The sequence below is a fragment of the Rattus norvegicus genome, chromosome 10, assembly GCF_036323735.1.
Source record: "Rattus norvegicus strain BN/NHsdMcwi chromosome 10, GRCr8, whole genome shotgun sequence".
Lineage (NCBI taxonomy): Eukaryota > Metazoa > Chordata > Mammalia > Rodentia > Muridae > Rattus > Rattus norvegicus.
Window position 1 is genome coordinate 94,876,111 of NC_086028.1, and position 236,867 is coordinate 95,112,977.

General features: G+C 47.4%; 5 protein-coding genes across 31 annotated transcripts; 2 read left to right on the forward strand and 3 right to left on the reverse strand.

Moving 5' to 3' along the window:
* The first annotated feature begins 24,942 nt into the window (after nucleotides 1-24,942).
* Amz2 (archaelysin family metallopeptidase 2) lies at nucleotides 24,943-35,519 on the forward strand. Of its 4 annotated transcripts, XM_063269471.1 has the most exons (10): nucleotides 24,944-25,098; nucleotides 25,554-25,656; nucleotides 26,020-26,158; nucleotides 26,762-26,835; nucleotides 26,930-27,044; nucleotides 27,606-27,779; nucleotides 27,866-27,994; nucleotides 31,198-31,361; nucleotides 31,939-32,115; nucleotides 33,866-35,519. In XM_063269471.1, exons 7-10 carry the CDS (start codon nucleotides 27,931-27,933, stop codon nucleotides 34,016-34,018), a joined length of 558 nt encoding a protein of 185 aa, XP_063125541.1. In that variant the 5' UTR covers nucleotides 24,944-25,098; nucleotides 25,554-25,656; nucleotides 26,020-26,158; nucleotides 26,762-26,835; nucleotides 26,930-27,044; nucleotides 27,606-27,779; nucleotides 27,866-27,930; the 3' UTR covers nucleotides 34,019-35,519. The 4 variants fall into 4 exon arrangements, with proteins under 4 accessions (XP_038942350.1, XP_063125541.1, NP_001014143.1 ...); XM_039086422.2 differs by lacking the exon at nucleotides 33,866-35,519 and adding an exon at nucleotides 32,606-32,764 and having other exon boundaries at nucleotides 24,943-25,098; nucleotides 26,762-27,044; NM_001014121.1 differs by having other exon boundaries at nucleotides 24,982-25,098; nucleotides 26,762-27,044.
* A 464-nt stretch (nucleotides 35,520-35,983) lies between these two features.
* Arsg (arylsulfatase G) lies at nucleotides 35,984-186,911 on the forward strand. 16 transcript variants are annotated; one of them, XR_005489859.2, is made up of 16 exons: nucleotides 35,986-37,168; nucleotides 48,610-48,913; nucleotides 83,677-83,844; nucleotides 85,340-85,482; nucleotides 87,270-88,163; nucleotides 114,318-114,505; nucleotides 118,307-118,354; nucleotides 119,842-119,953; nucleotides 122,173-122,310; nucleotides 128,453-128,649; nucleotides 129,678-129,758; nucleotides 141,412-141,520; nucleotides 151,635-151,755; nucleotides 156,815-156,905; nucleotides 165,144-165,477; nucleotides 174,137-186,911. XR_005489859.2 is itself a non-coding variant. In XM_008768369.3 (15 exons), the coding sequence occupies exons 5-15, from the start codon at nucleotides 87,946-87,948 to the stop codon at nucleotides 165,419-165,421; spliced, it is 1,581 nt and encodes a 526-aa protein (XP_008766591.1). In that variant the 5' UTR covers nucleotides 35,986-37,168; nucleotides 48,610-48,913; nucleotides 83,677-83,844; nucleotides 85,340-85,482; nucleotides 87,270-87,945; the 3' UTR covers nucleotides 165,422-166,340. The 16 variants fall into 16 exon arrangements, 15 of the variants coding, with proteins under 15 accessions (XP_063125295.1, XP_038942105.1, XP_038942104.1 ...); XM_008768369.3 differs by lacking the exon at nucleotides 174,137-186,911 and having other exon boundaries at nucleotides 165,144-166,340; XM_063269222.1 differs by lacking the exons at nucleotides 35,986-37,168; nucleotides 48,610-48,913; nucleotides 174,137-186,911 and adding exons at nucleotides 71,021-71,036; nucleotides 82,851-82,901 and having other exon boundaries at nucleotides 165,144-166,340.
* Slc16a6 (solute carrier family 16, member 6) lies at nucleotides 47,778-70,880 on the reverse strand. 7 transcript variants are annotated; one of them, XM_039086229.2, is made up of 7 exons: nucleotides 68,086-68,228; nucleotides 64,649-64,836; nucleotides 60,923-61,161; nucleotides 56,811-56,954; nucleotides 55,321-55,449; nucleotides 51,500-52,312; nucleotides 47,778-50,293 (listed from the first exon to the last, which is right to left on the reverse strand). In XM_039086229.2, the coding sequence occupies exons 3-7, from the start codon at nucleotides 61,152-61,154 to the stop codon at nucleotides 50,043-50,045; spliced, it is 1,569 nt and encodes a 522-aa protein (XP_038942157.1). In that variant the 5' UTR covers nucleotides 61,155-61,161; nucleotides 64,649-64,836; nucleotides 68,086-68,228; the 3' UTR covers nucleotides 47,778-50,042.
* LOC134480893 (5E5 antigen-like) lies at nucleotides 68,390-77,976 on the reverse strand. The gene is made up of 2 exons (XM_063270167.1): nucleotides 70,552-77,976; nucleotides 68,390-68,525 (listed from the first exon to the last, which is right to left on the reverse strand). The coding sequence occupies exon 1, from the start codon at nucleotides 71,654-71,656 to the stop codon at nucleotides 70,688-70,690; it is 969 nt and encodes a 322-aa protein (XP_063126237.1). The 5' UTR covers nucleotides 71,657-77,976; the 3' UTR covers nucleotides 68,390-68,525; nucleotides 70,552-70,687.
* Wipi1 (WD repeat domain, phosphoinositide interacting 1) lies at nucleotides 166,341-203,569 on the reverse strand. 3 transcript variants are annotated; one of them, XM_008768367.3, is made up of 13 exons: nucleotides 203,551-203,569; nucleotides 197,748-197,830; nucleotides 195,564-195,733; nucleotides 187,983-188,079; nucleotides 177,134-177,231; nucleotides 176,118-176,210; nucleotides 175,399-175,469; nucleotides 174,613-174,720; nucleotides 172,084-172,248; nucleotides 171,025-171,132; nucleotides 170,280-170,398; nucleotides 169,759-169,859; nucleotides 166,341-166,887 (listed from the first exon to the last, which is right to left on the reverse strand). In XM_008768367.3, exons 3-13 carry the CDS (start codon nucleotides 195,648-195,650, stop codon nucleotides 166,840-166,842), a joined length of 1,095 nt encoding a protein of 364 aa, XP_008766589.1. In that variant the 5' UTR covers nucleotides 195,651-195,733; nucleotides 197,748-197,830; nucleotides 203,551-203,569; the 3' UTR covers nucleotides 166,341-166,839. The 3 variants fall into 3 exon arrangements, with proteins under 3 accessions (XP_008766589.1, NP_001120769.1, XP_038942101.1); NM_001127297.1 differs by lacking the exon at nucleotides 203,551-203,569 and adding an exon at nucleotides 203,059-203,183; XM_039086173.2 differs by lacking the exons at nucleotides 187,983-188,079; nucleotides 197,748-197,830; nucleotides 203,551-203,569 and adding an exon at nucleotides 187,747-187,937 and having other exon boundaries at nucleotides 195,564-195,702.
* Nucleotides 203,570-236,867: the final 33,298 nt, after the last annotated feature.

The window sequence follows — 236,867 nt, forward strand, 5'->3', positions numbered from 1 at the left end:
CTCCTAGAGGGATGGCGCCCCACAGGTTGAGAAACACTGTCTTGTCTTTTATGAAAAGCTAGAAGAGAAGTTGATTTTTGTTTATTTTTGTTTTCTGTTATTTCAGCTTTTCTGAGAGACAGTTTCATTCCATAGCCCAAGCTGGCCTTGAACTTTTGACCCTTCTGCCTCGACTTCCTAAACGTTGGCATTGCAGCTATGGTTTGCCACACAAGCTGTAGGGAGTTGGTCCAGCGCTGCTGTGTATTCAAATGCTATGATCTGGTTCCCCGCCCCCCACACACACATACCCCAGCAAGGAGATCCTCGTGTACCCCAAGGGATGCTATGTAACCTTGTTCCCCAAGTTAATTGGTCCATAAAAGGCTAACGCCTGTGATTGGGCAGTAGACAGAGACAGGCAAGTTTTCAGTTCCCTGACTGGGGGTAGGGAGTCAGGGGGAGGTCACAGGTAGAGATTCGGGGAAGAAGAAAGGAGATGGAGAGAGGAGAAAGCCGCCCGTGGGAGAAGATACACCATGAACACATGGCCAGGAGAAACAGCAAGTAAGGGGCATATGACTGGGATGTAAGTTAAAATGCCCCCAAATCTGCCCAGTCTAGCCTTGTAAATAAAATACCAGCACTGTGGTTATTCTAATATGGGGTAGCTAAAATACTTAATTCACTTTACGCCCAGCTGTTTATGCCTTTTATTTGCATCTGTATATATGTGACACATGTTCAAATGTATGTGTGAATGTGTACAGGCCTAGTGTTAAACTGGATGTATTAGATCTCTCTGTCTTTTCAGAGAGGCAGAGTCTCTCAGTTGAACCTATTGTACGCCAAGGTAGCCAGCCAGCTTCCCCCGGTCCCCTTCCCAGGGCTGGAATTACAGGTGGGCCACCATGCTCTATTTACATGGGTTCTGGGGTTCCCAACTCCAGTCCTCCTACCTGAATGGCGAGGGCTTTATCCATGGAGCATCTCCCTGACCCTGAATCTTTTCCTGACTGGCATTTACTGGAAGCTCTGCTGATGTTTTTCTACCCCCTAATGGAACATGGGTCTCCCTCACAGCTGGAACTGCCCAGGTAAGTGTCCAGTAGCAATGCTTGACTCCTTAGCCAGTTGGCTTGAGTCTCTGACAAGTAAAATAAATAAATAAATAAATAAATAAATAAATAAATAAATAAATAAATAAATAAATAAATATTCTTTTCTAGGGCTTCTCTTTTCACATAAGATTTACCTCTGGATTCTGAAAAAATGGATTACCATACAAAAACTGGACTTTATGTCAATGTCCAAAATGTATGACTTGGGAGACAAATTCTTTCTTAAAGGCTTTGTGAGGTTTAAGAGATTTGGAAATTGAAACTAATGTTAGCATTGGAATTCCCCTCAAAACAAAAAGACAGAGAGAGGTGGGGGGGGAGAGGGAGGGATGGAGGAAGGGAGGGAGGGACAGAGGGGGCAATGGATGGATGAAGGAAGGAAAGAAGGAAAAGAAAAGGCTTTGGTGGAAAGGCAGCTCAGTGGGTACAGTGCTCGTAGCACACACATGAGGACCTGAGCTGAGATCCAAGCACATGGCAGGTACAGTGGTGCACATCTGTCAACCAGCATGGGAGGAGGAGACAGGCAGGTCCAGGGAGCTCACTGCCACCCTGCCTAGCCAGAACAGCAAGCTCTAGGTTCAGTGAGTGATCCTGTCCCCAAAATAAGGTGAAGGGTGACAGAGGAAGATGTCTACCAATGGCCTACACACACACACACACACACACACACACACACACACACAAATACATACACATATATGCACAGACATACACACATGCATAGACACACACATAAATACATTCACAAACATACACACACAGATGCTCACATACACAGACATACACAGACATGCACATAGAGGAACACCCCTTCCCACATACATGAACTTGCACACATGCATGAGCTACACACACACACACACACACACACACACACACACACACATATGCATGGGTTCCCATACACATGCTTGCATGGGCATACCGTTCCCTACATGCATGAGCTCCTCCAACATAGACATGTATGAGACACACACACACACACACACACACACACACACACGCTTGGGTTCCCATACATATGCATGCATGAACACATCCTCTCCACATGCATGAGCTCCTCCAACATAGACATGTATGAGACACACACACACACACACACACACGCTTGGGTTCCCATACATATGCATGCATGAACACATCCTCTCCACATGCATGAGTTCCTCCCACATATACACACATACATGAGCTTACACACACATATGCAGGGATTCATATACACATGCATGGGCACATTCTTTCCTACATGCATGAGCTCCCCCTAGACACACGTTTGGCAACTTACACATACACAGGCAAACACACACACACACACACACACACACGCATGCACACGCACGTGCAGCAACCTAAACACACACATCAAAAGCTAAAACTTTTCTTCTGCTGTTGAAGTGAGGAAAATCACTTCTGAGAAAAGAAACAGCCAAGCCCAAACTCGTGTTTGAGAATCAATTTGGCACTCTCAAGGTTAACTGACCCACTGCTGTAAGATGGGTAAGCTGTCTGTCCAACTTCTGACAGTGCGGGTTGCTGGAAGAGAAAGGAGGCCTTTTAGTCTCAAGGAGATACAAGAAACCCAAAGTTTAAAGGTCAAGCCCGAGGCTCTCTGGTTGACTTGGGAAATTAGACAGGTCCTCCTAAACTGGAGGCAGTGTCCTAAAATACAGCTGTGGTCTTTCCTTAGAAATGAGTGGGGCCCTTGAACCCAGTGCTCTGGAGAAAGTGGGCACTGTGAACCAGATTCTGCAGGAACTGGGTTTTTTTTTTTAATATGTGAAGAATAAAAAAGACTCAACCAAGTTTTCGATCTAAACCACCTGTTCTGCTGTCGCTGTTGTGTGTCCCTCACACGAATATTGAGAGAAGTTGTGTTTAGAATTCACACTTACCCTAAAGGTTGAGCAGGTTAATCTTTCTTTTCCCCATAAAAGAACACAGAAGCAATAAAGTCTTTCTCGAAATTGGTAATATAGGGCTGAACATAGCGGCACAGGCCTTTCTTTAACTCTAGCACATGAAAGGCAGAAGCAGGTGGATTTTTGTGAGTTCAAAGCCAGCATGGTCTACATAGTGAGTTCTAGGCTAGTCAAGGCTACATGGAGAGACCCTGTCCCCGAAAAGAAGGGGAGGGGGACAAAGCAATGGCTGAATGTGGCTCAATTGCTAGACTGATTGCCTAGCACACATGAAGCCCTGGGGTCTGTCCACAGCAGTGCCTGAGTCCAGAGTGGTTGTCCTATGATCCCAGAATTTGGGGGAATAGAGCTACGAGGACCAGAGGCTGAAGGTCACCCTCAACTACATACTCAGTTCAAGGCCAGCCTATGCTACCCGAGACCTTGTCTAAAACAAAAGAAAATGCTCAGTATTTCAGGGCAAAAAGCCCACCTCAGTGATGAAGGACACATATGGAATTTGCTGGGTAGCACTATGGAGTGGAAGGGAAGGGAGGTTGATTTTTTCTTTTTTTGTGATTTTTCTACTTATAACTTTTAGTGGTCTTGTTTTTCTGTCCTTGTCATGTGAAGACGTCAAGTGCAAAAAATGAAACTGAAGGCCGAATACTGCTGACTAGGAGACGGTCTGACCGTGCTAGGTCACTTTCCTATTGGTTCTCCCATGAAACCGCCTATGCTAAGGTCCATGGATTTAACTAGTGGGCCTCTTAACATCAAAGTAAGTTCATCAAAAGTGGGTTATCCTGGGACTGGAGAAACGGCACAGTGCCTCATTGGCTGCTTTTTCCGGGACCTGGGTTTGGTTCCTAGAACCCTCATAGTGGCTCACAACTGTCTATAACTCCAGATCCAGGGGCTCTGACAGCCTGCAAGGGGTGCACAGACATACATGCAGGTCAGACACCCACACACATAAAACTAAGGATAAAAAAATAGGACATTTGCAGGGAGGGTGTCCAAGACAAGCTCTCACTATGTAGCCCAGCCTGGCCTAGAATTCAAACTCCTCCTGCCTCAGCTTCTCAGGTGTACAAGTGACAGGTAGGCCACTAGATTAAGCCTCACAGTATTCTTGTAGTCTTAGATTTAGAATTCTCACGTTTTGCTGCCTTGGTTTTTACGTCTCACTATGGTTTGACTTTTTAAAACCATTATGACAGAAAAATCTTGAACAGGACTGGAGTGATGATTCAGCAGTTAAGAGTCCTTGCTACAGGCAGAGAGATGGCTCAGCGGTTAAGAGCACTGACTGCTCCTCCAGGGTCCTGAGTTCAATTCCCAGCAACCACATCATAGCTCACAACCACCTTTGAAGACAGCTGTAGTGTACTGGTAGAATAAATAAATCTTTTTTTTTAAAGAGTTCTTGCTACACTATCATTAGGGATGGAACTCCAGTCCTGCACCCGCACTAACAATCTGGGCATGCCATACCTGTGCCTGGAAGCTTACATCCAAGGAGGTTAGAGACAGTATTGCTGGGACTTGCTGGCTTCCAGCCTAGCCCAGGAGGACACAAGTCACAGATAGGGAGAGACCCTGCCTGAAAAGGAAACACTGAGTGGAGAGTGATGCAGGAGGCCACCTGAAGCCTGCCTCTGTCCTTGGCGTTTGCAAAGGTAGCACCCATACAAATACATAGATGTGTACGCACACAGACACACCAATAAAATAATCTTAGAGGAAAGAGAAAAGAAAATATAAGAGACACTAGCGTAATAAGCCCACACATACCACTCAGCTCTGAGAGTAACCATGGCTGAAGCTGGGCCTGTTAGATGCATCTAGAATCCTAGCACCTGGGAGGCTGAGGTAGGAAGATCGTCTTGAGTTCAGGGCTAGCCTGGGCTACATGGTGAATTCTAGACCTGGCAGAGATACCCAGCAAGACACTACCTCAGAAAACCAACCAAACAAGCAAAACAACAAAAAGTCACAAGTCGATGGTCATCAGTCTCGTCACCTTCATAGCTGAAGTTTTCCCTATTTCTAGTATAGATGATCTTGAAGCAAATCCTAGACTTTGCATCCTGTAATTATCACTGACATTTTCTCTTATATATCTCCAGAAGACAGAATAGATTCTCTTAGTTTGAAAATTGTTTTGAAAGACATTTTTGGTATCTGGTATTTTAAACTTTTAATCATTTTGTGCACAGCTGTAAATGTAAAATCGATCCAGTTCCTCCGTTTTAGACGACAATGCCAGGAATTTGAAGGGAAAAGACTGTCACATGTCAGGTTGTGGTTCAGTGTTTGCTGGTTCGCAGATATCTCCAGAACCTAGTGACTGATCACAGCATCTACTTGATTTGTCCTGGTCCATGAGTAAGTTGAGTTCTTTAATTTGGGCAAGCTGGACTGTCCCGTGATCTCTAGTCAGTTGAGAACTTGGCTGGGAGCCACATGACCAAAGTTGGTGTCATGAGAACTGGTGGTTCAGTCCCTGGTTCTCATTTTTGGCAGACTAGGTTATTTAGATCATGTATGTATGTATGCATTTTGTGTATATATGTATGTGCATGTATGTATGCATTATGTGTATATGTGTATTTATGCATGTATTATGTGTATATGTGTATATGTGTATATATGTATTATGCATTGTATGTGTATGTATGAGTATGTATGTATGCATTGTGTATATAAGTATATGTGTATGTGTGTATGCATTGTGTGTGTATGTATATGTGTATGTATGTATTGTGTCATTGTGTGTATATGTATGTATATCTATGTATGTATGCATTGTGTGTATGTATGCATTGTGTGTATATTTATGTATGTGTAGGTATGTATTGTGTGCTTATATGTGTTTATGTATGTGTGCATTGTGTGTATTGTGTGTATTCATGTATGTGTGTATTATGTATGCACTGTGTGTATTATGTATGCATTGTGTGTATGTGTGTATGTGTGTGCATGTATGCATTGTATGTATACATATATATGTATGTTTATGTGTGTATGTGTGTCACACATATGCAAAAGGAGATCAGAGACTGAACTCAGACCATCAGGCTTGGCAGTAGGTGCCTCTGTCTGCTGAGCTATCTCACCAGCTCTGAGGTTCTTTATTTTAAAAGGATATATTTCAATTTTAGTCATGTATGTAGGTGCATGTCTGTCTGAATATATGTCACGAGTGTGGGGTGCCTGTGGAAGCCAGAGGCATTGTACTTCCTGGAGCCGGAATTACAGATGGTTATGAGCTGCCTGACGTGGATTCTAAGAATCAAACTGCCTATCTGCTGAGCCATCTCCCCAGTGGAGATTTATTTATTTGTCTTTTGTATGTGTGAGTGTTTCGTCAATATGTACCGACACACACCATGCGTGTGCCTGGTGTCCTCTCAGGTCAGAAGAGGGTATAGACCCTTGGAACTGGAATAACATATGGTTGTAAGATGCCATGTGGGTGTTGGGAACTGAACCTGAGCCTCTGCAGGATCTTTGTCCTGTGGCCTCAGTAAGTGGATCTTAGCCCTGAGCCATCCCTCCAGTCCATCTGCAATTCTCAGTGGGAACAACTTTCCATCTGTGATGGTTCTATCATTTTGTATTCTGCCAGTCAAGTCCAAAGCCAACGTTAGGACTCAGCGCTATTTTCACTACCCTACAGCGCCTGAGAGGTCTGAGCCTTAAAAGGTCAATCAGCTCCCTGGCTCAGATGCTTTGAGCTAAGAAAACAATTTCCCAATGACGTTCTCTGGCAGAGGAGGACTTATCTCCAAAGATGTCCTCATAGTTGTTTACAGAACCCAGCTCAAGATCATCAGTGAACTGGGTGTCATGAGGAACACTTGGCCTCCAAAACAAGGCTCTGTTTCCTGCAAGTTGATCCTTGCTCTAGCACGGTCCTCAAGCAACCAAGATATTTTTTTTTTTTGGTAATGATTCTGTAGATGCTTTCAGCCAGGGTGGCTCATGCTTTCAATTCTAGCACTTGGGAGGCAGAAACGGGCAGAACTCGCTGAGTTTGAGGCCAGCCTGGTCTATAGAGCCAGCCAAGGCTAAGTATGTAGTGAGACCTTGTCTTAAAAATAAAAAACAAACAAACAAACAAACCCTGAATTTGAGCTTCCACATAGATGAGGTGATCATTGTCCCTAATCTCAGCATTCAGGAGGCTAAGGCAGGAAGGATTTTTACAAGTTCAAGGCCAGCCTCAGCCACATAGTGGGCTCGAGGCCAGCCTGAACTATATAATAACAAGATCCTATCTAAAAACAAAAAGCAGAAAGAGAGGCAAGTGAGATAGTTCAGCGGGTAAAGGGGTGAACTGTAAGAACTGATGGCCTGAGTTTGATCCCTGGAACCCTCGTGGTAGAGAGTCCTGACTCCCACAGACTGTCCTGTAGCCTCTACATGTGTACCGTGGTATATATGCACATGTGTGCACATGTGCGTGTGCATACACACACATGAATGAATAAGTATAACAAAATTAAAGATAAAACAGGGATCCTGAAGACCAAGGAGACTCAGCAGGGCAAAGTACTTGCTGTGCAAGTCTGAGGGTTTGAGTACCATTTCTGAAGTCTGAATGGTAGGAGAGAACCAACTTCTGAAAATTGTCCTTTGATCTCCACGTGCAAGTGTGGACACATAGATGCATGTGTGCACATGCACAAGTAAGGTAAGCAAATAAAATGGATACAAATAAAAAAAAACAAAGCAAAAAGAATTTGAGCCTTCTGCCAGGTAGTGGTGGCTCATGCCTCTAATCCCCTACCACTTGGGAGGAAGGGGCAAGAAGATCTCTGTGGTCTGCACAGCAAATAGGTCAGTCGGGGCTATACAGTGAGACTCTGTGTCCAACACACACACACACACACACACACACACACACACACACACACACACACACACGATGCTTCTATTGGATTCTAATGATGTACAGAATCCCTCCCAGTCTGGTGGTGCTACATCTGGGCAAGTGGTCCTAGTTTCTTTAAGAAATCAGGTTGAGCAAGCCATGGGGAGCAAGCCAATAAGCAGCATTCTTCCATAGCCTCTACTTCTGCTCCTGCCTCCAGGTTCCTGCCTTGAGTTCCTGCCCTGACTTCCCACAGAGATAGACTGTGACCCAGGAGTTGTAAGATGACATCAACCCCTTCCTCCCCAAGTTGCTTTAGGTCATGGTGTTTTATCACAACAATGGAAACCCCTAACCAAGACTGTTAACCTGTGTTGTGTCCCCGTTTCAACCCCAGATGTAGACCCAAGAGAAACGGGAACATTCACGCAAAATTTTGTGCATGTGTTTTTTGTTTTTGTTTTTGTTTTTGTTTTTTTTTTTCCTTTTCTTTTTTTCGGAGCTGGGGACCGAACCCAGGGCCTTGCGCTTGCTAGGCAAGCGCTCTACCACTGAGCTAAATCCCAAACCCCTGTGCATGTGTTTTTATAACAATATAACCTACAACAGCCAAAGGTACCGGGAGCCCTAAAGGTTCCATAGCTGAGGGGTGGGGAAATAAAATATGGTGCAAGCTGTACCCTGGACTGCATTCAGGATGAAAAGCGGTGGGATACTTAGAGATGTTACAGCATGGCTGAAACACTATGCAAAGTGAAAGAGGCCAGTTACAAAATGATTCACCCTTACAGTCAGACCGCCGGGTCCTATTAGTCGGAAATGTCCAGAGTATGCAAATATGTAAATACGCAAATACACAGGGGCAATGGAAACAGGGTGACTGGCAGTGGCGGGGGCTTTGAGGTACGTATGGTCAAACTGTCACAGTTCTGCAATTCTTTAACTATGCTAAAAACTACAGAGTATGCAAATCATATCTCATCAAACAAAGAAAAAAAGAAAAGAATTTGCAGAGTGGGCTAACCTCACAGCAGAGCGTTTGCTCAGCATGTACAAGATCCTGAGTCTACTTTGTTCTCTACTACTGCACTGGGGGGGGGTAAGGAAAGAAAGAGGTGGGAAGGGAAGAAGAAGGAAAAGGAGGGAGGGAGGAAGAAAAGGAGGAGGAAGAGGAGATAGCAAGGGAAGAAGGGAGAGAAGAGAAAAAGAGAAGGAGAGGAGAAAGGAAGGAGGGTATAGTGGGGGTGGAGAAGAGGTGTAATCCCCTTTCCCAGTCAACTGGGGTTTCTGCTTTCACAGGGCAGAGATGCTAATTCTGCCTCAACCAGACCCTGAATCCTCAGAACCTAACAGCTTGCTGGATGTAAGAGTTCAAACGCCTGTAGAGTGTTGCAGAATTACTGTTTTACTGTGCCATTCATGGGATGGATGACAGTGATAAAATGACCCGTATGCCAGCATGGTGCACATGCCTTAAATCCCAATACTCCAGAGGCAGAAGTTTGTAGATCTTTGTGACTTCAAAGCCAGCCAGCCAGAGCTACATAGTGAGACCCTGTCTTAAACAAAGCAAAACAGCCAAGAATATCTACTTATGGAATGGAATTCATTTTTAAAAAGATTTATATATTTATTATATATAATTACACTGTAGTTGTCTTCAGACACTCTGGAAGAGGGCATTGGATCCCATTACAGATGGTTGTGAGCCACCATGTGGTTGCCGGGATTTGAACTCAGGACCTCTGGAGAGCGGTCAGTGCTCTTAACCGCCAAGCCATCTCTCTAGCCCTTATGGAATGGAATTGAAGGTGCTCGTTCCCAGGTTAGAGCATAGAAGTCCACATTGTTAAACTAAGGCACACAGTTTTCAGAGATGCATTTGAAAGGACCAGAAAGCACTTGTTTTCACCTAGGCGGATCCAGGGACATTTGGGTGGAGGAGAAGGCATTGGGGCCAAGGCTTTAAAGATGCTTTTAAAAATACCTGGCCATGCCAGATGTGGCCAATCAAGAGATAAAAAAGGTTGTCACAAAGTCAAAGCCAGGCTGGGCTACAGAGCCAAATCCTGTCTCTAACCCCACAGCAGCATCTAACAACCACAACGGAGGCTCTCGGACATGAAGAACAGCACAGGCTGCTTGCTGGCTACATTGGGCCAGCGCAGTGAGGAGGAGGATGAGAACTTACCATGCATGCAGCTTTGCCTGGGCTGGCAGCTTGATTGGAGCAAGCTTCTGCAAGGCACCAAGAATAGAGAGGATGGCCACAGCCTCACCTGAGAAGTCCCCTAGGTAACAGGCAAAAGAAAGATATGGCTGGCTGTGACAAGAGAAAAGAGAGAGACAGATAGGGAAGGAAGCTCTATGGGGAGGGGTCAGTATTAGGGACCATGGAGCTTATGAGGGAGTCAAAACAAGAACTCTGACTGGTTTTTTAGAAAGTAGGGGGGTTGGGGATTTAGCTCAGTGGTAGAGCACTTGCCTACCAAGCCCAAGGCCCTGGGTTGGGTCCCCAGCTCCAAAAAAAAGAAAAAAGAAAAAGAAGGAGAAGAAGAAGAAGAAGAAGAAGAAGAAGAAGAAGAAGAAGAAGAAGAAGAAGAAGAAGAAGAAGAAGAAGAAGAAGAAGAAAGTAGGAAGGTGGAGTAGTTTTTTGTTTTGTTTTGTTTTGTTTTGTTTTCATTGCTGTGACAAATGCAACTTAAGGGAGGAATGGTCTGCTTTGGCTCATGGTTCAGAAAGGATATAGTCTGTTGTAGCGGGGAAGGCACGGTGGCAGGGATATAAAATGTCTGGTTACACAGAAGGGAAAGGATCTAGGTTTCCAAACCCCAAGGCCCCTCCCCAGTGACTCATTTCTCTCAATGAGGCTCCGCCCCCACCCTTACTGGTCTTCAGCCTTCCAAAAGAGTGCCACCAGGTGATTTTGCAGGCCTGCAGGGTCAGCACCCTGTGGGAAGGTGATGCTGCTAGCTCAAGAGGTAGCCTGCCCCCATTCGCCACAGCTGCAATGATCTCTGATCTACCAAGTATTTAAACACAAGAATTTATGGTGGACATCACACGTTCAAATCAGAATAGAAGGTTATGATAGTATGGCAATATGGGGAGCCGGAGAAGTGAGCAAGGGGCCTGTCCTTTGTCCATCTTGTAATACAAAATGCGTTTAGTCTCATCTCTGAGAGTACCCTGAATATTAGCAGTCCCAATCCCATTCAAAAAATGCAGCATATCTTCTGAGTCTCAGGCAGTCCCTTCCCTGTGAGCCAGCTCATGTAATGATGACACAGAGTAGACATTCAGTTCTGCATGGGAGAAACAGGACTTCAAAGACCAGACTAGGGCCTGGAAAAAATGGCTCAGTGGTTAAGAACACCTGCCACTCTTCTAGAGGACCTAAGTCTGGTTTCTAGTACCATGTCATGGAGTTCGTCACAACAATGGAAATCATAAGACACTGAAGCAAGACCAAATCCAGCAGGGAAAATACCAAACCTTGGAGTTCCCTGTCCAGCAGCCTGGGAGGATATCCAGGTTCTTTTGGTGGCATCCTTTGGGCTCCAATGGACTTAGCTATTCATCCAATTTAACCCTAGATGGATCACTAAGTCTTGGGCAGATTCCACTCCATGTCTTTCCTCCACCGATGATCCTGGAATCCCCAGTGTCTTGGGTCCCTGTTGTATCTTAGGCCTCACCTTCACAGCTCCACGCAATGGCCTGTCATGGCCTCCTTGGAGGAAATCCAACACTGCCCCACGTGGTCATGTTTCGGGGGCTTTCCAGAATCCGCGACAAGCTCTACAACCCTACAACTTCCACTGTCTTGCCTGCAAAATCAGTACCCTGTGGGCGTGATGCTGCTAGCTCAGGAGATAGCCTGCCATTTACCACAGCCGCAGTGATCTCTGAGCGCCTGGGATGAGGCTGAGGAGATCCTTCGAGTGACCTTGCCCCAAGGCTCTGTGAACATGATCAATGTCTACGGGTTCTGGATTAGGAACTGGACATTTGGTGGGCGACTGATCCTTTCTATCCAATCACATTCTGCTATAGAGAGAATGCCCCGTTGCTGTGCTTCTCGACTTGGTTGCCTGTTTGCTGTGAAGACGTGTCCTCATGTCTCTAATTTCCCTAGCATCGAGCATGTCACCTCCCTGCCCTCAGCTCAGCAATTCCCACTTCCTTTTTTTTTCTTTTTCCAGACAGACACATCATTTTCTCCATACGGCTATCTCTGACCTTTCAGGCTTCTTCCTTTCCCTGCCACTACCCACCCACCCACCCTTCACATGAGTCACCAAATCTCAGCCTCATAGTCCCAGAGCAGAAGGGAAACTTCTCATTTCCCTCCTCACTTTCCACGGATGAGGCTAAGCCCTAGAGAGGCTACTCAGGGCAAGGCAGGACAACAGTCCAGGCGCCTACCATGCTGACCAGGCAGGTGACTGAGAACAAGGCTTTCTCTGTCCTTAGCTTCATCCCTGCTGCCCCTTTCAAAGCTCAGCTTTGCGCACTTCTGGGGAAACTCCAGAGGTCTTCCAGGTGACTGTCCAGTCTTCCTTTGTCCCCTCTCCTTCAACTCTCTGTTCCACATTGTGCTGTTTCCATCTCTTTTTTTTCTTTTCTTTTCTATTTTTCGGAGCTGTGGACCGAACCCAGGGCCTTGCTGTTTCCATCTTGATGAGATGGAAACGGGAGACGGCTTCAGTGTCTTCTGGTGATCAAGAGGCAAGGCCACGAGTTTGGCAAACCTTTATTGAACATATGTTCTGGGCTAACGGTTGACAGATGAGGCAGATGCAGGCCCAGCCTTCAGCCACAGCCTGCTGCATAGTCTGCTGAGGCCTGGCATTCATGTCTCTCCCCTGCTTTTCCTGCCACCCACACAAGCTCTCTGTAGCCTCTGTGTCTGCCATAGCTAGATATCTGCACCTTCAGGGTGCTGTGCTAGGTGGTCAGTGTGCCCTGCCTTTCTGATGCCTTTGAATCCTGTGCAGTCTTTAGCCTCTGTGTCTGCCTGTGAGGCCTGCCCTGCCTCCTCAAGAGGTCCTGTATTGAGCTCCTCCTTGTGTGGCCCTTCTGTGGATCTCCTAGTCTTCTATGTCAGAATGATGTCTTGCTTTCTGTCCTAGGTTGACTGACTGAAGGACACCCTCACTCTCAGCTGCCTTTGTTTTATTTCTGGTGGTGGTGCTGGTGGTGGTGGTGGTGGTGGAGGTGGTGGTGGTGCTGGTGGTGGTAGTGGTGTGTACCTCATACCTGAAGAGGCCAGAGGCATCAGATTCTCTGGATTAGAGGTGTCCGAGAGCCACCCGTCATGCATGCTGGGAACTAACCTGGATCCCCCAGAAGAGCAGCAAGTGTTCTTACCTGCTGAGCCACCTCTCTAGACCTCTGTCCTTCTTAGCTTTAATTATCAACTTGACACAGCTTAGAGTCAGCTGAGAGGGAAGCCCCAATTAAGTAACTGCCTGTGGGTCTGTCTGTTTGAGACCGTCTTGGTTGTTAACCAACGTAGGAGGGCCCAGCTTCTTTAGGCAATGCCCTCTGTAGGCTTGCAGTCCTGGGATGTATGGGAGAGCAAGCTGAGGCTGAGGGAGTGAGCCAGCAAGCCGTGATGGGTCTCTGCCTTCAAGTCCTTGCCCTGTCTTCCCTCAGCGATGGGTTCCGTGACTTGAAAGTATAAACTGAATGAATCCACTCCTCCCTTAGCTGCTTCCTGCCGGAGTGTTTCATCCTACGGACAAATAGGGAAGTGGAACACTTAGCATGTTCGAACTGTCTCTCGGTTATGTGACATCCGTAAGATCACCGCCACCTCTGAGGATTTGGAAAAATGAAATCAGACTTCCCTGGGAAGTAAAGCTGTCATACTGAGCAAACACAGGATGCTGGACTGAGACCCAGCCCAGCAGCCCAGCATCAGTTTAGCGCGTGCAGTGCCGTGGGGTCCTTTGCTAGCACCAAAGCTGGGGAAACCACAAAAGTTTTTATTTAGGATTTCAGGCGAAAATAATTTTTTAATGTAAATATATCCTACGAAATGTCTGGAACATGTTTATACCAAGAAATCATTCATTATTTATGTAGAATTTAGATGTCTGGAAATCCTTAGAAAATCAAACCTTGAACTCTGTAACATACATGGGTCAGAACTAGGAAGTCGAAATTACCTCAGGCCAGAGTAAGCCCTTCAGCAAGGTTTCATTGTAACTGGAGTACAAGAAAAACATATTAACAATAAACAATTCTAATTTTCTTTCCTATCGTAAGAATGTGCCAATCGGGATGGAGAGATGGCTCAGCGGTTAAGAGCACTGATTGCACTTCCCAAGGTCCTGAGTTCAATTGGTGGCTCACAACCATCTGTAATGGGATCCAATGCCCTCTTCCGGAGTGTCTGAACACAGCCACAGTGTACTTACACATGAAATAAATAAGTAAATCTTTAATAAAATGTGATAATCAGGGTTTGGATCACAGCAGAAATGGAGGCTTAAAGAGACAAACTGATCCCAGAACAATGGTTTCCAGGGTTGCCTCAGCTCATACCAGAGTCTTCCTATCTTTGGGTTGTGATCACAGATTTCCTTTGGTGGTAGACCCAGCAAGCTTTTGTGACTCTGTGGAGGCTAAGAGTCTAAGATTGGAGTGCCGGGTTGGTTGTGTCCTGGTGAAGGCTCTCTTCCCTAATGCCGGATGACCAGCTTCTGGCTCTCACACAGTGAGGAAAGAGAAAGAAAGCACCAAGTTTGAATGTCGGGGGCTATGAGGATGATCCAGTTAAGGCCGGTCCTTACAGCTCCTTATATCGAACATGCCACAGCTGCCTTCCCATTAAGGAGAAAGGCCTATGAACATATGTGCTCAGTTCTGGTGTGTGTGTGTGTGTGTGTGTGTGTGTGTGTGTGTGTGTGTGTCTGTGTCTGTGTGTCTGTGTGTGTCTGTGTGTGTGTCTCTATGTGTGTATCTCTGTGTGTGTGTCTGTCTGTGTGTGTGTCTGTGTGTCTCTCTCTCTGTGTGTTTCTGTGAGTGTCTGTGTGTGTGTGTGTGTCTGTGTGTGTGTGTCTGTGTGTGTGTCTGTGTGTGTGTCTGTGTGTGAGAGGGGGGAAGGGAGGGAGGGAGGAAGGCAGGCATGGGAGGGAGGCACAGGCGACATTAACATCTCTTTTTTTTTTAAGATTTATTCATTTATTATATATAAGTACCCCATAGCTGTCTTCACACACCAGAAGAGGGCATCAGATCTCTTTACAGATGGTTGTGAGCCACCATGTGGTTGCTGGGAATTGAACTCAGGACCTCTGGAAGAGCAGTCGGTGCTCTTAACCACTGAGCCATCTCTCCAACCCAACATCTCTTTTAACACCATTTTCTTTTGGGTAATTAAGACGAGGCTAGTCCATTCTTTTTTTTTTTTTTTTTTTTTTTTTGGTTCTTTTTTTTCAGAGCTGGGGACCGAACCCAGGGCCTTGCGCTTGCTAGGCAAGCGCTCTACCACTGAGCTAAATCCCCAACCCCACACTTTGCATTTCTGCATCTCTACCCCAACCAATGGCATGATCTACTCCTGCTGGGGTATTAAGTGTACAGTCCACATTTTACATAAGCACTTCTTGGGAACTTCCTCTTCCTAATGTAATGCCTGCTGCAGCATCCCACCCCAGCTCCAGAGGTAAAGACACAGACTTTTGGTTCGTGATCACAGCCACACAGTCAGGAGGGGACCCGCCTGAGGCTCGACTGTACCTCCCAGAGGACTAGCTCTGCTCTCCCAACCACCAGGCCTTGGAGGCAGACTTCAAATGCCAACAAATACCTCCACAGTCAATAAGCTGAGGATACTCCAGATAAGAAATCCAAATATTACGGAGAGGGAGCGTGACGTCATCACCCTGCTCCCACCTGGGTCCTTGTACAGAGAATCCTAATCAGAGGCCCTTTACAGCCATGGTCGCCTGTGTGAAACGGATTCTCCTGTTTGCGTTTTCTGTAGGACTTGACGTTATCTGTATTGCCTTCTAAACCATCCCCACCCACACCCCCCAGGCTACGCCAGAGCCTAGAATTGTCAGAGGTGTGTGTGTGAAAAGAGGTCTGAACTGAAGCACCGAGATTTTTATCACCTGCTGTCAGAGCAGCAAGAGTCTGTGGACTCTGAAAACTCCCTGGGCACCGTTGTGTGTATTTCAGCTCCTTCCCAGGAACACCCCAGGCCCCGAGGGTTAACCATCCTGATGACTCACGCCAACAGGCCGTTTTTGTCAAAGAGTACTTCTGTAATTAGACTTTTGTGACCCGTGTGTCCAGCCACGAGACTATGTCATGAGCGCCTTGCGGCTACTGCTGGCTTCGTAGCTAAGGAGGACCTACTGGCTCTCGGGGCACCAGGCTTTTACCACGATGCGGTTACTACGGTGGTTGGACCATTGGCTGGTCCGCAAGTGTGATATGCTGTTCTCCGGTCTTACTAACTTTTCTCCGCAGAGCTTCTTATTGTCCTCATTTGGGAACAAAGACACCAAGAGGACCGACCGCAAGTAGCTTGTTCAGCCACCAAGGACCTGGAAGGGCCCAAGCTTGAACGCAAGCCCATGTCTCACGACTCTGTGGTCTCTTCGCGCTGAAGCCTAAGAGTCCCAGGAACACAGGGAAATAGACTGGCTTACTCCTCACAGAGCTCCCCCATGGCCCCCACTCAACAAAACCACAGGGAACCTGTACCTCACTCCCTCAGGGCCCCTGTAGGTTCCTGGTTGGCTGGCTGGGAGCCTAGGGAAAACCGTGACCCAGAAAACCCCAAAAAAAAGGCATAGTGTCAAATGGCACAGCAAATCGTGCCAGCAAAGGGTTCAAGCTGTACTGTGACTTCGTGTGTTGGGCACCTGCTGTTCCCTTTTCTGCTGCCATCCACTAGTCTGTGCTCTCCCTCAACGCAGCTCCAAATATTATTATTTTTCTCTCTCACCAACATGGAAATATATTTATTATTTAAAACGTAACAAATAGCCAGTGTTTGTGTGTGTATATATGTATATGTATATGTATATATATGCACACATATGTATACATATATGTGTATATATATATACATACACACATATATAGAAGAGACACATATATACACACAAAATTTATGTGTAAAAATGATATTGCAAATTAATGTTCTTATTTACCGACTTAAATCAAGCTATGTCGTTTCTTTTTTTATTTACAGTGCTGAAGATCAAACCCAGCAGGGAGGTGATTGGACCATGGCAGTGGGACCCCTATGAATAGAATCAGTGCCACTAGAAGAGACCCCAGAGGGCCTAGAGAGGTGTTTGGAAGTTAAAAGCGTGTACAATTATAGAACACCCAAGTTCTGTTTCCAGCCACCCACGTCAGTTGGCTTACAATTACCTGTAACTAACTCTAGCTCCATGAGGTACCACACCTCTAGCTGTACCTGCATTCACACACTCATACCCACACCCCCCATATATATAGTTAAAAATAGAGATCGTATAAATAAATAAATAAATAAATAAATAAATAAATAACCCCAGACTGATAGGCATTACCTATGGACCAGAAAGTGAGGCCTGACCAGGTGCCAGGCAAGCCATCTACAACTGATTACCCCCAAATATATTTATTTATTTATTTTGAAAAATATAAAATAGGAAAATAGTGTCATAACACATATGTGTTTTATAGCTGTCCTTGATACTCATTATATGATGGTTATACTTCATATCAATTAAGCAGAGATGACAATAATTTTTCAAAGCATAGGTTTTTTTTAAAAAAAAATATAAAGCCAGGACTGCTAGCTGCAGGAGAAATATAAAGTAATAATAAAAATATGAATGATTAGCACAGAAAGTCTACCTTTTAGACAGATGTTTTAGCAAATGTTATACATGTATGCCCATGGTTTATATATATACCATATATATATGGTTTTATATAAGTAGTATCAAAGTTATATATTGCTTTGAAATTAAAACATTTTTTCACAGTGGCATATACCTGTAACCCCATCGTTCAGGGAGACTCGAGTCAGAGGGTCCTCAGCTTTGTACCAGCCAAGGATACACAGCAAGGTGCTGTTTCCAAAAGCCAAACCAGAACAAAAAAAAAAAAAATGGAGACCTTGGGGGGGGGGGCGTCCCTCTATGTTACTGCAGCGTGAAATTAATCTTTCTAATGACGACAGAGTCCTTTAGGAGATCATGACTTGTCTAGTTCTCAGAATTATAAACGGGGCGGCGGTGAGCATCCTAAATTTCAAGAGCCCCGTTCTCTCTGGAGTAAGAAGTAAACTGGAATACTAGAACACATCATTTGCAAACTCCTCCATTGTCCCAATTTTGTTAAAACAAACAGACAAAAAAAAATGCAAACCAGAGGAAGTGAATTGTACGCTCAGCCAACGTTCACGCTTGTTTCTGGGCAGAAGGACCAGGTGTGACTTTGTTTGTTCTCGGGCTTACTCTTCGGTCATTTTCTTGCAAGTCTTACTGTCTTCCTTCATTCTGTTGACTGAAGTCAGATTTTCCACATTGCGTAAGGAATGTTTTTAAACCGTGCTAATGTCACACCTGGTGGTACACCTGCTGGTTTCCTCCTCATCACGCAAGTTTCTGTCCCCTGCCCCAGGGTGCCCAGGATCTGCAGCCCAGTGTCCGAATTTAGCAAAAGACCCCCTACAGTCATTCCAGGAGAACGCAGAAGACTTCCTGGAGAGGGAGCTTGAGGCAGGGTGTGGTGGCTCAAGCCATCCTCAGACAGTACAACAATCAAGACATTCCCTGGTATCACGTCATTGGGGCCACTTGGTTTTCAGCTCATGCAGGAAAAGCTTTGGGGCATGCTCTCGGTTAGCAAGCGTAGAAGCCCTGTCTTCCGCATCCAGGCAGGAGCTCTGTCTGGATTGGCTTTACCCTGCAGGCTGATAGTAAGCTGCCTGCTGCTGGGTAGCAAGCTGCACCCGCCCCAAGAAAGTCCGAAAGAACACGAAGTAGGACGCGTGCAGTGTTTCCATAGAGGTCACAGACGAGTGGGCGTCTGCTTTGCGCTAGCTTGAGCGCTAAGACACTTCCTCTTTCATTTGTGCGTCTCCTTCAGGCCGACACCTTCCCACCCCACCATAGAGACTGAAAAAAGGGGAACCCAAATTAAAAAAAAATAAAACAACTGAACCTTTTCGGAAGGAGCTACGGAGCACGGGTCTGAGCCACGGCTAGGGAAGTCGTTGGGGGGAATCATGGGCATCCTCCAGTGGTCACAGGGGCCACTGCCCTGAAACTTGTTCCCCTCACCCATTCATACACTAAACCGCTAACTTTTTCTTGCGAATGATATTCTTAAAGTAAAAACTGAAGGCTGACCTTTTCAATTTGGTCGTATGTATGTACGTATGTATGTATGTATGTACATATGTATGTATGTACTCATTGCACTGTATTCATATGCGGTTTGTATGTATGTTTCAGAATTTATATATAAATTGCAGACATGGATGTGGGTGTCTCTACGTACTCATATCAGATCGTGACACGTTTTGGGAACCGACAGAGGCCCAGAAAACAACTTGCCTCATATGACATCAAAGGACAACCAGAGGCCACAGGACCGAAGGGCTCCCCGACGACTTAGCAGTCTGTAGCTTGCCTGGCGGCTGATAAGCATCTCTTTTGCTCCAGTAAACAGTAGAAGCATAACACTTGTTCCGGGAAACAGTCACTGAGCTCACAAGTCATAAATAATAAAGGAGAGGGAGAAAAAAAACCCCTCTTTTAACCTAATGGACTAAAAGACATGTTGCTTTTCATTTTTGCTAATGGCCCTTCTCCCTGGGCACTCCCAAAGCTAGCCCATTATGGAAGAATCTGGCCTTGGTGTGCCAGCAGCACGTGGTCCAAGACATTAGCTGTAAGTTAGCTGTTTAGAACAAAAACTGTGTTGTTCTGGGTTCTATGGTTCCTCTGTCTGATGGGCTCTGAGTTCTAGGTCTCAGTGGGCAGGTTCTCTGCTGTGGAGGGAGAAGACAGTCAACTCCTTCTCCTTTGCTTTGAGCATAACTGAAATAGAGGTTAAAACTATTTTTATCAAATAATTCCATCTTCTTGCCTCCCTGTTGGTATGTGGCACCAGGGTCTTATTTCCTGAATTACAACATCCTCCCCCATCTGCTGTACCTACCTCTTCTAGGCTGTTACCCTCCTAGGGTTGTCCATTGCCCTAAATTACCCCCACCTACTCCTGCTTCTTGACCAAGCAAAGTTTCATTTCCTCAGGACAGTGCTGAGGGCTGGAGAAAATGAGGGTAGTAGATGTTGTGTTTTATAGAAAAGAAAAAGAAGTCAGGGGTATGTTTGGTGGAGGTGTGTGGGAAGGGGATGCCTCTGTGCGTCCATGCTGAGGCAATCTTTCCTCTTGAGGCACCAGCCACAGGATGGTATAGTATAGACTAGAGTTTATTCAGGGCATGGGGAGGGGAGTCGAAGGGGTAGTAGAGACAGAGAAAGGGGGGGCCGGGGAGACGCCCGCAATGAACAGGTGGAGATTGATTGAGAGGGAGAGGGGAATGGGGAGAGAAGGGACAGAGAGAAGAGAGAAGAACGAAAGAAGAAAAGAGAACAAGAGAGTGAGGAGAAGGCAAGCAGTCCTTTTTTCAGTGAGTCAGGCATGCCTGGCTGTTGCCAGGTAACTGTGGGGTGGAGCCTAGATGAAATGCTAACAGCAGATATCAGCTAAGGGCTGGAGGAAAAGAAAAACGTAGCAGGCATGAATTCATACTAGGGAGTAAATGGTTGGGAACCTGTTGACCCCTTTAGTGTAGGCTCATGTTAAGATAGGTTAGCCAAGGGGTTGGGGATTTGGCTCAGTGGTAGAGCGCTTGCCTAGCAACCACAAGGCCCTGGGTTCGGTCCTCAGCTCCGGAAAAAAAAAAAAAAAAAAAAAGAAGATAGGTTAGCCAGCTGGGTGTGGTGATTCATGCCTATAACCCCAGTACCAGCAAGGGACAGGCAGGAGAACTGCCTTGAGTTCAAGGCCCACCTGGGCTGGCTTTCTAGTAAGTTCCAAGCCAGTCTGAGCTACAGAATAAGAGCTTAGCTCAAATAATAACAAAATAAATAAAAATAAAAGGTGTAAAGTTCACTGGCTGTGAGGCTTGAAAGCCGTGCAGCAGAATGCGGATGTAAGCACAGAGGCAGGAGTCTGGAGAGATGCGCAGCACCTCAGTGTGTACTGTCTTAGAATGGACACAAACTTGATTCCAGACACCGAACCACTTCAGAACCTCCTGAAACTCCAACTCTACGGAATTGGACGCCCTCTACTGGCAGCCACAGACACCTGCACTCATGTGCATGTATCTATCTACAGACACAAGCATATCATAATTTTTTTTCATAATTTTTTTAAAAAAGCTAATCAAACTCAGACTTTTAGGTCAGTGAGGTGGCTCAGTGGATAAAAGTGCTTGCTGTGCATGTCTGAAGGCTTGAGTTTGATTCCTGGAACCCACCACGGAAGAAGAGAGGCACCCCTTTTAGCCTCTACACATGTGCCGGTGCATAAGCACCTACCCATGTACAACAATGATATCAATTTTTAAGACCAAAAAAAAAAAGATTCAGATATGGTAATTCACGCCTGTAATTCTAACCCTTAGCAGGCAGATGCAAGAGGATTCTATCAGTTCGAGGCCAACGTGAGCAACATAGTGAGTTTCTAGGCCAGCCTGGGCTACAAAGTGAGACCTGATCAATAGCAAGACATGAAAAAGGGGGGAGGGCAGTGATATCTCGGTGGGTAAGGGCACTTGATACCAGGCAGGGCTGGGGACCTGAGTTTGATCCCAGAGCTCCCATGATGGGAAGAGAGACACGAAGTTCTCTCTAACCTTCATTTGTCTGTTGTGGCATGTGTGTGAGAATGTGCAAGCTCAGGGGACACACACACACACACACACACACACACACACACACTCACACATGCACACACACAAGTAGTTTGAAATTGGAAAACAGAAAGAAAATCCAGACTTTGTCCACATTTGTGGAACTCTCAGGCTGTTAACTGCCTGCCGTTTTTTAGAGCACAGTCAGTAGGGAAATTACCCTTTTCCTGGGAAACCCAGGATAGTCTCAGGGAAGCCATTCCCACATTCACACTCTGGGGCCTCCTCTCAGGGGATGAGTTGGCCTTCTGCCAGCTTGCCTCTGAGAACCAGGGCTTAGTCCATAACCCTGCACACTGAGTCCTTCACTAACCTCTTCTGCCTCCATAGGATACCTTAACAGACTGACACACCTCTCCACATGCCTGTAAGAAGTTTTAAAGGAAAGAAAAAGACACAAATAACTGGTGGCAGAACAAAATCAAGGAGAGACGTTTAGTCTGTGAAATGAGACAGGGTGTGTCTGTGTTTTCGAGATACTATAACACAAAATACCATGGGCTGGATGGCTCGGTGACAACAGAAATTTATTTCTGTTCTGAAAGTTCTAGAAGTTGGGGAACCCAAGATCAGCATGCTGGTAGGTGTTGTCTGTCAACTCCACTTCTTGGTTCTCTCTCATAGTGCCACCAATCCAATTCATGGGGGCCCCACCTGCCATCCTCTAGTCTCTCCTGTGCTAGTCACGTCTCTCACTGCCATGACCAAATGCCTGAGGAGTGAAAACTTAAGGAAAAACCCATTTTAGTTCATAGTTTCAGAGGACCCAATCTATCTAACAGAGGCGGGGCAGTTTAAGCCAGAGGCAGCTAGTTACATTGTATCCACAGAGAGCTGTGGTTACTGATGTTTGCCTTGGGTCCAGGCCTCCTGGCCACGGGACGGTGCCACAAACATTTAAGTTCAGTTTTCTACTTCACTTAACTTAATCAAGAAACTCCCTCACAGGCATTCAGGGAGGTGCGTTTCAAAGGAGATTCAAAAGCCTATCTCTAACTGACTCTGCTACAGTGCTGGGTTTAAAAGTATGTGCCATATGGCCAGATGCACATTTTTTTAAATAGCTGTGTTGCCATGTTAAGCTATTAAAAAAAAAAGAGTAACACATTTAACAAGGAATGTGATGATACACACTTGTGATCCTACCACCCCAGAGGCTGAGGCTGGAGATTGTTGTGAATCTGGGGCTAGCCTAGGCTACATAGTAAGCTCCAGGTCAGATATGGTGCTGGACCCAGTAGGAAAGAATTCACCTAGATGATGTAAACTGCATAGTATACTGTGCATCCTCTGGCTATAAGGGACCATGAATAATTTCTGATTATTGGCAGGACTATTTGTCTGCAACGATATGGATTTGTTATCCTGAAATTACTCTCGGTGCCTATTGTACCACAGAGCAGTTAAGTGCAGAAGTAAATTATGAATAGTCGGAGACAGACATTTCATTATTGTGGGAGGGAGTAGTGCACACAGAAAAACGGAAAGCCAGGACCCTGTGGTGTTAGACTGTAATCAGAGACATCGGTAGGAATTTCCAGGGTAGGTGTCCTGTTAGGGAAACTTGCTTGTTTAGAAGTATGCTCTGGAACATTTAGAATAAAGGGGCATCATGTCTACAGCTGATTAAAAATGTCTCAGGAGAAAAAGATAATCAGGTTTTTGGGGAGCAATCTCATGGGAGGGGAAAGAGGATCAGAGGGGATCCTGGGGAAATATAACTGAAGTACATTATATATATGTATGAAAATTTGAAATATATATATATATATATGTTGAAGGAGATAGAGACACGATGAAAATGTTCACAGTTGGGATCTCTAGGAGTTAAGATTATAAAAGTTTTTTTGTTTGTTTGTTTTGTTTTGGTCTCCGAGTTCTCTATGTATCATAGAGACATCTCTGAATGTCCTGGAACTCACTGTATAGATCAGGCTGCCCTTGAATGCCAGAGATTTACCTGCCTCTGCCTCCAGAGTGCTGGGATTAAAAGTCATGTGCCACACTACTGCCCAGCTATATAAAGATTTTTAAAAATTGCTATTCTTACCCCTCTTCTTTGAGGCTGAATTTTTCATTTTTAAAACGAGGCCTTTCTTTGTATCCCGGGCTGGCCTGGTACTTGCTCTATAGACTAGATTGACCTCTAATTTAAAGATCCTCCTACCTTTGCTTTACAAGAGCTGGGATATCAGATGTGTACCACCAAAACCTGGCCTTAAATTGTTTAAAAATAAAGTTTTGGAGGGACCTGATTGTTCATACTGTATTCTAGATCTCAGAAGTCGGACACAGGAGCCTATAGTCATCCTCTGCTACACAGTGAGTTCAAGGCCAGCCTGGCCCACATGAGGCCCTCCCAAAATAAACCAAGGATAATTAGAGCAGTGTGCACAAGGCAAGAAGAGAGCAGAAATCTGGGGGTTGGGTAGGAGGCACAGAAATGTGGGGTGTGAGGTCCTTAACTCCCAAGGATGAGAGGATGTTAATAAAATAGTGGCATCATCCCACGGTTGGACCGGGATGCCTGAAGCGCCCAGAGATGCAAAAGAGTTGGATAGGTAATATTCTGGGGGCAGGGATCAGGAGACCAGGCCTGGGGCTTCCCCTTCCAGGGCGGAGGGCTCCTGGGGGTCTGAGCTTTAAGCCCATAGTTCCCCAAGGACCAAAGGCTACCCTAGGCCCCACGCCCTCGGGCGCAGCCCTGCTTCCTGACAGCGGTGAGGCCGCAACAATCACGTAAACCGACTAAGTAGGGAAAGTCCAGCGGGTGATGTGTCAAGCCGCGGACACGGCTGACTTATTTGGACCCAGTGGTTAAATTACTCAGGCTCAGCCCACAGCAGGTGGTTCCGTGGCCCTGCACCGCCCACGAGGAGTGGGTTGCAGCGCCCCCGCGAGGGCCGGCGAGAAACAGTGATGACTGGGGACTGTCTGGCACTACATCGCCCCCTTGCTACAGTAGTCAATCACACACATGCAGAGTGCTGAGAAATGGCTCGGAGCCACGCCTTCGGGGAGGAGTTAGAGCAGATGGGCGTGATCTCCCTGGAGGAGTCGGGTGGGCTCAGTGTTTGGAGGAGGAGCCTTGGGAGGGACGAGTACAGATAGGGGCCGGGGTGATGATTGACGGCAGGGAGACGCATCCTGTGGGCGGTGTGAGCGGGGCATGCGTGACAGGGCGAGATGCGTCCGCGAGAGGCGCATGCGCGCTAGGACCACCGTGGGAGCTTGAGGGCGGCCTAGAGGCTTGTCCCGGTGAGGGTGGTTGAGGAACCGTCAGGGCCCGGCAGGGGAGGAGAAGGAGGAAGGTCTTGGTCGTTGAGGAAGGGCGGATGTGGGAGGGATGGCTGCGGCGGAAGCCGCGGGGACCTCGGGGGCAGGATGTCTCCTGGGAACGACGCGGGCCTTTCCGGTTGCTCCCCGGGTAGAAGAGGCGAACTCTGAGTTCCGGGGAGGCCCCCACTGTTCACTCAAGCAGAGACTGGGTGGCGTCTGCACCGGTTGTGCCCCAAGTGCAAGTTGCTATGGGCGACCAGCTAGCACGTCTGGCGAGACCCACTTTGTGTAGGATGTTCCGGTTTTAGAACCGAAGCATCCTAGGCCCTCAGTCCCTGCAGTGACTATATGACTCCCTCCTGCACACTTAGCGTCACCATCCACATTGGATTAGGATGTGGAGACCTGATCTTCCACTCTGTCTCTTTTATTAGTGTGAAGCCGCCTGCTCTCCACACCCCTTTGCCAGACATGCATGTCCTTAGAAAACCTTAAATGGAAAAACAGCAACTGGAGATTTCTCCTTTATAAAGAAAGGTAGGTAGACTAAAGGGGGCCATGGTGAATTTTTTTCTTCTTGCTGATTTTTTGTTTGTTTGTTTTAAATTTCATCCCGTAAAACTAAAATCTCAGCCCAGATGAAGATGAGCTACACTGACACCATAGTCTCTAGAGCTCCAGAATTCAGAAGTTCAGTGAGCACAGGAGTTAAATTTCAAAATCACTTGTTAATAATCTGAGAGATTAAAAAACCTATCTCCGCCCACCCCCCAAACCAAAGAAAAATACAAAAAAAAAAAAAAAAAAAAAAGCCAACTAACCAAAAACTGAAAAGGCCCCTAATTAGAAAACCCAAACGGACTGGACAGAAATTTTCATCTTTTTTCGTTTCTAACTCAGAAAGCCTTGCGGTGGAACATCTGTTTGATGTGAAGGATGAACGCAGCACGTAGGGATTCCGCAGGAATGGGAAAACCGTCACCATGAGTTTGGCATCTCATTGGTCATAGATCTTCCCCAGTGTTTTGTGACTGACAAGGTAAGCTTAAGGGGCTGAGGTGTATCTTGCCAACCTGCAGTTAAGTAACAGAACTGGGCACTAAGGTTATTTCTCTTGTCATTATTGAATAACACCGGAAGGGGTGCGTCGTTCGTGTGGCCCAAGTGAGTCAGCTCAAAATATTATGATTATCGTCAAATGACTGAGAACGTTGGACATCAGTAGGCTTTTTGAGTCACCGCTAGTTTTTTTTTTTTCTTTGATTCTGTCCGGGCTGTTAGTTACTATTTTTGAAACAATGTTGCTATATAATTCAGGCTGAGTATCTCCTTTCAATCTCCTGCCTCTGTCTCTTGAGTACAGATGTCCCCACTATGCCCAACTTAGGTTGGAAGCAACCATTTGGTTGGAGACGCCAGAATGGCTTTAATGGTTTTCCTTTTAACTCTTTAGGTACATCCCCCAATAAACTGATTGGACGTGGGGAAACCACGTCTTAAGTGTGGCATTTGAAGACTTTAGCAACAGGTCATTTATTATTGAGAGGTGTTAGAGATGTGTTTGAAGGACAGGACGTCCTTGGTATAGGTGGATGGCGTTTATACCTGTCTTCTTGTGTTCTTTTCCCTTCTTTCCTGGCAGATGCAGGTACTACGGCACTCCGAGCACACACTGAAAACAGCTCTCCTCTCAAAGAACCCAGACCTCGTGTCCCAGTACGAGAAGTTAGACGCGGGGGAGCAACGGTTAATGAATGAAGCCTTCCAGCCACGCAATAATCTATTCGAACCCATTACCTTGCATTCACAGTCAGACTGGATCTCCTCCCACCCCGAGGCTCCCCAAGACTTCGAGCAGTTTTTCTCTGACCGCTACAGGAAGGCACCCTGCCCGAAGAAACACATTATCTACATTCAGCCCATTGGTAAGAGCTGGGAATGCGAGGGCCTCGGTTTGGTTCACCTGGCCATACTTTGGGCATTGGTGACCTAATTCGAGCAAGCAATTTTTAATAGCTTCTCTTTTTGTTGTGCTGGGAACCGAACCCAGGGCACTAAGTATGTTAGATAGTATACGTGATAAGTAAAAATGTTATTGTTGTGTGTGCAGTGTGGGAGGGGACACACATGCTAAATTGAGTATATAACAAAGGACAGCTTTTGTAGAGTTGCTTCTCTGCCTCCGGCGAGATTGTCGGGTTTGCACTGAAAGCTCCTTTTCCTGCTGAGCCGTCTCCTCTGCCCTGTGCATGATCGCTGTTGACAGTTGCTTCAATGTAGTAATTTTGTAGCCAAATTGACTTTTAGCAGTAAAATTGTTACCTTTTGACTTCATGTTGTCATCCATGGCTGAGATGTGTTTAGATTTTATACTGAATTCTGTTCCTAATTGCCAGACAGTTTATGGAATAAGGGGTGGAATGTCTCCGTCATTTTAAAGTCTGTCTTCATTCCCCCCCTCCCCCCCCCCCCGTTCCGTCCCATAGGCTTTCTAGGCAACACCAGAGTTATCAGTGAGGAGTATATTAAATGGCTCAAGGGCTACTGCGAAGCCTTTTTCTACGGTTTGAAGGTGAAGTTCTTAGAACCGGTTTCTGTCTCTGCGACTAAGTGCTCCTTTAGAGTGAACGAGAACACACAGAACCTGCAGATCCACACAGGCAAGCGAAGCTCCTTTGCGGAGAGAAAGGGGGTGTACGTATGCAGTGGGGCTTACGTGTGTGTGCGCGCGGTTCTTTTCCACTAGGGCACATCCTGGCATTCTTGAAGAGGAATAAACCCGAAGATGCCTTCTGCATCGTGGGGATAACGATGATCGACCTCTACCCTAGAGACTCGTGGAACTTCGTCTTCGGCCAGGCCTCCCTGTCAAGTGGTACTTCTCCTTGATACTGTTTGCTCAGCTTGAGGGGACTCGGGGATACTCAGAGAGCAGGAACTCAAGTCCCACGTCAATAACTGGTATATTCTGTGGGCGCCTGCCATGAGTGCCGTCGGGGGAAGTGTGCTTTGAAAGACTGATGATAGGCGCTCCCCTTCAGGATGCCACATGCTCCCTACCTGACCTCGAAGGCATATCCTTAGCTCAGAGTCATTTGGAGACAGTTTGCAGAGCAGTTCCTGTCCATAAATAGTGCCCGAGATGCCTGGTCCCTTTAAAGGCTCTCAGCTCAACAGCTGGGGAGTTTAAGTTACGGATCAACAAGACAAACAGTTTAAGGAGATTTGAGCTATTGTCAACATATGTAAAACTCTTGCTAATTCTAAGGGGTGTGTGTGTGTGTGTGTGTGTGTGTGTGTGTGTGTGTGTATGTGTGTGCCTGTGCGCATGTGAACACGCGTACACAGTACATGTCACTGAACCCAGGCCAGGTTCAAGGGAAAGGCTCTACTACTGAATTAGCGCATCCCTAGCCCTCGCTGGTTGGTTTTGTGGTATAGCACAGACAGAGTAGCCATATACCAATATATGAGCACACATTTTCTTTTTCAACCTGTATGTGTCTTTATTATTTTTCCCATAAGATTTGGGATGTAACTCAGTGGGAGAGTGCTTGCTTAGAAAACTATCTTTGGGCTACATGTGATAACATGGTCCTGTAATTGGAGCACTTGGGAGGGGGAGGCAAGAGGTTGATGAGTTCAAGGGTAGCCTCCGCTACATAGTGACTTTAAGGTCTGCCTGGGCTACAAATACCCTGTCCCAAACAGCCCAACCAAACACAAACAGCAACAGAAAGAAATCAAAGTTTTTGCTGGCATTGGAGCACATGACTGATTTCAGCACTGGGGAGGCAGAAAAGGAAGATCTTAGGTTTGAAGCTAACCTGAGCTATACAGCATCATTACCCATCAGAAAGAAAGAAAAAAAAAAAAAAACCCCAGATGAGAATAAAGGAAAGAAAAGCCACCTAAACCTCATGTGGGGACACAATAAAGTGTAAAGTGCAGCTCATTAGAAACCTGGACTGGGGACACAGTACATTAGAAACTGCCTTGCAGTATTAGAGGGAAGTGAGTCAGTTTCTTCTTTTTCCTTTCTTTTTCCCCCATTTCTCTCCTTTTTTTCTCTTTCCACCAGTTTTTGCTCTCCTCTGTCTAACTTCATGCATACACGTGCACGTGTGTCCGTGTACACACACACACACACACACACACACACACACACACACACACACGAGATCTCAGGCAGGCTGGAAGGGAGAAGATCAGTAAACTAAGGGGGATGGGCCTGAGCATCCTGGGGAGGGGCAGTGACACAGCTGGAGACAGCTGATGCACTATCTGAACGAATGCCAGCCGGAGGCTCTGGGGCAGGGCTTCCCAGGCAGACGCTTGTGTTAGAGGTGGGATGGGGCCCGGCTCTTCTTTCATTACTTCCTCCGCAGTGCCCCATCTCTTGAGGTCCTCTATCACACCCTGGTTCCTCCCAGCATGCCTCTTTTGAAGCCTTGGGTTACTATCCTGCTGTGTGTTTTTATTGGATGTCCCCTTTTATTAACACGATAGAAATGAAAACATTAAAAATAAATGCAAAACAATTTACTCATTGACCTAAATACCTCTAGTTAGTTTTTTATATGCATTTTGAGGGGAGTGGGTCAGGAAACATTATCCAAACGTTTCTATTTAATTATTTTTTTCTGGGGGGGTTAAATTTAAAAAATATTACATGACATAAAACAGCAGGTCAGGGTGGCAGTTGATCTGACATGAAATGAGTGTATTTTACCACAAGTAGCCTGGTTTTCTTTTAAGAGTAGAGACTGTTTTTAAACAGAGGAACATTTAAAATCCTCTGGCTGAAGGGGTCACCCGAAATAGCTTACAGCAGTTGGATCAAAGCAGGTCCCTTGTGATCCATGATTAGATTTGCCTTTTCTTTTGGAATAAATACTCTCCCTAAATTCCAAACATCACACTGTAGTCCCTGAAGGTGATAAAGTTAAATCGCACACAGTTACTATGAGTTTCCTCACAAACAAAAATGTCATGAGCTCTATGGTGGGAGACTTGCTTGCCCCGCCTAGGGCCCTGGCCTTGCTCCCTAGCACACAAAAGCAAACAAATACTCATAAGGTGGGAACTGCTCTGTGCACTTGAGTCTCTGGGCTTGAGCCCTAGTAACCAACACACACACAGCCACTAAACAGTAACAATTGAAAGACCTCAATATACCTCCGTGGTCTCACACAGGAAGTCAGCTTCGAGGGTGCCTCATTCTGGTCACCTGCTACCCACCTCCTGTGCTTTTAAAAAGGAAATAGAGGAGGAGGAGGAGACCCTCTTCTCTCTACAGACTGAGAGGCAGGAGAGGGACAGCAGGCGCTGTTGTAGGGAAAGCCAGAAACCGACAGGCGAGGCAGCCTGCCCTTGTGCTCCTAATGGCAACAATGTGACTGTTTGATCTTGGCGCTTTTGGAGGACTTGACTCGCTCGGACTGTCTGAGTGAAGATTTTTCTTTGAGGAGAAACTCTGTGAAACTTCCAGTTTCTCTAGAATTCAATCATCCTCTGATTTTTTTTATGTTTTATTAGCATGTCTTAATTATATGTAATAGTGGGATTCATTATGACTTATTTACACGTGTAGATAATATAATGAGATCATATTCATCTCCCCATCTCTGTTCCTCTCTCAGGTGCCCCTCCCACTCCTGTCAATTCCCTTCTTCTTCTCAAATAGTCTCCTTCTATTCCCCCAACGCGTGTGTGCGTGTGAATCAGTGAATTTAAGTGTTTATATGTAGGGGCATGAGTGAGGGGGTATTAAAGGGGCACAAGAACCTCAGCTGTGGCCACACCCGTGAAGAAAATGTTTCTTTCTTCTTCTGCCCGTCCTCAGGGAGGACCCGGTGAGTCCCTCTGCCTGCAGGGAATTTTCTGGGTCAGGGGAAGTGAGTTGGCAGGTAAAGATCTTGATAGGGAAGTCTGGGACTAAAGTCCTTTGTGTCAGCAAATCTTTGAAGTATTTGCAGTGGTGTGGAAAGGACCCAGATGTGCACTGCCCGGCCAGGTGCCCAAGCAGGCTTTCTCGGTCTCCCCTGTGTCTCCCCGCTGACCCTGGACTCTTTGTAGGCGTGGGCATATTCAGCTTTGCCAGGTACGGCAAGGACTTCTACACCTCGAAATATGAAGGCAGCGTGAAGGTTCCCCAGCGGACAGTCTCCAGTGACTACTCCATTTTTGATAACTACTACATCCCTGAGATCACTAGTGTTTTGCTGCTGCGATCCTGTAAGGTAAGGTGCTTAGAAAAATCTTCATTTTTAAAAGGTCTTAGATGGAAGGTCTGTTTTCCCCAGGATTATTTGTGGGTGCTTGACAGGTGCCCCTCCTAGAAATGCACCCCTGTGTGCTCTCTAGTGCACAGGAAGCCCCTTTCCAAGAGCTACTGAATCTGTCTCTTGGGGCAAAGGGGCCCAGAATTTGAACTGTTAGGACCCTACTGGCTTAAAGTAAACTTACTATCCTCCTGCCTCAGCCTCCTGAGTACAGGGGTGATAGTCATGCATTGCCACATTTTCACAGTCATCAAATGCAGTCATCATTACTGTCATCTAGTGGGTAGACCCCACTCGTGTGGGTTCCCACACATGGAATCCACCAGCTGACACATCAGCTGCACCGAAGGGGAAACCCTGGTCCAGGGAAAGTAAGGAAGTGACCTTTACTAAATGGAGCTGGTCTGGGCGGAAGTTTTGGTGATCGTGGTAATGGTGTTGAATCCTGTAAATCTGTTTCTTGTGGCGGGGGAAGGGACCTGTTGTGTAATTGCTGATGGTAGTGTCACAGAGCGGGGACATAAATGTCTTGCAGACTTTAACCCACGAGATCGGACACATACTTGGATTGCGACACTGCCAGTGGCTTGCGTGCTTAATGCAAGGCTCCAATCACTTGGAGGAATCTGACCGTCGTCCTCTAAATGTCTGCCCTATCTGCTTACGTAAGCTGCAGAGTGCTATCGGCTTCAATATTGTGGAGAGATACAAAGTAAGTGGGAAGGGGTGCAAAGCTGAAGGGAGCTGTGGGCTAGGTCACAGGGCGTTCTCTATTAGGTCCTTTAGAGCTATGATTTATCACAGGAAATTAGGTAAAGATCAGCAGGAAACTGTGGTGTAAAAAGTATAAAGAAGGCAGGCAGGGTGGCTCAGTGAGTGGATCCTTTGCTGACTTGCCACGAAAGCATGAGACGCAGAGTGTAGGTCTGTAGAAGTCACATGAGTGTCCCTCTGTAGTCCTGGTGCATGGGATGTGGGGACTGACTCCCAGAAGCAAATTAGCCAGACTTGCAGACTAGCAAGCTTTGGGTTCATAGAGAGAAGCTCTGCTTCAGTGGAGAAAGAAAACAAACGCCTGTCAACCTTGGGCCTCCTCATGTACACACTGAACACACTGTGTAAAAAAGCACACAGATGTACCCCTTTAAAACCTCAGTTAGGGTGGAAGAGACAGCTCCCTCATAAAGGTGCCTTGTCCCCAGCCCCCCAGTTCCCACAGTGTGAAGACAGGAGTCACATCTCTGAGCCCTTGGTGGAAGGAGAAAACTGACTTCTGCAAATTGTCATCTGACCTCTGCACTCTTAACATGAGATGAATCCCTCGCTCTCAGCAGTGTAAATAAATCCAAAAGAGTGAAAAATCTCTCTCATGATGTCTTACCCCTGTAATCCCAACACTCAGGAATCTGAGGAAGAATTTCCCTTAATCTGAAGCCAGCCTGGGTTGAATATGAAGTTCTAGGCCAGCCTGGGCTATAGTTGAGGCCCTGTTTCAAAAGGAACAAAAAAGACATTTTAATTTGGGGGTGAAGCATTGGGGCTTGTCTGATCCCTTGGAGTTGTAAGCATCTGTGGGTGATGTGGGTGCTGGGACCCAAACTCAGTAAAGGAAACCTGTCTGTCTCTTGTCCAGTTAGGTCAAGGGGGTTGGCCTATGTCCAGAGCAGCATACATACTGACTTATGTGGTGCAGTTCACTTGTGTAAGCAGACAGCTCTGTGGCTGTAATTTTCCAAGTCCCCGACAGACACACAAGTCTGTCAGGAAAGAACAGGTGTCTTTAAGAAGGGAGACAGGAGACGCCTGGTGTCCTTATGCACACATTAGCACATCCCCGTGGTTCCTTGTGGTCTGTCTGCTCATGCAGAGACAGCCCTTGAACCTCTCCAGCCATGTCTTTAAATACACGCACGTCTACCCTGCCGTGGGACATGGTTATGTTCATCCGCACGTAGGCTAACAGCATGCACGCTGCCTTATGGGATAGCCAGCAAGTTGAGAAAAGAAACTGAGATTATCTTGTCATCCTAAAATAGTGTAAGAATTAGCATAGTTTATTTCCTTTGCCTTTTTCTTCTGTTGAGGTAGGGTGGGGTTTCGTGCTATAGCCCAGGCTAGACTGGAATTCGCTGTGGTAACAGAACTTGCAGCAGTCCTGGCTCTGCCTTTTCGAGCGTTGAGATTATAAACGTGAGGGACCCGGCTCTCTGGTCATCGTTTGCGCTCTGCATTGCGCTCTCTATGTTCCGAGCTGGGTGTCACTCGTGTCTTGAACTCATAACCTACTCCAGTGGACACAAACCACAGATGTAGAAAACCTGGCTCAGATGCCAGTTATGGAGACCGAGATTGTTTTACTGTTTCTTGCTTTTTTGCTTTGTTTTGCTTTTTGTCTTTGGAGCCAAAATTTCTCCGTGCAGCCCTAGTATTTGTTAAAATGCAGTGTGTGTGTGTTTTTCAAGGCCCTGGTGAAGTGGATTGACGATGAGTCTTGCGGCGAGTCAGGAGCGACTCCGAAAAGCAGCTCTGAGCATGTGTATTTGCCGAAGCCTGTGGAAGCCTTCAAGGACTGGAGAGAGTGGATACTCAGATGCATTGCTGTTCTTGAGAAATAAGGACTTTCAGGCAGGAGTAACTGAAATAAATAAATACTGGCAGCCTAGGTGTTCGTGGGTAGAGCTCTTCATTAGAGTAAACCATCTGCTGAGTCTGTGCTCAGGCCAGTGACACAGTAGAACGTGTCTGAAGCCCCTGCAGGGAATAGGGTTCACTCAGAACAGACCCTCTCTGCCTTTTTCTCGGTCTCACTAGCTGGTTTGTGGCAGTAGCCCCATCCTTTCCACCCTTCAGTTAGGGTTAGGTGAAGCCAGATGGTAAACAAAGAAATACTTCAAAAGTCACTCCCTGTGGCCCAGGACTGAACCAGCACTTCCAGGTTGCTTTTGCTTTGAGAAGAGATGCTGCCCCTTGTGAGGCACAGCCGAGTCACCAGGGCTTTGACCTGGCATGGGCTGGCATCCTGCTGACCTTCGGGTGCCCTTCATGCTTTTCTGAGCCTGTCCCTGCAGGGAGAAATGGCTTTACATCAGTTCTCAGCCGTGAGGACAGGAATGGTCCTTTCCCACAGCAGTTGGTGGTGGTTGGGGGGGTGGGGTGAGGGGTAGAGTCCTCCAGGAGGGCCTCAGACATAGCCATCAGTTACAGCTGGAGGACTCTAATAGTGCTTATGTCTGTGTGGGTTGCACTTATTCTGTAGGACTAGGTGGGACTGAAGTTTGTTCTTACAGCGTTTTGTCTACTTGATTGCATTGTGACATGCTTGCATAAGGAAGGGCGTGAATGGACTACTTACCTGTCAGGATGCCAAGAACACCTGTGTGGTCTGTCAGCCCTGACATCAGTGAGTCGTGGTGAGCAGGTTGACAACCTCAGGCTCAACCAATGTGTAAGAGCAATGTACCTTGGGGACCAGAAAGGAACGTCGTCCTTGCCAGTGGTATAGTAGCATGCCCTCCTCTTTGATATCTGTAGTACTGGGGTTCGTTTGGGTGGTTGTTGTTGTTATTGTTGTGTTGTGTTGTTGTTGTGTTGTTTGAGACAGGGTCTCTTTAAGTAGCCCTGGCTGGCCTTGAACACAGAGATAGAGATCCCCTGCCTCTGCCTCTCAAGAGCTGGGATTGAAGGTGTGCGCCACCACACCTGGTTGTACTGGGGTTTGACCCAGGGCCTTGTGCGAGCTTAGCACTCTACAGCTGAGCGACGTCTCTGGCCCCCGGCTTCCCACTTTCCTATTTTATCTTGAAGGTAAGACTTCTCTCTTTCATTTTTTATTTTAATGCTGGAGCAGGGTGGGGAGGTGGGGGTAGGGCTGAAGGACAACCTCGGGTGTCACTCCTCAGCAGTTAGGCTAGCCTGGCTGTCCAGTGAACCTCAGGGGTCCATTGGCCTGTTCTCCTCCACCCCAGCCCATGGGTCCTGGGTATCACATGTGGGCCGCTGCTTACATAGTGAGCTGTTTCCAGCTCAGCTGTTCCAGCTCTCTTTTTCCATTTGAAATCTAAATGAAATCATTGTTGTGACTTACACAGTGTAATTAAAAGCATGTTGACAACTGAAGCAGTGTCATTTCGCTTTCTTGCTTAAACTCGTAAGTCCGTTTTGAAACTGGTAGTTTGTCACTGGCATCGGTTGGAGGCTGTCCCTGGTCCTTCTAATGTTGGGAAGAAGCAGGCGGGCCTCACAGATTTTGTTTATGAAATGGAAGCCCTCCTTGAACAACTACTCTTAATTATTCTCCCTTCTACATTTTCTCACCAAGTAAAATCAATCCCCCTGTGGGTCAACACTACATACGTCTAGAACAGACTTACCTAGGTTAAAAGCTTGGGAATTCTTGTTATTCTAACAAGAAAAGAAGTCATTTGAGGCTGCGTGGTGGTGGTGGTGCGGGCCTTTAATTCCAGCAGTCAGGAGGCAGAGGCAGGCAAATCTCTGAGTCTGGGGCCAGCCTGGTCTACAGAGTGAGTTCTAGGACAGCCAGGGCTACACAGAGAAACCATGTCCCAAAAAAGGGGGGGGGGGAGTCCATTTGAACCTGCTCTGCCGGGGAGCCAGGAATAAGATCTTTTGGAAGAAATTCCTCTTGATGAAAATGGGGCCGAGTAGCTAAATTTATGTAACAAGCATTTATTACGCAATAAATGCGGCTTTAACAAATTTGATTGTATGGACTTTTGGAGGACTTTTTAGGATTAACTTTAAAACACAGAATTTAGGGACTAGTGAGGTGGCTCAGCAGGTGAAGGCAGCTGCTACCAAGCCTGAGGACTTGGGGACCCACAAGGTGGGAGGAGAAAGCCAGCTTTCCCAAGGTGTCCTTAATTCGTGCTACAGCTTGAGCTCACACAATAAGAATGGGGAGAGGGGAGACGTTGAGGAATATGTCTAATGTCCTGTAACTGGAGCTCAGTGGTAGTGTTGCTTCCCCAGCAGGCAGGAGAGCCCAGGCTCAACGCTCAGCCAGGCACACACCCCTCACCAGCCAGGAATCCAAGGTTTTGCTCTCTGCACGTGGCTTTAACTACTTGATGGGAATCATTTCCTAATGCCTAAAGGCTGTCTTAGAAATAAGTGAGTTTGAAATACTGTTTGTTTCTGTCACAAGTCCTATTCTTTGGCTTCAACCATTATACCTCTAAAAGGGACCCCCCCCCTCACCCCACTACCCCCCCCCACACCCACTGGGTTAAGCGAAGGATCAAATGTAGACATTTCACTCCATGAAAACTTAATAAAGACCGCCAAACAGAAACAGTGGCAAGGATTTTTGTTCAGTTTGTACTTATTCCTACATTACCTCATTTCTACGGGGTCTCTGGGACCAGTTCTCACTCTAGTTCAAACTGGCCTTGATCTGCCACCCTTCTGCCTCTTGGGCGCCTCTCCTGGGCTCGAGATCACAAGCGCTTGCTTTTTGAAGCATGTATTTCCCTGATTCATCTCCAATCCCTCGAGGAACATAGGGCCCGGGTTGTTGGTTATTTCCTCTCCGAAGCCCCAGTGATAAAAATCCAAGCAGGCAGTCGCGGGACGGCTATTGCCGGCAATCGGGCCCTTCCCGGGCAGGAAGCGCGTCGCTGTCCCCAGCTGTGCCGTGAGTCCGTCCTTTGCGAGGATCCGCCTCTGCGGGTGGCGGGCGACACCTGTGGCCGCCTCTGGGAGGAGAGCGGAGTTGGCAGCTTGGCCTGCGAGCGTCGGGAACCCAGGTAAACCACCGCAGCCTGATGCACTCCACTGCGGGGAGGCCCCGACCACCCCCACCCCCATCCCCACAGCCCGGCCTTGGTCGGTCTGGGTCTGGATTGCACGGCACCTGAACCGTGGGTGGAATCAGTTCTATTTTACAGAACTTGAAAAGCTCTTGTGCCAAAACCCCAAATACTGTGTTGGGGGTATGGCCCAGTGGTAGTCCTCATGCTTACAAATTTGTGGGTACCTGCGCGCGCGCGCGCACACACACACAAACTTACATTCTTTTATCTGGAGCAACTCTGTCCAATGGAAAAGTACCACAAGCCACGCGTGTAATTTTAACTGTCCAGTACCCCTCTGACCAGCGGAGAAAGAAGCAGGCGGAATTCATTTTAGTAACATTCCAGTGCCACCAAAGCGCCATCTCAACACGTAACACGGTACGAGTTGGGTTTTTTTGTTTTTTTTGTTTTTTGTTTTTTGTTTTTTTTTGGTTCTTTTTTCCGGAGCTGGGGACCGAACCCAGGGCCTTGCGCTTCCTAGGCAAGCGCTCTACCACTGAGCTAAATCCCCAACCCCACGAGTTGGGTTTTTTAATTCGTTTTTCTTTTTTTTTAAAAAGATTTATTTTTTATTTATATCAGTACATTTCAACTGTCTTCAGACACACCAGAAGAGGACATCAGAGCCCATTACAGATGGCTGTGAGCCACCTTTTGGTTGCTGGGAACTGAACTCAGGACCTCTGGAGGAGCAGTCAGTGCTCTTAACTGTTGAGCCATCTCTCCAGCACCTCGTTTTTCTTACTAAGCCTTCAAAAACATCCTACCTTCAGCTATCTCAACTCTAGCTGGCTGCCCCACGTGACCGTGCGTTGCGTTGCAATGGACAGCACAGCGGGGGACTCTTACTACCCTAGAGTCCACCTGGGAAGATGGACCCTTAAGACCTAGGCAGCAGTAGGGGAAGGCTGAGGTGGAGGACCTTGTCACCCAGGTCTTCTGGATGTGCAAGCTGAACGAGGCAGAGGAGGGCCTCTGCTTCAGAGCCCAACCAGCACGAGGATTCTTCTCTCTCTCCCATCCCCCCTCTCTCCCTGCCTTCTTTCCTTCCTGTTTTTGTTTGAGAGAGAGAGTCTATGTAGCCCGGGTCCTCAGACTCACTATGTGACTCTAAACTGGTCTCAAACTTATGCCAGTCCTCCTGCCTTCACCTGCCCGGAGCTGGGATCTCAGGCATTTGTACCGTTTCTGGTTTGTCTGGTTTGTTTTGTCTTTCTGAGCCCTGCTGTTCTCTTGGGATGGATTTCAGTTTGGGGAAAGCCAAGTTGTGAGGTAACAAACCCAGAGATTCTTTAATCTTAAATTGTTGGTGGTACCAAAAAAAAAAAAGCATCTGAGAAAGGCTTCTAGATGTGCAATTAAGGCTGGAGAGGTGGCTCAGTGATTAGGAACCTTGGCTGCTCTTTCAAAGGACCTGGGTTTGATTCCCATCACCTACATGGTGTCCCACAACCCTCTGTAGCTTCAGTTCCAGGGGACACAGTGCCCTCTTCTGTCCTCTGTGGGCACTGTGTGCATTGGGTGCACACAAACACATACAGGCAAAATACTCACAGGTTTAAAATATCTTTAAAAATAAAAGTGCAATGGCCAAAAACGAATTCAAAATCAAATGCGTAAGGAACCGAGGTGTTTCTGGCATCTGCGTCACACTGCACCCCAGAGTCTGGACATACAAGGACATCTGTATCATACATCTCCAGTGAAAACTCCCCCAAAGGCCTCAGCTGGGATTCCAGACTGTCCTGGGTAAAGTCTGTGTGTACAAAGTCTGCTCCACCAGAAACACTAACCGTGGGAAACAGTATTTTCTATAGTCTTTCCTCAGTGTGTATCAAGTTTGTATATTTTAGATTTTGTTATGTCAAAATGCTTCTTTTTAGCAGTTTCCATTTGAGTGGCTGACTTCAGTTTCATTGAAAAAAATTGTGTGATGAATTTTGGCTTGAGATTAGGACAGAATTTCCGACAGTGCCTCAAATGGCCTGAACTAGACTTCTGCCACTGTGTACTGTCTTCTTATTAGAAGGGAGTGGTGTTTTCAGCACTGAAGATTTAAAAAAGTCAGATCCGTGAGCTGTGAGAAATGTTGAAGACTGTGTGTCTTGTATTGTCAGATGCTCAGCCGTGATGTTATCCCCTACCCATGGTGAGTGTGTGTGTGTGTGTGTATGTGCGTGTGCATGTGTACATGTGTGTTTGTGTGTATGCATGTGTACATGTGTGTGTTTGTGTGTGTATGTGTGTGTGTATGTGTGTATATTTGTGTGTGTGTGTGCGCATGTGTATGCGTGTGTATTGGAGATCAGATCCAGGCCTTAATCACCCCCACTCTAAAATTTAATTCTTTGTGTGAAAAGAAATGCATCTAGTCTATTAGTATGCAAGTTTGCTTTAATTTTTTTAATAAATGTATACACATATACACATATATCCAAAAGAATTGTTTTTAAGTGGACTTAAGATTTATTATCAGTAAATGTTTGATCTACATGCCTGTTTTGTATATCTACATACCTGGGGTCACAATAATTTCTCAAGCAAAGGAAAGAGGTCACAGTGGAAAGGTTGAAGATGCCCTGATTTAGCGGATGTGGACTTAAGCCTGCCACAGCTGAGGAAACCTGTGGCATTTAAACCAGTGGCAACAACCGGCCCTGATTCGGTTTGTTCTAATGTCAAGTTCTGTGTCACTTTCAGATGTGACTAATACCGTCAGCCAGAAACCAAACCCCTGCTTTTCCAGATTGTTTATAAAGGGGCTTATGAGATTAAACTTTCTTCCAACTTCTTTTCTAGTCAAGAAGGGGCCATCTGGGGTTGGTTTAAAAAAAAAAATCAGAGGAGTCAGTCTGCAGGCTCTCACTTTGCAGAGGCTGGGGTGGGGATGTGGTGTCAGGAAAGTGCTTGCTGTCAACTGAGCCATTTTAGAAAGGAAACTGGGCTGACAAGATGGCTTAGTGGGTGAAGGAGCTTGCTACCAAGCCAGATGTGGAGCGTTTGATCCCTGGGTTATCCTCTGATTTTCATCCATGCATCCATGTCACACACACACACACACACACACACACACACACACACACACACACACACACACGTGTGTGTGTTAGATTTGTTACATATATGTTAATTATATATTTTAATATAATATATTACATATATTAATGAACCATCACCCACACGAAGTGAATTATGGGTGTGGATATCCCTCAGTGATAAAAGTCCGTCTAACATTTGTGAAACCCTTGGGTTTCATCCCCTGCACCATAAAAATGAAGAAGAAGAGGGGGGGGGGGAGCCAAGATTTCATTTGTTCCTGTGCCGTGCCGGAGTTCGAGCACAGGTCTCTGAGTGCTGGGCAAGCGTTCTACCACTGAGCCACACACCCAGCTCAGCTGTGCACTACAAAACGGCCAGTGGGAAGGACTTGGAAGGCTGCCAGCACAAAGACGTGACTTCTGCATGGGAGATATGCCATTTAGCTTGATTTGACCTCATTACCCAGTGCATCCATGAACTGAAACGTCGACCTGAGCCCCATAACTGTGTACAGCGTCCATGTGTCACTAAATATCTGTTGGGCTCCAGGCATGGGTCGACACACCCGTAACTCCGGGATTTCTGAAGCCATGGCAGAAGAATGGTGAATTTAAGCATAGGTGGGACTCTTATAGAAAGCTCTAGGCCGGTTTGGGCCGCATGGCTGTGGGTGGAGATGGTTGGAGGCACACACACACAGATAGGAAACAAGACCAAAACTAAATCTGCACGGGTAAGATATTATTACCCTTACAGCCAGCCCTCCGTTTGAATATCTACTCAGCATTCATTTCTTTCATCTTCTGCCTTTAGACTCTGCTCACTGATCAGTGTTTGGTCCTTCCAGCCAACAGACCATGTAGTATACACAGGTTAGGCACTTCGAGCCCCATCTTCAGGTCTTGGAGCAATGTTTTCAGCTTTCTGTGGTTCAGCAAGCACTTGGTGGTAGCACCGGACTCTTGAGCTGTCATTGTAAATAGACGCCATTTATTTATTATTTGTTTATTTATTAAAAAAAAAAGTTGAGATTTATTTATGAGTGCTCTATCTGCATGTACGCCTGCAGGCCAGAAGAGGGCGTCAGATCCTATTACCGATGGTCGTGAGCCACCATGTGGTTGCTGGGGATTTGAACTCAGGACCTCTGGAAGAGCAACAGTGCCCTTAACCACTGAGCCGTCTCTCCAGCCCCTAGACACCATTTTTAAAAAACTCATGTAACAAAGGGGGTTTGTCAGTCAGTGCAAGGTAATAAACCTCATTCATTCACATGTTTAGTCTCAATAATCTTTTAATACCAGGTACTATGTGCTAAGGTCTTGTCAAACCCTTCAGGATATAGCAGAGAAGAAAAAAATCTTCCCTAATTGTCTAGAGGAAGAGACAGAGAATCGGAAGAAGCCAATGCTTTTTTTTTTTTTTTTTTTTTTGGTTCTTTTTTTCGGAGCTGGGGACCGAACCCAGGGCCTTGCGCTTCCTAGGCAAGTGCTCTACCACTGAGCTAAATCCCCAACCCCGAAGCCAATGCTCTTATGGCACAGAGCCAGAATAAAAGAGCAGAGGCAAATTCATTTGGAGTTGGGGGTTGAGACAGGGTCCTGTGTCATCCAAGAAACCTTAAACTTGCTGTAGTCAAGGGTGACCTTAAACTCTTCATCCTACAGATACGTGCCATCACGTCTGGTTTTGTGCAACGCTGGGATTTGAACTCTTGGCTTCCTGTATGCTAGGTGAGCCCTGTACCAACTGAGCCATGTCTCCCGGGCCTCAAATATCCTTTTGGACAGGACAGTTAGAAGTGTCTCTATAGGGCTGGAATTTGGAATCAGGCAAATTAAAAGGACATACCATATTCACTGAAGGGAGAGATGGTCGGCGGATACGTGGCCCCTCACAACCCTCTGGAACTCCAGTACCAGAGAATCTGATGCCCTCTTCTGGCCTCGTTGGGTACTGCATGCCTGTGGTGCACTGGCCTCCATGCAGGTTAAAACACCCGTAAAAACAATGCGTTGGGGGTGGGGGAATCAATCAGTGGTCAGCATGGTTGAAAGTAATAGCATCAGGTGGAGGGCTCTTCCTTGAGGAGCTGTGGTTAATGTGTGCTTTAAAAGAATCACTGTGGGGGCTGGGGATTTAGCTCAGTGGTAGAGCGCTTGCCTAGGAAGCACAAGGCCCTGGGTTCGGTCCCCAGTTCCGAAAAAAAGAACCAAAAAAAAAAAAAAAAAAAAATCACTGTAGCTGCTGTGTGGGAATGTAAGGTGTCAGCAGGAAGATTACTGTTTTAATGCAGTTAGGATGACATTACCTTGGATCAGAGAGAGGAGCAGAGATGGCAATTCAGTCGGATGCTGGATATATTTAGAAAGAAGGGCCAGGTGTCGGCCACAAGCCTGTAATCCCAGCGCTTAGAAGCTGGAGGCAGGAGGATCAGTTCAAGGTCGTCTTTGCCTTGTAGTAAGTTTGAGGCTACCCTGAGCTCCATGGATCCTGTCTCGATAACACCTCCCAGAAAAATAAAACCACAAACGAACAAAAACCCAGCAGTTCTGATGGGATTGGCAGATAGCAAAGGTCGGTGCGGTTTAGAAGAGAGGCCAGAGGGCACTCACTGTGCTGTGGGGTTCCACACAGCTGGAGCTCGGCACAGACAGAACTAACAGTCAGGGGAGAGGAGGGACTTCACCTTTGATCCAAGGGAAGGAAGTTGCAAGGGTCCTTAACATGTTTGTCTTCCTGAGTGGCAAGAAAGGAGAATGTATATGACATACGTGCATGGCCCAGGTTGTGTTCACCCCCAATACTCTTTGGCGATGTGTTCTAGGGCATCAGACTTGCTCTCTGAGTCCCCCACGAAGGAACCCGAAAGCACCGGAGTGATTTTGATTTGGCTTTTAATGCGTAGTTTCTTTGCATGAAAACCCAGACTGCTAGTCCCAGGCCACAGTTTTTGTCTTGTGTCTTTAGAAGCATTATAAAAATGAACACCAGGGGGACCTAGTGCGCCTTGGTGGCTGCTTCGCCTATCAGAGGTGGTGGTGGACCTGTGTTAGAGACACATCTGTAGACAAGGGCAGCCACCCTCGCCTCGGTGTTCTGTATGTCTGTAGGAGTGACGCAGCTTGTAATGTGTTAGAATTGCCTTTATGTTGGATGATTTTACTGACTGTTTAAAACTTCAAAGCCGTGGCTTCTAGGCACATGATTGCTTATATCAGTGAACTCCAGAAGTGGGAGATTTTGGAAGTAAGCATCACGCCGGACGTGTGGTAGCACTGGTCTGTAATCCCAGCATGTGAGAGGTGGAGGCAGGAGGATCAGAGGTTCCAGGTTGTCCTTGGCTGGATTGTGAGTTCAAGGCCATCCCAGACAAACCAGAGAGAGGAAGAGAGAGACTGAATTATGATGATTTTGATTTTTAGTTTAGTTTGGACAGAGTAGGGACATCTGACATCTGAGTGTAATACCTCGAAGTGGCTTGATTTTAGTCTATTGAATCTCAGACTTAGGTTGTATCTTCTACTCTATCCCCAGATTTTACTGCTGGAGCGTAAAATCGATAACTCTGTGTGCTGGGAATGTGGCTCAGTTGGTAGAGTACCTGCCTAGCATACCCCAGGTCCCGGGTTTGATCCCCAACACTCCATAAAACTGGCCATAGTAACCATGCCTATAATCCCAGCACTGATTTGGTGGCTGGAGGATCAAATGTTTAAGGTTATCCCCTGCTACATAGCCAGTTGAAGGCTAGCCTGGGCTACATAAGACCCTGCTTCCAAAAAGAAAAAAAAAAGATAAATTGGTAAAGGGTTTGGAGACAGTATGAAGATCTATGGTTGTCTCAAAAGGGCACATAACCTTAACAACTAGACAGAGGCACTCAGCCTACATTTGTACAGAAAGGACACGGTATAATTACGAGGGCAGAAAGTAATGAGCTGAAAACTGAAAAGAGTCATCATGAAAAATAAAAAAAAAAATCCATTAATGAATGCATTGGCAGTCGTCTGGTCTTGCCTGACTTTGGCACCTATGATCTGAAAATTACTTCGGCGGCCAGGGTCTGGAGAGAGTGCTCAGTGGTTAAGAGCACTGGCTGCTCTACCAGAGGACCCACGTTCCATTCTGAGCACCGGCAGAGACGCTCGCAATGTCTGCAACAACAGTTCGGGGGCATACGGCAGACTCTTCCGGCTTCTGCCGGCACTGTACACAGCAGTGACACTGCGTGGGTATGTGGGGGCACACATTTGTAAAGGTCTCTCCTGTGCTTGGGTGTGTGGATGTTAGAGGTCACGATGGGTACCTTGGCTCTGTTTTTCATTATTTTGAGGCAGGGTCTATCCCCAAGCCTGCTCCTTCAGCTAGTCTGAGTGTCAGTTGAGCCCCACGCCCCCACCCAAGGGCTGAGGTTGCAGTTGGCTTCTGTGGTTAAACCATGGGTTAAAGTCAGGCTGGGCAGCAAGGGCTTCACTTGCAGCAGTCTTGTTAGCCCCGAAAATGACCCTTGGAGGTTTTTTTTTTTTTTAGTTTTACTACGTTTTCTTTTCGAAGACTGACTTGGAACTTGTGACAGTCTTGCCTCAGCCTCCCATGTGCTGGCCTTACGGGTGTGAGCCACCACCAGGCCACATCTATGCAGTTCCCATCTCTCAGAACTTAGTTTTCCAAGCTGGGGTGCTCTGACCCATTGCAATGTCATCGACACATGGAGCAGGGATAAGAAACTATGGTCTGCAGGCTAAATTTAGTCCACTACATAGTCATGTTTATTCTTGAGGTGGCAGGACCCAGAGTGCTCCCCAGTGAACTTACTCCCCGGTGCTGCCTCCACTCTGTGACTGACTGTGTAGAACAGGCTGTCCTTGAACTCATGATCTTGAGTTTGTCTCCTGAGTTCTGGAATTATAAGTGTGTGCTACCAAGTCTGGTACCAAGTTTTGCTCACTCTTTATTTCTTTCTTCCTTCCTGTCTCTGTCTGTCTGTCTGTCTGCCTTCCTTCCTTTCTTCCTTTTTTCTTTCTTTCTTCTTTCCTTCCTGCCTTTTTTCTTCATCTTCCTTTTTTCTTTCTTCCTTTCTTTCTTCTTTGTCTTCCCTCTTTCCTTTCTTCCTTCCTTCCTTTCTTTCTTTCTTTTTCTGTCTTCCTTCCTTCCTTCTTTTCTTTATTTTGTTTTCAATTATGTGTATTGTGCGTACGTGTGTGTATCTGGATGAATGCTGAGGTCTGAGAAGTCCAGAAGAGGGTATCAGATCTCCCAGGGCTGTAGTTACTTGCAGTTGGGAGCTGCCCCACGTGGGTGCTGAGAATTGAACTTGGGCCCACTGCAAGAGTGGTATCGAGCCATCTCTCCAGCCCCTCCAAATTTCATTTTAATAGATTGTGAGCTAAAAATGTCTTACCACCCTCCCCCCAGATATTTCACATATGGTCATTTTTATGAAATTCAAACTTCTGCATCCATGATAAAATACTGTTGAAGGCAGCTGTGCCCCTTCGTTTACAGACTGTGCCTGCTTGGGACCTATGATCACAACGGAATAAATAGTTTTGGCAGAATCCTGGGATAAGAAACGCCTCAAGAGTTTACTATCGGGACCTTTATAGTAAAGTCTTGCCAGTCCTTGGCATTGGGTGTCTGTGGTGTTTACTTAGAGATTTAGTGTTCTGAGAAGGCATGTGCTTCAGTTGATACAGTGCCAGGCTAACATGCTCAAAACTCAGGGTTCAACCCCCATCCCCACATAAATCGAGCGGGGTGGAGCATGTGTTCCCCCACTTGGGAGGTGGAGACAGAAGGATCAGAAGTTTAAGGTCAGTCATTCTTGGCTGAATATTAAGTTTTAGGTAAGTCTGGACTACATGAGACCCTGTGTCAAAAGCAAGCAAACACACGGAACAAATCAAGAGGCTCGAAAAGTTCTCGGGGCTTTGCATGACTGGCATTTAGGTAGTTATATCAGCTTCTGATCACCGAGGCAAGATAGCTGAGATAAGCAACCCTTTTAAGCGCATGCTCTCCATAGCCTGACTCCTTTCACTAGCCCCACCTCCCAATAATGGCATGGCCTTTGAGGTATCTTTAGCACCACACCATTTAAACTGTATTGCTTTCTTTTTTTTTTTTTTTTTTTTTGGTTCTTTTTTTCGGAGCTGGGGACCGAACAGGGCCTTGCGCCTGTATTGCTTTCTTAAAAGGCAGGTCTTAGGGTGGCCAGCCTGACCTTGAACTCTTTCGGATCTTTCGGATGCTGGGATTACAGGCACGCACCCCAATGCCCAGATGTGATTACATCTTAAAAAAATACATTTTGGTTTAATTTGTGTGCATGGCATATGTGGGAGAACACATATGCCATGGTGTGTGGGCATCAGAGGACTGATTGTACAAGTTGGTTCTCTCTCCCGTTATGTGGGTTCTGGGGATCCAATTCAGGTGGTTCAGCTTAGCTGAGCCATCTTGCTGGTGCAGATGTGGACACACAGGACACACACACACACACACACACACACACACACACACACACACCCCTACATAGTGCCCACACATGCAAAGAAAAAAGGAAAAAAACAAATGAAAATTTTGGTGGCATTTACTTTTAACTCCTGTATATACTAGGCAGCTGGAGCAGGAGGATGACCACGAGTCTGAAGGCAGTCTGGATTATGTAGCAAGTAGTAAGACTCTGTCTCAAAAACAAAACAAAGACAAAATCAATCCAACAAACAAACAGAATAAAAGAAAAAAGTTCAGCTGAGGCAGGGATATAAAGTTTGCCTGTGAGACTCTGTCTGAATACATAAATGAGCGGCTTTGGTGCTGTGCAGAGAGTATGTGGTGTCAGGGGAGTGCTCAGACAAAAGGAACATTTATACCAAGCTCCACCAAGGCTCAGGAGCCATCTTGGAAGAGGATGTGAAAAGGCTGTAAGACCCAGAGGTCAGGGAGGACCAGAGTAAAGGCCCTGTCTCTGTGGCTACCAGCATAGGATCTAGCTGGTCACCCTTGAGGCACAGAGGGGGAGGGGCCTAGAGTCCCCAGCTGAGGAGCTGTGACAGGCGGCAGAAGGGAGAGTTCCGCTTTCTTTAATGGTGTGGACTCTGGTAGGTCCACCTAACTTCACACCCACAACTACACAGATTAGACTCCTTGGGTTGTAAGACATCATCATCATCTACAACACCGAAAGAAGGGAAGGAAGGAAGGAAAGATAAAAGAAATAAAAGAGAAAACCGAAGGATACGGTAGGGGTGGGAGAGGGGGTGCGGCGGGTCTGGGAGGAGTTAGGAAGAGGACCAAGAGCTGAATATGATCAGAAACACTGTATTTTCTCAAATAATTAAGAATAATCTTAAGAAGTTTCCTATCATTTCTCTGTTTCCTGACCATGGATGAAAAGAATATTTTGCATTACCGGCGCCTTGAGACAGTCATCACGTGTCCTGGGATAGCTCCATGGTTTTACAGTTTCTGAGATCAGTAGAAAAACACCTCAACACAGAAGAACATCAGACTCTCGTTAAATAAAAAGCCACAAATTTATTGTAAATCTAGAAGTACCAGAACGTCACTCATACAGATCAGCGATCCTGTGGTGGTTTTCGTTTTTGTTTTCCCCACCCTTCCCAACATTGGCACCCCTGATTGTTGACAGACTGAAAAGGACACACGTTTTCCTGTCTCATGCAGTAGACGAGAGCAGACCCCTCAGAAACCAGTTATAAATATTAAACCATCTCGAACATTCGTAGTACAAAATCGCTTGTAAAGTGCTAAAGTCAGATAACACCTGCAAACCGACCCTCGAGCCTAGAGCATTTATTTCTCGGGGGCAGCCCCACAGAGCTTGCCACATCCATCTCATTTCACTCGAGTCTGCTCTTTCGGACAGACACGTTGTCTTCCAGTCACTCGCCCTCCCCCAAGTTTTACAGATTGTCCTACTAGTTCTATGGCTGATAAGATGCTGTATTAAACGTGGCGGGTGGTGACGCACCTCACCACTTCCGTCTCAGTGCAGAGAAGAGATTCAAGCTTGTGTGTACCTGTAACCGGACTAGGCTTGTTCTACGTTTCCCCCTGAGTTGTCCTTAACAGGAAAGATGAGGAAAGGTCAAGAAGCGAGCGTCGACCACCCTGTCGGGGAGACGCTGTCAAACAGGTGAGGAAGCAGCCCCCCTCATCCTCACCCTACCCCCTTTACAGAGAACTGCTAGAGTGCAGAACATTATAGACACATGTAGTTTAACTCACTGACAGCAGTGACCAGGTACCCATGGCAACTTAGGGCGACCAAGTTCTACAGAAGATGTAAACTGCAACTTGTAACGTCTGAGTGTCTCCCATTTCAGGCGCAATGAAGAAATGCTTCCGCAGTTACAGATCGAACAACAATTAACAACAACGATGACAACGACAGCAGACAAGCCACTGGAAATGTTCTAACAATTCAATGAAGTAGAATTCTGACCGAAGAAGAGCCTCAAGTATTCTTAGCGGACAATGCAGAAGCAGAGGCCATTTGCCTCCTGTTGTCCCCCCTCCAAATAGCACAACGTTGCCTTTAACAACCCCCGGAGAATCGTTACAACCTGGGCTGCGGAAATCGAGACCCGAGAAAGCTCTCCGAAGCAGTTACGGAGCTGCAGAACAGAGGTAAAAATATGTTGTGTGTATCTCAGATCGCCTTTTCTTTATTTTGATTATTAGCTTTTCTTTTTTACATTTAAATATTCTGTGTATGTGTGTGTGGCCGCCTGCGTGTCCTAGCATATGTGTGGAGGTCAGAGGACAACTCCCGGAAGTTGGTTCTCTTCCTTCCGTGTGGTTCCTAGGAACTGAACTCAGGTCATCGGACTTGGTAGCAAGCACCTTTACCTACTGAGCCATCTCGCCGGCCCTTTCATTTGATTGCTTTAATCGTCCTAGAATAACTTAAAAATAAATAGTGGTTTAAATTAGAGACACAACAGTCATTTATTTCTTGTATTATGAAATACGAAGTAGGAAATACGAAGACAATCCCACATGTCTACTGAAACTCTTGTGGTGATAACGATTGGCCGTGAAGAACGGCAGTGATCCTGTTTATGAAGTTCAAGTTGTCATACGTGCTTAATTTGTTTTTTTTGCATATTAATCAAATGCTCGGCCTTAAAAGCACTGCTTTCTTTGCATGCGGTGTTTAGAAAACTCAGAGGCCACAATCCGTCAATGTAAACTTACTAAGATTACTTATCTTTTTCAAATCGTTTAAAAACGATTCACCTCTTATTTCTGAAGATTAGCAACATCTTTAATGGTTCAAGATTGTATGTGTGTGTGTGGTTTTTTGTTTGTTTTTTTTTTCCTTTTTTTTTTTTTTTTCTTTTTTTTTGGTCTTTTTAGAATGGCTGATTCACCCCTGTGACTTGGGCTGGATGTCACTTTATGAAATGGTAGTTTGTCACAGGGGTGAGTGCTGTTAACAGCAGCAGTCCTTTGTCAGTTCGTGGTACTGCTTTCTTGTTGGCATGTCCACCAGGTCTTTTCCTGCTCATCTCTGTATTGCTACCGAATAGGACTGGATGCCTGTATGGAGAGTGTTTGGTTGTTTTGGTTTTGGCTTAAAGAACAAGCAAAAGGGACTGAGGGGAGGGGACAGCTGCCGGTTCTGCTGTCCCACAGGCATTCCCTTCATGCAGATTCGAAGGTGTGGTCTAGTGGTTGGCGCCTGCCCCTCCCAGTATCCCCAGGGGCTCCGTTACCCAGGCGACATAGAAGCTACCACCTGAAAAAAAACGCGTCACACGGGATCCATTTTCATATGAGCCCTGGGCTCACATTTCCCAAGATCCATTTCCAGAAAGTCTTCCGGTATGTCCTGTAACGCCTTCCCGCGATGCCCGTCTGTCTGGTTTTCACCTGAGTGAGGATTCTGGCACAGGCCCTTTTTACAGGGCCTTACCAGGGCGAGGCACACCGCAGCCAGTGCCATGCCGGCTGCACAGGAGTAGAAGGCCCTGCTGTAGATCTTGCTCTGGTCAACCAGCAGGCCTGGAAGAAAGCGGGCATCGACACCGTTAGTGACGTCACCGCCACGCACGCCCTCACGCCTGGGCTCCCATCCAACCCAAAACTACAGTAGCCCAGGCTGCCCTGAAGCTCCCTATGTTGCTCAACCCCACACAGCCGTTTGCCAGTCTCCACCTCCCAGATGCCGGGATTATAGGCACGGACCACCACGCCCACTAGCTTCCTTCTTTGATTTTAATTTTTCTGAAGGAAACATAGCCAAAGGCAGAAAGCTGCTGGGCTGGAGAGAGAAACGAAGCACACAGCACACTTAGCACCCGACAAAAGCGAGTTTTAAGTTACTGACTAGCTCTTCGCGGGTGAAGTCCATCCTACTGAGAATCAAAAAGGCAGAACTCTTAGATGCCCATTATTTTTTTTTTACTCCCCCCCATGCCCATTATTTTTAACAAGCTAGTATTCTTATTTATTTATTATTTCAGTTTTTCAAGATAGTTTCTCTGTGTAGCCCTGGCTGTCCTAGAACTCGCTCTGTAGACCAGGCTGGCCCGGAACTTACAGAGAACCACCTGTCTGCCTCCCGAGATTAAAGTCGTGCATCACCACCTCTGGCTTAACAAGCTTGCGTTTGTAACAGAAAGAGGGGATATTGCTATTTTTTACTTCAGGAGTCTTTTTTTTTTTTTTTGGTTCTTTTTTTTTCGGAGCTGGGGACCGAACCCAGGGCCTTGTGCTTCCTAGGTAAGCGCTCTACCACTGAGCTAAATCCCCAGCCCCACTTCAGGAGTCTTTTAATGAGCACAGTTTCTAATTCATTTTTCTGAGACGGAGTCTCACTATGTACTCTGGCTTGGTTGGGACTTACTACATTAGGCCAGGTTGGCCTTGAACTCCCAGGGATCTGCTTGCCTCTGCCTCAGGAATGCTGGCATCACAGGTGTGTGCTACCGAGGCTGGCTTTAACCACGGCAAGTGCGAGGACATACCACAGCCAGTCATGATCCGACCCTAGTGCAAAGGACCATTCTGCACTAACCAGCGAAACCGTGGAGACGACTCAGTGAGTAGAGGCGCTTGCTGCCAAGCCCGACGGTCTGAGTTCAATCCCTGGGACCCGCATGGCTGAAGGAGAAAACCGACTCCCTCCAAGTTGTCCTCTGACCTCTATGTGCATACCGTAACACATGCCACACCCACTAATGGACAAGGAGAAAAGCAGATAATCACCTGCCAGGGGCGGTCCCGCAAGCCCTGAAATGCTCTGAATGAAGACATAGACTCCTGCGGCAGATGACATCTTCTCGATCCCAACGACATCATCCTCAGCCAACAAGGGGATGTGGGTCCCTCCTATGGTCCCAACCATACTGCCAAAGAACACACTACACAGCATGAGGCCCCAGAACTCGGTGGCAAAGGTGAAGGCGAACAGAGACACCGTCAGTAAAATGACGCATATGAGCTCGATGTAGATCTTGCGAATGGGCTCTCTGTTGAGGACAAGCCCCATCCCGATCCTCCCGAACACTTCCGCAATGGCCATCGTGGACAGTAAGAATGCAGCGCGGTCAGGGTGGATGCCTAGACTGATACCCAGAGGGATGATGTACAGGGAAGGCGCGAAGAAGCCCAGGGTGGCGAAGAGGCCGAACAGCGTGTAACAGATGAAGCTTCTGTCTTTCAAGATGGAGAAGTCCAGCAACGGAGCTCTCTTCTGGCTGTGCTTGGGGCCGACCACCAGGGTCTGCTGCTGTTCCACCCTGACTTCCTGCTCTCTTTTAGCTTCACTAGGCACATTTTTGGGTGAGGTAGTCAGCTCGACCCCTGAGTCGATGGAGTCGATTGAGGTCCGTGTTTTCTCGTTTTCAAGCATGTACTGAACTTCTCTGCGGGGCTCCAGAGGGATCGCTTTCGGTGAGCCTGGCCCTTTGATGATAATCGGCCTTAGCAAGGCGCCACAGACCATGACATTCAGCTGCAGCAGGCCCACGAAGAGAAGGCTGTATCTCCAGCCGATGTGCTCCTTCAGGGCCGTGATAGCTTGAAGACACACAGAAGCAAAGGGAAAAAAAAAAATCCAAGGTCAAAAAACCAGACTCCGGATCCAGCAAGCACTAGCCAGGAGAAATGTGGATGGAGTTTTAGTAATACGTTCTGCTCAACGTTAGGGTGAATGCAGACATTCTAGGACTATATTTTAGGTGGGGCACAGGGAGGGGAGTGAATAAACATGTACTTGCATGGTGGAGGCCAGAGGTCAATGCTGGGTGTCTTTCTTAAGACTGTCCTGTCTTGTTTTGAATGGAGTTGGTGGGGATTGAATTTAAGGCTTTTCTGCCACAGAGCTGCAGCCCCAGCCTCTTCCTCACTGAATCTGGAATTGGCAAGACCGGCTGGTCTCCGGGATCCACCTCTCCATCTCCAGCCCCCTAGTACTGGGGATAGGCATGTGCTACTGTGAGCTTCTCACACGACTGCTGGGATCCAAACTCAGGGCCTCATGCTTGTGCTGTGTCTCCCCACCCCTATATTCTGGCTCCTGGTGCACCTTATAAGTGAATAAAAAAAATGTGCACACTTATTGTTATATATGCTATGAAAAAACTGTCAGTCCAGCTTTCCAAAAGAGCTTTGGGCAGGGGTTTTTTTCCAGGCAGAAGCCCAAGAGGGAAGACTTGTCTGTCACCCACATTCAGGCTCAACCAACAATAGCCCACAGGCCAAATCTGACCCAGTGGATAAAAGTGGACTGGGACTGAACCATGTCTGTGCGTTCACAGAGTCTGCAGATGCTTCTGTGCTGAGAGGGCAGAACTGAGTAGTTCTAACACACACACACGCACGCACACACACGCACACACAATTCCCAAAGCTGAAAGCATCCCCAGGGCTGAGGACATATTGGTGGGTAGAGCACCTGCCCGCAGGAAGCTCTGGATACCAGGAGGCTCAGATACCATGATAATATAATAAATATTATTTTATTACTATTTGACCTCTTATAAAAATGATTTACCTAACTCTAAACTATCACTGTGCAACCTACGCATCCAATCTTTGTAATGGAAAGTGACCGAAAAGTCAAACGAGAAGCAGTTGCTTAAGATCCTCACCACGAAGCCTGCCTGCTTTTCCGAGTTCTAAAGTATAGCGTCTCCCCTTGCCTGCTTCTTTCTTTGGACACCAAGCAAAGTCCTAAGCGTGTCTGCTCCGACAGCCTGGGCTTTCTCACTGTGTCCCAAGGACTGTCCACCCATTTTACAGAGGCTCGCAGGTCTCCCTCGTGAATCCCAACTCGAGACACGCACTTCCTGCTTCTTTCAGCGTTAAATGATACGGCGCTCCAGTTTCTACCTGGGTATGTCCTTAGCAACCTGGGATCTCGCCTCTCTCGCAAGTGAACCCAGGGCAGACGCTGCCGACCAGAAGCAGCTCAGAGAGATGGTCAAAGACAGCAAGGGTCTCCATCACTAACAGTAAAACTATATACTTCACCTCCTTTAAAAAAAAACCACTTTACTTGAGATATTATTTATTTTTATTTTATGTGTAGGAGAGTGTCTGTCTCAATGTGTATGTATGCAGCCACATGTATGCAGCACCCTCAGAGATTAGAAGAGAATTGCAGCTCCTGCAGGGCTGGAAAAACACTTGGTTGTGAGCCAGCATGGGGATTGCAGGCGCCAGGAATTAAACGAGGGTCTTCTGTAGGGGCAGTCGGCACTCTTACCCACAGCCAGCTGTCCAGCGCCTCATAAAACACTTCCTAAGTATGAACCAAGCGCCAGGAATGGTGCTCAGTACCAGCTGGGTAGTAACTCATGGTTCACGGACTCCTTCTCAATGTCAAGATTTTATTTTATTTTTTTTAAGAAATGGAGAGATGCGCAAGGCCCTGGGTTCGGTCCTCAGCTCCGAAAAAAAAGAAAAAAAAAAAAAAGAAATGGAGTGATGGCTCTGGGGTTAAGAGCACTGACTGCTCTTCCAGAGATCCTGAGTTCAAATCCCAGCAACCACATGGTGGCTCACAACCATCTGTCATGGTATCTGATGCCCTCTTCTAGTGTGTCTGAAGACAGCTACAGTGTACTCATGTATAATAAATAAATCTTAAAAAAAAAGAGAGAGAAAGAAATGGAAACAAACAGAGGGAGTGAATGGCAGCCTTATGCTCAGCCCTCACCCAAATACAACAGTTAACCCCCCCCCTCTCTCTTCTGTGTACACGCACATACATGTACATGTGTGTGAACACACAATTATCTGGACCACCTGAGTAGCCTCAGATACTATAATACTTAACTCCTAATCACTTCTATTCCCAACCTTGCAACCCACTGATGCATTCGTCAGGAAAGGGCATCGGGCTGGGATGCAGCTCAGTGGTAGAATTTGCAGGTTGGCAAAAGGGGAGGGCGGGGCAGGGAACCCAGGAAGACAGGAGGAGGAAAGAAGGGATGAGTCTGGAAGGTTGTCTACACACTACTTTCCTTTTCTTGTGTCTCATGTATTAATGTTACGTTGGGGAAATAAACCAGGGGAAAAGCATTGCTGTGAGATTAGTCATACGCACACAGGAACACTGGTTTCACGTGTTGGCATAACACGTCTACTCCGAATGTAGCTCTTTTGGAAAGGAAGGGATATTAATGCCAACAGTCCATATTCTTAAATGCTTTAAGGGATTATTTTTTTTTCCCATGTTTCAAGAAAGCCTTACCGGGGCTGGGGATTTAGCTCAGTGGTAGAGCGCTTACCTAGGAAGCACAAGGCCCTGGGTTCGGTCCCCAGCTCCGAAAAAAAGAACCAAAAAAAAAAAAAAAAAAGAAAGAAAGCCTTACCACTGACCATGTACCCGTCATGGACTAAGATTAAAAAGGTGTGAATGCCTATAATTGGGGAGAAGGAGGATATCCTAAAAATGGGCTGAAGAAAGAGCCTGTGGCATCTCATTACAAGCCACCCACGTAGTTGGCCCAAGTTAGTACAGCCATAGCACCAGACTGGCTTTCCCAGTCCCTACCTAACAAGACGTGTCACTCACATACCTGGTGCGAAAGCAAACATCGCAAAGCACTCTCCCGTAGAAGCAACCGCAGTGACCATCGAACGCCTTTTGTCAAAGTACTGCGACAGAATGGTCACAGTCGGGAGGAAACTAAAGCAGTACCCCAAACCTGTGGGCGAAAATCAAAAGGGCCGGTGAGAATCATACACGGTCTGCGCCCGGATGGCACGGTTAGAGTAAAGTTCCAGGAGTCAAGCCAAACATTCTGCAGGAAAGAAAAGGGATTTCACCCCCAGCCAGAGGGTTGTGGGTGTGGCTCAGATGATAGCCTCTGTGTGTGTGTGTGTGTGTGTGTGTGTGTGTGTGTGTGTGTGTGTGTCTAGCATGCACAAAGCCCTGAGTTCAGTCCCCAGGTACCACAAGAAATCGGGTATGGTAGTACATACCTATAACCCCAGCACTCAGGAAGGTCGGGAGTTCAAGGGTACCTTTGGCTACCCCACAGACCTTTGGAGGCTAGCCTGGGATACGTGAAATTGTTGCAACCATAGATAAATAAACAAAGAAACACAGCCACAGTCATGCAGGGAGCTGAGACATAAGAACTGAGAACTGTTCTCCAGAACTCCCCAAATTTATACAATTCACAGTAGGATAAATTATCCAAAGTAATTTTTGTGCAATGTTTGTATGGGGAAAAGTTCTTTCTCTTTTATTTTTTTTTTTGAGATGATGCGTAACTCAGGCTAGGCTCACACTCATGATCTCCCTGCCTGAGCCTAATCCTTCCCTGAGGTTACAGGCACGTGTCATCTGGTCTGGTCGCCTAAAGCTTTCGAAGTGTGCAGAGGTCTACACAAAATGTAAAGCATGAGAATTGGGCACACACACATATATATCACCTACCATTGATGTCTTCTCAGACACCCCCAAGAGCAAGTCCAGCATACTATTTCCCCTTACAGCAACCAGGGTGCTCAGCCCCTGATCTGGGAAATGCTGGCATTAAGAACTTAAGTCTTGGGCTGGAGAGATGGCTCGGTAGTTAAGAGCACTGACTGCTCTTCCAGAGGTCCTAAGTTCAAATCCCATCAACCGCATGGTGGCTCACAACCATCTGTAACGGGATCTGATGCCCTCTTCTGGTGTGTCTGAAGACAGCTACAGTGTTCTCATATATAATAAATAAATAAATCTTGAAAAAAAAAAGAACTTAAGTCTTATGTTGTGCAAATGATGTATTCCAGCTTCGAACTAGAGCGGAGGAAAAATCCTAAGTAAAAAAAAAAATTTTTTTTTCCTCCCTAACAAAACAAAAGCTCTTGGATGTTTGAGAATGTATTTTTACATGGGGACCGTATTGATCCGAACCACCCAGTCCAAAACCACTTTTCGGACATAATTAACTTGAAAGAAAAAAGAAAAGTGGGGGGAGGGGGGAAGAAATATAATCTGGGTTTCGTTTCATCCCGCCCTTCTTCACGTGGTGCACGCATGCCCACAACGTGTTAGCCGAGGAGAGGCACTCACCAGAGACGATCCCTATGGAGATGTACATCTGGTAGACCCTCTGGGAGAAGGAGGCAGCAATCATTCCCACGCTGATGAGGAGCCCCCCTCCCATCACTACCAGCCGATGTCCGAAGCGGTTGGTCAGGATTGTGGAGAGGGGAGCTGTGAGGGGAAGGAACAGAAAAAGACCTGTGACCTTGGGTTTCTGCGCCGGTTTCAGGGTGACTCCTTCCCGCACTTGAACTTGAACTCGTATCATGGGGTGATGTAAGAACCTGGTGTGTTTCCTGCAGTGGCTGCTGGTCGGGCCAGAGGTCATTTTAGCATTTGTTCAGATTCAGAATGCAAAGAGCAGGTCCTGGTGGCTCAAGAGTGCAGTCTCAGCTACTTAAGAAGCTGAGGCCGGAGGATTGCAAGTTCAAGGCTGTCCTGGGCCAAACCTTAACAAGAAGGCGGGGTTGCAGCTCATGGGGTGAGCAGTCGCTACCACTAGCCAGACCCTAGGTTCAATCCCCCAGTACTTTAATGATAAAACAGCAAGAGGAAAGCAAGGGCCTGGGGTACAGCTCAGGGTAGAGCTTGCCCAGTGAGCAAGACCTTAGATTCCGGCATCTGTGAGGGCGGGTATATGAAACACACTTTTGGGTGAACCGTCTTTGCTCAATACAGAGATCTCCAGCGTACACTGGCTCTCCTCAGGATTACTTTCCTAATGACTGTTTTTATTTTCTGTCTTCACTGCTTTGGAGTCTTTTAAAAGAACCCGTTGGTGGCCAGAGTCTCCCTAGTTTCATTGGACTGTCCGAAAAATAATGCAGGGTCAAAATACAACGCATTCTCAGGCATATTCAGTTAAAAGACAATAGCCAGGGATGGCTGACTTGGGGCAGTGAGGAATCTTAGTCTGTTTGGCTTCCAAACACTCTGTCCCCAGGGACACTGAAATCTAGCAAATTCTTTCCTACTCACATTCGACTCTACGCTGGCTGGAGTACACTGAGATAAGAGAACCGATCAGAGTTGGGTCAAAGAGGAACACACTAGACAGAAGGGGAGAGGAGGGGTGGGGAGGGAAGGCATTCTGTTGGAATCAACAGACAAGTTACTGTTAGTTTTCATTATGTAAGCTTATATATATATATATTTTTTTTTTTCGGAGTTGGGGACCGAACCCAGGGGCTTATATATTTTTAACTTCTAAAATTGCATGTATGGCCAGGTGGTGCCACCGTGGAGCATGCCTTTAGTCCTAGCACTCAGGGGGCAGGGACAGGGGCAGGGGCAGGGGCAGGGGCAGGGGCAGAGGCAGAGGCAGGCAGATCTCTAAGTTCAAAGACAGGCTGGTTTATATATTGAGTTTCAGAACAGCCAGAACTACTACAGAGAAACCCTGTCTCAAACAAACAAACACACAAATTACATGCATGCAGTATGTATGTATTCATATGCATATGTTTACAGATGTGTGTATGTGTCTATGTCTGTGTGTATGCATGTGTATGCATGTGTATACATGAGGGTATGTGTGTATACATATGCATATGTGTATATGTATGTATATGTGTATGTGTATGTATGCATGTGTGTATAGTGTATGTATATGTGTATGTATGCATGCACATGTGTGTATGTGTGTATATGTATGCATGTGCCTATATCTGTGTGTATGCATGTGTATACATGAGTATATGTATGTATATACATAATGCATATGTGTATATGTATGTGTGAGTATACATGCACATGTGTGTATGTGTGTATATGTATGCATGTGCCTATATCTGTGTGTATGCATGTGTATACATGAGAGTGTATGTATGTATATACATAATGCGTATGTGTATATGTATGTGTGAGTATGTATGCATGTGTGTATATGTGTTTGTGTGTATGTATGCATGCACATGTGTGTATGCATGTATATGTATGCGTGTGTCTATGTCTGTGTATGCATGTGTATACATGAGGTATGTGTGTGTATACATATGCATATGTGTATATGTATGTGTGAGTTTATATTATGTATGTATATATATGTGTGTGTATGCACGTATATGTATGCATGTGTCTGTGTGTGTGGTGTGTATGTGTATGTATATGTATGTGGGAGCACTAGTGGGAGCTAGAGGACAATGTTTGGGAATTGTTCCTCTGCTACTAACACATGGGTCTCAGAGATCAAAAGCAGACCAACAGCTTGGCCTCGAGCACCTGCAAGCTTGTATTGACTGTAGCTGCTGATGTGAGCGCTGCTACACAGTGAGATCCTGTCTCGAAACCCAACGGGATGGAGCAGCCTTTTAGGAGATTCTATGGCTAACATGAACTACACTTAGAGGGTAGCTCTAACTCACGGATGATGTTGCATGACAGGGCATGAGTCAGGGACGTTTAAGGGCAGCCGAGCTGGCTTCTTGAGGTGAGCGCAGCATCCCGGCCTGTCAGGAAAGCCTTGGGGGTTACCCCTCACAGGCAGGTGAGCACGAGACAGTACCACCCATGTTCAAATCAGACCCGCGTGGAAGCGAGTGAGTTAAAAATGGCAGGCAGCAGCCTCCCACCGCATCTTATTTTATGCTACTGGATCTGACAGCGCTGTGCTTCGAGGAATCAGGAACGTGTTTTGGGGAATCAGGTGACGGGATTCAGTGTCTCCTCAGGATAATATCTATAATTTTACAAGTGGGAATATAGCTTGGTGGTCTATGATTGTTATATGTGTTCATGCCTGGCGTGCATGAAGCTTGAGATTTAGTTTGTAGAAGCTGGAAAACGAGGAAAAGAAATACATGAACCATGACCTTATAGGGAATGTTTCTGGGGCTCCCTGCTCCATGAGGAGACCCAAATCCATGGGTGCCGAGGTTCCTATGCTGACACAGCATTTGCATATAAACCCTACACATGTTCTATACACTTACATCCTCTCTAGACCATTTACGATCCAAAATGAAGGCAACAGCATGCAAGCGGTTGTTACACCATGCTTACTGTGGAGTAAGGACTCTCACAAGGAAGATGTTTGGATGTGTTAACCACGGTAGACCTGGCACTGGTCAGTGGCCCCACTCAGCCTGGCTGGTTGAATCTGTAAGTGAAGAACCCTGAGGTATCGGGCCAACTGTCTCCCCTTACCCACCCCATCGCACCTTCTCCTCGAGTCCACACTGAAATGTTTTTATTCTGTTTCTCCAGCATGTCTCTATGAGCCCAGAGCCTTAGCATGCTAAATGAGTTTCTTTTTCTTTAAATAAAAACTCAGAGGAGCTAGAGAGGTGGCTGAGAGATTAAAAGCACTCGACTGCCCTTCCACAGGACCTGGTTCAACTCCCAGCACCGACTCAACAAATCAAAACCGTCTCCTCTATAACTCCAGATCCAGGGAATCCTATATCATCTTCTGGCCTCCTTTTGGCCCAGGCACACCACTGGTGCAAAGTTATACATGCAGGGAAAGCATTCTTAATCATTAGGAAGAAAGAAAGAAAGGAACGCTTCATGAATTTGCATGCTATCCTTGCTTAGCGGCCATGCTGACTCCGTGTGGCGCCATCTCTAGTGCATGTGCAGTCAAAGTTAGTACCTAGGGCTTTTGGGTGTTCTTTCTCAGCCAGTGGCTGTGTCCTTGCAGGACTGGAATTTACCACTGTCTTCGAAATGTTCTACAGGACACAAGCACCATGCACGCCATATGTATCTCCCTTCTTCCTTCTCCGTGGTGCTGGGAATAACCTGGGGCCTTACAGGTGCCAGGCAAGCATTCTCCCACTGAGCTACCTCCCAAGCTGCAGTCAGTGTGTGTCTAAATCGTGTGTTGGACTACAGACACTACATCTGGCAACCGTGGCTTTTTCTTCACTGCCTCCTAATTCTTGCTGGTCCCCAGCCAGCTAAAAGCCACATTCTTTAACTGATGCTAGACAGTCCAACAGGGCCTACGATAGGACGCGTCACAGATCCGCCCGACGACTGTCAGGCAGGCTGGTGGATTAAAAGGATCAGGTGCGTAGGCTGAGATTGTACTGAGGAGTATACTGGCATGTAAATGTTAACTCGGACACACACACACACACACACACACACACACACACACACACACACACACACATGGCTATTGCCCACATACTCACCTGTGAATGTCATTATGAATACGCATATCGATATTATCCATGAGATCTTGCTGTTAGATTCGTCAAAACTGTCCATCAAGTCATTGAAGAAGACACCAAACGACTTAATGACGCCATAGGTAAAGACTTCAATGAAGAAAAAGGAAGCAGCTACCACCCAGCCCCATCCTCCGTCAGGCACTTGGGTATACACATTGGCCCTGGAACAAAGCTTCGAGTTCTTCTGGGTCATTCTTGATCTGCAATAGAAACACGAGAAAGAGAATTCAGACTAGTAATATCAGGGTTGATTGTTTTCCTGCCTTCTCTTCATCCCTGTCTCTTTTGTGAGGTGGGGGTGGGGTTCATATAGCCCAGGCTGGCCTCCAATTTGAACTCACGTATGCAAGAATGACCACTACTGATTACTGGTGCCGTCTCGTGTGAATGCTGGGATTAGAGGCCCTTGCCACCACAGCCAGCTCATCCTCATCATCTAATCCCGTAGAATCAGGACAGCCTCATACAATTTTATACTGGTACAATATTTTATACTATACATGGGACCCATAAAGAATCTAAACACCAGCCTTCTCTGTCATAATCAAAAGTGAGAAGCCATAAACACACACGAGGCGCCTGAGCAGAACACTTGAAGGTCCTCTGACGGATGCAGAGCGCCCACCAGACCAAGCACTGACGCTGATGTCAAAGAATACAGACGAGGTTAGGGAGAACCAAGTGGACCTGGGCTCTGTGGCCCACACCTCTGACCCCAGCACTTGGGAGGCAGAGGCAGGTGGGTCTCTGAGTTTGAGGCCAGCCTGGTCTACAGAGCTAGTTCCAGGAGAGCCAGTGCGACACGGAGAAACCCCATATCGAAAACAAAACAAAATAAACAAGGAAGGAAGGAAAGAAGGAAGGGAGGAAGGGAGGGAGGGAGGAGGGAAGAAGGGAGGAAGGGAGGGAGGGAGGGAGGAAGGAAGGAAGTGAATTGGCCATGAGGCACGCTTATAAGGAGAGAATTGTCCAGCCAGCGTCTTCCACGTATCAAGCGCTTGAGACTTCCCACTCATGTCCACTTAGTACCAAGTCGTCCACCCAACCCTTTTAGCTCTCACTCCCTGCTCAGTAAAACAGCATCCTGATTACTATTTGGTGTCCGATGTAGAGCATCTTCATGGACAGAAGGTGACTGATTCTCTGTGAAAACGGAGTTTTCTGATTGTAGATTCTGTTCCTCCAAGTTGGTCACCGGGAGTGGATTAACCTCAGAACACATGACAAATACTTAACACGGGCTAAACGGGGCATCGCAGCTCTGCAAGGGCCTGAGCATGCCAACCTAATCGAGTTACTCCTGATCTCACTATGCTTTTCTCTCCAAACCTCATCAGGGTGAGTGGCGTTGAGCCTCAACACAGCTAAGTGAAAGGCTCTAATAGCCTCTTCAGTTAGAGACATCCGAAACGGGCATAGATATTTTTAGCCCAGCGAATAGCAGTGGTATACCTCTCACGATGAGTTAATCCACAGTTTCAGACCTCCCATGGGCAATGACTCTTGCTGGGGCACATAACAAGTTCAAGGCCAGTGTGAGCTATAGGAGACCCTGTCTCAAACAAACAAACAAAAAAATACAAAAACCAAAACCAAAAAAACTAAAACCCACCCTCCCCGACACCCAAAACAAAAAACCAGACAACCAAGAATTGATTATATCACTGTACACCACTGAAATTTCCAGGTATTCACACAACAAAGACATAAGGCAAAGATGTTTCTTGGTTTTGTTTTACAGTACTGAGCTTGGCAGGGCCCAGCACACCTAAGGCAGGGAGGGAATCTATCTCAGCTACAGCCCCATGTTGCTTTTTCATTCAGACACAGTCTTCATAAGCAGGTGGGCCTTAAACTTGAGCTTCTTCCTTTTCACCTTCCCAACTGACTGGGAGTATATTATATATGTTCTTAAAACAACAACAACCCCCCAACCCCCCCCCCCAAAGTTAGTATTCATGTAGCAGACTTGTAAGTTCTTTTTTTTTACTTTAAAAATGAATTTAAAAATTAGTTCTGTGGCCGAGTGGTGGTAGCACAAACCTTTAATCCCAGCACTCGGGGGAGGCAGAGACGTGTGGATCTCTGAGTTTGAGGTGAGCCTGGTCTATAGAGTTCCAGGACAGCTCCAGGGCTACACAGAGAAACCCTGTCCCAAAAGCAAGGCAAAACAGACAAAAATAATTCTGTGGGGCTGGAGAGACTGCTTAGTGGTTAAGAAAGAGCACTGGCTGCTCATCTAGAGGACCTGGGTTCAATTTCCAGCACCCACCTGGCAGCTCGCAACCGGCTGTAACTCCTGTTTCAGGGGATTCCGACATACATGCAGGCAAACTACCAATGTGCATAAAGATAGAAATCAATTATAAATAAAATAATTGTACTGTCTGGTTTTGTGTGTCAACTTGACACAAGCTGGAGTTATCACAGAAAAGGAGCCTCAGTTGTGGAAATGCCTCCATGAGACCCAGCTGTAAGGCATTTTCTCAACCAGTGATCAAGAGTAGGAGGGCCCAGCCCATGGTGGGCTGGTGGTCCTGGGTTCTATAAGAGACAAGCTGAGCAAGCCAGGGGAAGCAAGCCAGTAAGTAACATCCCTCCATGGCCTCTGCATCAGCTCCTGCTTCCTGACCTGCTTGAGTTCCAGTCCTGACTTCCTTTGGTGATGAACAGTAATGCGGAAGGGTAAGCTGAATAAGCCCTTTCCTCTCCAACTTGCTTCTTGGTCATGATGGTTTGTGCAAGAATAGGAACCCTGACTAAGACAATGATTCTGTGGATGTGTGTGCCCACGTGTCATGGCATGTGTGAGGAAGTGCTCTCCTTCCACCGTGTGGGTCCTGAGGATTGCACGGAGGTCGACCAGCTTAGCAGAATCTAAGCACCTCACTGGCTCCTAGTTCGCACATCTTAAACAGTGGCATCTCTGACTTCTACCCATCCACCCTATTGATACTCCCCACAGAAGTCTGTATTTTGAAGGCGCTATTCCCTTATTTCCGTACTCTGGGCCTGTTAAGTATTTGGCCAAGTGAAACAAGGCATGGGACACTTTAAGAGGCCTGTGCCCTTTGCAGCCGGGTTCATCTCATGTTGTGCATCACACCTGAGAATGAAGGGAAAGGCAGGACGTAGTCTGGGCAACTTCAGCACAGTGATTAGTGTCCCTGACACGGAAAGCATTCGCTCTATGACGGGAGACTGGAGTCTGCCAGTAAGGGAGGTCTCCACAACCCTTCTCCTTCATCAATCTTTCCAAAGTCTCCCTGAAGACAGGCAGCTGGGGCAGAGGAGTACAAACAGCAGCCGGCTGCGGTTTAAAAAGTGCTCCCCAGTGGTGTTGGCTTTGGGACAGTGGTTTTCCCAGGGGAAGGATGCTGGTGGGAAGGGAGGCCATAGACGTGGTGAGCCTGCCCTTGTCAAAGCCTTGGCATTCGTGGGAGTCTGTCTACCGGGCCTTCTCCTTGTGAAGCTCATAAGTTCCTCCTGGCTAAAACAATGAATCTATTGGCAGCACTGCTCTGTGTGTGTGTGTGTGTGTGTGTGTGTGTGCGCGCGCATGTGTGTTTCATTCACTCTTCTCTCTCTGAAGGAAAAATCTAATGAGCCTGACTTTCTGTGTGCCTCATTATCAGACCTCAACCTACCCATGGATCCTTTTTTCTCTGGTTCTAAAGCTTGACTCACCTGCCCCACGGTCAAAAAATGGTCCCGATGGCTCCTGGGGTCTCCAGCTATCATGCCTGTCACCGTGTCATTTCTTCAAGCTGCATGCAGTCTCTACGGCTGCTGTGGTAGCCTCCACAGCCTGGCTCCTTCTGGGCCTCCTGTTTTGTCAGACTTCCTCTGATAAATTCAACTTGACACGGTCTCATCTTCATGAGAAAGGAACCCCGTAATGGGTAATTGTTTACTCTCACAACTAGATTTATACATTTTTTTGCTTATAAATTTATAAATTCTTTGCTCAACTAGATTATAAAATCACACAAATCTGATTTTTTTTTTGTCTTGAATATCGCATCAGACCTAGCTTTTTTCTTTCTTTCTTGTGAGACAGGGTCTTAACTCTCTCTGGCTGTTCTATCCTGGACCTCACTATGTTCAGGCTAACTCAGACATCCTCCTGCCCCTGCCTCCTGAGTGCTGTGATTAGAGATGTGTGCCAGCACACTCGGCCAGCACCTAGCCTCACTGTCCTGATTCGAGTTCTGTATTTTGTTTGAATGGGGTGGATCTGTGGTTTGCACTGAAGTTCCCACCATCACCAGAAAGGCTGTGTCTAGACAGCCTCAAAGTTCTGCCTGCAGCTTCTCTTGAAAAAAACCAGGGTGGCACTAGGGTCAACCTATTGCCTTCAGATGAAAAGTACAGGAGGTTTAGGAGGGAGTCCAAAGTCAGCTTGTTCTCCTCATTGGCAAAACAGGGGAACATGTCCAGGGAGGTTAAGGGTTTTGGCCCAAACAGTCCCAAATCGGACTGTCCAGGCCAACTAAAGGCTGAGGAGGGAGGTAGTGCGCTTTCTATGTTTATTGTGAGGAAGTCTTTTTTTTTTTTTCTGTCAAAGCACACTTGCTTTTTGTGACAGTCTCACACAGCTACTGTGGAATGGAGGATGGCCTTAAACTAACTTCTGACCCTCTTGTTTCTCTAAGAGCTCCTAAACTCTGAGATTGTAGGCATCAGTCACCACACACGGCTTACGAGATACTAGGGACCCAGGGTTTCATGCCTGTCGGGCGAGTACGCTAGCAACATCCCCAGCCTGACAAAGCATTCTGCAAAACAAGATCTTTTAAAGTTTATGTTAGTTTATTTATTTACACGTGTGCTTCAGGACAAGTGGAATGTGTGTGTGTGTATATGTGTGTGTGTATGTATGTGTGTGTGTATGTTTGTATGTGAGGGTGTGTGTGTATGTGTGAGTGTGTGTATGTATGTTTGTATGTGAGGGTGTGTGTGTATGTGTGTATGTTTGTATGTGAGGGTGTGTGTGTGTATGTGTGAGTGTGTGTATGTGTGTGTGTATGTTTGTATGTGAGGGTGTGTGTGTGTATGTGTGAGTGTGTGTGTATGTGAGTGTATGTATGTGTGTATGTATGTTTGTATGTGAGGGTGTGTGTGTATGTGTGTATGTTTGTATGTGAGGGTGTGTGTGTGTGTATGTGTGAGTGTGTGTGTATGTGTGAGTGTGTGTATGTGTGTGTGTATGTTTGTATGTGAGGGTGTGTGTGTATGTGTGTATGTTTGTGAGGGTGTGTGTGTGTGTGTGAGTGTGTGTATGTGTGTGTGTATGTTTGTATGTGAGGGTGTGTGTGTATGTGTGTATGTTTGTGAGGGTGTGTGTGTGTGTATGTTTGTGTGTGTGTATGTGTGTGTGTATATGTGTGAGTGTGTGTATGTGTGTGTGTGTGAGTGTGTGTGTGTATGTTTGTATGTGAGGGGGTATGTGAGGGGGTATGTGTGTGTGTATGTGTGTGTGTGTGTATGTGTGTGTGTTACCTGTAGAGTTGCCCCCCTCCACAAAGTACTCTTGACCTTGTATAGAGCTCTGTGACTGTTTAGCCACACACCTGTCTGGCTTGCGGTAGTCACTTCCCATCTCTGGGCCTCTTTAGGCAAAGAAGGGGCCGGGGAACTTTGTTGTTCTTTATTGAGACACCATCTCTCTACGTAGACCTGGCTGTCCTAGGAATTTCATAGAGACATAGACCAGGCCGGCCTTGAACTTGTAGCCATGTGCCTGCCCCTACCTCCCAAGTGCTGGGATTAAAGGCACCCGTTACCTCAACCAGCAGAAGACTGGAGAATCTCTAAGGCATCCACTAGCTTTAATAGCTGATATTTTTGACTTTAGCGCTAAAGTCCATCAGCTGATACTATGCCAAGCTGAACCTCGTGGGTGACCCAAGGAAACTGAGTCAAGAGGCAAAGAGCAAACCCTGGAAGGGTCTTGCCCGAGTGGGCGTGAAGCAGCTGGACGTTAGGTTTGGTCTATGACAGCTGCCCAGAAGACACTGAATGCTTGGCTTTTGTTTATTTTTCTGAGCCCCTTTTGGGTGATCAGCTGGCTTGCTCATGCCCTAAAGTCCCGCTTTACGCCTGCACCTCTCAGTTCTGGCTACAGCCAGATACGGCTTTCACTTCCAACCATGCTATAGCCCCGGGCTCCATCCATACAAATTTGCAGCAATCCTCCTGTCTGGGATTAAAGGCACAAGCCAGCTATGCCCAACCAACCAAGGTTTAAGGGAAACAAAACTTTCTTCCTTCTTACTGGGACCATCATAAACATGGCCTCCCCACGTCTACTCTAAAGTTGATTTCTATTATGAGTCTGGAGTGTTTAACGTCCTACCATGGGTGACTTTGAGGTAAGACCAGAGTGTAGCACAATGACAGAGCACAAGCCCTCCTAGAAGATAAAATCGGTCGGCATGTTACCACACTTAAGAGTTTGGGCGTGGTGGCATGCTACCTAACACGTATGTAGGCCCGAGGATCAGGAATTGATTCGAGGCCACCCATGGCCATAAGCAAGTCTGAGCTAGTTTGGGCTGCATGAGACCTCCCCCAGTGGGAAAGAGGTGGGTTACCTAGAGGGTGAGCAGCTTCTCAGTGCCTGCACATTTTGTGTACCACATAGGCTTGCTGAAAGATTACTGAACAATCTGGGCCTTGTGGTCAACTCAGTGGACTGAGGCAGGAGGATTGCCAGCTTTTGGTTAAACAACAAGACTCTGTCTCCCAAAAAAAAAAAAAAAAAAAAAAAAAGCTGTGGTGAGGTCCAGCCTGGGCTACAGTCCTGTCTACCTTCTACAGTTGTCTTTCTTTTCCACCTCAAAAAGAAAAACCAAACAGAACGAAAAAACAAAACCAACTCCCCCCAAACAAAGGAGATAAACACTAACAAGCAACAGAAACAAAAACTTTTACTAAACAAAATAAGAGTCTCGGGGCACCCCCCCCCCCCCCAAGCAACACGCAGCTCTCGACTTCAAAAAAGGAATCGTGAAATGAGGAAGTGTCTGGCTGCAGAACAGGCAGCCAGTCCTCTTCCCTCTGCCATTTAACCAGCAGGTCACCGGGCTCTACAAACCGCCACACTCCTGCCAAGGCCTCACCTTTCAACTTGGCTACTCAAAAGCCTCTACAAGTTACGGAATCCAAAAACTACCTGTCCATTTGGTTTTGTATCTGATGGGAAGGACTTTGTGGGACTCTGCACAGCAGGGCTGGTTAAGCAACCTGATGGCCTCCGGGCCAACTTGATGTTTAGTGTTCCCAACGAGTAGATTCTGACCTAACTGGGTTCTGAATCCAGAGCTTGTCTCCGGAAGGAAGAGGCAATTCCAAAGGGTGGCCTTTGACCCCGACTGACTCTGAGTCAGATAAGCCTGGCGGGTTTATCTCCTGGCAACCCTTGGGCAGTGGTTCCCGACTCACGGATCTCCTGATGGCTAAGCTGCATCTGTGAAGGCGGTCTCTAGGGTATTTTCCCACTGGATAGCTCTGTAATTCTGAGTGAGCTCCTGATGGCTTTTCCTTCAAGGCCTCCAATGTCCTTTCGGAGGAAAAAAAAAAAAAGGCTGGGCAGTTTAGAGTATTTTCTAGTAGCTTTTGGTTACCCTCGTGTCTTCCTTGAGAAGGAAAAAAGGAGAGAATATAAAATGAGACAAACTGGAGTGAGGTTCTTCGATTGTACACCTTACGGGCGCTGCACTCAGGAAGCCAAGACAGGAAGTGAGCTGTGTGTTGAAGCGGGCTTCTCTACACAGCGAGTTTCACGTCACTTTGGGCTACAGGATGAGACTGGCTGTGTTATCGAAGGGGGGGGGGGGTGACGGAATTGTGCCTTAAATAAATGGGCCCCTTCCAGGACCTGGAGATTCGTAGTACCTGGGACATTCGCCGTGATTTAATTTGTGGTAAGGGTTTGGCAAAAAAGGCATAAAGAGACTGGACTGTGACACAGCCTCTGGGGTTAAGTCTAGGGCCAGTTCTGGGCGAAGTTCAAAAGACCAGCTTAGAAGGCAATGAGAGGGCTGCTGGTGTCAGCAAAACAGAGGCACTGGGAAGCTCCTTCAAGGTGTAGCCAGAATACAGCTTCCGACAAGTTGTCTCCAGCCTCACTTTTGTGGACCAGTCGGGGGTGGGGGGTGGGGGGGAGGTTCGTTTGAAGTCTCTGTTTAAAAAACAAAAACCCCAACTCTAACCTGCTAAACTGCCTCAGCCACGTTGAATGAATCACTGGCTACAGCCAAGTCACCCTTTTTTTTTTTTTTTTTTTTGCAAGACCATGGAGTTGAAACCCAAGCCCCTAATTTTAGTGTCTTGCTCTGGAGTTCCACTGAGGAAAAGTCCTGGAAACCACAAAAGGAAAACTCAGGGCCCGTGGTACTCATTAAGACCATTTTTCCACTTGACTGCACTGTTTATTCAAGTACTGTCAGTTTCTATCTTAGATGACCGTTCCCTTAATTACCAGAAAAGGTGTTTCGACTGCATTCTCCCCAACCCCCAGAGCCACATAACAGTGCTTGGTACATGGGGGGATCTTGCCATAGAAGCTGGCATGTTCTTGTAGCTAGACACTCATCAGTATGGTTTGCAAAAACAATCCGATCACCGGAGGCTGAAAACTCAATCCTAAGGTAAAAATGTCCTTCGGTAAAAGCAGCCGGCATAGTGTCTAGCTGTGCAAACAACCAGCTTCCAGGTGAAGAACTTTGTAATGGTTTCCCCACTTTCCACGATCTTCCCCCCCCCCCTCTTGTTTGATGACATTTTTACACGCCATCTAACAAACTTCTATCACTTGCCAGCTGAGGTGCAGGGAATGAAAACAAACCAGAGGGAAACTAACCTATTTCCTCTGTAAAATCATTCTCCCCCGCCTGGAGCCGCTCAGATGCAAGACACTTTGCTGCCGCTGGTAGCCCGGGCGAACATTGTAAGTAGTGCGGGGCCAGCAGGCAGTGGGTGACAGTGCAGACCGTCAAGGTGTGGGACCCACGCTCCGAAGGGAAATGTGTCTCCCTCTAGGACCGCCCTGGGGAGGGGGGAAATGGGGATGGAGACCTGGAGTCCCACTTTCCCTCGTGCTGCCTCAGTGGCCACCTTGGGTGCGCGCGCGAGCCTGGGGAAGGAAGGTACCTCTCTGACATTTCGCTCTGGTGACGCGCAGGCAACTTCATGAGGAAAATCCAGAGGGTCTGAGACGGTCGCCGGACTCGCCTCACAGCCTAGCTCCTTTCACCCCTGGTTGGGGGACGATCAAAGGCCAGGGCACCCTTTAAGGAATTTCCCAGAACCCATCTCTACTTAGGGTCATGGACATTCAACTCTCAGCTGCCCACAACTGCCCGAGAGCGCGTCATCCCGGTGGCCCCGATCACTCCCAACTGTCAGAATATTTTTCAGATTAACCTCTTCAAACTGTTAAAATGTTAAGTGCTTTCCTCCTCCTCCCCGCCCTTAAAAAAAAAAAAGCTCCGACACATATTAAAAAAACAAAAACAAACAAACAAACAAAAACCTATACCCCACAATCAAACTTTTAAGCATGTAAAATAATAAAACCAACTCACCAAGTTAGAAGGGAAGAGAATAAACCCCAAAAGGCTCCCAATAAGGCGGAGGCTGGGCCTCCGGAGCCTTCTTATAAACCGCTCCGTAACAGGAGAAAAAAGGTTTAACCCCTTAGGGCGTGGGCCAGAGTCTCTATCAAGTTGGCTCCCGCCCGGGAGCCTCGAGTACCCTGGCCCCCAACCCACGCCAGCCTCGGCCACCCGAGCCACACCCTCCCCCCGCCTCCCAACCCTGTCGCCTCCTCCCTGGCCGTGCGTGCCGCCGCCCGCGCCCGGGCCCCGCTTCTCTCTGCCTATCTCTTATCCTATACCGGCTGCAGCCGGTCTCCGCCGGCCTCGGGGGCGCGCCGCCGACCATGTGCTGGGAGCGCCGAGCGCCTGCAAGGAGGGGGCCGGCTTGGTGCGCGCGCGCGGGCCCACGTGGATCGGGGCCGCGCAAGGCACGCGCCCCGCCTGCCGGCTGCCGGGGCTGAGGGTCACGGAAGGTAACCGCGCTGCCATCGCGGGTCGCCCATCCCCGCCGACGCCTCTGGGGTCCTTGGCCCGACGCCCTCATCCCCCTGATTCGCGCGTGCCCGTGGGATCCCGGCCCGATCGGATCCCAGCACTTAGCTGCAGTGCGAGCGGGAGCGCGATTGAGCCCGGGGCGACCGAGTGCGCCCCTGCACCCCCTCTCCGAGCGCAGCTCCCGGGTCCGCCCGCGCCCTGAGGATTTGGGGAGCCAGTGAGGAGGCTTGGGGGGATGGAATGCGGGGGACAAGGGAGGCGCGCGTTTGGGCTGGTCCCGCGCGTCGCTGGTCCCGGACTGAACAGGTTCCTTCCAGTTTGGGTGTGAGCGGAGCACTCGCGGGATCCTGAGTTCCTCCTTTAGAGACCACTTCCCCCACAAAATTTCGTCAACTCGTGCGCCCCGCCAGTTCCCCTTCCGGGCATGGGGGGGTGCCTCAATGGGCCCCAAGGAGCCCGCGGCCGGGTGGCCGGTGGTGCACTGTCGTCTTCCCCCCAATACCTCCCTCCCCGCCCGTGCCGCCTTGTTTGCAGCCGCACCAGCCGCCAGCATCCGCGCTGCCCGAAAGGGATGGCAGAAGCCTGGCTGAGTCAGCATCTCCGCTTCTCCGTGCGCGCGCACCCGCCTAGGCGGCGTGAGCACAGGTGCACAGCAGCCTTACCCTCCCGGAGGCCTCTGTGGGGGTTCGGGAGCCCCGACACCTCCAAGCCACTTGGCCCCAAGGTCACTGTGAACTAAGTGGATGCTTCCCGGGAAGCCCGAGTTATTCCTGAGGACACCACATGTGTGAGGATTAGGGACTATTCAGAGCCAGAGGGGGCGCAAAGTTGGTTTCCTAGACTCCATCTCACACCTCTGGAGAAAAACTGGGAGGTGCTTCGCAGCAAAGGCGTGTTCTCCGCATTTCCCCAGGTTGCTTGGTTGTGGTTCAGAGATTGTCTTTCTGTGTTAGAAACTCCAGAGAACCTACTTTGGGACTGTGCCTGAAGAGTCGCCACAGGGAGGAGACCCTGTTCTAAATTTTAATAAAAACCCTTCCTTGCTCAATGATTTCCCCCACGATTTGGGAATGCAGTCATCCAGTGCTGTTAATAGGCTCTGGCGTGGGCTAAGTGGGGAAGCTAGTGTATTGGTACATGGTGTGTTATTACGGCCCCTGCAGTCCAGCCAGGCTACGACTGAATAATAGCCGGCAAATTTGTAAGCATAATTAAACCTTTCCCCCATCCCAGACACATGGTGTGGTCCACGCTGGCTTCAAACTTATATTTGAACCCCTGATCCTGGTTTGTGTTTGTTTTTCTAAAGACACGATCTCACTAGTCAAGCCAAGACTAGCCTAAAACTGAGGATCCTCCTGTCTCAGCCTCCAAAGCGACGGGATTATAGGTTTTCATAACCATGGTCTGTAACTGGTCTATATTACCTAGGCTAACCCGTCCTCCAGCCTCAGCCTGCACAGTAGATCTGACTACCGGCACGAGACACTCTGCCTGGCTGGAGATGGGTGTGCTTTTAAGATACGTTTTAAAGATGGGGCTCAGGCTATTCTTGGGCTTGCGATCTTCCTGTCTGTGCTTCCCAAGAGCTGAAAATGCTCGCATGTGCCGTGATGCCTACCTACCTTTTCAACCTCTTGAGTTTAAGAATTAGACGGTGCCCGAGGTCCTAGCCATCTATGAGTGATTAGCAGGATGAAACCGGGCTGTTGGAGGCCGTAACAACAACAAGGTAGAGTTGTTGTTGTTGTTGTTGTTGTTATTATTATTATTATTATTATTTTTACTTATTGTATATGAATACGCTGTCATTGTCTGATGACACCCAGAAGAGGGCGTCGGATCCCATTTCAGATGGTTGTGAGCCACCACTGTGTGGTTGCTGGGAATTGAACTCAGGACCTCTGGAAGAGCAGTCGGTGCTCTTAACCCCTGAGCCATCTCCCCAGCCCCAGGTAGAATTTCTAATAATATATTGCTACTATTTTATTATAACTAATTGTTTTATATTTGTGTGGGTTCCGATACTGAATTACGTGACGCCTGCGTGATTTTATGTGTTCGCTTTGTTTTGTTTTTCCAGACAGGGCTTCTCTGTGGAACAGCTCTGGCTATCCTGGAACTCTCTTTGCAAACCAGGCAGTCCTCAAACTCACAGAGACCTGACAAAGGTGTGGGCCACTAGGCCTGGCTTGTTTGGGTTTTTGAGATATATAATCTCATGAGGATGACCTCAAATTCCTGATCCTCTCTGTATTCACCTCCCAAATGCTTGGAATTATAGGTCTGGAATTATCGTGCCTGGCTCGTCCTGATGTGATTTGGTCCTATCAGTAGCCCTCTGCAAATGCATGATTCCCATTTTAGAGATGAGGCAAATCGAGGAAGAGAAGTGGTCACATGACATTTTTAGATTATAGCCACCCAGGCCTAGTTTGCAACTAGCGATCCAAAGTTGACTTGGACCACTGGTGTTTGGATGAGGAGAGGTAGCCGGAATCCAGCCTTGATGGATGACTTGCTAGTGCTGGTTAGAGACAGGCCTCACCTTTTCCCCTTGAAGCCCAGCGATTCAGGGCAAAAGATGAAAACCCCTGTTTTCCTCGCTTCTCCAGTACTGCATTGCCATGCTAATCAAAGCCCCCAAACAAAACTAACTTTGTTGAGTCCTAAATAAGAACAAAGAGACCTTTGCAGTCTAGAGTAGAGGACCAGAAAAATCAGGAAATTTAGCTAAGGGCCGGGCTGTACGGCTGTCCTCTTCAGTAGGTCAGTGGGAGTCTGTGAGGCAGGCAGACCCCCCTCTGTGTCTTCCTCTGCAGCAGGTGAGGCAATAAGTTTGCTCTGAGAGTCCCTCAGCATCTTCTTTCGGGTGTGTGTGGGGAGGGGAAACAGCTTCCTCAGAGCTGCCCCAGGCTCTCTTTTTTTTCCTCTAGTCTTCTTGCTTAGGGTCATTTGCATGAGAACAGATTCCTTTGTGCAAAGTTGGCCTGCCTGTTCCCTGTCCACACTTATAGTCTTTGGGGTGGGTTGCTAGGCAGATATGACCTTGGCTTGCAAGTAAGCTCATAGCTTTTACCAGCCTGTGAGAACTTCGTCTTGGGAAGCCAGCTGAAAGGAGGCTCCCCCAGAGCTCAGAGGGAGGGTCCTTAGAGCCTGCTTTGGGCTGCTGCGTCTTCAGGATTGTCCCAGAAGAGGAGAGCGTGTGAGGGGCCTATTCAGAAAGGCCTCAGCCTCTCAGGGTTCCACTTCCCTTCTTCCTGTCTCCGTCCCACCTCTGGTCGCCTACCCAAGGGCTTCTGTTCTGCTTGGTTGGTTTAGATGCTATTATAGTTAAGTCTTGCTTTTAAAAACGGTGATATCCAATTCTCTAGTGACAGAGAAGCTCCCCTCTGTGCTGTCTGGGACTCTTCAGTGAACTGAAGTATCCAGGTAGAGGGGCTGCGTGCTTAGCTTGTGGTCTGGACTCCCACTTAATAGGCTGTAGAAAGGAAAGAGAAACTTCACAGAGGGGCTGTGGGCATTTTGGAGAGGAACAGCTAGTGATCGAGGGGGTCACAGTCTGAACCCCAAAAGCCAAGAACAGCCACCCCATCCTTAAGCCAATGAAAGCAGCCAAATAAATAGAAACAGGAGAAAGGGGGTAATTTATTCAATAGAGTCACATTGGAAATGGGAATAAAGAGGTCTAGTGAGCCTCTCTCCAGACTTAAGTCCACCTGCAGGGTCCTGAAGGGAGAGTAAGGCTTAATTAAAGGGCCAGAGACATCTAAGTAACTCCCTTCGTCGAGGCGTGATTCTGCCCATCATTCTCTGAACTCCACCCCCACACTGTAAGATGATTTGACAAGTTATTACATCTGGGAGACAAGCTCCCCTTCTGGGTGATTCCTCTCCCTTCGCCCAGCATGAGGTTCTGGGGGAGGGGTATCTCCTAGTTGCGGGGGTGGGGGGGCGGTGGTCCATTATTTCAGTAGCCTGATAGTCAGGTGGAGAGACACAAGCGTCTTTCTCTTTTGAGTGTCTCCTTTTCTGCTGGGTTAGTTGTAACAGACAAGGACAGGATTCCCCACAGTGTCCCAGGCTCAAGGACTGAAAGTGTATAAGGGTTTGCTGCTGTGCTGGTCTCCCAGGGCACTTCCTTCCACAGAGTGTCACAGTCTGTGGCTCCTGGGGAGTTGAGTAGAATGGAGCTCTGTGGTGTGTAGAAGCAGCAGCGAGGATCTTGGGAAGTTTGGTGTGTGTGTGTGTGTGTGTGTGTGTGTGTGTGTAGGGAGTGTGAGCCAAAGGAGGGCCGCACGGAATGACAGGAAGGCAGGAGTGGGTGAGAGCATGTTGTATTTGGGGACAGTGAGGTCACTCAGCAGTGGGGGCCTCTGCGGATGTGCCGTCTATCACACCCGGTTATCATCCAGTGGCCTATTGATGACTTGCCCGTGGCTGTGTCTCATTAACTCTGGAGCAACTTGGATTTCAACACCACCATTTTTCTCTCCCAGCCTTCTCAGTCTTCCTAGCTCACGGCTCCCGCAATGTGTCATCCCCCTCGGAACATAGCCTTGGGCCTGTGGGGGGAGGGGGGGAGTCCTCAAAACAAACCCAGACAGTCAGAACAAAGTGTTAACCTCGTTGAATTTAGGAACGCATCCATGTGATACTGAGCTTCGTAATGTGACTTCGGGTCGTGAAAACTAATTCTGAGATGTTGGAGAGCGAGGTATTGAAACACTGGGCCAGTGAAATCCAGCTTCCCCCTGGACAATTTCTGAGGTGGCTCAACCTGCCACACTCCTCCTGACTTAAGGAAAATGAAAGCCGCTCTTCTTCTATCTGTGCCTCAAGAGAGTCCTCGGCTTCTTCTGTCTGTCTAAACAGACACTCATGGGTCCCCTGGAAGACAGATAGTCTTAGCCTGTTTTTTTTTTTTTTGTTGTTGTTTTTTTTTTTTTTAACTCTTTAGGAGCAAGATAGCTGCTTGCTTCCTGGTGGCTAGGAAGGACAGCGATAATGTAGTTCAAGGACTGCCCTATGGAGAAGAGGCCAGGAGAGGCCCTGCCTGGTTGGAACTCTGCTGTGGCCTCTGGAGACCTCCAGCATTCAGTGGGCTTGGGAGAGATGACCGGGAACTCTGATGCATGCTGTTACCTCCCACAAAACCCGCGCCTGGGGTGTGTTCCCTTCTCTGAATTATTTCTTTATATTTTTAAATAATTTATTTATTTTTACCTTATGTGCATTGATGTTTTGTCCATATGCATGTCTGTGTGAGGGTGTCGGATCCCCTGGAACTAGTGCGATAGACAATTGCAAGCCACCACATGGGTGCTGGGAATTGAACCAAGGTTCTCTGGAGGAGCAGTTGGTGCTCTTAACCGCTGAGCCATTTCTCCGGCCCCTCTGAACGATTTATTATCTAGTTCAGATGATAGGAAATATGTCCTACTGAAGGTAGGCTTTATCTCTTTTTTCTTTGGAGCGCGTGTGTGTGTGTGTCTGTGTGTCTGTGTGTGCGGGCACGCACGTGCAAGTGTGTGCACACAGGCCAGGCATCTTCTTCGATTGATCTCCACCATACTTTTTTGAGATCTGGTTCCTTGTTAAACCAGAAGCTCATCTTTCCAGCTAGGCTGAGTTGCCAACATCCCCGGGGATTCTTCTTGTCCCCATCTCCCCGCCACTGGGATCACACACACATCGCCTTGCCTGGCTTTTATGTCCGTGCTGGGGATCTGAACTCAGGTCCTCATCCTTGTGCAGCAGTCACCATCTCGTGAGTCCCTGATTTTCTTTTTCTTCTTTTCCCTTGGAGCTGGGGATAGAACCGACAGCCTGACACATGTTAGGCAAGCCCTCAACCACCCAACCACACCTCCAGCCCTCTAAGACAGCTTTTTTTAACAAGTGATTATCTGTAAGGAGAAGTCAGAAAAGGTCATCTGAGGTTGGAGGAAAGTGAGGCGATGAAGCTGGGTTTTCAGGGCAGGGCCAATCAGGCCGGGACTTCATTGTTCATCGTCAAATTCCCCCTTTCAGCAAATACTGATTGAACACTTTCTGGGCAAGGTACTGGGATTAGGCAGTGTATGAAACATAGTGAAGTTCCTACCATCGCTGAGTTGCTGGCATGCTGGGGCAAGTGTTTGGGATGGGTCCTATAGCTCCTACATCCAGCTAGCACAGCAAAAAGGAAAATCCTCCTTCCACCCCCATCCACCAGCCATTTAGACCTCATAGATCTAGTGCCCCAAACCAGGTTTGCTAGGAGAGAGCTTTTTACCAACAATACCCGCTGTCAGCAGGCTCTGCCCAGCAGAGGGACCTAGCTCACGGTTAGCAGAGATGAACAGAGGTCCCGTGACAAGGAGCTGTAGTTTGGGAGCTGGAAAGTGCAAACCAGAATGACCTTTCTGCCCTTGCCCTCCTTTCAACATTGCTCAGGCCCCAAGTGTCTGGGACCCTTGATGCTGTGCAGCGCTCGCTGACACACGGTTCCAGGAGAGACGCACAGGTCAATGGCTGCACGAAGTCTGGATTTCACCACCCAAGCTGCCAGTGCTTTAGTTCAACAGAAATTTCAGTAAGGTGCTGGGCTGTGGTCACCCTGTCTCCTGATAATCTTTTCAGTGCTCAAAGGAGAGACAGAAGCCCAATACAGGCCTTTCCAAATACTTGAGTTGTTTCGTTCTCCTGTGTTGTTGGAGGTGAAGGACATTCACTATGGCTTTGTCTCTAGCTAAGTGAGGAACCAGAGACACAGCGATTCTGTGTCATATCCAGTGTCACCGAGCTAGCAGGTGACTACGCTGAACTCATAATCTAGAAACACCCTCATGGGGCGTAGAATATAGATTAGTGGCAGAGTGTCTCGCCCACCTCGACCGGCAAGGAAGACACAACACCGTTGGATCCTTCTCTTTTTTTTTTTTGGAGCTGGGAACCGAACCCAGGGCCTTGTGCTTGCTAGGCAAGCGCTCTACCACTGAGCTAAATCCCCAACCCCCGTTGGATCCTTCTCAATCAGCCTTTATTGTAGGAACACCTTATTGATGATACGGGGACCCCGAGCAACAAAGGCACTTGTCTTATATATAAAACAGACTGTGGCTGTAAATTTGTCCACTGGGGATTGGTGGAGTATGAAATAACCTATTTAGCATGAATATCACCCTGGCCTTGTAGGTGCTGGGGGTATGCCAACACATGTGCTGTAGGTGTTTACCACAAATGACCAACGGATGTTGGCGCCATCTTTAGCCGCTCCCTACAGCAGAGGTCTTATCTAGCATGCAGCAGGCTCAGGGTTTGATCTCCAACACCCCGGAAAAGAGAAGGGAGCTGGGGAGATGGCTCAGTGGTTCAAGGGCTTACCATTCAAGCTTGAGGGCTCGTTCAGATTCCTAGCAGCCATGTAAACGCCAAGGGTGGGCATGGCAGGCCCTCGGGAGCCAAGCCACCAGGAGCTCCTCCGTGGCTGGTATGTGGCTACCTCATGGCTACATTGGTTCTCTCCATTAATCCTGTCAGACCACCTCCATCCTGGTGACATCTCCCGCCCTCATTACCTCCTAGGTACCATCATCTCCTGGGGAGGTAAGCCTTGTCATCCCAGGTTCAGGGGTCTGATGAGAACAAACTTTCAACTTGAATCAGGTTTTACTCTTACACCCTCTATCCATCTGCAGAGGAGGAGAGACAGAGCTGAAGAAGCATTTTATGTAATAATACCGTAGGGGACACAAGTTAGCTAAAGCCAAATTTGGGAAAATGAAATGTATGGAGCAAACAAGTCCATTTGGTTTTGGGTTTCTGTTTTTTAATGTATATTGCAGGCAGAAGGAGAGGGGAGCATTTAAATGAGAAGGAACAGGGACTGAATGCATTGCACGCCAGGGAGACCTTGCCTAGATCTGGCTTGGAATAAAGAGCTGCGTCATGCTTATGAAAGCTGTCTGTGGCAGTGCGTACCGGTCGTCCCTGTGCTTGCTGAGATGGCCTTTCAGTGACCAGGTTATGGGGATCATCATCAATGGATTAACCCACCAATGACTCCAGGCCAGCCTATCTCAAAACAAACCAAAACCAAAACCAGGTGTCTGGGAGATAGCCCAGTGGGTAAAGTGCTTGTGTGTAAGGCCGTGAGTCCCTTGCCTCACACACTACACACACATGCACACACACCACACACACATATACACACACCACACACACACGCACACATTACACACATACATACACATACATACCACACATACACACACCTATACACACATACACACATACATATACACACACCTACACACACCACACACATACACACCACACACACATATACACACATTACACACACATACATATACATACATACATACCATACATACCCACACACAAACACATATACACACACCTACACATACATACCACACACATACACACACCACACACACATATACACACATTACACACACATACATATACATATATACATACCCACACACAAACACACACATACACACACCTACACACACATACCACACACATACACACACATACATACACACATACATACACACACATACCACACACATACACACACATACATACATACACATACACACTACACACATACACACACACACACACACACACACACACACACACACACACACACACACCCTGAGCTGTGGGGTTGAGCTTGCAGTCCAGCCAGTCTAGTCTGAAAGACAGATAACTCCTGAGGAATAATACTCAAAGTTGAGTCCTACATACACACACACACACACACACACACACACACACACACACACACCACACCACACCACACCACACTAAAAATTTAAAAACAAATTAAAAAAATATTTGTTGGCATTGGGTCAGTAACAAATAATTATTAATCTATAAAAATTGTAGCTATTTAATTTTTTTCCATCTTTTAGAGCACTGTATAGGAATATTTGTTGCTCAACTTGTTGCTGTAACAAAATGCTTACAGAAACAATGTATATTTTGGCTCACGTTTCAGAGGCTTCAGCAGTGGGTGGCTGGCCCCATTGCTCTGGGTCTGGAGGGGCGGAACATCAGGCTGGAGAGCACAGCCAGGCAGCGGAGTGACAGGAAACATCTGGGGATAAGATATACAATGATTTGCCTTGAATTAGGTCTCACTTCCTAATGGTCCATTCAGTTCCGAAGTCGTTGGTGGGTTAACCCATGGAAGAAGTTTGTATCCCCATAAATCATTCACTGAAAGCCCATCATGGGCCTTGAAAGATGGCACGACAGTTAAGATCAAAAACTATTTTCGTACAGGACCTGAATTTGGTTTCTGGCACCCATGCTGTGACTTAACCCATCTGTAACTGTAGCTCCATGGAACCTTATGCCCTCTTTTTGACCTCTGCAGGCTCCTGTACTCCCATGGTCTACGTACGTACACCCCGGCACACTCACACACATACAATCAAATAAATAAACAGATCTGAAAGCAGAGGCTGGAGAGATGGCTTAGCCGTTAAGAGAACCAGCAGAGGACCTGGGTTCAGTTCCCACTTCCTATACAGCGGCTCATGGCGGACTGTAACTCCTATTCCAGGGGACCCGATGTCCAGTTTTGACCTCCACAGGGACCACACAACTAGAATAAAAAAGAGAAACAATCCCATGTTTCGAGAAGGGAGGGGCAAAGGGATGCGGAGGGGGCAACATCTTGATCAGACTGGCCGGGAGTTGATACTAGTTGGGTTTACGCTCAGGGTTAAGTAGGTGTGAGCGTCTCAGAGTTTGTATGTCTCACCACATCCGCAATGAAGTGCTTCACAAGTAATAAGCAAATGTGGCTTATAAAAACATCTTTAAGATTGACCTTACTGTTCTCGGCGGTGAGGTTCAGGTGTGTGACCCCGAGCCCTCTCCCCTTGGTGCTTCGCTTTCTCCAGTAGGGGAGCGAGGTTTAAAGTCAAGATGGGGCTCAGGCAAACAGCTGCTCCTTCAGGTCTTCTGTGCTTCTAGAACCAGATTTAATTTCTGAAGGGCTCCTAGGCCTTTGGATGCATGGCCTGAGGCCACTTTGGCACTCCCAGGTTGGCTTTTGTCACATGGTTTCTGTCTGCGACAATCTCCACAGGTGGTCTTGGCCTACACCTGGACAGGATGTCCTTTCTCTCCCTGTGATGACTTTCCTGGCTCCCAGAAGGGAAAAACAGGATCTGGGTGGAGATGCATAATGCATAAATAAATATGGAAATAAAGGTCTTAGTGGATTAAGTGGAATGGTTTTCCTAACCTCAGCGAATATATTCTGTTTTGGCTTTTCAAGACAGTGTCTCTTTGTGTAGTCCTGGCTGTCCTGGAACTCTCTCTGTAGATCAGGGTGGCCTCAAACTCAAGAGATCTGCCTGCCTCTGCCTCCTAAGTGCTGGGATCAAAGGCATGCACCACCACTGCCCGGCTTCAGTGGGGTCATCTCATCAAAGATGTGTCAATTATTTTTCTCCCTTGCTGTGACAAAATAACCAGTGAAAGGAAGGGAAAGAGAGGAGGAAGGGTGTGTTTGGCCTGCTAGAAGGCACAGTCAATCTTTTGAGAGTGACAGGATGTTCTCATCTGTGAAGTTCAGGCTGGAGAACTCCCCACCCCCACCAAGGGGCGAAGCAAAATTTAAGGAGTCACCACACTTAGGCTCTGTGAGTTTGGGGTGTCCCTTGATCATGGACTACCTCTGTCTCCTACACTCTATAGGTGGCTGCCTCTGTCTCCTACACTCTGTAGGTGCTTCTGTCTCCCTCAACCCACACTCTCCTCACGTAGACATTCTGAATGTCTTGACTTCTTCCCCTTCTGACATCTCCCAGGGATTCTGTTACTGTGTCATCTCGCCATCTTGCCATTTAGCCCTCTCACCAGCCTTCCTCTGCCTTCCAGTCTGTGTTGCTCTCTATTCACTCGGGTCATCTCAGGAGAGGGAACCTCAGCTGAGGAAATACCCCCACAGATTGGCTTTGTAGGCAATTCCATGAGGGCATTTTCTTGATTAATGATTGAAACGTGAGGGCCCGGCCAGTGGACAATGCTGTCCCTGGGCAGTCCTGGCTGGTATAAGAAAGCAAGCTGAGTAAGCCAGGGAGAGCAAACCTCTAGGAGCCTGCCCTCACTTCCCTTGGTAGTGGACTAAGCTATAAGATGAACTAAACCCTTTCTTCCCTAAGTTGCTCTTGGTCATGGCATTTATCCCAGCAATAGGAGGCCAGCTTGTCTTCACAATTACTTCTTTGTGGCTTGCCACCTGCTCTAGATCTCGGCCTTCCCTGATCACTCTGCCCGTGGTGCCCTTGGCTTATTATATGCCTTTGTCTCCCAAGACTCTTCGACTGCCTTTTGGGCGGGATTACCCTGAACCCCCTTTTCACTGTGCACCTGCCCACTCCACACATCTGACACCTTTCTGCTTCTGCTTTCACAGCTCTCCTGTTTTACTTTCTCCATGTTCCCCTCCCCCAGAGCAAACCAAAGTGGTGCAAGGGTAGGGATTTTTGTCTGTTTCATTCATGGCTGCGTGCACAGCACCTAGATTACCGTGCTAGTGCACACATGGTGCACCAATGATTGAGTGCCTGGGAGAACCACCCCTGACCTTGTGTGGACAGCTGGTGCCCCCCAGGCCTCTCCTGGTAAGTCCCCATGTGACTCCTGGCCCCTTGCCAGCGTATAGGCTGTGCCCTGAGTTGGCTGGCGAAACAACAGGACTCTGCAATCAGACACTTAACTTCTCCTTTCTCCTTTGTCTTTGTTGGCCTCAGTTCATCTGAAGCTTCGTTTCTGGAAAACCAACACAGCCCCGAGCCAGAAAGGTCTGTCCAACCTCCTTGTTGTTTCAGCTGTTTTCAAGGTTCTCTAGGAGGATGCTTGACCACAGGGAGGTCTGTGGGAAGCCAGGGTCAGGTGATGGGGTGGACGTCCAGCCCGAGGTCACGGAGACGCTGTTCAGCCCATCTGCAGCTCGCCTCAGAGCATGCAAGCCTCGGCAGAGAGCCTGTTTGTGGGTCCTTTCTTTATCCTCACCCATAAGTGAGCCTGGACACTAAAGGGAAGCAAACCTTTGACATACCTTTCTACAGCCTTTCTTTATAGCTAAGCTCAGGGCTTGGGGTTGGGGTTGGGGTAGGTAATGGAATAGCATGTGGGAGGGGCTTAGGTTCAACCTCTAGAATCCCAACCAACCAAGTTGGGGAGGGGCGGGTAGGGAGGACATGAGTGGTTGGTGAAGTTGATTGGCAGCTGAGGTTTGCTCTACCGCCTGGGGAAGTAGAGGAGCCTATGACACCTGCACGGCTGGGATCTATCACAGTCGGCTGGAGCAGGCAGTGGCCTTCGTTTTGCAAGGCATAGCGATAAATGGCCCAGAACCTTCCACTAAAGCGGAAAGAAGAGTGAATGCTTAGCTTGTCCAAGACTCCTCCTTTGCTGGCACTGTCGGGGAGGAGAGCTCCTTGCCGGTGCTTGCCCTCTTACACTTTTCTGTGTGCCCATTTATGTGACATGTGTCTGTCCCTGGGTGACGTTCGTCTGTCCATGGCTGCGCATGTGTATCAAGAACAGAGGCTAACCTCCGATGTCTTTCCTCAGGACACTTCCCACGTTGCATTATGAGCCGAGGTCTTTCACCTGCCTGGGAACTTGTTAATTTGGTTACGCTGGCTGGTCAGAAAGCCTCAGGGATCTGCGTGCTGGGAGGAGCAGCCCTCCCTCTGCACCACACTGGTCTTTTTCACATCCTCACACATCCATAAGCAGGTACATTACCGACAGAGTTATCTCAATCACTTCGGTGGTCTCTCTAGCCCCTCCTTCCTGAAAGAGATTCATTCATAGAAACCGAATTGGGAAAGTGACACCAGATCAGCTCCCAGGGCATTCCAGGGGGGGGGGGGGAGCATTTTCCTTAGGACAAAGAAGTGTAGAATCTCAGTCTGAATCTTTACTGAAACCTGCGGTCCATCCTTTGACTTGAAAGGAAATAAGCAGAAAGGGCTTAAATGTCCCCTGGGAGGTATGGATATGAAGAATTCTGCAGTAGTCGGCTGGCTAAGGGACCTCATTTCTAGTCTATGAAAATTGGAAGTGCAGCGTTAATGCCTCCCCCAAAAATCCTCAAAGGAATGTCCCACCATGGAACTCTGAAGGAAAACAATCTAGTTTGATTTCCACTTTAATTTTAGCTTCCTTCTTTAATGAATTTCCCCCCTGGAATTCTCGTAAGGTCAGGTCACCCAGAGATGGATTATTGACCAGAAATGAGGCCAGGCTAGTGCCCTAAGCCAAACAGCTTTAAGAAGTGAAGTCTCTTGTGGCCCTTGCTCCTGGGTAAAAGCCAGCAGGAGGCTGGGAACTAACCAGCAGGTGAACGAGTGTTTGCTGAGCACCCTCCTTATGCAAGAGTCTTCCAGAAAGGGAGAAGTCTTTGGGATCTCAAGATTGGTGAATACCACTTGAATAACCAAGTGCGAAATAAGTCCTTTTGGGAAGTGGAAGGGTTTGCATTTCCAAACAGTTGGCTCATGGGCCTCCAGATGTGACTTCTGTTTATCTTGAACGAGGATGACTCCGTCCATTCGTTTGCTTTTTATCGAGATCTTCTAGAACTCCCATCCACTGAAGCTAACAGTGGAGTTAGCTGGTCACAATGTCTGACTATGGGGATTGGCTCAGTGGGTAAAGGAGCTTGCCGCCAAAACTAACAGCCTGAGTTTGATCCCCGGGACTCACTGGATGGAAGGAGAAAACCGACTCCTGCAAGGTGTCTTCTGGCCTCCACATGTGAGCACCACGGTGTGTGTAAATGAATATAGGCACAAAAATATGTTATTATTTTTTCTTTTTGTGATGAGGGTCTCACTTTATAGTCCTGGCTAGCCTAGAATTTGCTACAGAGACCACTCTGGCCGCAAACTCATTAGAGATCCACCTGCATCTGCTTCCCAAGTGCTAGGATTGAAAGAAACACACCACTATGTCTGGCTCTCAAAGAAATATAATTTGAAATATATATATAAACATATGATTATACAAATAATATAATTATAAAAGTGTATATAAAAGAATATAAAATTATAGTATATTATTATATAAATAATACATATTTATATTATATAAAACAAAAGAAATAGCATGTGAAATAGCAAATAGCTCCAGTCTATAGCAATTTTGTACATTACAGATTGTTTCTTTGATTCTCTCCTATGGGTGGAAGACTGTTATTCTAGAATTTCAACATTGTGTCACCTTGCAGGTTTAGAGCCTTTACGTAAACAAGGAGTGACCTGACTGTATTCTCAGCCCTGTTTGCCACCTCCATGTGGACAGCTAGCCTCTTGTCTCAGAACCAAGTCTGACACGCTTCAGGTTTGCCCACTGGAGCTGAGTCATCTCCAGGTAGGCCGTGCAGTTCCCTTTTTCTTCTAGGCCTGGAGTGATATTTTTAATCCTCCAGCATCTCACTACTCCAAGAGTGAACCAAGGACAAAGGGTGTAGTTCTCACCTGGGAGCCTGCTCAAGTCCATATCTCAAAGCCATGTGTGACAGCTTGCACCTGCCATCCAGAGCGAGAGGAGGAGGAGGAGGAAGAGGAGGAGGAAGAAGAGGAGGAGGAGGAAGAAGAGGAGGAGGAAGAGGAGGAGGAGGAAGAGGAGGAGAAGGAGGAAGAGGAAGAGGAGAAGAAGGAGGAGGAGGAAGAGGAGGAAGATGAGAAGGAAGAAGAGGAGAAGGAAGAGGAGGAGGAAGAGGAGGAGGAGGAGGAGGAAGAGGAAGAGGAGAAGGAGGAAGAGGAGGAAGAGAAAGAAGAGGAGGAGGAAGAGGAGGAGGAGAAGGAGAAGGAGGAAGAAGAGGAGGAGAAAAAAGAGGAGGAGGAGAAAGAGAAAGAGAAAGAGGAGGAGGAGAAAGAGAAAGAGGAGGAAGAGAAAGAGAAAGAGGAGGAGGAGAAAGAGGAGGAGGAGAAAGAGAAAGAGGAGGAGGGGGGGGTGTCAGGAACTCAAGGTCGTCCTGTGCTCTGTATTGAGTTTGGGCCACGTGAGATCCTGTCTTGAAAAATCAGTCCAAGGAACAGAGAACGATCCCCAGCCTTCCCACTGGATTGGCTGCTTTGTTTGGTTTTTGAGAGTGGGACTCCGACTGGTCTTCAACTGGCTATGTAGTAGAGGATGACCTTGAACTTCAGACCTTTCTGCCCCACCCCTACTTCCAGAGTGCTGGGATCCTGGATCTACCTCACCACGAACAGTTTATGGAATGTGGGGATCGAACCCAGGGCTTTGCGAGTGTGCATGGTAAGCAAGCACTCTGCAGCACGCCGAGCCCCAGCCCCAGCCCTGACTTTGCTGATTCATATGCACGCCTGGGTATGAGAACCTTTGGCTGAACGGTGTCTGACAGCACAGTCTTGTGCGTGCTAAGTTACAATGAGCTACACCTTCCAGCCCTAGATTCTCTTACTAAAAATGCCATGATTGGAATGGACGGAGACGTGCTTCTGTTTACTTTTTGGGACTTTGCCGGCAGCGTTTAATTATGAAACACACAGAGAAACGGAAAGCATTCTACAGAGATGACTTATGTCCTCTACCTAGATCTATTATAAACTTGGTTTTCACGAGTCTCCCTTTTTTTTTTTTTTTTTCCCAAATTAATTTCTCCGGGGGAGGCTGTTTGTTTGCTTTGGGATAGCATCTTACATATCCCAGGCTGGTCTCACAGTAGCTGGGAATTACTTTAAACTCTGGTCCTCTTGTATCTACCTCACAAGTGCCTGGTTTATGAGGCACTGGGGATTGAACCTGGAGCTTTGTGCATTCTAGGCAAGCACTCTGTGAACAGAGCTGCATATCCTCAGCCTCCTAGGTTAACTCATGCCAAGGATTTCTTAGGGGAACATTTAGGCTATCCATGTCATGGCCATTCTTAGCCATTGTGTATTGATCACAAGACTTTCCTTTTTTAAACTCTTTCTTTTAAAATTCTCAATGAGTTTGGCCCTTTGTGGTGGTAGGGGAGGGGAGGCACCAGGGAGAGGTTAGCAGACTGGGAGCTAGCTGACCCAGGACGCTAGGGCTCGGTTATCCTCATTCATAGCGTGTGTGAATCGCAAAGGAGTCATCTCTAATGCGACTGCCAACCCTGTTACTATAGGTCCATTGCAAATATTATTGCTGCCCTTGTTTTCCAGGGGGAAGAAACTGACGAGCCAGTTAAACACTCGAAGACGAAGGAAAACATCTGTTGGCGTGGAAAAGTGATTATTTCCCAAGCTACCGAGTAAAACACAACAGGCCTGGCTGTTTGAACTCTGGTTTCTTGTCAGATTTTCTTCTTTCAGGAAACCTTACAGAAAGCTCCCACCATCTGGAACTCAGAGACTCATCTGGGAGCTGACTGTGGCTTCTAGAAGATCCAGGTGTTCTGCAGATGTGAGAATGTATCCCACAGTCACCAGATGAAGCCCTAAGCAGATGCAAGGCTTGTGTTATAGCCTTAGCCTCCCTGAGTGCAAAGGGTCACTTCCTGGCTAAGTGGCCAGGAGCGGTTATTGACGTTGATGTCTGAATGCTGCACCTGACCAGTCATCTGATTAGGCTGTGATGAGAAGACATCTTGAGGGGACCAACCCGACTTTGGGGGGGGACCACATTCTTGACTTTCTTAGATTAGGATTCCATATGGGGACCTGGTTTCTGTAGCCCCTGCCATCCCTGTAGCCATCGCTAACACCAGTGTGTTCTTGACAACTGGACTCCTTGGTGACTTCCTGCACTGAAGGTGAACAAAGAGAAAACTCTTCGAGAGATTCATGTGGTGGCCAGATATCACTTCACGGAGACAACAGGAAGTCGTTGTGTCCTACCATGGGCTGGCTCTTTCTAAAGGTTTTGTTGGTTGGCATGGTTTTTTCTGGACTTCTCTACCCGTTCGTGGATTTCTCTATCAGTGGGGAAACAAGAGCCCCCAGACCAAACATTGTGATCATTTTGGCTGATGACATGGGATGGGGTGATCTGGGAGCAAACTGGGCAGAAACAAAGGATACCACCAATCTTGACAAAATGGCTTCTGAAGGAATGAGGTGAGTCTTGAGAAAGCCAAGCAGAGCTTCTTCGTCATTCCAGTCTTTTGCTGGGGGTGCAGGCAGTGTGAGTACTTCTATTTGCTTTACATTATAAGTGTGTTTCGCCAGTGTGCATGCGTGTGCACCATGTACATGCGTGTCTGTTGGACCCCAAGGAACTGAGATCACAAATGGTTCTAAGCCAACATGTGGGTGCTGGGAATTGAACCCAGGTCCCCTTTAAGGGCAGCAAGCACTCTTATCTGAAGAGCCATCTCTCCATCCCTGCTAAAGCACCTTAATGAGCCATTGATGAGTCTATGTGACTTTCATTGCTTTATTGATTTGTCGTATTTGAAGTCGGTATAGCATCATACAGATGTCTGTCCATGTATATACTTACTTTCCTGTTATCCGTCCGTATGTCCCATGCTCATCCATATGCCCATCACCCGTTATCCTCCAATCAATCGTCCAATCCACGGATCTATCCATCCATTTACCCGTCATCCATTTGTCTTCTGTCCATCCACCAGTCCATCTATGCGCCTGCTCAGCCATCCAGCTGGTCACTTGGTAAGATGTCTGTATGTGAGAATTTAGAGGTGGACAAGACAAAATTCCCTGCCCCCAAGTTACTCACTTTCCAAAAGGGGAGACAGGTTAAGAGGGAAGGAGAGCATTTTACAAATGCTCACACCGGGGGTTTTTAGAGTCCAGAGGGGAAGGGCGTTCAAGGGAATGGGTGGGACGACAAAAGCGAGTATGTATGTTCTGACATGTGTAGTGTTTATAGGGCGCCCATTGCAAAGCCTCATTCAAGTCCCAGCCCCTTTCCTCACTTATATGGGGAAGAAGTGTCAAGAGCTTGCAGACTTCTTTGATTCCCCTTTGGGTCACTGCTGGTCCAGTTGGACGCAGGGGCATGGCTGGCCAGCATGGATCCTGTCTGTGTTTTGTAAAACACCTACATTTGGCTCAGTGGGAATGGCTCATGCTCACTGCCAGGGGCAGCCTGGGGAACCTCTTCTCAGAGTTTCTGCCTCATACCTTCCAGAACTTGGAGCTTCCCCGTTGAGATAAAGACCCTCACCTCTGACTTCACCTTCTTCAGCCATCAAACTTATCCCAGCCAAGGGGAACTTTCTGGATTCTTCTTCTTCCAATCATCCAGAGACATTTAAAACCCGAACCCCATAAAACACCTCACAAACTCTCTCCTCCGCTTCTCCATCTTGTGGCTGGCCTGGCTTCAGCTGTCACTGGCCTAGGCAAGCCCCCCTATACTGACCTGTGTGCCGAACACTTCCTGTACTCACAGTCCACTTCCTGTGCTCACTTTGTTCACTTCCTGTTTCTAGTTGCTGCTCACCACTTAAGTCTCAGTTCCCCATGTGTCAGGTGCGCTCTGCCCTTGTAGCTTTACATGATGAGTCTTTTCATAGCTGACCACGTGGGTCATGTTAAATAGCAGCCCCCTCCCCCTTCCAAATTCGCATCTGTCCAGGGTGTTAAGTGTTACGGTTCTGAGGGGGAAGGGTTTCCCCATAGAAGAGCCTCAGCTTTGAAGAGACAGGTATCCTGGCAACCGGGACTCAAAGAGTACCCCAAAGTCACACTGTACAACAAACCTCACACCAGATTTATTGGGAAAGACACAAGAGAGTGGCTGCCTCTGGTTGAGTAAGAAGGAACAAGGAACTGAACTAGAGGCAGGCCTTACACAGGGTTTCTTGGGGATGGAGTTTTGCACGGTGGGGATTGGTGGGATTTCAAGTTCTGAGTTTGAGGTGAGCCCAGGGATTAGTTGGAATTTCGAGCTCTAGGATTGGTGGGTTCCCAAGTTCAGTAACTGGTGGGTTTTCAAACCTAGCAGCGAGCTTCCGACCTTTTACCCTACACCCAGAACCCCCGCGTCTTCACAAATGCAGGATCTTGATGATTTGGGGTGGAAGCAAACACAATGACTATTGTGGTTGTAAGAGTTGTGGGGGAGCAGGGCACAGTGGTACAAGCCTGTGAGTCTAGTACACAGGAGTCTTAGGCAGAAGGAAAGCCAAGAATTAAGGCTATCCTGGGCCACATAGACTCCCACTACCACCTCTAAACCCCAAACCCAGTGAAAAAACACAGAAGATACAGAAGCAGTAAATAGAAGGATAAAGTGATCAGAGGGAAATGTCTACCAAGGAGGATTGCCGTCAGCCACAGGAAGTTTGGAGAGAGACAGAATAGATTCTCCCTCAGCTTCCAGAGGAAACCAACCCTGCTGAGACGGTCATCTAAAATCTTTGGCGTCCTGCACTGCTGCTTCAAGCCATGCAGTTGCAATTTGTTGCATTAGCAACAGAAAACACACACACACACACACACACACACACACACCACACACACACACACACCACACACACACACACCACACACACACACACACCACACACACACACACACACCCTTCCTAGCTCTGGACTGCAGAGAGAAAAGTAACTTGTCTTCCCGGCGTAAGCACAAGGCTTCCTGTATAAAGAGCAATTAATATCCGCTCATCAATAGATGGACTTTAGAGCCAGCATCCTGGGGCTCACCTGTCTGTACTCTCAGCTCGCTAGAAGCTGCATCAGGAAGCCGGCAAGTTTAGGGCAATCTTACCTCAAAAACAGAGGGTGTGTGGGAGCTGGTTGACATAGTTTTTAAAATGGCATCTTTTTTGTTATTGTTTGTTTCTCTGTGTGACTTCCCTGGCTGTCCTGGAACACGTTCTCTATCGAATCTGGGCTGGCTTTGAACTCACAGAGTTCTGTGTGCCTCTACCTCCCAAGTACTGAGATTAAAGGCATGCGCCGCCATGCTTGTCATCCATCTTGAGTTTTATATGCTGAGTCCCCCCACCCCCACCGCAGGGAGACAGCTTCTCCAGACACATCTCCCCACATACCTGGCTTCTAAATTTTTAAGAACTTCTACTTGACTATTCCAGTGGGTTCGCCAAGAGCCATCTGAATTAACATTGTTTAAGCTGAGATCTGGGTGGCCCAGTCACCTCTCTCCCAAGTTGCTCCACGGATGCCCTACTCTGGGCAGAAGCGGGCGGGGTGCAAGCTCAGTCTGGTGGGGACTCCATTACTCTGCTCCTCTGAGCCCTGAGGATGGTCAGGTGGATGGCGCTCAGTCACGAGGTCGGTGGCTTTCCATTCTGTGTGTGAATGACAATCTTCCAACTAAGCGGTGGCTGATGCTGGCCTCAGGGCTCGTTCCTCAAATGTCGTCTACCTTTTAATTTCTTTTATTTCTGGATTCTTTAAAAAATGCACAAGGCGGGCGCTTACACTAGGGCAGGGGTTCTCAACCTGTGGATCCCGACCCCTGCAGGGGTCGCACATCAGGTATTTCGCATACCAGATGTTTACATTACGATTCAGAACAGCGGGCAAGATTAGTTATGAAGTAGCAACGAAATAATCTTATGGCTGGCGGGTCACCACAAAGTGAGGAACGGGTATTAAAGGGTCGAAGTGTTAGGAAGGTTGAGAGCCACTGTATTAAGGCAAGCATGTGTAGGTCGGAGGACAACTCGTAAGGAGCTGGTTCTCTCTGTCCTCCGTGTGGAGGCTGGGATCAAACTCATATAGTCATGTTTGTCAGCAAGCACTTAAGTGCCCGCTGACTGGCACTGGATTTTGTTGTTGTTGTTTGCTCGTTGTTTGTTTTGGGACAAGGTCTTTCACTGCTTTGGGACTCACCAAATAGGCTTGCCTCACTGACCAGGGATCCACTCTCTTCCTCTAGTCACCTTCACACCCGAAATTTTCCTTTTAAATGCAGAAGCTGAAGATGGACCTCAGGTCCTCATACTTGCAAGGCACATATTTCCCTGACTGGGCCATTGCCATAGCCCACCCACAGGTATTTTATGGGAGAGAAAGAGAATGGCCAAGATTCTAACTGTGAGAGAGGTGTTCCTAGCCAACCCAGCCCACACATCGCCCTTCCGGGCTTGCCAGGTTGACGGGTGACGCGGAAAGCCTGTTGTGCGCATGCATACTGAAGCACGTGGATTTTAGCACCGCACTCACATCACACCCTTCGTGCGTCTCTCTTGCCCCCAGTTTAGTTCTGGGTCAAGTCAATATCACTGCCGCTAGCGGTTCTGGGCGGTAGCTTAGCCAGTTGTCAAAGATCAATAATCGCTACTCAAAAGGTCAGAGGCTCCCGGGGACTTGAGAAGTGTTTCTAAAAAAGGGTCTCAGTGAGTAATGAATTGAGCTGTCAGTTCAGCCAAATACCTGGCTTAATTTCTGTTCTCAGAATTGACCACATTTCCTGTCACCGCAACGATCTCCCTTCCTTGCCCCTCTCCCTCCTCCTCTTCCTCCTCCCCCTCCGTCCCCTCGTCTGACATGAAGCCTTGGCAAGTGTGTGTGTGTGTGTGTGTGTGTGTGTGTGTGTGTGTGTACGTGTTTGTAGTGACCTAAAGGCGCATGTCAGGTTGAACTCTTGGTGTCTGGTAGGAAGAGAAAGCCTCCTACCCGAAACCGTGTAACCCTAGCATAGGCTGACTCACGTGTAGGGATGGAAGGACCCTCATTGAGAGAAATCCTCATTTTCCTCTGACCTTTGCCATTCACTTCAAGACGTTTGCTGTGGTAGCTTCTGTTCTGCCTCCCTGTGAGCCTGTGGTGTTGTGGGACAGGCAGCTTTTCCTATTTGCTCTTGAGCAAATAGGTCAAACGGACATAAGTCACGTCATGACCACACGTCAACCCGGACCAGAGGAAGATAACAAGGACCTCATGCAAGCTTTTCCCTCTTGGCTCTGTTTAATAGATGGGGGCACGGAGAGTCACAGTGACCTGGATGGGAATGAATCTTTGCAGGAAAAAGAAGCAAAAGGAACTGAAATATTAACCATTGGGGCCTTGGCGTCGGCCTGCTTAACCAAGCGTGAGATCAAAGGCATCCATTCAGTTGCCGTGATTAGTTGTTCTTTAAGACTTAGGAGTGCAGTCATTCCACAATAAATCTCCAAGAGTGATGAGACCAGTTCTCACCTTATAGAGCCGGGTTCCTAATGGCCATTAGAGATAAGAAAAATGCTTTGAAATGCAAGGGGTGGTGTGTACTCAGACAGAAACTGCTGCCCATCCCCCTCGATAGAGTGCTTTCAGCTTGACCCTGATGTAACCGACTTGATGGCTTAGAGAATAGAGCTAGCATACCCTTGGTCCCCAAGAGAAAGGAGAAAGGACTGTGGTGGGCTTCTCTCTTTCTGCTCGGTAACCTGAGAGGGACATTGAGGCTCTAGGAAGAGAAAGGCACTTTGATAAAAAGAACTAGGGAGGTGGAAGTTTGTTACAGCTAAGCTACTTTCTGGCTGTGATCAAACACCTAACAAAAACTGCATGGAAAGAGATGTTTACCTTGGTTCAGTTTGAGGGCATAGTCCACTGTGTCGGGGAGTCAGAGGCCAAAGGCCACAGACAGGAAACAGAGAGAAAAGAGTGCACTCTCTCAGTGCTGTTGGCCTGGGACCCCAGCCTATGGAATGGCGCCGCCCACATTTAGATGGCTCCTCCCACCATCAGTTAACCTGATTTTTAAAAATCCCTCACAGACAAGCCAAGGGTTCTGTTCCCATGGTGACGGCAAATCCTGCTAAGGAGACAGTTAAGATGAATTGTCATGGGCCCCAATGTTGGGACCTTAAAGGTGAGTCTTAGCCAGACAGGGGAGAGAAAAGGTACTTCTGGATCAGCAGATGGATAGAGTATTCTAGAACACTTGGCTCAAAATGTTAGCAGGGAGGGCAAAGAAACATGTCGTGGGGGTCCTTCCAGGACAGCACCATCCACCCAGCGGATGCATCCAGAGTACTGCTGATGGAGAACCACGTGAGGTCCAGGAGGCACTGAGCTCTCCCAACGTTTTGTGCTTGTGTGTGCATATATATGCTCATGGCGGGAATGTGGAAAAAGACTTGCCCAGAACTGGACTCGTCTCCAGGAATCTTATTTGGAAACAGCAAACAAATGAACCCAGAGAGTGAATTCATGAATGGGGCGGGGGAAGAACAGTGAGCCATAGTCACTACCTTTGACCCACTTTTTGCCTGTAGTAGACAGGAGGTCTGCGTATCGTTTATCCGGGTGGTTTGATGCAACAGCCTTCTTAGGAAAGACTCGGCCACCTTCCCATTTAAGAGAAGGTGACTTGGAGGCCAAACTAAACTGTCAGTCTCTTTAACTAAGTCATCTCTGTGGTTAGTACCTCCCAACCCCGTCCCCTTGACACACAAAAGCCACAACAGATGATTTTAAGAACCTACTTCTTTTCTCCCCTGATCCCCCCAGCCTTTAAATTATGAATGGGACGAAGGTAGTTTTTATTCCGGTCACATAGCAGTTTAGACAGTTGCCACTGAGAGGCTGTCATGTCATCTATTTTAAATTCTTTGCAAACGAAGGCTGGGCACGCTTGCAGTCGGCAGTGTGGTGTCTCTTTGTGGCACTTTCCAGCTCCCAATTTCCCTAATTCTAATACACATAATTTATGCAACGGCGAGTCTCTTGGCTACTGCCTCGCTGTGTCTTAATTTGTACTGATTTTCTTGTTAGCAGCCTGCCATAGCGTCTGGCCTCCCGTTTCCAGCTTTGCTTTACAATGTATCTGCGGACTTTAATGAGGACCCCTGTTGGCTAACGGGCCTGAGAGCCTGCTCAGATAGATTTGGGGAAGAACAATCACAGCCAAAAAAAAAAGAAAAAAAAAAACCTTCCCAAATAACAGGGCCAGGTTAATGTTTATTCATTAGTCCCCACCAAATGGACTTGGTGACCTGGAGGGATGGGATGGGAAGGCCATGTCTTAAAGCTGTGTGTTTTAGAAGTGGAAGCTTAGGCTTTCCAAAGACCTCACCGAACCGCTCGAGTTTTCTCTTTTGAAGCTTTTTTCACGTACCAGATATTGCTGGAGGGGCCTCATTCCACCAGGGTGGTGTCTCCCAGGCCAGAGTCGCCGTCCGTCCATCCGAAGGCCCCTCTGTCTAGAATCCACAGTCTGTAAGGGAGCTCAAAGCTACGTCTTGCTGGGATACATGTGTGCACTGGTGATTTACAAGAAGGTGACTTAATATGTCCACAGAGACATCACGCTCAGGACAGAAGTTACAGATGGGCAGGCTGGAATAACAATCAGGGTCTTTCCCTCCCTGGCTGACTTTCTCATCTCTGGCGGATATAATACACACATACAGTGTGTGACTTAGGTAATTACTTCTCTCTGCCATGGAGCCTGAAAACGCACATTAACCTCTTTGGAGGGATGCTTCCTGGTACACACACGGGAAGGACGCCATGTGCTTTCTGTCCTCCCCCAGAAGGGCTGCCCACCTTCTCAATGAGCCACCAGCAACTTGAGGGCAGAGTGCTCCCGTGTTTCCAGGTTTCCATTCTCCATCACTGATCCTGCAGTTCCCAGGTCTCTACAACTGTGGCATGACCCAGCTCAGCCCTGAGGAATGCAGGCTCAGCTCAAGGACTTTGCCCAGGAGAGGGGCTGTTTTAGCTTGCCTGTTCTCTCTCAAGTGCCTCCAGGAGACAGGAAATGTGGCATTTCCTCTCCCAAGGCCACATCCTTCTGTGTTGGGAATCACGGGAGAAAGGAGTTATTTCCCGCTCTGATTCAGAAAATGCCGGGCTTTGCTTTGTTGTGTTTTATTTTGTGACAATGTATCAGTCTATAGTCCAAGATACCCTGGAACTCACCATGTAGCCCAGGCTAGCCTTGAACTTAAGTCACTCCTCTTGGTTCAGCACCCCAAGAGCATGAGTCACCACATTTGACCGCCAGTTTGGATTCTGAATAACCCTGTTTGGGTCATGGGTTCAGCAAGGTCAGAGGAGGTCATGCTGCTTGATTGGTTCAGGGAAGGTCCTGAGGCCACAGTGTGTCTGATTGTGTGTGTGTGTGTGGGGGGGGGCAGACACCAGCAGATCCAGGAGTCACATGGAGGGTAGGTGTGTTGGCTGCAGTAAAACACTCATGACTCTAATGGCCTTGGTACAGATGTTGACGGATGACTGTGTACTCCAGCTCCTAGAGTCACAGACTCCCAGAGTCAGAGCCAAGGCTAGCCCTCCAGGGTTCAAGCAAAGACTGTGAAAACGATAGGTTTGTGTACATAACTAGGAGTCTGAAAGGGCAGGAAAAGGGACGAGCCAAGTTATTCTTTTAATCTTCCTTCCCTTTAAAGTGTATACTTCAGTTTTTCAAGTTTTAAGAGTGTCTGTATTATTATATGTTGAACATATGTCCCCTCAGAGCCCCGGTTTTTCTTCCATGGTGCTGTTTGTCCCCCAAACTAACTCCTTTTTTTCTTTAATATCTAGGAACCATAACTGAGAAAACAAACAAACAAACATAAGGTGTTTGTCTTTCTGTGATTGGCCGAATTTGCTTCATATGGTTATTTCCAGTCCTGTCCATTTTCCGACAAACATAACTTTGCTCTCATTTCTGACTGAGGGAAAAAAATTCCATTGTGTATATATGTATGTATGCATGTATATATTTGTAGGTATATGTATTATATGTGTGTGTATGTATATATATATGCATGTATAAATGTATGTATATGTATATATGAATATTTGTATATATGCATTTGTGTGTATGTATACATGTGAATATATGTATGTATATGCATATGTATGTGTATATGTATGTTTATATGTATATGTGTGATTATATGTGAATATATGTATATATGCATATGTAATGTATATATGTGAATATATATATGCCAATCTTCTCTATATTCCATTGAACTGATCATGTGTCTGAGACGCCGTGGCCTCCTGTAGTCCAGGCTAGCCTTGAACTCGCTGTGTTGTAGCTAAAGATGCTCTCAAACCTCTCACCCTCCTCCCGCCTTCACCCCACACATGGCAGGCTCCATCACGTCCAATGTGCTTGCTTTGTGTGGTGCTGGGTGTCGAACTCAGAACTCAGGGCTTTATGCACAGCAGGCAGTGCTCTGCCACTGAGCTCTGTCCCCACCCCACTCTTTTGTCTTTTTAAGACAAGGTCTCATGAGTTGGCACACCTTTAGTCTCAGCACTTGGGAAGCAGAGTCTGTCATATCTCTTGAGTTTGAGGCCACGTGGTCTACAGAGCAAGTTTCCAGGACAGCTCCTTCCCCCCAGCCAAAGACAAGTTCTCACTGTTACGCTGTTGGGTCTTTGACTTCGGTCCTCCATAGTCTTCCATGTAGCAGAGACTGGAGGCCTGTGCCACTGGCCCTGATAGCGATTTGTCCCTTCCATGCTTTGGAGTAACTGGAAACCCTAGAAATTGGCCCTCTGCACCCTGCAGGCTGGATGATCAAGGTGTTTTTGGGTATGCTCCCTCAAAAGTGCTGGCAGGGTTCCCCGGTTTCTTCCGCCTTCTGCTGGCTTCAGGCCACCTGGACTGATGGTGACCTCCCAGCAATCTGTCTCCCTTTTCATGTGACATCCTCTCTTGTACGTGTCTGGGTCTTCGTACACTGTCTTCTCTCTTGCCTCTCTTTGAGCAGGAACATCAGTTAAATTAGGTAAGGACCTACTCTACTCCAGAATGATCCTGTTGAAACTAGAGACACATGCAATGGCCCTGCTCCCACAGAGGTCATATTTGGGGCTAACTGGGGTTTGAACTTCAGTAGCTCTTTTTACAGTGGTGTGGGTAGGGATGCATACGTGTGCGTGCACACGGATAGGCTTGAGTATTCACGAGTTGTCCACTTTATTTTATTGACTAAAAAATTATTTATTTAGTGGGGCATGTTAGGGGTATGGGTGTGGGTGCAAGCCTTTGATCCCAGCACTCAGAAGGCAGAGGCGGGTGGATCTGTGTGATGTTTGAAGTGCCTGATCTACAGAGTGAGTTCTGGGACAGCAAGGGCTACACAAAGAAACCCTATCAAAAAAAACCCGAATAAATAGAATAAAATAAAAATACATCTTTGTGCCTGTGTGTCAGAGGACAACCTGGGGGAGGTGCTTACACCATATAGATCTCAGCTCACAGGTTGCCTACGTTGGCAGGTCGGCAGGCAGGCTTCCCCTGCTCAGCCCCCTGCTGGTCCCTGATTTATTTACTTTTTTATTTATTACTTAAAAGGTGACATTTGTTTTGCTATTTATTATTGGTTAGTCTTCCCCTACCCAGAATGCCCCCCTCTTTTTTTATGCCAGGGTGTCTTTCATGGGTAGCTGGGGTTCATTCATCTCTTTGACTAGACTTGACTGGACTGACTGACTGGTGATACCCAGAGATTCTTCTGTTCAGGAGTGCTACAGTATGGATTCTCGATGGTAGCACTGAGAAGGAAGAGTCAAGAAGTTCCATACAGAGCTGGAGAGATAGCTTAGAGGCACTTACTAAGAAAGCCTGATTACTGAAGTTTAATCACTGGGACTCATGTAAAAGTGGAAAGAAAAAAAAAAAGTGTGCATGTGGTGGCACATGCTTTTATTCCCAGGGCTTGGGGAGGCAGAGCTAGGGGGATCTCTGGGTTCAAGACCAGCCTGGTTTACAGAGTGAGTTCCAGGACAGCCAGGGCTACATAGAGAAACCCTGTCTGAAGAAGAAGAGGAGGAGGAGGAAGGAAGAAGAAGAGGGGGAGGAGGAGAAGGAGGAAGAAGGGAAGAAGAGGAGGAAGGAGGAAAACAAGGTGGAGGAGGAGGGGAAGGAGGAGGAAGAAAAAGAAGGAGGAGGAGGATGAGGACAAGGAAGAGGAGGGGGAGGGGAAAGGGAGGGGAAGGGAGAAGATGAGGAGGAGGAAGAGGAGGGGGAAGAGGAGGGGGAGGGGAAAGGGAGGGGAAGGAAGAAGATGAGGAGGAGGAAGAGGAGGGGGAAGAGGAGGGGGAGGGGAAAGGGAGGGGAAAGGGAGGGGAAGGAAGAAGATGAGGAGGAGGAAGAGGAGGGGGAAGAGGAGGGGGAGGGGAAAGGGAGGGGAAGGAAGAAGATGAGGAGGAGGAAGAGGAGGGGGAAGAGGAGGGGGAGGAGAAAGGGAGGGGAAGGAAGAAGATGAGGAGGAGGAAGAGGAGGGGGAAGAGGAGGGGGAAGAGGAGGGGGAAGAGGAGGGGGAAGAGGAGGGGGAGGGAGAGAAGGAGGAGAATGAGGGAATGGTAACCAATTCACAAACTGTCCTCTGACACACACACACTGTAGTTTTTAAAGTGATGTACACGGTCAGCAGGGGTTTACTTTACACCTTCAATCCCAGCACTTGAGAGGCAGAGGCAGGCATCTCTCTGAGTCTGAGGACAGTCTCATCTACACTGTGAGTTCCAGGCCAGCCAGGGTTACACAGAGAGACCTGTTTCAAAGCGAAGGACTTTCTTACTTGAAACTCAGGCCTCAGTTTCTAGTTGGTTGATCAAAGAAGGTGAACCTGGGTGTTTGGAATGAGTACAGCATGGCTTCTCTGTGCCCAGCTTGTGGCAGGAACATGAGACCTGGTGCAGGCTCACCAGCAGCTAAGTCACACTTGTTCCTGGAATGTCACTTGCTCCTGTGAGGGCGTCCCTACGGGTATCGTGCGGGCAAGCAAACCTCGCAGACATAAGAATGAAAACCCGGGTCAACCTGACTCAGACTTCAGAGAGGCTAGAATAAGCTGCTTATTCCGTGTGTTTAAGCTAGGCATAATTTGGAAAAAGGTTTTCTGGTGTGATACAATCACTGTTACACAAGGAAGGGTAATTACACTGCAACTCAGTTTCTTCCAAGAAGATAGGTTCTAGAGATACAACATGACGCTACTGTTACTAGCTTAGGGGCCTTAGGGTCTAGTCTGGCCTCAGTCATACAGATGGCATAGAGGCCATTTAGACCATGAGCTACCTCTGGTCCTGGTTGTGGGAGATTTATGTGACCTGGCCCAACAGATAACACAGATCACCCAACTACTAACCATTTTCGGTTCTCAGCTGTCTGGATGGAAGGATGGGCTTTTCATCTTTCCCACAGGAAAGACCTGTGTGTTTCAGATTCCTGATTTCCCTGGAGATCTGTGGGCATAAGGACCTCCATGCTTCTTTCTTGAAGCACCCCATTTAGCCCTAAGGGTGCTCTCTCTCTGTCTCTGTCTCTCTGTCTCTCTGTCTCTGTCTCTCTCTCTCTGTCTCTCTCTCTGTCTCTCTGTCTCTCTCTGTCTCTCTGTCTCTCTCTGTCTCTCTCTCTCTCTCTCTCTCTCTCTCGTGTGTGCTGAAGGAGACCATGCTCCCTAGCGTATAGGACACCACGGTGGCACTTCCAGTTGTTCTGGACCCCACCTGGCTGCGTCAGGCTGGCAGAGATATCTCAGGAAACTTTTAGTCTATATAGACCTTGGTGTCAGGTTCCTGGTTGGGAAGGTCTGATAGAGGGCCCACAGACCATGGTAATTACATTGGATTTACTTTGATTACCAAAACCAAAACCAAAACCAAAACCACCCAGATAGAGGGTTTCCAGCCAGGCACCACTTTTGGTTGCTAATTGCTTTTCAAAGTTGCTTCATCTACCCCTTAGGAAACGGAGTGGTGGGCAGCGGGGGCTCATGCTTTTAATCCCAGCACTTGGGAGGCAAAGGCACTTGGATCTCTGAGTTTGAGGCCAGCCTGCTCTAGAGAGTGAGTTTTGGGACAGTGAGGGCTACACAGAGAAACCCTCTCTCCTTTCTGTCTCTGTCTCTGTCTCTCTCTGTCTCTCTGTCTCTCTCTCTGTCTCTCTCTCTGTGTGTGTCTCTCTCTATATATATATATATACATACATACATATATATATATATATATATATATATGAAAGAAAATAGAGTGTGAATGTGAAGAGGGGACTAGAACTGGAAGTGTGGGAAGAGGGCTGGACTAGCTATGCACTGTTCAACGCCAGACCACAGCATCCATGGTACTCAGTAGAGTTACTGGACAGGATAGGATGAGGTGGAAGACCGTTTGCTGACAGGTGGGGACACCGGGTTAGATTTCTGTGTTGGTTAGTTAGGGTCATCTGGAAAGAGGGACACTCACTTGAGAAAATGATTCCAGGCTGGTCCGTGGGGGCATTTCTTGATTAATAGTTGATACGGCAGGGTCCAGCATTCTCCTGGCAGTGCTGTCCCTGGGCGGTTGATCCTGGGCGTGTAAGAAAGCAGGTTTAGCAAGTCAGCGGGAGGGAGCCAGTCAACAGTGCTCCTCTGTGGTTTCTGCCTCGGTTTCTGCCTCTAGGTTCCTGCCTTGAGTTCCCGCCCTGACATCTGTCGGTGATGGATTATGACCCGACACATGGTGTTTACCACTGCGTCATTTGGTAATTTGGAAGTAGATTTGTTAGGGCATGCTGGGGAGAAGGGATCGGGAGAGGGAGGGAGAGATTATGGTTTTGTTGTCGTTTTATCTTGAGGCAGGGTCTTGCTATGAAACCCAGGCTTACCTTAGAACTACTCTGTCTGTAGTTCACACCAATACTGGAGACCCTCTTGCCTGATGGGTTTCGGGTGTGACAGGCTTAGATCATACTTTGTCGTGGGCAGCCGGGTGAGAGGTGGTGGTGTTTACTGAGCTACAAAATCCTAAAGAGGACTAACAGGTATTCGAGACACGTGTGAAACAGAAGCAGACATTCTTTTTTTTTTCCAACGATATGAAGACTTTTATTATCCTGGTAACACAAGCTTTTCTCTATGACAGGAAAACAGCGAGCGTTCTAAGCACAGTTTGTAAGGAGCCAGTCCCAATTCTAACCAGTTACCTCAGCGTCATCATTCTTGCAGAGGAGGGCAAAGCAGACAATCACAGGTCTTGGGGGAGAACTACCAGGAGCCTCAGGACCCACAGCCATTTTTTTTTTCTGCCTCTGGGAAGCCCAGACTGACGCTTTGAGGAGACCCTGAATTTTCTGGCAGGTGCACAGAGGCCTATACTTAGAAGTTCCTCTGGATCATATCCCTTGCTGCTGTCATTTTGAAGGTCTAGTGGGACTCTGGGTTTTTTGTTTTTTTTTTAAATTTCCCCCGGGTATCGTGAATTATGCAGTGGATCCCACTGTGCTGGATGTAGAAACGACACCAGCACGCTTGGGCCATTCCATTCAGAACTACATATTCAAAGTAGAGTAAACCCCAGGGCTACAGATGCTTATGACCTAATGTGTGTGAAATGTTTGGAAATGTGCCCGGGGTCATAAGAGGTGTTTTGTAAGCATCTGAGGTGATGGTTATAAGAATAATAGTGAGGGCCACTTAGAGTGTGAGCTAGGCGGGTCCTTGCACGTCAATATCAAGAGGGAAGGAAGAATGGGTGTTTGTTTAGAAGTAAAGTTGTGAGCCACAGATGAAGCTGTTTGGATTAGGAGAGCCATTCATAGTTGCCTGCAATATCAGCAACCAAGGTTTCTCTCAGGACTTTGAGCCCTGGGATCCTAATATGTCTGGGCTGCTGGGAATATTTTGAATAAACCCATGCTTAGAAATGTTATCCCAGGCACCTGGATACCAGGGTGCGGGGGAAGGAAGGGCAGCGTACATTTTCCTGAGCCCCCAGGGACTGAGGGGCCAGAAGGGACATACTGGCAGGATGGAGCTCCCTAGCTGAGTCCAGGATCTCCCAGAAGATCTGGAGAGAGCCTCACCCGGTTTTATGCAAACTTGGCAGTGTGCATCAGCACAGGCACGGTCCCTGACCTCATTCTGTCGCAGGGAGGCATCATACGAGGTATCATGTGGCCTCCCGCCAAGAGCGGAGCTTTAGGACTGGAACCTGGTTCCTGACCGCGGGCCTGGGATCTCACAGCGCAGTTGCCTTGCTCCCTGAGGATATTCCCTCTTTGCTGTTTGCCACTTTAATATAAGGGGTTTCAGGCTGCAGGAGATAGTAAAGCTGAGTTGATAATGTGTTTGAGTTTTATCTCTAGAACCCATATTTTTAAAAAAGGCCAAGTATGGTGGTAATCCATGTTTGTAATCCCATGATCCCTTGATTGCATGCAGGAGCAAGTAGGTACATATACCAACATACATACATACATACATACATACATACATACATACATACACACATGCATACATACATACCAACATATATACAAACATACATACATACCAACATATATACAAACACGCATACATACATGCCAACTTATATACAAACATGCATACACACATACCAACATACATACAAACATGCATACATACATAACAACATACATACAAACATGCATACATACATATTCATACATTCATACATACATGCATGCACATACATGAATACATATATGACTACCACACACATACATACAGTTTTAGGGATGGGTGTGGTGGCATGAGGGGTAGACAGGGTATTGTGATTAGGCCAACTTGGGCCACACAGAGATTGTCAGGCTATATTAGGCCATATGGTGAGAATCTGTCTCTCTTTTCCTTTTCTTTTATAAAAAAGGAGTTTGATTAGGAGTTAACCTGTCTCCTGGGAATGAGGCCCTGGTCTCGGTAGTGAGAAAGACTTTGTTATAATGTAACAAAACCAGACATGTTTTAGTGTAGACAAACCCAGAGGGTACTGGCATCATCCAATCAGCATATATCTCATGCTCCCATTTTGGTTACTCCTGTGCTGGGGTGTCTCCAGATACTGTGAAATAAGAGAGCTAGACATTGCCTTGCAGTGGAACCAGAATAACCTACTGCCTCGACCTCCCCATATGTACTGGGCTTCAGACAGCAGCCATTTTGTTGTGGCCCACTTAGCTGGGCATCTGTCACTCCCAGTAGGTTGCTGATGGTCACTGGGTACAATTCAGCAAGCAGGTGGTCAGGACAGTAGTCTGGGAACAGCTTTGTTCACAGGGCTGCTGTCTCCATGGTGATGACCTCACCTGCGGTCACTGGCCAGAACATCTACAGACAGCCTTTCCAATATGGTGGCCTCATGATGTTCCCACTTTTTACATGGTGGCTCACTGAGTGTTTCGAGAGAGAAAGAGTAGAAACTGCCAGAGCCCAGAGACCAGCAGTGTTGCTTCTGTGTTATTATCCTATTGGTCAGAAAAACAACCGCTGGTCCAACCCAGATTCAAGGAAGGGGACATAAATCCCAGTCAAAGCCAGTTTCAAACTGCCCTAAGTAGAAAAGCAAAGAATTATGGTCCTGTGCTGTTGGGAATATGTCAAAAGATGTAGGATTGGCTGGAGGCCGAGGAGCCAGCTCCATGTCGGATGGTGCACCATTTACTTTTCTTTCTTTCTAAAAAATCATACTTACTAGTTTATTTAGGCCCACAGTCTCAAAGGGGACAGTTCCATTATAGTTGAGAGGCACCACGTCAGGAGGTGGCAGTGGGAGCTTGACACCGACTGTTCATGTCCTGGCTGACCAGGAAGCACAGGACAGTGTGTGACTGGTGTTGCAGATTGAACTCAGGATCTTAAGTGTGCTAAACAAGGGTTCTGTAGACCCAGTGCTTGATTTTGTTTGTTCTTATTTTCCTTCTTGGAGACAGAGTTTCATTGTGTATCCTTTTGTCTTGTCTTCTGAGTGCTGGGGTCAGGGGCATGTGCCATCATACATCATACTTGGAATATTTTTAAGGCGCATCATACTATTTGTATAAAACTGTTCCTTTTTCATTGCTGAGTAATATTTCACTACATAGATATACGACATTATAAAAGATATCTGTTCTCATATAGCCAGTCTTACCTCTTGGTTATTGAAAGTGGGGGCTCTATGAACTTGTCAAAGTCATGGTGAAGGGCATGGATGCCAAGTTCTGTTTGCTTTAGGTAGTCAGGTGGCATCTCCCTGGGGATGCTTCTGAGGAGTGTGAAACTATTAGAGACTCAAAGGTTTTAGCTCATTCGGGGTCCTGGTAGCCAGAAAGAGTCTACATAAGTAATGCCCAACCGGAAGTGTTTTGTTTCTTTTTCTTTCGTGTGTGTGTGTGTGTGTGTGTGTGTGTGTGTGTGTGTGTGTCCAATATGGTCCTCTATAGCGCTACACTTTGGCTTTTGAGTAAGAGTCTATCACTGAACCTGCGGATTGCTGGTTTGGCTAGAAGGCCAATGAGCCCCTAGGACCTCCCTGTTATCTTTCCTGAGTACTGGAATTACAGATGAGAGCTGCTATGTCCAGCTTTTATGTGGATGCTCCCAAATCCTTCACCAATGGAGTCACCTCTCTAGCACCGACCTGGAGATGTTTCAATGTTACAATGTTACATTTTACCTGGAGATGTTACAATGTTACATTTCAGTCTCCACTTTGAGCTAGCCACTCACATCGCTCAGTCTCAGCTTCTGGTCCATGCCAGATTGCTGAGGTCTCCACAGTTGTGACACCATGAGGGCTGGAGATGGATGACACTATCCTTTAAACTGCCTTTCCCTCCCTGCAGCGGGATCCCACAAGCCCTCTGTCACTTCTACAGTCATTCTTGAATCTGATCTCTATAGTTTAAAAAAAATAAATTTTCATTAAAATTTATACATATAAATCTAAAGAAATCCACCCAAGCATTTTGTTGTTTTGGTTATGCCCCAGCTCTTTCTCTGTTAATATGCTCTTTCTCTGAACCTTGGAAGGATGAAAACATCATGCCTCTTCATCACAAATAGAGTATATGTCTCTTCAGATAAGAATGTTGGAGTTGGAGAGACGTCTCAAGTGTTGAGAGTATTTTTTTGTAACTTTCTTTCTTTTTTTATCTTTATTAACTTGAGTATTTCTTATTTACATTTCGATTGTTATTCCCCTTCCCTGGTCTGGGCCAACATCCCCCTAACCCCTCCCCCTCCCCTTCTATATAGGCTTCCTCTCCCCATCCTCCCCCCATTACCACCCTCCCCCCAACAATCATGTTCACTAGGTGTTCAGTCTTGGTAGGACCAAGGGCTTCCCCTTCCACTCGTGCTCTTACTAGGCTATTCATTGCCACCTATGAGGTCAGAGTCCAGGGTCAGTCCATGTATAGTCTTTGGGTAGTGGCTTAGTCCCTGGAAGCTCTGGTTGGTTGGCATTGTTGTTCATATGGGGTCTCGAGCCCCTTCAAGCTCTTCCAGTCCTTTCTCTGATTCCTTCAACGGGGGTCAGTTCAGTGGTTTGCTGCTGGCATTCGCCTATGTATTTGCTGTATTCTGGGTGTGTCTCTCAGGAGAGATCTACATCTGGTTCCTGTCAGCCTGCACTTGATTGCTTCATCCATAGTATCTAGTTTGGTGGCTGTATATGTATGGGCCACATGTGGGGCAGGCTCGAGTACTTGCTATTCTTGCAAAGGTTTCCAGCATGCAAACCATGATTCACAACCGTCTGGACCTCCAGTTCCAGGAGAATCTAATGTTGCCTTCTGGCCTCTGTCAGCACTGCACATCCATGCATACATGCAAGCAGAACACTGGTACACATATAGTAAGTACATCTTAAAAGAAACGTTCTTCCATATGTCTGTAGTGCTGTTATTACACTGAAAATGGCCAACGATTCCCTAATATCTAAAATCCACCATACATTTCCTTAGCTATTCCTCAAACGTGCTGTTAAGTCTATTTGAAGCGAGACCACTTTCCATTTGTTTCTCTGTCTCTGGTTTCCTGTAATGAAAACTGTCCCCAAATCCCAACTTTCTCCATGGCTCTTTGGAGCAGCTGGACCTCTTGTCTCAAGACACCTGAACACCAGTTTGTTTTAGCGTTTCCTCATGGCATAGTTGAATCTGTTATCCTCATAGCTGGATTTCCTGTAACTGGGAAATTAGATTCAGAAGTTTGATTAGATTCTGGTATTTTTTTGGCAAAGTCTTCTTGCTTTCATATTTCATCCCATTAGGAGGCATAAAAGGCCACAGGCAAATGATTAGTGACACTACATCTAATCCCTTTATAAGGGAGTTAATTGCCAATTCTGTCCAATTTATAAATGGCTGTGTGGCAGTGTGACCCGTATCCATTGGCCACCAGTTATTGTTTGGGAACTTGCAAACATGGTCATTTCCCAAGCTACTGCCATGCTCTCAGTGTGTGTTAGTTATTGCAAGGAGTGCTCTGCCCCTGTCTCCTAGCAGAGGCTGAGGGTCAGTCCAGAGGGTCAGGGCAGGTGTCTAATTATTTTCCTTTAATTATGAATTTTTAGGCTCTGGAATTAGTATCATGTTCTCTTCCAGTCCCGAAAAACAACTCTGTGTGTGTGTGTGTGTGTGTGTGTGTGTGTGTGTGTGTGTGTGTACTTTTTAAGCTTACTTTATTGGGTTCTATTATCTACCATCCTTCCAACCTTATTCCAACCCAATCCCTTCCAAACTAGGTAGGAGAGATTGAAGGTTAGAGGGGAAATGGTTATAGACCTTTTTAGACTACTTTCTGCTGATTAGAAGTGTTCAGTTCCTTGGGGAAGAGTCCAGCCTTAATTGTCAATGTATCTCTAACCAGAAACCCAGCAATAGCAAAGGCAGAAATAAGGTTTGAGGGGCAGAGGGAGCAGTAAATAGCCACAGTCTCTCTCAGGACTCTCATATTTATCCCACCTCAAGAGTCCCCAGAATTCCAAACAAACTATCTACAGCTGGCAAAAATTACACCCTTCCTAGAGCACGAGACAAATCACAGTCACCTGCTGTGAAGCAGCTTCTTATCCCACACCTGGGATTAAAACAAAAACATACATAACTGTTTTGTTTTTTTTTTTAAGAAATCAAAGTTCTTAACTACATGTGTGTGCCTATGGTCAGCTACGTGTGTGTATGTGTGTGTGTGTGTGTGTGTGTGTGTGTGTATGTGTCTGTGTGTCTGTGTTTCTGTTTGCTCTCTCTCTCTCTCTCTACTGAAAGAAAGAAGTATTGCTTTCCCCTTTGACCCCAAGTAAAATTAACATACTTGAATTCCGTCTTTCTTTTCAAAACCATTCCACACAAAAAGAAACCATATCTTTTTGGAACAATGCCTAATTCCAAGTTTGAAACAATTTGGACATCAGAAGAATAGATATATGCTGGGGGGGGCATAGTTCATTGGTACAGTGTGGGCCTTGCGTGCACAGGGCCCTACATGGGATCTCCACATGTTGAAAAGAGAGACTGAATGCAGGTATGTTCATTTTTACTTGGGGTGAAGGGGAAAATCAATGCTTCTTTCTTTCGGTTTGGTAGCTAGGATATATATATATATATATATATATATATATATATACATATATAATATGTGTGTGTATATGTATATATGTATATATACATATATTTTAATTTTTTTTTAAAGACAGGATTTCTTTGTGTAGCCCTCGCTTCCTGGAACCTGCTCTGTAGACCAGGCTGGCCTCAAACTCACAGAGATCCACCTGCCTCTGCCTCCCAAGAGCTAGGATTAAAGGTGTGCCATTCACCACCACGGCATGCCCGGCAATTTCTTTTGAAGTTACGGATGCATAATGGCGTTTTGTTTCTTTCTAACTAAACGTTTTTCTTGTGGTATTGAGTTGAACTCAGAGCCTCACACATCCTAGGCAAGCGCTCTACCACTGAGCTATCCCCCAACGCTGTCTTTAATGCCGCCAGTATTTTTATATTATAGGCTTTAACATCTCTCATGGCTCTTGAATTTTTCTGATGGCGAAACTCTTGGCTCCCTGTTAGGAACATTAATATAATTGCTTATTTACATTACTCTCTCAAACACACAAAATTATCCTAAAAATCACAGTACTAACACTCACACTAATAATGTAGCCGCTGTGTACAGTTTAAGATTTCTTTACAATATACCTTTTAGTTGTCCATTCCTAGTTTGTTTTTTTTTTTTAAATCCCGTTGGGGTGGATAGACAGAACACTGAGTACTAATGTCGCCTGAAATGATTCTTATTTAAAACATGCTGTACAGTGAGACTCATTTGTGTCTGTTTTGTTTCTTCTTATAGAGTCTGCTTCATTTTCCTTTGAAGTTTTACTTTGAATTTTACCCAGATCAGGCATCTACATGGTACAGAAATCAATCCTTAGAACAACATATATTCCCAAGGATCCCTCTACCCCAGGCCATTTTTTCTGTCCTTTGTAAGGAACGTGTATAGTTTATTTTTAAGGCTTATTTTGGCTTACCTTTTGTATCTATTGGTTACACAGACAATGTAAGCAAGGACGGTTTCCTTTGTCTCACAGTTTGAGGGGACAGTCCATCATGGAGGGAAGGTGTGGTGGAAGGAACATGAGGCAGCTGGTCATGTTGTGCTCTTAGGCAAGAGACAGAACGAGACGAAATTCAGTCATGGACCGCAGCCCATGGGACCGTGCCAGCCATATTCAGGCTGGGTCTTCCTTACTCAGTTAAGTCTCGCTGGGAATACTGAAACAGACATACCCAGGGGTTGTCTCCTAAGTGGTTCTAAATGCTACCCAATCGACAATCAAACTGTTCCTCCGTGCAATGCCTGCCCTTGTGATTTTCTTTTCTTTTTCTTTTTAAATCTTTTTTATTGGATATTTTTTTATTTACATTTCAAATGTTATTCCATTTCCTGGTTCCCAGCCATAAGCCCCCTATCCTATCCCTCTCCCTCTCCCGCCTCCCCTCCCTGACATTCCCCAATACTAGGGGGACCAACCTTGGCAGGACCAAGGGCTTCTCCTCCCATTGGTGCCCAACAAGGCCATCCTCTGCTACATATGCAGCTGGAGCCATGGGTCTGTCCATGTGTACTCTTTGGGTAGTAGTCTAGTCCCTGGGAGCTCTGGTTGGTAATGTTGTTCTTAAGGGGTTGCAAACCCCTTCAGCTCCTTCAATCCTTTCTCTAACTCCTCCAATGGGGACCCCGTTCTCAGTTCATTGGTTTGCTGCTAGCATTTGCCTCTGTATTTGTCACGCTCTGGCTGAGCCTCTCAGGAGACAGCTAGATCAGGCTCCTGTCAGCATAAATTTCTTGGCTTCATCAATATTGTCTAGGTTTGATGACTGTATGTATATGGGCTGGATCCCCAAGTGGGGCAGGCTCTGAATGGCTAGCCCTTGTCATTTTCTTTCTTTTTAATTAGTTAATTTATTTTCTTAGCCCTTGTCATTTTCAATGTGTCCCTAACAGCTCCATCTTTCAGATTCTTGTCTGGGTCCCGCCCACTCCATGGATCCCCTTGCTAAGTTTGATCCCTTAGCAAGTCCTTTCTCTCTGTCGGTTCTAAAACACTCTTGTCTCCCTCCCCCTGTCTCTGTTGTGAGTTTGGGGTCTTACACTCATCCAGTGTTGCCCTTTAAGCTACTCCACTCTTACTTTCTTTAACTTACTTTTCTGTTTATGTTCACTTATTTTATGTGTATGAATAGTTTGCCTGCGTACGTGCACGTACACCTTGTGTGTGCTTGGTATCTTCAGGGTCCAGAAGAGCATCACATCTCCTGGGCCTGGAGTTGCAGATGGTTATGAACCTCCACACGGGTTCTGGGAACCAAACTCCAGTCCCTTACAAGGACAACAAGTTCTCTTAACTTCTAAACCATCTCTTCAGCCCCCCAGTTTTGTTTTCTAACCAGGTTGTATGTCCCTTAACCCTAGACTGCTGCTGTGCCTAGAATTTTAAATAACATGTTTATATTACATTTTATTTATGTTGTGGACATGCGGGGGATGATGTCCTAGGCCTGCTGTACCCCACATAGAGGTCAGAGGACAACGTGTAGGAATTGGTCCTCTTTTCTCTCATGTGCATCCCAGGAATTGAATCAGGTCATCAGGCCTGGTGGTATACACCTTTACACACGGAGCTCTAGAATTCTTCCATATTCCCTCATGGTATCCAAAGTAGGCATGGGAACACAGTCGTGTGCAGTAAATTGTGTGATAAAGACCATAGGCACATCTTCTTTGTAAAGCACATCACAACTTTCTTGGGCGTAGGAATGCCAGACAGCAGTTGACACTTCATGGGGTGGGGGGCATTGCATGCAGTGAAATCACCCACAAAAAATATCATTGGAAAACTGAAAGTCATGGTGCTCAATAGAGAGGTCACAGGTTGGCAGAGAGTCACGTTGTCTATTTTGTCTGACTTCAGTAAGGAATGTATGCATCGAAGCATATCTCTCTCTCTCTCTCTATCTCTCCTCTCTCTTTCTTCTCTCTCTTTCTCTCTCTTTCTCTCTCTCTCTCTCTGTTGTGTGTTTTATGCATGTATGTGCTGTTTGCATGTGTTCGTGTGTGTGCATATAGAGGCTATTCACTGACATCATGTGTCTTTGTAGATTGTTCTCTACCTTATTAAAATGTTTTTATTGCATTTATTTTGCGTATGGTTGTTGGCATGCTTATGCCATAGTGTGCACATGGATATCAAGAGGACAGCTTTGGGGAGCCAATGTAGGTCTTGAGGATTGAACTCAGATCATCAGGCCTGGTGGCAAGCACATTTGCCTATGAGACCATCAGTCTGGCCCCAGCTTATTTTTTGAAGCAGAGTCTCTCACCAAACCTGGAGTTCCCTTCTTCAGAAAGACTAGAAGGCTGGCCATGGACATCAGGGAAGTTTTCCTGTCTCCACTTCCCCGGCACTAGGATTATAGACATGTGTTGTGTTGTATGCACGTGTTGTGTTGTTATGTGTTGTCTGCATGTGTTGTGTTATGTGTTGTACACATGTGTTGTGTTGTTACCCTGGGTGCATGGGTGCTGGGAATTGAAGCTCATTCTCATGCATCAAGCTGTTTATAGGCCAAGCTCCCAGCCCCCATTACTCATATTTCTGTAAGTGTATTACTTTTTAAAGGATTATTTATTTATTTTTCAGAGTTAATTCTTTTTCTCCCCCTAGTATAAAAACCTTTATGCGATAGGCACAAGCAGAGCCTGGGTCCTCTGAGTGGAGACTCTGATGTGGGTTTTCACAAGATGGTCAGTGAAATCCTGCTAAGGAGATTTGGTGAACACGGTCTCTTTCCAGGGATCTGGGGTCAGGTAGCTGTGGGTCTTGGAGATGGCATCAAAGGTGGCCTTGGCAAAGTTGCCCAGGGTGGAAGTGCAGCCCCCGGTGATGTGTAGCTGTCATCTTCACTGGCCATCATCAGTAGCTTCTTGGGCACAGGAACAGAGACACACATACACCTAATTTTTAAAAAAATTGCGTCTTCCACTTCCTCTTCCTCCTCTTCCTCTTCCTTCCTCTTCCTCTTCCTCCTCCTCTTCCCTTCCTCTTCTTCCTCTTCCTTCCTCTTCCTCTTCCTCTTCCTCCTCTCTTCCTCTTCCTCTTCCTCCTCTTCCCTTCCTTTTCTTCCTCTTCCCTTTCTCTTCCTCTTCCTCCTCCTCTTCCCTTCCTTTTCTTCCTCTTCCCTTTCTCTTCCTCTTCCTCCTCCTCTTCCCTTCCTCTTCTTCTTCTTCCTCTTCCTTTTCCTCCTCTTCCCTTCCTTTTCTTCCTCTTCCCTTCCTCTTCCTCTTCCTCCTCTTCCCTTCCTTTTCTTCCTCTTCCCTTCCTCTTCTTCTTCCTCTTCTTCCTCTTCCTTTTCCTCCTCTTCCCTTCCTTTTCTTCCTCTTCCCTTCCTCTTCCTCTTCCTCCTCTTCCCTTCCTTTTCTTCCTCTTCCCTTCCTCTTCTTCTTCCTCTTCTTCCTCTTCCCTTCCTCTTCTTCTTCCTCTTCTTCCTCTTCCTCCTCTTCCCTTCCTTTTCTTCCTCTTCCCTTCCTCTTCTTCTTCCTCTTCTTCCTCTTCCTTTTCCTCCTCTTCCCTTCCTTTTCTTCCTCTTCCCTTCCTCTTCCTCTTCCTCCTCTTCCCTTCCTTTTCTTCTTCTTCCCTTCCTCTTCTTCTTCCTCTTCTTCCTCTTCCCTTCCTCTTCTTCTTCCTCTTCTTCCTCTTCCCTTCCTCTTTCTCCTCCTCTTCTTCCTCTTCCCTTCCTCTTCCTCTTCCTCCTCTTCCCTTCCTTTTCTTCCTCTTCCTCTTCTTTAGGAAAACAGCCCTAGTGCCTCTGGGAGCAGGGATGAGAGGCACCAACACAGAGACACAGTGGCTTGTCACCTTGCACGGAGCCGTGTGGGGCTTGCCAGTCTTGTTTCTCAACAGCCCCTCTGCACAGGGACGACGATAGCCGAGATGATGACCCCCTTGGATGGCAGTGGCTACCTCCTTGGAGCACCAAGACCAATATGACTGTCCTTTAGGGACACGCCCAGGAAAAAAGTCAATATTCTCAGATTCCTTAATGGGCAGGGAGATCTCCTCCAGGGTCTTGATCTTCATGTCCTTCCCTGGGGGACCCAGCTTGGTGACAGGGGTCGACTCCTTGTCTTGGGTTTACCTCAATGAGTCCCATGGCCATGATCATGGTTACAGCCTTGACCATTACCACAGCTCCTACGAATGCTGCTGTATCCTCCATGGAAGCTGCTCAGGCCTTCTAATCCTGGGCCCCTGGGTCCTCAAGGCCTCCCCACTGCACCGTGCTAGTTGCCGTTTGGTCCTTTCCTGAGGAAGAAGCAACTATTTTTTTTAATTATTTTTAATTATGTGTATGTGTATGTATTGTGTCTATGTGGAAGTATTCACACATGCAGGCAATTGTTCACAGACGCCAGAGGAGGGTGTTGACCCCACCTACCCCGGGATTGCAGTTACAGGCCGTATAACGTAGGTACTGGGAACTGAACTCTGGTCCTCTGAAAGAACAGTCTGTACTTTTAATCATTAATTTGTCTCTCCTACATATCTGTTCCTATCCATGGATGGTTCTAAACCAGCTCAAATGTTGATTTGTGGGTTCAAAAGCTCACTGAAGTGAGTGACTTTGACATTTAGAATCCATAAGTAAAGAAGATCAGTCCTGGGGCTGGAGAGATGGCTCAGTGGTTAAGAGCACTGACTGCTCTTCCAGAGGTCCTGAGTTCAAATCCCAGCAACCACATGGTGGCTCACAACCATCTGTAATGAGATCTGATTCCCTCTTCTGGTGTGTCTGAAGAAAGCTACAGTGTATTCATATGTAATAAAGTAAATAAATCTTTAAAAAAAAATTGGTCCTGTCGATCTGAGTTAACCTCAGACTAGTTTGTTTTCCGGGCTTTCTGTTCCTTGAGCACCACCAGGTAACTTTTAAAGCTTTTCTCAGGACTGTCTTTCTATGTCCTGAGTGAGTCCCCACTGCTTTCCGCTTGGCTTCCTGCAGCTGGTGGCCAGGTCTTGATCTAGTCACCTTTCTTGACAGGTTTGTAGACTTCCACGCAGCTGCTTCTACCTGCTCGCCGTCCCGAGCCTCCCTGCTTACCGGCCGGCTGGGTCTACGGAATGGAGTCACGCACAACTTTGCAGTCACCTCTGTAGGGGGGCTTCCACTCAACGAGACCACCTTGGCAGAGGTGCTGCAGCAGGCCGGTTACGTCACTGCCATGATAGGTAATGTACCCTGGGGAGCTGCTTCAAGGGCTCAGAGTCTCTCAATGGCTGCTGCCTCTTCTGCTCGCATCTATGTTTTTTGTCAGCTTCTTGCTGGGTATGTATGGTAGGAATGCTCTGAGCTAGCTTTAAAGACTGGACTGCGATCCTGGAAATGTGTAGTTCTCCAGTCCCATGATAATGAGCTCTGTGGTAAGTGATTGTGTCCATTGGGTCAGAGTATCCCAAGGATACCTCAGGAAACTTTCCCAGACTCTCTTCTGCTGTCTGAGCATGCTGGCTTTCTTTCCTGTGCCCAAGACTGCAATGGCTCATTTTCCAGGTCCTCCATTATAATTCGATTCGAGGAGGGAGGAGAGAGAGTAGGTGGCAGGCTCACGGACCCACCCACTTCTGTGAAGAAACGGACTCTTTTGTTTAAGATACCTATCTTTCCTTCCCAAGAACCGGGCTTGAATCTTACCATCCAGAGATGGGTGGCCTGGTTCCCAGGTTGCAAAGAAGGCTGGGAAACTTGGGACAGGATTATGATAATGGCCGTGGCCCTGGGCATGGTCATCTTGAACAAACTGACAGTTGTAGGCTAGGGGTGAATCGGTGATGAAGTGCCTATCTAGAAGGCACAATGCACTGGATGCCGTCTCTGTGGACAGCAGCCCCAACCCTGCCCCCACCCCACCATAAGCGAGGACATGGATATAGGACAGGAAGGCAGCAGTTGCTTTCCCATTGTTCCGCCAATTCTTTTCCTCCCTTTCTCCTCCCTCCCTTGCTTCCTTGCTTCTCTCTCTCTCTCTCTCTCTCTCTCTCATTAGAGTCTCACTTGTTCCAAGATGACCTCAAATTCGTTAGATACCTGAGAGTGACAATGAATTTCTGATCCTCCTGCCTCCACCTCCTGGGTGCTGGAACTTTAGGCGTGTGCCACCATGCCCAGTTTTGCATGGAACCCAAGGCTACACGTATGCCAGGCAAGCACTCTATCAACTGCATTCCTAACTTTTTTCGTTTTTGAAACGTGGTCTTACTCTGTAGCCCAGGCTAGCCCCAAACATACAGTCCCATTTGCAGCCTTAGAGGGCTGGGACTCCAGGCTTCTCTGATTTGTGTATGTTTTTGCGGTACCTACCTTACTCAGTGTGCACTGTGCTCTAGGCACAGGGAATGCATTCATTTACACAGGATTATTGTTCTCTTACCGTAGAGCGAGAGAACTATGTCTCGAACCTAGGGCACCTGCTTCCCATTCCTGGCTGGGAGCAGTGGAGTCTGCATGGGACCTGACCCCAGTCTTCTCCAGACGATGGGGCCTCCCCGCCTGTCTGTCTTGAAGATGCTGAGACCGCCCAGAAGCTCCTACGGTCTCCGTAGCTTTGTTACTTATGAAGAGCCCGTTCCAGTGGGATTCCTGCACCGCTCTTCCATAGAGAAATGGCAAGGGAGGGTGTGCCAACGAGCTTGTGACAGCAAGGGTCCCTGCGGAGGAGACACTGGTCTCTTGGGCCTACTGTGTTAGCTTGGAGGATGATGCTTTACTCAACAAAGGCTCGCACTTCTGGTGTTTCCTTCGCTGCTCTGGGCAACATTCCTTGACTCAGAAGGAGATGCCCCCGATGGTGGAAGGAAAGAACCAATTGAGGGCGATCCTTCTCTCTTTCTAACTTCCTGTGCTGGCTAGTTTTATGATAACCTGACACAAGGTAGAGTCAGCTGAAGGGAGGGAAACTCAATTAGGAAAATGCCTCCGAAGGCTTGAGCTCTAGGGCGTTTTCTTGATCATCGATTGATGGAGGAGAGCCCAGCCCATGGTGGGTGGTGCCACTTGAGGGCTAGTGGTCCTGAGTTCTACAGGAAAGCAGGCTGAGCAAGCCATGGTGAGCAAGCCAGTAGGCAGCACTCCCTTCCTCACATGGTCCTGCCTCCAGGTTCCTGCCCTGTTCGAGTCCCTGTCTGGATTTCCTTCACTGATGAACAGTGATGTGGAAGTGTAAGCCAAAGAAACCCTTTCCTCCCAAAGTTGCTCTTGGGAACGGTGTTTTATCACAGCAATGGTAGCACTAACTAAGGTACTCGCTCCTTTCCCCCCATACCCTGGGGTATAATTATGCTGACAACATCAGTACCCAGAGGATACATGAAGCTCCCCTGGGGGTTGCCTTTTAGGTAGGCCTATAAGATACATCCACCTTTCCCTGGAGTCAGGACCAGTCTGGTCTCTGGACTGCAGGATGCTAGAGTCTTCTACAAGGCAGGGGTTCGGCTCTTCTTCATCCGCTTTAGTACCATGGTTCCTTTCGGTCTTTAAACACCGAGTAAGCAACTCATCACAGGCACCTGTATGGCTTCCACCTTTTCCCTCACCCCAAAACTTCACCTTTTGCAAACCCTGAAGAAAATGAGAGAATCTACCTGCTTATGGATGAGACCTATTCCCAGGGCTCAACATTACTTGAAATCCCCATCTGTGTTCACACGTTTTTACGTAGTTGTATAGGTTTCCCTAGGCTCCCCCACCTTTACCCTTCATATTATATATAATATACATTTTTTCAGAGACTTCTGTGTATCTTAGCTTTTATTCTCATATAACCTAAGCTGACCTTGAACTTCTGAACTCTCTGCCTCAGTGCCTTAGGTGCTGTGGCCACCGTACCAGGCTCCCCTCAGCTGTTTCTTTCTTTCTTTGTTTTTTGAGGCAGGGTCTCACACTGATGCAGTCCTGACTGACCTGGAACTCACTATGTAGACCAGGATGACCTGGAACTCACAGAGATCCGCCCCTCTGTCTCCCGAGTGCATGTTTTGTTAAAACTTGTTTTTCAGATCCACAGAATAGAGCTGGGCATGGTCCTATATGGCTGTAAGCCTAGCTCTCAGGAGGTTAATAAAGGAGGTCTTGAATCTGAGGCCAGCCTGAACCACATAGTAAAACCCCGTCTTAAAATAAAACAGTTTGCAGTTGGGGACAACAGGCTCTTACAGAAGCGACTCTAGATTCACTAACTTACTTTTTTGCTCTGCGTGCTTCCTTTAAAAGATAATTTGGTCTTATTAAGGCCGTATCAAATCATTTACTTAGCCACACCCTGTATCTGCATACTAACTTCCCTCCTTCAGTCAAAGGTCCACTGTTTAGATCTTTGGATTGATGGTGTAGCCTTGCCCGAGGTTTCCTGTGATCTGGTCCTCAGAGCAAAAGAGCAGATCAGAGGTTCTCACATTGTCGGAGCCCTGCCCTACATCCTCCAATTATCTCCCCAGAATGAAGGCATTGAGGGGAGCAGGATCTGCAGGGGGCTGAGTTTCTCATTTGCTGCCCTGCAGGTGGCTCAGGTCCTGAGCCGCTGGGGAAGCCGCCTCTCCCCTCTCTGCAAACTGCTGAAGTCATTATCCACAGAGGAAGACGCTGAGACCAGGCATTTCTAGGACCATGCAGGGTGGGGATCGGTACCCATCCTCATCTCTGTAGGACCCTCCATGGGGCAGTACAAGCCACGTGCTCCCGAACGAGCAGAGGCTCAGCTGGGCAGCATCACTGAGTTGCAGGGAAGAGGGACCATCCCCAATTATCTTTCCCACGTGGTCCTGAGGCATCCATCCTTGCTAGTCTTCTGTCTCCCTGTAGGATTCCTTGGGGTCCCAGAGAGCAGAGTTCTGCAAGCACAGGGTCTTGGCAGCTTCTCTTTGTCCCCACGGAAGGGTGGAGCTGATGGGAACCGAAAGTGTGACCTGCTTCTCTGAGGGTCTGTGTGCTCCCACAGAGACCCCTCTAAATGCCTCTCTCTCTCTCTCTTTCCACAGGCAAGTGGCATCTTGGGCATCATGGCTCTTATCACCCCAGTTTCCGTGGTAAGAATTCTTTTGGAGTTTGTTCCCTAGGAAACAGAAAGTACATTGAAGGAAGTCAGAGCAGCAATTTGAGGCAGAAAGTACAGAGGAATTTTGCTTGCTGGTTCTCTTGCAGACCTACGTTTGGCTTAGCTTTCTTGTGTAGTCTAGGACGACCTGCCTAGGGAATGGTGCTGCCCACCATGGGCTGGGTCTTTCTATACCAGTGAAGAAACAAGACAGTTGCCTATGGATATCTACGAGCTAATCTGATCTGGGCAGTCCCTTAATTGAGACCCCACCTTGTCTAGCCACTCTAAGCTCTGCCAAGTTGACAGTTAAAGCTCACTGGGACATAAAACGCCTACTGGTGAACGGGGATCTAAAGTTCCAACTTAAGGAATGCAGTGTTGAGGGGGAAGATCCTGTCATTCATGCTGACAGAGAATCTGAAGGCCGCGATAGGACCCTAAAGAAGAGAGAGGAAGGGACTAGCAGGATGACAAGGAGTGGGACATTTTACAGGAAACCACACTAGAACTGGACTGAGCGGCCTCTATGTAGTTTCATTGGTAAGAGTTACAGAGAAAGCAATTCCAGGCAAAGTCATTGGGGTTGCAGGGTAAGACTCCCATGAGAAATGGGAGGCAGCTGGTTTAGGATAGGTAGTGTGCAGATTAAAGCAGGCAAGAGACAGACGCCTGGGCTGAAGAGGCAACCTACCTTACTGCTGGTTAAGCCCAGCTAAGAGATCAAGTGGTAGAAGGGATAGGCTGGAGACTGCCAGAAAGGGGATTGGATCCCAACGCTCACGCCTGGCAAACCTGAATCCCCTCAACGTGTAGAGTCCGCTGCATCTGGGAATAGCTTCCTCCTCTGACCCTTCTTCTGCTTCTCTTATGATAGGACCATAGGCATACAATGTCATGCCTGGCTCACCCACTTCTCAGGGCGTAGCATACCTTACTCTTTTTTTTTTTTTTTGTTAAAAAATTATGTTCTTTAGTTTTGTGTGTGGACACACACACACACACACACACACACTGTGCTGTGGGATGCATAAGGAGGTCATTCCTTCCACCAGAGAGTTCTAGAGACAGAACTCACGTCGTTAGTCGCGTGGGCAAGCATTTTTACCCGCTGAGCCACATCACTGGCCCCATAAAGAAAGCTTCTCCGAAGGCAGGCAGTGGATCTATTTCGTCTTATCAGTGTACTCATAACTTCATGGAGGAGGATGCTAGATGGTCAGAACTCCCTGATATTCCCTCCCTATCTAGGTTAACTCCCACCATGACACATTGCACAAAGCTAGTTCCTACGGGCAGGACCCGGCCACATGATTTTCTTTGCATACTTCAAAGGGATATTAATCAAATCCTCTTTTAATTACACACTCTAGAGCACCGCGGTATTAAATCACGGGAAATTAAATCCTCCTGAGTGTAAGAGGGCAGGCTTGCTGAACAGCAGTGAGCAGGGGTGCTAACCGATCGCCCGTCTTCTAGGCTTCGATTACTACTTTGGTATCCCGTATAGCAACGACATGGGCTGTACCGACAACCCCGGCTACAACTACCCTCCTTGCCCAGCATGTCCGCAAAGCGATGGCCGATGGAGGTAAGACTGTCCAGTGCGTTGGCTGTGGGCTTTAAGTTGGAGACCTGAGTTCTTCTAGAATAACTGAATGAGATAGATGCAGTGAGAGACAGCACACACACAGAGAATATATCCAGAGAAAAGGTTTTCACTTATTTCCTAAGGCAAAGACGGGAACTACAATTTTTCTCCCCCGTTGGAATTTTCCAGAGTCAGCGAACTGTTTAGCTCACCTAGGGAGAGCCTTGTGCCTGCCAAGGTCTCACACACAGGTGCAATCTCCCTCCTCCTCTGCCTGCTGGCCTTGTTCCTGGAGTACTAGCTATTTGCCAGGACCAGGCGTGGGACATACGGAGAGGGGCAGGGACAGAGATGGGGAGAGAGTTGCTAAGCCTTACTGAGGCAACAAATTAGCTCAGCCTCCAAGCTCCTCTCTCTCAGAGCCTATGCTGTGATTGTTCCTAAGGCCTCAGGTGTCTGAACTGCTTAGGGAAGGTCTCAGCTGACTCATTAATAACATAATAGTTAATACAACGATGATTGTTTATTGAGAAGTTGTTACATTCTGGGAACACCCCACACTTACCTGTAATCTATAGGTCCAGTTTTCCTCACCTGGGTCACAGCAGAGACGGCAGGAGACAGACTCCAGATTGCAGCCTGAGTCTCTAAAGCCAGGGCCCGTGTCCTGGAGGTTGGCTTCTTATTGTGAGTGTTTGGGCCAACATTGTCACTGTTACCAACCTGGGTGCACACAGAAAACACAGAGCTCCCTCCCAGGTCTGCACTTAACAAGACGGCAGGGGACAGTGTGAAAGAGAGGCTGTGTGCATGCCTTGCTGCCTCTCCTACACAACTGTGTGTGGCCTACAAGTCACCCCCCTGTAACCCCATGTGGCCATATCATGGCCTGAGATATCTCAAGTGACCTCTCCGTCTCTCCCCCTCTCTTTCTCTCTTCCTTGTCAACCTGTATGACAATCAAACAGAGCCAAAGGTGTTGGCTTGTTGGGTTAGACACTAAACGACAGTGGAATTCTATCAAGGTAATAAAAAACTGAACACTCCCACAAAATATGGAATAGTGAAGCCAGCATTGTAAGGGTCCTTTTTGGTAAATACTTATTTTGATGTGTGTGTGTGTGTGTGTGTGTGTGTGTGTGTGTGTGCGCGCGCGCGCGCGTGCGTGTGCGCAACCGTGTATAGATTTGTGTATGTGAGGGCGGATACCCAAAGAAGCCAGAAGAGGAAGGGCATCAGATTCTTGGAGCTGGAATTACAGGCGGTTTTGCTTCACCTCATTTGGGTATTGGGGACTGAGCTTGGCTCCTTTGCAAGAGCAGCAACTGATGAGCCATCTCTCTGGCTTCAACTTTTTCTTTAGAATTAAAACGTGTTTGGCAATGGTTTACCCAGTCCGACCTCATCCCCTACGCTTCTGCGACCGCGTGTTGTGGGCATTCGGTGTGGTGGAGTCAGATTATCCCCAGCCCATCTCTAATTATCCTCGGGAGGACTCGTGTGACACTGCGTACTTCTTGTCCTTCCACCCAGTTCTTGGTGGTGACCAGGGCAGAGAGCTGCCTTCTATCCTCCCAGAATCCCCTGTAAGGGACACAGGGACCCCACACTAGACAGGTGGAGACCTCTGAGACTGAAGATAGCTCACTCAAGACCGTGGCCAGAGGAGAAGGTGTACAACCATGGATGGAGGGCTGCCTGACAGATTCGCTTCAACCTTAGGACCCATGGAAGAATTACTTTTCTTCTGACTTTTTTTTTTAAACCGAGTGTCACCCAGGTCTCCAAGCTTCCCAAACATGATTCAGAATTAAAACTGCCATCTTAAACATTCTACCCGATTACTGGATTTCCCCCTCCCATGACACCCTGTCATGGAGTTAGGACAGCACCCACAGTACCCAGTGTGTAGCTCTCTTCACTGAGGCTGGGTGGTATGAGGAAGCCAGCAGGGAGAGCGTTGGTGGACTATTGAACTGTTCACACCCGTTCGTACCTCAGTGTCTCTCCCTGCAAGATGGGGACCATAAGGCCCCAGGGTCATAAGCACCTCACCAAGTTTTGCAGGGTGGCTGGCTCACCCAAGGAGCACCAACGTCCATTCAAAGGGAACAGAAAAGCAAATGACTGGTCTGTTAAGTCCCTCGGGACCAGCTGAGTAGTGTTCTGTATCTGTGTGTGTGTCGCTGTGTGAAAGCCTTCTTGTGTTTTCCACCCAGGAACCCTGACAGGGACTGTTACACAGATGTGGCCCTTCCTCTCTATGAAAACCTGAACATCGTAGAGCAGCCGGTGAACCTGAGCGGCCTTGCACAGAAGTATGCAGAGAGGGCAGTGGAGTTCATTGAGCAGGCAAGGTAAGGAGCACAGGGCCCCGGTCCCTATCCCTTCTTCTATACTCACCAAGTTCTCCTGAGCTGAGGGCCAAGGCAGAGTTTTACGATTCACCAAGTATTCATACAGGTCTCCCATATGCTAGTCACATTGGTAAGTGGTCCTAACAGACTCTCTGGTCCTGGATTAGAAGTTCCTCAAGTACGGCCTTGGCCTTCCTGAGGCCTTTGACTATCCTGCTTTGGTTAGCACCAAGGTTGTGGACCTTTGTTTCTTCTCCTGCTAGAGCATAAGTTCCTTGAGGAATATGCCTGCCCACTGCTTTCTGGGTACTCAGGGTACTTGTTAGCGGGGTTTATGAGTTCCTTGTTGCTGCTGTAACAAATGACAAAGTGGAGGCTAAAACCAGTGGCAACCACACTAACGTGTTTTCCTCAGATCTGGATGATAGATGTCTGAAGCCAGTCTTAAAAGGGCTTGAATCATAGTGTGAGCAGGTCTCATTCTTTCTGGAGTCTCCAGAAATAATTGTTTCTTGTTCCCTTTAGCTTCTAATAACTGCTGCTTTTCCTTGATTTATGGCCACATCACTCTGATCTCTTCATCTATTGATCCCTTGCATGGTCAAATGCCCCTGCCCCTCCCCCCTTTTAGACAGCGTCTCATAGCCCAGGCTGTGCAACTCCTGATCTCCCAAGTGTTGGAATGTGCCACCACACCCGGGCTTCTTTTAAGGACATTAGTGATTAATAGTGAACCAGGAACCAGATGGGGTGACGCAGTCCAGCACTCAGGAGGCAGAGTTCATGGCCAGCCGAAGGGGCAGAAGAAGGTCAACCAGGAAATCTGAAGAAGGTGATCTCATCTCAAGATCTTTAACACAATTATACTTAGCCAGGGAAGGAAAAGTCCTCCGATTCTGGGGACTAGACTTCAGCTATGTTTGAGGGTCGTTATCCAGTATCCCACACAGGACTACAAAAATGTACATCTACAGGGCCCAGGAAGCAGGGGTGAAGAGACAGTTGAGTGGTTAATAGCATTGGCTGCCCTTCCAGAGGGCCCCGGTTTAGTTCCGGGGACCTCACTCACAATTGTAACTCTAGTTCCAGGAGATCTGATTCTTCAACTCTCCAAGGGCACTGAACACATGTGGCGGCACATAGACATACACACAGGCAGAATACATACATACATACATACATACATACATACATACATACATACATATAAATATATGTAAATATATTTATATAAATAAAAGAAAACACAACAAAGTGGAAAGCAGGCCCCATCTGTAGTGAGCAGTCGTTACTTACCTGCCGCCATTGATGATGGCTGAGCCTGGAATGTTAACCTGAGATATCAGATCTTTCCAGTTTTAGGGAGAGACGGGAAACAGTCTTTAAATGGTAGAAACTACTAATTAAAAGAAAAGAAAAGACAAGATAAGAGGGCTAGAGAGATGGCTTTGTAGTTAAGAGCACTGGCTGCTCTTCCAGAGGACCAGCACCTACAGGGCAGCTCATAACTGTCTGTAACTTAGAGGATCTGACACCCTCATATAGATATACATGCAGGCAGAGAACCAATTCACATGAAATAAAAGTAAATAAATCATTAATAACAATAGGAAGGAGGAGGGGGAAAGGGAGGGAGAGGGAGAGGGAGAGGGAGAGGGAGAAGGAGGAGAAGAAGAAGAAGAAGAAGAAGAAGAAGAAGAAGAAGAAGAAGAAGAAGAAGAAGAAGAAGAAGAAGAAGAAGAAGAAAGAGGGCTCCAGATGGCTCAGTGGATAAAGGCACTCGCTGCTAAGCCTATAACATGAGTTGAATCCCTGGGGCTATGTGGGCAGAAGGAGAGAACCAACTCCCAAAAGTTGCTCTTTGACCTCCACACACCATGGCACCTCTGCATTAACCAAATTAATTTTCGAGAAAGCAAACACTGAAGGTGACCTCAGAATCCACCCCACTGTGTTTGTCCCGTCCTGGCAAATGGTGGCCAGAAGTGCAATTGATTCCGTCTTCCTCCCAAGGCCTCAAACTCCTCAAGGAGAATGGAGCACTTCTCGTAGGTCCACAGCCGTAACTTAAGTAAGAGAACAAAAACGTGTTCTGTGGCTGCCTGCCCAGGTAGAATTAAAATAGCTTCACCTCGGGAGAGCTGAACAGACCAACTCCTGACTGTGCAGGATCCTACAGCCCTTGCTCAGCCATGTTGGACTTTTCTAGAGACACCATCAAGGGGTGGGGCGCAAACGTGTCAGGTGAGGTAGACTCAGTTGTCTGTGTGTTCTGTGTGGAATACACCCCACTGCTTCAAACCTCAGAGCAACATCCCAGGATGTTAGAGGTGACGTCTGAATGATTCCCCAGACTTTTCTGAGAGACACTGCCAATGTTTTTTCCTCAGATTGCTGATAGAGACGGAGCAAGGCTTTTTTGATCTGGAAGGTTGAGCATCATCCAGCTCCCTACAGCTTTGCAACGGTTCTAGTTTCCTTTGCCCTGGGACAAGCAGATGCTTCATAGTTGGCGAGGACGGTTTCCTGTTGTTTTAACAGAGTCTCAGCCTTCTGAGCAGGAGGGAAGACAGCTGGCTAGGGCTGGGGACTGTAATGCTTGCCCGGGCAGGGGTGTTGGAAACCTGGGCATCCATCAGTTAAGGAATGCATTGAAAGACAAATCAACAGACATTCTCTTCCTACCAAAGAGAAGAAGTGAAGAATTGGCCGTTTCCCTAGTTAAAGTAACCAGTCATTGGCTTTTAAACTTTACAGAAGGCAATCATAGGGCATACAGGTTTCTTTAAGCTTTGACCTGCCAATTTATCCACGACTTTCCTCACTGTAGCAGAAAACTCCCCTGGACCTGCCCTCATCCATGCTGGCTAATTTTATGTCAACTTGGCACTGGTTAAAGTCATCCCAGAGGAGGAAATCGCAATGAAGAAAATTCCTCCATAAAATTTGGCTGAAGGCAAGCCTTGATGGGTATTTTCTTACTTTGTGATCTGTGGGGGAGGGTCCAGCCCATTGTAGGTGGTGCCATTCCTGGGCTGGTGGTCCCAGGTTCTATAAGAAAGCGAACTGAGCAAGTCAGTAAGCAGCACTTCATGGTCTCTGCATCAGCTCCTGCCTCCAGGTTCCTGCCCTGCTTGAAGTCCTGTCTTGACTTCCTCCGGTGGATGAACAGTGATGTGGAAGTGTAAGACAAAAAGAAAAATCCTTTCCTCCCCAACTTGCTTTTGATCACGGTGTTTCATCGCAACAACGGTAATTGTAACCAAGACAACTATCTGCCTTCTACGTGGACCTGCTTATCAAAACTATCAGAACATGTGTGTTTTTAAGGCATCAGACAGAGGTCTAAACAGAGGGCTCTGTGAAAGCAGAGTCTGTTGCTTAGTGGGAGTAGAGCATAGAGAGCCTGGCAAGTCAGGGTGGGTGAGCTAGGCAGAAGAATACATGTTGACTCTGGCGTTCAAAACCAGAGTCTTCCGAGAAATCTGGCCTGTGGTCAATACTCAGGATGTCTGACTGTGTCTCTATGTCCCTTACACTCCACACCCAAGCCGTTAGTCACTCAAGACATATTCAATTTTATGATACAACATAAAATTTGTCTTTTACAATGTGTACGATCAAGTTATGAAGGACAGTGGTAGGGGATGTGGTAGCACGTGCCCATGACCTCAGCATTCCATTCATGGGGAGAATGCAGGAGGAGACTGAATTCAAGGTAGCTGGGGCTTCATAGCAGACACACTGACACACACATGCGCACACATGCACACACATACACAAATCTGCTTTAAGTAAGTTTTTGTTCAGTAGCATTCATAGATACCATGTGTACATATAGCCCAAAGGGGCTAGGGGTGGGACACACCTTCTCCTAGTGGGATATTATTAGGACATGGGAACCTTTGGAAGGTGTTTAGGTCTAGGTGGGGTGAGGAGGATGGAGCCCCCGTGATTGGATTGTGTTCTTATCAGGTAAGGATAAGACCCGTCTCTCTTTCTGCTGCGGGATAAGAGGAGGAAGGTACAGTGTAAAGAAGGAGATGCCGAAGTTCCCAGGTGCTAGGCCTGGGAGAATAAAGGTTTGCTCCAATTCACCCAGGCTGGGGTATTTTTGTCAAAGCAGCCTGAGCTAAGACATATGCGTCATTCAGAACAGGGTCCTGATGGCATGTAGACGAAACCTGGAGCTTCAAGAGCTGGAACCTAGGGTATCATCATCATCATCATCATCATCATCATCATCATCATCATCATCATCATCATCACTAATCTCCCTTTTCCTTACCCTGGTCTGTAAGTGCTGGGTGGCATCTGGAGTGGAAAGGAAGGTGGAGAGGGAACGTGACCATGGCGACGTAGGGAGAGGAGTAACCCACCGAGCACCTCTCCAGCCCCGCCTCGAGAAATTTTTACCACAGCCCCGTATACACGTACACAAAATAGGTACAAACCAAACACGTACCGGTGATAAATCACAAAAGGACCATTTTCAAACAACCCGGTGGCGTGCGGGTTAATTTAAGCATTCGTTCAAGATGAAACGCGCTTGTCGCCTTTACGGGAAGAAGTAAATCCTCTGTGGCGTATGCAGCACCAAGTGGCAGAAGTGCGTGTAGTTAGCATTTTAGAAATGACCTAGAAGCCTGTCCTGATGTTGAGCCAAATTCATCGGGTGATATGTAAAAAGTAAAAAGAGACTCAGTCAGCAACTCAAAAAGCTTTTATAAAAATGTATTTTTATTGTGTACATTTGCCTGCATATACACTCATGTGCAGTCCCTATGGAGGCCAGAAGAGGCTGTCAGGGCCCGGTGGTGGTGGTGGTGTCATCAGAGGTTAAACTTCAGGCCTTACTGTATATCAGGCAAGAATTCTACCCTTTAGTCACATCCCCAGGCCACTTTTTTTCCTTTTCCTTTTCAGACAGGGCCCCGCTCAATGTTCTAGGCTGGTCTTGGTCTCACTATGTAGCTCAGTCAGGCTTTGAACTCTCGACCTTTTCACCCCAGTTTCTCAAGCAGCTGAGATTACAGGCCTGCCCCCATGGGACCGGCGAGACTTTGCTTGGCCACGCCAGCTCCCTCAAGCCTTTCATTCTGAATTTGCCAGAGGGATCAGGTTAGGGTAGGACAGAACCTTGATCTAATGTCTGTCTCCTGTGGTCACATGTCGTGTGTAGCCTTTGCTACCCTGCCTAAGCTCCAGGAACAGGCAGTGCTACCAGCCCCTGGCTAGAGAATATCGGATCCTCATATGAAAAACACAGACACACACAGTTGTTCAATTTCAAAGTGCTTTACTGGCTCAACTGCTGGGCACCTCCAATTTACCTTGGCTAGCATGCCCTTCCCAGAACCCCCAGCGCAGCATCCTAAGTCTGCACTCACCTTCAGTTGCTCCACCACCTTCAGTCCCAGCTCAACATCCACCACCTCCTGCCTGTAGAAGCAGCCCGTAGCCACTCTGCCTGAGATCTCACTTGGTCGGTTGGCTTTTTTCTCTCTGAAGCATGACAAACTACCCCCGCCCCCTCTCTCCTGCATCCCGCTTGCCTTTGGGGACCCAGAAGTCCTGCCTATTCCTTCCACCTAGCAATTAGCCTGTGGCATATTTGCTAATAGATAAAGAACCAACTGGGGAACAGGACCTTAGCCTCAGAACTATTCCTACGCCCACACGCATCTTGGGATTCTTTGTGGCTTTATCTCCTGGAACATGGTGGTCCAGATGCTTGGGCTTGAAAGTGCAGCTCAGAGGCAGACTTAAGTTTAAATCCAGGCTGTTTATTACTAGAGGCATAGCCCTGAAGGAAGTCCTTCAATCCCTCTAGGTTTCCGATTCATTGCCTAAAAGGAGAAACTGGGGCTATCCTGAGGATGGACTTAGACACGAGTCCTGTGTCATAGCTCTTACTATTACAGAACAGTAACATTCATTATGGTGCATTAATTTTCTAATCAGCTAGCCACACAACTTCCACATTTTCTTAGAATTAGCAAATGAACTATCCATGAGCCCACGGGCCGGTCCTGTCCTGCCGTGGGTGGTGGTGGAGTTTCTCTGAAGTCGGGAAGGACAGCTGAGACCCTGGACAAAACCAACCTCCTACAGAGGCTCTGAGTTTTCTCATTTATTCCAGCACCAGTGGGAGACCCTTCCTGCTCTATGTGGGCCTGGCCCACATGCACGTGCCTTTGTCTGTAACTCCACCGTTGGCCAACCCACAGAGCCAAAGGCTGTACCGTGCAAGTCTCCAAGAGATGGACAGTCTGGTAGGGCAGATCAAGGACAAAGTGGACCACGTGGCAAAAGAAAACACACTCCTCTGGTTTGCAGGTAAGGTAGAAATGTCCAACTGATCTGGCTGGGATCTAAAATAGAACCACACAATATAATTCACTGTGAACTCAGGGCCCTGATGGTACTCATTTGCCTGAACACTGAGCATGTTGTCCACAAGACCGAATCCCAAGAAAGGTTTGTGCTGACAGAGCATGGACTTTGCTGGCCCCACAGATGTTGACTAGGACCCTCTGACTATTCACTCTTCTTGTTACCGGTCATATCTGTAGTCAGGGGGCCCCAGAAGAACTGAATTAACTCATATGTAGCTAGGTATGGTAGTGCATAATGCTTTTTAGAATTCTAGCACTTCAGAGTCTAAGGCATAATTTCCAGTTCAAGGCCATGGTGGGCAGTATAGTAAATTCGAGGCTACTCTGGGCTATATACAGCAAGACTCAGAAAAATCTAAAGGTAGGTGTGTGTGTGTGTGTGTGTGTGTGTGTGTGTGTGTGTGTGTGTGTGTGTGTTGGTGGGGGCATTCCATAGATATTTTGTCTCGGGTTTTCATGTAGGATGGTGGCAGCTACTTTGGATTAAGTTGAGACCTAGTTTTGAATATGTGCTGCTGGGAGAGTTGAATCTACCCCAGCGATACTGTGAGGTTGAAGGATGTTGGATGTGGATCTAGGTGTATCAGGGATGCTCAGTGAGCAGTTGCTGGGCTGAGGTTAATGACAGTAATGGACTGCTAAGTGGGATGCAAGAGCAGAGGTTAGGGATGGAGCTCACCGGGTCAGGGCAAGCCCCCTCTCACTTCACTAGTAGAGATGGGTTCACTGACAGAGTTTTAGCTGAGTGGGGATGTAGAAGCCCAGCACTTGGGAAGCAAAGGAAGGGGAGTCCATGGCTCCACCATGCACTGACAGCCATGTCTTCTAGAAACACTTTACATGTAAGAAATCATGGTTGTCCTTTTGTCCGAGGCCTGCTGTGCACAGGGTTATGACCAGAGAGGGGGTCAGAAGAGGTGTCTCTCAGAGACCCACTGACCATCTCCTGTTTCTTTTTCTGGTTTCCAGGAGACAACGGCCCGTGGGCTCAGAAGTGCGAGCTGGCAGGCAGCATGGGCCCCTTCTCCGGATTGTGGCAAACCCATCAAGGTATTGGGGAACCTCGTTCAGTGTGATTAGATCCCATTTGGGAAGCCAAGTGTGTCCTGTTATGAAGCAGGGACATAGTGGCTCGCCAGCCACCAACTCTCAGGGAAGAAGAAACAGGCTGGCACAGGGAGAAAGGGTGTATCCAGTATAGTCTCTCTCTGTCCTTACTCTCTACTCTTCCCTCAAAGGACAAACCAGTCCATAAGCCTTCCAGTCCATAGGCTTTGCCTTAATTCATTTAGCTGCCTGCATTTTCCTTCTCTGTCCCTTCACGTCTCTCCCCCAACCCGTACCACTCAACCGTTAGTTCACACCATCCATTCAAGAAATATTTAGCGCACAATTCCATAAGGTCGGGATTTGGTCCTGCTGTTATTTTGTTTGGCAGGGTCTCAATATGTGGCCTTGGCTGGCCTAGAACTTACTATGTAGATCAGGCTGGCCTTGAATTCACAGAGGTCCTCCTGCACCTGCCTCTGGAGTGCTGGGTTAATTGTTTGCCACCACGGCCAGAGCCTTTGCAAATGTACTGTGTGTGTGTGTGTGTGTGTATATATATATATATATATATATATATATATATATATATATATATATATATACCATCTCTAAATCTTATAACAATGGAAGGTGACAGCAATGGCTTCACTTACACATGAAAAGAGGATCCCAAAGAAATGGAGTCACGTGCCCAGGGTCACATAGTTGATGAGAAGAATCCGGGTTCGCCTCTGTATTTAAAGTTGGTGCTAACTCCACACACCCAGCGGTCTCCTACGGTCATTATTGGTTCCGTGTAAACATACTTGAGCCTGAAACTCAACTACCATCTGTTCTGGAAATGTTTCCAACAAGGAAGGACCTTACCTACTGAGGGAGTAGCCACACTGGGGACAGTCTGGTGTGTGGAGCAATGGTTTGAAAATGTCCATATGTCTCTTGATGCACAGACGCCTCCTGGAAGCTTTTGTTTTAGGGCACTCGTTAGCCAAGGGCACACAGGGCATGTACATGATGCTCATTGCAGTGGGTCAGAGAATTAGCTGGACACAGTTTAAATATTCAGCAAGGCGAGCGTTTAGAGGAGTTATGTCCATTTAGAGGAACCACCAAAGAAACAGTAAGTGGATGGACCTTGATTGACTTGGAAGTATTTACTTTAAATATTTTTCAGTGGTTGAAACCATAAAGTACTATGCAAAGCATGGGCACGTGCTTTGCATAACTGCTTTGTGCAAATTGTAGCTTTATTACATAGAAGTAAGCTCACGTCTTCTCAGAAATGTCCTGAACGAGGTCCTACAACTACAGGAAATTAGTGGTGATTCCTCTCTGAGTTTAAGAGGGAGTTTACATGTGATTGGTAATCCTTCCCTCAGGTGATGAACTGTTACTGTTTCATAAAAAAGAAACAAAGAAACTAAGAGGAACTGGAGGTGTATCCCAGGGTCAGCAATGTGAGTTTGCCATACAGCACTGAAAAATAAACATGAAAGTTTTATTGGGACAAACACGGAACGGGGCTATACTCAGTCTCTAGAGTGCTTGCCCAATGTGTAGCTCCATCAATAGGGTGCTTGCCCAGCATGAGCTCAGTTGGTAGGGTGCTTGCCCAGCGTGTAACTCAGTCTTTTGTTCAATCTCCAGCATCACATAAACCAAGTGTGGTAGTGTGTGCCTGTGTCTGTAATCTCAGTACCCAGAAGGTGGGGGCAGGAGGAACAGAAGTTTATGGTCACCCTCGACCCCATATAGTAAGTTCTAGGCCAGCTGGGATATCTGTGACATTGTCTCAAAACACCAATAAAAACCGAAACAAGCCCTTCTTTGAGCATTTGCTTAGCACCTGCTGTTTCCTGTTCTACCTAATTATTGGACATCTGTTGTATGCCAGGAGCAGAAATTTCCCCCAAGGAAACAAAGATTAACAAAACCTCTGACCTGAAGGAATCCGGGCCCATGATAGCACTTCTCAGGCTGCCTTAAGTAGACAGGACAAGATCCTGTGGGGGATCTTGCTAAAATGAAGTTTCAACCTAAGAGGTCATCAGTTGATGATGCCAGTTTTGCATTTCTGTGCCACTCCACGACAACATTGATATCACTGGCCACTTTGAGAACCACCAGCCTAGAACACTGTTGTCTATGATACCTGAACCTGTAATTTATATCTCTGGACCTATGGCTCCCAAGTTGGGCATGGTGGTACAGTGCTTGTAATTTTAACACTCAGGACACTGAGGCAGAAGGATTGCCACCAGTTGGAGGTCAGCCTGGGCTCCGTAGTAAGTTCAAAGTCAGCCTGAGACATGTAAGGAAACTGTCTCGAAGTCAGTCAGCCTGAGACATGTAAGGACACTGTCTCAAAAAGCCAGACAAGGAGCAGGGATAACAACAACCACAGTGTTTAAAAACAAAACCAACCCATTGTTCCCTGGGTTACCTATGTGAATTCTTCACAGGAAAAGGATCCCAGCAGAGTGTGTGTGTGTGTGTGTGTGTGTGTGTGTGTGTGTGTGTGTGGTGTGTATGTGTCTGGGTGTGTTTGTGTGTTTGTGTGTGTGTGTGTGTGTGTTTGGGTGTGTGTGTGTCTGGGTATGTGTCCATGTGTGTGTATGCTTGCGTGTGTGTGTGATGGTATATCTCACATGTGTATGCTCATGTATGTGTCAGTGTGTGCTCATACATGTGCTCATGTGTGTATGTGTCTACTATGAAGCCCCAGTTACCTTGAATTCAAGCTTCTCCTGCATTTGCCCCATGAACTCTGAGATCATAGGTATGTGTTACCATATCCAGTCAGCTAAGCATTATTCACAAGGGAAGCAGAATTGGGATCTTCAACATTCAAGGAATGCTAGAATTGGGATAGAACTTGAAATGTATATTCCTACTCACTTTCCCGTAGGTGGCGGAGGCTGAGGAGATCTGCTCCAGGCCAGATGGTAATGGAAGAAGGTCAAGTGATCTGGGTTCATGCCACAGCCCATGTGACTGTGGTTGCTCCCACCTTTCAAAACCTGATCGTTGCTTAGCTGTCTGGAAAATCCCGTGTTGTTTCTTGACTACATGGTTGTCAAGGAAAACATCGTTAGCCCCCCTGAATCACTCTAAAGCAGGAGGGGGAGGGATGGAGAGATAAGAAGCCCTATCGGCTTGGGAGCTCCGCTTAACAATGAAATCGGACAGGGAGCTTTGTTCTTCCCTGTTGGGAGGTGAGAGACCCTCTTCATTACTCAAGTAGAATCAGACAGAGGCTTTGCACAGGCACCCAGTGTGGTGTGTGCGATTCCTGAGAACTCCCCGAGACTCACTTTCTTTATTTACAGCAGAATCTACCTGGGCCTTCCTCTCTGAATGGAGGCTGGGCAAGCCCTCGGAAGGACTTTCCTACAGAGCTACCAGACAAATGATGTATGGATGACCTCCCAGTGTTTCGAGACCTTGACTTGGGAAACTACTCAGAGCTGGGGTCAGCTACCTTCTTGTTACACTGTTTTGGGCTGACAAATTTTATGACTTGTGGTCATCTGTGGGCACGACACTTGAATTGGTGAGGGCGTCAGAGCTGAGTGAAAACACTCTCTTGTTTTCAAAGTTCTCAAAGTCAACCTTGCCTGGAAAATTTGTCAGAGTATCTCTCTTCTCCCCACGCCGAACTCTATTCAGCTCCCTGTCCATGATTCCAAGCCCCCTTTTCTCTCACCGCCTGGATACGCTGCAGGGAACCAACTTGGGAAAGCCTGGTGGGAGCCTTCCTGTAGTGGAAGGGAGCTGTGAGTAAAGAACTGGGTCCCCCTGGACCACCTGCTCCTCCTGACCTGGGAAGCCCACACTCCCACCCTCACCCCAGTCTCAAGAGCCCACGAAAGGGAAGACAGTGTTTTATCAACAGAGTAGGACAAACAGTCCTGAGAGCCTTGCTTCTCTCTCCCCAAGCCAACTTGCTGCGTCAGACCACGTGCTACCTTCCCTTGTTCCCAGGCCCCCTCCACCCCCGCACCCTCATCTTCCTTTTCTTTCTTGGCTAGTCCGTCCAGCTCAGCTGATGCGATGAGGCAGCGTCTCCTGGAGTCATCTTTTTACCCTGCGCTAGAGTAAGGATGCTCCTGCCATCTTGGAATGAAGAGAGACTGAACAGGGTGTGTGTGTGTGTGTGTGTGTGTGTGTGTGTGTGTGTGAGAGAGAGAGAGAGAGAGAGAGAGAGAGAGAGACGGAGAGAGACACAGAGACACAGAGAATGTGTATGAGAGTGTGTGTGTGTGTGTGTGTGTGTGTGTGTGAGAGAGAGAGAGAGAGACAGACAGACAGACAGACAGACAGACAGACACAGGCACAGACACAGAGACACAGAGAATGTGCATGAGAGAGAGAGTGTGTGTGTGAAAGAGAGAGAGACAGAGACAGAGAGACAGACACAGAGACACAGAAAATGTGCATGAGAGAGCTCGTATGTGTGCGTGTGTGTGTGACAGAGAGACAGAGAGAATGTGCGAGAGAGAGAGAGAGAGAGGGAGAGAGAGAGAGAGAGAGAGAGGGGGGGGGAGAATGAATCACGAGCACACATGCACAGGCTGCAAATCAGGCTGACCTTCTCTCAATGAAAGAGAACCTGACTGTCCCCATGCTCCAGTCACCTGCCTGTTCAGGAAGTCTGACTTCTAGCCTATCCCACTGAACCTGGCTTCTGCCAGGTCCAGAATCTATACCTTGTTTCCCCGCCCCATCTGACTGCTCCTCTGTCTGGAAAAAAATCTTCCTTTGTTTTATTTGAAGAGCAGAAGTGCTCCCTCCTCTCCTGTGGTGATGAGAAAACAGTTAACTTGGCATCATCTGCATTTCTAAGAGACGCTGCTTGTCTGCAGTCTGGTCCTACCCGGCCGTTGCATAAACCTTCACACGGGGATACAGATCTCTTGGCATCCGGGTCCTCCTGTCCAGTTGTGGGATTAAAGTGAAGGTGGAGAAAGGTCAGAGATAGAGACAATGTATATAAGTTGATAGAGTTGGCCAGGAACTGTTAGCTGCTGGGTCTAGCTCAGATATGGTTCGATGGTAAGAACTCTGTGGGAGTTGAAGTCTCTTTTCCTAGCCTTTAGTCACTGGCTTGTTGTAATGTTCCAGTCACCAGACTTAGGACCACCTCAGCCCAGCCATAGGTCTGGATCCCACTGAAGCCCGGCTTCTCTGTGCTTTTAGGAAACTAGTATTCTATGGATATCCTTGGAAGGATATATATATTTACATTTAGGAAGGAAACTTGCCTCTTTGGATGGTTGTATAGGATGCCTGTCCTTCAGTAGGCTTCTTTAGAAACCGCAAACGGAGATGCCAGTGTGGGACAAGCAAGTCAGATAAAGGACTGAGGGTTCACAACTGCCACCTGCAGACAGAAATCTGGCAAACTGGCCCCATCCATGATGCTCAAAAATTATTTAAGAAGGAGATTATCAGATATGCCGGTAACTGTTCCCACAGCCTTGTGAGATAAGTAAAGTCGTTTTCTGCTGCATGGCTACAAGATGGAGATTGAGGAGGTTATGAATTCTACCCAAGTCTATCTGATTGAAAGGAGGGGCCCCCGAGCCAGGACTTGGATCTGCTAAGTTCTAAAGGTGCCCTTCTGACCACGCCCTCCATTTACCTCAAAATCGGGTTCCTAGACCATTGCCAACATTATCATCATCTAGAGTCTGGATCCTTCTTTCTGCTTTTCATGCTTCCTAGTCAATCAGAGAATCAGAGTTTCTGGGGGAGAGAACCCAGAAATCTGAGTGTTTGAAAAAAACACTTTTGTATATTTCGTGTGTGTGTGTGTGTGCATGTGTGTGTGCGTGTGTGTGTGCATGTGTGTAAAAGGAGAGAGAGAGAGAGAGAATGAGAATGCCTGTACTACCATGGTACCCATGTCAGAAGATAACTTGCAGGAGTCAGGTCTCTCTCCTTTCACCGTCCAGATCCTGGGGATTGAATTCAGCTGATTAGGCTCAGCCACAAGCTCCTTAGCCACTGAGATAGCGACCTTCAGGAGTCCTAGGGGTAGAACTCAGGTCTTCGGGGTTCGAGGCAAGCACCCCTAATCAGGGAGCCACCTCGCCGCTTCAGAAGTCCGTATTTTACAGGAGCTTTTGTCTGGCCGTGCTCCTGGATGAAGAGAGCTGCTTGCTTTCCTGACTCAGTGAAACATGGTAGTTGGACCCTTTCCGGGAACGGACGCTTGCTGTTCCTAGGCGTGGGCAGCAGGGAGTCTTGGTCAGCTTGCCCCTGCCGTGATACATTGCGGAATGGCACTTTGCTTCTGAGGCCAGGGTGGGAAGAACAAGTAAGCAACTTTATGAATCATGGTTCTGTTTATGTTTTGGTTGCTGAGGCTAAATATTTATTGCTTTAAGTAAGAGGTTCTGCTTTAATTAGAGTCATAACTAACCACAAATGCATTGAAATACAGTGTCACGGCCGTAGACAAGCATCTCTGGACAGAAAGCCAAATAGAGCTCACACTTTTAATGTACCGGAGCCATGGATCAAAGTACTGAAGCTTATCTAGATTTACAAATAGCTTTCCCAAATCAAAAAGTGCGTAGAAGTTTATAAGCTGTGGACTTAGATGTTTTTCCGCTGTTAACTAATGAAGTCATGGTTACGATGCTACGGCATTAGGGATAAAGGTGTGGCCCATTTAAAGCCTGTGGTTAAAAAGCACACAAGGCTGGGGAGATCACTCAGTCAGTAAAAATGCTCACTTTGCAAGCATGAAGACCCAAGTTTTCCCTGGAGCCTGTTTTTAAAACGCTGCGTATAATGGGTCATGCTCACAATCCCAGCGCAGGGGAGGCAGAGACAAGCGGATCATCCTTCCTTCCCGTCTTACTTCCTAACAACTGAGTTCTGGCTCAAGTGAGAGAGCATGTCTCTGAAAATAAGGTAGATAGCCCCTGAAGAAGGTGCCCACGGTTGACCTCTAGTTGCTACTCCCCTCTTAGAGGCTTTGTGGTTGAGCCAATGGGGAGGCAGAGTGAAGTCAGCTGGCTTGGGTCTTCAAATCTGATGAGCTGGCTGCTGTGTGGTTAAAACAAAGGCTGATCCGGGAGAATCCTCAGCCATTCTCTTCCGCCATTGCTGTGCTTGGCTAGCAGTTCCTGGGTGCGTGTGTTGGGCGGGGCTTGCCAGCCAGCTCTTCATGAAATGGCACGGAAGTGTGAGGTTTTGAGTCACTGTGGGGCACCAAGGCCTCTGGGCATGAGGAGCAGGTGGTAGGGGCTGATGCAGAATGTAGAGCAGGAGTCAGACCTTACCTTTGCCCCCTCTTCCACACGGTCAAGCCAGCTGACCGGTCACAAATCGCCTGCTGGTGTGGCCCTGTCCTGAAGCCCACAGAAGGAGAAGGAAAGATGTCTCATAGAGTGGAGGGCTCGTGAGGCAGAGGAAAAGCCTGGGTGGTGACCACACTTTCTGAGTCCCAGCCGATTAAATTAGGTAAGGAGGGTGAAGTCTCAGTCGGGGCTTCTCCCTTCCTGACCTCCTCAGAATCTTAGGCCAATAAAAACTCAGCAATGTTGTGCTTCTGCCCGCCATGGCCCCAAAGCCGTAACTTCCTGATAATTCCCAGGTCCCCAGAGTGATCAGGAAACAGTCCAGATCTTACTAATCAGTGGAGGTGAAAGGTCAGAAATGAGTTGGTCATAGGTCAGGTCTACTGAGGGGTTAATTAATTAATTAAATTTAGAGACAGTATTTCACTCTGTAGATCAATCTGGCCTAGAATCCACCATATATCCCATGCTGACATTGAACTAGGAGTGATCCTCCTGTCTCAGATTTCTAAATGCTGGGCTTATAGGCATGAGCCATTGCGCCTGGTAGATTTTTCTCTCTTATTTGGAAATTAAGTGCTCTGAATGGGACAAGACAGCTTAGCTTTTCAGGGTCACAAAAAACACCAAAACCAAACAGGCGGACCTCTGGCCTCCACACCCACACTCATATGTACATACATCTCCACATGTATGTATACCTACATGTGAACAATCACATACAAAGGTGCACATAAGCTACATTTGGCTTTGAAGGGCATAGTGTCTGTTCCCCATTTAACCTGGGAATCAGTCCTGTCCAAGTTATGTTCCTGGGATAGCTTTATAAGATATTGGTGCCCCCACTCCAAATCAGGCCAACCAATCACAACCTCTAGGAGAAAGGCTTTACCATGGTGTTTTTAAAGAAGTGATTCTGACATGCATTTAGGATGTGGAATGCTATGCTAGAAGGTTTCATCGTTCAGAGTCCTGGCTGTGTAGTTTGATCTGGATTTTCTAGCTATTTAAATTCAGCCAGGGCTGGTGACACAATCCTGCTACCCCAGCTATTCCGGTGGCTGAGGAAGAAGATTTGACAATTTGAGAAAGCAGCCTAGGCTGCATAGTGAACTGAAGGCTAGCCCAGTCAACTTAGTGAGACCTTGTTTCAAAAGTAAGAATTAGAAAAAGGGTCAGGGCTGCAGATATAACTTAGACTCAGTGTTAGAGCACTTCGCTAGCACAGGAGAGGCCCCAAGTTCATGCCATACTGAAAAAAATGAACCTTTTAAGAGCATTTTTATTAGACAAAAATGGGGATCATAGTGTGTAGATGGTCATACAAGGGGTGATGAGATGGTTCAATGGATGAAGATGTTTGCAGTGGAGCCTAAACACCTAGGTTTGATGCTCACAACACACATGGTGAAAGAGGAGAACCAGATCCCAAAAGTTGTCCTATGACCTCCACGTGCAAATCTTGGTACACACAAGAGGACAGGCACATGCATGTGCACACATGCGGTGTGCGTGAGCACACACAAATAAATGTACAGTAGATTATCATCCAAATTTGATGATATTACACAGGAAAGCACTTAACCACGTACTTAGGATCATTTAGTCTGGTGTTTGATAAGGGATCAATTAGTAGATGGTGTTATGGTTACTGTTACTATTATCTTTAGCTTGGAATGAGGACTAAAATAGCTGACTAGAGGCATCTATTCTCTAGAGGCTGGGCTCAGTCTTTGTTTGCCAGCACCGGTAAACCAGAGGAAACCAGTTGGTAAGCACATGTGTCTGATAATAGCACCCCAGCACTTTGGGGGGGGGGTCTATGGAAGATACCAAAGAGATGTTTCTTCCTCCTAGAAGGACTGGTGAGAAACTGGGTTTTGGAGCAGAACAGTGTGTGTGTGTGTGTGTGTGTGTGTGTGTGTGTGTGTGTGTGTGTGTGTGTTGATCAATATTTACTTTGGTGATCGCTTGGCCACACTCAGGACTCAAGCTCAATTCCTTTGGCATACAAGGACTGTGGGACAGGGATCATTTGGATGGCTGGAACGTCTTTCAGTTAAAATTAGAACCTTAGGTGCAGCTGGATTCGCTGAACAGCTCCACCCACGTGGTGGTGTTGAGGGGCCTCTGCGGGCCAACCTTTTCTGCATCAGTTGCTGAACTTTCCACGGTGTTAACAGATACATTTGTTGCCAGTGCAGTTCCTTCTAACCCCTCCAGCTTCTGACCCTCTGCCGAGAGATGGCAAACACAGTGAAACTGTTTCCATTGAGAAACCCTTGGGGAAGGTCAGTGGTCTGCAAAGGGGCTGCTGCCCAAAGTGTCGTTGCGAACAGGTGTCCCTTTGCCTGTCACAGATCTGAGCTGCAGATCTCCTGCTTTCTGAGTAGCGGTAATGATTTACTAACTGAATCTAAAGCCTTGGCTTTGCCTGAGAATCTGGCCTCAAAGGTTAAGCGGGGCCCTTTGAATGTCGAGCATCACGGGCTATAAATTAAAGGGCCCCGTGTTTCCACCCACTCACACCAAAAGTGTCCACGCAGAGGTCCCTCCCAGGGCTGGAAAGACCCACAGATTCCCCAGCATGCGTCTGTATGTGTACTCACTGCTGCTTGGCCTTAAGCTGAAGCATTATCTTTCTGAACCCACGTGGAAACGTGTTTTATGCTCCCCCACAGTTCTGGATGCTCTCTTCCAGGTGCGTGAATAATCAGAGTGGTCTTGGGTGTTTTTGGAAGCAAAGGTTCCAGAGGAAAGGACACACCTTGAGAAACGCTGGATTAATCAAAGCCCTTTCCAGTCTGCTGGGTCTGGATTCAGTTGGTTTCTTTTTTCTTTTTTTTTTTTTTTTTCTTTTTTCTTTTTTTTCGGAGCTGGGGACCGAACCCAGGGCCTTGCACTTGCTAGGCAAGCGCTCTACCACATAAACAGTCCATAGGGTGGGAGTTGGCTTGTGTCCAGCTTCTTACGTCAGCTCCTTATATCAACACTCCGGAGTTCCTTATGTGCTAGTCCAGGAATTTGGAGCCTTTCCGGGATGGCTCACTGAGCCAGGGACATCAAAGGTTCCTTCTGTGGCAGTGAGAATACAGAGGGAGGAAGCCTTCATCCTGGTCACCTCAACTTCCCACCCACGATCACTTTTATTTATACCAGCCAAACTCGGGGAAGTCGCATGACCACAGTGTGTGTGAGCCACATACAGCACTTGTCTTGGAAGAACTTCTTACACGCGAACCTTGTGGAATCCCTGGCCTCTGGCTCAACCAGGGATAAGGGTGGAGTGTGTGTGTTGTGTGTGTTGTGTGTGGGGGCGGCGGAGCCCGTCATGGTTAATTCAATACAACATGTGTATTCAGGATGTTTTCATAAAACATGACCTCATCTCTTCCAGCCCACGGGCTGTCATTACATTGGTGGTCACTTTTGACTCGGCAACAAAAATAACGCCTCTCCTCATAGATTGCACATGGGGTATTCTTACCTCCCGCCAAGAGGCGGGCAATCAGAACCGTGACTGATAACTGCCTCATCAGAACGACTCACTGACTCAAGGAAAAACAAAGCAAACCAAAATAAATTCGCACAAGACCAGCCAGGCACTGGGTGGATTAAACAGCTGAGGAGACTCCCTCTTCCAAAGAATTGTAGTTTTGACTTAATAGTTAGTACTAGCCTCATGCACGCTAGGTGGGTGTGGACAGTTTGTAGGGGTCCGTTCTCTCTCTCTTCGTCCTAATCAGACATGATCAACTGAAAGACAAATTCGTCTACTCAACAAAGGTCCCTTAAGTACCTGGGATGTCTTGGGTCTCACAGTGTGGAGACACACAGACATTGGGAATAAAATAACACACTTTAGAGTGGGGGATGTCATGAAAGGAATTAACAAAATTAACACTGTTATATATGATATATAGATATATATATGTGTGTGTGTATATATATGTATATATGGCTCTGTTTATATATGTTAAGTCCAATAAAATCAAAGGATGTTTGTCTGTGTTTGTTTTCACTTTGTTTTGTTTTAGTTTGGTTTGGTTTTTTTGAAACAAGTTTTCTCTGTGTGGGCCTGGCCATCCTGAGCTCACACTGTAGACCAGGCTAGCCTCAATCTCAGAGATTTGCCTGCCGCTGTCTCCTAAGTGCTGGGATTAAAGTCATGCACCAGCACTGCCTGGCTTTTTATTTAATTTTTTTTTTAGAACGACATACTTCTTTGTTGAAATTATTGGATATTCCTAGAGAGGGACTGTCTACCCACAGGCCATCTCTTAGCTGAAAAAGAGGCCTTGAGTTACTGATGTTCATAAAACAATGGCTTCTCCTCACAGGGGGAAGTCCAGCCAAGCAGACCACCTGGGAAGGTGGGCATCGGGTCCCAGCACTGGCTTACTGGCCTGGCAGAGTTCCAGTCAATGTTACCAGCACTGCCTTGTTAAGGTAGGAGATCTGAATGACCTTTGGCTGTGGGGGTTCAGAGCCAATGTGGGCAATGTGGGTGACTGGAGATCCCAGCAAACTCACTGCTCGTTGGTTACCTGTCTTGGGCAGGAATTCTGCGTCCTCCCGAGCTCTCACGACAGCAGTGTGGATTTGCCTGTGAAGCAATTTCATATGGCAAAGCAGGCTGCGAAGGGCCCAAGCCCTCTCCTGAGGATGATACTTGAGTCAATGAGGCGCCTTGCTGGTCTCTACCCCTCAGCTCTCATTCTTTAGCGTGTGCTAAAGAGAAAAGCAGCCAGAGATGGCAGCCAGAGGGAAGATCCCGTGAACTCTACTTATTCATCCCTGGGATTAGGATAGGTGTTCCAGGCGGCTTTGAGAAGCCTGTGCATCACTAGTGATCAAACGGCCCCAGGAAAGAAATACGGACACTGGAATGCCCTGGAGGCCAGGGAGGAGACAGGTGGCCCCAGTGGACTCAGAGGAAAAGAATTCATCGTTAGGGGAGGATGTCATCCAGCCCTGGGCAGCACAGCCTGCAGTTGTCTCCTCTAGGAACGCATTTAGATGGGAGCGTTCTGTGTGCGACCTCCCTCCAGTGTATTCATGCTAATAGATAAGGCCAGTTTCTCGGCAGGAATCCAGCTACAGTGGGTCTCTGGGGGCATTGCCACAAAAACTAAGGAACCCTGCTGTATAGCTAGGACCCCTCACCAAGTCATTTTAAAAAGTATTCATCTATATACTTAATGGGCGTGTGTGTGTGTGTGTGTGTGTGTGTGTGTGTGTGTGCCTATGTGCATACATGTAGAGAAACCAGACGTCAACCATTGGTGTATGTGTTCATGTACAGATCTCTCTCTCTCTCTCTCTCTCTCTCTGTGTGTGTGTGTGTGTGTGTGTGCCTATGTGCATATGTGTAGAGAAACCAGACATCAACCATTGGTGTATGTGTTCTTGTGCAGGTCTGTCTGTCTGTCTGTCTGTCTGTCTGTCTGTCTGTCTCTCTCTCTTTGTGTGTGTGTGTGTGTTCGTGTGTGCCTATGTGCATGTTTAGAGAAACCAGACATCAACCATTGGTGTATGTGTTCATGTGCAAGTCTCTCTCTCTCTCTCTCTCTCTCTCTCTCTCTCTCTCTCTCTTTCTGTGTGTGTGTGTGTGTGTGTGTGTGTGTGTGTGTTCGAGTGTGCCTATGTGCATATGTGTAGAGAAACTAGACATCAACCATTGGTGTATGTGTTCATGTGCAAGTCTCTCTCTCTCTCTCTCTCTCTCTCTCTCTCTCTCTCTCTCTCTCTGTGTGTGTGTGTATGTGTGTGTGTGTGTTCGAGTGTGCCTATGTGCATATGTGTAGAGAAACTAGACATCAACCATTGGTGTATGTGTTCATGTGCAAGTCTCTCACTCTCTCTCTCTCTCTGTGTGTGTATGTGTGTGTGTGTGTTCGAGTGTGCCTATGTGCATATGTGTAGAGAAACTAGACATCAACCATTGGTGTATGTGTTCATGTGCAAGTCTCTCTTTCTCTGTGTGTGTGTGTGTGTGTGTGTGTGTGTGTTCGAGTGTGCCTATGTGCATATGTGTAGAGAAACTAGACATCAACCATTGGTGTATGTGTTCATGTGCAAGTCTGTCTGTCTGTCTGTCTGTCTGTCTGTCTGTCTCTCTCTCTCTCTCTCTCTGTGTGTGTGTGTACATGCTTGTCTATAGAGAGGTCAGAGGCCAACTCCTGGTGTCATTCTTTGAAGCCACCCACCTTCTGTTTTCCTCTATGACTTTAATTTCTAAGACTTGTACGTGCGAGGGTGCTTTGTCCACGTGTGCTTGAGGTCAGCAGATGACATCAGATCTCTTGGAACTTAGAGCCACCGGAGCCATCATGTGGGTGCTGGGAACCAAACGCAGGTCCTCGGTAAGAGCAGTGAGTGCTGTTAATCTCCGAGACATCTCTCCAGCTCACCTTTCTCTTTGAGGCAGGGTCTCATTACAATCTGGTGGATCAATAGTTTGGTTAGGTATCTGGCCAGCCAGCCCCAGGGACACTCCTCTCTTTGCCTACACATCACTGAGACCACAAGAGCATGCTTCCACACCCAACTCTTTACATAAGTACCAGGGTTCAAACTCAGCTTGTATGACATGCTTGTATGGCAAACTTTACCAACTGTGCTATCTCCTGGGCCTGACTTCCCACTGATTCAGATGGGTCATTCCTGTCTGGGTTTGCCCTGTATTCACCAACACAGCACAACCTCCATAGAAGCACTTCCTCATGTCCTCAGAACAATACAGTCTGCCTGGTCGAGAGGTTCCCTGGCACCAACCTGATGGGTTCTGGCAGGAGAACAATGCCAACCAGAGGAAAGCGAGCATCGCCAGTGCTCTCTGACATCTCCAGACCCAGAGGGAAGGAAGGGAAGGAAGGGCTAAGACCAAAGCCAGGACCAGGAGGATCGAGCAGCTCTGACAGCCCAGGGGAGTGGGTATTACCTCAGCCAGCCCCCATCCCCTCAAGGGTTGTGGGTCATCCCTGGGCTATCAGGAGGGGGCAGCATGCAGTCTGTGGGAGCCAGCAGGTGTGACAACAACCACACAACTTGGGACCCGTGATGTCAGGCTGTCTGGAAGAGGGCCAGGAGGGCAGTTTTTTATAGATCTGACCGGGGTGTATCCAGACCGCTTATCAAGGGGGCAAGCGCTGGGCTGCACAGGCACAGATAACTCCATAGAGTCTTCAAAGCTTGGGGTTTCACTGCCAAAACATAGGCAGTGGCTTTTCATCTGAGAACTGTGTTTGTAGCTACCAGCAATTACAGCACCACAGTTGGCTATTGCCTCGTTGATCGTCAGAGGACAAGGGTGGAGGCCAAGGTTTGGTGACTAAAGAGAGTCCTTGGTAGAGATAGTGTTTTCCTGAGGGCCTCTTGGTACTTTATCAGAAGAAAACTATTGGAGCACGTCGGCCCCTCTCAGGACGTGTTCGGTGTGAAGTTGGTCTGGAGGGCAGCTGATCTCTCCCTCCTGTTCTTCTCCCAAGTTAATCTGTGCCAGTGAACACGTGAGTGGGTTGGGCTTCTTACTGCCTTTTCCTGTGGCCCCTCAGGTCAGCCCTAAGGGGGACGTGATTTTGATTCATGTCCTAGGATGGAGCGCTCACATTTCCCTGTGTGGGAGCCGGGATTTGTCACTGGTTCAAGTGCTTTGTCCTTTGGGGATAGAGGTCGTCCTTAGCGGAGGTAACTTCTTCATGGCCAGAGTTCCTTCAACTTCTACTCAAATGGCCCCAAGAAAGCATGGCGTCTTAAGATAGTCGGGTTAATATGTCTGTACTGTCACGAATACAGAAAATGTTATAAACAGAGTGCAGGGGTGTCAGGGAGGGGGCGGGGGAACATGACGGCTTAGCCTACAAACGTGACCTGAACTCCATCCCTGGGTCCCACATGGTGGAAGGAGGGAACTGAGTCCTGCATATTGTCATCTGACCCTGCTGTGCCCACACACAGACGCACTACAAAAAAAACAAATGAATATAATAAAAATTAAATTTAGAAAGGGCGTGCCGGGGAGCATTTAGCATGGATCTCCTTGGCTATCTTTTAGAGATTAATATATTCGGACATGTGCCTAAGGGATATAACAGTATTTCAGAAAGACTTTGCACGTGGCTGCCCCTCTCCAACCCAGAGTCGGAAGACACAATTATCAAATATAGGTGATCTGTACTTATGGCTGCTTCCAAACTGTGGGCGAAATGTTGCCCCGGAGACCAGAGAGCAACAGTGATGAGCCGATCAGCTTGGGTGTTCTCCATGCTGAGAGGTTCAGTTGCCTTCAGAAGAATGGCTTTGGGGGCAAAGTAGAAAAGGTGCGATGGTTTTATCCTGCAATTCTAACTCGGGGTTTCTGGAAATGTAACATTGTGTATATTTTGAGCCAGGTTAATTCTTTGCTGTGGCAGGTGGGGTCTGCCCTATGCCTTTTGAGATATTTAGCACAATGCCAGGCCTCTTCCCAGTTACTGGGGCAACCACGGTGTCCCCTGGAAGGACAAAAAGAACCTTAGGGAAATTTCTCTCAGTCTGTGCCTGAGATGGGCATCTTCATCCCTATTGTCCATGGAGGATTGACCACATGTGGTACATGAAATGGACATCCCCATCCGTGTTCCGGATAGAGTATCACATCTGGCAAGAACAGAGGCAAGCCAGAGGTGGCTGGACCGTTAATCCCATTGGAAAATCAGCTCCCCCCGGGGGCTCTGCAGACACTAGTAAGACAGTGGTTATATGGAAGGGGTAAAGGTCAGCAGACTCTGTCTTGTCTGTAGGCGTAGAATTGGGTGCAGATGCAGACACCTTGTCCACAGCACGTCCTGTGGTCTATATGGTACACCCTGGGTGGTCCCCAGCCATGAATCCCCTTTCAAGACCATCTGTTCTTTCCTGGGTCTGTCAGTGGTAAGGGGTAAGGGAGATGGGTTAATGTCTCTTTCCTGCCTGCTTGGCCGATGTCCATAAGAGACATTCACTATTTGTCGTTCGGTATTCCCCCGAGGCTTCTCTGAAGTAGATGCTTTTTTGGTGACAGGCTTGTCTGTGAGAGAGACTCAAGGGTGGGGAGCTACTGAGACAGGCTGCCACTCAAGTGTGAACTCGGGCAAGTCCCCAAAGCCTCTGCAGTGTGACTAAGACCAGGAAGGGGTGGGGACCTAGCTTTTTTCAGGAGTAATGAGAGAGACCAAACAACACAGAAAGAAAATTACAATTAAATGCTAAAAAAGAACCTGTTTCTATGTCCTCGGGACAGTTCTAGTCCTCCACTGGAGGTGGTTCTGTTCTCCACTCTTCTATTCTTGGCATCTTTCCCTACTCATCTCCCTGGGAGAGAGGAGATGAGAGTCACTCCTTATCCAGGTCCAACTATCCCCAACCCTTCCCTGATATCCCCCTGTCCTCGTTAGGGTTTTACTGCTGTGAACAGACACCATGACCAAGACAATTCTTATAAAGGACGACATTTAATTGTGGCTGGCTTACAGGTTCAGAGGTTCAGTCCATTATTATCATGGCAGGAACATGGCAGCATCCAGGCAGGCATGGTGCAGGAGGAGCTGAGAACTTTACCTCTTCGTCTGAAGGCCACTAGCGGAAGACTTGCTCCCACGTGGTTAGGAGGAGGGTCTCACTGCCCATCCCCCACAGTGGCGCTCTTTCTTCCACAAGGCCTCACCTACTCCAGCAAGGGCACACCTCCTAATACTGCCACTCCCTGGACCACTCCCTGGGTCACATCTATTTAAACCACCACACCTCACTTCTCTCTCTACCCATTGTTGGGTCAGATTTCCCCCTAGTACGATTGTGCTCACTTCTGTGTAAACCCTCTCTCCTGTCCTCTCCCTGACACCCAACCGTGTAGTCTAGGGCTGTTCTACCAGAAGGAAGCCCGCATGTGACCCATCACTCCTTGCTCACATAGCCTGGGGTTCAGCCCTTCTACACCGTCCTCACCACCCTCCAGTCTCAACTCCCTTTGACACCTTGTTTGAATAAGAGCACCAACCGGTTGGATGGGTTGTTGCAAGCCTCGTCCCCACCTGTCCCCGCCCCCTGGGAGGAGAACAATTGCTTAAACTTAGATCTCCAAAGCAGCCTGGATGGCATAGCAAGATCTTATTTATAAACACACACACACACACACACACACACACACACACACACACATCTCCTCCGAACAAATTTCAGAGAAACATGAAAAGACAACGGTTTTGTAAGGACAGAAGTATGTGGAAGATCGACCCCAGCTCGCTCAGGGATCAACTTGCCCACTCAGGCTAGCCTTTTGTGTCACCGTGCAGAAGCCTGCGTCTCCTTTCACGAGTGGGCCCTGCCTTCCCTCCCACTATGAGAGGGTCCGTGAAGTGGTGTTTATGGGACGGAAACCCACTTACGCATCAGGCCCTCGAAGGATAGTGCCAGAGCCCGTAAGATATTTATGTGAGGGTGGTAGGGATGTAGCTCAATTGGTAGACTGCTTCCCTATAAAGTCCAGGGTTCAATCCCCAGCACTGCCTATACCGTCCAGGGTTTGGTGGTACAGTAATCTAGAGTGTCGAGCTACACGACAGTCCCGTCTCAATTCTCATTCAGTAGGAACACATATACAAGCACAGGACCTGAGTCTGAATTCCCAGAATTCACATTGGAATAGACTAGTGCATGCCTGTGACCCCAATACTCTGGGGGAATGAAGATGGTAGGGGTCGTTGAGGCTTGTTGACTGCCAGCCTACTCTTCTGCATTCTGGTGCAGGTGCTTGCAGTGTGCACCTGTACATACATGTACATGCAACACACACATACACACATACACACATACACACACATACACACATACACACATACATACACGCACATATACACACACATACACACACATACACACATACACACACATACACACACACATACACACACATACACACACATACACACACATACACACACATACACACACATATACACATACACACATACACACACATATACACACACATACGCACACACACACACACACACACGCAAAGCAAAGTACTTTAAAGCAGGGTAAAATGGTTTCTTTATATATTTGTCTTTCATGTCAATAGTTATACAATGTAATTTCTTTTAGACTTCTTTATTTTTTTTTAAAGATGTATTCATTTATTATATATAAGTGCACTGTAGCTATCTTCAGATACACCAGAAGAGGGCATCAGATCTCATTACCGATGGTTGTGAGCCACCATGTGGTTGCTGGGAATTGAACCCAGGACCTCTGGAAGAGCAGTCAGGGCTCTTAACCACTGAGCCATCTCTCCAGCCCCTAGACTTCTTTAAATTTTGCGTCTGGGGGGTGGCATGTGCATGCGAGTGTAGCTACAGGAAGTTGTGAGCCGCCTAATGTGGGTGCTGGGAATCAAACTTAGGGCCTCTGCAAGAGTTGAGCTGTCTCTCTAAACACCTCTTTTTTTTTTTTTTTTAATAGAGGAAGAAACCCCATGAAAACAGGGATAAAAAGCCAAGCGTCCCAGTGAACACATTGAAGTGCAGAGTTGGTTTTGCAGGTTTGGGGTTCGGCTTTTTGTTGTTTTGTTTTGTTTGTTTGTTTGTTTGTTTGTTCTATTTCTTCAAGACTTCAAAGACTTCTAGGACCTGTTTCTTGGGTTAAGATCACGGCATGGAAGGTCAGGAGCAGGCTCTGTAAGACAGATCTGCCCTCTAGGTTCCCATGCGGGAAAGCCCAGGTCTGTGTGCTGCATGGAGGATTTCCTGGTCACAGGGCTAACCTCAGGGGCTGGGCTCCTGCCATTCTCTGAGGAATGACTTTCTGACAGCCCAGGCATGCCCATGCTGGACTTGGCTCCCTTGAGCAGTGAGAGTTAGAGAACCTGTTGAAGAGTTTTCTTTGTGTGGGACAGTTCTCCTTGTGTTCTGTGAAGACTAGAAACCTCTGAAGGGCATACCAGACTCTGACACACTGGGATTCCCTTGAGTGTTTAGATTTGGATTAGTGCTGTGGTAGGATGCCAGACCTCGTGATGCAGAGGAGGAAAAAGACAGGAAAAGGAAAGTGTGTAATTCATTCTGAAGGTTAATACAGTCTGTTTCCCAGACTCGCTGATTTGACCTGTCTGTGACGCTGACGTCTCCTAAGATGGCAAAAGAAAGTCTCAAGTCTGTCTGTCTGTCCGTCCGTCTGTCTGTCCGTCCGTCCGTCTGTCTGTCTGTCTCTCTCTCTCTCTCTCTCTCTCTCTCTCTCTCTGTGTGTGTGTGTGTGTGTGTGTATGTGTGTGTGTGTGTAGGCCAAGGACAACGTCAGATGTTGTTTCTCAGGCACTGGCCTAAAACTCATCAATTAGACTAGGCTGACTGGCCAGTGAGACCCAAGGATCCTCCCATCACAACCTTCCCAGTGCTAGGAGGATGGCGGGGATCTTTGTAACATGGGTTCTGGGAACCACACATGGGTCTTCAGCCTTTAAGGGAAGCTCTTTAATTACTGAGCTCTCTTCCCAACCCCAATCCATTTCAAAATATAATATAATATAATGTGTGTGTGTGTGTGTGTGTGTGTGAGAGAGAGAGAGAGAGAGAGAGAGAGAGAGAGAGAGGGAGAGAGAGAGAGAGAGAGAGGGAGAGAGAGAGAGAGAGAGAGAGAGAGAGAGAGAGAGAGGAAGGGGGGGAGAGAGAGAGAGAGAGAGAGAGAGAGAGAGAGAGAGAGAGAGAGAGAATCTCAACCTTTTCAAGCCACACTGCACATTGTAGAGCTCTGTGTTTCCTGGTTGGTGGCGGGGTCCTTGGACTCTGGACAGGTTTCCAGACTGTTCTGTACTCTGTTGCACACTGACTCTGCATGCCTTGACTGCACACCTGTGTGGACTGCCAGCTCCTGGAGTGCCTATCTCAAGAGATAAACTACCAGTTTTGTGAACTGTGAAAGCCCCAGGCAAATAGAAACACTTTGTCCCACAGTCAATGAGAAATTCTGCCTCAGGATGTAGGCGGAGCCCTGGAGAGGGGAAGGAAGTGGGCAGGTTAGAGATGCCACGCATGTGGTGGGTCCTTTCTGCAGCCTCTGTGAAGGGCAGAGAGCTGTGCTCTAGAGCTTAGGGTAGATCCGTTGGGAAGACCTGCTTGGCCCTGAGGGATTTCCCACCCGTGATCCCGAAATCTGATGTTGTCCTGGTCCCTGGGTACCAGTACCTCTTTTCTGGGAAAGTCAAACCCAGGACTGAATTCATGTTGGCCCATCCCCTTGCCTTGGCTAGTCCCATTGGTTGTCAGTTTCTTTGACCCCTCAGCTCTTCCCACCCCTACCTCATGATTTGAGCACAGTAGGCTTGTGGGAGGTATGCAGTGTGGTAAAGTCCCACGTGACTTTGAAACAACATCACAGATCACAATACTGCAATCTTAGCCCTCATAAAGTGGAGGCAAGAGGGCAAGGGATTCCAGGTAAGTCTGGGTACAAGAAACTGTCTTAACAAACAAAATAGAGACAAATAAACTCGCATTAACAGCACCCACCAAACATATGAACAGTGGGTAGGATTGGGAGAAAGCTCTTGCTTTAAGAGCCTGAGGGCCTGAGTTTGGATCTGGAGTTTCTGCTTTCAAGCTGCACACCGGGGCACACCTGTAACTCCACTGCTGGAGGAAAAGAGACCCTGGGAGTTCACTGTTCGGACAAGCTGAAATAGTGAGAGACCCTGTCTCCAAAGGGGAGGGGGACATCTATCTGATGGTGATCTCTGACCTCCTCACAGGCCCATATGGGCAAACACACACATATCCTACACGCGTTAAGAGCATGAACTTCAAAAATCGATATTAATTTTTGATATTAAAATTAATGCCCTCAAGTGACAGACTAGTTTTGAGGTTTTTTTTTTCTTTTTGTATTTCTGTACATCCTAAGTTGTTTTTTTTTTTCCTACTAAAATATTCACTGTTTTGTAACGGTGGAGAAAAAAAGAGTTAAAGGCGAGTGACAGACGTGAAGTGTTTCGCACATCATAACTGAAATTTCACATACTTCACCTAAGGGAAAATTTTCACGAGAGAGACTCGGGCGATGGAAAAGGAACTGAGTGTTTTCTCACAGACACCCGCCACCCTGCTGCATGCTATTCCCGATAAGACAGTGGCCAACTCTTAGTTTTGGGGCTCAAAGGTGTGACTCTGTTAGTAATTATCAGATAAACAACCATCAAAGCGCCTGGCTTCCTCTTTTCCATATCCCCCCCTCCCCGAGTGTTTTGCTCACACATCCACCCTGTGAGGCAGCTATTCTTACTAAATCACACATCTTACAGGATAGGAAACTGAGGCAGTAGATGTCAAATAAGCGGTAAAACTGGATGTGAGCCTAAATAGCATCTGGCTACATCCTGCCTGGCTGTCCTAGCAGAAATCTCAGGCAGAGCTCCGAAGAGACACAGGCAGTGTGGGCTGTAGGAGGGGCGGTCGGCTTTGGCCCTGGCCTGGTGCAAGCAGGTTCAGGTCAGAGGAGGAGTGGGGAAAGAGTTGGAAGAGTTGAAGCAAACTGTGTCGTGTTCTTTCTGCAGCTTGCTTGACATCTTCCCCACCGTGATAGCCCTGGCGGGAGCCAGCTTGCCCCCAAACCGGAAGTTTGATGGTGTGGACGTCTCTGAAGTGCTCTTTGGCAAGTCACAAACGGGGCACAGGGTAAGTGGAGGAAGCCAATGATGAATTTTAGAGATGAACTACATCCAACGATTCAGCCTGTTAGTCCAGATCTATACTTATATTTAACATTTTGGTGTGTGGTAGAGGTGCGTGAATATTATCTCTAAGGCTTAATTTTAATCTTCTGCCTGCGTTCAATTTTCTGACACAGTTTTGTTGGATTAGATTCCTGTCCAGTTCTAGACTCTTCTGGAATAGAAACTCTCTGAGGGCAAGGGTCCCATCTTCTGGGGTCAGGTTTCAGTTCTCACGTACCTAACAGCATCTGTACCTAGCCAGCAGCCAGTGCATGCAAAGTGAATGAATGAATAATGAATGAATGAATGAATGAATGAATGAATGAATATGTCAGCAAGGTCTCTGTATTCCCAATCTACTCCCAGCTCTGGGAGGCTCGGCACACACTTTGCATCCTGTTATTTTGCTGTTGTTTGCTTGTTTACTTTTGAAAGATGCTCTTGCAACGGGCTGACCTTGAACTCCCGATAGCCGCAGTCTTTTGAGTGCCGGGACTGCAGGTATGTATCACTACAGCTGTTCCTGAATCAGCAGCCCCCAGCGATGACTTATGGCTTCTATGTTTCCAGCATCACCTCCTTGCTGCCCCCTCCTCAGAGTGCTCAGAGGCACCAAATTAGCAACCAGGAAATGTCAGTCCTCCTGGGCTTTCCCTTCACTTCCCTGCCTTTTCCGGAAAGGAAGAGGAAGTCAGAGAGGGCAGGCTGGAGGAGATCCGAGACAACCCCCACTCCCAGTAAGGCCAATGAGCACCCAGCTCCCCAGTTGGAAACCTATTCTTCAGAGGGTCTATTTATGTCTTTGAGGGGCCCCATGGGAGAGATGTTCTCATGGGTACTGTCTCTGGTAATTACTGAAGCCTTCCCTGGGCCAGCCAGAGCCTGGGCCTTGAGTGGTCCACTCCACTCCTATACACATCGGTGAAGTCTTAGGGCGTGTCAGATTAGACCCGAACACTCCTACTCTCGGGTCACTCCAGCATGCCTGTCTCTGCAGAGCGGTGTATTGTCTAGGCTTGGCCCTTCCCAGAAGCACGAAGCAGCAAGATGGTTTCTGCCTTCAGCTGAAAGTCAGTAGTGTTTGATGCTGGCAGTGTTCGCCAAGACTTCTCTCAGGAGGTACTCCTGAGCTTTTATTGCCATGGCTACTGATAGAGTAATTGGGGTCACCAGGAAGTAATCTTGACATTGTCAAGCCTCCTGTGGACTGCAGCTCCCTCATGGGCTTACTTCCGTTCCGGACAGAGCCTTGTTTTTCTTTAGCATCCGATTTGCAGAGTCCAGGAACTAGGTGGGAGAAACAGACACAAGTCCTGACACCTTCGGGAAACCCGCATTGTATTGGCGACCCAGCCCAAGTGGAAGCTTGTTTACTTCCTTATCACACACCCTGTGACCTAGCAAGAGGCAGCCAGCTTGCTGCCTACCTACTGAGAGCTTTAAAGGTAAATGCCACGTAGGTTCTGTGCCCAGCCTCAGGCCGGCTTCTTCCGGTATGCATGGGACACCCCAGATAAGCCCACTTCGGAATTCAAGAACAGGGCTAGTTGATGGCCACGGATTTGAATTTGGTCGTTTCTGGTCAGCTAAAACTGTTGACGTGAAAAGACTAAATTGTCTCGGGTTCGTAATAGTTTTAGGGGAAGCCGGGAAATCAAAACAAACGACTTTGTAAATATCTACACATCCATCCATCTCTCTATATAGTACATTTGTATCTCTTTAAAATATTTATTTATGGGGTTGGGGATTTAGCTCAGTGGTAGAGCGCTTGCCTAGCAAGCACAAGGCCCTGGGTTCGGTCCCCAGCTCTGAAAAGAAAAAGAAAAGAAAAAAATATTTATTTTATTTATATTTATATTTATTATATTTATTATATATATTATTTATATTTATATTTATTTATTTGTATGTGCCTTGTGTATACCTGAGTGTATGTTATATATACATTATATATTATATATATAATATATATATATACACATTGCCCACAGTTATCAGAAGGCATATGATCCTCTGCAAGTGGAGTTACAGACAGTTGTGAGCCCCAGTATGGGTGCTGGGAACCAAACCCAGGTCCTCTGTAAGAGCAGGCCTTGCTCCTAACCACTGAGCTATCTTTCCCGCCCACGTACCTTTCAATCAGTGCAGTTTGTATCCGCCCACAGATGTGTCCTCCATTTAGAAGGATTCTAATACGGGTTGGATTAAATCCATTCCAGTTTCCAGAAGCCCAAAGAACTCCCTAGATGGTGGGCTCAAAACGCTATGTAGGTGCCTCTCAGCCACTGGCTTCTCTATATTGCAAGGATGGCCCCAGAGGTGAAGAGAGAAGCAGATATCTTCATCCACCTCTCAGGGCCATAGGAGGAAAGGGCTTCAGGGAAAACACTGGCTACTGGTTTTCACACCCATGACCTCATGACTTACTTCATTCCCTCTAGGAAGGTTGCTCCTATGAGGCCCCAAGCTCTGCTGAGGCTGTGTGCTTTGCACATTTTAACTCCTTGCATCTGGCACCGATGGGCTGTGAATGGGGCAGTGAGAGAGGAACCATGAAGAGAAGGCCCAGAGCCTGAGGAGGACCTAGTGACATCGTGGGTGGTAGAGCCATGTCCCAGGCTCAGATATTGTCAATGAAGGCACGGTGTTCTCAGGATGTCTGCATTGGTCGGCATAGTCCCCTCCAACATGGGGCAGCAGTGCGCTATAAACAGTTCAGCACTCCGGAAGCCAGTGAGCCCAGGAAGCGTGAATACCCATCGGTTCTCTTAGGGAGGCCCCTAGTGGTGAAAAATGTCACCAAGAGTGATGTGTGAATGATTGACACCCCTCCCCCATCCCCCCCCCCCCCCCCCCCCCCCCGCTTTGTGTAGGCTTCTGCCTGATGGGGTGGAGGACAACACCTCTGGGGACAATACTGTACTGGGAGGTGACACTCCCATGCTTAACAAAACAAGCAAAGTGTAGCAAGGCAGGCTAGCACAAGGGAAAGAAAGGGAGCCAAGAATTCGGTACAAGTTCATAGGAGATAAAGTTAGCCGCCTTTGGACTTCAGAGCGGACATCTGGAGAGGAAATGTCTTTAGTCTTGATGGTGTGTGAGCTTACCAGCATTCTTCCTATGTTGATATAAACAAGAAGGCTGCCACCAGCCTGCTCAAAGTGGGGTGGCTTGTGTGAGCGTCTGAAAACCCACCCCCAACTCTACGCATAGGCCCAACCCAGTTTTCCTTCCCAGGTTCTGGGAATTCCTGCTAATGCCACTTACCCTTTGAGTGTGTGTGGCAGTCCCTCCTTAGGGAGTTTCTGTGGCTGAGCACCCAAATGGTACCCGTGGTTTGAAGAGATCAACCTTGACTGTGTTCCCTCGGGGGGTGTATGGGGGGTCTGAACATATCACAGGATGGGGATGCAGGATGGTCTGTGCCCCCCTTCCTCTTTGCCTTTATCAAGAAAAAGAATGTCAGGCATGGCTGTCTGGGATGGAAGGAGTGAGGTTTGCAGTAATGACTTCCTTTCTTGCTTGGAGGAAGCCTGCTGGGGGGTGTTTGGAGGGCTGATGTGGGGCAGGGAAGCAGCAGGTATTGGGGAGCCCTGCCCAGGGCTGCATCCTCTCAGGGCACTGAAACTGAGGGATGGGGGTGGGTGGGCAGCCATTTCCTTCTCCAGCAGATGTTTCTCATTACCTTTTCCCCCAAGCCCCACGGAAATTTTGAATCACGTAAGTGCCTTCCAGCAATATATACAGGCATGATTCATACCGGGGTAGACTCATGCCTCTAGTCCAAACCCACCAACCTTACCAAGGAGGCTGGTCTTTTATTTCCTACCGTCTCCTTCCCTTGGGACCTCTGACTTAGGTATTTCCACTCTTTAGGGTAATTCTTCCATGTCTGACTGAATCAGGAAAGCTTTCCTCAGTGCTCCAGTAGGACTGAGTCATAGGTGTCTGTGCCCGGGCTGGGCTTGAATTGGAGCTGTAGCGCAGGGGTAGAGGGTTTGCCTAGCCTGTGTGTGGCCTGAGTTCGATTCCCTGTACTGCCACAAAAGGTTAGAGGTGAAGCTGTGCCTGGTGACGCGGGAGAAATATTGTTTCTTATGGCAGGCATTCTTGCTGAAGAGAGTCTACTGAGGCTGAAGAAGCCAGTTTTCAATGGAGGCTTTCAGGTGGGCTTCATTGCAAGACCCAGGATATATGGAAGCGATCTTTGTTGGCAAGTTGCTTTCTGCACCTGTTGGGCAGGCACAGTTAGGACTCCTGGGTGCATGACATGAGCAGTCACAGGACATCCACTGAGAGAAGGAACCGGGAGTTGTTTAAAGCGCTACTGTGGCCGTGATGGAACTTTTAATTTGTCAAATCAAAAAGCACCGGCCGCTGACACCCGAACCCCTGCAGGTTCCAGAGCGGGCACTGGGCCCATGATCTGACGCACCCAGTGAGAGCCTGCAGCCACACAGAATTGTAGCTCTTCCTTCTTCCGAACATTCCACAGCGGCTCCCAGGAGGAGGCCAGCATCAGCTACAGGCCCGTGCTTGTCAGTGAGAGAGTATTTAGGGGTATGGGTAGGGGATGTGGGATGGAGTAGATCATGGCGCCTAGCGTGATTTTTCTTTCCTGCGTATGTAGGTACGTATGTAGTACATGTCACACATCTGCATGGGTTGATCAGCGACAACTTGGTTCTGGCCTTCCGCTTTGCTGAGGTGTGTGTGGGCGCCGCCCTTGCTGTTTCTGTTGCCATGCTATATGCACAAGACCTTCTAACTGACTCTTGCTCTGCCTCCTGTCTTGAAGTAGGAATTCTGAGATCAGAGCCACGCACCAATGAAAGGTTTTTTTTGTTTGTTTGGTTGTTGTTGTTGTTGTTGTTTTTTTTTTTTTTATGTGGGTTTCCAGAATCAAGCACAGGGCTCAGGTCACGGGATTTGTGCATCAGGCACGGTTTCCTGTAGCGCCATCTTGCTGGCCTAGTGTGGTTTTCGGGTACACAGCCATACCCCCTGCTCTTTCTCAGGTACTGTTCCACCCCAACAGTGGGGCTGCTGGAGAGTACGGCGCCCTGCAGACTGTCCGCCTGGACCGTTACAAGGCCTTCTACATAACGGGTAAGTGGAGCCTCTCACCCTAAGTCCCATGTTGCACACCTCGGGGACTCCCGGGTGGGTATGGCTGTCTTCTTTGAGGGGTTCACATCCTTCACCTGGGACTTTGCCATCTAAACAGAAGCTTGGCTGGAGTGCCAGCAAAGGCATTCTGGACCCACCAAGATGGAAATGAGGCCTTCCGGCAGGAAGTTCATGGCCCTGGACTCTTCTTCTCACCCTTTCCACAGAGAAAACATTTTGATCCGAGTTAGGCTTCAGATGCCAGTTTGGCTGATGATGAAACAGGAGCTCGGAGACCAGTGTCATTTACTTGGCAATAAAATGTTTCAGGAGGCACATGTTAAAGGTCTACATAGCGGACCCATGAAAGTCTCTCCCCGCCTTGGTTCACTCAGTGACTGGGACTAAGAATGTATTTTAGAAGTGACGTACTGGGGCTGGTGAGGCGGCTTGGTGGCTGTTGTAGTTTCTTTCTGTTGCTGTGATGAGAAACCGTGACCAAAAGCAACTCGGGGAGCAAGAGAGCTTGTGTGGTTTACGAATCTCAGGTTATGGTCCATCACTGAGGCGAGTCAGGCCAGGGCAGGAACTGAGGCAGAGGACATGGCTTACTCTCTGTGCCTTGCTCAGTTTGCTTTCACATGTCACCCAGGACCCTCTGCCCAGGAGTGGCATCACCGGGGCTGGGTGGTCCCTGGAATATCAATCATTAATCTAGAAAATACCTCCACGGACTTGCCAACGGGCAGGTCCGATGGAGACCTCATTTTTTCCAATTGATGTTTCCTCTTTCTAAATGACTCTAGTTTGTGTCAAACTGATAAAACTATTATAGTGGGTAAAAGTGTTTACCACCAGGGCAAACACACACACACACACACACATACACACACACACACACACTGATAAAACTAATTATTATAGTGGGTAAAAGTGTTTACCACCAGGGCAAACACACACACACACACACACACACACACACACACACACACACACACTGATAAAACTAATTATTATAGTGGGTAAAAGTGTTTACCACCAGGGTAAAAACACACACACATACACACACAGACACACACACACAAACCCATACATGCACGCACACAAATAGAATTAAAGTTAATCTCTTCATTATCTTGAAATGCTTATCCCACTATTTTGCACTTAGTTGGAGCACCACCATTTTGAAGTTAATCAATGAAAAACAAAACAAAAATAGAAGAGAGACCCTGGCTAGGACTCAATGGAGATTTCTGTTGGCTTGCTATTTCATGTCGGAGATTTTCAAAGACTTATATAATTAAGACACACACACACACACTCACACACTCACACACACTCACACACTCACACACTCACACACACTCTCACAAACACTCACACACACTCACACACTCTCACACACACACTCACACACACTCACACACTCACACACATACTCTCACACACTCACACACACTCACACACACACTCACACACACTCACACGCACTCACACACACACTCACACACTCACACACACATACTCACACACACTCACACACACTCACACACTCACACACACTCACACACACTCACACACACTCTCACAAACACTAACACACATACTCACACACACACTCACACACACTCACACACACTCTCACAAACACTAACACACATACTCACACACACACTCACACACACTCACACACACACATACTCTCACACACATACTCTCACACACTCACACACTCACACACACTCACACACACTCACACACATACTCACACACACTCTCACAAACACACATACTCTCACACACACACATACTCTCACACACTCACACACACTCACACACACTCACATACACTCACACACACTCACACACATACTCACACACTCACACACATACTCACACACACTCACACACTCACACACACATACTCACACACACACTCACACACATACTCACACACACACTCACACACTCACACACACTCACACACACTCACACACATACTCACACACACACTCTCACAAACACACATACTCTCACACACACATACTCTCACACACTCACACACACTCACATACACTCACACACACTCACACACATACTCACACACACTCACACACTCATACACACACTCACAAACACTCACACTCACACACACTCACACACACTCACACACACACTCACACACACTCACACACACTCACACACATACTCTCACACACACTCTCACAAACACTCACACACACATACTCACACACACTCACACACACTCACACACACTCACACTCATACACACACACACACGCTCACACACACACACTCACACAGAGGCAGTTTATTTCCTGAGCGTAAGATGTGGTTGCGACACCAGAACAAGCCCTTTGAGTTCACGGCTCCAGGGATCTTAGAAATGCTACAAGAATCTTTGGTTCCTAAACCTCAAACAAAGCACTCGGCTCTTTGCTGTGGTCCTCGAGGGAAGTTCGGGGATCAGAGTCCTTACATTACATTGTCTAAGAGGCATGGGCCCTCCAGGCTGGACTGATTTCGTGCAGGGAGAACCCTGCCAGAAAACCCTTGGTACCGCAGTACTGGAATCGTAAACCTCATCATGAAGTAATAGGGCTGTGTAAAGTGATCGCAGTCAGACAGAAACTAAGATCCCAAACCCGAGGGAGACCAGGGTAGGGAACGGAGCACTGGACTTCTGCTAAGCCTGAGGAAAATTGCCTAACAGGGTGAGATGACGCCATCATTGTGTTCTGTATCCTTCCTGCACGGTTTTAAAAACCCTTCCTAATTACTTAGAAACTGCACTTGGGAAAGGCAGATGAATGGGTATCTGCTCCATTAGAATAGAGAACAATATGTTCTTCTCTGATGAGCAAATGACGTTTTTGGTCATGAACTGGAGTGGCCTTGACAGATAACCAGTCTTTTGGTATGTGGCCTAGAACTGGGAACCTCACTGGCTTCCCTCCTCCCCCCATTTAAAACCCCCCCCCTCTCTTTCTCTCTCTCTCTCTCTCTCTCTCTCTCTCTCTCTCTCTCTCTCTGTATGCGTATGTGTGTGCGTACCTGGTGGTAAACACTTTTACCCACTATAATAATTAGTTTTATCAGTGTGTGTGTGTGTGTGTGTGTGTGTGTGTGTGTGTGTGTGTTTTCATGGTCATGTGTGCACAAGCACACACTTATGAAGGAAGGTCAGAGGCTTTGATATCAGGTATCTTCCATGATCACTCTCTATCCTACACAGTAAGGCAGGGTTGCTCGTTTGAACTCAGACCTCACTGACTTTGCTAGCCTAGCCAGCTTGCTCTGAAGAGCCCTTGTGTTTGACTCCTGAGTGATGGGCTTACTGGTGGCCTTCCACACTGTGGTGGTTTGAATAGGAAAGGCCTCTCTCCGTTGACTCCTGTGTTTGAATGCTTGGCTCGTGGGGAGTGGCACTCTTGGGAGGTGTGGCCTTGTTGGAGGAGGTGTGTCACATTGCGGGTAGACTTTGAGGTCCCCTAAGCTCCAACTCTGCCCAGTGTGGAACATAGTCTACCTTCTGCTGCCTGCAGATCAAGATGTATGACCCTCAGTTCCTTCTCTAGCACCTTGTCTGCCTGCACACTGCATGCTTCCTGTCGTGATGATACTGGACTAAGCCTCTGCAACTGTAAGCCAGCCCTAATTCAGTGTTTTCCTTTATAAGAGTTGCGTTGGTCATGGTGTCTCTTCACAGCAATGAAGCACTAGCTAGGGGCTAGAGAGATGGCTCAGCGGTTAAGAGCACTGGCTGCTTGTCCAGAGGTCCTGAGTTCAATTCCCAGCAACCACATGGTGGCTCATGACCATCTGTAATGGGATCCAAAGCCCTCTTCTATCTCTTGCTCTCTCTGTCATATAGGCATACATGCAAATAGAGTATGTGTATATATATATACATATATATGTGTATATATATATATATATATATATATATATATATGTAAGTAAATCTTTAGAAAGATGTTTTAAAAACCAAACTAAGACCTCCAGCTGTCATTTATGTGGGCACTGGTGATCTGAATTCTGTTCATCACACTGGTATGGCAAGCATTGTACCTCCTGATAGAACTTGACAGCTTCCCTTTGCCATGTAATTAGACCTTTAAAGTAATTAAAGGTCTGTCCAGATGATTCTGGGTGCAGGCCCTTGCTGACAGGACTGATGACCTGAGTTCAATCCAGAAGGCTCGCCTGATGGAAGGAGAGAGCCAACTCCAACAAGTTACCCTCTGACCTCCTCATGTGCTCTGTGGCACATGTGTATCCCCACACACCCCCACATGCACACACACACGTGCATGCTCACACACACATGTGCATGCTTACACACACACATGCTCACACACACTCCCACATACACACACACACACACATACACACACACACACATGCATACACATTCCTGAACAAACACACTCAGCCGTGGTATTGTATACGTAGACATATGTGTGTATGTGTGCATGTTTGTATATGTATCTATGTATATACATGTATATTATGCATGCATATATTTGCAAATATACTTAGATATACATACACATATATACATATACACATATATAAACATATATACACACATATATACATATACACAATATACTTATATATATTAGTGTATATATTTATATATAACACACACATATATTACTGGATTTGATTTGCTAGGATTTTGCTTGTAGTTTATAAAGCATGTGTCAAGGTTTGGCGTAAGAGTTTTGCTGGCTGCATGAAATTAGTTTCGGACAAGTCTCTGTTTTCTCCAAAGGGCTTTGTAAGATCGGTGGCCTCCTTTCCTGATTGCTTGACTTTGCCTGTGAAACTATTTGTCATTTCCAGTGTTGTCCAAATATTGCCCCGCATTTTCTTCTAAGGGTTTTCTTCGTCTCGGGATTAGGTCTTTAACCATTTGGGGTTAACTTTTGTTGGTAAGAATACAACTTAACTTTGAGCCGCCTCTCCAGTTCCCACTGTCGCATTTGTTAAATATTTATTTTTACTATTTTAAACTACATGTGTTTGTGTATCTCCGTGTGTGAACACAAATGCCCATGGAAGCCAGAGGTGTTAGATCCCTGTGGAGCGGGAGTTACAGGCAGTTGTGAGCCACCCCAGTGTAGGAGCTTGGAAATTGATGGGTGCTGAAGGCTGAACTTAAGTCTCTCTGCAGGAGCGATCTGGGCTCTTAACCACTCAGCCCTCTCTCTTGCACCCGCCACTGTTGTATTTAAAGATGTTAGTTTTCCTCTCCTGCTCCCAAAACCATGGAATTTTACTCTAGATTTACTGTGAGGCCTGCCTGAGCTCCCGGAGTTAAAACTCACTAAAGTAGGAGGCGTTCAGTTAAAGATACAGCTTGGTGGTACAGTGCTTGGTTTCCCAGCCTCCCTGGTGGAGAGAGAAACGACACCCACAAAGCAGGAAGTACCCATGACAAGATCCCCCTGGGATTTCTCTCTCCCAGAACTGCCCATCAAAGAGCTCCTTGCCCCTCCCTGCCACACTGCTCCAGTAGTGGTCTCTGCTGTGGTGACTCACTGTTCTCTCTGCCCAACCCCTCTTCAACATGGAGAAAGGCTTTTCTCTATTTGTGCACTCTCAGAGTTAATGGAAACTGTCTCTCTATGAGTTTTCTTCCTGCTATTGCAAGGGATAGTGGCTTCCATGCTGCCTTGGGGCCATAGTGGCATCTGGAATCCTCCTAGGTAGTTGTTTAAAAAGATGTGCACTGGGCCTTGTCAGTGAAACACTGGAAAGTGACCTCTGAGCCTCGTGGGAAGTCAATTCCAATTTGTTCCCTTGGGAAGAAGGGTTTATTCTGTGTCCTTAGGACTTTCGCCTGTCAGGTTTTGTCCCTTAGCTTAGAAAAGTCCCTAACCCCCAGGCTCTGATTTCTGTTCCTCACCTGAACTTTGGGGGCAATGTCAGTAGTGAGTAAGAGGGGAATTTCGGTTTTGTTTTGCTGTCTCATATCTAATTTTTTCTCTCTCTTGAAAGAGAGTCTCACTTGGTAATCCAGGTTACAAAGCCAGGCTGGCCTGGAGCTCTTGGTCCTCCTATCTCTCTCTGTACCTTGGGTGTTAGATTACAGGCTTGTACCTCCGTGACTGGCTCATTGATCTCAGCTAACAGTCCTCACACTCCAAGCCTTCGCTTTGTGGCAGGCCGCCGGAGTGCCTATTTTGGTCTTCCAGCCGCCCGAGGGCTCTCTCTGGGCACTCTTTCAAGAGTCAGCCAAGAATTCGCATGAGTTCCTATGAAGGTTTCGAGGCTTGTGCTCTGTGGCCGTCTTCCTCGTAGGACTTCACCTGTCGGTTTTCATCATTCGTGGTGACCTTAACTCTGATACCTTAAGCCACCTCAGCTTTCCTCTGCAATTCTGCCCGTTCCACACTGCTGGTCGCAGCATCCCCAGGGCAGGGAAACCTCAGACCAGGCCCAACGCAGTGTGGCTTCCTTTGCAGGGTCAAGTCCCTTCCAGTCTTTGCCTGTCTTGGTTATTCCACTGAAGCGCTTTTTAATTGATCTGCTGCAATAGGTTGAGCTCATTTTGCTAGCTAGAGAATGGTAGTTCCAAGGACACTGCTGTACTGTTTCCTTAAGTGAAACTTATTACACCTTCGTATGACGTATGTTTATTTGCATCACTGCGTCTGATGCGTATTTGCAGGGATGTGCGTACTGTGGTTATACACGCCGAGGCCAGTGGACAACTTTGTACCATATTCGTGTGGGTTTTGACTCCTTTTTTTTTTTTTTTTAATGGCTCAAGTAGCAAGCATTTCTATGTGCTGAGCCATCCATCCTGTGCCTAGTGTTTGTTTGCTTGTTTGTTTTTTAATTGGTTTTAAGATGAAGTCTCATGTCCCTCAGGATAGCTTCAATTCATTTTGTAGCCAAGTCTGGTCTTGAGCTCCTTATCTTCCTGTTTCTGTCTCTGGATCCCAGGCACGCTCCACTATGCCCCACCTTGGATATATTTAAAGGCAGGTTCACTATGGTTGGATAATATATATTTAAAAGCAAGCTCGCTACGGTTGGATAATATATATATTTAAAGGCAGGTTCACTATGTAGCTCCGGGCTGGCCTTGAATTCAAGGATCTGCCTGCCTCTGACTCTGAAGTGCTGAGACTGAAGGCGTATATCTCCTCACTCAATAGGTCAGTTAACTTTTGTGAGTCACCCCCGGCGTTTTCTTGCTTGACTGCCGAAGCTTGTGACACTTCCAGTGCTCCTTGCTGCTGCCAGAGTCAAATTTTTGTCAACTCTAGAAAAGAGTAATCCCTTATCCCTACTGAACCCGAGCGTCTGCCAGGGGAGGAAATCTCTGCTGGAGGCTTTGATCTGCGGAGGCTATGGGATATACTCGCTCTTCCCGAGAGTCCCAGTTTCGTTTCTACCTGTACTGGACTAGAAAGCTGTGTCCCCGGAGCGCTGGCTTTGGTCCTTTTAGACTGGCGTTTGCTGAGTTGAGCCATGGCATTGTGCTGTCACCTTGTGGTGAGGAGGTACCACAGCTGGAACCCTCTCAACAGTTTGTCTGTTGTGAGAATGTCCTAATGTCCTCAGACTGGGCAAGGCTATAAACACCTGCCATCTTGGCACCTGAGAGGCTGAAGCAGGAGGATCAAGAACTTGAGGCAGCCTAGGGTCTACAACAAAATGCTACCCTGCCCTTATACCCAAATGAGGGTGTAAGCCCATGATATAGGGCCCTTTCTCCCAAGCAATTGATGTTTCTATCTTACTAATAATGTTTTCCCACCAAGATGCTCAGGGGCAATCGGACTCCGGGGGGGGCAGCAAGATGGCTTAGTAGGTAAGAAGCTCCCACCACACAAACCTGACAACTTGAGTTTGATGGCTTGAACTCTCGGTGGTAGAAGAATGACTCCACAAAACAAACAAACCACCACCAAAAGAAACCAAAACAACCACAAGATTTACTCTCAAAGGCCAGAGACAAATGGTATTTGAACAGATGTCCACTGGTTCTGAAGGCATGTCCAAGGGGCAGATCTAATCCCCCTGGACGGACAATCATCACTGGAAAGACAGACTACAATCTCAAGGGCATTTATTAGGCAGGGAGAGCAGCCATTTGAATTCCTAGGCTTGGTACCTTTAACATGTGTAATTAACCACCGATGTCCATCTCAGGGTGAGGGCTGGGTTTCACATTTTTGGTTATTCTTCCCGTAGGTGGAGCCAAAGCTTGTGATGGGGGCGTGGGTCCCGAGCAGCACCACGTCTCCCCTCTCATTTTCAACCTAGAAGATGATGCTGCTGAAAGTTCCCCTCTACAGAAGGGAAGCCCCGAGTACCAGGAGCTGCTGCCGAAGGTCACCAGGGTTCTTGCAGATGTCCTTCAAGACATCGCTGATGACAACAGCTCTCAAGCAGACTACACTCAGGATCCTTCCGTGACCCCTTGCTGTAACCCTTATCAAATTACCTGCCGTTGCCAACCCGGGGAATGACAGGTCATTCCCCGACCCCCACCCGGTGAGAAACACTATCTGGAAATTTTAGACAGGTGGGTTTACTTCCAAACCTCAGTTTGGTCGTGGAAGTCAGTTTTAGAAAGGGAGTTGCAGAATTTGGTTAGGAAGCTACAGTGTTACCTCTCTGTGTGTGGACTGTCTCCTCCGCATGCAGGCTTGAAAAGCACTGAGCACTGGCTCAGAGGTCATGGATACAAGAGGGCACTAGAGGGCTATGGAGTCACCGCCCAAGCCCTGGGTTTAAAGCTTAGGCAATGACTTAAATCTCAGTTGCAAGTTGGTCTTGAAGGTTAAAGTAACACATGAAGTTGCCTGTGTATCTCTGACACCAGGCAGATCCTCAATTTAATTGGCCCTTGCAGCACAAACTCATCTGGCTTGCTGGTATACAGAGCTTGGCCCTCTTCAATATGCATACGAATCTCTGAGGATCTTGCACAATGCAGATTCTGGAAGTGGGTGTGTGTCTGGGAGCCTACAGCGTTGCCGGATTCCTTTGAGACGCCTTGAGCAAGCACAGAGCTAAACTAAGTGAGGTCTTCCCAGGCCTTGGAGCAGAACTCATGATCCTTCCCTCTTGTTAATGTCGAGTGGATGTATCATAAAGAGTTAAAGTTTGGGGCCGAAGCGGTGGTCCATTGGTTAAGGGCGCGACCTGTTCAGTTCCCAGCACCTATATGGTAGCTTAAACTGTCTATAGCTCCAATTCCAGGGGACCTCATACTCTTCTCTGGCTTCTCAGAATGCCAGGCACACGCGTGATGTATGCACAGGTAGGTGAGACACTCATATATTAAAACATAATCTTTCAAGAAAAAAAAAAGATTTGAGACTTCTTCCCAGCCAGTCCCTAAAACTTCTAAGAAATAAAATAAAAATGTAAACAACTCACAAATGCACTGCCATGATTTTATTTAATTAGTGTCCTGAATGGGACTCAAAGGTAGTAAATGATTTATTCCGATCACTGCAAAAATACTTTGCCTGGCTAAAATAGTCTCTCTCTCTACATGTCTGTAAGATACACGAAACACAGTTCTAAGAGGTTTCCCACTAAGTACATTTTTTTTTTACACAGCATACATTTGACAACGATGCCCTTTTTAATATAAAATTCCGGTTACATATACCAATATGGCTAGTTAGCATTTACACTGTGGCTTGAATAGCATTGTGTGACTCCAGCATTCTCCTTGCCCACTGGCAGCCAAGGCTGAGGGGCTTGGGTAGGGGGGCTGACCACGGTCTATGGCTCAGGCAATGAGGGGCCCAGGCTTCCTGCCTCCCTCCCCTCTCTGCCCACAGCATTGATTGCATTCCGTTTCTTCCACTTTCCTTGTTCTTTCCAAAACCACCTGACAGGGGTTGTCCTGACTTCTGAGGTAGGCTTCTTGTCAGGACTGCTTCGTTTTGCCCTTCTGACTTCCACGGCACAAGATTATCTACCAAAATCAAAACAGAATATGGCCTTACTCTTCTCAGGAGAGGCTTCAGGGAGGCAGACTGGGTTACCCACAGGTCTGTGCGAGGTGGGTCAGCAGGGGAGGCAGGACCATAGACTGACCCTTACTCATGGCCATGGGGAAATCCACCCATCTCGTGAAGGTGTATAGATCGGTAGCACAGATCCCAAGAATATTGTCTACAAACTGGGTGTGTGCACATGTGTGCCTGTGTACATATGCACATTTCAAAAAAAAAAGGGGCTCATCTTATTTGTAAACACTGACTGCTAAATGACTCTAAAGAGAACACAGAAAGCCAGTATATGCTCTTGGTCCGAGTGGGCCGCTCTCTTGCTCACAATGTTAACGTTAGTGCCACAGCATACAGATTGCAGGCTGGCTCCCTACGGAAGCAGAAGCTGCTGGCCCTCCTCAAAGCTTTTTTCCAGGGGACCAGAGATGACTAGCTTGCTTTTCTCTTGCTGGTTTTGAGGCAAATTCAATCCCAGAGAGGAAAGTGGTGTTAGGAGGGCAATGGCAGTCTACTTTGTAAAGAAAACTAGTGATGACTCCCGGGCTTAAGGCAGAGCCCAGAGGCCCAGAGGCAGATTCCACTAGTAAGCCCAATATTCCTATCCGAAAGGGAAGTGATTTCAGCCAAGCTGAGACTCTCAAGCTCCTTTTGCAGTCTTACAGGCTTTTTAAAGAATTGTGAGTAAAGATGTGGTTTCTGGGGAAATATTTGCAAGAGGCATACAGTTAAGAATAAAGGCAGAAAGGGGCTTTTCTAGCAAGCCCAGCTGAACACTTAAGTTACAGAGACATGGCTGGGACGGCCACACCGAACGGCAGTCCCGCATCACTCTGCCTCTGGTCCTTGTGCCTGGAGACAGAAGCCTGCCTGCTGCTGACCCAGGACTTTAGTCTGAACACTGGCTCCTCCTTTCTGTCTACCTGCAGGCTGTGGGACAGGCTGGGCCTGGTAGCCACCATAACACTTAGCACCTGTGGCATCCAGAGGCTACCCCACCCTGGCTGGACTCTAACATCTCTAGGAAGTTGTCTAGTGACATTTAACTGGCAGGGACAATTTCTGGTGCATAAACTTTTTTTTTTCCTTTTGAGGCTGGGGCTGGAACCCAGTGCTCATTACCTACTGAGTTAGCCATCTCCTTAGCCCAGACAAGAATTCTAAATGCAGCTTAAGTCAACGTTCCCAAATCTGCTCCTAAAGAGAGAGATAGGACAGCTGGTTCGTACCAGACTTTCTGGCAGCGTCTAGGTGAGCACGCCTCGTGGCACATTTAAACGTTAGTATTTTTGGATGTGGGGGTTGGGGGCACTGAGCATGGGACTCAGAGCCTCTAACCTGCTAGGCAAACACACCATCATTAATCCACACCTGTCAACACTGGCTCTTAAATTAAGCCTCTCTGAGTCTCCTCCCCTCTAGGAAAATGGCCTATTCAGGGTTATTATTTTATATGAGTTTTCGCTAACAAGGGGCTACCTAAGAGTGCTCTGGCTTCCAGAAGAGGTAATGCCAGTTAAATAGCTAAGTAACCAACTTTCGGAAGACGGAAAAACTCCCCACAGTTCCAGTAGGCATCACGGGGACCCAAAGGCACTGCGGGCTCAGGCAGTAACTGTTAGGCACTGGGCCAACGGCTGTCTTAAAATGTATAATTAGTTTCTTCTTTCTTAAAGAACTACTCCTCTGCACCACTAACACATAACTGTCACTTGCTTGCAATGCATCTGGCAACCTGCCTGTGAAGGCCCAAACATGCTAATTTCAGACTGTCCTCTGCAAAGCCAGGACGGTAGTCCCGAACGCCTCCTGTTCACACGAAGAGGAGCTTCACCCACCTCAGAGCCCACAGGACCGCTCCTTTCTATCCCCCGGGTCCTGACCTGGCATTGTATGCATCTGAAATGATCTCAAGTTGACTGTTTTGTTGTGGTTGTTGTGACAAGGCCTCATATGACTCAGCCCAGCTTTGAACTCACTCTGTACCTAAGATGACCCTGAGACTCTTGCTTCCAGGTACTGGAATTGCAGGTGCGTGCCACCATACTCAGTTGTAAGTGGTGCTGGGAACTGAACCCAGGGCTTCATGGGCGCTAGACAGGCGTTCTACCAATGGAGCCACACCCCCGTCACTGGGAAGTTCCCTCACTGAGACCCACACACTGCTACTCTGTAACTGTGGATGGGAGCTAAGGTCCCCAGTGCTGGGGGGAGAGAGTCTTCCCCCAGCTGTCAACAGAAGTCGAGCCCAGTGCTCAGCACCCCTGGTAACTCTCCCTGCCGGCAAGCTGAGGTAGGCGGTCTTGCTGAAGTCTCCAGGTGAGCTCATGCCACCCACCCTGACTTCATACGTGTGGTCTCCTGGTGGGCACCTGCTGGCCAGGCTCAAGAGCACAGTGCCAGAGCTGCGGGCAGGGTGCATGTCAGTTCCTGGAGCTCAGAGCCCCCCAACAAGGCCTGGCCCCGTTAACTCATCTGAACAAGTGATGGGCAGCATTCTACGTTCTTAGCTTCGGAAAACTGGGCACAGGCAGAAGCTCCGACCTCACAAGGAGCTAAGACAGTGTAATGTATAGAGGCAGAGGCAAGGAGCTAGGTCTGAGCCGTCCACACTTCCCAGGTTAGTATGTGGTTACGGAAATGCTGTCAGGCCTCACACCCATAGGGCTAGCATGAAGGACCTGAAACTGCCAGGCGGGTGCCCCAGGGCTCTGGGTGTAAAGAGGATTAGCTGTTAAGAGTTAGAGCACAGGGCAGTGGCTTGGCCTCTTGGGGGAGGCAAAGCTCCTTCCAGGCATACAGACGGAGTAACTCTGTTAAGGGTTCCGAATGCTCACAGGGGGGAACTCATTCTCATCGTCAAGACACACTGGGCCCGTTGCAAACTCGTGTTCTGGAATCACTTCTCCACGGAGCGCCCCACCGTCCTCAGAGTACCCTGGAGGTGGGAGTAAGAAATGATTCAGGAGGCATCCCGTGGTAGGTGCTGGAGGGACAGGATCTGGGGACATGGGAGGATGGCTGCATCTTCGCCTCCCAAAAGAAGTGAGTCTAAATCCTCACCCTTTGGAATGCTTCAAGAAGGGTCATTGGCTACTTGTTTAATCTGTGCCTTTAGTCCCAGCACTGGGAGGCAGAGGCAGGTGGATCTTTGTAAGTTTGAGGCCAATCCAGTCTACATAGTGATAAGACCCTGTCCAAAGGAAGGAAGGGAGGAGGGAGGGAGACAAGAGGGAAGAAGGGAGGGAGGGAGGGGAGGAGGGAGGGAGGGAGGGAGGGGGGAGGGAGGAAGGAAACCTTTTGGGCTATATCCTCAGTACTAGGGAGCTGAGGGCCGAGGGCTGTTCCCAGGCCTCACCTGGCACGGTGGAGGCTGTGGATGCGCTGGGTCTGGCTACAGTTGCAGCATACGACGGAGGTAAGGAAGGTCTGAGGTCGTTTTCTTTGTTCTCTTCTGCTGTTCCTGAGCTCAGCAAGCTGCTTGCAGCAATCAGGGAGAGGAAGAGCAGAGGAAGTCAGTGCATCCCCAGAACACCTTCAGGGGAGAAGGACGAGCAGGCTCGCGCTCGGCTGTCTGAGAGTAAACTGCAGACCTGCCGGTGCACTATATGATCAGCATGTACCCAAGTAGGTCAGCCATGCTCCTTCGACCTGGTCCCTGATCACAGCCCTCTGCTCCTCTGGTGAATTCAGGCAAGGACGCTGAGACGTGCTAATGAAGTCATGGGTAAGGTGCCCTGCCAGCTCAAGGCATCTCCAGGCCACCACAGGACGGGAGGTCAGCCTGCATACATCACAGACTAAATCCGATTCTGTGGACACTTTTTGACTATCTGTGTTCTTAAGGGCTGTGCTAGGGGGCCAGGCTGAGCAGGGGGACAACCCATTTGGGGTATTATATCACCTGCCTGGCCACTGTCCCAAAGGAGACATGGAACTAAGGGTATCTGACGGCGAGCCTGACTGAAGCAAAAAGCCTGCAGGTGGCGCGACACAGGGGAGGTGACAACAGCTGGCGAGAACACTGAGCAGGTCGCTGTCCCCAGCAGAGACAGCTCTGCACTCCTGTTCCTAAACAGCTGTGAGACAATGAGAATCTTCACCTGTGGGTTTTGATTAAGACGCATTCTCCTCCATCCTGAGGGTCCAAATTGTAGATGTAGAGGTGTCCATCGGAGGAGGCTACTAGCAGCCGCGGCAGTTTCTGGATCCTGAGGGAGAAGTGACAGATTGCTACAGATCTGGAGTCGGCCGGCAACGCTTCATTCCCCCCGCCCCCCAACTGTCTCCAACACTTGCCACCTTTGATAAACCAGAGTTTGTCACTGCCCAGTGATCCAGGGTTGGGACTTCTGGCCCCGCCTTTACACTCCGATCTGATCATTCGCTTTCCGGATTATTTTTGGGTTTTGTATGGGATGGGACGAGAGTGGTGTAAGTAGACACCAGCACCCGTGAAATGCCACCACCAGCTTTCTGGTGTCCCCAGACGGGTTATGTTCTCTATTTCACATGTGTCCCTGCCATCGACCGTGACAGAAAGAGGAAGAGGACATCTTTGCTGCCTAGGCTTATAAACGTGGGGGTCCACATGTAGGCAGGTGGGCCTACATGCGGAAGCCAGAGGACAACCTCATGCAGGCTCTGCCCGAGTTTCTTTTGAGCCCCAGACCTTTTTTTTTTTGCTTCTGTGGCAAGCAGTTTACTGTCTGACTCATCTTCCTGGTCCCTAAAATATTCTTTTTATTGTCTTTTGAGACAGAGTCTTGATGCATATTCTGGCCCGGCCTTGAATTTTCAAATCCCTGGCTAGGTCCCTTGAGTGCTGGGATTACAGGTGAGGACCACCATGTCCAGTTAGTGTGTGTGTGTGTGTGTGTACACGCGCGCACGTGCGGCCTTTCTGTCTGTATTGTACCAAGTGCATGCAGAGGCCAGAAGAGGTCATCAGACACTCCTACCCCTCCAAACTGGAGTTATAGGCAGTAGTGAAGCACCAGGTGTGTGTGCTTACCCGACCCCTGGTTCTCTGCGTGAGCAGGGAGGGCTCTAACCACTGAGCAACCTTCCTAGCCTCATCCTTTTTTTTTTTTTCCTTCATGCATTTAGGGGCTCTGTGTCCTGGGAACATACACCTGTGAGTTTGGTGGTCCTGTACGTACGTGGACAGGGTGCAAATGTTCTTCTGCCCAGAGAAGTTCAGGCGTCCTGTGGCGAAGGCCCTGTCCTGGTTCATCATGTCCGACACCTGGGCGGGGAGGTAGTTGGTAGCCGCCGTGAGCATCTTTCCCATGTAGCCGCTCCAGGTGGAAGGCTCTTCTGGGCGGCTAGGGGAGGCAACGCAGAGGCAAGGGTGGGCCTGGGCTGTGGGCACAGGCAGCCTGCCAGTGATTGCCACAGTCCAGCACTGACCTCGCCAGGCAGAGGCTGTGTCTGAGCACGATGTTCTGGCCACAAGGACATATTATTTCAGCCATAACTAAGGAGCATCAGGGCCTGCGTGTCCTTCAGAAGAACCGCTGTAACCCTGCTAAGAGGCTCCCCGTGCCGCTGCCTTCTTATATTAAAAGAGGGCTACTGATGGCCGCTAGACTTCCAAAAGAAGGCAAGAGTAGAGGTTCAGAAGGAATAGATTTCTAGGCCCTGTAAAAATCAGCTCAGGAGCCCAAAGCAGGTTCAGGGAAGAACAGACAGATCCCTGTGAAGGTTTCCTGAGCCAGACTCGGTAGGAAGCAGGCAAGACGCTCGGCTCCGAGCCATCCGGTACCCAGCACTGAGGATACTCAGGTGCTCCGTGGGAGTCTGGGGAGGTTCCCTGCATGCATTGAACTTCATCGTGGGGCCTTTGTCAGACAAAGAGGTCCATGAGCAGTGAGTGGCATGGCTGTCTCAGTGTCCCATACCACGGCCAACACCTTGAGGACTGGTGCTACCAGGTATGTTTCGGAAGCACCTGCTATGAGGTCACTTGTCTGTGGGACCTGATCCTGGCCGGATATACAGCTATGTGGCCTTCAGACTAACCTGTCTGGAACTTGAAGTTCTCGACTGAAGGGGACACTTCTAGACACACCAGAGTTGGGATTATCAAGAGGAATAACATAAGGACTTTATATTTACGGTTGGGACACAGCACAGATGTATAAACACCAAGCAATCAGAGAGGCTATGCACATGTTCCAGGTAGGACCACAGCGCAGAGGTGGAGGAGGGCCCTTAACATCCGTTTTTCTGTTTCGTCATTTGGAACATGGGAGCAATCACTGAACCCTCTGGCAGGCTTCCCCAGGGGAACCAAAGCAGGCGGCCCAGAAAATGACGTGTTTGTGTGTGTGTGTGTGTGTGTGTGTGTGTGTGTGTGTGTGTGTGTGTTTAAATAATAAATGATGTCTCTGTGGTGGAGGGGTCTGGGGGTTGGTGTCTCTGAGGTGGAGGAATATGGGGGATGTAGGAGTCTGGGAAGGAGGTGTCATGTTCAAAGGAGCATTTCCAGCAAGAAGAGGCACACGGGCTGGTACTGTGTAGCAGTTCCTCAGCTTTTTTCTTTTTAAGATAAAAATGAAACCACATTGCCCAAGACACACTGATGCTTCTCAGACAAGGTTCTGCCCGTGGCACTGTTAGCTACTCACACACAGCAGGACAGGGAGAGGGCAGGGAGTCTCAGGTCTTAAACACTGATGACTGTGAGGGTTGGGCGATGAGGTAGGGGTGGGATGGGGGCAGGGCTTAGGAGTGCTGATGACTGATGAGGGGGATGGGCGCACTGCTAAGTTGTGGCACCCTGATAGTGAAAGGCTCCTCTCAGACATGGACCGGCTGCCCTCTAGGGCCCAGGCTGCTGCCACAGCCACTGAACATTTGGAGACTGTTAAGCAGAGCCTAGCAGGTAGATAAAATTTGAGGAAAGTGTGCAGAGTAAAAGTCCTAGGTTTAACTTAAAATAAAAAAGTCCTCTTCAGCTCTTGTTGGTGGCACTGTTGGGATAATGACAGCACCTCTGGGAGGGGAGGACTAGACTGTGGGAAGAAGGTGATGAGGGAGTAGATCGTTGAAGGTCATAGGTATCCCTGGTCTGCAAAGATGGGCAGAGTCACGGCCATGGGCTCCTGCCCTCCTCAACCCGGCCATACTGTCCCCCATACTGGATCAGAAGTGTCCTGACTGAAATGCCGGTGAGCTAAAGCCAACCTCTTCTCTCTTATATTCTTTCAGGAAGGCACCATGGTCACAGGATGAGAAAGTCACCAACACAAAGCATGTCAGGATTCCCCACAGAGGAAGGATTCCCCACACGTTTGCCAAGCACTCACTGACGGCGGCAACATGGACGACAACAGCTGTTATCGTATCTGTCATTCCACAGGTTAACACAGCTGCAGTGTGTTGGTCCCAGGCGAGACACAAAATGTTTCATGTCAACAACAATGAAGCTTGAGGTGCAAACACAATAATGTGCTCATTTAACAGACAGGGATGCTGAGAGACTGCTTCCCAGTGCCTCACAGCTCAAAAGGGGCTGCGTCGAGACGTAAGACTCAGGATCACAGACCTAGACTTTTGCTTCTGTGCAGGACACCCCAAAACGAACTCTACTACACTGACAATGACCCAGCAAAGCTCCAGTGCGTGCAGAATACCCGGGGCTACTCCTTCAGTCAGGTAGGACTTCCACCTGGCCCCGCACTTGCCTGTCGGTCAGCTGTTCCAACTTGAAGATGTGCACGGTCTCCGTGTTGCTGGAGGCACACAGGAACTGGGAGTCCATACTGAACACCAGAGAGCTGATTGTCACATACCTGAAGACAGCAACACACGGGCCCATGAGCTGGAACTGTGAGGGGCGTCACCTCACAGTTCTGAGAGGAGAATGCGTCTTGAAGGGCCAAGCTCTTCTAACCTTCCCACACCCCCCAACAGTACGCTGCTTGTGTTTTAAAAGCCACGTGGGAGAGATTCAGGGAGAGCCACACTCATAGGTATGAACCCACAGGGCTGGCCCTTCCTCCCAGCCAGCGGATGGGAGTCCTGTGTCCTTAGCATGTGGACCTCTCCAAGCTGCTCTGAAGAGATCCAGCTGCAAACCTCACAGAAAACAAAGGTCCCAACTGCTGACTTTTTCTTTCTTTTTTTTTTTTCCCAACTGCTGACATTTGATGCTGCCCTTCATTTCCCTTTGTGGGGGAACTGGAAATTACTTCTGGAGTGTGATCCACAGGCTCTCTGGTTTCTCTGGTGATGGCCTCCCATGGCCTTATCAAAAGACCCCGACTTCCCCTTCCTGCCTCAAGCCTCAGCATTAAGCCCTCTTCTTTGCTTTTGGATTTTTACAAAGCCCCCCGACCCCGTGGGGCTCTGACTCCATTACTTGGAAAGCACTTAACCTCTAGGAGGAGGCTGTAGGGCCTGCCCCTGCCCTCTTCCTAGCCAGCTGCCAGGGAGGAGTTTTTATGATGGCACGGACACTGGGCACAGACCTTTTCATTCCTCGACGGAACTCATAGAGTTTCTGCCCTTCGGGCACAGAGAACACTCGGATGACGGTGCCCTGGAAGACAAACGGGTGGCCTTTTTCTTAACACGAATGTGTCACACAGAGATGATGTCCCTTCCCAGGGCAGTTTGTTCTCCTGGCTTTGAACATCTGTCTCTGAGGAGGAAGCATGAAGCATTGAGTGCAGGGGCATTTTTATTTGTGTGTGTGCCAACTATGAATTCTGGGAACTCTGCGTCCTCTGTGTTAGATACTGTTGTTCCTTCCCCTGCCTTGTTCAAGGCTGTGTGTGTGTGTGTGTGTGTGTGTGTGTGTGTGTGTGTATGTGTCAATGTCACACGTGCACCATCACATACTGTTCCGACTTTATAGACTATTCTATCTCTGCTTACTAAAACGTATCTGGCTTACATAGCATTTGAAATGTAACATGATCGTCTTCTTTGTTTATTCTGATCAACCGGGTCCAAATTCCATATCTGTGTACAACGGGGACATGCATTTTTATCTGGGAACAACAGGCCCATGCATCTCTCAATAAAACCACAAGTTTTATGCCAAGTGTCTTGCATCTGCTTTACGGTCAGCCTTTGATACGGACAAACCTACTGACTGCCACCACAGGCAGTCCTTCATATTGCAATTACTGGTCCAGCAGCAGCCTGGGCGCCCAGGCAGGAGGAGAAGCCAGAGGACGCTTACTTTTTCAGACGCACTTGCTAGTTTGGAGCCGGAGGAGTTGAAGGTGATGGCGGCCAGGGTTCCCTCGTGGGCAGCAATGGTGCACACCATTTTCTGTTGGTGATGGGGAGAAGTGGAGATCAATACTGGTGAAGGGGGAAGATGAATGTCCTCCCCTCTCCTTGCTCTCTGCTGTGTCTCCCTGCCCACCACTGGGCCACTTTCCTGTGGAGAGTGTGCTAGTAGGGACCCCTCCCTCCACGACCTCTCTCTTTGTTCTGGTGAAGCAATGAGTGTATGTAGGGCTTCTTACAGGGTCGTGGGCAACTTGGCAAGTAATATACTGAAGAAAATGTCTCCCCTATCCCCACCATGGCAACTTAATAGTCTATATGGAACTGGTTCTCAAAAACCCACCCCACCCCTGCGTTAGATTAGATTAGACAGCCCCAATCTAATGCAGGTGCAGGGTTACTGACAATCTATGTCATGTCCTGAGGGCATCGTGCTATAGCAATTCACCCTTTCTCCTGAGTCTTCCTGTCCCTTCTTCTGTGACATTCTTGGAGCTCTGTGTGTGTGTGTGTGTGTGTGTGTGTGTGTGTGTGTGTGTGTGTGTGTGTGATCTCATGTCTATTCCTTGCCCTGCCTTTGGGAAGGTGGATGACCAGCTGTGCGCCTGGTACAAAGCCAGGTTTTTAGGGGATCTTTCTGCTTGCTTCTTTAGGGGATTCCCAGAGGGGTCCCACCCTGCTCTATGCAGCCCTGGGGAGCGGAGGGTAGCAAATACAGATGGACTGTGTGTTATCTTCCTGAGTCCACCGTGAGCAGGTGCTCTGCCTCCTTACGGCACCTGCCTCACAGTGACACTGACTAATACTGACTGTGAGCTTCAACACAAATGCCCTTTGTTTTCCTTTGCCAATGGCTGTGGCCAGAGAGCTCCCCCATACAGCTCACACCTTCTTATCCAGTCTGTTGACCCCTGCCTGGCCAGGGCACACAGGCTGCTGCACCAGGGACCGCTGTGAACTTACCAGGGAGTTTCCGTCATAGAGTACAATCTCGCCTGTACTCTGGCTTCCGGGGTAGGCCAGGTAAGAGTTGGAATGGTTGATTGAAAGGGCACAGAGACCTGGCAAAGAACACACAGCATGAGGCCAAAGGAGGCACGGCTTGAAAGGGCACTCGAAAACCATGTGTCTCGAGTGCCACCTGCTGGCGAGGGGAGGAACACGCTTGAGTATTTCTGTCGCTTGTTCTAATCCTTGCTTTCTATAGGGATGGTCACAGGAAGTTAGCTACAGTGCAAAGGTTCTGAACGCACAACAGGCAAAGATTAATTCGAAGTGTGGTACACAGGGATCTGGGGAGTTTCTGCTGCTCTGGTCAGGTTTGCATCTCCTTAGCCTTGATCAGAACACACAACATGCATACTCCACACTATGTGTGCTACCACACCACCGACACACACAGCCTTCTAAGCACCTTGGCTCAGACTCGTGGCTAACATAGGTCTGCAAGGTTTTACTGTACACAAACTTCCCTGCTCTTACAGAAAAAGTGGCAGTTAATAGGAAACAGACGTTCGATATTTCCCTGGGAATCTTACTGCTGGAAATGTTACTATCAAGTTGGTATATAGCTTGACATTGTCTTGTATTGGGACTGTTGATTTTAGAAGTTGTTCTCTGAGTTGATGATTTGAATTTCATTTTATAATGGTTAAGTGAACCAAGGAGGTGGTGTCGCATGCACACCTTAAGTCCCAGCACTTGGGAGGCAGACACAGGTGGATCTCTGAGCTTGAGGTCAGCCTGGTCTACCCAGTGAGTTCCAGGACAGCCAAGGCCACATATGGAAACACTACTGAAAGACAAAAACAAACCAAAACAGAAAGTTAAATGAACCTTGGCTTGGGATTTGAACACACCTCACAAAATGCTATTAAGCATTATTTATTTAACTTATTTCAAGTTTTTTTTCTTTTTCTTTCTTCTATTTTTTTTGAAGTAGTGATTTTGGCACTACCAACTATAAAATAAAAATATTGATTTGTACCCTACAGTATCAATATGGTCAGCCAAGATTTAATTACTCCTGTGAAAAGAAACAAGCCCTTCCTTCCGTGTCATTCCTGTGGAAACTTTACTGTCTTCAATAAGGGGTGAGATTACACCCAAGAATTATTTTAAAACAAAATTATGATCTATTACCAGCCAATGTTTGATACGTAAACCTATTTTATCTGCATATATGCTCAGGGCCTTGTAAAAGTTTCTTGCACTGAGAAGGGGCTGTTAGTGGGGAAATTTTAAGAAACCCCATTCTGAACGAAGGATTTGAATCAAGAAAATCTGCAGGAGACCTCCTGACTTAACACCGGCAGCGACCCCTCCACTGCCAAGCAAGCAGACCTCGGAATACAAAGAATATTCTCCTTCGCACTTTTCAGCCCAGGGCACTGAAACAGAGGCTGCCTCTCTTCCAATCCCATTACCCTCTAGAACCCTGTGAGTCTGCTCATAGCTGGAGCAGGACTTCCTGGTGGGAAAGGTCAGCATGCGTTACCCTTTTCTGAGCTCTATTAAGCCGGGGCTTCAGTGAACTTCCGGAAAGGCAAAAAGACCTCTTTTTTTTCCTTATCACATCAACCACTCTGATAAGGGAGGGCGGAGCCTCCTCTGAGGCGAAGTCACTGGAGGTCTGCATTGTGGTTGAGGCAGCAAGCCTGGCCTTTGAGAGAAACTTTGCAACGGAAAGCGTCAACATCTTTTGGAAGTCAAGGAAGCCAAGTAAACTCTGGATGTGACATGAACCATTTTGATTTAAGGATAATCTGGGGGGCTGGGGATTTAGCTCAGTGGTAGAGCGCTTACCTAGGAAGCGCAAGGCCCTGGGTTCGGTCCCCAGCTCCGAAAAAAAGAACCAAAAAAAAAAAAAAAAAAAAAGGATAATCTGGAGGGGGAGGGGCACAATTTGTCCCTGCAGTACTGAGGGGAGGCTTCTCACACCAATGACCGGGATTGGTAGTCATACGCATACATGGTAAGAACTCCAGAGTCAAAACATAAGTGGAAAACGATATTCAAGAAGATTATATGGGAGACATCGTTTTAAATAAATAAATAAATAAATAAATAAATAATAAATAAATAAAAATTCTGGCTAGCTTTGTTGTAAACTGGTGTATTCAGTGGGTTCTTATAAGAAAGCATTTGTAAAATGCTTTTAGGCCCAGACTAAAAGGCCCCTTACTTATCCTGTAGGGGAGGAGAGCAGAGAGAGGGTAAAAACCAATTATGACTGGAAACTAGGTCCTGCTTCCTGCTCTGGCCTCACTGCACACACAGCCAAGCCCCTTCACTTATCTCTTGCCACACAGAACTCCAAGAGGAGGCTGGCTGGGTGCCCTTAACTGCAGGTGCCAGCACAGCTGCGAGCCCCTACCTGGTCAAAGTCGCTCAGGGCCTTTGTCACCGTGAGAGGCCACCTTCCCTGCCTGCTCTGTGAACCTTGGGGCAGTGGTGAGGGAGAGAATTGAAATGTAGAGGAACTTGTGATCTTACAGGGAACCAATAGCCATGAGGGTATCTGAGTACTCGGGCTTGAAAGAAGAAAGCCTTAAAACCATAGTGAAGGGGACTGGACAGCATGTGTCCTTTATAAGCAAGAGGTCTGGATTCAGAGTCTGAGATCTGTGTCAGACAAACAAATGGACACCTAGCTTTTTACACACATGCACGCACATGCACACAGACACACACACACACACACACACACACACACACACACACACTGAGGTGAGTGGTCACTTCATAGTTACTAGGGTAACTACAATTTGAAAGGGCAGCTAGGGACCGGAGAGAGGGCTCGGCAGTTAAGAGCACTGGCTGCTCTTCTCCAGGACCCAGGTTTGATTCCCGGCATCCACATGGCAGCTCACAGCCATCTCTAACTTCAGATCCAGGGAATCTGGTGCCTCCTTCTGGCCCCAGCTGGCACCAGGCATACATGGTGCACAGATACACATGCAAGCAAAACACTGGAAAACATAAAAAACATTTTTTTTCTGAGGAAGCTCATAAATGCCAGTGAGGAGATGGAAAAATTGGAAGGCTGTGTACAGGAGTATGAATTGGGGCAGTGTGTTGGAAAGCAAACTGGGAGTTCTCAGAAATTAATCACAGTTATCACATGACCTGGAAATTCTACTCTCGTGTATATACCAGAAAGAAACAAAAGCAGTGTCCACACAAAACCTTACATGAGAACAGTTACACTTAACAATACCCGTTACCAGCAAGACTAGAGATACAGAGATACTGTTACTGATTCTCAACGCGTTTTGGTTGCAGGATACAAGGGAATCGGGCTTGAACTGACCTGGAAACTTCCTCTATGCAGGCCCCCAGAGAAGAAAGGTCATCAGTAGGATTACCCAGTGGGAGACCCTGCATATTACAACACCAACCTAACAGACAAGATTCACCCATTGTTGCAATGGTCGTACAAAGGTCATGGGGGTAGCCAACAATCTCTGGATTGAATCTGAGACCTACTCTACAAAAGAGAATTTATGCCCGGGTCTGTAAAGCTGGTCAAAAATCCCCAGTTCCTGAGGTCCCAGGCCCTGGAAGGAACAGTCTACTGTGGTCTTGCTGAATGGACGTGCAGTCAAACTGCCTTCTAAGTACTTACACACATATATTAGTGCTGCTGGCAACCTCGGCCATAAAAACATCTCTCTGCACTGATCGCCAAACAAGGCGGACCCGTAAGTGAGCAGAGCACGGAGACAAAGCCCAGACTGGAGCATCGACAAGAACCTTCCTCTACCCCAAGACTCAGGGAACGTCGCAGAAGAAAGGGCAGAAAGAACGCAAGGAGGGAGAGGAGCGCCGTAGAATGCCATCTGCTGGACGTGACACGACCATTCACAGACTCACGAACTCATCACAGCTCTGTGCTCTGCACAAGACTCATGCACGATCAAGCCAACAGCATCAGCCGCCATTCCATTCCCACGGGGCAGCACTAATGGACTCAGTGGGTTAAAAAAAAAAAGGCCTGAAGCAAGGACTGGGGAGATGAAATTACTAAAGAATGAAAACAACATTCTATTCTATTTTATTTTTTTAAAGATAGAAGCAACCTATGTAAAGCAACTAATGGGGATATACTGTGTCCTTCCAACGGGATAGTCTTTGCCAACAAGAAGGTCCGAAGCCTACTACAGGAAGCGGTACAGATGAAATTTGGAAACACCAAGTAGTAAAGGCAGGCCGGACAGAGCACGTGAAGCAGTCAGTACAGGTAAATGTCTAGTGACAGAAAGGAGACCAGGCCTTACCCAGGGCTAGGGGAAGATGAGGCGGGCAGAGCCTGAGAGGCATAGGGTGTCTTGGGGGAAGGGTGATAAAATGTTCTAAAATTAAACGTGGGTCTGGTGTGCTGGCTCTGTGGGTAAAGGTGTTTGCTGCCAATACTGACAACCTGAGTTAGATCCTGGGAGCCACGTGGTGGAAGGAGAGAGAAGTGACTCATGAAATTCGTCCTCTGACCTCCACATGTGTGTGCAAATAAGTGTAATAAAATACACATAACAAACATAAAACATCCAAAATATTTGGTAATAAAATCACAACAATGGCTATTCCCTTCTGCAAATACAGAAAAGCCTGTAGTGGACTTTATTAATTTTTTACCTTTATATATGAGAGAGAGAGAGAGTGTGTGTGTGTGTGTGTGTGTGTGTGTGTATGTCTTACCACGTGTGCACAGGTGCCCCATGGAGCCAACAGAGGGATGGGATTCCCTGGAGCTGGACTTACAGGCAATGGTTAAGTCACCGGAAGTGGGGTTAGGAGCCGCACACTCGGGATCTTTTGGAAGAACAGCGAGCGTTTTTAACTGCTAGGCCATCTCTCCAGCCACAAACTATTCACTTTCAATGAGTGGATTCTATGATATGTGCATTATATATCAACACAGCTTTGGGGTAACTTATTAGTGCATGTTAATCGAACAGTGATATGACCATCTCCAGTAAACATGAACATTCTAATATGTCCATCTCACTGTTGCCTCTTGGTTTTTTCTTTTTTCTTTTTTCTATTTTTCAGAGCTGGGGACCGAACCCAGGGCCTTGCATTTGCTAGGCAAGCGCTCTACCACTGAGCTAAATCCCCAGTCCGCCTCTTGGTTTTTTTTGAGACAAGGTTTCTCTGTGTAGCCCTGGCTGTCCTGGAACTCTCTCTGTAGACCATGCTGGTCTCAAACTCAGATATCCTCCTGCCTCTGCCCCTGAGTGCTGCACTGGGATTAAAGGTGTGCGCCACCACTGCCCAGACATTTTTGATTACCCTTCTTACCCGTCCATCCCTGCCCCACCCTGGTCTCTTTCTCTTTTTATCTGCCTCCCTCTCAGGGAAACACAGACATTCAGGACGTTTTGTGTGACAGGAACAGGCTAAGGATACAGTTCCCCAAGAGGCACCTGCCCTGTACCACTTGGCTCTTTCAGGCTGGTTTCCCATCTGAAGTGAAGGGGCTCCCATGATAGATTTCTCTAAGGGACCAGGCCTTCCCTTACCTACCTCCCTCTCTTTGAAACTATGGAGAGCATCCTTGTGGCTGAGGGAGCCAGGAGCCTTTGTTGTCTTCTGGAAGTTTAGGCCGAGACGTAAGTATCCCAAGGAGGAAGAGAAGTTTGAGCACTTGAAGCTAACTGAATTTTCTGTCACACCCAGTGTAGAATCAGATATAGACTTTCTCTAACAAGAAAGGAGCAAAAGATAAAGACAGGTGACCTGTGACCTGTGACCTGTGTGACCTGTGACATTCGACCCCTTACTAGACAGCTTTGCTTCTGGGCTTGCCTCTGACACCCCACGTGACTTCAGAGAGAGTGTCCTGAGCAGACCTGTGCAGACTTAATGAAGTGACCCAGTGATGCTTGACTGAAGTTCCTCCGGTGCCCATCCCATCCCAAGTACCCTCCCCCACTACTATCCAAGTCTCAGAACAGCTCCAATCAGCTGCAAGGACCTCTTTTTGTGACTCGTGAAGCAACCTGGGAATCGGGAAGACCCACTCCAGGTGTAGCCATGACCAGGCCACAGCTTTCTCTTTCTGTCACTGGTGCCACACAAAGTCGTTCTTAAATCAAAGTGGGCTCTTTCTAAAGTGCTGGTGACAAAGCCCAGAAAACACAGAGAAGGGAGAAGGAAAAACAATTAAAAAGGCGGCCAAATTTGAAACTCAGGCTTTCTCTCCTGTTAGTGTTAGTGCATGTAGTCTTTAAGCCATTTTTCTATGTAGGCATGAGGTTTAAAGATTTTTATATTTATTTATTTATTGGGGGTACAGGGGAGACATGTGTGTGCCATGATATGCATGTGGAGGTCAGAAGACACATGGGAACCAGTCTGCCCCTTTGTGGGGTCCTAGAGACCCAGCTCCAGTCCTCAGACTTAGGGCGAGTGGCTTTACCTGCTAAGCCATCTCACTGGCCCAGAGTTGGGGTTTTAAAGTGGCTCTGGCCTTGTTTTAGACTCGATGCATGTTTTATACATAGCTGTTATTTTGCTGTGATTGTTTGCCTATAATTCTCCCACATCTGGAAAAGAAGGGCCCTTTATTAACTCGAGCACCACATGACCAGAATTGGAAGGAGGCCCCTCCATCCCTCTTCATCACATGCCCTGCATAGTTGACTAATGTCTCAGGGGACACTTCCCAGGGCTAGAGGGTGCAGCTTGAGGATACAGCGTGCAGAGCTGTACAAGACCCTGGGCTCCAGCCCCACCACCATTTACTCAACATGCTTTCCAATTCCCAGGGATAGAAAGCCAAGAAACCCACTGAGTGTGGTGTGGTGTGGTGTGGTGGTGCCTGCCTGTCAGTCCAACACTCGGGAGGCTGAGGCAGGAGAATGGCAAGTCTGAAGTCAGCCTGGGAGAACAAGACCTTATCTCAAAAGACTCAGAAGACAAGACAAGACAAGACAAGACAAGACAAGACAAGACAAGACAAGAGAAAAGAGGTTTACTCCATATGCTGCAAGCACTTTTTGCCGCCCTGGCTGGAGTTTGTTTACATCACCACTATTTACATCTGTGGAAAGGCCATGTGCTGGCCAACGATCCTGGGCTCTCTTCTATGAGCACAGGGATGTGTGATCCTGAACATCCCCTTTGTGGTCTGTCTGTCTGTCTGTCTGTCTGTCTGTCTGTCTGTCTCTGTCTGAGATGGTCCATCTGTCTGTCTGAGGTGATCAGTCTGGGACCATCCAACCCATCCAGCTGTTCTACCACTGGCAGGGTTTTCATGGAGATTTCCACACTTTACTGCTCAGGGCACAGACTGCTGGCTGGCAGGAAATTAACTCTCAGCTCGGTCTGAGCAAACTCTTTAAAGGAAACAGCCTGTAATGTTTGACACAAGGGGAGCAAGCATCACACACACACACACACACACACACACACACACACACACACACACACGGGGGGGGGGGCTTTTCAGTCACCGTAGACACTGAGCACCAAACAAGCAGGGAACTCCTTATATTCCTAATGACCCCAGCCCCTAGACGGAAACATTCAGAGTCTGTGTGGTGAAGCCAGTGTTGCCATAGAAAACAAGACAAAGCGTGCATACGAGAGGGCTCTGGGCACCCCCTGAGTCATGCTCTTTCCAGTACAGAGCCCTCTGACGCTTGCTGAGGGAGGCTGATGAGTTGTCCTGAGAGGGGCTGCCGTCGGGGACGAAGGGGACTAGAGAGTGGGGCTGACTGATCAGACATGCACGGAAGGGACCTTAGCTCATCTAATACGTGGTGTCAGTTCTCCCTATCCAAAGCCATCATTCCAGTTCACTGCCATGCGAAGGCAGTTCAGAGGAAGCAATGGTGGCAGTTGTGCATTTTGGATTTGAAACTGTTTTGGGGCTATTGGTCTAAAAGGACATTAGGCATCTGAATGGAGGCACTGAGACCCAGAAAATATTTTTCATGCTTTTCTGCAGTGGGCAGGAAGGGGAGGGCCTTGGCTATGTAGCTCTACCTATCCTGGAACTCACAATCTAGTGCAGACTGGCCTCCAGTTCATAGGTGTTATCCTCCTGCTTCAGCCTCCTGGGAGCTGGACTTATGGGTATGTATCAGCACTTCTGTGACTAACTTTTCTTGAGATAAAAGTGATTCACTTTTGGCAGCGTTGGGCTTACACTGTAATCCCAGCATTCAGGAGGCAGAGGCAGGAAGATGGAGAGTTTGAGGCTAGCCTGGGCTATACAGGAAGACCCCCATCTCAACAAACAAAGAAGACTCATTCCCTTTCATCAAGAGCACAAGTAAATTCTTGCTTTTAATTTATTTTCTCATTTTTTTTTTACTTCACTGCAAAAATTAGGCAACCAGTGAGTTTTCTGGGCTGCAGAGAAGCGACCACAGTCATACATTGTAAATGGAAGAAGAGAGACTATATACACAACAGTTTTCACCATCCAGTCTGCGTTTTCTAGGCTACATCATCTAGGTGTGCACAAGCAGACTGTGAGGCTCACACAGTCACAGAGCCAACAGATGCTGCACTTCTTGGAACTCATTCTGCTGTTAGGGGGCACATGTCTGTTTACTGGATTAAAACTGAGAGTAAGAGTTGTTCCCTTGTCCTGTGGTGGGTGGGCTGTGCCTCCAGGCTGAAGCTGCTCTGACACGCAGCCTGAAAGCCCAAGGAAGACCGGCCAAGCAGGAGACGGGTTGGCTGCACCCCAAGTATGCTCTCTTTAGAGAAATGAGAGCTGAGGCGGAGCATAGCTTTCTGTGTGCTGATCGTCCTTCCTAAACCCGGCAAAGTGTAGCATAGCACAGGCCCTCTCCTCTGGCCTCTGCTCAGATTCAAGCATTTCTTATATCCACCACAAATACACCACAGCTTCTTTAACCCTGTTACAGCGAGGGCACGTCACCCCTTCAGGCCCTGCTGCTAGGGCCTCTGCTTTCCACTGGCCCACATCAGCTGGGGTTGGGTTCCTGGTAAGCAGAGGGTTTGTCTGTCCTTGTTGGGGCCTGCTGGTGCCGGGCACCTAGAACCTTTATGACAACTGCTCTTCTAGACTGGTTCAACCCTTCATTCCTAAAATGGTAAACGTTCCACCTTGGATCCCTTCCTGGTGAGATGTGCTTCAAAGCCATTAACTCGTGGATTTCACGCTTTTCTTTTTCAGTGCCGGGGACGGAGCACGTGGGTTTGGGTAGCCAGCCAAGCACTTTAAGACCAACAACATTCCCAGCCCCTCTCAGAACTTTATGACGACCTTCACATCCTTTTAAAGAAATAGTTTTACTTATTTATCTGTATGTGTATGAGTATTTTGCCTGCACGTATATTTACTGCATGTGTGCCTGGTGCCCTTGGAGGTCAGAGGAAGGCAATGGATACTCCAGAACTCGAGTAATGGATGGTTGTGTGCCGTCACGTGGGTGCTGGGAACTAAACATGGGTCCCCTGGAAGGAAAGTGAGTTCTAACCACTGAGACTGCTCTCCAGGTGCTGGGGAATGTGTCAACAAGCACATGTGAGATCCTGGGTTTGATCCCCAGAACCACACGTGCACACACAGCCCCGATATCAACATCGAAGGGCATCAGATCATCAAGAAGCGAGGGAAAGGAGACACGGGGAGGATTTAGTGCAAGCCCCTCGCCCGTCACCTTCACAGACCTTACGTGGCTTAATTCTCAGCATCGGCTGCAAGATGGCTCTTATCTCATTACACTTGCTACCAATAAGGAACCCCAGGCTCACAACCCCACTTGTGTGGGGCCACACAGATTGTGAAATTTCATCAAAAGGCACAGAATTGGGAAACTTACAGTAAAATGAAGAAGTCACTTGGCGACACTGAGTTAGAACCCAGCTTTTATATTAAACGTTAATTTTTTTTGTTAGAATATTGTGTTGATTTCAACATCTCGCCTGAATGAATGTTTTGCCTGCATGTGTGTATGAGCATCATGCACATATGTATGCATGTGCACCTACATATTTATACATGGCTGACATGTGTAGATCTCATAGGAGGGCGTCTGGTCCCCCGGAACTGGTGTTACTGATAATTGTGACCCAGCATGTGGTACGGGACAGCACATGCTCTAACTGCTGAGCCATCGCCTGGTCCCTTGACTTGTAAATATTAACCCGGGCTGTTAGCTGGATACACAGACTGCCCTGGGGGTGTGTGTGACCCTTCGCACCACAGTGGAGAGACTCACTCTCCCTCACTGTCAGTTCAGTGAATTCTCAAGGTGTCAGTCACCCTCGAGTTCATCCTACCACATCCAAACTGTTCCAATCTTAAACGCCAGAAACTTAACACACAACATTAAGTCCCGAGACTTGATCCAAATTCAATATTCTAGCACATCACCAGAATTGAGAAATGTATTTAAAAAAATAAATAAAGGCATGTAATAAAACACCTTCTTTGTAGTTTGGCTAATTAACCATGCAGACATACCAAGTCCAAACTTGCTTCTAATTATCACACCTACTCTGTAATGAACAGTCACAAAAAAGCATTAGGGGTAAACACCTTTCAACGTCGGATACATGGGATCTCCCACGAATCTAGCTGGCATGCTTACATGGGTCTCCGACTAAGGATGACCAGGAAGGCTGCACGTCCTTCCCTCGGGACTGCAGATTCTTGTAGTCCGAATCTATCACCATTCAAATGTGTCTTCAACTCGAACATCATAAAGATCCCCAAAGCATGCTCTGGGCTCCGGGTTGTCAGGCCAGGCGAGAACGCGGGCTAGGAGTGAAGCATCTTTACCTGGGGAGGGGAGGGAAGGGGCTCAGGTCTATTACTGGGGCTCACCTGTCGGGTTTGAAGGGATATCCAGGAGGGTCTTCAATAGCTTCATGTCCTTAATATTGTGGATATAGATGGATTCTTCCAGGCAGACCAGCAGTCTCTGAAATCAGACAGAACCGTCAGCCTCCCTGATAGAGTCCCTGAAAAGGCACCTGCTAATCCTTGCTCCTGTTCCTCTGGGCCCTTACTTGATTCCAGGCCTCAAGGAGGAAGAATGTTAACGAAGCCCTTTGAAGGTCTCATACTTACGAATGTAAACAGACACAGCTCACTTAGTTGAGCAGATGCTTAAAATTCGAGATCCTGAATTTTACTTATCGATTTCTCCCTCCCTTTCTTCCCTTCTTTCTCCCTCTTTCCTTTCTCCACTCCTTTCTCTTCCCTTCTCCTTAGAATAAGACGGCTCAGGGAACCTCTTTTGTTCCGTTCCCACACTCAATGCTGGTGACTGAGTTCTCTCTCTTACGCCGGCTTCTTTAGACTCTCTGCACTGCTAAATCTTACATTTTACCCCCTACAGGTTGGGCATCACTAATTCAAAAAATTCCAAAATGTCCCAGTGAAGTTTGCTCGAAGTCTTGGACTTTTTTTCAGATCTGGCCAAGTCCGTGTAAATATTTCAAAACATGAAAAGCTAAGCTCTGGTCTGAGCATTTGGTACCCTTACATGAGATGACCCATCCCAGGTCCTTTCCCTCCCACTCTTCTCTAGAGTCATCCCCACAGACCACAGCCTCCCCACGAAGATAGCTCTCCCAGGCCCTCCATTCCCACCCCTCATGTCTGGGCACAGCTCCTCTCACAGGGCTCCTCACCCCACTATGGCACACCACCCTCTCCCTCTTCAGCTGAATGCGTGTTGGGCTCAGAGCCTCTCCCCGAGGTGGTACCCTGCATCTAAACCACTGTAAGGAAGATGGAGCATCTCACAAGTGGGGGGGCAGGGTGCTGTGTGGAGGTGCTGGGAGGGCACTTGCTTCAACAGCTCCTTCTATATTCCAGGTAGCTGCCCCTGCCCCTGCACAGCCTGACTCAGCTTCCCCAAGGTCAGCAGTGTTCCGCATGGAAGAGTGCCATTCCCCTCAGTATCAGTCCTTAGACTATCTTCCTGGAAACTGATATGGGGCGTCTCTGAACAAAGACCCAAGAGATAACTATGCACAGTCAAGTTTGTGAGGCTTTGCTTTTGGGTCAGACACTTGGGATCTGAGGTACAGCAGTGGGAAGGGAAGATAATTAAACATTATAAAACAGCTGCAGCTCTCCTCTGGGAAAGCCATGTTTTCTCAATAAAGGGAAGCCCTCTATTGGGGACTGAACCCACAGTCTTGCCTGTGATATACAGCTGCTCTGCCCCTAAGCCACAACCCCAACCCTCTTTGTATTTTGTATTCTGACGTAGGGTTTCACTGAGTTGCTAAGGCTGGCTTTGGATTCACTCTGTAGCCCAGGCATGTTTTGAACTCATGGTCCTACTGCCTCAGATGCCCAGAAGCTGGGACAACAGTGTTGCTCCCCACACCCCAAACCCACCTGCAAATGCTCTTCTCTATTTTAATTAAAACACTCTGGCCCCAGTGCTAAAACTGTGCAGGAGGAGCAAACAAAATTCTAACTGGATCTCAAAGTTGGGATCAGTGAGAGGCTCAGTGAGAAAAGGGACTTGTTTAAGTCCGAGGCTGAATTTGATCCCTGGAACCCACATAAAGATAGAAGGAGAGAATCGACGCCACACACAAAGCTGTCCTCTGACCTTCACATGTTCTCTGTGGCACATGCACAACATCTCCCATTACATGCACGCACACACACACACACCCTTTAAAACTCAATAACGGGAGGCTAGAGAAATGGCTCATCAGTTAAGAGCCCCCGATGTTCTTGCAGAGGCCTGGGTTCAGTTCCTAGCACCCACGTGACATAGTTGTCCAGAACTGCAGTTCCGGGGGACCTCACACCCTCTTCTGTCCACCATGAGCACTGCACGCATGTGGTGCACGCACATAAATGTGGGCCAAACATTCGTATGGAGAAAATGGTTTTTAAAAATTCGCTTTAAAATAAAATTTCAAGATGGATGACAGATATTGCCACGTCTCTCAAAAGTAGCCAGTCACCTGATCACTTTGCCAGCCACGCCACGGTCTGTTTTTATCCTTTCTATGTTTGTTTCTGTTCTCGGTTTCTAACAGGCCCTGGTATCCCCTTCCAGCCCTGCACCCAGTCCTCAGGAGACAGAGGCCCTGACAGGTGCATCCTGTAGGAACCTCCCCGCCTTCAGGCTGGTCTGACCCGAACAGCATAACAGTGCTGTCCGCTCTGTGGGCCACTCGTCTGGACTCCACTAGGTCACCACCATGCAGGCCAGAGAGACAAGAATGAAAAGGGAAGAAAACAGGAAGTGCAGGGAGGGAGGAGGTACTTGTCCTAAGCCCACAAGAGCTGACTTCCGGGACAAGTTCAAGCCAGAGACTGCTCAGCTACGCCCGCCTTGCCTTCAGCCAATCATTACCATTCACCTGGTAGCCCAGGCTAGCCACAAACTCCCTACGCAGCTGAGGATGACTCTGAATTTCCGAATCTCCCACCCCCACTTCCCAGAGCTGGGGTTCCAGGTGTACGTCACCAATTCTGCCTTTATGGGGTGCTGGAAACTGAACCCCGGGGCTTCGAGCATCCTAGGCAAACACTCTGTCAAACTAAAACTACATCCTAGCCCACTTTGACTTTCATTCTGTTTTATAGGTATTTAATCCTTTTTATTGATTAAAGAATCAGATAATTAAAGAATCTGCACCACAACGTAGCCTCAAAGACTTCAATCCAATCAACGATCAGTCAGACCAGAGGAGGCAGGTGGTTAGGTAACTATAAAAGCTTCCGACACTAACGACATCTTGTTTATGGTTGTCATTCAAGAAAACACACCGGAATGGCATTAACTGATAATGGGACACATCAGGATTCCTGACGGCTCTCCTTTCTGCATATGTGGGAGGATTTTGTGACATGCAGAGCCAAAGCAGGAAGTCAGGAGTCCCTCGACACCATACTCCATCTTGTTCTTCTGAGGCAGGGTCGCTCATTGAATGTGGAGCTTGAATTTTCCATCTAGGCTGGAGGTCAGCAGACCCCGGCAATAGTCTCTAGTCTCTGGCTTCCCACAGCATTAGTTATGAGTGTAGGGGAGTGTGTGTGCATGTGTGTGTGCATGTGTGTGTGCATGTGTGTGTGCGTGTGTGTGCGCGCATGTGTGTGCATGTGTGTGTGCGTGTGTGCGCGCGCACGTGTGTGTGCATGTGTGTGTGCGCGTGTGTGCGCGCGCGTGTGTGTGTGCATGCGTGTGCGTGTGTGTGCATGTGTGTGTGCATGTGTGTGTGCATGCGTGTGTGCATGTGTGTGCATGCGTGTGTGGGCATGTGTGTGTGTGCATTCGTGTGTGTGTGCATGTGTGTGTATGCATGCGTGTGTGCATGTGTGTGCGTGCATTCGTGTGTGTGTGCATGTGTGTGTGCGTGTGTGTGCATGCGTGTGTGCATGTGTGTGTGCATTCGTGTGTGTGCGTGTGTGTGTGCGTGTGTGTGCATGTGTGTGTGCATTTGTGTGTGTGTGCGTGTGTGTGTGCATGTGTGTGTGCATTGTGTGTGTGCATGTGTGTTTGCGTGTGTGTGTGCATGTGTGTGCATGCGTGTGTGTGCATGTGTGTGTGCATTCGTGTGTGTGTGCATGTGTGTGTGCGTGTGTGTGCATATGTGTGTGCATGTGTGTGTGCATGTGTGTGTGTGCGTGTGTGTGGATGTATGTGTTCACATGGGTGGCTGGGAGTTCAACTCAGATCCTTAAGGTATAGCATAAAGATGCCTACCCGTGAACTCTCTCCTAGACCTTGTGGTTTTTGGTGGTGGTGGTTTTGGTTTTGGTATGTGTTTTGGTATGGTGAGTGTGTTTGTTTTTGAGACAGGCTCTCATCGCAGCCCCGGCTTTCATGGAGTTTGCTGCATAGCAGAGGATGGTCCTGAATTTCTCATCCTCTCGCCTCTACCTCACCAGTGCTGGGATTACAGACACGCATCGTCACACCTGGTTTTCTGTGGCACTGGGGACTGGACCAGGGCTTTGTGCAGGGTAGGCAGACACTCATATACCAGCTGAGCTTGATTCCTGACCCTGAAAACAAGAGTTCAGTTTTGTTTGTTCTGAGGCAGAATCGTACTCTATGTAGCCCAGGCTATCCTTTGATGTGCAGGTTTTCCACATTGTTCTCCTGAGTGTTAGGATTACAAAGCACACTAGTAGGCCCTGTTTGGAAACAGGGAATTTTGTTTCTTTGTAACTTCTTACACAAATCTATCACTTTCTCTATTTTTAGGAAGAAGCCACATGTCTGAAGATCTGACACGGACACCAGGATTATTGTAGAGCAATACATGCTGTGGTGGCTTGGATATGCTTGGCCCAGGGAGTGGCACTATTAGGAGGCATGGCCTTGTGGGAGTAGGTATGACCCTGTTGGAGAAGTGTGTCACTGTAGGGGTGGGCTTTGAGACCCTCCCCCTAGCTGCCTGAGAGCCAATCTTCTCCTGTTTGCCTTTGGAACAAGATGTAGAACTCTCAACTCTTCCCTCACTATGCCTGCCTGGACGCTGCCGTGCCCCTGCCTTGATGATAATGGACTGAACCTCTGAACCCATAAGCCAACCCCAATGAAATGTTGTCTTGGTCATGGTGTCTGTCCCCAGCAATGGAAACCCTGACTAAGACACAGGCCTACCCCAAGCCCCTTGCCTTTCCCCTAAGCAGGTGGCTCAGCAGGCACTGTGAGACCTCCTGGTGGCAGATGAATCATCCAAGCCAAAAAGTAAGTCCAAAGCCCAACAACTTAAGAAAAGAAAATCCGGAACCCCTTCCCGATCTGTGTTGGAAGACAAAAGGCTAAGCCATACTTTCCAACCTGGGGTCGCAGATCAGATGTTCACATTGCGGTTCATAACCGTAGCAAAGGTTGGGGTCACCACCACATGAGGAAGGGTACTAAGGGGTCCGTAGCACTAGGGTGGTTTAGGACCATTAGGCTAAGGGAAGTTACAGCGTTAGCTCTGGCACTAACTGTAAAGTGTGGCCACCTCCATCCGTATCCTCTAGAAGATGAGGGTGAGGACCTGAAGTCAATGAGAGTTCTGGGAGTGGAGGCGGAGCCTAAAGTCTAAGAGACTCAGACACAGGAGCAGTCCTTCCCTGCCTCGTGCCAATGAGACTACCCTACCCGAGAGGGAGTGCGAAATCATACCAGCATATTCCACGGGTACTATCCGAGAGCGCTGGCTGTGAGAACAGTTGACAACTTAAAAAGGTGACCAGGTACTGGAACCGACATTCGGCTGTCATATAGTGGACACTACTATTTACAAAATGAGACGAACCTCGAGACAGGTCTGAGGACACCCTTGAGCCGAGGACCCCACTTAAAATCCCTCAAGTAGGGAATTCTCCAGCTGCCCTCCCTTCTCTCACTAAGACTTCAGGCTTCTTTTCTGCCTCTCGCCTGCTCCTTTGCCACTGAAATTCTCTGCCTTCCGTTCCTGTGACTGTTTTCTATGAACGTCTGTGGAGCCTCAGATTGACCAAAGCAACAAGCCAGGGGTGGTGCTCACTCTTGTAAGCGGAGCCTTTGGGGAAGTCTGCTTTGACTTCCAGGCTAGCCTTGGCTACTGAATGAGACCATTTCCACAACAAAGCAAAGCTAAAATAACCACAGTCTTTTCCTTCTCAGAGACTTAACAAAATATTTGGCCTCATTATTTTAAAAAAAATTAGATTGGCAGTTAAGAGTGCTGGCTTCTCCTACAGAGGATCTAAGTTCAGTTCCCAGCAACCACACGACAGACCATAAATATCTGTAACTCCAGTTCCAGGGGGTCCAGCGCCCTCTTCTGGCCTCCTTGGACATTGCACAGATGTGGTAACCACTTAGACACAGGAGTAGGCAAAATACTCACACATAAAATAAAGATAAGTCTTGAAAGTTATTAATTAGCACTTAATAGTTCAGACTCAAAAAGAAGGAGAGGAGGAGGAGGGAGAAGAGGAAGAAGAGGAAGAGGAGGAGAAGGCGACAACCACTGTCTTTAAGGAATGCCACTGTTTGCCCATTCCTGGGAATACTGAACAGAGTAGAGAACTCTGCACATCCCAGGGAGGGGCTCTTGGCTTATCCACTTAACAGTTAGGCAGGCAGGAAACGAGCGTTCAGAAGCTCTCTCCCATCAGCTTCCATAGCAATGAACAGAGCTGCCCCAGCCCCTGCTCTCACAGGATGTAAAACCCAGTCACCTCAGGGAGACTATACTAACACATCCGAAGTGTTTACGCTTTTTAAAGGCATATTGCATATTTAAGATGAGAGTAATTCCTTTCAACAATGAAAGCACGGGAAGAATACATCCTTAAGTGCTAGCTGGAGAAACTGTGCGTCTAGCTCAGGGGTGGAGTTCTCGTATGCATGATGTCCTAGGTTCCCTAGCGTGGCAGGGCAAGGGTAGGTGTTAGCTACAAAGGCAGAAACGTGAGACTGAGTAGCTGGCTGACCAGGAGGGGCCACATTGAGAGCAGAGGGTCAGTTTCACCTACTGATTCAGGAGGTGACCCAGGGGGACCACACCCTAGTCTCAGGTATGCCATTCTCAGAGGCAAGACCATGGTGCACAATGAATCTCACTGCCTAGGGCCAAGGCCAGAAGAGCTCTTTCTCATTTTTAGGGTGTTCTGAGGCAGTTTGTAGGACTGACGACTTGTGTCAGAGACTCAACTTACCTGGACAGGTACCGGCCTGCCCCAAGAGGAGGTGGTGAGCTTGGCCAGGCAACGACCATGCTGGAGAGAGAACTTGAGCCAGCATGACTAGGGAAGATGCACAGAGGAGATGCTCTTTACCCTTCTCCCAGGATCCCAAGCTGCTGTTACAATGTTATAAGTTCTGTTACATTGTCTCTGGCATTCAATTCTTGCTTCAGAGACTTGGGGTTCTTGTTTGTTTATTTTGTTGTTGTTGTTTTGTTGTAAAAGACAGGGTCTCAGGTAATCAAGGCCAGGTTCAAAGTTGCCACACGGTCAAGAAGGATGGCCTTCTGATTCTCCTGGGTCTACCTCCTGGGCTCTGGCATCACTGGCCCCCTCCTGAGTTTACCCTGGTACCACAGGCTCACCATGCTGCTCTGTCTGTGGGTGCTGGGGGATCAAACCTAGGGCTTGGCACGCGCCAGATAAGCTATTCCACTGAGCCACACCTCCAGGATGTTCTTACATTTATTTATGCCTGTCTGTGTGTGCATGCACGTCGTGCATGTGTGTGTGTGTGTGTGTGTGTGTGTGTGTGTGTGTGTGTGTGAGTTAGAGGATAGCTTGCAAGAGTCAGTTCTCGCCTTCGACCATGTGGGTGGTAGGGATTGAGCTCTGCTGACCAGACTTGGTGGGCCGTTTAGCCAACCCGAAAATATTCATCTTTAGAGATGGCTTTCTTCTGCTCCAGTTAGCAGAAGGCTGGATGCCTTGTGTGTGTGTGTGGGGGGGGGGGTCCCATCTCCTCACCTGTCGGTTCAGCCGAATAGACAAAATGTTACTGGAGTAGCAGTAATTACAGATCTCGGTGCCTTTCTTGAAGTGGTAGACGTTCATCTGCCGAGGTTTTGTGTGACTGACCACCACAACCAGGCTGCTGGAGAAGAGGCGCTCCACAATATACACGTCGGGGATTTCATCTGGGGAGAGGGGAGGAGCAGAAGAGAGGTCACACAGATGTCCTCTGAGAGAAAGACTGGCCTTTGTGACATTGGGTACCACACAGGCTAGTTTACAGTAGGATCTGGGTCTTTTTTTTTTTTTTTTTTTTTGGTTCTTTTTTTTTTTTCCGGAGCTGGGGACCGAACCCAGGGCCTTGCGCTTCCTAGGTAAGCGCTCTACCACTGAGCTAAATCCCCAGCCCCGTAGGATCTGGGTCTTGATGCTACTGGGTACCCTTAATCAGTAATGACCCCCACCCTAGTCACAACAGCAAGCTTTAACTGTCTCCAGGGAAAACACTCCCAGGGGCCTTCCCAAATATGTAAATCGAAGAATATGCTAATAACTAAGACTTCAGAGCCACCTTGAACACCATAGCATATAATTGCCCATCACACACACACACACACACAGAGAGAGAGAGAGAGAGAGAGAGAGAGAGAGAGAGAGAGAGAGAGAGTGTGAGTAGAGGTCAGCAGAAACCATCTTTAAAACAGAACTTTTCTCAATAACCCAGGCTGGCCTTGACTCTCGATATTTCTGCTTCAGCCCCCTGAATGCTGGCTTTTATGGGTGTGCACCACCATACTTGGTGCAAGAAAATACTTCTGAACTCTGAAGGGAAGAATAGCAGTAAGTCTCCAGAATACCACAGACAGGCCTTCGGTGTCTTTCTGAGGCTATCTTGTCAAGTATCTTTCTTGTTTGTTTATAGGAGATCCCACCGGAAGTATGACATGTGACATATACACAGTAAAATAGTCACCAAAATGTTAGGATAATAACAACACTTTACAAATATATTAGAGCCCGAGGGTACAAGAGACGGTTCAGCGGGTAAAGTCCTCTGCATACACAAGGACTTGAGTTCAAAGCCCTAGAGCCCATGCAAGACTGGATGTGGTAGTGCAGGTCTATCTATAATTCTATGAGATAGGAGGTTGAGGCAGGAGAATTCCTGGAAGCTCACGGCCCTGTTTGCCCAGGATACACAATGGCAGATAACAAAGAGACTGTCTCAAACAAGGTGAGAGGTAGAGATGGGTACTTGTGAATGGCTACACACCCTCTCTCACACATGTCTCTGTCACACACAGAGATCAAAAGTAAATACGAAGTAAATAAATTAGGAGCCCCAATTACTATTTACCAAACCACGTTCTTTCCAGAAAATACCGAGGTGACAGTGACATATGTGTCACTATGGCAACAGCATACATTATTACCCCTGAGAAAAATCACGGTCACATTTCTAAGTGGAATTACTTTTCATGTTCACTAGAAGTACTTCAACATCTTCAACATGGGTTATGTTGATACACTCATGTTACATCACTCAAACAAACATATAAACACATGTCCCTTCTAAGTGAATGGTGTCACCAAGCTACAGAGGCGGTGATGGCAAAGAGAAGTGACAGGTGCCCTTTGGGTTGACAATGCCACAGACTGATGATCGCCATGAGCACAAATATTTAGAAAAGTATCGACAATATGATGTCAAACAAGGGCTTTCTTCTTACAAAGAAGAAAATGTCACCCAAGCTATTGCCAAATTCCAATAAGAGCCCCATTGTGGCTTTTGTGCAAGAAGAGACAATGGCTTGTATTCAAATCTGCACAACACCGGCTTTTTAGGTCGAGGGCTAAGACAGAACTCAGAGGTGGAGACTGAAGTCTGAAGTCTATGGCTGGGATGTGGACTTGGTGGTCCAGTGCTTTTAAGAGGCCACGAGGGGGGTTGGGGATTTAGCTCAGTGGTAGAGCGCTTGCCTAGCAAGCGCAAGGCCCTGGGTTCGGTCCCCAGCTCCGAAAAAAAGAAAAGAAAAAAAAAAAAAAAAAAAAAAAAGAGGCCACAAGGCTCAACCCCCAGGGCTCCAAAAAGAAGAAAATTAAGACATGGGGGTGGGAGTAGGGAAGAAAGATTAACATCTGGATAGAGGATTTCGTACACACACACACACACACACACACACACACACACACACTTACTGCTTCCATGGACTTGGTCAAGTTGCTCCACAGAACTCAGAGAAAACAGCTTGTAACCAGTCTTGGTTCCAATCGCTAGGGATCTGCGGAGATAAGGACAGCACAGGAATGACAACAGACACCGTGTCCCTTTCCCCAGGGGGCTGCTGAGGTGCAGGTAAACACACATCTTCAGGACTCCGATAACTCCCTCAAGGCAGAGGAGGTTCTGGCAGACATTCATGAAGGGAAAAGGTCAAAGGCAGCTTTTTAAGAGACAGGCACTGCTTGGGCTCTGTTACCAAGGAAAATGTTAAAGCTCCCACAGCTGGGCAAAAGGACAAATAGGACAAAAGGAATGTTTAGGAAGTCTTTGTAGGACACCTCCACAAGGCTTGGTGGGAGACAGCCTTGTCATCTGTTTGGAAAGACCTTTACAGGAGGATGAGTTATTATCATTGCACGAGTACACACTTGCATGGATGTGTGTGTGTGTTCACGCGTATGCAGGGTTAGGGGTGTGTGCTGGGTGCTGTCCACGTGACAAGGAAGCTCAGTGGATTGGCAAGGCTGACTGGCTAGCCAGCCCCAGGGAGGGACCTGCTAGTTCCCACCTCCCATTAAAAACTTATTTATTGTTGTTTTTAGTACTATTAACCTTACATAAATTCTGGGGATCGAATCTAGGTCCTCTCATTGACTTAGCTATCACCCCAGCCCCGATTTTAACCCATAAATAAAAGGAAGTTCTAAACCGAAGTGGTTTGCTCATTTTTTTTTTCTTTACTTGATACAAGCTACAGATGGCTCTGTGAAGAGAAAATCTTGACTGAGAAAACGACTGCCCATCAGACGGGCTGGTAGGGGAGCCCATGGGGGTATTTTCTTGATTAATGAGAGATATGAGAGAGGACTCATCCTACTGTGGGCGGCGCCATGCCTGGACAGGTAGGTGGTCCCGGGGTTGTGTAACGCATCGAGCTGAGTGAATCATAAGGAGCAAGCCGGTAAGCAGCCCTCCCCCACACTTCTGCTTCAATTCCTGCCTCCAGGCTCCAGCCTGGAGCTCCTACCCCCACTTCCTTTCATGATGGATGGGAAGCTACAGGTGAACTAAGTAAGCCCTTTCCTCCCCACACTGCCTTTGGGTCATGATGTTCATCGCGGCAATGGAGAACAAACCAGGACACCAGGTATCCCTGGTGACTCGGTGACAACAGGTCACCGGATCACCAAGGAGTGACCGGGTGTAGCCACAGCTAATCAGAAGGACCGTATGTTCGAGGACAGCTTGGACTATGTGACAAGACTGTCCCAAAAAAGGAAAAGAGAAAGAGAATACGTGGCCTCTCGTTGGCACTTGACATGGCCTCCTTCTCGACTCTCCTGCTTTGATCTAAAAAAATGGGAGAACAAAACCTTGCAGGGAACGCTCTCCAGATGAGTCACGTGACCGCAAACACTTCCTCCCTAGGAATACGGGATGTCGGTGTTGAAATGGGCCTTCCTCCAACCGTTCGGTGCAACTTCTTCACTTAAACCAAATATATACCAAGCTGAGATTCGCTCTTCCAGGGAAGAATTATACTAAAACAAGCAGCTCACAAACCTGAATGCCAAGGCTCTTGTTTTGCTACCTTAAAAAAAGAAAAAAAGTCACGTGATCCGCCCCTCCCCCTCCAGAATTCCCTTTTCTTTTTTTTTTTTTTTTTTTTTTAAATATTTTATTTATTTATTATATATGAGTACACTGTAGCTGTCTTCAGACACACCAGAAGAAGGCATCAGATCCCATTATAGATGGTTGTGAGCCACCATGTGGTTGCTGGGATTTGAACTCAGGACCTCAGGAAGAGCAGTCGGTGCTCTTAACCACTGAGCCATCTCTCCAGCCCCAGAATTCCCTTTTCTATACAAACAGCCTGGGATGCAGGAACAAGCAACTGCTGCCAGCTTTTAATCAGCAAGGCAGCGGGTTCTAGGCCTTAGCGCTCCAACCTTGGAGGACTAGGGTTTGGCAACCAGCACCACAAACACCAGCACTAGTAAAAGTAGACAAGGAGGATCTTTGAACTCTGAAATATACTGGAGTGGTTACTATTTGGGGGTTTTACTTCCTAATGCAGAGTTTTCAGGTAGCCCAGGCTGGCCTCAGAAATATGCTAGGTAGGGAGCCCAGAGTTTCGAGTCCTAAAACAAAACTAAAGAGATGTGCAATCCCAACACTCGGGAGGTGAGGTGGAGGCAGGAGGATCTCCACTTAGCTGAAGGCGTCCAGGGCTACACAAATCGATCCTTTTCACCCCCCCCCCCACTTATAAAAACAAAACAAGTCCCACCAAGACACCACCAACAAACTAACCAAAAGACTTAGCGATTTAAAGTAGGTGTCAAGGGTTGGGGGGGGGGGGGTGATTCAACCAGAAGCTTGGGAATCTGGGTTTCAACCCCATACCCCATGTAAAGGTGGAAGGAGAAGGTCCACCTCCCCAGAGTTGTTCTCTGACCTTCACATGCATGCTCTGGCCAGCGTGGCACCCACCCCATCATGTGCACACACATGTGCACACACAGTAATAAGTAAGTTCAAAAGCATCATTTTCAGGGTGCAAGTCCTGATTTCGGCACAAAAAGGTTTCTTTGTTTCTTCATTTTATGCTTTCGAAAGAGTCTGTTACTCATGCCGCCTCTGAGCGGTTGTGGGTTAAAGTGGTCTTTTTAACTCTTGCCTCAGTAGTACCTAGGATTCCTCACAAGCTGCCACACTCAGCTCAGAAGGGTTGGATGGGTGAGAAAAGGGTGCGGTGATCACTCCTGTGTTTTTAATGATTGCTCTATGGCCAGAAAAGACTCCATGTTAAGGAATTCAGATTTTTATCTTATTTTTACCTGTAAGTCCTTTCTATAAAAACAAGATTCTCACTACTACTCATAGAAGTGGAGTCGGAGACAAATCCCAATCACTATCCAAGATTTAAAATACAGCTGAAGCGTCTAGCCCAGTTACAAAGCATTAGTGTGGACGACACTGGTAGATCTTGACTCCCTTTACCTGCCTTCTCTAGAAAGACTAGGTCTCCAGCTCAGCTCACACATATAGAAAAAGACACACCAATTCACCTAAATGCACCCAGTGAGGAAGATGATTTATTTTAAAATTCAATGTCATACCCTCCATGGCTCCAAGCAACTGACCGTGACAAGACCTTTTATTTATAGGAGAGGTAGAGCTGCCCAACAAGCCTTCGCCCAGGAAAGCAGAGCTGACGGAGGAAATAAACTTTCAAAGCACCTTACAGGTTTTGGAAGACAGCATTCTTACCGGGCTGTGACTCTGTATTGTTTAATAACTAGAGTGGATGACACTTGTTTTCCAAATCCAATAATATCACAAGGTGTAATTTGGCTGATTTACTACTTGTAAGTAAACTACCTCCTCCTCCTTAAATGGGGTTCAACTGGGAAGGAAAACACGTTCACCATTTCAACAGAACACTCTTGCAAAAGTTTCTTACAAAACGTCAGAATTTTATCCATCCTATCATGCACTTAAGTCTCATCTTAGGAGATAATCCCCAAAACAACTCAACAGGTTACAACAGCTTTAAAAGCAAAGACATACTAATTCCAGTGCCTGGAGGCTGGGATATAGCTCCATGGTAGAGTCTGTACTCAGGATGATTGAGACATTGGGTCTTATGCTCCATACCCTGCATGCCTCCTACCCTAACCCTGCTCACCCACCCACACAAGAAAATGGGGCTGGACTTGTCTGGCATGTATAAAGCCCCGAGTTCCATTGCCAGCACTGTATAAACAGAGTATGGTGATATTTCCCGTAGTCTCAGTATTCCAGAATGGGAGGCAGGAATCAGAATTCGAAATTCATGGGGTTGGGGATTTAGCTCAGTGGTAGAGCGCTTACCTAGGAAGCGCAAGGCCCTGGGTTCGATCCCCAGCTCCGAAAAAAAGAACAAAAAAAAAAAAAAAAAAGAATTCGAAATCCATCCTCATCTGGTAGGGAATTTGAGGCTGTCCAGATTACATAGAGACAGGCTCAAAACAAAAAGAAAATACCAAGAAAATTCCACAAGGTACCACACTTAATAGTTTGCGAATATTACATGTTATGTTATTGGGAGATGTTGTAAGATGGACTTTTTTATTGTGGGCTGTGGTCAGAGGCAGCCTGAGAGTCACTCATCTAGCCAAGCTGTCGAGTTACTGGATTACATGATTACACGTACAGATTTTTCAAACAAAGACATATTGTTCGGAGCAGGGGTTTTTCAAACAGAAACACAAAGGGAATGAAAACCAGGGCTGCTTATGGCCTTAATTACACCAACGAATGAATGTTCAATATTAGCACAGTTCAGCCAGCAGCGGCCGAGGCACAAGCCTGAAGCTGAGCCCAAACAAGGAACAGAGCAGAAACTGGTACAGCCGGAAGTGGGACACTGGGAAGTGGTCATCCCTGCCCTGATGCTTCAGGGCTCCACATTCCAAAGAGATTATTCCATATGGTTCCCAGGCTGGCTTCCACAAAAACAGGGAAGGGAGCAGTAGTCTGCGTCTAAGATTTAGTTCTGCAGATGCCTAGAACTCAGGCAAGCAATCCCTGGTTCATGGACCAAAGTCTAAATGTTGACCATCATAGTGAAACATTAAAAATCCACTTAAAAGCAACAGGGTGGAGCGCCTGCTTCCGGGATGGGAAGTTGTCTGGGGCAGAGAAAGGGTTCCCGAGCTTCCAGGAGATTCCTGGGACTGGGGAGACAATGAGTAAACACAGAAAAGCAAATAAAGAAAAGCTTCCTAAGGCCAAAGCGATCAGCCAAGATGCCCAGTGCTGGGCTGGCCGGGTCACAGGGATAGGCTCCTGTTTGTCCGAGGCCCTGCCCAAATGCCACGTTGAAATACTCAAGGACAAATGGTAAAGTTTTCCCCATCTTCCCGACTCTCGCATCCTCCCTCTTGAGTCAAGTTGCACATTCCTCCCTCCCCACACCTTTGTTTTGGTCCCTGATCTCCCTTTCGGTCACTAGGTGGCCCACACCAAGTCCCTCCCCCACATTCAAGGTCCCCCTCCTCCCTCCTCGCTGACTTCTTTGGGTCACCCTGGCTGGTTCTTTCTGGCAGGCTCTGATGGCAGTCGTCTGGGTGGGCTCAAGCCCCACTGCCGAGCAACGCCGCAACGCAGGCTGCCCCGCCGAGGTCCCGTCGGCGCGCAGGCCCGGGCTAGCCACCAGTTGCGTTACAGGACAACACCCTTTGGTGGCGACATTCTGTCCCCCACTTCCCCGGCCAGGGGGCTGGAGCCGTGGCTTACGTGCAGTCTTGGTTGAAAGAGAAGCAGCTGAGCGCCGCCTCCACTCGGCCCGGAGGGGCATCTGCAGCTTCGGCCTCCATCGGGGGCTCGACCCGAAAAGCCGCACCTCTGAGCGGGGGACAGCCACCTCAGCAGCCCGCCCGCGCCGGCTCCGTGGGCCGGCTTGCCGCCTCGGTCCCGCCCCGGCTCGCCCCCAGACAGGCCACGCCCACTCAGGGACCACTTAGCCTTGCCCCCCGCAAGACCCCGCCCTCACACGACTCCCACTTAGCTCCGCCCCACCCAACTTCCCCATATATCCTAAAACAGCTAGGCCCCGCCCCTGCCTCGAGTACCGCCGCTCCAGGCTCTAGTCCTGCCTGGGACCTTTAGGACCCGCCCCACGCATTTCTCACTTAGCCTCGCTCTCTCCCCATTCCGCACCTAGCCCCACCCCCTCACAACCCTGGCCCCGCCCTGAGCCAAACAGACCCCGCCCCCGATCCGCCCTACCTCTAGCTCCGCCCCTCTCCAGACGAGCCCGGACCCCACCGCGCCTCTTATCTCAGGGAACAGGACAGCTGACAGAACAGGGCCTCCGCAGACAGCCACGATTGGCCTCCAACTCTTTTAGTCACTCAAAGGGGGTAGTGGGCGGGACAGCTGCTAAAAACCCGCCCTCTACTCGTAGACGCCGCTTGCCATTGGTCGAGGATGGGTGAGGCAAAGGCAGCAGGCCACGTGGTGGTGTTTTCATTGCCAGAGCGTCCAGAGGGTGAGGAGGAGGAGGAGGAGAAGTGGAGCTGCAGGCTTCAAGCCTGCCTTAGCGTCAGGGACAACGCCAAGGAGGCGGGTGGACGCCCGCTTCCCCGCCCGCCCGCTAAGCATACAGAATCTGGTTGAAATTAGTAGACACCAAAGCCCAGCCCTTTTGGAGAACCCTTAAGATTCTTGGAGAAAAGTTCCCCCAGCCGACAAGTTATCTACAGTCCTACAGTTGAGAAAGAGCTCTTGCTAACCCTGAGACTTGCATTAACATATTACCTTGGTATATTCTTACCGATTTACTGAAGACCCCACTGAAGCACTGGCCAGACAATGTATCTAAAATCAACAATACACAGCGGCCTGTGAACTGGTCTTCTTTCAAGACTTGTCACCACACAATTTTACTTAACAGTATTTGGCCAGACATTTGATTTGTAGAAATGAGAGAAACTAGAATAGTGTACAAGACAGTACAGCTTGAAGCTCATTGTCGTTTGAGATGCAATCTGAAGCAAACCGGAGATTTGCTTCCCAAGCTTGTGTGCAATTGGTTATGAGATGCCTCGTGTGGGTTCTGGGAAAGAGAATTCCGGTCACCAGTAAGAACAGTGCTGAACCATCTCTCCAGCCTCTGAAATCATCATCATCACCATTATTATTACTATGATGATGGCGATGATGATGATGATGATGTCACAGTTCTGTAGATCGTAGCAATTCCATTTATATCCAGCCACTTTATTTATTTTGGATACTTTGTCTCAGGCTATAGTCTACCGGCTCCTCAAGCCCTTGGTAACTGATCCTCCTTCCTTGGCCTCCCAGGTGCTGGGATTACAGGGTGAACCATCACACTCAGCGACATTCCCCCAAATCCTGACAAAATGATACCATATCATGTACTGATATTTAGGATAGATGAGCAAGAGAGTCCTGTTTTGCATAAGCTTTTCTGATTGGTTCTCCAGTTGGGTTTTTTTTTCCCAGATAAAAATATAACAGTTTATTTCCTCAAGTCCATTGTTCTGTCGACTCACAGATCTGCCCCTGATGATTGCAGAAGGGTCAATTGTGAGTCACTGTATAAACCAACCCAAGTGTAAAGAATTGCTGTTTGGATGTTTCGGTCATCTCAGCAAGCTTTTCAGTCCTAGCTGCACCTTCCCCCATCTCCCAGCTCTGCCAAAAGCTGCTATCTTTTCAATTTGGTTGAAAGAGGAAGGAGCCTGGCAGTCTACGTCTCTGGAAATATTAGATGAAGTGCCCAGTACCGTTTTAAAGTGGGGCCTATTATCAGTTTGTTAATTAAGCAGTTGGACTTTGGGGAGGCAGCGATGGGAGCTGGGGTTAGTTTTGGCCTGGGAGTGTGTCACGATAAAAGCAGTGTTGGAGGAAGATAAACTTGGCCGGTGTGTGCAGATCAAATTAGAAGGCTTAGAAGTCTTTAGGGAACTAAGGTGACATGCTGGGAGTGATGGAACAGGAGACTGGGCTAATGTAACAGTACTAAGACCAGAAAGGTTAGGACAGATACAAGAGGGGTTCGGAGACAGCAGCACAACAATAAAACACATATGAGACTCATATAATGTGAGAAATTCTAGAAGACATACTCTGAAAAGAGAAGAATGAACAGGTAATAGGACTTGCCAGGCAGCTCGGTGAGTCAAGGCGCCCACTCCACAAGCCTGGTGACTTGAGTTCGGGCCTCAGAACCCAAGTGACGGTAGGGGAAAAAGAACCAACTTCGCAAAGTTTCCCCCTGACCTCCTCATGTTTCTGTGTTATGTCACCCATCAGAGCCACCCCCATGACAATAAATTAAATAAACAGGTAGGTTAATTTTAATATATCTTGTTCAACTCACTATATAAAAGGCAATGATGGAAAGGGTGAAAAGATAGGAAAATTAGGGGGCATGGGACAGAAGCAGGGCACCTCACTCTGGAGTCGAGAGTCAAAAGATTCCAACACACTGGATGGCATTTGCTGTAAGGCTGACAACGAAAAGACAACATTCCTGTACCTTTTAATTCTGAACACGACACTTAAATACAGCTTTTTGGACGGGTCAGTGTCTGACAGCAGGAACTTCCTATTGGTTTGGCCTGAGAGTTTGGGAAGACCTCATCTACATAATTGGGGGCGTGGTCCTGCTTCCTTGTCTGATCTGTCTTGAGGCTTCATGACCTGTGGTCACATCTTCACCTGTGCAGGAGGGGCTTGAGGCCTTGCCGTGCATGACTGGTCTGTCTCAAACCTCTCTACAGGGGTCTGTGGGGGGCGCAGCTACGTGAAGGCCTGATATCCTGGGAGAATAGGAATGCGCCTGCCATCCCTTTTAGGGTCTCCCGGGGATTCGACCTATTGCGACCAAGAATCAGGGTACCTTTCACGGCCCGCCGCCCCACACCACATCATATTGCTTACATCTGCCTGTAACTCAGCTCCAAGAGATAGGATGCCCTCTCCTGGTGTGCTCATGCATGTGCACGAATGTACACACACACACACACACACACACACACACACACACACACACGGTGTTGGGGAGAGGCACAAAGACACACATTCTCATGAATGAAAATTTTTTTATTTATATTTATTTTTATTTATGTATAAGTACACTGTCGCTGTTTTCAGGCACACCAGAAGAGGACATCAGATCCCATCACAGATGGTTGTGAGCCACCATGTGGTTGCTGGGAATTGAACTAAGTTAAGAGCAGCCAGTGCTCTTAACCGCTGAGCCAACAGATCTCTCCAGCCCCTCGTAAAGGAAATCTTAAAAAGTGAAATGTACAAAGTGAAATCCTAAAAAGCCTTCTATTAAACTGTTTCTGCTTCACAGAGGCTCATCCTGAAGTTCTTTCCTGCAATGTGACCAATAAATCTGGTTTAATATCTATGATATATCATAGATATTAAAAATAATATATATTATTATATATAATGTATAAATTTTTTAAAAAATATTGCATATAATTTTGATAGGTAGTCAACCTAAAATTACTTTAAATATATTTGTGTTTACTTATTAATTGTGCATATGTGACATTGTGGGGGAGTATTGTGCTGCAGTCACGTGTGAACGGAGGACAACTTTGTGGATTTGGTCCCTCCTTCTGCCTTTATGTGGGTTCAGGAGATCCAATTCAGCCTACTACGCTTTTTAAAAAAATTCCATCTCACTAATATAACATTATTACTCAGTTAAACTATATTTTATTTCCAAGCACTAAGTGTCTAAGCTAGCGTGTGGTCCACACCCATCAGCACTCCTGTGGTGATAATATCTCAAGGCTGCTGTCTCTGACTCTATTGTTCCCCAAGCGACATGTAAACTACTTTCATACAAATCTGTATTAATAGAAACCTAGGTTTGGTTTAATGTAAAAGCTCTACGTATTTTATGTAAGAAAGACAGACGGGCATGAAGAAACGGTCAGGCTTTGGAACCGGACTCCCCACACGCTGAGGTGATAGAAGGGGCAGAAACAGCTGGTACGGCAGCGTGCCAGCGTTCAAGGGAGAGCCTCAGGTCCTGGGAGGACTCAGTTCAAAGTGACGCAGGAATATTCAGACAGAAATACTCTGTCTCACCATGAAAATTCACTACTACAATCCAGGCAGGAAGTCAGAACAGGAACCGGATTGGCAGGTGCCCCGGGCACTAAATAAGTGGCCCTTTCAGGTGGCTTGTGAAGAAGCCACCCAAGGCATTCACTCGACAACTAATTCTTAGTTTTCGAAAGAACCGTGTTGGCTTCAGCTCCACACATGGTCTGTCTGGATGTGGTTTGTGGAGGGCCAGGTAATGAGTAAGCAGGCCTGTTGGAATGGCTCCACCCTAAGAAATCCAAGACGTCCATTCATATAAAAAGCTGAGGAAATGGCTATAAATAAACTTACAGGTGGTGGATATATTGACTGTCAGACTGAATTTCCTTTTTCAAGTTCAAGTTCTGTGTTCTGCGGCACACTCCCTATTTGAATTGGGGGCTTGTAACACCCCAATCCTCCTTTTCCTCCAAGCCCCCCCCCCCTCTCTCTTTGATGACTAATCTTGGTTGTCAGCTTGTCACATCTGGGAACAGCAAACCTCAATTGTCTCCTCAGATTAGTCTATATGTCTAATTGACGGAGGGGACGTGTAGCCCACTGTGGGCAGCACCATCCCTACGTAGATGAGTCTAGTGTGTATAAGAAAGGTAGCTGAATGCAAGCTTGAGATCAAGTGCTCTTCCATGCTTCCTGACTCATGGTTCTTGTTTCTGGTTCCTGCCTTGGCTTCTTTCAACCATGGTTTGTGACCTGGAAGTGCAAGCCAAAACAACGTTTCCTTCCCTAATTGCTTCCGGCCACGTGGTATTTATCACAGTAATAGAAACCAAACTAGGACACTTTATTGCTTTTTCAGACTCAGTCTCACAGGGGCCCAGCCTGGCCTTGAACCTTCCACACAGCGAAGGCTGATCTTGAACTCGTGATCCCCTTCCCTCCACATCTTAATTGCTGGGATCACAGGCGCTCACCCAGCTTCTAACCCACGTCCTTGCAACAAGTTCGCTACCAAATAACGCAGAAGGTATCCCAGGAGAAAAATATGATTTTACTGCAAGGGGAATAAAAGGTTTGCTCATTCTCTTTTTCCAGGTGAAATGCCTCGATGTTTATCCTTCTCGTAAACAAAGAGATTCACTATATCCAGGAGAAAGGCAAGTTTCTTGAGGACAAAGCCAGGTTCTAGGAATTAAATGTCATTGGTGATACAAGGTGTGGACCTCGACTCGCCTAATGGGGACACTTCTTATCTGGGTAATGAGCAGGTTTTAATTCTAAGATGCTGATTGGGGTCTGCACGGGGCCATTAACAGGGAAGTTGGAAACGAGACAGACATCCTGTCTGATGCAAGCCTCCGGTCACCCAATACGGTTGTCCATGCCACCGGCTGTCACTAATTAGAGTAACTACCGGGTGAGCAAGCTCCTGTCTTCTTTTTATAAAATCCATTCTATTTTTATAAAGCCAAGCCCCAGTAAATTTCCCTTCTCTTTGTTGCTGTGTTCCAATAAACAGAAGGGGACCTGAGATACTCAGACCCTAACAGGCCAGTCCCCAGGAGACTGGGCACAGAGGCAAAAATGGAGGAGCTCAGGCCAGGGAGGCAGGGTGAGAGAAGGAAGAGGGAAGGTTGTGTCTCCACAGGGAGGCAGCTGAAGGAGTCAGCCTGACCTTCCGGAGCACAGGGGAGGGGTTGGCCGCACAGCGACTTCTGGGAAGGGAGATAATTTTACCTGAATTGCAAACAGGAAGCATTTGGAATGGTTGAGCAAAAAGCACAGTTGGGCTTTTCTGGATTTTTCATTCTGTGCAGTCTGTGTGAGGTAGCATGGCGGAACTGAATGAATGGGCACCCAATTGGATTATGTGATATTTGTGTGTGTTTGCATGTGTTTGTGATAGTGTGTGGTATTGTATGTGTGTTTGTGATAGTGTGTGGTATTGTGTGTGGGGGGTTATTGTGTGTATGTGTGTTTGTGATAGTGTTTATGTGATATTTGTGTGTGTTTGCATGTGTTTGTGATAGTGTGTGGTATTGTATGTGTGCTTGTGATAGTGTGCGGTATTGTGTGTGTGTGGGGGAGGTATTGTGTGTGTGTATGTGTGTTTGTGATAGTGTTTATGTGATATTTGTGTGTGTTTGCATGTGTTTGTGATAGTGTATGGTATTGTATGTGTGTTTGTGATAGTGTGTGGTATTGTGTGTGTGGGGTTATTGTGTGTATGTGTGTTTGTGATAGTGTTTATGTGATATTTGTGTGTGTGTGCATGTGTTTGTGATAGTGTGTGGTATTGTGTGTGTGGGGGGGTATTGTGTGTGTATGTGTGTCTGTGATAGTGTTTATGTGATATTTGTGTGTGTGTGCATGTGTTTGTGATAGTGTGTGGTATTGTATGTGTGTTTGTAATAGTGTGTGGTATTGTGTGTGTGTGGGGGGTATTGTGTGTGTATGTGTGTTTGTGATAGTGTTTATGTGATATTTGTGTGTGTTTGCATGTGTTTGTGATAGTGTATGGTATTGTATGTGTGTTTGTGATAGTGTGTGGTATTGTGTGTGGGGGGGTATTGTGTGTGTATGTGTGTTTGTGATAGTGTTTATGTGATATTTGTGTGTGTTTGCATGTGTTTGTGATAGTGTGTGGTATTGTGTGTGGGGGGGTATTGTGTGTATGTGTGTTTGTGATAGTGTTTATGTGATATTTGTGTGTGTGTGCATGTGTTTGTGATAGTGTGTGGTATTGTATGTGTGTTTGTGATAGTGTGTGGTATTGTGTGAGTGTGTGTGATATTTGTGTGTGTGTGGTATTGTGTGTGTGTGATATCGTGTGTGGCGGGGAGGGCGTACTGGTGCCATAGCACTCATGGGGAGGTCAGATGGTAACTCTCTAGGGTTTTCTCTCTTCATCTTCGTGTGGGTTCTGGGAACCCACAGGTCAGAGGTCACCAGGTTTGCACAGCGAGTGCCTTTACCTTGAGTAAAGGTAAAAATGATTTTATCTTGAGCCATCTCGCTGGCCCCATCTCTTGATTTATCTGTAAAAGGCCAAAGGACATGGGGCTTGAGAGGTGGTCAAAAGGTGAAGGTACTTTTGATCCCCCAAAGCTCACACAGTGGGAGGAAGAAAGACACATCAGTCATCCTCTTCCTCCCACGTGTGTGAAACACAGGCACACCCGGTCACTACCACCCAACCCCACCAATGAATAAATGGTATCTGAAGGGCCAGGAAGAAATGCCACCAAGCACCCTGACATCCTTCAACTTGAATATTTCTTCTTAAGAGGCTGAAACTGGGTTAGGGTGATAGTCCAGTTGCTAAGCTTGCCTTACAAGCAAGAAGTTTGATCTGCAGAACTTACCTAAAAAAGCCAGAGGTGATACTGCGAGCTTCTAGTCCCAGCCCTGTCCGAGCAGAGACAGGTGGATCCCTTGGGGGCTCTCCAGTCTGCTACCAAGCCTAATTGGCAAGTTCCAAGCCTGTGAGAGACCCTGTCTCAAACATAAGGTGACAAACGGTGCCTGAGGAGTGACAGCGGATGCTGACATGGTCCCCACACACACTTTTCTATGTCCAACCCACACACAGGCACAGGACGGGGCCAGGAATGGTGCTGTGTGCCTATAATTCCAGCACTGGGAATGTGGAGGCAGGTGGATCAGAAGTTCAAGGCCATTGTCTGTCACAGAGAGAGAAACAAAGACAGACGGGGGATGTACCTCCATTGCTAGGGTGCTTGCCTAGTGCACATGGACCCCAAGTTAGCCCCCAGAATAGCGTAAAACTGACATAGTGGTGCACATCTGTAACCCCAGCATTTGGGCACTTGGGAGGCTTAAGGTTAGAAATACAGTTAGCATCTTACCCTGTATCTCATCTGCACAGAGACAGGAGGGAAGATGTGAGAGAGAGAATCATGATGCCATAAGCTAAGCACAAGCAGGAAGCTTCAAGGAGATGCAGCTGTCCAAAAGGAAGGTTTTGCATTTACCAAGGGCGCTAGCCAAGAGAGACTTTAAAACATCATTTATTTTCAGGCCATGGGTTAACCTGGGCTCCTGGGTGAGCTTGGGATAGCTGAGAAACGGTATTAAAAGAACTGGGGATATGTCCCAGTTGGTAGAATGCTTGCTTAGGATACATGACGCCAGCACCATGAAAGCTAGCAGCCACATAATCTGTAACCTCAGAACCGAGGATGTAGAGGTGGGAGGGTGAGTAGTTTAAGGCGATCCTTGGCTACATAGTGAGTTTAAGGCTAGTCTAGACTAAATGAGACCTCGTTTCAATAGAAACACAACAACAAATCAAAAGAAACCAGGTTTTGTCTTATTCTTGTGAAAGGTTTCCTCTCAAGCCACCACTCCAAGATTGGCGGGGTGGAGAGGATGAGTCGACAGATTCTTGGCGAACAGCGCCATCTAGTGATAGGACTCGATATTTAGTTCTAAGCTGAGGGAGTGGACCGGGTGAGACCAGCTTGCTGTCAAAGTCCTGCAAGAAGAGACCTGAAGGCCCTCTCTTGCTCTTCTTCTTTTTTTTTTTTTTTTTTTTTTTTTTTTGGTTCTATTTTTCGGAGCTGGGGACCGAACCCAGGGCCTTGCGCTTCCTAGGCAAGCGCTCTACCACTGAGCTAAATCCCCAACCCCCTCTCTTGCTCTTCTAAAAACCTCTTTTCTTTCTGTCAGTGTGACATATGCTCACTTCCTCCACCACTTTCTAGTAAGAGAAGAAGTTTGGAAGGCGTCTGCATGTTTAGTCAATAACTCGGTTTTTACTGAGTGTTCTCTATGCACCAGCCATTGCTCTAGGTCCTAGGGATAAACGACTGTATAAAACAAAAACAAAACAAAACAAAACAAAACAAAACAAAACAAAACAAAACAAAACAAAACACTCCCTGCCTACATAACCAGACAGACAATGAACACGGGGGATGAAGTAGGTGCCGCCTTAGATCCTGGTCTAAGGAGACAAACAGAAAGGATGTTGGGGATTGGTAGGGACACAGTGGTCCCCCCCCCCCCAAATAGAAATAAAATGTTCCATTTGATAAAAGAACGAGGAGAGAAGGAAGTGGCTTATGCAGTCACGGAAGGCAAGAAAGCATTTGGGGCCAAAGTGCTCACAGTAGAGCAAAGAAACATGGTGTCGGGTAGGAAGAGAAGTGAGGAAAGGGCTCAGGTAGCTCTTGCGTGGTGGTGAGAAACCTCTGATGTTTTATTGATTGATAATATTTATTAATATTATTAATAATTAATATCAATATATTAATAATTATATTGTAAATGCTATTTATTATAATATCAATAATGAATGTAATATGTTAATAATTAATATTATGAATGATATTTATTATAATATTAATAATAATTAATATTGATATTGATAGGTATTATTAATCTTTAATCTTCAAGACAGGGTTTCATGTATCTCAGACTGGCCTTGATCTTGCTAAGTCGCTTAGAATGCCCTTGACTCCTGATCTTCCCAGTATTGGGATCACATGTGTGCATTTACTATATCTGGTTTATGACCTCCTGGGGACTCGAACCTAGGATTCTGTGCGTGCACAGGCAAGCACTCTACCCCCTGAGCCACACCCAGTCCTTTCATTTGTATTAGCTGTGCTGTAAAGAAAGCGAAGGAATCTTGGGAAACTCACAACTCCCTTCAGCCCTTTAAAAGCCCCCGTGAGCAGACTGCACTGGCCTTGGCAGTCCACAACGAGGCCACCGTAAATTCAGCTGCTCCGGGTGGTATTTAAGTCAAGGCCGAGCGGCAGCTGTGAAGTAGCATCAAATGATTCACTCTGTACTCAGACCCAAGTTTCTCCCACTTCCTGATTTTTGAGATGCCAACTTTTAAACCACCTGCTTCCCGACACATTCTATCCTGGCCTGGTTCCAGCCCTCTCCACCCTTCGCTGCTAGAGTTATTTAACATGAACCTGGCGAAGAGTTTTCTCACAGTCTCTTCCCAAGATGCCCCCGTGGTTCCTTTGGGGTGCACATTCTCCTGTAGAAGTCATTTAACAGAACCAGCGGAGCTCCGTACGCCACGCACCAAAACTTGAGAAAAGCCGTGTGAAACAATTCCTTCCTACTACAAAATCCTGGAGCTTAGTTGGGGTGTTTTGTGTGCCAGCTGGGAGCAAAGTCTATTAGGAACAAAAAGAATGGCGAGTATACTGAGCGATATTTTAAAACAGAAAGAATGGGTTATTTTTGTGAGTTGCACCACACCTGTCTGGTCCCTCGTCAGGCTTACATTTTTCGCTATTTGGCTGTCTTGACTCGACTAAAAGCTTAAAAGAAGTCCCCATGGGACCCCGTAAGCCAGGATTCCCCTCGGACCAGCGGGAGATCAGATCTACCTTGTCTGAGCGGAAGGAAGGGATGGAGAGAGAGAGATGAGGAGAGAGGCTGGTGCACCGGTTTGGGTGGGACAGCTGAGCTGTCTCCAGGATGCTGTGCCCCTAATGACTTGGGGGAGGAGACACAGCTCAGCCCACAGTGAGGTTCTTGCTAGCTTCTTAATGGCAACGGGGTTATCCAAATCACCGGCCCTTGCTCCTGTTACTGAAGGTCATGCAGTTCCCCGTCATAGACTTTCCCAGTGATTATTGGAAGGAAGGAAGTCCCTGCAAATGGCTTATAGAGGTTCTGTCTTTCCCCACACTTCCACTGGGATCTTCAGCTGAAGAAGGCAGTGACTGTGAATCAGGGCCTCGTTACCGCCCCCTGCTGGTGTCCACTGGAACAACGCCAGAGATTTCTTCTCTGGATCATCTCATGTATTCCAATCATGTATACGTTTTTTTTTTTCTATCTTAGGTTAATGTGGAGAATCACATTGAATAATTTGTTTTTACTGAGGTGAATTTTGCACTAAGTTATCTGTTTGAGTGAAGAACTGCCTAGAGTTTCTTCATACATGTACAATTCCTGAACGCGTTGCTGAAAAGGGCCGCGGAAGCTATAGCTCAGCAGTAGAGCGAGTGCCTGCCTAACACGTACAAGGCCCCGGGTTCAATTTCTACTGCGGAAAAGCAAGTGCAAATTATATCCCTCAGAGGAAAACCCAGGGCTCGTGAGATGGCTCAGCAGAGAAAGGCACTTGACACCAAGACTGAGGACAGACCTGAGTTTTGATTTCCCAGACCCACGTGGTGGAAAGAGAGAACCAACCCCAGAAACGTCTCCTTTGACCTTCACATGCATGCACCGCTCACACACATCCCAGCTTACCAGGGACAGCCATTAAGCAATTATTTCCTCCCAACCTCCCCACCCCCCAACAAGGATGCCTTTAGCTTCTATGGCTTACCTATTTTAGAATTTTTTTAAAAAAGTAATTTAGAGGGGCTGGGGATTTAGCTCAGTGGTAGAGCGCTTACCTAGGAAGCTCAAGGCCCTGGGTTCGGTCCCCAGCTCCGAAAAAAAGAACCAAAAAAAAAAAAAAAGTAATTTAGAAAAAACATTATTTAGGTATATGAGCATTTTGCCTGCATGCACAGCTGTGTGACATGTGCATGCTTGATGCACTTGGAGGCCAGAAGGGTGTGTGTGTGACCCCCTGGAACTGCAGTAACGGACAGTTGTGAGCTGTTCACTGTGGGTGCTAGGATCCACTCTCAGGTCCTCTGCAAGAGCCATGCTAGGTCTTAACCACTGAGCCACCTTTCTATCCTTACTATTATATTTTCTCAGCGTCTCTCACTGAACCCAGAGCTCACAGATTTGGTAGGACTGGTTGCCCAGTGAGTCCTTAATTTCCTCTGATCTCTTCCTCTCCAGACCCGAGTTTACAAATGAGACCCGCAGGTCTTAGCTTTAATTATGCTTAAATTAATTTTTAATATATGTGTTTTGGACATTTGAAATGAGGTCCTCACGCTTGTCAACTGAGCCACCACCCCAGGCTCGGTTCCTTTCATTTGTACCCTTTATTCTCTTGCTAAAATGCCTCAGTGTGCCACCAGATCTTCAGATAAAAGAGGACATGATGTCATCCAAGTTAGGCTTAGTTGGGGGGAGCTTATGAGGCTGGAGAACGGGGCCAATCACACCCATGATACAGTAAGATCACCACTTCCGCACACCGGAAGCTTTCATCTCCCTCTGCAGACTTGGAGTGACATCAGAAGCCCGATCTAGGAGGCAGCTGGTACCGGGACTCTGGGGCTTAGGGTAGGTCAGCTTTCGGGATCGGAAGCCCTGGAAATGACTGTAATCTGAGACGTAGGGGCTGGAGTTGGGCGAGGAGATGAGATGCAATGGAAAAACGTGTCAGCTGGTAAAGAACTGGAAAGTGGCGTCCCGGTTTGATTTGAGTATCCTTTTAATTTTAGAAACACTATCAGGAAGGAGGCTGGCTTGTGAGTCGAGCCGCCCGCACCGGCTCTAAATCACGCGTCACCCATGAGTGAGGATCCTTGTTATAATTGGAACCGTGAACTGGCACGTCCTCGGTGACTGTAACCGAGGGCCTGGCTAACGGCGGTATCGAGAATGTTTTGGCTCTAGTTTTCTTATCAAGAATAAATGCATACAAGGGATACAAAGTTATTGGTGCGCCTCAAAAATAAGACCACTTATGGCAGAGCCGACGTGGGTACAGATAAGACTTTTCATTATTTCCCTGAGGTCAGGAATTATAGATGCGTGTCTATTTGTAGAACATTAGCCCCAGAGACGGTTAAGTGCTTTCAAGAAAAGCATCAACTAGAGAAAGCATGTCTCAAAAACACTTGAAGCTGGTGCCTTCCTAGGCTCCAGTTTCCCCCCTCCCTTCTCCGGAGATTTGCCCAGCCCTCTACCTACCCGTAGCCCGCTCTGGAATGTTCTGTGCGCCTCTGACTCTCAAGTCCATGAATTTTCAGCACATACTCCTGCTGGCATTCCTGGCGGATCACCTGTGCCGGGAGCCTTAAAGATCCGGGGTCTTGGGGCTGGGGATTTAGCTCAGTGGTAGAGCGCTTACCTAGGAAGCGCAAGGCCCTGGGTTCGGTCCCCAGCTCCGAAAAAAAGAACCAAAAAAAAAAAAAAAAAAAGATCCGGGGTCTTGAGATGGTGAGAACTGTTACTTGAAAAAGACTGGTCATCGGTTGTTTTATTGGTGGGATGTTCTAGCCTTCTGTCCTCCCAATTCGTGACTGTGTTATATAACATTAGACCCATTTAAAGTGAAACGCGCAGTTTCCCATGACTATATAGCCCTCCGCCCCTCCATCCCAGGTAAATTTGTTACATTGGCCTGTGTTTTTACTTCAAGACTGATTACAATCTGAAATGTCTTGCTTATAGAATTCCTCCACCTCCAACCCCAATTCTGCCAGGCTAGGGTTTGGTGTGGATTCTCCCTCTTCTCAGAACAATGCCCGACCTCAGAGTAGGTGCTTGTGTTCCCCTCACTGGCCAACTATGATAGAATCAGTAGTTTAAATATCATAAAAACCTCGGCTTCAGGGCCAGGGAGATAGCTCAGCAGATCGGAACACTTAACTTCCCAGGTAAGTATCCCCAGGCCCCACGTGGTGAGAGAGAGAGCTGACTCCCAAACATATTCCTCTGATCTCCACACATTATGCCATCACAGCACACACACACACACACACACACACACACACACACACACACACACACACATACACACACATACCCACGCACACATGAACACACACTATTATTTTTTTTAACCCTTAGCTTTACTTCACAATTACTTTTTATTCTCAAAAATATGTGTGTGTGTGTGTGTGTGTGTGTGTGTGTGTGTGTGTGTGTGTGTGTGCTGTTTGTGTATATGTATGTTCTCGTGTGTGGGCATATGTGTGTGGGTGCAGGGGCGTGTGTATGTGCACATGTATGTAGACCCAAGATTGGCATTGTCTGGGCTCTTCCTTGTCTTCTCTCTTATTCACTAAGCCAAGGTCTTTCAACTAAACCCAGATCTATCTGCCCAATACAGCTAATCTGGCTTGCCAGCTTGCTCCAAGATCCCATCTTCCACCCTTCCAAACACTGGAATTACAGGCAGGCACATATCTACCCATCACTTACAAGGGTGCCGGGGATTCAAACTCTTGCCCTCACTGGTGTTGAACACTGAACCATTTCCCTAACCCGGCCAAGTATCCCTTGTGGTGGTTTGAAAGAGAATGCCCCCCAAGAGACTCGTATGTTTAAATGCTTGGTCCCCGGTTAGTGGAACTGTTTGGGAAGGATTAGGAGGTGTGGCCTTGCTAGAGTAGATGTGACCTTGTTGGAAGATAGGAAGGGCAGAGGGCTATAATGTCTATAGTCACGGGAAACTGCACATTTCACTTCAAATGGGTCTAATGTTATATAACAGAGTCACAAATTGGGAGGACAGAAGGCTAGAACATCCCACCAATAAAACAACCAATGATCGGTCTCTTTTCCAAGTAACAGTTCTCCCACCATCTCAAGACCCCGGATCTTTAAGGCTCCCAGCGCAAGTGATCCGCCAGGAATGCCAGCAGGAGTACGTGCTGAAAGTTCATGGAGGTTTAAAAAACCCACTCCAGGCCCAGTCTCTCTCTTTCTCCCTCCCCCTCCCCCTGCCACTGCCCCCACTCATCCGCACATCAGGGTGTGAAGCTCCCAGCTAATGCTCCAGCACCACACCTATCTGGTTCCCACCGTGGTGATCATAGACCACCCCTGTAAAACTGTAAGCCAGACCCAATTAAATGCTTTCTTTTATAAGAGTTGTCTTGGTTGTCATGGTGTCTCTGCACAGCAACAGAACAATAAGATGCCTCCCTCTTTGTTTATATGCATTTAGTGTGGGTGCCTGTGTATACACTATTCGTGTGCAAAGATCTGCTCACATGTGCTTTAGCATGTGTGTGGAAGTCAGAGGACAGCTTTCCAGCATCCATTCTGTCCTTTCCCTGTGTGGATTCCAGAATTCAGGTCATCAGGCTTCGATAGCCGCCTTTACCCTGAGACATTTCACGTCCTCTTTAATGACAACGTCTCTCTGAAACAGTTATCTTGTCTAAGCTTAACCTGCCTAATTACCAAGGGTCACCTAACTATAGTAGTGCCCCGAAAACTTTTTGGATCTTTGCTTGCTCTTAAATAGCACTGATAACTCCACAGAGCCGGGTTTGTGGCTAATGCCCATCTCTGTTCAGTGAAACAGACAGTAAAACTGGCAAGGTCTAACATATATTGTCAAGCCATTTAAGTCACAAACAAACCCACTATATGTTAATATTAATAGCATAGCTTTATTCCTGTTTCCAAAGTAGACAGAAGAGAAGCATTGATTAATATTTTCACATATGCGTAACTTTCATCTGTCTGTGTCTATCTAATCTCTATCTATCATCCATCCATCCATCTATCTGTCTGTCTGTGTTTATCTAATCTCTATCTATCTATCTATCTATCTATCTATCTATCTATCTATCTGTGTCTGTCTATCTAATCTCTATCTATCATCTGTCTGTCTGTCTATGTCTGTCTATCTGTCTAATCTCTATCATCTATCTGTATGTCTGTGTCTGTCTATCTGTCTAATCTCTATCTATCTATCTATCTATCATCTATCTATCTATCTATCTATCTATCTATGTGTGTGTCTGTCTATTATCTAAATCTATCTATCTATCTATCTATCTATCTATCTATCTATCTATCTATGTGTGTGTCTGTCTGTCTATTATCTAAATCTATCTATCTATCTATCTATCTATCTATCTATCTATCTATCTATATATCTATGTGTGTGTCTGTCTATTATCTAAATCTATCTATCTAATCTCTATCATCTATCTATCTCTCCATCATCTATCTATCTATCTATCATGTGTGCTTGTGCACAAGAGTGCTGAGAGGTCAGAGGACAATTTGTAGCATTTCTTTCTCTCTTTCTATACATAGTACGGGGCTCCAGGTTGGAGTTCAGGCCATCAGACTTCACAGCAAGCACTTTGACCCACCGGCCCTTGCACATCTCTGTAAAGCACGGCCTGATAGACTTCAGATGGTCTCTCACATTTGTCTCTGCAACAGTCGGGGGCGAAAGGGCAAGATCAACAAAGGCAAACAGCCTCTCACTTACTTTGCCAAGTGCTTTGAGTTCACAGATGCCTCGAGAAATCCCTTGGGTAGCCCCAGAGAGCCTTGAAAAACACTCTGGGGACAACAGACTGACATAGGCTGAGAGGAGTGATCCTTTGCTCTGGAGATACATAATGTATTTCTCTCTGCAGTGCCCTTTACGGCTTAGTACTAAAATATGTTTGTATTCTTCAAGATGGCCAAAAGGTGGTCAGGATGCTTAGAAAATGGTGGACAAATGAACCAAAAAAGTCACTAATCTTCGGTGTTCACACAGATACATCTACACACAAAGAAAAACAACAGTAAATAAATGTGGGCTTAGGGTTGGTGAGATGGGTCCATTGGAAGATGCTTGCTGCCAAGTTTACCAACTTGAGTTAGATTCCTGGGGCCCTTTGATGGTTTGAATAGGTATGGCCCCCATAGACTCATATGTTTGAATGCTTGACCCATAGGTTACGACACTATTAGGAGGTGGGGTCTGGTTGGAGGACCCGTGGTATTGTTTGAAGAAGCGTGGCACTGTGGGAGTGGTCTTGGAGGTCTCCTATGCTCGAACTATGCCCAGTGTGGCACACGGTTTCCTTCTTCTGCCTGTGGATCAAGAAGCAGAGCTCTCAGCTCCCTCTCCACCCCCATGTCAGCCTGCTTGCCACCATGTTTCCCGCCATGATGACAATGGACTAAACCTCTGAACTGTAAGCCAGCCCCAACTAAATGTCTTCCTTTGTTAGAGTTGCCGAGGTCACGGTGTCTTTTCACAGCAATAAAACCCGATGACAATGGACTAAACCTCTGAACTGTAAGCCAGCCCCAACTAAATGTCTTCCTTTGTTAGAGTTGCCGAGGTCACAGTGTCTCTTCACAGCAATAAAACCCTAAGATAGACCCATATGGAGGAGTCTGGTTTCTTTTTTTTTTTTTTTTTTTTTTTTTTTTTTGGTTCTTTTTTTCGGAGCTGGGGACCGAACCCAGGGCCTTGCGCTTCCTAGGTAAGCGCTCTACCACTGAGCTAAATCCCCAGCCCCAGGAGTCTGGTTTCTGACTTCCACACATGCACTATGCCACAACCCCATCCCCACAACTGCCAATGTATAAACCAATGTAATTTTTTTTTAAAGAAAATGCTTTATTAACTATGTGTTGATGCTCTGTCTTTTCTGAAAGCTTTCGCTACTCTATGAGAATTCTTCCTGGTAGGCATTACCAGCCTCATTTCATAGTCAAAGAAACTGAAGCTTGGAAAACTGGAATAAGGGCTGGAGAGGGGGCTCAGTGTTTAAAAGCAGTTACTGCTCTTGCAGAGGATCCAGGTTCAAGTCTCAGAAGTGACCTAGTGACTTACAGCCCTCTATAATTCCAGTTCCAGGGCCCTGCTGCCCTCCTCTGGCCTCTATGGGTACTACGTTCATATAATACACAGTGTTCATGTAGGCAAAGTCTGATAGAGAAAATACAATAAACCTTAAAAACAATCGAATAATTTGTGGAAGAATTCGACAAGATCCAAAAGTGAGAGTGATGGCTGCTTCAACACAAGGCTTCTTTACTCAGTCAGATGCAAGGTTACCTGTGTTGGTTATTTTTATGGTCAACCTGATACAACTAGTGTCACCTGAAAAGGGGGAACCTTGATTGAAGAGTTGCCCGAACCAGATTGCTAGGTCAGATGTCTGCGGGGCATTGTTTTGGTTGATAATTTTTGTAGGAAGGCAGAGCCCACTGTGGGCAGCGCCATCCCTTAGGCAGGTTAGGGGTCTGGGCTGTATAAAAGGGAGCTGAGTAAGCCAGAGGGAGATTTTTCCTGCTCCCCACTCCCCTGGTTTATCAACATCCTTTTCTGATGTGGATCCCAAAAGAGAGATAAAAAGAACGGGTGATGTCATTGTCATCCTTTCTTGTTTGATGCTTTTTACAGTGTGTGGCAAATGCTTCCAAGAGACTGACCTTCCTAGGGGGCCATATCTGATCACCTCAAGGGTTTCCATGCCCCCCCCTGCCTTCTGATATGAGTGAAGGGCTGGTGAGCAGGCTTCTGTGCCTCTCCCAGTTAGCACCACTCCCTGGGTGTTTATCAGCTCTTCAATCACTACAGCAAAACCCGAGATACATCAACTATTACAGAGGGAAGAGATACTTGGACCCACCCTGTCAGACTTACTCTGTTCTTTTGGATCCATGATGTGGGAGAAGCATGATAGGAGAGTAAAATAGACGAAAACACTGAACACCTGAGACCATCTTGAAGGGTAGGACCCAGTGACCTAAAACTTCCCACTTTTTTTTTTTTTTTTTTTTTTTAGTTCTTTTTTTTTCGGAGCTGGGGACCAAACCCAGGGCCTTGCGCTTCCTAGGCAAGCGCTCTACCACTGAGCTAAATCCCCAACCCCAAAACTTCCCACTTTTAAAGGGTGTCCTAATTTCCCCAAGTGCTAAATGAAGAATAAGCCTTTAACACTTATGGTACACCCACCCACCATTTTATGTGCGTTCTGGGGATCTGAACTCTTCTCACACTTCCATAGAAAATATTTAACGTACTTAACCGTTTCCCTAGCCCCACTGTTAGGAATTCTTTTTAAAAGACATGCACATTTTCAATTTAACTTGTTAAAAAGAAAAAAGACTCTTAAAGAAAGAAATGCCCATTGACTTATAATCTTCGTGCTCTGCTGATCATTAATAATGTTTTGATTCTTGCTAATCTCTCGAAAACGATTGAGAGTATTTTAAAATTCATTTTAGATTACATACCACTATATATAGCTTAAGCAGCCCCAGTTCAAACAGAAAATGTTGACAAGCTTCCAGATTACGGGCATGAAGTCAGATCAACACTGCTTTTCCCTGATGCTACCTCTTCAGAGGGGGAGGAAGACAGCAGCTGTCGTGTGGCCGTTTTTAACGAGGTGAAGTATGCTTCCGAACACGGAGAGACGGAGAGACGATGCTGACAGGAGGTGATTTCCTGCCTTGGCCACTCTCTGTGTGGACAAAAGTATTCTGTGAGTTGGATAACTTACACAGTAATGCCCCAGGGGCCTGCTGATCTCCGGTTGCCTGATATCACACATAGTGAGAAGGCTGGCAGTCGTAGAGCAGCCAGCCTCCAGTCTGTCCCGTGATGGTCAGCAGAGCACCGTGTCAGCCAGCTCCTGGCCAAGGTTTCCCAATCAGCGCCTTAACGAGAGAAAACTGTAGAATACCAATGTCTATTCTCTACCCTCTGTTTTCCTATTTGCTTTACTGAGTGAAGAAAACATTTTTAAAGTGTCTGTTTTTAAACTGAAAATACTCATTTCTGTAACAAAAGAATGTTTAGCGCTCAAGACCAAGTACTTCCTTTTCTTTGATTAAATAAATGTTTATGGGTAGTTTGCCTGCAAACTCTGTTTGTTACATGTATGCAGTGTTCTTGCAGGCCGAAAGAGGGCGCCAGATCCCCTGGAAGGGGCGTTACCGATGGCGGTGAGCTGCGTGTGAGTGCTAGGAATCTTAACCAATGAACCAGCTCTCCTGCCTCACGTCAATCCATCTTTTAGTGGATTTCAAGGCATTTAACAACAAGAATCTTCAGTCAGATGGTAACGCAAGGGGACTTCCGTAACCAAATATAAAATTAACTGCTTAAAACTTCTTGCCAAGGCTGGCACAGGCCTGTCATCCAAGCTACTCAGGAGACGCAGGCAGTAAAGTGTAAGCCAGAGGACAGCCTGGGAAACTTAGTAAAGTGTTGTTTCAAAATAAAACAGTAGGTCAGTGGTAGAGCGCGTGCCTAGAACGAGCAAGACCCTGGGTTCGATCCCCAACACAGCCAAATGAAACCAAACCACGTGAGGAGAACCTGAAGCAAATAGTGAGCTTTTTGGAGACACACGGAAAGCACTTCCTTCGAGTTATTCAGGACATTGGTACTCTTGGCACAGTGGATAAATTAAATTTTCTTATCTGACAATATGCTCTAAAGAAACAATATTCAGACAGGTATGCTGGTACACGCCTTTAATCCCAGCACTCAGAAAGCAAAGTGAGTTTGAGGCCAGCCTGGTCTGTATAGAAAGTTCCAGGCCAGGGCTACATAGTGAGACCCTAGGCTGAAACCAGGGTCCAGGAGTGGGTGAGAGAGGCGGAGTCACAAACCTGAGAAACAGACTTGGGAGACCAGCCTCGGAACGCAGGTATACCGTATTGCACAGCAGCGAGTGTTTTTATGCAGCCTTTGGACCAATGCGGAATCAACAAGAGCTCCGGAGTAGCCAATCAGCCCACTGTCACTAAGGGGAGGTGCCAGGCTGCTCTGCAAGACAGGGAAAGGAGCCACTGCTCCGTTCTTGACCCATTCTGAGGTTCCTCCAGTTTGCTAGAATTCTTGATTTTGTGTCACTTGGTATGCCAGTGGACGTGGGCACTTGTACTATCGGAGCGATGGAGTCTCCTTCATCATCCTCCGGAACTCACCTAGGGGCTGTAGTACCCACAGTCCTTACTGATATTTTTAAAGTCGATTTTAGATTTTGCAAGGGACATAGTTGCTAGTTTTGTTTGTTTGTTGTTTTGTTGTTGTTGTGATTCTACCCATGGCCCAAATGCATTTGTGTGTACCTGGACTGATCTGTTTTGATAAATGTTTTGTCAAGCTTCAAAAAGAACGTGAAGGCATGGGTGTGGCCTGTCTTTCATTGAGCAAGACAGGTGGCTCAATAGTGAAGAGCGCTGGCTGCTCTTCCAGAGGTCCCAAGTTCTGTTCCCATCAAGGACACGGCAGCTCACAACTGTCTCTAAATCCATTTCTGGAGGAATCCAGTGCCCTATTCTGGCCTCCACAGGCACTGCATGGTGGAGTAAGTTCATAAATGCAGGCAAAACACTGATAACTATAAAATAAAAATAAAAATAGATCTTAAAAAGAATTAGGATGGCTGAGTGTGAATTCGAGACTCTCTCCATTGTCTAGGGGACCAAGCCTTTAAATTATATTATTCCACAGCTGGAGAAGTGGCTCAGTAGTTAAGAGAACTTTCTGCTCTTCTAGAGGACAGGAGTTCCTCTTCCAGCACCCATATTGGACAGCTCACTAGCGTCTCTAACTCCTGCTCTAGGGCATCTGGTGCCCTCTTCTGGCCTCTATAAGCATATACACGAGATACACTCATACAGTCACATAAATAAAAAAAAAAACATTTAAATTATTTCGTCCAAACCGTGAATCTCCTTGCTTATGTTTTAGGTTTCTTGGCTGGAGGTTGAAAATTACTCAGTCTGGTTGTACATTTTGTGATCACAGTATATTTAGCACTGCCAATTTTGTTTTGTGGGCAAAGGATTTTTAGAATATCTGGTGTGTCCTGTTGTAAGAAGTATAAGCCTCCATTTTTTCCTTCTTTATTAATTATAAACGATACATTTGGAATAGATAACACGTACACATGGTTGGAAACGTAAGAACTTAAAAAACCACATCACATTAGTTACTTTTCTCAGCGTTGTAACAAAATATCTGGTAGGCGACTTCAGGGAGCAGGGATTGATTGTGGCTCAGGGTTCGAGGAGATGCACTTCATCCCCCGGGGGAGGTCATGCATCCGTTCACTGCAGCAGGACTGTGTGGTTGAGACTGCCCACATCTCTCTACCAATCAGGAAGCAGAGACTCTGTTTGAGGAGTCGAGCTGTGTTCTAACCCTTACAACCCGCCCCCGTGACCCACTTCCTCCAGCTGTGTTCTATCACCTGACAACTCCACAAGCTTCGGAGACGATGCCCCCAGCTAGGGACCTAGTGTTCAAACAAGAGCCCGAGGCAAACATTTTACTTTGAAGACGCAAGACACAAAGGGGAAAGTTACATAGTTGCTACTCTCGTGCAGATTCACTTACTGCTTCTGAGTTCTTCCAGAGATTTCTTCAGGTCAACCCTTGCCTGCCTTTCTCTTTTGTCTCTTTCCCCTCGCCCCACCCCCTTCCCTTTCCTCTTCTTCTTCTTCTTTTTTTTTTTTTTTGGTTCTTTTTTTCGGAACTGGGGACCGAACCCAGGGCCTTGCGCTTCCTAGGCAAGCGCTCTACCACTGAGCTAAATCCCCAAGCCCCCCTTTCCTCTTCTTTTGTAACACAGATATCTCTGCACTAGACAGGTTGTTCTCTGCTGGCTACCTTATTTCTAATCCCTTAGAAACAGCCAACCAAGAGATGGACATGGCAGTATGAGCCTGTGATCCCAGTACTTGGGAGGTAGAGGCAGGGGAATCAAAAGTTCAGTACCAGCCTGGCCTACATGAGGCCCTATGCCTGACAAAGAAAAGACAAGCAAGCGACCTGCCCCAAAATATTGAAAAAAAAAATCACAACCTCAAAAATGTTATGTGTTCTTCATATTCTGAGGGCCCGCCTTTTTCTATTAGGAGAACATCTCTCATGCGTCATAGACAATTCACTGCATGAATAATTTATCATATTCCTTGTGCTCATGCTGCTTTGACTGAATTACCTGACAGAAGCAACTTGAATCAGGAGAGATTGATTTTGGCTCACAGGTTCAGATCCTAATTGCTTGGCTCTTGTACTAGGGCAGGGAAACACAGTGGCAGAAACACATGGTTATTTATTTATTTATTTATTTATTTATTTATTTATTTATTTATTTATTTAGATGGGGGTCTCACTATATAGTCCTAATTGTCCCTGATCTCTATGTAGATCAGGCTGGCCTTTAAACTAACAGAGATCCTCCTGCCTCTGCCTCCCGAGTGCTGCAATGAAAGGCACGTGCCACCATGCCAAGCGGGCATGTGGTTTTTAAAACAAATCACATCGTATTGTTCCCTACGGGACGTCTTTGTCTAATCTAAAGTCATGAAACTTTTCTCGAGGTCCTCTTTATATTCATTGCGGGGTGAACTGGATCCAACGCTCTTCCCGCATACAGGTCATCAGATTGTTCTAGCATCTCATCTGAGAAAGACTGCCCTTCCGAATTGTATTACCTTTGTGTCTGTTTTTAATTTAAACTTTTTTTAAAAAAAGATTTTATTTGTTTTATGTATGTGAGTACACACTGTTGCTGTCTTCAGACACACCAGAAGAGGGCATCGGATCCCATTACAGATGGTTGTGAGCCACCATGTGGGTGCTGGGAATTGAACTCAGGACCTCTGGAAGAGCAGTCGGTGCTCTTAACCACTGAGCCATCTCTCCAGCCCTAATTTAAACTTTTTATCCATCTGTGTGTGCACGTGTGCTCCCATGTGTCTAGGTGTGCCTGTGTGGGTGAGCATGTAGAGGCCCAAGGTTGACACCAGTTGCCTTCCTTGTTCATGCTCAAGCTGGGTCTGCCCATTGAACCCAGGGCTTGCCAGCTCAATTAGTTGAACTGCCCAGTTTGCTCTGGGGGTCCCCGGTCTCTGTCTCCTGAGCATTGAGATTACAGGGTCTACCTGGCATGTGTGGCATCCAGGGTCTTCATTCTTGTATGACAAACACTTTACTGTCTGGTTCCCTCTGCAGCCCTTGTCTTTGTTCCTTTGCTTAACGACTAGATGCCCATATAAGTGTGAATATGGGGTTTCCATTCAAGCCCCTGGGTCTCTTTGTTTATACTGATGTCAACAGTAGTATGTTATTTTATTGCTAGGATTTTATGATGGCATTAGTCCTTCACCCCTGTTCTTTGTGTAGTGTTGCTTCGGCAAATCCTTATTGGATATGTATGTGTGTGTGTCTTTTTTTTTTTTTTTTTTTTTTTCCTGGAGCTGGGGACCAAACCCAGGGCCTTGCCCTTGCTAGGCAAGCGCTTTACCACTGAGCTAAATCCCCAACCCCATGTGTGTGTGTCTTTTTTTTTTTTTTTTTTTTTTTTGGTTCTTTTTTTTCGGAGCTGGGGACCGAACCCAGGGCCTTGCGCTTCCTAGGAGAGCGCTCTACCACTGAGCTAAATCCCCAGCCCCATGTGTGTGTGTCTTAAAGGAACTGCAGTTACTTAGAATCAACTTGCCAATATCTGCCAAGAATCACTTGGTAGATTTATCTTTAAATATCTTACATTTTCCCGTTATTATGCTAAATTTTTAAATCATAATTATTTTATGTGTGGAAGTGGTTTGTTTGCATGAACGTCTGTGAGCCGTGCGCATGCCTGGCATCCACAGAAGTCAGAAGAGGGCATTCAGATTCCCTGGAACTGGAGTTACAGATGGTTGTGAGCTACCAGTGGGTGGGTGCTAAGAATTGAACCCAGGTCTTCTGGGAGAGCATCCAGTGATCCCAATTGCTGAGTCATCTCTCCAGCCCCTAAATCTTTCTAGGTTTTGATGCTATTCTGAATGGTTATTGTTTTAAAGTTTGGCTGTTCAGTTTTCATTGTTAGTGCATAAAACTACAAGCAAGTTTTGTAGTTTACATTGTTATACAATGTTGCTAACCTCACATACCGCACCGAGCTCGCGTGGCTGTATGTGAATTCTTGTAAAATCATTGTTCTTCCTTTCTGATATAGATGCCTTTTACTTTGTGTTCTTGCCTTATTGAACTAACTAGGACCTTCCTCGCACTGCTGAGCGGAGGTGATGAAGGCTGACGGCTTGGCTTGTCCTGGATCTTGGATGAAAAGCACTTGGCCCCACAGGCTCATGATGCTTTTCACAGATGCCTTTTCTCACACTGAGGGAGCTGTGCCTGGGTTAGTTTTGGATTCTCATCAAAGTCAGCCAGAAAAGAGCTGGTAAATAAAATAGTCTTTCATCAGGGCTTCAGACAGCATGTGTAGGTGAAGTCTTGATCTTGGAGACAGCTCAGACTCAGAAAAGGAAAAGCAACTCCCAAATTTGTTGTGAAAATGAAGGCGGGGCTTCATCGGATGACATCATCATATTTAATTCACCCGAGTAAACTTCCGTTTGCTCCATTTGCTTTAAAGTAAGTGCATGTTCTATCATAACACCCAATAAGGACTAACACATTAGCAATCTGGTTTGCAAGCTGTGTGGAACGTGTACGGACATTGCAGGTGAATGTTTCCTTGCTTGTTTGTTTTGACCGAGGACTCGAGTTCAGCACAGATGCAGAGCGGGAGATGGCGGTTGACCTAGCGGAGAGTGGAATGATGACCTCTAAAACCAAGGCCATTTTGTGCAAGGCTCTTCATCCAGACCCCGGGTCCCTGCGCCTCCCTGGATTGCGCTGTAATAACGCAGTAGTGGGCTTGCTTTGTAACAGAGGGAGGGCAAAGGAGAGAGAGGACATCTGTTCCTCCTCGGGGAGTTAAGCTGTCTAAAAATATTTCTCTTTCAGTGGCCCCGTGTTCCTTCAGCCCTTTGATCTTTGCTCTGGAGAGAGAGGATGCTTCAGGCTTTCCGTTTCCCTCTTGTGTTAGGAAAAAGGCGGCAATGTCTGCACCACTGAAAGAGACTTCATTTTATATGCAGAACTTTTGCGAGGGCAGGGGTTGTATGAATAGAAAGGGCAACATTTCCTTTACTCTGGCGTGCGTGCGTGCGTGCGTGCGCGCGTACGCTAGAGGTCGATGTGGAGTGTCTTTCTCAATCACCTGGAGCTCAAAGATTTGGCCAGGCAGAATGGCCAAGTGAGTCCAGGGAACCCCTTCTGCCTTCTTCCGCAGTACTAGATTACAGGCAAGCAGAACCACTCTCAGCTCTGTATGTGAGAACAGGAAATTAAACTCGGGGCCTCATGTTTGCACAGTAAGCCCTTTACTAAGTAGACTATCTCCCCAGTGCCCCGTTTTACCCGCAAAGCCTGAAGAACTACATTTTTCTTCATTTAAAAAAAAGGACATTCAAACTGGGCATGGTGGCACACCCCTTTAATCCCAACACTTGTGGGAGGCAGAGGCAGGCAGATCTCTGTGAGTCTGAGGCCAGCCTGGTCTACAGAGCAAGGGGCCAGGCCAGCCAGTGCTCAAATAAGCTCATTGTACAGAGCCTTTGCATTGAGCGATGCAGTCACAAGCCCGTTTCCTGGTGAGTCAGAGATGACTGATGTTTCCAAATGAAAAGAAAATGTTTCTTGGGAACTAGCCAATTTTGCAGTCAATTTAATGAGTCAGATTGATGCCTCAGTTAAGTAGAGAAGACCCCAGGAGGCTTTTTGATGTTTCCCTGACAGTAGAGTCTGGAGAGCATAAATAGCTTTCAGGGCACCATTCCATAACAGTCTTTGGGTTGAAGTCCATTTACTGCACCACGAGTTACAAAGCTCTCTACTATGAGACTTCTTCTCCTCCTCTTCCTCCCCCCCCCAATCTCCTCCTCTTCCTTAGCTCCTTTCATTATGTTCCACCTCATCTTCATCTTCAGGGTCCCCCTTTCCCCATCTCCCCCCTCCCTTGTAATAAAAAGCCCCCCCCCCTTCTTCAGAAGAATAAAATAAGCCATTGCAGAAAATACCACACAGCATGGAGTGACTGTTGCTCCGAAATCAAACTTGGCATTAAATTAGCATTCTCTTGGGCTGAGGGAGATGGCTCAATTGGTAAAGTGCTTTCTGTGCAGGCAGGAGGACCTGCGGCTGGATCCGCAGTACTGACAAAGACTCAGGCACGGCACCGTCCACCTACAACTCCAGTGTTCTAGGGAGGCAGAGACAGGATTCCTGAGGCTTGCTGGCCAGCTAGGCTGAGGAACTAGAGAATCCATGTTGAGAGGGAGACCCTGTCTTGAGGGACAAACTGTAGAATGTTTGAAGAACACGCTCAACATCGACTTGTGATTTCTACATGCCTGTGTGCACACACAGTGTCAGGGGGAGTGAGGGAACAAAATATTGTTTTATTAACCGAGACAGGAAATGAGGCTCACTAAAACTACCTACCATTCAATGTCTGGGAAAGGAACCTTATCAATAAGTACACTCTTGAATCCTAGCACTGTAAACAACCGGGGTGAACAATATTTATTTACCTTGGCACAGCGCTATAAAGTGAACTCTACATAACTGCAGCTTAAATTAATCTTGTTTGAGTTTTCTCTGTGCCAACGATTATATGTTTATACTTATTCCAATAGAATTACTTCAAAAAGGATTTTTTGCACTTTTTGTTGGTATTCCTTTTGAGACAGGATCTCTCCATACATCCCAGGGCAGCCTGGAACTCACAGCACAGCTTACAGTGTATCTCAGGTTGTTCTCAAACTTAGATCTTCCTGTATTACTATTCTCCCTGGTGCTTGGGATTGCAAGCTATGCATAACCATGTCTGTCATTGTCATCATCATAATCACCATCATCACCACCACCACCACCATCACCATCATCATCACCACCATCACCACCACCACCATCATCATCATCACCATCATCACCACCACCACCACCATCACCACCACCACCACCACCACCACCACCACCACCATCACCACCATCATCACCACCACCATCACCATCACCACCACCACCACTACCATCATCATTATCACTACCACAACCACTACCACCACCACCACCACCACTACCACCACCATCATCCTTATGAGCCAGACACCACTCTTGTATAACAGTGATCAACAAAATATTTTTCTCTCATTCTGAGTGTGTGTGTGTGTGTGTATGTGTGTGTGTGTGTGTGTGTGTGTGTGTGTATGTGTAAGTGAACGGGAGAGAGAACGAGAGAGAGAGAGAGAGAGAGAGAGAGAGAGAGAGAGAGAGAGAGAATAAACTAGTGAAATAATTATGTCAGGTAGATAAATACAGAAAGTGTGGAAGGTCACACAGGGGAGGGTTGCAATTGGAAATAAGAATGCCAGGTTACGGTATCCCAGCTAGCTTGACTAAACTTGACACAAGCTAAAGTCACCTGAGAAAGGAGTCTCTACTGGGATTACCCAGATCAGACTGTCCTGTGTGTGTGTCTGTGGGAGATTAGCGTGATTATTAATTGATGTGTGTGGCAGGGTTCCAGTCCACTGTGGGCAGCACTATTCCCTGGGCTAGCGGTCCTGGACTGTATAAGAAAGTCAGTGTAGTTTTAGCATGAGCCAGCAGGCATCCATGGTTTCTGCTGTACTTCCTTGGCTGTGAGTGAGTTCTTTGGTTGGAGGTAATATTGTGTGTAATAGCAGGCTGGCATGACTTCAGGTTCCTGCCTTGATTGACCTTTCCTTTCCAAGTTGCCTTTCACCTGTGTGTTTTATCACACCAGCCATGAGCAAACTAGAAGTCGAACGACTCTTTCACGGGGGTTGCATATCAGATATCCTGAATTTTAGATAGTCACATTACAATTCATAACAGTGGCAAAATTAGTCAGGAAGTAGCGTGAAAAAAATTTTATGGTTGTGGGTCACCAAGTATGAGGAACTGCATTAAAGGGTCCTGGATTAGGAAGGCTGAGAGCCACTGCTCTAGCTTGAGTCTAGCTGAATAGCATCCATTGACCTCAGTTGCAAAACGGTTGCCCAGGTGAGCCTACCAAACTTTCTGATCCATAAATCATGAGATAGAATGGGATTGCTGTTGAAACATTGCTAATTGTTAGGTGCCAAGAGGTCATAGGCATTCCAATGGGAAAAGACTTTTTTTTTTCCAGAGCTCAATTCTACCGGATCTGTTCTGCCACCACTCCTTCCTTATTTCCCCTCCCTTCCCACAATACTGTAATTTCAGGTTTCTTAGAGGTTCCTAAATGTTCTCTTGTCTTCACCCTCTGTGATGTGCTCTCTCCTGACCTCAGTTTCTCACTTAATTCCCCTTGCCTATACGATTCTCCCCATCCTAGCTCCCACCCCTTTGCTCCCTCTTGACCGTCTACTAATTCCTCCGTTACCCTGGTAAATTCCTGCTCGTTCTTAAAGTGTAGTTTTAACAGTTCTTTAAGAGGACTTCTCTTCTTCTCTGCCCCTCAAATAGGGTCCTATCTCTTGCCTCTGAGCTAATGGTGTACACTGGTGAGATGGTTTGCATATGCTTGGCCCAGGGAACGACACTATTAAGAGGGTGTGGCCCTGCTGGAGTAGGTGTGTCACTGTGGGTGTGGGCTTTAAGACCCTCATCCTTGCTGCCTGGAAGCCAGTATTCTGCTAGCAGCCTTCAGATGAAGATGTAGAATTCTCAGTTCCTCCTGCACCATGCCTGCCTGGCCGCTGCCATGTTCCTGCCTTGATGATGATGGACTGAATTTCTGAACCCGTAAGCCAGCGCCAATTTAATGTTGTCCTTATAAAGGTTGCCTTGGTCATGGTGTCTGTTCACAGCAGTAAAACCCTAAGACAATTGGTCACACACTGTTATCGTCACCAACTCCTCCTGTAGGCTATACGTTTATCTCTTGCACTACTCTGTGTATTCCTTTCTTTTTGCCGCTGTAACATGTGCTACACATGTCCTGCCTTCAGCCTCGTGAATTTATTATCTGGACTCTGGAAATCAGAAATCCTAAGTAGCTCTCAGTACACTAAAATCAAGATGCTGCTGAGTGTGTTGTATCCTTTGGCGAAGGCTTTGGAGGAAGACCCCCTTCCTTTCATGCATTATTTAGCTTTCTGTGACTAAGACAGAATACCTGAGATCAATCAGCTTAATAAGGAGGAAAACCCTATTTTGATTCATGGTTTCAGCCGTTGATCACTTGGCTTCATTGCTAAGGCAAAGCAAGAACGTCATGGTAGAGAATGTTGGCAGAGCAAAGAGAAGAGAATGGTCAGGGATTCTATAGCTCCCTAAAAGGCATGACTCCAATGATACAACTTCATCTACCACACCCCTCCTCTGAGAGATTTTACTAACCAAGGCTTCAGCATTTGGACCTTTGAGGGGGACTTAAGATGGAAACAATAACATTTTTCCAACTTCTAGAAGGAGCTTGCATTTCTTGGCTGGTGATCCCTTCTCTCATCTTCAAACCTGTAAAGTTGAGTCTTCCTCATGCTTTTTCATTCTGATTCAGGCTCTTGCTCCTTCTTCTACACAGATGGCCCCCTGATTATTTCCGGGTCCATCTAAATGGTCTAAGATAATTTATCGTGAAGTCATCTGATGTGATCATAAACCCACCTGATATGTTAATTTCCATTTTCCAAGTATCACAATATGTTTGCAGGTTCGAGGAGTAGGCTGTGGACACTTTGGGAGTGACATTACCTGAGCATCGGCGAGCTAGTTCACTCAGAGTCACACTCCTGCCTCACTCTCCCTGAAGGTATACCAGAAGCCTACTAGATGTTTGCATTAGTTACTCTTTGCTATGGTCAACAATATTTGACAGCTTAGGGGAAGAAGGGACTGTTTTAGCTCACAGTTTAAGGCGGCCATCCTCCTTGGTGAAGAAGTCAGGTTGGTAGGACCTAGAGGCAGTTGGTTACATTGTATCCAGTCAGGAAACAAAAAGACAATACTGGTGACCTAATTTTCTCCTGTTGCCCAGGGTAAAAGTCATGGGGATGGTGTTGCCTTCATTCAGGGATGGGAGTGAGGGAGGTCTTCCCTGTTCTATTAATTCTTCCTGAAATAAAAACCCTCATAGACATTCCTAGGGATGTGTTTCCATGGTGATTTGAAATCCCAGGGAACTGACAGTGAAGATTAGCTATCGTGACAGTATGCAACTTGTCTAAATGAAATATAAAAACTATAACCTATCACTTGTTTCGTGTACTTTACAAGCCTGTTTATATATACATATATGAGTGTGAATGTGTGTGTGTGTGTGTGTGTGTGTGTGTCTTAGTCAGGGTTTCTTTTTTTTTTTTTTCGGAGCTGGGGACCGAACCCAGGGCCTTGCGGTTGCTAGGCAAGCGCTCTACCACTGAGCTAAATCCCCAACCCCATTAGTCAGGGTTTCTATTCCTGCACAAACATCATGACCAAGAAGCAAGTTGGGGAGGAAAGGGTTTATTCAGCTTACACGTCCATGTTGCTGTTCATCACCAAAGGAAGTCAGGACTGGAACTCACACAGGTCAGGAAGCAGGAGCTGATGCAGAGGCCATGGAGGGATGTTATTTACTGGCTTGCTTCCCCTGGCTTGCTCAGCTTGCTTTCTTATAGAACCCAGGACCACCAGCCCAGGGATGGCACCACCCACAAGGGGCTGGGTCCTCCCGCCTTGATCACTAATTGAGAAAATGCCTTACAGCTGGGTCTCACGAAGGCATTTCCACAACGGAGGCTCCTTTTCTGTGATAACTCTAGCTTGTGTCAAGTTGACACACAAAATCAGTCAGTACAGTGTGTGTGTGTGTGTGTGTGTGTGTGTGTGTGTACATATGTGTAGGTCTAGTGCTCATGCAAGGTTGGAGGACAACTTGTGGGTGTTGGTTCTCTCTTTTTACCATGTGAGTCCTGGGTATGAAACCCAGGCTGTGAGGCTTGCATGGAAAATGCCTTTGTCTGCTTAACCATTACCCCCCCCCCCCAGGCCTAGATTCAACTTTTGAATAGAGTGGGAGGTAGTAACTGTAGAAAGTGGGTCTCGATTATAGGAAGTAGGTCACTAGGGGAGGGCATGTCTTTGACAGTTGAATTGTGTCTTGGCCCCTCCTTACTACATCTTTGCTCTGCCTCTTACCCACCATGACGTCAGCTGTTGTACCAGGGCCCCTGTTGTCACAATAGAGTGACAATCTGAAACCCAAGCAAATTAAATCTCTCCTCCTTTGAAATTGTGTCAGGCATCCTGTCACAGCGCCGAGAAAGCTAACACAGTCCTGCATAGACACGACTGTCCTGTAGATACTTCCTTGGTCGTACGAGTATGCTCGGTCTGTCCTGTCCAACATGGAAGCCACTACCTATGAGTAACGTTTGAAACGAGACTACTGTTATTGAGGAATGGCCATTGGGTACTGTTCAATTAACTTCCTTTAAATCTGAAGAGCCTTCTGGGTCTGTGGCTACCACCTTGGATGGACCTGAAAGGATGGGCGGATGACTGTGAAGAGGGTGACACAGTGAACAGGCGCTGTGCTCCGAGAACAACGATACCCCCCCTTCTCCCCTCATCTCATAACTGGGGAAACTGAAGCTTAAAGAGACTAATCGTATGCCCAAGGTCACATAGCTACACTAGAAAGTGGCAAAGCCATAGTTCTGGTCAGTTGACCCCTGAGCATCTTAGCATTGCAAAAACAAAAGGTTGAATAATTTTCAGGGGCTGGCGCTAGCAGGCTGGCTCCTGCCTGTAACAAATAGCTCTGAGCCTTTTAGGCTCAATTCCCATGCCCTTATCTCCCACAGCCTTGGCTGGCTTCTTGGCGGGTCCCCATTTAGTTCTTGGAAACGGGACAAATGACCTTAACTTTAACCATGCTTCTGCCCCTTCGGTCTCAGACTGGCCCCAAGGCCTGTTGGCATCTTCTCTGAGTGTTATCTCCCCACCGTTCCCAGTTTCAATTTTGCTGATGGCACTAGGCTGGAATCCCTTTGCCTTTCCACTGTACCCTCTCTCATCAAGACCCTCCGCTCGGCGAAGGGTTCCGGTAGTTCGCTGGTGAAAGGCCAAGTTCACAAGCCTTGCTCATACCCCATATCCATGTGGTTTCTGCAAGGCATCTAGATGACTCGAGTGTAAAATGAGCACCTGTCCCAAAAGGGCGTGGCCAGGAGGGCTGAGGTAACACACCTGAAGCACCATGGTGGTTCCAGGCACAAAGCACACCTTCTAGAGCGTTGTCTATGTTGTAGTGAACAAATGGCCTCTGGCAGTTTTTCTAGTTTGATATTCAACTGGATGTCTTGGTTCTCCAAATGCACTCCACTAGGACCCTCTTACTTCAGCATACGTTTGCTTCTTCTGCTCAAAACACGTTCCTTCTCTTGCCTCAGCAACTTTTTTGTTTGCTTGTTTGTTTGAGATATAATCTCGTGTTGTAGCCCTTTGGATTTCTAAACGTGAATGAAGCACCACCATCTCCCTAGATGACCTTGGACTTCTGCTTCAGACTCTTGAGTTCTGTGGTGATGGGAGCCTTTGTTAGCTCTCCCTGTGTCTTTCCATTTGTTTAAAGCCATCTTCTCTGAGAAACCCTGCTGTCTATTGTCTGTCAGTGGGAACAAGTCAAAGCGCTGGGTAGACACAGAAGTATGAGCTAGAATTATACAAATATAAAATCAGGTGACATGAAATCCCAGCTACATGTAGTTTGTTGGCCTTCTGTACTCATGGGTCCTACTCTCTAAAGACTTGACGACCATGAATAGAGGGTACTAGAAACAAACCAGCATATCTTCTGGACTTGTAAGGACTTTGGCCTGGTCATTTTCTGTAAAAAAAAAAAAAAGCAAAACAAAAACAAACAACTACTGACATATCATTTGTATTGACTTAAAGTACAGATGCTTTCAGCTTACCAGAACTATGTTTTAATAAGTTGTAAGTTGAAAACGTATTTAACGTCCCATTAAGCCCACTGTAAAGTGATTGTAAATTGTCAGCCAAACCATTCTAAGTCAGGGTCGTC

Bases quoted from the DNA above. Each gene is read 5' to 3' on its own strand.
- Amz2 (NM_001014121.1), top strand. From the start codon at position 26,762: ATGCAGGTACTACGGCACTCCGAGCACACACTGAAAACAGCTCTCCTC. The intron at 27,045-27,605 runs GTAAGAGCTGGG...TCCGTCCCATAG, and splicing joins TATCTACATTCAGCCCATTG to GCTTTCTAGGCAACACCAGA. The intron at 31,362-31,938 runs GTAAGGTGCTTA...AATGTCTTGCAG, and splicing joins TGCTGCTGCGATCCTGTAAG to ACTTTAACCCACGAGATCGG.
- Slc16a6 (XM_017597350.3), bottom strand. The intron at 56,955-60,922 runs GTGAGTATGTGG...TTCCCCTCACAG, and splicing joins ATTCATAATGACATTCACAG to CTCCCCTCTCCACAATCCTG. The intron at 52,313-55,320 runs GTATGTGAGTGA...TGTGTCTTCAAG, and splicing joins GATGTTTGCTTTCGCACCAG to CTATCACGGCCCTGAAGGAG.
- LOC134480893 (XM_063270167.1), bottom strand. From the start codon at position 71,656: ATGCTGACTCAGCCAGGCTTCTGCCATCCCTTTCGGGCAGCGCGGATG.
- Arsg (XM_008768369.3), top strand. From the start codon at position 87,946: ATGGGCTGGCTCTTTCTAAAGGTTTTGTTGGTTGGCATGGTTTTTTCT. The intron at 119,954-122,172 runs GTAAGACTGTCC...TTTTCCACCCAG, and splicing joins CAAAGCGATGGCCGATGGAG to GAACCCTGACAGGGACTGTT. The intron at 141,521-151,634 runs GTAGGAGATCTG...TTCTTTCTGCAG, and splicing joins ACCAGCACTGCCTTGTTAAG to CTTGCTTGACATCTTCCCCA.
- Wipi1 (NM_001127297.1), bottom strand. From the start codon at position 203,138: ATGGAGGCCGAAGCTGCAGATGCCCCTCCGGGCCGAGTGGAGGCGGCG. The intron at 172,249-174,612 runs GCAAGTGCGGGG...TGCCTCCCCTAG, and splicing joins TTGGAACAGCTGACCGACAG to CCGCCCAGAAGAGCCTTCCA. The intron at 166,888-169,758 runs GTGAGCATTCGG...TGATTTTGGTAG, and splicing joins ATGAGAATGAGTTCCCCCCT to ATAATCTTGTGCCGTGGAAG.